The sequence below is a fragment of the Lasioglossum baleicum genome, chromosome 9 (genome assembly GCF_051020765.1).
Source record: "Lasioglossum baleicum chromosome 9, iyLasBale1, whole genome shotgun sequence".
In the NCBI taxonomy this organism is placed as follows: domain Eukaryota; kingdom Metazoa; phylum Arthropoda; class Insecta; order Hymenoptera; family Halictidae; genus Lasioglossum; species Lasioglossum baleicum.
This window is the reverse complement of record NC_134937.1, coordinates 10,584,653-10,873,010: the sequence shown is the minus strand read 5'-3', so window position 1 is coordinate 10,873,010 and position 288,358 is coordinate 10,584,653. Positions and strand designations below refer to the sequence as shown.

At 46.0% G+C, this 288,358-nt stretch overlaps 1 protein-coding gene and 2 long non-coding RNA genes across 17 annotated transcripts in view; 2 read left to right on the top strand and 1 right to left on the bottom strand.

Annotated features, from left to right (window-relative positions):
- Positions 1–30,219, top strand: part of Shaker (potassium voltage-gated channel protein Shaker) — a 225,530-nt gene extending 195,311 nt beyond the window's left edge. For 10 of the 15 annotated variants that reach the window (XM_076431094.1, XM_076431083.1, XM_076431098.1 and 7 more), the window contains 2 exons: positions 2,527–2,792; positions 8,406–13,298. In XM_076431094.1, coding sequence (XP_076287209.1) covers positions 2,527–2,792; positions 8,406–9,636 — 1,497 coding nt within the window. In that variant the 3' untranslated portion in view covers positions 9,637–13,298. Of the gene's footprint in view, positions 1–2,526; positions 2,793–8,405; positions 13,475–23,884; positions 24,076–25,700; positions 25,875–26,732 lie in introns of those variants that run through there. The other 5 variants (XM_076431085.1, XM_076431084.1, XM_076431088.1 and 2 more) reach the window with 5 other exon arrangements.
- A 30,826-nt stretch (positions 30,220–61,045) lies between these two features.
- LOC143211771 (uncharacterized) lies at positions 61,046–136,252 on the bottom strand. The gene is made up of 2 exons (XR_013009530.1): positions 132,959–136,252; positions 61,046–61,556 (listed from the first exon to the last, which is right to left on the bottom strand). It is a non-coding gene; the product is annotated as an uncharacterized LOC143211771 (long non-coding RNA).
- A 452-nt stretch (positions 136,253–136,704) lies between these two features.
- LOC143211772 (uncharacterized) lies at positions 136,705–269,507 on the top strand. Its single transcript, XR_013009531.1, has 4 exons — positions 136,705–137,893; positions 196,212–196,415; positions 256,854–257,033; positions 263,331–269,507. It is a non-coding gene; the product is annotated as an uncharacterized LOC143211772 (long non-coding RNA).
- Positions 269,508–288,358: the final 18,851 nt, after the last annotated feature.

Sequence of the window (288,358 nt, the reverse complement as noted above, 5' to 3'; positions counted from 1 at the left end):
TTGTAGTTCGTATAATTTCCTAAAAAAGGAGAAAATTTATATCTATTGTATTATATTCAGTGTTGGGCAAATTTTATTTTAAATAATAAATAAATATGTGATTTTAATTGCAAATACTAAACTTTTTATTTAAATAAATTATTATTTCTTATTTGCAAATAAGAAATTATTTATTATTTGGATTGGATTTAATTTTTGGTCTGATTTTGGTCTAATGAACACGTGCGTGTTTTTTGCCTGCTACACAACCTTTTCGGGTATACTGTAGCTGCCTATAAAAAAATATAATTTAATTTATTATTTGTCAATACATATAATAATTGAAATTTTATTTGTAAATAACAATTAACTTTATTATTTTGAATCATTCATTTAGACTTGCTCACCTAATAAATAACTTTTTATTTAAATAATTATTTATATAAATAAATTTATTTATTGCCCAACACTGTGATTATATTCCTCAATAGCTGTACATTAACAAAACCAAAGTAGAATTTTATTTCGGTTTAAAGGAAATTAGTAGCATACATATATTTATTTCGACTCTGTTCAGAATCTTCATCACGAGTCAGACACGACATTATAGGGGAAGGGGTTAAGCTCGTGCAGTCACAAATTTTTCCCGGTGAAAGATTGTTCAATTTAGATCAGATCGTTCTAAATCTTTCTTTTCTAAATCTTTCTGTACTTTACTTATACTTTTATAAGAAATTATTGAGACTCTGTTCGTCGATGGATCCTGCATGTAAAATCGATTTAATGTTTCGAATCGACGGGAGCCACGCGACCACGAACGCGGGACGCGTGCCGTCGGAATCTCGGCCGGTCGAATCGATTCACGGATCGAATCTCGCTCGTTTATTAAATGTCAGCCGAGCTGCAGGCCAGTGTCCCCAGCGCCTCGAGCATCGTCGAAGCCCAGCTTGAGTCTTTAATTCCCCGAGTAACGCAATATCAGAATTGAGGAAGCGGAGGCGGTGCCGCGGTGGACGCGTCGTCGATAAACCTGTGCCTGCCGCCCATCCCCGCGACAGTTCTAACCGATGCGATACTTCTTCTTTTTATTCTTAATCGTCCTAATGGCCGGCCGCAATTACCCCAGTTTCCTTTATTAGTTTTTCCGCAGCATGGGAGAGAGAGAGACAGCATCGACGAACGTCCCGTTCGGGCCAAAACAAATCGGGTTTCCATGCCGATTTATTTAGAATTATTCGCGATCACCCCTGTGCGAACCGTCCACCAACACAATTTGATGCATTCATGGCGAGTAGGTGAAACACAAAATAGAGGGAACGTCAGATGAATTTAATATTGCCAGTACGTAATTTACGAGCTACTAAAATTATTAAAAGAAATTAGTATTTATTTTGCACACAAGGATCCGCAGTCTAGTAATAACGATGCCTGTGACATCAACGTGATCAGCAATTGTTTGCTTTTTATCTGTCTGTACATCCCGCGAATAATAAATGAGGAATAGAGCTGTTTCCCAAATGGTACAGCGAACAATTGCAATAATAAATAGCCGAACAATGCTGAGTTTATGTGATGCGCCAGTCGAGTCACGATCATCGCCGGTCATCAAACGAACCTCGTTTCGGCCGAACAAAAGACGACGCAGCATAAAATTCCTCTCGCTCGTCAAAACCCTCACGCTCGAACGAACGTACGCCATTTTATAACCTATTCGACGCGACAGAGTCGAGAGCAGGTGGAATAGGATCCTCTCTAGGATCCTCTCGGCCTCGAGATGATCAGATTACGTATAGAGCACTCGACTGTAAGCTCTATTTTAGCGGTTTGCAAATGGCGCGTAGTGTTGTTTCAGCGAGAAGTAAATCTTCTTTAAAAATCTTGTGAGAAATATCCATATTCTTGCTTAATCGCTATTACTCCCTTCTCGAGATTTGTCAATTTTCGAACTGTGATAATTTCGTTAAAATGAATAATAGAACATTATACCTGGGCTCATTTTAAAGCTTAAATTATCTGCTTTCACTTTATCTGAGATATTTGTGCACAATATAGCAGATGAGAAACTGAAAACACTTTTTTGGCCCTAAATGTTACGAATTGAAACGTCTGTAAAAGCGTCAAAAAATTTGTCTGCCTACCGAAACTATCTTAGATTTACAGAACGAAGCTCCCCCTTTACAAAGAGTACTTGAAACTTGACTTGCGATTTTTTCTAGCCGATTGATCTAACTTTGAATGGGACGTACACAAAGTGCTAAAAGAAAACAAAAAGAAGCCGGATCAGAATCGAATAGTGATCGAAGTGCTGTAATGAAAGCCACTGATGAAAACTCAGTGGATCGGTCAGGTGTCAAGTGTCGAAAAGAAAAGGTGTAGTCGAATTAGCCAGGGTTTGCAGGGGAATTAATCCGGTGTCCCAATTAGCAGGGTATCCTCTGGCCAGGATGAAAGGGGATTTGGTGTTAGGGCGGGGTCTCGCTGTATGTGTGCGTGTACGGTGTACGGTGTTCTCTCGCATAATCGATTATCGGTTTCGATCCCGGACAGGTGAGCGGTTTACGGTTTGAGACGCAGCTGCGTACGCTGAACCAATTTCCGGACACGCTCCTTGGCGATCCGTCACGGCGGATCCGATACTTCGATCCGCTTCGCAACGAGTACTTCTTCGACCGGAACCGGCCCTCCTTCGACGCGATACTTTACTACTACCAGAGCGGCGGCAGGCTGCGTCGTCCGGTCAACGTTCCTCTCGATGTCTTCTCCGAGGAGATCAAGTTTTACGAGCTGGGCGAGCTGGCCACCAACAAGTTCAGGTACGCATTCCAACATCCTCTGCTTCTTCAATCCTCCTCGAGGTACAGTCTCCGGGATGAATCAGTCGCGAACAGACCGACCACGTTTTTACTGCTGACTCATTTGTTCAGAGATCAACAAACTACCCCTGGGAAAGATGTGCAGGGAGAAACGGACATATTAGACTGGTGCACGCGGAGAATAACAATCTGTCAACATTCATTTTCCCACCGAAAATATTTGTATTCTAAACAGGGACCAAAAATAGCAATTATTCTGACATTTTCTGCGATAAAAATCGTTAATAAAAAGTTGATTGTTATTAAAATTTAAGATAATGTACACAAGATATAAAGAAAAAAAGTCAAAGAACAAAATGATTAAAAAATATCGATTTTTGTAGTTTTTGGTTACAAATAACAGTTACTAGTGTTCAAAAAATTGGATCCTCCTCGATAACTGTTATCGATGAAGAAAAACTGTGTCGATTGCTGAAAGCAGTTATCCATGAGAGAAGTTCATTTCGATCACTCATAACAGGTATCGATGAGAGAAATTTATTTCTATCGCTCATAACCAATACCAGTTATCGATGATCGAATTTCTTTTCACTTGTTCATATTAATTATTGATGAGAAAACTCATTTTGGTTGCTTATTTAATTATTGAGTTGTCTACTCTTTTTCGGATGGAGCAAGACATTGAAATTCATTGAGAAGGTTTCGTACAACAAGACGAATCAACAGACCATAAGAACAACACAAAATCGACAATTTTTTAACAATTTATGAAATAATTGATTGTCTACCATTTGAAAGTTGTACTATTTAATAATAATTATTACAAACCTTCATCAACAACCGTTATGAGCGATCGAAATGAACTTCTCTCATCGATAACTGTTATGAGCGATCGAAATAAATTTATCTCATCGAATAACTATTATGAGTAGACTGCGGATCTTTATGCAAAATAAAAAAAGGTTGCTTTGATTGCAGGACACAGGAGCCAAATAAAAATTGTATTCTTCTTTTAATTATCCTGTTATTCTGAGAATAATATATTAATGTCCTTAAATATTTTTAATATGTCCACTGCTTTAAATTGTACGTATCCATTTTTGTCATAAATGCATAAAATCCGCAGTCTAATTATGAGCGATCGAAATGAATTTCCCTTGTCGATAACTGTTACGTTATAATCCTTATTTGTAACCAATACGATTTTAGTCGATGAAATACTTGTTATTCCATGGTCCCTGTTTCTAAATGATTTATCCAATCAATTAAGTTGTTTGAAATTGTTTAATATCCTTGCTTCAATCATTTAATGACGTCTTGTGACGTCCGGATTTACAGCTTCACGCATTTCACGTGCACCAGCCTACTACGTTCGTTTCTTTATCGAGAAAGTATGAACAATTTCTTTAGGAATCTGTACGAGATAGTCTTTGTTGTTGTTGTGGAGTGTTCGATGTATTGTTTAATATTTTGTTCGGACGTCAGATAAATGTTGACTGCACAGACGTAGCACACGTTGTATTCCTAACAGTGTTCCTTACTTTGTCACTGAACAATCCTTCAGAATCTTCACACACCACGAATAGTGTATTAGTTTGTATTTGGTTAGACGAACATGAACGTTTATTTAATATTTTCTTTGAATACTGTTAGCTACTGTTATTGTGTTGTTGTAATAATCGAGTACTCTCTGTCAGGGGTAGTAGATCAAACGGAGAAACAAATGATCGATACATCGATCGATGCAATTTGTGTCGCAGAATAGAGCTCCTAACGAAGACTATACCGGGTGAGTCACTCGACTCTGCTGCCCTAAATTGTTTCGGAACTATCGGTTGCGTGAAAAAATGCTTCGAACAAAAACAAATTACGTTCTATAGGGACGTGCAATTCATCCTGAGACTTTACAATGTATATACAGGGCGTCCAAAAATTTTCACAATTCAAACACGTGTACTTCCGTCACAAATACAAACTTTTACATTTTGATCTATGCGACCGCGTAGATCTCTTTGATTTGCGTTTGCGTCAAAAGTATGCATATTTCTAGCAGTGGAATATTTCCAAGACACCCTGTACATCATTTAAAAGAATTTCTCAAGATGAACTTTGCGAATTGTTGTTAATTTAAGCTTCACTTAAGCCTCTACAGTCTTTGTTCGAAATATTATTTCATACGACAGTGTACAAACAATTGAAGCCAGCACGGTCGAATCATCCGATAAAATTGTGCCCTAGAAATTAGTTCTCGCAAACGACCGCGGTCTGTTCGTAACAAGAGGACAAATAACAGTTAGCTATTATTAGGTACACGAGTGCCCCACAATCTTTTTGTTACTAAATAAAAATCACTGCTTTCGATAGATTCGAGACACCCTCCCGTCTGAGAAAATCTGACGGGGGCTGTTGGAAAACGCAACTAAACGTTACGAAACGAAAACGAACACCTCGCGAGGAAATAGAAACATAAATAGAATTACCTCGCGCGAGGAAATAGAAAAGTAAATAGTATTACCTCGCGAAGGAATCGAAAGATAAATAGAACTATCTCGCAAAGATAGAACTACCTCGCAAAGATAGAACTACCTTTTTAGATAGATAGAACCAGATATAGTCCAGTCAACGAAAAGTAGTAGAGGGAAATGGAAGGAACACAATTTTCAACTTTGCGTCTTTGTTTGGACTAGTTAGGAGGTAAACATACTAAAAGTCCCCACTCCTAGAAGGTGAGCAGGGTGCAGGGGGCACGTAGGAGGTCCCCCTTTTCGGTTTTCCGCTTATATCTCGGAAACTATGCGTCCTAGCGATAACACCATTCTATACACAATTAAAGCTGACAAAATGTGACACAAGATTGATTTGATTCAGTTTTTCGCTATCTCGCATAGTTTCGGAGACACCCGCGCTCGAAGTTCACTAATTGGGCTGAAGAGTTAGCTAGTTAAATAAGACAAAAAACGTGAGGCAAAAATTTCTTTTTCTCGGAAACTATGCGAGATAGCGAAAAACTGGATGGAGTCAATCTTATGGTACATTTTGTCAGCTTTAATTTTGTATAGGATAGTCTTATCGCTAGGACACATAGTTTCCGAGATATAAGCGGAAAACCGAAAAAGGGGATCTTCTACGTCCCACTTCTTCTTAGTATGTTTGCCTGCTAACTAGTCGAAACAAAGTCCCAAAGTTAAAAATTGTGTTCCTTCCATTTCCCTCTACACCCCCCTTATATTCATTGACTGGGCTAATAGAGACAACGAACGGTTGAGTCGCGATCGGTGTTTGCCGAGGAGCGGCAGCGAGCGGCTAATTAGAATGTTTTTGTCGCGGTCAAGATTAGTTCGGGAACATAGTTAAACAGGAGGAAGGGAGGAAGGTTGGAGACCCCTGGAAAATCGAGGCCTCGAGCTGAACTCCGACGGGGGCTCATTGTTCAGGGATGTTCAATCCTCTAGCTCCTGGGGGCGGATCGGGCAGATCCCGTTTCGTGACTTTCGTTACCGCAGAACGAAACTCTCCGCCCCCGTACACCCCCGTGTGTCCGTCATTTCGCGTTCCAACCGAGGAATTCGCGCCCGGTGACAGGAACACCGGCTATCAAACTTTGCCCGACCATTATACAACGTCCCTCGCAACGATGACAAAAACTTCCCTATCGAAATCCAAACATTCCTCATCGGAATCGAGATCTCGCTCGGTCATCGGATCTTTTGAAATGAAAGCAATTTCCTGGGGCAATCAGCCACCGGAAGAATTAGGGAAAACTTTTTAATGGGCTTCGTTTAAAACGCGAACCGTGAGACGACTTTTCAAAAATTGTTCCTCGGGCTTGAGATCGGATAAAGAGGTCCCTGAAAGAAATAGTTTTCAGTTTGAATCGAGAACTAGTATAATTTGTCCATTACAGAGACAGATTCGTCAATTTTAATCTTTTAATCGTCACACGAAGGTCGCGAGGTTCTAGATTATTAGAAAGGACAGATAACCTTGAAATCTCTAGAGACAAGATAGTCTGATACACGAAATACATAGTTTGAAATTGAAATTTCGCTGATTTGGGGGAAAAGTATAGCGCAAAGTTTGATCGCCTAAATCCCGGTCACCGAGTGCACCGCGTAACAAGAAGGAAACGTCAGTTTCCACACCGAGGAATCAACATTCCCGGTGAAATAGTTGGTCGTTTTGTTTGTCGGCCGGACTCGATGGTTGCTTCTACTACTGCGGCCAGTGGAAGTAACCGTTTCGGTCAGACGACGGACGGAATTACGGTCGAAATGGTTCTCGAGGTTACACGAAAAGAACAAAACAAAAACGATCTCGTTGTTTAGAGTTTCTCTTTTTTTGGAGTAAAAGCATTAAGAAGAGGCTGAAGGTAAAAACATTTACCTCCATTATTTCTTTGTAACGTTAGCTTGACCCTAGAACTCTTCAGATTCCGTTTCGCCGAACCCGCAGGTCGGAAAAGTAGTAATGGACACAGAAGGCTGCTTATCTTGTACCAGAAATTGTCGACGACGTTCTCGTCGACAAAAAGGTTTTCTCTTTCACCCAACGAATTTTTGACGCAAGAGAAGCGGCCAACCTTCCAACCTGCGATTTCGACGAACACGCACAACACACACGTCCCCTTTCTTTCAGTAGTTGCAGCTAATTTAGTTGACCGATCAGCTTTATGCATTTATATAATTATACCAGAATATCGAGAAATTTTTCGAGGCTGTTTTGACTGATTTTTGAAATTGAATTTTTGATGCGACTATCTAGAAAATTAATTTAGAGAATTGTTCATTATACTCTTCTCAATAGGATCATATGATTTAATATTACACTGTAAATTGTGATATTGATTTTGTGTGTCTTTTACATATTAACAATTGTTCAGACACATTCAGATGTCCATAATGCACTATTGAATCATACTGCTCCATTCAGAAGAGACTCTTCTGTAATATCAATGAAAAGGCAATGTGGCATAATTATGAGTATTGAATTATAAAAAATCAATCTGCCTTCGAATGATCTACGAGTGGCAACAACCATTCACAACATTGACCTTCGTGTATAAATTCAAGGTAGAATGTTGTTTAGATAAGGAAAGAGGTGCACGAAGCTGCTCGGTCTAATCACTAGTGGTAGAGAAACCGAAAAACTCTCTCGGGCGATGCTCTGTGGGTCATTTGGGTCCCAAAAATGGTAAAAACTATTTGCTAACTAAAATTTTCATCCAGTGAGCCCTAGGTTCATCATGGGGTTGAAAACACACTGATAATATGTGCCTTGTAGCGTTACTGTAATATACAGGTCATGTTCCAAATGACATTTTCAATTGGACAGGTGAACAATGCGGACGTCCAGTATATTAGAGCAACACCACAAGGCAGAGATCAGTATCAGTATGTCTCGGACCCTATGAAGCCAGCAACAAAGGACAATATTAAATAGAAAAATCTGCTTGATATCGTTTTAATTTTTACCGTTTTTGGGAGTGAAATGGCCCCGGAGATTCTGACTTGGGTACGACGTTGTTGGGGGGGTTAGGCGAGAGATCCCGATGGTGTCTCTGGTGTAGTATGAGAAATGTGTGGCGCATTTGAGAATGGTGAATTGTTGCCGCAGGGAGGACGAAGGGTTCATCAAGGAGGAGGAGAAGCCGCTGCCGACGCACGAGCTGCAGAGGAAGGTCTGGCTGTTGTTCGAGTACCCGGAGAGCTCGCAGGGCGCCCGGGTCGTCGCCATAATATCCGTGTTCGTGATCCTCCTGTCGATCGTGATATTCTGCCTGGAGACCCTGCCGGAGTTCAAGCACTACAAGGTGTTCAACACGACGACGAACGGCACGAAGATCGAGGAGGACGAAGTGCCGGACATCACGGACCCGTTCTTCCTAATAGAGACTATTTGTATCATCTGGTTCACGTTCGAGTTATCGGTGCGCTTCCTCGCCTGTCCAAACAAACTGAACTTCTTCCGTGACGTAATGAACTTCATCGACATCATCGCGATCATTCCTTACTTCATCACGCTCGGCACCGTGATGGCCGAGGAGGAGGAAACGATCGATCTGCCGAAGGCGCCGGTAAGCCCGCAGGACAAGAGCACGAACCAGGCCATGTCCCTGGCGATACTCAGGGTCATCAGGCTTGTCAGGGTGTTCCGGATATTCAAGCTGTCCAGGCACAGTAAAGGCCTTCAGATCCTCGGCCGTACGCTCAAGGCCTCCATGAGGGAGCTCGGCTTGCTCATCTTTTTCCTCTTCATCGGTGAGTCTCCCGTTCACACTGCGTCATCTTCTTCTTTGCCTATACGATCTAAATATATTTTCTTCACTCTGTTTTACTTACTCTGTCTGTCTCTTCTTTGCAAAGAAAAGAGAATACCAAAAACAATTAAACAAACAAAAAGAGAAACCGCCGCGTGTTTCTATACCGGCGCCGTCTACCTTCTGTTTACTGATAAAGGAAAACACGATACGAGTAATATCTACTCTTTCGTACCTTCTCATACTTTTTCTTCCTTTTTTTTCTTTTTCTTGTCGGAACGATTCGTTGACCACACGGACACGTACACACAGACACGTACACACACACACACACGCATACACATACCAGCATATCTCCCAGACGCTTTTTTTTTAGAACGACCGACACTCTTGTGTTCTCGTCCGTCGGTGTCGTCTCTCACCTTCTCACCTGCCTCGCGAGAGACAGACACTACACCACCGCCAGTGTTTCTCTTATGTGTATGTATCGTCGGGAGAGAGAGAGAGTGCCTCCGAGACGAGATCACGACGATAGAGAAGCCGAGAGCTCTACCTACCTACTTCATCATTAGGGCTAGTCTTCGATAATCGAGAACCTTGCTGAACGAGGATATCACGGTAGCTCGTCTAGAGAAATTAGAACCAGTCCGCTCCTCGGGACGAGCACGCCAGTTCCCGAGACGTTCACTCAAAAACCTCTGCTCAACGACCGCCACACGTGTTACATACGTATTATCGAGTACCGGTACATATAAGTATATATATACATGCGTGCCCGTGTGTGTATATATATATATATATAGAGACCACATCTTCCTGTACCGTCCCTGGAGATTAATGTATATTATTCTCCGAAACACACGGATCGGAGTTTTTTTTTTGTTTTTTTTTAGTGTGCCCGGCTTCGAAAGTCGAAACCAAAAATATAAGAGAAAAGAATCCCGCCGACGGCTGGCCCAATCAATCGGTAACCAATCAGCCAGCGAATAACCGTAATCACCACTCGAATCATCTACGAGCTGTCCAATCGACCGTGGTTCTTCGTGTTTTCTCACCCTGACGGTTTTCTAATATAAATCTCATGCTAAATCGTTCTTCTTCGGATTTCGCCCGTTTCGGATTCGAATCGCTCTCCCCAACAGAGTTTCGCGAACTCTCTCTCTGTAGAGTCTCGCACGCGAATAGAGGCACACACACGGCCGCACAGTGCGTTGAAAATCTCGTTACTGGAAAATGTTTCAGACGAAAGTTATATAATATAGAAGAGGGTACAGGATGATTGTATTTGTTTGACATTGCAGTCACAGGGAGGTTACGTAGAGGTTATTATTGTAATTTTGAGGGGAAATCTGTCTTGTTTATTAGGTGATATTGAAGGTGACACTGAGACGTTTTCAAAACACTAGAGTAGCTCTGATTTTGCAAACATCGAAAAATTGTGCAACTGTATACCTTGTAACTTTCATTTGAAACATTTTTTCATAAGCTGGAAAGTCCTCTGACATAAAAAAAAATAGTTAAAATTTTTATCTTGTTTTTCCGTCGAGAATCACGAAGCAGTTTTACACAAGAAGTGTTTTTTTGCAAACCTCAATTAAAATCACCGGTGGCGTTTAAATTTACATTATTAGTTCGATCTCGAGAAAGTGGAATTAACAAAGAGCTAGAATGAATTTTAATAGAAACTTTTCGCTCGTTTATTGGCTAGAAACACTTTTATGAAGATTTTAAATAGCAGAATGTGAAAATTGATTTTTCAAATTTTTGTCCATTGTCAACGCACTGTGAGCCGGTGAAAATCTCGCGGTTCCCATTGTACTTGCTCGTTTCGCGATAGCAAAGAGGGGGGCGAGAGATCGTTTCGGAGATCGCGGATGAATCGTTGGCTCTCTCGCATTGTTTCTCCCGATAATGGCGGGCGCCTCCCATTCTGCAAAACAGGTCTCGAACAGTCTCGCCGACAGATTTACAACCCCCCGTTCGTTCCTCTATCGATTCTTAATTCAGGTCCCGGAGGAAGTTTCCGGCGATGTCCTTGCCCCCTCAGGAATCGTACCTTCTGTGGAAGGGCAAGACCCCTTTCCGATAACTTTCGCTAACTTTGCTCCGCCGGTTACGCGGTGACCACTATGTCTGGCCAGGACAGGACACGCAGGTTCCATCGCTTCGTTCTTTCTTACTCTACTTTTTTTTTCTATTTTACATATCTCTTGACGGCCCTCTTCTTCTGCCGTGCAAGGTAACCGGTTCGCGGGTTCTCTTAACATTGTTGTATGTTGATGGGTGGACTGCGGATATCATGCATTTATCAGAAAAATGAATAAAGACGTTCGCAGAATTTAACGCTTTGAGTGCTACGTCTTCTAGAAATGGCAGACGGAATTAATTGCAAATTGTAAATTGTAAATGCAAATTTGGTTAGCATCTGCAAATTTGCAGGATGAAGGAATATTTTTAGCGTCAGAGATCTTCAAATTGATTTGATGAAAGCTCCGAGGCTGCTGGATGGGCACTAAAAGTGTTGAGAGATTTTTATATTATATTTGCCTTTTTATGAGATGATTGAAAGACGATTGAAAGAGAAAATACATTTTCATTTTGCATGAAGATCCGCAGTCTAGTGTTGGAAAAGGTTGAACCTTGCGGGGGTGGTTGTTTAACTTCATGAATATGTAACGTAGAGCCTCGAATTGTACAAATATTTTTTGACCATTCCACAAGTATCCAGGATCTTCCTATATTACATATAGAGTAGCAAAGTAAGGAGATAAAAACGTAGCGTTTTAATCGTAGCGAAAGAGAAAAGAATTTCGATATATTTTTATACGTGGTGATAAAAGCTCCTATTTTTAGATACCGAATAATTGTATTCTAAAATTGTGTAACTGAGCCTCCAATATTAAAAAAGCGGTGTCTTCAAAAAAGAATACAACCTCCGCAGGGTTAATGGGTAACCAGAGACCCACCCACACATTTACAACACCTCGATCATTGTTTCCTTTTCTCTTCGGAGTAGAGCCAAAAAAGAGGCTGTAACTAAAATTCTTCGGAATTCGAAAGATTCTCTCGGAACTCGATAAATCTAGTAACCGGCATTCCGATGCGTCGAATGATAAGATCGCGTTACCTTGCACGGGTCTTAGACCAACAAGCCCGCTTTACACTCCGTTCCCCGCCAAAGGGACGAAAAATCGGATATCGACAAAGTCCCCCTCTTTCATGCCCCCCACCCCCTATACCCCCCTATCGAACTTTTCTCTCGACCACTCTTTCCTGTCAAGTCAAACCGAGTATCTTTTACCAGCGTATTGATTATCATGTCACCGGTGATCAGATGACGCGATAGTCAACGCACCGAAAAAAGAAACGGCAAGCACATCGTTGGTTAAATAAGAAGAAAGTATAACGAAAAAAAAAATCTCTGTATGTCCATATAATAAATATACGTGCATACAAAAAAAATATATATAAAGTAACATGAGAAATGAAACTAGACAAAAAAAAAGTACACTAATAACAATAACGATAAAAATAATAGTGATAATAATAATAATAATAAGGGTATCGCCGACAAAGAGAGAGAGAGCAGGAGAATCCTGATGGAGGTTCTCAGCCGAGAGAGATCTAGGTAACCGAAACCGACGTACGGCCAGAGGATGGTCGATGGCCGTTTTCCTGGGGAATTGGTCCGGGTCCAATCATCCTGATGGAACGGACCCCATAAGAACCGTCGATATTTCGCTCGATCGACGAGGTAGCCGGGCAGAAGAGACACTGTGGGATTTCCAACGTCGAGGAGAGACCGAACCGAGAAAAGAGAGAGAGAGAGAAAGAGAAAGAGAGAGAAAGGAAAGAAACAAAGAAAGAAAACACAAGTATCGCGCGGAAGAACGATCTCCATCGATCGAGGAACAGAATCGATACGCGATTGGTCGCAAGATGCATCAAGAAAACCAAAGATACAGAAAAGAACTAGAGAGAGTGAGAGAAAGAGAGAGAAAGCGAGAGCGAGAGAGTGGGAGCGAGCGAGCGAGAGAGAGAGAGCTAGGGCTCGCTAGAGAAAATAGCGTGTCTTGAAGCGTGTGTTCCTCTTGTGTGCGTTCCAGGTGTGGTGCTGTTCTCGTCGGCGGTATACTTCGCGGAGGCGGGCACGCAGGACAGCTTCTTCAAATCGATACCGGACGCGTTCTGGTGGGCGGTGGTCACGATGACGACCGTGGGCTACGGGGACATGAGGTACAGAGCCACCGGGGGCGTTAAACCCACTGAACCGGTGTTTTCTTCCTTGCATTGCAGGTGTGGTGCTATTCTCATCGGCAGTATACTTCGCGGAGGCCGGTTCCGAGAATTCGTTCTTCAAGTCCATTCCGGACGCGTTCTGGTGGGCCGTTGTCACGATGACGACCGTGGGCTATGGTGACATGACGTATGATGTACTCACTTTCACTTAAGACTCTAGTTAATGCCCGCCAAACAAACGAACACACACTCTTTATATAAACTATTAACTATTTTATCTATTAACTCTATTTTCTATTAACTTTTCTCTATTAACTTGTCTCAAACTTATTCTTATAACTTACTTAATTACCTACTTACTTACCTACTTACTTCGATTAATTAACTTATATAGAAAACTCTTACTTCGAATTACTTCGATTATACTTATACTTTTTCTACTCTGTCTCTCTGATCCCGATTTCTTCTACTTTGCCAACTTTCTATTCTCCGTCGGATCTACTACTGTCACTTTCGATCTACCCAAACCCGATACACCCTCTTTGTTCTTTCTCTCTGTTGGTCCACCCCGGAAGCATTACTCTATCTATATATTTGCAAGAGACGCACTCTGACCGTACAATTTTGATCTCGACACTTCGCACTCGAGCGGTGGGTCTGGAGCTCTGCACACGCTCAAGCGGCATGCGACTTTTTGGATTGAGACGTGACAGAAAGTTGCTCGATGCTGCTTCGGTGTGGACACAGCTGTAGACTGAATTCAGAGCAATTTTTTCTATGTTCGTTTCTACTGAATAGATTGCTAAATGTTTCAGTATTATATGATTAATTTCATACATTCGTATGAGATGAAGAAAAGGTACATGGAAGCAATATTTAAGTGCTGGAGCTATCAATTAGGTGGCTTCGAGTGCAAAGAGTCGACGAGCTTCTGTACAATGATAGACTGTGGATCTTCATGCAAAATATAAATTTTCGAAATTTTCTTCAATAGAATTATTTACAATGAATTCTCGAATTCTGAACTCTTGAATTCTTCTTCTATCTTTACATAAATGCGTGAAATCCGCAGTCTGATGGTAGCATACAAGTCCACAATGGCGTAAATACAAACAATTAAATACTTCTTTATGTATATACCAAAAAAGATTGCGACATGGATTGTCCTGGAATTCTCGTTTAACGAAGTTCTTTTTCTGGCAATCTTATTGTGGTATCATTGTGCAGAATACAGCAAAAATACAAATGAAAAATTCATTTTTGACGTTCACGTCAACTCTCGAAGAATATTTCATATTGTTTGTATTTCTCTCGTATGCACCATGAAAAATGACAATAAAATTGCCATAAAAACAACATTGTTAAACCAGCATAAATCCCTGCAAGAAACTACCTCTCTCCACCATTGCAACATCTGTTGCTACAATAACCTTTTCGAAATACATAAAGAAGTATATGCATCTTCAATTTTATTTATATCTTCAAAACTACCAAGCAACTACGGCTAACATTTTATGCACATCATTATGAAGCATCTATCATTGTACAGAACCAGGTCAAAATCGAAGTTGGAAGTGTCGTCTCTTTTCAGTCCAATCCTCAATTCCCCAACTCCTCCATCCTAGATTCTCAGAAATAATCGATCACTCGGATCTCGATCACTCGTTTCGATCAGCTTTTCAGTTTCGTTTATTTGGTGACTTGGTGAATTAGTGCTTGATAGAGTTAAGCACGCTACTTTTTTCGATCTTCTCCCGTATATTATATTATATTATTATATACTCTTCGCAGTCTCTTGGAATGTTTCGTTTTCATTTCTTTCTGTTTTTTCGTTTCTTCATTTCTTCTCCACCCTCCCCTCCCGTCCACTGGTTCTGTCACCCTCCAGAAAAGTGACACGCACTCACAAGAATACACACATCTATACACACGAGACCAACCCCCACCCCTTCCCCTCCAATCCCATCTCTGTTCTTCGCACACGTTTTTCTGTATTGCATCTTTAGAGAGCTGCTCGCAATCCTACCATTCTCCCGACACGCTTCGTCTCATCGATCGGGAACATCGACGCCTCGTTGCTTCATTTCTGTGTAATCGTCCGGGAACGAGTCCCATCCCCCTCTCCGAGAAAGATACAGTCAGTGTTATAATTGATGGCACACAGAATAACTTTTATATAAATCGATCGACCAACCTCAGTTTTTCTGCCAAGCTAGATGGATCAGTTTACTCGATGCTTTATAGCAAATATTTCTGAGAAATTGCGTTCTGTCTGAATTTTGAAAAAAAATAGTAGAAGTTGTTTTTCTGCCAAGCTAGATGGATCAGTTTCATTTAACGAAAACATTGGAGAAAAATCCCCGCGTTATCTAAATAAAATAGTCCACTGTTCGGAATAGTACTTCGCCCATCCCCGGGCCTATTCTGGCAATCTACAAGCGGCTTGATCGCTTTCTTCTCCTTCGTTTCCTTGCTGATTTGGCCCTCCTTCTAGTTCTATCTGCGCCCTTTCCTCTAGGCTTCCGTTAAACCTTCCCTTCGTTGATTTCTCCGTTATCGTCGCGGATGAACCGTTCCCCGGGGTTCTATGGTTCCGATCCACTATGCGGGATCGCCTACTTTTGCGAACGGCTATTTACACATGTGATTACTATAAAATAGATTTAGAGTGTTTCTTCACATAAGAATGTGTTAGTATCGTTGAATAATATTCTCGTCTGCTGCGCTGAAGGGTAGCAGGGACCAATAGGAATGTTAATATCGATTGGATAGCATAATCTATATTGAATAACGTTAAACAGGATCAATGAAACACCTGACCAGTTAAGGGACTATTCTAAATACCGCAGCCTAACTCTCAAAGGCTTGTTGTTTGTAACTTGTCGAAGATAAGTACCCCTCAAAGGGTACATTGTTGTACCATCGATAAGTGGATGATCGAATCTCTGTACACTTCATCCAACTCCAAATTGTTAAGACTTGTCCAGTTAAATAATTCTCAAATGGTTCGTTATATCACATCATCCATAAGTGAATGATTTCTGTTGCAAGAAGATTGAAAGATTAATCACGGTCGCACATCACTCGGCGTTCCAACTCCGATTTCATTAATTTTATAGACTCTTCGAGGTAGCTGGGTCGCCAGTCAAAGTGTTAAGGGTCGAACGATATCGAAAGGTGTTCGATCGCGGGAACGGGGATGCGTGGCAGCAAATAAGGTCGCGAATCACGCCGGTTTTCCCACCCCAGTATCCCCGTTCTCGTCGAGGTGCTAAGAAAAACAATAATTACGGAGTCGGGTCACGACGCAAGGGGATGGACGGCTCTCGGATTAAGTCCGATTTCAGGCGACGTTCGCTCTGGGTCGCGAGAGACACGTGACACAATGAGAGCGAGAAAGGGAGGAGACTCTCTCCGGCACACCGTGCACGTTTCTAGGCGCGAGGCGACACGGGAACATTGTAATATCGACGAGGGTAGTTTCGTGGTTCGCGGTAAGCCCTCGAGATTCGAGAGCGTCCGTGGAGAGAGGCTCGAGATCTCGCTGTTACGGCCGAAGGGGCTTCTTGAGCAATTGCCTCCCGTAAATCAATAAGTGTCCTCTCGGGTTCGTGGGTCGTTTCTTGGAAACGCCCCGTGTCGAAAGGAACGCCGAATTGTCGCGATTCTAATGATCACTTGTGCAATTAGAAAAATGGGAAGCTGCAGTTTCAATCAGTAGAAACATTCGACGAATCTCAGGTTACCGGCACGTTACTCTGAGCCTGCTAACAGTGTCAATCCCTTGCACTGTACGAAGAATTTCAGCACACTTGCTTCCACGAAAACCGACACGGTTTTCACCAACGCCTTTAACCGGAAACGATTTTGACCGACAACGAATTTGATTCACAACGACTTGAGACGACCACAGTATGTATTATCATACAGTATATGTGATAATATGTACTATCATACTGTGGTCGTCTCAAGTCGTTGTGGATCAAATTCGTTGTCGATCAAGTGCGTTGTCGGTCAAAATCGTTTTCGGTGAAAGGCGTTGTCGGTAAAATCTGGAGTCGGTGAAATGTTGTCGACGAAAACCGAGTCGGGGAATTTGTGTCGTTGATTTCCATGGAACCCGACCGAAACAGTCTGTCGATGTTTCTTCATAAATTTTATTATTAGATCTGATCCCGCGAAATTGTTGATCCCGGTGTTCCAACTGTCAGCGTATTGACTCACCGCTGTCTCGTCGTCTAATAATACGTATCTAATTAATTCTGTTCGAAATCTTCGTGAGCGCTGAAATCCTATAAGCCGAGGGTTTAAGGAAACTCGAGACAAGCATAACCGACTCCGCCACCGAGCAAATTAGGTTGTCAGAGTGCAGATGAACTGTAGCTGACAGTGCAGCGTCCCGATCGAGGAAGTCCCGTGCATATATCGAGCCGGCAAAAATTCCGTTGACGTTGTCCGTTCGTCGTCGCACCGAATAAAGGACAAGAAAGCTATTGAGGGCGTGAAAGTTGAGCGTGTACATACCTCCACACACACACACACGCAGATACACAGCCGCGCGACAGAGAGTTCGTTTCTCTCTAGAAACGGCGCTGTCTAGCGGCGAGAGGGCCGCTCCAGTTTCCCATTACGATGCACGATGCACGATGGTGCACGATGCACCGCGTGTGTGCAACACGCATATGCATCCAGCCCGGCCCCGGACGCCTTTGTCGTCGACCGGCGTCACTCGCTTCCTCTATCGAAAGCCCGTTTCTCGCGTAACCAGCTTTCCTCGTCGAATCGTATGTACTTTGAAAGCAGTCCTCTCTCCATTCTACACCGCCTAACGTCGCGTCGCGTCTCGTTACGTCGATTCTCGGTGCCCATTACCGCGATTGATCGCAGTTTCGTAAGCTCGACACGACGTTTCCACAACGTCGGAACAGAGCGCAACAGATTCCGATCGCGATCCACCTGGAAACCAGGCTCGATTCCCCAGTCGTTTGCCCCCGATGCTAATTAACTCGATTCTGGAATCACGCCTCAGGTATTGCCGCACCGACCAACTCGATTCGCCGGTTTCCCCGTCACGATTGGCTCCAGGATGACTGTCAATCAGGAAGCCTAGCTTTGGGTTATAGGTTTATCTGTCGAGATCGTCGCTTTTTCTTGGTTGAAGAGAAATTGTGTTTCGTAGATGCTGATTTCTCTCTTTCCTGCTTTTTTTCGAAGGAATTTGTGTAGATCTGCTAGCCTTGTCGAGGAAAAATATTTGTCGAACGAGCCTGATTACGTTTAAGTAGATTTCTGATCGCAGAATACCATTTTAGGGAGCCCTTGGTTGTTGGAGAAAATCTTTTGTCGAGCAGGTTTCAATTTGAACGATTTTCTGATCTCCTGACACAATTCTGTGTATCCTCTTTATTATTATTGAAAAGAAACACATATCGGAGAACAGGTTGCAGTTTAAGAGGTTTGCCGGTCTCAGAACGCAAGTTTAGGACCCTTTGATCATATTATTGGAGGAAAGAAATGTTGAGGAGAAATATCTATCGAAGAGGAGCGGGATTCAATTTAAGAGGATTTTTCAATCTCGAGTCTTCTTTCGGCTGCTTTGGTAATTTTGTCCAGAAATATTTTTACGAAGAAACATTGTCGGAGAGAAGAATGCTTTTGTTTGAGGGTGTTTCATGATGTTGAATATTTCATAAAGAAAAGTTGTTCAGCAATATATTGACGGAAAGCAGCTTGTGGGAGAACACGATCCTCGGTCTTTCTTTTCGAAAAAAGGAATGCTCCTAAAAAGAAGCTTGTAGTACTGCTGCGTTCTTTGGGTCACACCCTCGTTTTTCAAGGACGGCGTCATGTTCAGAAAGGCATAAGATAATTGCTACTAAGATATTAATAATATCTTCTTCTTTTCACAACGTTGTTCCAAATGTGAAGCTCGGAGGCTTGCATCAGGGTTAAGGAGCTTTCTAAGTTCAGGACGCAATCTTTTGGGTGCTTTCGCAATTTTTCTCGAGAATAGAAACACTTTTAGAGCAACATTATTAAAAAGGATCAAAAGGTTTCATGTGATCGTGCAATATTTTTTAATCTAATCAAGACTTTTTATTCTGTGTCCACTTTCTGCCAGTCTACCAAATGAACGGACATTTGGCGATACGAAATTTGCCAAAATTTTTACATTTTTTAAGAAATGTAAAAGATTGTCCGAAGAAAATCAGCGTGATACATGTGAAAGCTACACGTTTTCGGAACGCGTGTGTAAAATTTCAAGCCAATCGCGTCAGTACCTTCTTCGAAATCGCGTCAGAAAAGACATTGTTTTCCAGGCTATTTTTACACGCGGTATGTTTTCTGGAAATTGTGGTAAAACATTCGTCGCACCGACAGAATTATGACCATGTTTTCAATTCTCGAATCTCAAAATGTTAAACCGAATTATTGCACGGGTTTTTACATTTCCCTACGAATAAATACTCTGATCATTTATTTATCTTCAAAAAATTCGCTGCACCTCGAATCTCGCAGTTGTTTCAACAGAACTCTCGAGATTTGTAGATCAAGGTACACAGTTTAATATCAGTAAATTCTTCCGAACAACGCTCGAACCGTTTAAGCGTAGAAATTCAATATCCCCGTTCGTTCCGCCTAGTTCATTAGTTACGAGATCTAAGGGTGCTCTATCCTGAAAGTTCCCGAGCAGTTCCTTCATCCTACACGCGCTGTCACGAAAGTAATCGAACTTCTCAAAAATATCGGAGGACAGGCAATTATGACGGAGAAAATCCAACGCGACCTGTCTCTCCGTTCTCCAATCGACATCCAGTAGAAACTTGTTTCCTATTTCTATTTCTGTTTTCCCGATAAAAAGCTCCAATAGTTTCCGAATAATATTAACGTTCGCGAAACTTTATTCGAGATCTCGTTCTATCATCTATTGCACCGTGAAATGGATGCATAAACATGCGTCGAATTATTGACGCTTCCTTTCACGAGCGTCGCTAAATCCGGCGACTATAATACAACGTTCGGACTAATTGAGTTAAACAATTAACATCGTTTATTCATTTTCTTGAGGTCATTCGAAGTCATTTTCGAGAAGTAGAGGGTTACTTCGAATGACCTGAGGAATCGCCTCTTTCGAAGAAGTAGAGTTTTTGCGACACCCTGTAGAATTCGACCTAGAAAACGGGGAGACATCTGAGAAGTTGGACAAAGCGTGAAAGAAGGATGTTCGGTTACTTTGGCGGCAGACTCGGCAATTTCCCGACTTCCGGTTCCCCGAGTTTCTTCATCTACTCTACTCGTGCATGCTCTTCCCTCTTGATCAAAAACGTTTCTCTCCCTTGAAACACCGTTTCTCCCCACAAGAAGACTCTAACGAACGCGACTCGTCCTCCCTCGAACCGAATAATTTTCTCGCTCCACACCACGCTGTCGTCATCACCGCTACCACCACCATCAGTCATGGATCACGAAGGCCCATAGTACAGTGACACCTGCAGGAATGATATATCTCTTTTTTGCAATTATATTCTTAATTACATAGACTCACCGAACCGCTGAACACTCTCGACTCGCAGATACCGAGGCTCACGATGTGTATCTGCGACACGGCGTTGCACTGCTCCACGGATTAGCGATAAAACGCTTTTCTCGCCCCCGGATTAGCGCTAGCAGAGCCACCGATGCATGAAGCCTGCGAGCATCGTTTTACCATTCGATCTCCCCCACCCCGTACCCCGTCTACCCGCCACCCCCCAACCCCTCTGCCAACATATACGATACAAAACGGATTGTCTCGGATAGTAATCTTAATCAAAGTCTCAGTTTCAGGTATTCTCGCAAAAATGTGTATAGTAGCCGTCTCTGTCGATTTCGAACGAGAGACACACCCACACACACACACTCTAATGCGTGGAGCACTGTATCCGATACAACACACTGTTGCAACCGGATCACGATTACCGAGACCGATTCGAGCTCTCGCAGTTTCTCGTCTCTGAATGAAACGGAAGACAGAGAGTCGAAAACGTCGAACGAACGCGAACACCTCGCGTCGGCTGAATTCGTCGTTCCCGCCGTTTGATCTCGTGTGCGTACGTTTGCGTGCAAACAGTAACGATCCGCTTCGTTATTCATACGTACGCGTCCAGCCACGTTGAAGCCGCCGGAAGCGTTTATTAAATGTAGCCACTCGAGCGAAGAGCAGAGATCACAGAGATTTGCTCTATGAACTGGAATATAGAAAATAATATTCGAATGTTCCATTCGAATTTGATGGTGTCACGCCGAGTTAGTATACCGAATTCGACCGCGTTTCATTGCGTTGGACCCAGTTTGATCGCGACTCATTGGATCGGAACAGCTTCGACCATTTTGAGTTTGACTCGCATTGTGTTGAATCGACTTTGATCTCGTTTGACAGCACCAGACGTAGTTCGACCGCGTTTGGTCTAATCCGGACCGCATACTTGTTTATATTCAGACTATTATGGACCGCGTATAACTGTATCAGATTGTATCCAAGCCAAGTTTGACCGAGTTTTGCACATGTAAGTTCGTTTGATCGCATCTACACCGCAGTTAGATCATGTTGCACCGCATTAGACTATACCTAACTGTATTTAGAGATCAAGTTTGACCTATTTCGTCACACTTGAACCGTGTTCGATTATATTTAGACCGAGTTTGACCGCGTTTGGATCATGTTCAACTGTATCTAGATTGTTTGACCGCAATTAGACCGAATTTGATCGCGTTTGGATAACACTCAACTATGTTTAGTTCCAGTTTGACCGCATTCGATCACATTTGAGTAGTGTTTGATCGCATTTAGACCACCTTCAAACGTATTTAAGTCAGGTTTGACCGCATTCGATCACATTTTAGTAGTGTTTGAACACATTTGACCATGCTTGACTGTATATAGACCCATCTATAGACCAAGATTTCTCTCACTAGAACCGTATTCCATTCTATCTAGCCTGCATTCAACCACGTTTCACTTCGTTCAATCCTATTTAGATAACGTTTCGATTTATTTGATCGCATCTATACCCCGTTTAACTGGGTTTGAAGCATCGTCTCTGCTCTCTCGTGGACAAGACACGTCGCCGACGAATTATAATAGATTCGTTTGAAATCGCACGCAAGAATTTGATCACCGAGACAGACGGTGAACGACGAATCAGTCTGGAAACGGTTCGATCGGAGAAACAGTAGTCTCCGTCATGTTTTTGGTTTATCCATTCTCCCCCACCCCAACCCCCAAAAAAAGAATCGGAGAGAGAGCTGCATGTCGTACCGTTAGAAGGTTCGATCTCGGAACTCAGCAACGGAATGGCACGCGCTTGTTTGGAACGGTGCATCGGCACACGAACGGAGGAGCCTTCTTAGAGAGTCACTTTAGTCCCCTAGTCTAGCCTAGAGAGCCCGCTTCTTATTAGACACGCGAATCGCTACAGGTACACACGGTCCTGGCTACACGTGATCTTCGGGAGACAGAGAATGGTCGGAGGTAAACCAAGAAACTTCTTTCTCATTTTCCACTACCGCACACTGGGCCGTGATCGCAAAAAGCTATTGTTGATTAGAACCGGAACAGCTTCAGAAACTACCCTTACAGGAATTGTTTAAACAATGGTGTACGAACATTCTTTTCGTAACGATCTCTATTCGCTTTCGGATGAATCATTTTATGGAAATGGCCCACTGTGCACCGGTCCGGTTGCAATCGACTACTCGGGATAGTCAAAGTTAGACTGCGGAACTTGCAGACACTTCGCAGACCGTCACACGAAGGACCCCCGAAGGCCGACACCACCCTGTTCACCTATTTTCGCTTCGAACATTCGCCGAACGTCTCGTCTATCTTTCGTAGTTCCATATTTTTAGCAAATAACCGATCGGAAAGCAACGTAGACAATTGAAACATTTTACAGGAGCCGGAGGCAGAAAATAGGTGAATGCTCCGTAGAGAAAAAGAATTCAGCGTTCTTGACCGTTGCGTAGGCGACCGGGTACAATAATAGTCGCGACCATTGTGTCGACAAAACTGTGTTCCGTAGGAAAAGCATCGAAAAATCTGGAAAGCTTACGAAACTCGTGCAGACACTTCGGTCGCCTCGCAGGGTCAACAAGTTGAACAACTCGGAAATTGGAAGGAGCTCGAGCTTCCGCAGTCTATCGCGAACCTTCCGCCATCGAGAAGTAGTGTTCCCGGATATAATTCTTCATTGCAGAATCGGTGTACATAGTCGATTAATCGAATGATTTCTATTTTGTATTGTGTGATATCCGCTTGATTTATTCGATCGTAATCCAGGGATCCTGAAGGGAGGCAACGTGTTCATTGTTGTTTAAGAACCGGGCAGTCTCTGTCGGTAAGAGAGCACGCCGGTCTCTGTGTGTATCTGTAGGAGAGCCTCCAGTACCGCATAAGTAGCGCCACACTCGACTCGACACGGCAAACTCACACAAGATAGAAACACCACACCTAGCACCGAGTTTCTCGACGAGGAACGAACGCTATTTTTACGACGCTCCTCAGGTCCCGTTCGGCTGGCCGCGAATCAAAGCGACCGCTTTTCCGTTCTGTCCACAGGCCCGTGGGAGTCTGGGGGAAGATCGTTGGATCACTGTGCGCGATCGCTGGCGTGCTCACGATCGCTCTTCCTGTTCCCGTCATCGTCTCGAACTTCAACTACTTCTATCACCGTGAGACCGACCAGGAAGAGATGCAGTCGCACAATTTCAACCACGTGACCAGCTGCCCCTATCTCCCTGGGCCACTAGGTAATCCGCATACTGCAATCATAACTGTCATATTTGTACAGATCTTATCAAGAGGGGCATGATGTGTTGTAGATGGAATTTAGTGCAAATAATTTTCTTGTACAGGGTGTCACAAAGTTTTAAGGAACCCCCGCAAAATTCGCCTTGAACGTCAAAAACAAGGTAAAAACAAACCGAAATTGTTTTTTTGAGATTAAAAATCTCAAATGTTAAACAAATCTTTAATTTTTAGTTTTCGTTTACCTTGTTTCTCGTGTTCAAGGTCAATTTTTCGGGGGATTCCGCATGTCGGTAGATAATTTATGAGTTAATCAAGGTGATCGAGTTAGGCGGCCCACCCGGTATATTTGCTCGTCGCATGAAAGACCTTGTCACAAGATGTACATTTTACATCTGTGTGTTTTAATCGTGACTATCGAAGTATTGAAAGCAACCCTTAAAAACATCTGTAAGGATGAAGAATGTATTTTCTCGACTTTCTCGTGAAACGAGAAAGTTTCTTTTCAAATCGTCGTTATTGAGCATTCGTTGAGAACGTTTGGGAACGTGGTCGGGCAGGGCAGGTGTCGCTGGCGAGTCAAATTGACAGCGTGTCGGTCGAAGGAGCTGGAAGGCGTGAAAAATCGAAGAGCCGCCGCGCGCTCGCGCCTAAGCGGATTAGAGTCAGGGGTAAACTATTGTGTCAGCAGGGGCGTAGACACGCGATATCGGTACATACTCTCGCCGGGATTTGCCGGGCGAGCCGACAACTTGAAAACGCAGTAACGGCTCTCCCGGCCGAGTGCTTACGGCGAACGTCGAGGACTACTGTCATTGCGACGGGCGCAATCCTCTCCAACTCTCGCAGTTGTTATCGAGCAAAGCCAGCCGGCGCTTCGCCTAAACGCCGGCAGACGGTACCGAACGCTTCCGCATCAACGTTCGTTATCAAAAGCTCTCGAGCTTTTTTCTATTTCTCCCCAGCGCGTCGCGCCGTCTACGGAACGAGGGATTTTTAGGGGTTTTATTAGCCCGGTGCGCTGACGTTCTAGACTTTCGAGTATTGTGGCACGGGAACTGTTTCTTTGACGAATAACGCAGAAGAGCATATGGGACGGTTCTATGTGGAATTGTAGAAACAGCGGAGCCGAGGGAAAGAGGATAGAAGCTTTTAATTTGAGAGTCGCGAGACTGGCAGTAGAAACAGTCAGTCGTGGTCAGACATTTACTCAGCTGTGCCTGTTCAGCCCTCGACCATTTTTATAATTGAGGAATAATTGCACAAAGAATTCTAAATGAACAAATTTTGTTCCATTGATGTTTCTTTGTACAGGATTTGTTATTTGAGAGTCGCGAGACTGACAGTAGAAACAGTCAGTCGTGGTCAGACATTTACTCAGCTGTGCCTGTTTAGCCCTCGACCATTTTTATAATTGAGAAATAATTGCACAAAGAATTCCAAGTGGACAAAATGTGGTCCATTGATGTTTCTCCGTACAGGATTCAATGAAGTCTGGGTTAGAAATTAAATTAATTTCTTTTAGGATGTTTAGACGATGAATTAGTTCGTATCGAACCTTCTTCTGATTTTTAGATAATAAATGAACTCGTGAGACATATCGAACCGTTTTCCTTTCTTCCTGCAGGTCAACACCTAAAGAAGAGTTCGACGTCGGAATCGGAGTCGGACATAAAAGATTTGGGGGACAGCATACTGCTGACACACCCCGAGATTACGAAGAAGCCCAACTGCAACCCTCGCCATAATAACAATATTAATCCAGCCTGTATGAGCATCGAGACTGACGTCTGACTACTAGGTACCTATGTATACCATCACTGTGTGTCGATCGTTAAGGTCAGAGTTTATGCGAATCGTTGAACCCTTTGACTGCGAACTGTTACCCGTAGGCGTACGTCCCACGAAGATCATCGTGCTGCACGTTGTCGATGCCTATAGGCGATCTCTCGTCGCTAAACGGTGCCAACTACGAATGCTTTTGTGCCTAACGGGAACTAGCTTCTACCTTCTTAGCGGATCGCTGTCATAGGATTCATAAAAGCGAACCGTAGTTTCTGAAGCTATTATCGTGTCTTCGCTCGTGTTTGTTCTCTACGAATTTGTTTGTTTGAGATCCGTCCGTGAAAGCAAACCGAAGATGTACTTTTTAATGTGTTTGCTGCGGAATCTATTATTGCGGCTATTATTGTAGTCGGCTCTATTTTCTACGAATTTGTTTGTTTATGGTTTGCTCGTGCAAACAAACCGCGGTTTTCGACGCGTTTGATATTGAATCTTTCCATTCAGTTATTTTTCATGAATTTTTCTTCTTACTTCCTGATGATATTAACATCGCACGTGTGTAACGATTACTGCCTATTGAGAAACATATTATACAATCAAAAGTACGAAGTACTGCACTAATGAAAAAGCACTTGTACTTCAAGACTATCTGTCCACGTCCCAGAAGGGCCTATCGCATATGTTCCACAGTTACTCTGGAAATAATTCTTGAAAATCATTTGTCTCAACACGTTGAACGCCACTAAAAACATCACTTCATGAATTCAGACGTTAAACTAGATACTTATCAAGCAATTAACACTGGTCACTAATAACACCCGGGATTTTCTAATGTGAGAAACAAGTTTGTACATTGTTGTCCGTGTGATTGCAGTGAAGGAGACGGTGGCAGCGTGGTGGCCAGTGCTGGGACGGTTGTCGAAGAACAGCTACAGCTCCCTACGGTGCCTGACGTAGGCCTCCTTCACACGTCGTCGTAGTCGCGCTAGCCGCGAGCGCTAGTCGCGAGCGCTAGCTGTCGCGCGTGTACGCGACCGCGCTGGCTGTTGGATCATGATCGAGATCGGGATCGAGATCGAGGGCGGCTGCGCGAGCGCGAGCGCGGCCACGCGCACTCTGTCCATAGTCTGTCAATACGAGGGGTGCTTCCAATCCATTATCACACGGCAACGAGAACCAAAGCGAGCCAGAAAGCGAGCGAGAACGGAGCAAGAACGAACAAGAAAGCGAAAGGGATATAGCGGACGATAGTGAACGACAAAAGCAAACGAATGTGAACGAATAAGCGAACGAGAGAGGACCGGGTGCGGCGAGCGATTTCTTCCATCGGCGAGGAACAAGCTCCAGAACACGCGACGCCAAGAACGAACAGTAACCGAGGAAGAAGTGAAACGAGAAAGAAGAAGAAGAAGAAAAGCAACGCGTCGCGGACGACGCTCGACAAGCTTCGAGAAGCTCGGAACAGAGGCGATTACGCTGAAGAAGAAGAAGAGGAAACAGGGAAGAGGACGAAGACAGCCGCTTCGGAGAGGTGTTTACGGTACACACGCACCCCACGTAGGGACCTACGTGCTAATAACGGGGGGCGCGGGGGGCGGGGGACGGTTCATCTCCCGCTCTCTCAACCCCCACACCACCGACTCCAGTGTTCACTACAAATGCTAACAAATAAATAAAGAAAGAAAAAAAAGTAACAAATAAACGATTATAAAAAAAATACGAGAGAGATAGAGCGGGATATAACGAAAAAAGAAACGAGAGAGAGAGAAAGAGAGAAAGAGCGAAGTGGGCAGAAGATAATGTAGAGGTGTGTGTTGAATCGCAGCGGCTTCGCGAGAGAAACCGAGAGTTCAAGCGAAAGTGGGAAGAGTTGTAAGAATAATAATAATAATAATAATAATAATAACGAACGTACGTCGTCGAATCCCCCACCGCAAACATACACACACTGACACACATGTACACTAACACTGACACATACACGAACACAGAAAGGGAGTATATTATACAAACACACGAGGCCCCGACGAAAGCTCTCGGAAGAATAACTGTAATGTGATTCGCGTAAGCCGGGGGGCCGAGACACGTGGTCGACACGAGCAGAGAGGAGCGAGAGAGCTAAACTAATTAAAAACAGGGGTAGCCGGCTAGCGACGGGAAGAAAAAACCAGGGGAAAATCGTACCAGCTAATTAATTCTTATCGATGTGATTGAAAGGACCGAAGTACACGTGGGCGGACGGTGTACGTCGTCGACAGGAGATAAAAACAAAAACGAGGAGAGAAAGAAGACGTTCGTTCGGATGATTCTATATCGACAGCGTTTCGCGCGTGACACGGACGAAGCCGCCACGATCGAGAGCGAGAGAAGGAGCGAAAGAGAGCACGAGAGAGAAAGAGAGAAAGAGCGCGAATGTGCGAGTGAGAGAGAGAGAGAGAGGGAGAGAGGGAAAGAAAGAGGATGGTGCGTCGCGGAAAAGTCGTGCGCCTCGCAGAGACTGTTCTCTCTTCTATAACTGTCACACAGCCGTCGACTCGAACGCGATTATATTAATTCGTCTCTCGGAACCTCCGCGTCCACGCACGCACACATACGCACGCGGACACACTCGTGCGAAACCACGAGGAACGACGATCCACGCCGTAGATCCTCGATCGTGCACCCGGACCTCCGTGAAACAAGCACGAACTTCTCGAAAACCCTCGAAAATTCGACGAGTGCTCGTCCCACATGTGTATATTCGTGTATATGTGTGTGTGTGTGTGTGTGTGTGTGTGAGTGTCGAGATCCACTCGTTGTGCACGATCGAGGCGGGATCCATCGATCTCCTTGCTCCGGAAGCGACAGCCGATCTCCCGGAGAAAATGAACGGACGATCTCGGTATCTCGTCGCGTAAAGAGATCCGCAGAAATCGTCTGAGGAGATCGGCTGCGGAGCTGCGCGAGGACGTTTGCGAGCGATCGAGGAGTCGAAGCGGGGCTGGAGGATCGCGATCGATAGAAAAGGTGTCTGCCGATGGTGTAAATCTTGTAAACCGTGTGCATACCGTGCTAAAACCGTGTTCACGCCCTCGGAAACGGGCGAAAAGAAATGAAATGAAACGAAACGAAACTGCTTCCGGTCCTTGTTGCGCGCGCGAGACTCGCCGATTCCGGATAATTCTCGAGACAGCTGAGGGAACCGAGGGAGTCGAGTAGTAGCGAGAGCAGTATCACAATACAGACATTCGCAGTTTGCTAATTCGAGGGGAGAGTTAGCTTGACGAGATTCTGTTCGGTTCTTGTGTTCAAACGGACGAGGAGAGGTTTCGTTCTTGTGCCACCGATCCGCGCGTTCGATCGGAACTCTATGCGCCGCTATTTTTCGGCCGGGCAAGGATAGGTCGACGTGATCGCACGGTTTTCTCTCTCCCTCTCGCGAGACACGCTTCTTTCAACTTCGCGGACCTTTTGGATCCGCATCCGCTGATCAACCCCTTGCAATTCATCATTTCCTTTGTGTACACACAATAATTGGACCTTTTCTGTCCTGTATAAGTTTTCTCGATTTATATTCTTGTCAATTTTTTTGTTTATCGTATACCTACCGTTACTCTGATGTTCAGGCATGGATTTCGTTTCTGTCCAACCCCTTCGTGTACGATTATTTTCACGTCCACAATGATTAAAATCTGATATTGTTATGAATCAGGTATTGATACTGCAAGACTGTAACGACGACAAAGACGTTCACGTTTGATTTTAGAATAAAGCGATTCAGTGAAAGAAGTCAGAGTCAATGAATTCAGAAATATTTCCAATCTTCTCTTCTCAGCATAAAAAAAACACCTACAATATCAAGGGTTAACAGATTACGGTTCGAAATCTTCGTCACAAAGACTCGAGATTGCAATGCAAGGGGTTCGCAGAGATGAACAACGTAATGTTCAACAAATTCTGGGGTCACGGGTCAAACTCGACGTCACAAGGGATTAATAGCAGAACCTTTCGCGTTGGATCTTCCACGGCCTGCAAAGCAGGTTCCGATGGGGTTCGAGTGGAATGATCGCAGACCGGTTCAATTTCGAAATTGCCTCGGTTCGATTTCCGTCGGTGAAATCGTGGAAAAGATAGAGAAAGAGATCGGTTACGCAGGGGGAGAGGGAGAGAGAGAGGCGATTGCGATACGAAGAAGAAGACGAAGGAGAAGAAGAAAAAGAAGAACTAGTCGCGTCTCGAGTTCGTGGGGAAAGGGATTGGCAGGTGTCCGGGATCAGGAACGTGACCGCGGTTTCCCTGTCAGTTCGACGTCGTCTCGACGATCCGCCACTTTTTCCCGGGCGGGGACAAGCGCATCACCAAAAAAAAAAAATAAATAAAAACAAACAAATCGCCAAGACTGCCATTTCACCGTTCTCAGTAAACGCAAAAACTCACACCAAAAAAGTACACGAGTCAAGTGGGCGAATAGAGACGAGTATATCGAGAAAGGAGCCAGCATCGCGTTTACGATGCGATAGATCGATCCAGAAGACGGGTCCGCGATCGAGCGGATTTTTCCCCGCTGCTACTCCGCGTCCGACTCTTAGTCTCCGATCTTCCGCGACGATCGGCTTTCGGAGATCCGCCATTGTCGAAATCGAACGACTATTCTCTCGCGCGGTCAATCGGAGGGAAAACGGATATTCCCGGTTTGGTTCCCGAGACGCGCGAGCCTCCGATCGTCGCGGAAACGAAGGGGGAAATAAAAGAGGGAACAGATTTTTGTCCCTCGGAGACGCGGGAACAGCGTTTTGTACACACCGGTCCGCCGCCGGTCGATTATGCTAGTTCGACGCGGATCCGTCGCCTCGGATTTTTCTCTCTATTTCCGTTTCTTTGTATTTTGTCTTTATTTTTTATTTTTTTTCTCTCGTTTCTTTTTTTCTCCACGACGTTTCCGTTCGCGAGATCGGAACGCGCGACCCGCACACGCATCCCCCAAAACGGAGAACCGACTACGATGAAGAAGGGAGTCTGACGTGTTTCGAGTGTGCAAGACGCGCGACGAAAAACGTGTTGTAGATAATACGATGATTATATTGTAAATGGTAACGCGCGATCCAGCGGAACACAACAACAACAATAACAACAACAACAACAACAAAACTGAATAAACGAAACGACGACGAAAGCGAACGAGACGAGAGCAAGCTAACGAAAAAAAAGCGATTCCATTATTCAATTTATTAGGTCTTAGACGCGAGTTTTACCGAGGGATATCTCATCTACCTTTTATTAGACGAAACGAGCAAGGGCTGCAAGCGAAACTTTGATATTGTGCCGAGTCAGAGAGGAGTGAAAGGACGAGCGAATGAGCAAAGAGAAAAAGGGTGTATGTTTGAGAGGGTGTATGAGTGAGAGAGTGGTTGCGCGTGCGTTGCGTTTTTAAAAGGGAGAATGTCCGAGAACGAATGTAGAAGGGAACGAACGCGTGTTTGTAAGAGAGACTCAGTGTGAAAGAATTGCGAGTGTGTGTGTGGGGCGCAAGAAGAGCGAGAGACCGCTAACACAAACAATAATATTCTACAGAGATTTCTGTTCGCGCGCGCCTTTATTACGAGTACTTGAACTTTTCGCCTCGCTACTTTAGTTAGTCGATGAGAAACTAATAAAAAAGCGGAGACGTTTGAAACGAAGCGCATCAAACTACCAGCCTAGAGAAACGCAAAAATAACAAGGGAGAAAAAAAGCATTTTTCGCGGAGGAGAAATTTATTACTGTTAAAAACGAGTTAGCGATTACTGTTAAACGATCTATTAATCTAAAGAACCTACTGTTACTACTACTACTACTACTACTACTACTATTACTACTACTACTACTACTACTACTACTACTACTACTACTACAACTACTACTACTACTACTACTACTACTACCACTACTACTACTACTATTACTATTACCACTAAATACTGCTACTGCTACTGCTACTACTACTGTTACTACTACCGCTACTACCGCTACCGCAGCTACTATCATCACCACCGATACGTCACACACTCCTACCGTCACTCGATCGAATCTCCACGACACGGAACGACGACTAATAAAAAAAAGAACCTCCTGTCCACCGAAAAGAAACCACCATTCACTACTACTACTAAACTACTACTATTGTTCTACTACTACTACTATTGTATATTAATGCCACTACCGGACAGTAGTGCGTGATCATTACTTTCGTTGTTATTATTATCTACGTCTACTACTACTACTATTGCTGCTGCTGCTGATACTACTACTATCGCTACGACTACTACTACTATTACTACTATTACTACTACTATTACAACTACCACTACTACTACTACTACTGTTACTACCGCTATTACTATTAATACTAAACTACCGAAGTACTAAAATCTACAAACTAAAACTACTGAGGCTAAAGCGACGAAGAGAAACGTATTAACAAAAAAAAAAATAAATAAATAAACGAAGAGACAAACACGCCGTGGTACGGTGAACGTTAATTTAGATAACAGAAAAAATCGAGACCGAAGAGATACGAAGATTAAGAGAGAATTAAAAAAGAACTCTACTCTGTTAGACGGTCGTAGCTGTTTTTAGAGGTATTAAAGGGACAAAAAAACGTAAAAAATTCTAGAGCCGTAGATAGGTAGCTAGGTAGCGAGTACGGTATTGCTACGTGGAATTATCGAGTAATAGGTCGAGACGAAATTTCGATTTCTTTCTAGAATTCGATTCAGAAAGGGGAATACGGTGGTGTTTTGTATATTTAAATGAAGAAGAAGATGAAACAAAACGGCGGACCAGCGTCCGTCTTTCCGACGTAGAAAGTGCAAATTACATACACACTTACACACACACGCGCGTTACACAGACACAGACATCAACCAGGCAAACATACACACACAGATAACTACACACGTGAACAGGTGCATACAAAGAAAAGAACATACACGCGCGTGCGTCGCAGCCAATGCGTTCTCAATCCGTTCGGTTTCCATCGGCAGACTTTCGTCGGCCAGCAAGGGGAAAAGTACAGAGGTCCTTCGGCCTCGATCGTGCCCTCGTTGCCGGAGATCCGATCCATAGATCAACGATCCATCATCCCTGGTGATCGCCTCTCAGCGAGAACCACGCTCATCTTTCTTCTCCGCGGTCGGACGAATCCGCGAATCGCTCAACGGCGACTGTAAATACGCATATTTCGAGGCGATCTCCGGCGACGAGACAGCTGATACTTCCATTCTGCGGTCCGTCGAATCGCGAGACACCGATCGATGTCGATCGAGTCGAAGACAACGCACGAAAACGTACGGTAGTGCTCGGATAACTGTCGCGCACTTCAGGTTCCGAGGAATACTCGACGAAGTAGAGTGGAGATGATTCTCTTTATCTTGAGGTCTCTCGTCTCGAGATTAAAGAAACTATTGGAGAGAGACTGTGAAGTAGCATTCTGAAGGATACTCGAAAAAGTAGAGTGCAGATCGTTCTATTTATCTTGAGATTAAAGGAAGATTATCGGAGATAGACCGGTGAAGTAGTATTCCGAAGGATACTTGGTAAAGTAGAGCAAATTGAAATCATCTATTCGGGATGGACAGATTTTCTGTCTCGAGATCGATTTAAGAGAACAGCATTTATGAGAAATAATAGTGAATGAAGGAGCGACAGTTTTCCGGGAGTGCACGGTCTTTCCCTCCGTATCGTCGCGCTGTTCACGTGGCGTTTTGAAATGACGGGGGAGAGGCGTGTCCACGAATGATGCTACGGGGAGGGGGCAGTGTTTGCGTCAATGAGCGATGCTACGGAAGAAAACTGTACTCACGTTCAATTCTCTGTGAGCATGGTTTTCGTTTCAGTATCGTTGCACTGTTTATTGGATCGTGATCAGATATGGTGGGGATGGGGCGTGGCAATGGGCGTGGCAAAGAGCGACACTACGGAGGGAAGCGGCGTTCCTATTTCAATTTTCCGTATGCACTTTCCTTCCGTATTGTCGAGCAGCTCAAACGCCGATTCGACGACAATCGAGATGAATGTTAACGAGCGACGTTACGGAGAGAAGCGGTGCTAGTTTCCGGCTATAGACGTGCACAACGAGTGACGGCAGGTGCGAGAACCGCGTCCACCAATCCGAACCGTGCGAGAACGTTGCTTTTCTACGTGCCCAGAAGAAGACTCGAAGAGAATGATAGAGACACGATGGGACGAGAAGAATGATTGACAAAAGATTGCTTCCACGAAACGCTGGCTCCACTCCGGGCAAGGCTCTCGTTGCGATTCGAGTCGAACGTCGTCGGGAAACGGGAGGAAACGATAGGGAGAACACGCAGTTGCGAGTGAACGTGCGAGAGAAAGACTGAGAAAGATGTTGGTTGTGCTGCGAGATGGTTTGAGAGAGTGAGAGTGAGAGAGAGAGAGAGAGAGATGGACAGAGAGTGGTGACGAACTGAGTGAATGGAATATGGGAAGATCGATGCGAAAGAGTCGAGCATGCATTCCAGAGTAACTAGCCGCAAAAACAAAAAAGTAAAATTAACGTAAAATAGAGAATGAGTAACAAAATAACAAAAAACACGAAGCTAGTCCGCTACGAAGCTAGAGTACTTATATTCCGCTGTCGCCAGTAGAGAACGAACGATCCGTTGTCGCAATCCAAGCGCTAAATTCACGCGAGCAGGCTTCGAGGGCGAACGAACGCGAACCGTCGAGTTTCCGGGACGAGATTCACGACGTCCGACCATTGTCTTGGCCCCATGTGTCATGGTGAGCACGCTCGAACCGATTTGTCCAATTTGTTTGGCCAGCAAATCATGTGGATGGCTGACAAATCACTTGACCAGCTAACAATTCGCGAACCAACGCCTGGACGCGGTCCAAACTGACCAAGAGCGATCGGAAACGATTTGTCCAAGGAATAAGACACTCGGACCAGCCTCGATTGTTGCAGCAAGAGCTGCCGCATTGCATTCCATTGACATATAACAGAAAATCGTGAATTGTGGATCATTAAATGAGAAACAAGGAAGGAATAGAGGAATTCGTTGTCAGCTCTCCGGTGCTACTATCGAGGTTGTACTGCGGTCTGTGTACTGCAATGAATCATCCAGTCGAGACAATTTTGACCCAGCTGTCAGAGAATCTTGATTCTCGGCTCTGAACTGCTTGGTATTTAAGCACTGCTATCCGAAGAATGATTTAACTTGGTTCATCGTTTGCTAATAAATATATTCGCGAATTATCGTCGATAAATTGCTCAGTAAATGTTCAAGTGGGCCCAAGCAATTTTTTAAGTATTTAGAATGATTTAAGGGGAAGTCAATCAGAAGTTCGAGTGTGTGGTTCAAGTGATAAAGCAAGATCGTGGTTCGATGTGTGAATCTCGTGATCGGCTGGACAGACTACAGCAGAGTAGCATGACAGAGTACCGGAGTTATGTTTAGCGTGGCACCCTCGACATCCCCCGCTGCGATATCTCGTTTCGAAGAGATTACTATCTATTGCCAGAGCATTTTAGTTTTTCTTGTTCATGGGACAACTGTTTCCGAAGCCTTCCGGTTGCAGAAACAGTATCCCAGAGTTCTGGACCAATCCAGACAACTATTAACAGGCTCTAATTTCGCTTAACAATTTCCTTTCAGCAAAAGTTCCAAAAGGAAATTGTGAAATACCGCTTGAAACATCTTGCGAAATAATTTTAAAAAAATCCAGAATATTAAATTATTATTAAAACAGCAACAAAAAAAATTCGCAAAAATTGTAACGATGCGAGAAGAATAAGCGGGGGATGACCGAGCGACCGCCGTTCGGAAACGCAAGCGGCGCGTATTCTAATTAGGGGGTGGGGGGCGAGGATTAACAAAATGAAGAGGAAAACAAAAAGAGAATAAATAGAAGCGAGTGCGACTGCTCGTAGATCGAGCGGATCACGCTTTCAAGTGATATATTTAGATATAAATATAAATCTATAAATATTATAAATAAATCTATATACGGTGCGCGCGAGATCGAACGCTAAAACGAGCAACCCACTGAATGAAATAATCGTAAAATAATCGAGAAACGTTAACGTTTGTTATCATTGGGAATTTTCACTGATTTCCGGATTCGCGGATCGAACGTTTTAGGCGTATACTATTCTTACTATTTCCGCGACGAGCTTCGCGTCCGGCGCGTTTAACGCACACGCCCGCGAGAAAAAAGAAAAACGAATTCGCGACACGAGTTAATTAAAACGTGAACAGTATATATATGTAATACGTACATATGTATAGGATGGAAGTCGTAGATCGAAGGGAACGCGCCAGCCGTGATCGACACGAGAGAAGACTGAGTGGGATCGTTTATTACGAGAGTAGAAAGTACTAACGTTTACAACAAAAGAAACACTAACAAGGAGACAGTAGTCACATGACCGGGGACGTATACACAAACGCAAAATAACACACAGACGGGAACAGGCACGTACACAGGAACGATTTTTCGATTACGCTATTTATTAGTAGGCTAACGACAAAAGTTCACGAGGACACCGAGTGCAAGTGAAACGAGTAAAACGAGAAAGAGCCGAGCAAGAGGAAAGAATTTCGCGAGAGGAGTGTGTGTGTGTGTCACAGACGCGGGTGCGTTGCGACGCGGCGGCCGCCTCTGCCACTCAAGTCGGTCGGGATCCGTTTTATTAATTAATTAATTAATCGCTCGAATTAATTAATTAATCGAGAAACTCATTTATATAGTGTTGAGCACTGTTTTAAGTGCTTTTCATTTTTTGGCTGTGTGAAGCTTCAACTAAAGTAATTTAAAGAACGACAAACAAACAAAAAAAGAGATTAAACAATTAATGATATGTAATTTATCGTATTGGCTTTTGGCATAATCACTCTCGACAATTTTTCTGACGCAAGGAGACAGAAATACAACTAAAATAATAATAATAATAATACTGGATAATTGAGAAATAAATAATAATGAATAATTATGAGTAATGAATAATAAATAATAATAATAATTCCGTAAGTAACTACCGTAAAAACACTAGACGAAAGCCGAATAAAAATATACCTACGCGCGCAGTGAGGGGGATTCAGCAAAAATGAAATCATGATTAATAATAATGATAAATAATGGAAAATAATAATAATAACATTAGTAATAACATGTAATAATGATAAAAATAGTAATAACTAACGTGTAATTAATTATGGAGTAATAATACCAATACTAATAATAATAATAATAATAATAATCGATAAGTAATGAACGCCACGTCTCCCTCGGTACGTTATACATATTATGATTCCGCATCTCCGTTTGTACGCATTTTAAACAAAAGAAAGAAAAAAGAATTACTACAGGATTATATTTAAAAGAGAACAAAAAGGGGAAGAATAAAAAAAGAATGAAAGAAGCAAGCTAGGAGGAGGAGGAGGAGGAGGAGGAAACGTGTACGATGTATAAAATAATGAATTACTATACTCATAACGGTACTAGTTCAGATAAACATCCTGCCGAGTTGCCCCGGGTTACGCTAAGAGCCACCTGGCCCGCATTCAAACAAAAAACAAAAGAATAATAATGAACAAAAAAAAATATATTACGTTTATAAGCACTTAAGAGAAGCTAAGCCGATCGCCTTACAGAGTGGGACACGATAATAAGCAACAAAAAATACAAAAAAGTATTAAAAATGCGTCGAGTTTACCCGCGTAAAATATTATGTACAGCGAGGACACACGCAAACAAACGGACACGGACACACACACATACACAGAAACACACGCGCGTACACAAGCAGATTAAATACATTTAACACTTTATCTACCGCCAGTTCCACAAACAGTTCCTCGAAAATCAAATTTCGCGTCGCCGAGAATTTCCACGCGAATCGTTCGATATTAATCATTTCCATTTTGTAAACCGACAAATCGTCGTTCGTCAATTCTCTCGAGACTCTATCGCGCAAAGTAAAATTGTTCAGAGATTCTTTCAAACGTAACAGGGTCATTGGCCTGCCGATAGGCTTCCGGTAGTTAAAGTGTTAATTATTAAGGGAAGAAACACAGGAACCACAAAACCGCAACTACACGAGCGTGGAGGGGTGGATGGAGAGATATAGAGTGATAAACAAAAATATAAACTAGAGACAAACGAGAGAGACAGAGAGAGAATAACGCGTAATAATCTCTATTTTTCGCCCGTGCAGAGCGATTCTATTAAACGTAAACGTATTGTTAAACGAACCAGAGAAACAAAGAATTTTTCTAACGTCGAACCAAAATCGCGACGCGTATCTTACAGCCACACGAACAAACACACACACAGAAGACATACACACAATATACATATGCATACGCAGAGAATACAGGACACAAACACACCGAAAGCTGCGAAGAGAGTTTCAAAACCGTGTCTTTTTTCTTTTTTCGTCCCCTGGGGACTAAACGCGAGAGTTTTGTAAGCACACTATTTCTATATTCAAAGCGTTTTTTGTAAAAGTGTCGCGCTGCGACCGCGGATGGATCAAAATACACATACACTCACATACACACAGAAACCAACACTGATACCAACACGCGGATCGCGATCAGATTCCGGCGATCCTCGCGCGAGTGGATCAAAGCTTCGCCAAACGAAAAAGAAAAACAAAGAAAATGATAAAAAAAGAGAGATGAAGAGAGAGAAAGGAAGAAAAGAAAGAGAAATTTGGTCGCTTCTCCTTGCATTTACATTTCCCGCCGTTTGTATTTCCCGCGCAGACCCTTTCGTCGTTTCCGCGCCGATTCGCTCGTAACGAGCTGTCGTTCGACTGCCACTTTTTACGATTTAACGGATGTTCAAGAGAGACGGGAAGAATTTATCGCGCGGCCACCGTCGAATCGATCGATCTTCTACCCGTCGATCCGGAAACAAATTTTTATCCCTTCGAGGATGCCGGGAGCTAGAAGAATCGCAACGAAATCGATCGAACACGATATTCGGTAAAGAGAGAGATCGGTTCGAAGATCGTCTTGCGAGCTTCGATCAGGCGATTTTTCGAAAGCCGACGATCATCGAATCGATGAATCGATCCAAGAACAATTGCTCCTCCTGGCTCTTCGAGAGCGCTCTGATGAAACAAAGCTGCGTCGAATTCCAAAACAATTGATTGGCCTCTAAAAAACTGTTCCTTTTCGAAAATTGATAAAGTTTGTGATGATGATCCAGGATCGATGGGAAGAGGGAGATCGTTGATTCGGTTTCGGGAGCTTTGTTCAGGCGATTGTGAAGAAAAAGCCGACGACTGAGTACGCTTGCTCGCGCGAGATCGCCGGCCGATCGCGAGTCGAAGCTTGAAATTTTTCCTTTAGCTGCTTCTGAAGGGAAGGGACGAACAGAGGACTTTGTAATTAAACGAGGATTTCGGGGGAGGGGTGAGGCAGGCTCGCGATCACGCGACTATGCGAGGACGACCGGGAGTGGGAGAGTCACGGGGATCGATGATCTAGGGAATATGGCGGCGCCACCGTCGTTGGAAACCAACGAAATTCTATCTGATCTTTCAGAACAAAGCCTAATTCGACTTAATCAATCCCGATATAAATTGGGAATAACAATATTTTTGTATTCTTTCAAATGTTATACTGTTTCAACTTCCACAGCCAATGATTAGATCTGGGTTCGGTTAAAGACTAATTCGTATAAAACGTACTGCTGCGTTCTTTCTTTATTAATCTCATTAAATTGGGAATGACATTATTTTTGTTTCAACTTCCACCAAATAATTGTTGTCAGAAATACACACAATCGGCACTACTTACATCTACTTTCATGAAAAGAAAACGGTCTCTACAAAATAAATAGCACGAAGAATTGGCCTAAACGACGGGGCCGCCGCCATATATGTATATATCGAGGCGCGGAAGTCGAGTTCCGTTCGCAAGCCGGGTACCAAGGCACTCAGGGCAACGATTAATATCGATCAACTTATTTGTACGAGGATATCTAGGCTATTTACGTTACATATGTCCACCATGCCGGAAGAGGAATTATTAACGGAGAACAAAAATAAAAAAAAGATAAAATAAAACGATGCATTTGTAGGCATTAAAAACAAAGTAAATAAACGGGGCGGCGCGCGTCGCCTTCTCGAAGCGAGATATAACATTTTGAATAACAAAATAAAAAAAAAAGTATATTATATACATACACATACATTATTATAGCGATTACGGAGTACATAGTGCGAAGCGGAAACGGCTTGTCCCGTCCGGCGGGCCGGGCTCGTTCGTTCCCATCGAAATTCGTCGGTTAACAACAAATGTTTAACAAAAACGACTCACACGGTTCGAACGCTTTTCGATCGCGATCATCTTGTTAAAAGTCTAGCAATCTAAATCGTGAACGAGCAGGGTTCGCCGGTCGCGCGAGCTTCCGGCGCAAGTAGATGGGAGCCCGTTTGTCACTGAAAGTAACGAAGAAAACGCAGCAAAAAAAAAATAGAAGAGATCCGAAATAAATTGGGTTTTCTCGGGAGAGCGGAGAACAATGCGAGGACGATGGAGAACAGGCGACGCGAACGTGAGGGTGAGGGTGAGATGGGACCCCGTGGGTATTCTCAGAGATAGATAAAGAGAGAGAGAGAGAGAGAGAAAGAGATGACGCAAGACGCTTTGAAAAAGACACCAAACTTCATCGAAAATCCGAGGTATACAGCCGAGACACCGAGAGACGTGAATCGTTTATCAGACGTTGCTCAAACGGACGGGATATTTAGGCGAGTGTAAGATATAGCCAGGCGTCGATTAAAAACCACCACGGTGGAGAGAGAGCAAGAGAGAGAGAGAGAGAGAGAGAGAGAGAGAGAATGAGAAAAAGAGTTGAGAGAGAGAGTGAAGGGGGTAAGTGCCCCTCGGAGTCGAATGACCACGGAATTTCACTACCCACTTCAAAAAAAACGATCCATCAGTCGATAACGAGACGAACGAAGAAACGGAGAAAAACTGATTACTACTTATCGATTAGCTGTAAAACATTATTAAGGGCAGTCATGTAGTACTCATATAGTCTATTTGTTAATGTTTCAGATATTTTATTAAATGTTGATATAATGTACTACGACATTCCTTGTTTGTGCCGGAATCCCCGCAATCTAGTCTTTAAAACGAGAAAAGCTGAGAGAGACCGGAAAGAGAGAGAGAGAGAGCGCAAGAGAGAGAGAGGGAGAGAGAGAGAGAGAGAGTTGGTGAACGAGAGTGAGTGAGAGAGAGGATCAGTCGCCGGCGAGAAATCGTTCGCGGAAACCGAGAGCGAGCCAGAAAAGCTAGACGATGGAAAAGGAAATGGTCGCGAGAGAAACTACGGTATATAGGCGTACGCATAATTAATATTATATATCTCAATAGTTCCCTACAAGATGCCTTCGTACAATCGAGTCGGCAGTTCGCGCATATATACACACGAGACGCAGAAATCGCGCCGATTTACGATAGAGGAGACAAGAAACAGAGAGAGAGAGATAGGAAGAAAGAGAGAGAGAGGGAGAGTGAGAGAGTGTGAGAAAAAAGAATGCGAGAGTGCGAGAGAGAATGCTAGAGAGATAGAGTGCGAGAAAGAGTGTGCAGGGAGGGAGGCAGGTCGGATATGAGAGGGTTCGAAACGGAAAACCCGGGGGACATTGTTACAAACGTGTATGGTAGACACATCGCTCCCTTTCAAAGGGATCGATTGACTATCGATCACGCCAACTCGGTATCGTTCGACATGCCTGGAGATGACCGACGTTCGTCCGAGTTCCTAATTTTCTGGCTGTAGGATCCTACCTACAATATCGTTTATCGTAGTCAGTTTTCGGTTTGATAAATTGCCGAACGTTCAAGTGTGGTACGAGTGCACACTCGACTCTATTTGATAAGAACATATATGTAATGAAAATATTCGAAATGTCGAAATTCTGGAGTGAAAATCGCTTCGAGCGCAGAGTTGTTGTTGTTATCGAATTGATAATTTTTGGAGAATCAAAGAATTGAGGAGTGTCGATACACACACTGTCTTCGACTTGTTAAGATTGTTCGAGAAGAAAAGGAACGTCCGAACAACTTCTATTTCGCGCGAAGATCCGCGTTCGAATTGTTACAATTCTTCTCGCAGACGTTCGTAATTAGACAGCGGATCTTTATGCAAAACAAAAATATTCTACTTGAATTGCATCAAATCAGAGTGAAATGGATATTCGTGTTTAATGTTGGATTGAAAATAATGTGAAAGTATGTAAAAATTCTTCTAATGTTTTTCATGTTTTAAATTGCATCTAATTGTTTTTGTCAGGAACGATTTTTAGTGAAAGTATAGCGATTCAAACTCCGGAAAATGGCGAGACTGAGGCTCGATACGTTCGGAACCGCGGCGGTCTTTGCACGCCTTACTCGATACGAATTGGTATCGCTAATTGAGATCGCGGCGGGTTCGATTATCGAGGAATATCGGACGAATCGATCGAGTCCAGGTTTGCGAGAGGGGTTGGAAAGTGTTGGACGAAGCGAAGAGGATGATGGGAAATGTTGGAAAGCGCCAGGGAGCAATTAGGCAGCACGGGACATGTACATCGATAACGCCACGCATAACGGCAGCGCTCACGAATACCTTTGTAACGTTTTATAAATAAATTGGCATATCGACATTATCAATCGGGAGAAACGCGAACAGGGAGAAGAAAGCTTCCCTCCGGATGCGATAAAATAGGGGATGGAACGTGATGCGAAAGGGGCGAAACTGAAAGAAAGAGTGAAAGAGAAAGAGAGAGCGAAAGTGTGCGAGAAAGGGAGGGAGAGAGTGGGAGAGAGTGAAAGTGAGTCGAGGGGATAAGAAAGAGAGAAGCGCGTAAAATAATTATCCTCACTTCTTCATCGATGAACGCTCTGCTGGTTTGGAGCTGTAGTCATATCGTTAGTGTATAAGTCTGTATGTGACGATGTTAATTATTGTAATATAATGAAAAAAGAGCAAGATGAAAAAACCACATACACGTACACGCGAACATAAAACACACACGAGACAGATACACATACACCGGACACTGAAAGAATGAGGGAGAGAGAGAAAAACACAAAATACACATGGACACAGGAACACATGCATACCGAAAACGAAACCAAACCATTATTACTACGTAGAAGCATCTCGAATGAATAAAAAAAAGGAAGTTTCCAGGAAAGAATGAAAAACCGGAGGGTATTTAAATGGAGAACGGAGAAACCGTATAACGACGCCTGTTCGTCTGGTAATTACTGGGCGTGTTTCAAAAGAAAAAATAGATTTTTTATAAACCGACACGAGAAGGATCTGTTTCCGACCTTTTTCAGTGGAATATTCTCATACTCGAGACTTGACTCTCTCCGTTTGTGTTTTTCGCAACGTGGACCGCTTTTACTTGAGAAAACGAGAGGAAGAAAGGGAGAGAGAAAGTGTGTGTGTGTGTTGTAGGACGAATGAGTGGGAGAGGATGTGAGAAAATGTGAAGAAAAGAGAGTCTGGTTGCGAGTGCGAATAAGGGAGAGAATGCAAGAGAGTATGATAAGCAAAGGTTGAAGTTCGAAAGCTTGAAGAAGCGAGAAAGGATTCGTGCGAATGTTTCGTGAGAGAAAGGGAACGAGGGCGAGAGAGGGAGAGATTGGGCATGACTGAAGAAGAAAGAGTGTGTGAGAGAGAAAGAGAGAAAGAGAGAACGAAGAAGCAATCGCACCTCGACCGAATTTAAACCTATAATTTCCTCTCACACCTCTGCGCAGTGTTTTGGGCCTTTCCGTCCAATACGCGATGTACCACTGTCATTATTTATTTAATTTTTGCAATCTACGTACAATAAAATTGTTGTTGCTGAAACGATAAGTGTAAATGTGTATACTGTACATTCAACCTTCGTTTAAAAACAAGAGAAGATAAGAGAGATAAGAAGAAATAATAAAAAAAATGATAACGAGAGATAAGAGAGGAAAAAATGATAAACAAATGAAGAAATGAAGAAATCATTATTAAGGTCTCACTGGACCAGGATTCCTGCCGTCCTGGCGTGTGTTGTAATTGTACATGTACATATACATGCGTATTTTTTAATATCAGACGGTAATTTACTCGATAATTAGGATCGCTTATTAGAGTATATATGTATGTATACACCGCATACATACGTACGTACATGAACATAGTATATATGTACACATATGCATTACATATACGCGTGTATGTATATTTATACATATATGTACACATATATATATATATACATACGAACAAAAAATACAAAAATGAGAGCGGCATTCCCGACGCCGATGTCTGCGATGAACGATCTCCGAAAGGAATAAAGCACTTTCACGTAGCATCGTCTTTCTGTCGCAGTTTCACCCGTCATGTCTTTTTCCCCGATCCCTTATGTCCTTTCTGAACACTTATATTACGAATTTTCCATTTGAAAAGTTCGTTTAGGGATGAAATTTTTTCTTTTTTAGTAAACCATCAAAAAAGTAACTGACAGCTTACAACAGTACTTTCTACTTTGCAAAAAATATACATTTTCAATTAATAAAAGAGTAATAATCGTATTCTCTACGTATCGATACGAAAAATTCTTGCCGGTTTACCGTAAGCTGCCGTGCTTATAACGATAAGAAACATGTGCTCAGGACATGAAATTTGAATCTAGCGCAATTTCGAAAATATAAATTTAGCGCCTTTTCCCGTAGCGGTAAAACGCTCAAACTTGTAGACAAACTTGTTACCGACGGGTGGTAAGTGTACGATCTTCTGCCTTTCTAGCTCTATGCATCGACGTCACCGTGAAGATACTTTAAAGACTGCCAGCACCGACGAGATACTATTAAAGACTGCCAGCCCCTGTGTTATTCAGCGGGACGGGTAACCGGGCCACCGACGAGATACTATTAAGGGTGTGGGTCCGGCTTGAGGAGAGTGTGGTGGCACCCTAACACACCGCTAGACACTGTATATGTACACGAGGATTGCAAGGGTTTCGTACTTTACAAAGTACGTCTCGCTAATGCACATTTGGAGCCCCTACGTAGTCACAATCGATAGATAAAAGACCCACCAATTGCCGTTGCTGTCTAAAATGGCCTACTTTTGCGTTTTCGAGGCGTAATTTTCATTATTCGGCAGCATGTAGCGGAGTTCGACAAAAATTGGGCGGCGCGACAGTGCTGCCACTGCTATTTTCTTAAATATCGAGAAATTTAGGGTTCTTATAGAAAAATCAGACAGCAACAGAAGTTGCGAGGTCACATACAATGCCAATGCAACGTTTATTATGTTAAACCATACGTGTTTAAACACACACTTTGTAAAGTACGGAAACATACCCCTCAACGGAGGTTTAGGATCCAAGTATAGGTCCGGCATTTTTCGCTACGGGGCGCTAATATCTGTTTCTGCTGTATCGGTAAAACAGTGGACGAGAAAAAGCATGTTCCCGGTAAGTTAGGCTTCATACGTAAACGTGACGTCACTATACGGCTCACGATGATACAGCGTCAGTGTGTAACTGACAAACCATTTCTCTATTATACACATTTGGAACCACTACGTAGTCTCAATCGCTAGATAAAAGATCAATCTAATGCGTATGGTGTCTAAGATGGCCAACTTTTGCGTTTTCGAGGCATAATTTTAATTATTCGGCAGCAAGATGCTGTACCGCGCGGCGCACTCACACACTCGTCACTCGGGCAGCGTGTACGTGTGCCTAGACGGATCGCAAGGGTTCGGTAACTGACAAACCATTTCTCTATTATACACATTTGGAACCACTACGTAGTCTCAATCGCTAGATAAAAGATCAATCTATTGCACATGGTGTCTAAGTTGGCCTAATTTTGCGTTTTCGAAGCGTAATTTTCAATCTTCGGCAGCAAGATGTCTGTACCACGCGGCGCACTTACACACTCGCCGCTCGGGCAGCGTGTACGTGTGCCTAGCCGGATCGCAAGGGTTCGGTAACTGACAAACCATTTCTCTATTATACACATTTGGAACCACTACGTAGTCTCAATCGCTAGATAAAAGATCAATCTATTGCGCACGGTGTCTAAGATGGTCTACTTTTGCGTTTTCGAAGCGTAGTTTTCATTATTCGGCAGCAAGATGTCTATTCGGGAGGCTCTGCAAGCAGGCTTGACTTTGACCAGCCGTACCGCGCGGCGCACTCACACAGTAACCGCTCGGGCAGCGTGTACGTGTGTCTAGGCGGATCGCAAGGTTTCGGGAAGCTTCAAATCATTTTTCGTCCTTCGCCGCCTCCTGCACTAGGTACCTATACTATATCTATATCTATACCATGCAATACCTTCCTATACCTGGTATAGCATAGAGCACTAGGGTCGTTACGGGGAGCTATGGGGAACAATGCTGGCATTGCCGACAACTACTGCAAACCATTTCTCGTCCTCCGCTGCATCCTCCGCCGTATCTTGGGGTATCATGGGGCCTCGCCGTCTGACGACGTAGGAGGAAAATCAAATAATTTCAATTTTCGTCCGGCGTAGGACGAAACAGCGTTCACTTCAAATAATTGTCATGTCGCCAATTTTGAAGTATCCGTATTTTTAAAAACGGGGCCGTAAAGAGGACACTTGGGGCTATATTATCATAATTTTTTTTTTCAATTTTCTGGCGGTATGATAGCAATGCGCCTGTTTAAAAAACAATTGCAAAATAAACTATGAAAACAAATATTTTTTCAACTGAAATCATTTTTATTAAATACTCTTATGGTTACACTATGATATAATTTAATGAAAAACTTGTGACTTTGGGTATTCGGATAGTTTTTTCATATTTTCTTAGTTTTAAAAATCTTAATATTAATAAATGTGGATTCGAAATAATCGTTTATCTCGCACTTTCTAAAACCATTGTGACCTTATTTGTGGAAAAGTAACATAAAGTCGCAAATTTTTGGATTATAACCAAATAAAAATCGGTGGCACCATAGGGTCTTAATAATATGTATACAAAAAAAATTAATGATTAGCTTTGCATTTTTTATAATTTAAAGTAATGTACTCACCGCACTGAGTAATATCTACACTATGAAACTTTCGAAAATCAAGGAGTGCATATACGCAAAAACAACAAAGAAATGAGACAAAATTTTTTCCTTCAAATGTATGTCACAGTTCTTTCCAATGTCAGTGTTTGGGTTAGGTTCTATTACAATCTATGATCGATGCATTAATACTGTAATGTATTTCAATACACATAGATTTTTAAAAATGACATAATAAACGAATTATTGCCATGTTTTGGGGATTTTGCACCACTGTACGACGTACGATAGCGTAGCGGCTGTAAAACATTGGGCATGCAAATGGTCGGGTCATTATTGGGCGATCGACAGCGAAGCTATTTTCCAGAAAGCTGTTTTTAACGCGTCCTACTCATAATGTTTTACTGTAAAGTACTTTTTAATTTAACACAAGTCAACACGTCATGTCCGATAAAGTGTCGACTTCCAGCTCAATAGTAATGACCTGTCATAAACCTCTCCATAGAGAACAGCCTCGGGAACGGCACATAAACAAATCGAGCCAATCATTGCTGGGTCTGCCTATCTGCCACCACAGCCGCGCCCGTAGTCCCAATGTTTTGACTTCGACGCTGCACGCTACATGGTATGTGTGGCCGCTGTAGCCAATATTTCGTCGACAGCCGAAAATGCGTGTGAAACGAGGTCTGCCTCCTCCGCTCTGATCCAATCGGCCGCTCATTCGTTCCTAGAGACACGTCACCGTAGTCCTGCCTGGGACGCTTCTTCTCACGCTCGCATCAATACAATGTCACCAGTTCGGACCCATACGAGATGGCGCCTTGCCACCCCGACAATCGCGTAGTAGTGGGCGGTAACGGTGTAATATCTTAACCCACTCAGAGTTTTGCTAATTCAATTACAGAATTGAATTACATTGTATTTCAATTATATAGTAATTCGGGCATTGTATTGGACTACTTGTTGGACATAAACAAATTGAAAATGTTTTTTCACTACATGAAAGGTGTCCCATCTCTACTTGGCCAAAAGTGTCTTCCAAGTGGAAGACAGATAAAAGAGTCACTGCACATGGTGTGCGGGTTTGACGGGAAACCCCAAGATGATTAGCTGCAGCCCATAACTGACCGTGGAGGTCTGCAAGGTTTATAGCACATAATTGCTATTGAGGTATAGGGAGATGTCCGAGTTTTTCTTCGTGGCTCCGACAATAAAGTAATAACGAAGTAAATGGATTTAAGAGAGGTTTTCTCTCAAAAATTGCAATTTGAATTTTTTTGCTTACGATTGATCTATGTAAATCGCAGTTTCTTCTAATTGTTTTAATTTTTAATTATTTTCGAGTATCCATACTTCCATGAGAGTTAATCTACATATACATATACAATTAGTGCACATGAATCTTTCCATGCGAGATAGGACTACTGTTTCGAATTTTGTTCAAATTTGAATATGTTGCAGTCTTTAGCAAAATATAGACGTATCTCGAAGAATTCTTTGAAATCTTGAAAACTGTTGGTTTTACGGACATGTAATATGAGTTGTGTGTCACAAGTTTTTCATTAAATTATAACGGCTAAACTAGCAAATTGATGAAACTTAGTTTTGGTTACTCATAGTGAAACCATCAGAGTATTTAATAAAAATTATTTCAGTTCAGAAAATATTTGTTTTCATAGTTTATTTCGCAATTGTTTTAAACAGGTGCATTGCTATGAAAGCACCAGAAAATAAAAAAAATAAAAATAATGATAATATAGCCCCAAGTGTCCTCTTTACGGCCCCGTTTTTAAAAATACGGATACTTCAAAATTGGCGACATGAAAATTATTTGAAGTGAACGCTGCACCGAAATATTGTATGGTGCAAGGGCCGTCCTGTCGGTTGATGCAGGACGAAACTAGAAGGGCCTCTCACAGACGGGCCTACCTGGGCCTACCCACACATTTGAAATGTCTGCCAGACGGCTCTGACGTCACCATGTCTGTCGGTCGTAGGATGCACTGTAGGCGCACCCTTAGTATTTACTGCAACATTTAAAAGAAAATTAATGATACTAAAAATAACATAAGAGGCCTAGTTGGGACCAGGGATTGAAAACTGTTATGATATCGGTTCCGATTCTCGAAACAGTTATGAAGAATCGAAATGGTGTTGTAACTGTTACACCACGAGAATATCGGTTCTGGCTTACATATGTAAAAATCGGTTACAGTAACGGTTTTGGAGAACCGATATTATTTCGGTTTTATAATTGTTAATTTTCGGTTGTGGATGTCGATTCCCGATTTCGGTTCTGTATTCTGTATTGTGTTCGGCCTTATACATATGTATATTCATTATTCAAGTAGTTCTTTATTGTTATTCATAATTTAATAATTTTTAAATTAGTAAATTTTTATAATTTGTCTCTACATGCATTATTTGAATTATCATCTGAATAACAATTTATTGTTGAAACAATAGTTTAAAGAAATCAATTTTCATAATGTATAGTTTGTTTCTATATTCATTGTTTAAATTACCATTTCCATAATAATGTTTATTTAAACAATTGTTTTAACAACAAATTATTATTGGAATAATAATGCAATTAATGCATGTAGAGACAAATTATAAAAATTTATTCATTTAAAAATTGTTTAAATTATGAATAACAATAAAGAACTACTTGAATAATGAATATATAAGGCCGAACACAATACATAATACAGACCCGAAACCAGAACCGACATCCAGAACCGAAATTTAACAATTATAAAACCGAAATAATATCGGTTCTCCAAAACCGTTACCGTAACCGATATTTACATATGTAAGCCAGAACCGATATTCTCGTGGTGTAACAGTTACAACACCATTTCGGTTCTTCATAACTGTTTCGAGAATCGGAACCGATATCATAACAGTTTTCAATCCCTGGTCCCAACTAGGCCTCCTATGTTATTTTTATTATCATTAATTTTTTTTAGATGTTGCAGAAAATACTAAGGAGACAGGCACTGAAGGAAGTCTTCAAAGAGTTGATAGGACGCGGGGCAGCGCGCGGCGCGACGGAGGCCGAAGAGACAGCCCGTATAATTTTTACTTTTACCAAAAATTATAATAAATTATAAATTATAAAATGTGCACTTTGCATTCCCCGGAAATTCACCGGCGCGCGTACAAACCATATATACATATATTTAAATATACCATTAATAAATAAATCAATTTTTATAATGTATTTGTTATTCAATGATCCTATGAATACATAAATATCTTAATTTCATCTTTGAATTTTTATTTAAAAACGCTACGAACTTTCGTTCCAATCTAATAATTAATTGTTAAAATAATTGCTTGAATTTTTATAATGTATAGAATAATAATAACAATTTATAATGCGGCGGAAGATACGGCGGAGGATGCAGCGGAGGACGAGAAATGGTTTGCAGCAGTTGTCGGCAACGCCAGCATTGTTCAACCAGTGTTCGTGCTTTCCGCGCGTCTCGCTCCCCGTAACGACCCTTATAGTGCTCTATGATATACCAGGTATAGGAAGGTATTACATGGCATAGATATAGATATAGTATACCTAGTGCAGGAGGCGGCGAAGAACGAAAAATGATTTGAAGCTTCCCGAAACCTGGCGATCCGCCTAGACACACGTACACGCTGCCCGAGCGGTTACTGTGTGAGTGCGCCGCGCGGTGTGGCTGGTCAAAGTCAAGCCTGCTTGCAGAGCCTCCCGAACAGACATCTTGCTGCCGAATAATTAAAATTATGCCTCGAAAACGTAAAAGTAGGCCATCTTAGACAGCATGCGCAGTAGATTGATCTTTTATCTAGCGATTGAGACTACGTAGGGGCTCCAAATGTGCATTAGCGAGACGTACTTTTACTAGAACCGGACCCTTGCGATCCGCCTAGGCACACGTACACGCTGCCCGAATGACGAGTGTGTGAGTGCGCCGCGCGGTACAGACATCTTGCTGCCGAATAATTAAAATTATGCCTGAAAGACGCAAAAGTAGGCCATCTTAGACAGCATGCGCAGTAGATTGATCTTTTATCTAGCGATTGTGACTACGTAAGGGCTCCAAATGTGCATTAGCGAGACGTGATTATACTAAAACCGAACCCTTGCGATCCGGCTAGGCACACGTATACGCTGCCCGAGGGCTGAGGGTGTACCACACACTCTCACTCGAGCACACCGACACTGTGTGACGTCACGCTTGCTCCTGACTTACCGGCAACATTTACTGATGCAGGGGCGGCAGACAATGTACCCAGCTCCCCTACTGGCCAAAAATGTTTTTACGTAGGTTCTACTAGCGGCCACTCTTTCGTTTTTGGCGTGACCATCGAAAAGTCGTCAAGGTCAACTGGGGATCCACACCCTTAAAGACTGCCAGCCCCTGTGCTATTCAGCGAGCCCGGTAACCGGGCGCAACGGGCGCGGGGATAACGTGAAAGTTACAGTGATCTGATATACCACATCGCTAAAAGTTCTACCAACGACGAGATACTCGTCAAGTAGAAGAAGAATGATATAGTATTTACCCATTCTGTAATTGCCTTATAATACTATCACCGACGAAATACTATCCCGCCTCTTTACCTAAATAGAACCAGACGATATATGACATTGTTCACGCCCGGGGCAAATCAGCTTGGATAATACAAATATTTTGATCTGAAGGAAGGTAAAATTGCAAAATGTTGTGAAAGACAATAGATATAGGAATAGAATTTATTGAAAAATCAACATATTTATTAAATGTGCAGCTATTAGCTCGATATTATCCTTTATTCATAAGACACTAAAAGTTCTTACAAATAAAGGATAATACCGATTGCCCAGGTCTCACCACGAGGAGGTTGCTGCACGAGAGACCCGAAAGGGAGTCAGAACGAATGCAATATTCCTTCTGGCTCCCTTTCTTACAGCGACGCACTTATACTAAATTACGCACGCAAGTCGAGCAATTATCGCGGAGCAAAAGGTGTGAATCGGAGAAGAAGTCTCCGATCCACGGGGGATCGAAGGCGAATCAGGCAGAAGGCTCTGATTCTTTCAAAGTAAAAAATAAGAGCGAACCAGAGCAGAAGGCTCTTGTTCGAAGGTGACGCGTCGCGTACAATGCTTGCAGTGCAGCTCCGGTCAGAGCCGATACCTGACGTGTCCTCACCAAGAGGAATGGACAGTGAGAAGTGTTCAAACGTAACACCATCTCTCTGCCAACTACCTGCCACCAGGCAACGCAATGCATTGAGATGACGTGGGTAGGATGACGAACAGAGAATTTCTCTGCCAACTACCTGCCACCAGGCAACACAATGCGTTGAGATGACGTGGGTAGGATTACGAACAGAGAGAATGGCAATACGAGTGAACAAGTCTCAATGAACCAACCCTCTCAATGTATCGACGCCGAATACTGGCTCCAACCGGACTGGTACATACAAGCAAGGTCCGACACAGCAGAAGGCTGTGTCGGAGTCAAAAATACGAGTCGAGTAAAGTGACGTTACGGCAATAATTACTCGACATATTATATTTAGAACGACGATATACAATCTTAACAACTAACGCACGCAAGTCGAGCAATTATCGCGGAGCAAAAGGTGTGAATCGGAGAAGAAGTCTCCGATCCACGGGGGATCGAAGGCGAATCAGGCAGAAGGCTCTGATTCTTTCAAAGTAAAAAATAAGAGCGAACCAGAGCAGGAGGCTCTGGTTCGAAGGTGACGCGGCGCGTACAATGCTTGCAGTGCAGCTCCGGTCAGAGCCGATACCTGACGTGTCCTCACCAAGAGGAATTGACAGTGAGAAGTGTTCAAACGTAACACCATCTCTCTGCCAACTACCTGCCACCAGGCAACGCAATGCATTGAGATGACGTGGGTAGGATGACGAACAGAGAATTTCTCTGCCAACTACCTGCCACCAGGCAACGCAAAACATTGAGGTAACGTGGGTAGGATTACGAACAGAGAGAATGGCAATACGAGTGAACAGGTCTCAATGAACCACCCCTCTCAATGTATCGACGCCGAATACCGGCTCCAATCGGTCTGGTACATACAAGCAAGGTCCGACACAGCAGAAGGCTGTGTCGGAGTCAAAAATACGAGTCGAGTAAAGTGACGTTACGGCAATAATTACTCGACATATTATATTTAGAACGACGATATACAATCTTAACAACTAACGCACGCAAGTCGAGCAATTATCGCGGAGCAAAAGGTGTGAATCGGAGAAGAAGTCTCCGATCCACGGGGGATCGAAGGCGAATCAGGCAGAAGGCTCTGATTCTTTCAAAGTAAAAAATAAGAGCGAACCAGAGCAGGAGGCTCTGGTTCGAAGGTGACGCGGCGCGTACAATGCTTGCAGTGCAGCTCCGGTCAGAGCCGATACCTGACGTGTTCTCACCAAGAGGAATGGACAGTGAGAAGTGTTCAAACGTAACACCATCTCTCTGCCAACTACCTGCCACCAGGCAACGCAATGCATTGAGATGACGTGGGTAGGATGACGAACAGAGAATTTCTCTGCCAACTACCTGCCACCAGGCAACGCAAAACATTGAGGTAACGTGGGTAGGATTACGAACAGAGAGAATGGCAATACGAGTGAACAGGTCTCAATGAACCACCCCTCTCAATGTATCGACGCCGAATACCAGCTCCAACCGGTCTGGTACATACAAGCAAGGTCCGACACAGCAGAAGGCTGTGTCGGAATCAAGAAAACGAGTAACGTGAATTTAAGACAATAATTACTCGACTTACTCGGGTGCGGCCTGTAGGCGATTCGGGTAACCCCCGGGGACGCGACTCCCCGTACTCACTCACGGCCGCATCCGTGAGTGAGCCCCTGAGGGACCTCCCTCGGCAAATAAAACTAAAACTTCATGGTGTCCTCTTCTTGGTTTGCCCTTTTCTCGGGGTGTCCTCTTCTTGGTGTGTCCTCTTCTTGGTGTGTCCTCTTCTTGGTGTGTCCTCTTCTTGGTGTGTCCTCTTCTTGGTGTGTCCTCTTCTTGGTGTGTCCTCTTCTTGGTGTGTCCTCTTCTTGGTATGTCTTCTTCTTCGTATGACTTCTTCTTGCTGTATTCTAGCTGAAACAGACTAATAATATAGTTAGACATAACAATACATAACCCTGCACACGAGTGCAAACCTAATACCCGCTCACGAGAGCAAACCTAGAACCAGTTCACGAGAACCAAACTAACCCCGCACACGAGTGCGAATCAAACCAGCTCACGAGAGCCAACCTAACACCAGCTCACGAGAGCCAAACTAACCCCGCACACGGGTGCGGCCTATAGGCGATTCGGGTGCCCCGGGGACGCGACTCCCCGTACTCACTCACGGCCGCATCCGTGAGTGAGCCCCTGGGGGACCTCCGATCGGAGGAATACCAATTTCAAACAAGCTGTGAAAATGTTTCGAAGCGGGACTTGTGAAAATTCCGAAGCAAACAATTGGAAATTCAGATTTGAAAATTGTCGTAATCACTGACTGAATAATATATTTCGAAATAACGAACTGAATATGGGCCAAGGGTAAACGAAGAAAGCATTGATGTACCCTTGGCCGACAGCAACCGACATTTATTAATTCTAGCTACATAATTAATGTTTATAATAATTTCTTTTGCCAACGACGTGGACAAGTACTCTTATCTTAAGAGAATAACTATAACCCCGCACACGAGTGCGAAAACAACCAACGAAGCAGCTCACAAAGAGTAATTATAATCCTGCATACGAGTGGGACGCTCAAAATGTAATTTTAATAAAGAATAAAATTGATAAATTTGAAGAAGACTCAATAGTCTTCATTGAAAGTCTCGATAAAAATTTCAAAAGTATGAAGGGCGAGTTTAAAAAGACAAAAGAAGTTTTGAAAAATAATAGTAATCAAACTTACCGTTGTTCCTTGAATTGACAGTTGAAGGTAGGCCAGGGTAACTGTAGATGACCTCTAGTCCACCTCTGGTCCCTCCGGTTCTCCTGGCGCTCCTGGTCCCGCAGCACGTCCGCTCACCCCGCTTCCCACGCCCCCACTGACTGACCACCGGTGAGCTCTCGCCGATCTGCCGAGCTCGAGCGGCGCCCCCCACTCCGCCGAATATCGATCGATGTCGATCGCCGTGACAATTATTGAAAAATTTATTATTTCCAACTGGTTAATGTTTATAACAATTCTATTTGACAGCGATGTCCACAAACAATCCCTTGGCTATCTGACCACCTAATTTTTTAGTCAAAGTGGCTAATAGTTTTCGTGATACCTAATAACTTTTAAACCATAACATTCGTACGCATTAATTTATTCGATACAATTCACAGATAAATTTATTATATCTGGCTGTTTAATGTTTATAAGAATTCCTTTTTCTAACGATGTTAACGAGCACTCCCTTGACCACCTTGCCATCTAATTTTTTCGTAAAAATAGACAATAAAACTCGAAATATAGAATAACTTTTAAACCATGAACATTCGCACGCATTAATTTATTCAAAAAAGTAAAGTCTTTTCAAAATATTTCTGTCCAGATCGATTCTTGAAACATTTATGTATAAAAAAGTGAAAGGTAATAATTCTCGTTTATAAAATGTTTTGAAATTACAAACTGAGGTGTCTTGTATAAAATTTGAAATAGGAATTGTTGATTTTCCTAAAAAATTATGCTTCAATAATATATTTCTAGGAATTCTTTGTCCTTGAGTTTTGCTTTTAATATTTGAAACCAACATCGTCTGAAATATCTGCTCGGTACAGAATGTAACAATTCATGATGATCAATATGGTTCTGTGACGATTTGCCTTCTCACCGACGAGAATCTCCTCAGTAGCCTTCTGCACCGACGAGATCATGTCGATGGCCTTCTGTTTCTCACTCCTGTCAGAATATATCTTAGAGGGCGTAAGAGAACACCGAAATATTCGAGTGACACGAACTCCCATAAGGCTGGCAGTCTTTAATAGTATCTGGTCGGTGGCGTCTCGACGAGAATCTCCTCAGTGGCACCGACGAGATACTATTCGTCGGTGGTGCAGGCACCGACGAGATACTATTAAAGACTGCCAGCCTTATGGGAGTTGGCGGGACTCGAATTTTTCGGTATTTCTTACGCCCTCTATGATATATTCTGGCTCCATCCAGAGAAACAGAAGGCCAACGACAGCATTTTGTCGGTAAAGAAGACCACTGAGGAGATTCTCGTCGCGATGTATCGGTGAGAATGCGAATTATCACGAAACCATATCGATTATTATTAAATGTTACATTCTCCGCCATATTTCAGACGATGTTTTGGCACTATTTTGGCACTATTTAGAACTTTTAGCGATGTGGTATATCAGATCACTGTAACTTTCACGTTATCCCCGCGCCCACTCGCGCCCACTTACTGGTCCCGCGGAATAACACAGGGGCTGGCAGTCTTTAATAGTATCTCGTCGGTGGTGCAGGTAACATCTGTGCAGCTACTGTCGGCAATGAAACTGTCGATAAGGTGCTATTCACTATTCAGTGTTGAAGTTGAAATACCAAATACTAAGCATCGACGAGATATCTCTTCGACGAGAGCACAGACGACTAGACGAGGTACTTCGTCGGTGACTAGAGTATCTCGTGGCACCACCAGTTTTTCGTTGTTTTCTCTTCTGTCGATAATATTTTTCCACGAGCTTGTGGGTTTTGCCGTTGCGTACCATTTTATTGTCGTGCCCAATGATACCGATAATTCACGGATTTAGGCGTATTAGTTAGAATTGAATATTCCGTACACTTTATTATTTTTACTATGAGTGCCTAATATGATTCATAGGCTACACATGTAAGTAACGTGTGTATTTGAACAGAGGAAATAGTATTTATGGGGAATGTGTGACAACAATACGAAATACAGTAAAATTAATTTTGATTTATTACTTGCGTCGTTAAAGGAAGTAGGGAAGATCTGAAGAGACATGAGGCTTCACATTGTAAGTGAGGAATTGGCTGATCATTGCGTCCATTCCATTGTATAGTAATGTGTTAGTTCACATATTTCTTTTTAAGCATTTTATTTTCAGGATAGCTAATTATTGCGTTGGAGCTGAAACAAGGCACATTTATCCAATAACTAAATTAATTGTACGAATTAAAGAAAAACTTTTTGTACGCATATTCGCGAACCCCTACACGCTTAAGGAAAATGCATAAAATTGATAATTTCAAAGTTTAAAACTCCCTTAAACAAGAAATACGGCAAAACTCTTCTCGCGGACCCGCAGAACCGACCCCCAGCGTCTAATTGATTTCTCTTCTGACTGCTGTCGCGATTCGCGGGCCACCCCGTATATACACAGATGGAACACGGACAGACGTCAGTTTAATTCGTATTACTTTCCTCATAAATCCGTTGGGATTCGTGGCCGACACTGGTGGGAACGGTAGGTGGTTGGAAGTCTGAGGGGGTTGAACGATATAATGTCGCATATAACGCGCTAGCTATATACATATACACGTCCATACATACACGTATATCCGTGTGCAGCTACTATGGCACGTGGTAGAGGGGATCATAGGTAGAAACGAGCAGTATAACTCTCTGTTCTTACTCGGACCCGTTGCGTCCCACCCTCCAGTTTTTCCTCAGCCTCCTCGAGCCTCGAGCCTCCAGCCTCAACTGTACCGATTCCAGACAGTTTTTGCTGAAACATCGCGCCGTTGATCCGGCATTTTCCAGGCCGCTTGGTTTATCGCTCGGCCTGATCCCTCTGTTCGTACCGCGGTGTTACAAGCCCCTGCAATCGATGTTTTCATCCCATCTTCCTTACTCGACTCCGGTCCGTGCACCCGCCGTGTACCCGCCCTCTTTTCCATCCGTTCCTCCCCCACAGCCGCCGTTCCACCGATTTCAGTCTTCTCCCCGGTATTTCTCTTTATCTTTCTCCACCCCCCTGCCAGCCCCCTTCGAACCACCCCGAGCTACCACTACCGAGATAACCGCCGCCATTTGTCTCCCGGTGGCGGCGTTCACCGTAGCTACACGCGCCGATGTAAAGCTACCTACGATCTCCTGACCGTACAGACCCGGATTCCCTGGGAAACGGTCGATCACATACGCTCCAACTACTTCCGGATAGTCTTTTCCTCGAACAGTTCTCCTCAGTATCTGTTTCGTTGTTGCGCGAGTCCTGTCGCTTATGTTCCACCGCTTTTACGTCTACAAAATTCTTTCTCTTAGGGAGTCTCATGTATTTGCGTAAAAAATAATATTTGAGAAACACGAGATATTAATATTTACTCCCGGATTTGCAGACTACGCTTCTGTTAGTATCTCGGAACATTTATATTAAAAAAACTTTAAACGCGCTTCTCTAGAAATCAACTTCCCAAACCAGTGTCCAAGACTTTGTGAATTAGGTTCAACCCCAGCGCAAATGAACCTTAAGAAAAATTGTTACGTTCGAATATAAAAGTTGGTCCTCCTCCGCAAAACAAAGTAGCATAATTTGTCCGCGAGCTAGTAGAACGGGACGATCATAGACGGACGCGGAGATGTAACAGTGTATCGGTGATCCCCTGTTTGCGAGGGGTGCTAAAACGTGCAGCGACTTTCCACGCCTATTTTCAATCACGTTTGGCCCACGATAAAAGACTTTCCTCAGCGCGATCGTGTACTACCCTTCGGGCACAGGATTTTGTTTCCTGTGCGGCGCGGGTTCGCCGCCGCGCGAATAAACACGCCGGGGACACGCGATCTGATATTCAATATCCTCGGCTTTCCCCTCGGGAGAGTTTGCCAGGATCTCGAACTAGCATACGTCGTATCCAGTTTCCGCGTGTTTCGAGCCCGTCGGATAAAATAGATACAGTTCTCGAGCCTTCAATATCGCTGGCTTATGGTCACCACCCTTCGTTCAACTACTATTATTCCTCCCCGTGTACGTGCCTAATAGATCGTCTCATGTACGATATCGGGTCTCTAATGCTTCTCAAATTAAACGAATCGACGCACGGTGGTCTGAAGAGTCACTAATTCTAGTAGAAAGTCGAAACTTTATTGGGTCTTTCTGGAACTTGGCTATCGACAGTCTTTAAGATTAATGCACACATGTGGTAAAAATTTAATAATAATCTACAGCAAGTTGTACAAAGCAAGCACGAACACTCTTCGTCGCAAGAGGTAGCACAGCACCAGGTACACAATAATTATTAGACTGTGGATTCTTATGCAGAATCTATTATACTTAAGATGGAGTGGGGTAACTCCGCCCTAGTTTTTGCAAAGTTGGACTTTAAAGTGGTGTATTGTCAGTCTGGTATGTAAAACCTTAATGTTCTTGGTATCAAAGTGTTGCCACAATTACTACCGATGAAATGGGGCAAGAGCGTCTCTGAGAGTTAGAAATGCTTTCGAACCTTGTTTCGAGTACTACGGGGCAAGAAAAGCATGATTAACAAGCCATAAATGATAGAACAAGCTATAAAATGCTTCTTATTGCAGTAAATTATATTGTTTAGTTTTATAGATATCCATGTTTAAGCAAACAAGTACTTTTATGCTGAAATATAAAAGGGGATGCAGTGGTATTCAACACAGAATACTGATATTCAACAACACAGAATATATTAATAACTTGTAAACTATTGCACGTTCTGGGTAACCTCAAAGTTGTACGTGTACCTCGCACGTGACTGTTTGGCATCGGTTGATTTAAGGGCGGAAAACACCTTTATTCTTGGACGACATCTATGTAGAATAGTTCATACTAACTTATACTACATTAATAAATACAAGCTAGAGAAATTTCGTTCATATTATAATAAAAATAACAAATTAACGGACTTGCCCCGTAGACGGACTTACCCCACTCCACCTTACTAGTTTACCTACATTTTAAGGGGGTGGTCTCGTTCCCAGGATTGCAAAGATGATGCAAAGGTAGTGTTTCAGTAGTCAAAAACGCTGTTATAAAAGATCAATATGAACCGCTGTCTCCCTATTTTTACGTTTAGTATACTTTAGTTCACTTTTAATTTAAGCAATAATTTCGATGAATTTCAGTTTGGAATCAGAGATTTTCGGAAGAAATATAAAATTTGGGGGTCACATGATAGGGAGCGATTTTGGTCAAGAGGGGTACGAAAGGTTCCCAGGGCCAGTCGATTGACATTATCGAATTAGAAGCCGCAGGATCCCCGGGGGATCGGTCGGACGAAGGTAAGCTCGCGTTGGCAGCGAGAATTATTGGCGTTTTCCGGGCCGTAATGGCTGTCTAGCGAACAGGACGGAAAGAATCGCGCATCGGGAATTTAAAGGGCGTGCGAAGTCGCTTTTACGCGTCGGATGCGCGCGGCCCCGATTCAATTTATACCCTCGAGCAACCCGTTTCCGGGCCGAGCCACACATCTTGCGGGATTGCAGCACTTCGTCCACTTCCGGAACCGTTGGATGACGACTTTTCTCTCTTTCTTTCTGTCCTGCTCTCCCCTTTTCTGCTCTCTCTCTCTCTCTTTCTCTCTCTGCTCGTTCCCTCGATGAAATACGAGAAGACCAGCGACGATCCTCGCGGGGGCGGCACCGTACGGGGACGCTCGAGGGGTTGACGCGAATAAATCGCGGTGCAAAATGGATCAGGCGACGTATAGTGGCCAGCGTCACGCATCGGCGAGTGTCAAAACACCGCGGAGCCTGCCGCCAGTCTGCGCGATGCATTAAAGGGCAGAGAGTTAATGGACAACCGGGATCCACGGGATCCTGGTCTGTCCCGGTGTCTGTTCCCGAAGGAATTGGCCAAATATACATATGCCGGGGAAGGTGATTGGCTACTGTCCGACGTGATGGACGGATCTCGCGGACGCTGTCGAGACCTTTTCACCGATTTCTTCGATGAGGAGCGGGGACACGGTGACAGTTGTGGAATATAAAGCGTACGAGGGTCGACCAACAACTAACTTACATCTCGACTATAATTTTCGATTCGTGGGAGGTACAGGGTGTATAAAGCTTATACGTCATCAAACTTATATGATGATCTGTTTAAAAAAATGGACCCCAGCCTTGACTCTTTTCTCAAGGTCAAACTTTTTGTAGTATAGTCATATTAATAAAATCTTAAAGGGTTGAAAGAATTAACACTAGTGGGAGTCTTCAGGGTCACGCTTCGAACTTTGCACAGGTTTTTATTATACTTTTATTAAGATACATACATTTCTTCGCGTTTGCTAGGCGATACCTTTCCAGTTTATCGAAAATCGAAGATTCCAACGAGGTTGTCCTATATAATTTTGAATTTGCTAATATGGTAAGAATGGTTGACATCCGGCGGGACATTTATCGGACACGGGTGGTCCAAGGTGGATCAGTCTCAAATATTCTCGTCCGGGTTGCGGTAACCTGTGGCTAGCTCTCGGCTTAGATACACGGAGCTTAGATCCGCCTTGGGTTTGGTTTAGGACCCTCACGAAGGCGATACGTCAACGTCATAATGGGGGCTATAAATCCGGCTCGCACGCGCCTAAACCTCGCTCGTGGAGACCGCACGCGGACCACGGTCCGCAACCGTCCATAATCCGCCCGCGTGTCTCCCTGCTGCTACTATGCCTCCAACTTGGTTTGCACGCTGACTTCGTTAGATATTGCTGCGTTCATCCATCACAGGTCCCGGGTACTCGAACCTGAAACGTGGGAATGCGATTCAAACATTATTCCGTGATACTCTTTGCGGACCTACGCTACCACGCTAGAATCTACTACAGTAATGACTCGACATGTGTCGAAGACACGGCCTCCTAGAAATTAGCTCACCACTTGTTGAATTAAATAATTGTACTATATATATATATACATATATTGTGCTCGAATATTAAAACTATAGTATTATAAGACATAAGAAAAAATTGAGAAAAACGATTTTTTTAGTAGACCCCACTTTGATTTTTTTAAAATTTTGTCTATTGTACTAAGTTGTGCTAAAGTATTACTTAAAAAAAATAAATGCGTACTTTGATTTTGTATATTTAATGCGATAATAAAAAAATACTTGCAAGGTTGGAAAGCACTACAAGGCAGGAAATGACGTCCAAAATGCGAGCTGTTTGTTTTCCCCAAAATCTTAAGCAATTAGTTCAAAATTTCTTCTGTTATAAAATTAGTCTCGGAATAGATGGAAAGATTTAATATAAATTTAAATAAAATCATGATATTAGTTACTATAAATAAAAGTGTGGAGCGCCCACGAAGATTACATCAATATACATAGTTTAGCGCTCCCCGCTTTTATTGTTTAAAATTTTGTGGAAAAATATTAGTAATCATTTGACTGAATTCGGTATTTTATGGAGAACGAGGAAAAAAGTTATTCTCTCCTTTTTAGTGAATTTTCATATAAGCTTGGTTTTTATAGTTTTTTTTTTTATATATTTTATTTTCCACTTTTATTGTCATCGGAAGCAAGTGTGTATACAAAATTTGAGCAAGATTAAGCGTAGTAAAAACCAAATGTTAGACAAACTGGAAACGTTCAACGAGACCGAATCTTCACGAACAAGTTCCAGCGCTAGCCGGGTGGCGAAAGCACGGATCGTCGGGAGCGGCTCCGGAGTATCAGTAAAAATTGCTGCTGGCATAATTCAGGCCTTAAAGGGCGAGCCCGCGGACAAAGAGCGGCGTCTGCCATATACGCGGATCGAGGCGGCAATCAACGTGTTAAATTGCACCTGTTGATCGGCGATGGTCGCGAAAATTGTGAAAAAAACGTCGGCAAGGAGCGGAATAAGTGCGGTAGAAGTCGAGGGGAGGGGAATCTGCAGGGGCCGAGTATCCGGTCCCGCGATCGCAACCGGCTCGCCGGTATTATCACGGCGGACAGAACGTCAGTGTAAACAAGCCTTAGTGGCCATAACAGCGCGGCAGAATGCCGTCCCTTCGACCGGTAACCTGCATTCTACGCGGTGTGCTCGTTACGACCCTGTTGGCCGCGCGATAACTTTCAGGTTACTGCCACCACTTACGCTCCGCCATGAACGACACCGTTCGGGCCACTGGCTACTGCCGCTGATTGCGAATGAAACACGTAACACGGCCCTCGGCCACGACTCGCCACGACTCTCCACGACCCGCCGCGACTCGCAGCCGCCCCTTGCGCGACGATAAAGGGGGAAAGGAAACGACACCGGGCGAAATTACTCCGAACTACGGCTAGCGATCCGGCGATACCCGGCCGCGTTATTTACGTAGACTTTGCTTTATTAATTATCTAAACACGTTGTAATGAATCGCGATAGCCGGGCCCCCTCCCAGGGGGGGCAAGGACCTCTGCATGCCACGGAACTGTCCCTCTGTGGAAACGCGCCGAGATATGGCGAATCACGGTAATATTTTGTTTTAACACGTTGCTGATTAATAGACTTCGGATTTTATGCATTTATGACGAACACGACTGCATGCGCTATCGACGCCGGTTAAATGCTCCCAGTCGATGGTTAATCTGACTTTAAAAAAAAATTAAGTGGTTTGGACGAGAAGCCAGGCTAATGGATTTAGCCGGTGATAGGCGAACATGCCCACCTAGACCCGCTGATGGCCGCCGGTCATGTTAACGGTTTCGAGTTTGTTTCTACGGGAAACAGGGTTGGGCAAAAATTTAATCAACGATTGACGAATAAATTTCCACTTCAATCGTTAATCGCAATTAACAATTAATCTCCTAGTTTAGTCGTTAAAAAATTGCGGTTAACGATTAAATACTTATTAGTCGTTAATTGCGATTACTATTACATTCCTTTCAATTGCAATCGTCTCAATCAGATAATTGATAAGTGATTAGCTGTTGAATCAAAATTCTGTATTTATTGTCATTTTGTCAATAATGTCAAACTCTGTTTACGTGCTTTTATGTTTTTTTTTCGATGATATCTTTTTGGGAATTCTGGCACGATTTTGAAAATCGTAGCGACGTATGCATTTACGTAAAACTGCCCTTTAAAGGTCAAATTATATTCAAATATTTATTTATAGTTCATCGTATATTAATGTGAGACAACTCAACGAAAAATCCTCGAGTTCATATAGTATTAAGAGGCAACAGCAAGCGGCGCTTGAATCGCGAGAAAGTTTCGATTAGCATAACACAGCTCCATGGCGGAACGGTTAAATAATACGGAGTGCTATCAGCTCCTTCCCGTTCGCCTTTCGCCTGCCGTTTCGAAACAGCGACGTTATGGCAGATTTCAAAGCAAATCTAGCGTCTGTTAAAAAATGTATGACCAGACGCGGTTATCGGTGTACCGGTGCACGAGTTGTATATTTAAACGGGCGCGCAGCCATTGGGTACGTCAGCTTGGAACGATCAGGGATGCCATAGGCGTCGCTCGTAACCGTGTGAATATTATTTCTGTCCCGGGAGTTTTAAACCTTTTTAGTATGCAAACAGACGGTTCTCGAGGCAATATAACAGCGACGTTAAGGGTTGAAAGTCGCGTGGAATGTAGATGTGCTGGCGCGCGAACACAGCTACCCGGGGCCGCGCCTTTTACACGGCGCCGTTTAAATAAAATCGCATTAGTTACGACGCCCACAATTCCCATCTGTTCGCACGGTTTCACGCTCCCGCGCGAATCACGCGATCGCGCCCGGGAACTTATGCGAGTTTAACGAATCGAAATCTGCCCGGGGGCTGAGGCGATTCAATTTCAGACAGAATTAAGTTCGATCGGATCGAACGGGCCCAGCTGGGATTTTAACTGCCGAGCAACGCGAAGAAATATATTCGCCTTTTTAATCGTTCGCAGTTTCTTCCCGGACGATCGAACGATGATGCGTGACATTATGGACACTTTGGTTACACTCCATTAAATACAGGCTGACTCGCATCGGTCACTGCGGTGCAAAAAGTGGCGAATCTACGTGAGAAAGTAAGTCGAAAATGTAAGGAATGTTCATTTACGAATTATATTGTTTTCCCTAGAACAAAAGAAAACAATTGCAACAAGATTTTGTTCGAGCCATCATAATTATCGCCGCGTTAGCAGACCAGAACGTCGACCGCGCAGACGCTGACAGATGCATAGAATTTTTCTCGTCTCCTTCTGAGTCGCCTGGACGCGAGTAACGGATGCCATGATTTCCCAGGGGCCGCGGGGTTATCGTATATTTTCATACGAATGCGTGGCGGACGCCTACCCTTCTGTCATATAACGATGTAACTAGGACTGACCGCGGAATTTAAATGCCATTATGAATATTTTTTCTCCGAGAGGGCGGCTCTCTGTCTCGCCACAGCCAGAACAAAATTGAAGAAAAGCTTGGGGACCGCCATTTTTGAAACCATCCTATTTTATGATCACATTTTTTTCACAGTACGTAAATGTTAACAGTGCTTCGTTCGGTTAATTAACCATTGGCCTGTCACAAATAAATTCTATTACTTTCAACAACCGATAAAATGAATTCGATTATATTCTGGTAACCTGTGCGACGTTCCAAAAATCGACGGCATCTCGCGTTCGCAAGAATCGGGTGCAACGTCGTCGAGCAAATTCCGCCCGGGCAATGAAATCCAATAACGCGGGTGGTCGCCGCGATAAATAAGCGAGTGTTCGGAGGATCAATCAGAGTGCGCGATAAATAAAAGGCAGCTCGGAGTTGATACTCGAGGTTGTGAGTGGCGGCGCGGGGATGGTGTCTCCTCAAAAGACGGCGACAACGTCGACGACGAGGACGACACTTGCTGGTCGCCAAGAGCAACGTAGCAACAACCCCGTTTAGTACTCTCGGCGTGTCTGCGCCGTGGAGAGTACAGAGACGTCGAGATGGTAACGACGACGACGAGGAGGACGACGAGGACGACGAGGACGACGGTAACGGTGTGCGTCGGTGGTGGTGTGACAGGGAGGAGGTTCGGTGGTGGTGGTGGTCGCGAATGGTGGTGGACGAGATCTGGTGAACGAGGGTGGCTGGGAGGCGTTGGTGGGGTGGCAGGATGCGGGACGGCTGGTTACGGTGGTGTTGCGGGGTGTCGCGGGGGTGGCAGGATCCTCGGATGGGGGGCCTAGCAAGAAGGTGGAGGCACCCTCCTCCTCCTCCAACCACCCCCGCAGAGGCCACCCTGCCCGGGTGGTTGGTTGGTGATGCATTGCGCGAACTCCCCGCGGTCGGGTCACGTGACTCGTACCCCCGGCCTATCATTGATCGCTCCCCGGAGGAACGTCGGACACACTGTGCCCACCAAGCATTGTACCTTGCACCTTACCAGCTTTCCCAGCGCATCCTCGGCCAACAGCCACCCCCGCAGGGTGGTGGAACGACCAGGGGATGAAGGGGTGGCTGGTTCGGTCGGTAGGTCGAGGCGTTCCATCGGAAGCGCCCTCCGGCTGGATCAGCCTGCTCCGTGATCTTACGGTTTGTCCTTCCTCGACGACTCCCCGCCGCGCCGCGCCGTTTCTCGTCGCGTCGTCGGCTCGTCCTCCTTTTTCGGATCGACGCTCCTCGTGTCGCGGCGACGTGTTTTCGAGTAACCAGACCTGCCCGATAGAGGGGTTGGGCGATCGGTTCGCCGTTCTTCGCCGTTACTCGACCAGCCCCGCGCGCCCGTTTGACAGCGTTTTTAGGGCTGTCCGAGGGTGGTTCCGGCCCGGTCCCTTCGGACCTCTCGCCTCTCGATGCAACCGTGATCGATTGACTGCCCGGTATTACCTTCGCCGGGAGTATGGCCGATTTTCATGCGATTTGACCCGATCCGCGAAGTCCGGAAATTGGGATTTTTCATTTTTTGAGGGACTCTTTGTCGGAGATTTTAATTTTAATTTTCGAAAATAGACACTTCCTGCGTAATTTGTGAGGAGCACTACATAATTAACGCCGTAACTACCGAGCCCTTCAAAATAACAGATCTGAAATGCCTGTTACCTCTGTCGCATACAAAAAATCAAAGCAGAACCGTTTAGCTTCACAACAACCTCAATTTACAAGCAATGCCGACTCACTATTATTCATGTGAAAAAATCTTCAGTGTCTCGGGAACTTCGTCCATCCTCTAAAGGGTTGAACTACGCAAAATCGTCCCCATAAAGCCAAACTAGAAGAACGTTCCAGGTGCACCTATTCAAATATCAAGATCCCAGGGCAGCTCCAAGTTTGCAGCAGCATCTCGGTAAAAACGGTAAAATTACAGCGGTCGGTAGTTCGCGGTACTGTCGATGCGACATCCAGCAAGAACCGCGCCATATTAATTCCTGCGTGTTTACGCGGACACGTTCGCAGGCTCAGCCCGAGAAAAAGTCGTGCACGTGCGATTGATCTGCGTGCCAGAAAGGTGCTCGTCCGCTAGCAAAACCGGCGATCTGTCAGCGAGACGTGGCACGACGTTCCTTTTAATTGATCCGCGAATTCGCGGAATCGCTTATGGCCGTCGGCACGTTCCTTCTAGCTGCCATCTTTTCCGTAGAACACGGGATCGCGCGAACCGGCTGTACTCGAGAACACGGGAATTTCTCGACGGTCATAAGAACAGTTGTCGCGCGAGTCAGTTTCCCTTGTCTCCTCGTCGATTACTAGCGTCTCACTTTCACATTTTCATCCGGCAAAAACGTGAGTCCCGATCCCGTTTAACCTTCCCGCAGTCGCGGATGAAATTTTAATGCGACCGATCCGCGCGGCATGCCGCCGCTGTTCACATCCTTTTTAATCTGACGAAATAATATTACGGCTGAAACGTGGAACACCCTGCTTTTCCAGAAAAGTGCTCCGAAAATTCCTAATCTATTTCTTTAGACTTCTATTGTAATTTGGTATCAGACTTCCTTTTTATTTTAAGCATTTCAAGCCTTGGGCTTACATTTAATTACTTACCGTAAATTTTACGATTTATTTAACTTTATTTGCAAAACCTGCCACCCTTATATTGCTTTACAATAGTAACAGTATTATAATAATTCGTTCATCATAATAATATTACATGATAATTGTTTCGTTTAGTTTCCGGTCTGCGTAGCTACAAACGATTAAAAATCCACTTTCCTCCTCACCGACTCGAGGAGTACAATAAGTACACTCTGCGGATCTTTATGCGTTTATAGCAAAATTGAGAAGAAGAAATTGAAAATTGTTGAAAAATTTTTTTAATTGAAGATGTCAATATATGATTTGTCCTCTATTAAAATCATTAAGCTAAGAAATAACATTCAATTTAGTTTCGATTTCTTGCATTCGATGCAGACAATGTTTATTTTGCATAAAGATCCGCAGTCTAACAATGAGGAATAACTTAGCGTAAAGGCTGAGACACTTCCATTCTCGCAGCTCGGGCAAGTGAGGAAGACTTTCTGAAAGATTCTGCGTTTCTGCGGGTAATTGATACGTACGGATCATCGATGACGGGTCGACGAGCCATAATACGCGCGAGCAGTGATTCCGGGAGTCGTCACGGTGGGATTTCAAGAATCCGCGACGGTGGAATTACCTCTTATAAATTTTCATCGGCCGTTGGAACAGCGCTGGCCGGGGCCAGAGGCTGTTAATTATCTGACAGATTTAATTATCCGCGAAGCGTTCGAAGGAATCGCGTGACTCCGTCCATCGACTTAGCGGACCTCTCTCTCTCTCCAGAGGCCCGCGTGTGAACTCGCAAGCCATCGGCAATAAAACGTTTGGTCGGACGCGGAAACGCGGCGGAATCGGTTGTTCGCCGAGCTACCGTTCTCTCATCCATTTATTTATCCGCCACCATGTGAGTTTCCACGGGTCCGTAGTCGTTCCGACGACGGGCCTGGCCGTTATCGCTAGATTCCGGATCTTTCCGCGAATTTACGGCCTATGAAAGTCCTTTAGATCTTGTAAAATACTAATGGAATGAAACGTGGGAGTTGAAAACGAAACGGCGGACAGACTGGCCGACAGAGCAGCAAATTAGTTGACAGAACCGGTTCCCCCGAGTCATCGACGGACATCGCGATAATAAACAAAACAGGAGTCGACTGAGACTGAAAGCTCCGATGAGAACGCCGCGCCGCGACGACCAATTTGTAAAAATTGAGCGAACACCGTTCGGTCGGATAAATAACGATTTTGCACTTTAATCATTGCATGCGCGATTAACCGATGTGCACGTTACAATGTTCCCGATATAATATATTCGTGACCGGTCAACGATACCGCGCGATCATCTTCGTACGGCTCGAATTAGCGTGGATAGTAAAAATAAATTCGAATTTGAATTTAATGATGGCTTTTACGAGGCGAACTTTAAACGCGGTGCTTCGTATGCGGGTTTCTTTGTTCGTGTTAACTCGGTCGAGGAAGAAATGTGTTAACTTCTGTATAATCATGCCACGGAACACGCTCGCCGTATAGTTGTTCGCGGTTTCCACACGGGAGGGAAAAAAAGACATTTAATTTCTTCGAATTGAGCGATTAAAGTCCCGTCGGAGGGCGGTTCCTTCGAAACGCACCGCGCTGGCATAATTAATACCAGGTAATGAGAGCGGCGCAACGTGCGCGCAAGGTATACATACATACATCATATCTTCGCTCCGCGGAGAGAGAGCAGCTGTCTTAATAAACTTTTATCGCCCCGTTAATGAAGTAATTATAGAATCGAGGAACGGTTCTACACATTCGGCAACATCCTGCGCATTTAGTAGAAAGCTCGCGTCGATATTATCGCGCGCTGAAAATATAGCCGACATTCATTTGCCACCTTGTATCCTTTTCCACGGCTGTCGGCTCACAATGTTTAACCAAGAATGCAGATCGTTCAAGGAAAAAAAGAAAAGAGCGACGGACACCTGTGGTCGCAACTCGTTTCGAAAGCGGCGAACGGTAATTCCCTCGCGACAGGTAAATTTCGGCCGATTTGTACCGGTCGGTCAACAATGACACTTATTAACTCCGCAGAGATCGCCGGCGATTTATCGGACACGACTGATATCTTTACAGGAATATTATGCGAGCACGTACAAATTAGCGACAAAGAGTAAGTGGTTTATATATCGTGTAATGCTCGCGCATTATGGACGACCACTGTTAATTCGAAAACATTTTTCATTTAATTTTATCGGGGGGTGGACGGAACATTGTCTGGAAGTAGTGTTCCAAAATTCTTACACGCGGAATTATATACAAGAAATAGATAAAAAAGACTTTGATATTGCACCGACCCCAAATCCAGTGTTGGGCAAATTTTATTTTAAGTAATAAATGAACGTGTGATTTTAATTGCAAATAATAACTGAACTTTTTATTTAAATAAATTATTATTTCTCACATTTGCAAATAAAAGATTGTTTATTATTTGGATTGAGGTGGGAATCAAAGAAATAGTTTATGGTCTTCTCTTATTTCTTGTATTTTGTATATACAATTAACACGTGCGCGTTTTTTGTCTGTTATAGCAACCTTTAAAAAGGTTATAATAAAAGTGTAAATATGTACATTAAAACCAAGTGTGTCACAGAAACAAATTGCAAAGGAAGACTAAAGAAATATATTACAATAAGACCCTGAACAGATAGATTACAACAAAGTGCAGAAGAACACACCAGAACGAAGGAAGGTGTTCGAAGCGTGTCTCGCAGGAGATCAAAGTGCAGACACCACCTGTTCCAATATTCCCGAGAGCGCGTCCCGCTAATAAGAAATCAAGATCGCGGCCAGGGAAATTCCTTTTTCCGGGGGCGGTGTCGGTTCGACGAGAACCGGGATTTCCTGCGGTTCTTTTGTGATGCAAAAGGGGTTGGAAAAAAGTGAGAGAGAGCAGCAAGTAGGGTTGGGAATCGAGGAGGGGTTTAGGCGAGGCGAGCAAGGCGTCGCGGTGTCCTTTGGAATTAAGTAGTTACGCCGCCCTCAAAGGGTGGCTGGCCCGGGTGCTCTCTGTCCCGATGCTTCGCAGCTTGCTTCTTTCCCGCGAAAACTCTTTAAATCGCGCCGTCTGCCTCCGGCAGGAGTTTATTAAAAGGGTAAAGTTCGGGGCTGGGGTGGCGGGGGGACGAACGCCCCAGAGGGGCGGGCCCCGTTTTAATATATTTTGATTGATAGGATTAGCAGCCACTTAACGCCGCCGCGCCGGTACGGTTCGGGAACTGTGCGCGGGGGTGGAGGAAAAGAAACGGGAGCCGACGAGGTCCTTACGCGAGAGCGATCTGATGTTTCGGGGACGTGTTACAGGTTTTGCGATCGAAATTCATCGTTTTACAGATTAAATACACAGACCAAATTCAGGCTGTTACAAATCAAATTGAAGTTGCACGAAAGGCGAACACTTTACGTATTATTGCGAATTTTTGTAGGAGACTACTGCAAAAATGGAATTGTCGTAATCTGGAGAAAGTGTGTACTATTTGCAAGGAACTGGAGTAGCCGCAAAATAGCTTAGACGTTTCCGGAGCGAAAGGTGTCGGTGGCAGTACAAACTATCGCAAAATATCCCTCCACATAGACTGCGGAGGTTCGCCGCTCGGAAACAAGCGTCAATTAATAAATAATTCGTGGCCCGCCCACGCGCGGCACTCTTCCGAATCTATTATCTCCTCTGCATCGTCCTCCTCGTCCCGTGGAACCAGCGCCGGTCCAATTACCGCGTATCTCTCCGCGAAGTGTCATCCCCGTCGAGCCACCCGGCTGAACACAGACGGCCGTATACACGTCTGCGCATCTATATATCCCGGTTTTTCAGGGATGCAAATGAATTCCGCCTTGCCTTTCGTAATTCCATAAATTCGTTGTTCGTCTGAACTGGCTGACAGACGGAAAGATGGCGAAAGAGGCGGCGAACGGGGGGTGGCGAAGCGGGAACCGGATGGTGGCGACGCGGTAAGTCGTGTTAGAGCGAGACAGTAACAGAAAGAGAGAAGGAGAGAGAGTGACGAGAGGAGGCGGGAGACACCCGAAGGATGGGGGTACAAGAATAATTGAAGACGAGTTTCCTTCGGTTCGTGGATAGGGGATGGTTGCGCGGCGTCAGGGGTGGGTTGTTGATGGAGGCAGCACCAGATGTTATCTTCCTCCTTGGGGTGACGCCATCAACTTTTAGACAATGCGAGGACTTTTCGGCGAAATATCAAACTTCGGTCGCGTCTTGTCTTTCGCCCGTCCCACCCCCGCCGCACCCCCATTCCATCCCCGTCTCCCAACGTGGCCTGGTCTTCCACCGGTATTCGCGGCTCGACGAATTCGCGACGCGGATTGTTATTAAAATGTAAATTCCCCCGGAAAATTTGTTTCTGCCGAGGATCCGACCGCTCTCTCGCTGCGACCCGAACTTTCGCCGCGAACAGTTCGCTGATGCCCGCTGGGAAGTACTGCGAAACTGACACTTTCTCTCGATGAACCGATCGTGACGATTTTTCTTCCAAAAATAAAGCCGCACAATTATTTCCGATCAAGATCTTTGAAATTTAAATTGGCCCAAAAATGCGACTCTAGCTGATCTCGCAGCTCCCGTTGCAGCCGGGTTTCTCTCGAGGTTCCCAGCTCCCTCAGCGATGAGACAAATACCAAGTTACACGGTACAAGCGTATTATTCAGCGAGCGATTATGCGATCGTCGCGAGGCGAACACGATCTCTCCGAGCGGCCGTTCGAGCGCGACTTAAAAGAGCCATCCGATTCATCGTGAGGGTGCTGAGGGGGATGAGGAGAGGGATGAGGGGGTTGGGTCGCAGAGATAGGACCGTCGACCCTCTTTTTCTCCGTGGCGAAGGTAGCTCGGCGATTATGGCCGTTCGAGTCGTGGAAAGGAATCGAATGATTTGATCTCGACGCGATAAGAGTCTCGAAGGTGAGCCTGAGTCGGTCGTGGAGAGGAGGGGGGATCCGAGGGGGTGAGAGATAGGTGGCAGTGTGTCGTAGTGGGACGTCGGAGACGGCGGAGAGGCACGGGGGGAGGTAAAACACGATCACCTTCTCCGAGGGGAAGCCGGGGAATCCCAGGTAGCTCGAGGTTGGAAAAGGAGACTCGGACATTTCCGATGCAGAGTCGAAAGAGGCGACACGACGGTGAGATAGAGGGTGGGTGTGCGGGGGTGTGCGGGTCAGGAGGTCGGGCGCCTTTATCGACGCCATCCTACTCGTAAATTGAATCAAAAGGAGCGAAATGAGCGGGGGGGAGTTGGGGGTGGGGGTCGTCCTGGACGGCGGGGGTGGTATTTCAGCCGGAGTTAAAACGGCCCTTTAATCAATGTCCCTCCTTAACTACAAGCCATGAGATAAACGACCGGAAATGACGGGCCGATAAGAAAATTGCTTACCCGACGTCTCCGGGGAATTGCCTCGATTTTCCAGCATCCAGCGCGAAAGTTCGCCCTCCGGAGCACCGCTCCTTCGTAAATCGTTATCAAAATGGATGTCCTGCCTCGGTGTCCCGTCGCAACTCTCTTCGCGTTTCGCGATGGAAGCAGGGCTGATAGGGGGTTGCCTGGGGGGGGGGGGGTGATAGTCGTTCGGCGCACGCGAACGAGATTTTCCTCGACTGTCGTCGCCCCCGTGATTCGTCGAATCGCCCCCCGACGAAGCGGTGTACCCTCGCTTCCTAGAATTCGGCGAGCAAAAGGTTTCGGCCGGCTCGCGAGGGCTTCTTGCTCGCAGGGTTGCATTCTTTTGCCGTGTCGTTTTTTCTCGGCCCGTTTCCTGCCGACCGGGGAAACGCGAGAAGGCTTAACCTCGATGGTTTACGAGAAAGCGTATCCCGCGACGGGAATGGCTTGTTGAATCGCGCGGCAGCTTACACCCTCGTTTACCGCGGCGACTTATTGCAGATATCAATCTCTGGTATGCGAGTGCTCGACTCTCTTTCTCTTTTTCGTTCTTTCCAGAATTTGCATGCACGGGGCCCCCGACAGGTGCAACCCCGCCGCAGATAAGTCCGCATTTTTGCGCCAATTATTGGCATTTCGCGGAGTCCTGCCGCCGCGGATAAGCTGCGGCCTTAACGAGCACCGTGGCATAATGCGTTCTCTTTGTTCGCGGCCTTTCTCCGCGCAGGGGACGCAGCTGCTCCCTCGATTTGACGGACCGGCCATTTCTCATCCGATTCGGACGATGCGTCTTGTTCCACATTGTCGCTGCATACATTCAGACCGCTGCGCTGGCCACCGAGTGGCACACGAATCCGAAAATAACTGTTTGAAACTGCCACGTAAAAACTAAACGGTTCTGTTTGCATGTCAGTTTAATTACCGTCAGTCTCCCGCACAAGATTCAGTCGTTTGTAGACAACGAACTTTAATCTAAAACTAATATTACTAAGATAATGTTAATTAAGGGAATGTCAATACAAAAGTTCAACCTAGAACCATTCCGGAATCGAAATTTTGATTTTTCATAGCACTTACTCGCGGAAAAGGTTCAGGAAGGCCCGATATAAATCGGTATAACAATTTTCAAGCCCCTGGTGCGGTTTAGCAGCGGCGTTCGATTTTGCAAGTTTAGCGCCTGGACGTCGGACGTTTGTGACGAATTTACGGGCGACGTAAATGTAAGTGGCGGAATTGTGCGTTTTTTTAATGGGGAATCCAGCTGTGCGAACGACTCCTGAAAACTCCATTCGTTTTGAATGAAACATTAAAAACCGACGCCTGCCCCGGTCGAATGTTGATTCACGTGCTTGTACCTTTTTGTAAGGAATGACCGCGGCATGTAGATATTTCTTATTTTGTTTTCGGATCGGGCCGATGTATGTCTTCATCGATATTGTCGCGACGTAGAAATTAACTGCACCAATGTTGTGAAAGCTACCTGGCGGATGTTAATTTAGCAGGGGACGGGTTATATATTGGTATCTTTAAACACTGTTTGCACTGGCAAGGTGGACGTTTACGACTTTGTAAATGTCGGTTCGTGTAAGGGGACAAATATTTTTAACCCTTTGTACGGTTACGTCGATTCTGCCTGGACATTAATTTTCTCCGCAAGGACGTCGAACTTTCTAAGCGTGTCAAACCTGGTACCAACAATTTTTCAGGCGTCGAGTTGTTTTAGAGAGAAAGTTCGCGGATTATTTATTGGTCCTGCGAAAGTTCACTACTAAAATCAGACAAAAATGTATAAAATGTATTAAAACATTAATAGGAACTATTGTGCAAACAATTGTCAGAGGAAAACATTATCAAATGTTGATTGCCAAATTACAGTCCCAAAAAATCTCGCAACATCAAAATAATTCAACACAAGAAGAAACAAGAAAGTTAGAATTGACCACAATTAATTGTGCTTCGTTAATCAGGATATAAAATATTGTAATTCAACATAAAATTCGAAAGCCAACGCTATCCATATCAAACGCACCACGATAAAACTCTCTTCATCAACGTTCAACAATCGCAACAAGACGAACTACATCCTCACGAGCACAATGGATCTCCCAGAGCAGTAAGCAAATCTGATCTCCTTATCCACAAATCAGCGTCAGAGATTCCAGAGGTACACATCCGCAATAATTAGAAGAGCTACCTGTTCAATACTCGCTGTAGATCATAAACCAAATAAGTTATGCGATCGTGGTACCAGCGAAACGGCAACAACTGTCTTCGCCAGGTTCCCCAGTATCTTCCCATTGAATAGAGGCATTAAAATGGCGACGACCCTCCCGGCGGTTCCGCTCGCGGCGGTTTCCAATGGCTCGCGATTCCGCGGCGGCTGCGAAACTAAACAACTGCGGTCTATTTGCATGATAATTGGCATCGTCGGTGGAGGATGATCGGTAATAGGCTCTGCTCCAGATACCGGACACCGTTTCTGCCACTCGCGGCAGATTAGATAGGCGCGGCCGCATCCTAACTCCACGAACTATGGCGCGGTTCTCACGGTTCCGCGGTTCCGATGCTTTTATCGATAGCCTGCTGCCCGGAACGGATCGGTATCAACGATACGGTCGCTCGTCAGGCGCCGGACCCTTGTTGTTTCAATTTTCGAGGTCGATGTCGGCCAAGTATCGCCAGGATACCGTGTTCGAGGCGTTCGAGCACTTATTGTCCCGCTTCATGGGGACGATTTATGGGGGAGACCGCGTGCGTTATGGAGACGTTCCGCGCGGCTCCTTCGAACGATCGTCGATCGCTCCTTGTACCGTAGCGATCGTTTCGCGATTACTTCCTTTTTCGAGCGAACAACTCGCTGCGGAGATGTGTCGGCGGCTGTACTGATTAGGATTCGTTCCGACGATTTTGACTTCGAAATGAAAGTGGTCTAAGTCATATATTTCTTGTTTTGAGATATTCAAAGGAAAAGGATATTAACACTAAATGAATTCCATATGATGTTGAAATAACAAGCACTATAAAAATGACATTGAATTAATTTAGTTTAAAATAATGTGATGTGAAAGAACTGTTGATTTTTTTTAAATTCTGACAGACCACTTCCATAATTATGAGCACATTTATTATCAACAGACTGTGGATCTTCGTGCAAAATATGATATATTTTCTGCTGTGGTTGCAAGTGGCCAGGAACAATTTTATTTTTGCCTTTTATCATTTTAATAGGTCAGAGATGATATAAAAATGTTCTGCATTAATTGTGGGAAGCAGGAAATTAATAAAAATTGGCTTCATACCTCTTAATAATATTGGTATATTATTCTCAGATTTTTCGAATTCAATTTCTAGTCTAGAAATTAAATTTCATGGATCTCCGTACTGTTCTGCTTCAGTACGCACTCTTTCCGTTTGTACCACCACTTACTGACCACCCTGTATTTTCCTCGACCTGATACGATAAACAACGAAGATATTCGAGCCGGTCGAACTCGCCGCGAACAGCATGAAAGAAGACATTTCGTACGTCGTTCGAAGAAGTCGAAGAGAGCGTGGAACGATTCAAGAAGAGGAGAGAAGTAGGAAGAGACTCGAGGTGAAATGTAAGGTGTGGAAGTGGTGGTGCGAGAGGGGCTGAAGAGGACATCGCGGAGAAGGAACGAGCGGCTCGACACGCTGTTAAGTATGGGTTTACGGCAGATACATATCGCGACGTATATATCGCGTCTCAGCCGAGGAACTATGCGCCGCTCTGTCGAGGAGGTGTTGGCAGCCGAGCGGGTTCCGCTCCTAGAAGATGCCTTCGATTCGCCGCGCTGCGATGATTTATTTAATTACCGGCTGAAGAGTATCGGTACCTTGCCATTACCCGCTCGATACGTTACGAGGGCTCCGGCGTCGAACCGGGAACGACGCGTTCGACACGCTTTGCTCGTCGAAACGTGCGATCCCGCTGGCTCGCAATTAAAATTAGTACCGAGACGGTCCGCTAAGTAGGCGACTAGATTTTAATTGCGTTCCCCTGTACCGATACCGTGTTGATTTAACACTGTCGCCGGTGAGCTGATGGCATATTGCGTCTCGGAGTAAATCGTCTGTTGAACGAGTCGGATGGAATTTGTATTGCTAAAGTTGAGGTAAAAGTGTTTTCCAAGCTTTTATGAGGACGTGTAGTTAGTAATGTTACTATCGTAAAAGGAGAAAGGAATTTTGAAAAATACGTCTTGTAAGTACATTGCCAGTGACCCCGTTAGTTGTATGACACTTTGCTTGACGTAGATCCTTGTCTTGCAACGTGTAAGAAAGTTTGACACATGGGAATAGTGGCTGTTCCTCATTTCAGAGGGTGATTCCGTTTGCATCGGTGCATCCACATGAAAAATGAGCTCGTATTTCTTCCTCTATCATTTTTTCTATTCTTACTTAAGTAACGTAAAATAGTATATAATAGCAACAACCTAATACATGTACGTATAGAAACGTACCGAACCAAGCCGCCGAAAAGCCAGCCGCAGGGTACAGGGGAAGGGCCCGAGCAATCGGGTTTCGCAAAGCAAATTCCTGTTCGCGTATCGAGCACACATTCCCGTGGCCGATCAGTTCGGTATCGGTGCGAGGCAGTGATCTCGGAGTCGGTTGCATCGGGCAGGTAAAGGTCCGCGGTGCATTCCCTCGAGATTTATACCCGGAGGAATGCCGCGGGGCGCATCCCCGGGCCCATTCCGCACGGACGCAGGGCGGAGGAAGGGTTGCTTTTTGGTCTCGGGTTTGTGCAGGCCTTGCTGCTGGAACAGCGACAAATATATCGAGGTATTCCCGAGGAATTGAGCCGCGCAGCAGCTCGCGGCGCTGCGCTTTTACCGCGGGGTCACGCGAAATATGCTCGTCCCTCCTTCGACAATTTGATCCCACCGGCGAGATAGCATTGTGGGCCCCGGCGAGCGCACGCCACTCTTCCCGTCTTGTGCAGGGCCCCCGGTACCCTCCCTTTTCAGGGTCCGTTCGTCCCCTCCATCTCCCTCTCCCCCCTTATCGGCACCGATCCTCTCTCTTTCTCTCCTTATCGGCTCCCCAGGGGGATGTATTTATATACCGCGACCGAGAGCCACCGATAGCAAGCTTTTCGGAGTCCGTACTTAGCTGCTGGCATTCGGGCTTCTATGTTCCCGCGTGGTTATCCTTGCGTGCTGTGCTCATACTACTGTCATTCCTTTTTACGCGTTGCTCGCTCGCTGCCGCGCGCTTGTCCCACTCGTCCCGACTCACCTAACTCGCAATTACGCTGCTCGGTCAATGAGTAGTCCGCCCAACCCCCCTTGGCACCCTTCGAATGAGGCAGGAATCCCTGCAATCTTTTTTATTGCCGATCGGCTGACGTTCCCGCGGAAGTTTACATCCGAAATATTGCTTCCTTACAAGTTTTTCGTTTTACGCGCGATACCCGAACATTTGTTGCTCCGAGGTGTAACCTTATAAGACCGGAATGGCTAATAATCGGTCAATAGGCGAGGTGGCACTAAAACGGACAGGAATCTGAGGAATCTTTTTTAGTGGCGAGTTTATTCAAGAAACTCGCTTTCCGATGCTTGTTGTCCGCGGACGGAGAGAATGCGGGGAATCCGGGGTTTTATTGGCAATCGTCAAACTTCTTGGACTGGGAAGTTACACTAGAAAAACTGCTGGTTTAAGTGATCGTAGAAAAATGTTGTTTAAATAGCTTATTAAACGCGTAATTAACTGCAAGGTTCGTTTCATTCTACGTCACTAAATAATGGGGCGGCTTCTCAACAATTTCCATCCACCCGATTTTATTGAAATATTCTGGGATGGGTTCCACTGGCAAGTAGACAGCGGATTTTATGCATTTACGACAAAAACTAGTAGGTCTAATTTCAAAATTGAAATACTGTTATATTATTTGCAATCAATTAAACATATGAACAAAGAAAACAAATTTATATGCTACTCTATTAAAAAATACTAATATCGATGTCATTAAAGGTTTAATTGCGGGAGGTGTCTCGAAAAAAGATATTTTTAGAATGACGTTCACCAAGAGCGAATTCGAGCCACCCTAATGCCAAACCGTGCAATTTCTTTGAAGCACATCATTAGAACAGCTGTTACACGAGAGGACAGACATTCGCCAGGGTCCGCGAATCTTCCCTTTGCATCACGGTCCCGAACCGCTTTCGGCGGTTCTGGGATCGTGGCGTCCGGACACGGCGAACGATCTACGCGACGTCCCCGCATGTTTTAACACGTGTTTCGCGCAAAAATTCGCTCCGCGATCCGCCGATAAGCGGAGGCGATCTTCTCGGCGCGGCGGGACAAGCGCCGCCATTATACTCCCGCCGCGATTTTTGGATCCAGCACTCGCTGTAAATATTCCTCGGCCACGGCCGTGCCACGGTCTTCCTCCTCCTCTGCACACACCCGCGAGGATTCCAATACACTCTTTCCCTCCTTCCTCTTTCCTCTTTGCAACCCCTTCTCGACGCATCGCGTCGCCTCGCGTCGTTTCGGGAATGTCGCTTCCAGATTGCTATCGAGGCTCACTTCTGCGTGAAACCGAGGCTTTGCCCGTGGTTTCACGGGCTGACGGTGGACTCCGGATCACCGTGGAATTAGGCTCTCCATCCTATTGCCAAATAATCGGAATACTGCTCCGGAATTTCGAGCAGCGCTCTGCATCCCTGAAACCTTTAATTCCTTCCTTAGACATCGGGAACAAATTATTTTTCTGGCAATGTCTGGAGATATTTTTATTTTACGATTTTCTCATTTTTCAACGGGTTTCTAATTTATATAATTTGTGGGCTTCTCAAATTTTTAGGAGTCAAATTAAGATCATCTTAACATTGTGATTTTGCCAACTTGATAGTCTCAAGACCGACACTTTTGAGTTCCAAAATTTTTGAGGCTGAAAGTGTTAAAGATTACCTGAAAAAATTCGAAATCTTCAATCCTACGAACAATGATTAGAACTTTATACTGTCGACGCTAAAGGTTCTCAAAATGTTCAACCATCTTGAAAGATTGAAACTGGGATTCTTCAGAATTTTACGTTCCGTTGAATTTTGAAATAGAGTGTGTGAATGCAAAAGTGGTCACATGGAAAGTGATATCGATATTCAAATTCTCGCGGCACGTGGTGGAATATTTCGTAATCAATTTTCATATAGGGATACTCGCTCTGGAACGAAAGATCGATCGGCGTGGTATCAATTGATCCAGGAGTACATTTTACATCCAAGTGAAAATGTTGCTCGACCTCTCTTTGTATCCAAACCGTATTACTATTGTTAAAATAGATACTTCGAAGAACATGTATGGTAAAAATATTTTTTTACAGTGTATTAAAATATCGTGGCAATATTTCAACCTAACAAGTCTCGTAAGTGAAAATCAATTCGTAAATTGAATGCATGACCAATGAATATTCTTTGGCAGACTTTTCTAACATTAGAAGACACCGAAATCGCAGAACTGGAGTTCACTGCGCTTTTCAATCCAGACCACCGGCGAGCGCTCGGCGACGGTTGGCGGCGCGAGGCCGTAGTTTTCGAACATTTGCACGTCGACATCGAACAACTCGTTTATTTATCTATTGCACGGCGAGCTCTCGGCGGCTAATGTAGCGAGCAGCGAATTTCGCGTAACCATAATTCAAGCCGCGGCAATCCCGATCCCTGACGCGGTCGCTTTATCATCGCCGGGTTACACCATTTATTTCGCCGGGTCGGTTTCCTTCCCTCTTTTCGCGCGCGTTTTTTTTTTCTCGTCGTTTGTTTTTTTTTAATTCCGTTTCATGTTCCCCGGGTTGGTTATTTTTACGGGGCCCTCTCCCCCCGGTGCATTCTGGTACTCGCTGCCACAGACACGTCATAAAATACATGCGTGTCGCCGTTTCAAGTGAACTCGACGGCCAACGCGGAATCCATAAAAGTGACGAAGACACAGATTGCCGGACGGTTACGTATGATCCGCCAGCGGCCCGCATTTTCCCGACAATTTCCACCAGTTTTTTTTTTCCCACCAATTTATCAACCGGCAAAGCAGCCGCAGAGTCTCTGCATTAATTACACCGACGTTCCCGCCAAAACCTTCCCTCTACCCCTAGCGCTCTTTTTTTTCTCTATTTTATACCGAGCACTCGTCCGCTGTTCACGCCCGCCGTGAATTACCATGAATTCATACAATTCGTCCGCGCTTGTACCGGGTGCTTCATCCCGCCGATATTTTACCGAATATACAAATTTTTACGCACCCCGCCGAAGCCCGGACAGGCCCGAGGAACCCGCGAAGCGTTCCCCACGTGTTACCTGTGAATTCGAGTAGCCGGACACACCATTGTTCTCATTTTGGAACTGTGAAGAGTCAGATTATCTAATTTAACGGTTCAGTCCTCGCTGAAATGGTTTCGTACAAAGTGAGCTGAAGAATGAGTTTCTACTTGCGAGTGTACTGTAGATTATAAGAATGTATTTATAAGAATATACAGTTTTTCTCTTGACTTGATTTTTCGCGATTAGGAACACTGTATTGTATTCTCTGTGGCAGTAAGCGTGCAATAAATGTACAAAAAAGAACAATATTTCTATACTTTTCTAAAGATATTCAAATCAATTTTATACGCTTTTTTGTATAAAGTCATAGTTAGTAAAAATTGTTTTTATTAATTGCAAGGTACTCCAACTGAGAGACTTCCTTTCTTCCTCTAATTATATTAGGTCGTTCGGAAAGTAATCCCGTTTTTCGTGTAGAGATAGCATTTCTTCCATTTGTTATTACTAGACTGTGGATCTCTTTATGCATTTATAACAAAATTGCGTAGATGAAATTCAAAATTGTTGGGAAATTTTAAAAATTGCAGTTGTCAATATATGATTTCTCCTCTTTTAAAATCATTCAATTTAGTTTCTATTTGTTGCAATCGGTACAGACAATTTTTATAGTTATTACTTCACCTTATTTTAATTCGCAAAATCATGGTATATCTTGACAGCTAACATTTCGGACGTCATTTCCTGTCTTGTAGTGCTTTCTACCCTATCAAGCATTTTTTTGTTATCGCAAAAATACAGTGCACGAACGAAAAAAGTGTGTACTGTTTAAGGCGAGGAAGTACCATCGAATTACCATTTTTCTCGCTTTTTCCAACATTTTTTATATGTCGCAAATTTAATTTCAAACGAAGTCGTAAAAAGTGTTGATTGTAAAAATTGTAAGTCGCCTGAAAAATCGCGAAAGATCATAGAATATAATAGATCATAAAACTTATTCTAAATGGTAAAAAATTGGCTTTCATTTTCCCTTGAAAGAACGAAATAACTTTCCGAGCGACCTAATAGTTTAACAATAACAGGTCCACGATGCTTTTAAATTCTTCTAAATCTCATTTGTTTGATATATCACCTACTCATCTACTTTATATATCCACTTTACTACTTTATACTTTATTATATCCACAGCATGTTATTCAGTGATTCCAAGACTTTCTTCTGCTAGGTACGTCGCACTTAGTAACAATTTTAAAAATGCGAATATTATAAGAAAATTCTTCACCATCGTCAGGTTCCTTGGAACAATGTGGCTCTAAACAATTTTCCCATAAAACAGCGGTGATAATTTCCACTTTCAGTGATTTTCCTCTGCTCGTTCCATTCTACGACGTGCAGAGTGGCAACGCTACCGACGGCGAAAATAGTATTACACAGAAGCATTATAGGCAAGCAATCGTACGATCGCGCCTCGGATGAGGGGTAGGTTGTTAGGTGTTCAACCGACTCGCCATAACTCACAACCGGGGCCCCGCGAATTATGGTGTGGCCGCGGCGTGGCGAAGTCGACGACGACGCTTGCTCGCACCTGGAAAACGGCGACCCAGCCAGGCCCGTTCGAGATTCAGCCGCGATCATTTCTCACCAAGGTACTTAACTCGTCGAGGAAATATTGTCCGACTTTAGGACTGCTTTATTAGGCTCGGCGCGATGAGACGCTGGGCCTCTGGATCCCTGCTTCGCTTGACAAACGATTTGGTCTTATTCGATCCTGCCCACTTTCTAAGATCGCTGTTAAGGAACTGGTTTAGATCGAACGAAATGCCGATTTCTGGCCGGCCCCGCGGTGTTGCGACACCGTAAGCGAAGCCCGTGAACGACGAACCTAATTTGAATTGAAATACTGTAGCTGTTCCGGAGCATAAACGGCACATCAATTTTGAGAGGCCCTTGCAACAGTCCCTATCGGGCGTGACGTACACATGTCTTCTTACTGTTTTTGCTGATCGTGGGTTTTACTTTTATTTTAGTTTCAGGCGGTGTTCACAAGGCATGGTATTCATTTCTTTGAACTCGATTTTTAATAATCCTAGATGTCTTTGCACATAAAGGGACGATTTTATTGATTTTATTGGACGGCTAATTGCATTAGTGTTATACTAATTTTGTTAGGTTGTCTTTTTAACCGACATCCGTCCCTCGTGTCAATTTCACACAGTTTTCTCGAAATAAGTTATACTGTTCTGTTATTTGCAGGTAAATTTTTCCAAAACTTCGTGTCTTTTATTTTTCTCATGCGGAACACATAGCCGAAAAACCTAAGATGTAAATGTTAACTCATCGATTTGAATACAAAAATATTGAAAAATAACTGTTTACCTTGTTATTTCATCGATCTTTAATCACTGTGTCAATTTGACACCGAGGGTCAGATTCAATTCGTGAAATGAGGGACTGCACAATCCTGTATTTTTCTGAAACAATGACAAACACTTAAAATTGGAGCTGTATGGTACAATCAGAATTGTGCAAAATTTTTATTCACATAAAATTTTTGCCCAACTCTGGGTACAATCCAGAGAGATGAACAAAAAATGGCACCTTCCAAATAAAAACATTTTTGTGCGAACGATATAATGCAGACTTCTTTGTGAAGAAGTTGAGGTCCCACATTATGCATATATTAGCTGCCGTTGCTCTATAAGTATCATGTTTACATACTCGGACGATTTTCATTTCCCTCGAGAAGATCTTCACAAGAATTAGAGAATAAAGTTTATGATAGTGATTCGACCAATGGCCGACAATTTATGGTTCTAAATACGGGCGAGTTAACGACAAGGATCGGCGGAGGATCCGTTCGCGAAAAGGCCGGTGGCGCGAGCGCAACTTTTTCTCGCGGAATCGGCTAATTGAAAACGAACGATCCTCCCCCGGATGGTGGTGGTTGCCGGAGCACGTGGGCGTCCGCGGGCACGGTTGCGAGTTCCCTAAGCGGCGTGCAAACTCGCAGCTGCAAGAAATTCGCGCCGTAATTCACGCCTCGCGGTGCCGCGACGTCCGTCCTCTGTCCCGCGCGACCGCATTCGCTCACGTAGCTTTCGCCTTTTTCGCATCGGTCGCTGCCTCGAGCGGCCGGCTAATAGTCTAATTAGTCGCGGCGGCCACCGCCTTATACAGGGCGACCGCTTCAAGGTGGCCTGCTACGAAACTCCGCCGATGATGCATTACGCGGAGACGTGCTCGTAAGACGTCCCGATCGGGAAGTGCCGCGGCCCCTCTCTCTTTCTACCTGTGCTTAGAGCCGCGGCCGCTCGCTAATTGGAACTCGGGACCCGGCACGATCCGCTCTTGCGTCCATTTGCATGGACGAAGGCGAACCGCTGCGCACCATCACCCTGGCAACTATGTACAATATTTCTTCGGTGGTTATTGGATCCAGAAAAATTTCAATTTAATTTTAGCGATTGCTTGCACTGTCCTTGACGAAGCAATCATTCTAATGGCTGACATTTTAGTGCTATTTTTGCAGACGGAGCTATTTTAACTTGCAAATTAAACATTTCCTCATAGCTCGAATAATTCCATAGTATATCACTTTTTTAAACAATATTGTGTATAATGGTACAGCGATTTTTAGTGGTGACTCTGAGTCACTCCTCGACTGCTACGGGTTAAAAAATTTTACAATGTTCAAATCGATGCAATTTTCGAGTCCAGGTACAAACAGACGAATCAGCAATTGCTTGGCGCACCACTTTATTTCCAAGAGTTTCTGTATAAACGGAAACCCGCAGAACGTTAAAATTCCATGCAAGATCTGGTGGCCCTTCTTCCCATCGTCTCCAGTAGCCTGCCCAGGCTGGTCCCGATGGAGCAAAAACCGAAAACCTTTGCAACTACACCTGTTACCCTTCGATATTCCACGGAGATACGCGAAACGTATCGAGGGCCCAGGCATAAAACCTAAAACCGGCAAGTTTGCCGCCTCGTGGTCCCGCCGACAACGTGGCAGCGTCCCGTGGCAGCGCTTTTTTTCTCGCCGTGCCGGGGTCCGGCTCACTAATTAACGTGGCCGGGGCCATCAATTTGAAATTGATCGAGCCTTTTTACCGGAAAGTGATTCGCGACGGACGCCCGTAATCGTCGGGCACGCGGGTTGCCTCGTTCCGTCGCGTCGCGAGCCGGCTGTATGTCCCCGACGAATCGTTAAGGGACCCTGAGCGAACGATTCGTCGATCGACTCTGAAAATACTCTGCCCTGCAGCAAAAACGACGGTCTCGGATCTCGGGACCTCTTCCCACAGTGGACCGAGATGCGCCAGATATTGGGACAGTCAAGGCTTTGCACTCGGACGTATTTTAGAGGTCCCAACATTTCCAGCAACCTAGAATATCTCCATTCTACACGATTGTTTGATTTTCTCTTGAGAAAATGAAAGATTCTAAAGCCTGTTCATCCCCGCGCCACATTAAAAATGGTCGACGAGCGTTGTCTACGCGGTAGTTTGAATTCCAATCGAGCAGCGAATGACGCGGCACAAACTGATATCGATAAATCAGGGTGCGCCTAGTGGCATACGATTTCAATTTAATAAAATGACTTGCTCCTCCGAATGGACCTTGCGCGAACAAAGCAACTCACGAAACAATTTCTCTCTGCTGCGAAGCTTGTGCCTCTTTCGAGGTTGTGTCTGCTTGCTGAAGAATCCGAGTACACGCCAGTCTTTATAAAACCGTAAACGAGAGTAAGGTATACGAAATGAGACGAAGCTCGACGCGTGTTTGGCGAAAGAAAAAGAGGAAAGAAATGAAGAGAGAGAGAGAGGGAAAGGCACGGGGTCGTGTGGGTTACAGATACAAATGGAAGGAATTCCGAGTTAGTTAGCGACACTTTCCTATACGAGCCGCCTATTCGGTGGACAGGTGTGAAGCGTGTGCGAAATACTGCGAAACCCGCTCACGGCGGGTACACGCACGCGTGAAACGGCCGTGTTAACACGCGTGCGAACCCGGCGGGCGCAGCGGGGTGCAGAATCACCTCTACGGAGAGCGGTTCCACCTCCTACCCGAGTTTATAATGGAACCGCGTCGTTGCCGAACTTGCTACATCTTGTTGCTCGTGTTTCGGGCCCGGGCCACGGGGCAACTTAATAGTCGACAGAAATTGCCGGGGCGCGGTTCCAATTTCCGAAACCGTTCTTCCCGTGTTCTTCTTCCTTCTGTCTCAACTTCTGAGCCAGTTTTCGGCCGCCTGGCAATCCTATCGTCGACGGCACGCTGGATATTATTCGTCCCGGACAAGAGCAGATCCCTGATTATAATCTTTACTCGACTGTCCCTAGTCGTCGAACGCCTGCGATCCTTGTACGGCATTAAAATGGTAATCTCGCGAGACGACGGCTCAGAAGTTTGCCAAATTCTATGCTAGATAAGCCTCATTCTTCGTACAATTTCACTTTAGACTTCGTACAATTTATATCGAATTTTTCGTTTATGCAGGGTGAGTCACCTAACGTTGCCACCTCAAATATCTTTGCTGTTTTTAAAGCCTAAGTATGAAGTCTACAAATAAGGGGCTTCGAAAATTAGTGACTGACTAACGAGTAGACTGCGAATTTTTAATGGTTGATGCAAAATAATGATGTTCTGTGTCTGTTATATGGACTAGGAGCTACTCGGAAAGTTTATACGTGCATGGGTAATTATAGTCACTGAATTCCTAATGAAAGGGACTATCATTGCTGGTGCTTAAAAAAGGGTGCTTCCATTTTAAAAAATGAAGGTGACCTTGATACCTCTAAAAAGAATCATATAAAAACAAAAATATTTTTGGTATCATGTGAGCCCCACTGAACCATTCAACTTTGTCCTTCAGACATTGACGTATCTTTCAAAACAACAAAGATATTTGAGGTGGCAACGTTAGGTGACTCACCCAGTATACACACAGTTATCTGTTGCCGTTTTAAAGTTTGTGTAAGGGTGAGCCTAATTTTTGTTTAATTTTTAAAATTAATGAGGTTATGCCATGTACTTGTGAGACATTAAATCATTATGAAGATCAAAAGTTACCTTTCTTTTATTTGCACCAGTAAACTAGCAGTAGAACTCCTTCATTTTATCCCCACGCTAACCATCTAGAAGAAAAACGCTGGTGGCGAACATCCTGTATAAAGTTCATCAAGAGTTAATTAAAAAGTCCCTGTATCAGACGTAGAAACGGCACGATCGAAGGTAACCTCGTAACCGGAGGCTCGTTCGGCGATAATTCAATTTAATTGATGATCGCGAGGAAAGTTCCACATCGAAGGTGTACCAGTTTCCGGCGGATATCTGACCGCCATCTTTGTTCATAGGGACAACAGGCGTTCGTTATTCGTCGACAGTGTTCCCGACACGTCCGGACAGCTCGACGCACGTACGAGCTGTCGATGGTATCGTTCGACGGGTAGGTATCAACCAGACTTCCTGCCGTGGAGGAGCAACGAGCGAAACGGCTTGTTGCGGCGGTCTGCTCGAAATATCGCGGCCTCGATGGCGGCTCCGTATCTCACCCTTGTTCTATCGGCCGTTTGTGTGCGTGTCTTTGTGTGTCAGCTCTTCCTTTCCCCCGTCTCCGCCCCCGCGAACGCCCCCTTCACGAATTATGCGGCCCGCGTGCCGGGACACCTGTGCGCCGTGCACCTTGAACCTTCTCGGCCATGCTGTATCATTTCCAATACCTTACCAAGGAAATCCTATTCCTCCTGGAGGACTTAAGAATGTAGTGTCACTGTTTCACCCCTCGCGGAGGTCTTCAAAAATGTACAGAAGATCGTAATTCCTCATTTTTTTCGAAAATCATAATTATTTCTTTCGTGAAACTTTTGCTGACGTACTTGTGACGTTTTTCTGAATCAAACGAGCCCAAACATGACACGATTCGGAGCACATTTAGTAAAACCTCCAGACAGCGGATTTTATGCATTTATGATACACCCGAGTAGGTGTAACTTAAAACAGTAATAAAAAACTATATAAGAAACAACTTTTTAAAAACCACGCTTACATTAAAATGCACTAAAAAGGAGAAAATAATTTTTGCAGACGTTAGTGACTGTAAATAAAAGCGTGGAGTGCTAAACTATATTGACGTAGTCTTCGTAGGCTATGTTTAAAGTTTCAAGTCTCGTGCACATTGGGAAGTGGTTTAAAATTCGATTACAAGATTTGACGCACATAACAACAACAATTTAAAAACGCTATTATATTATTTTCAATCTATCGAACATACTAAGAAAGAAAATAAATTTCTATTTCACGCCAGTTTGTTGCGATTCAGGTAGAAAATTGTTTTTTGTGCATAAGTGACATTTCGCGGGGAAAGTTTTCACAGAAATCACTGTAACAACATATTCGGTGTATTTTCGCGCGTCGAAGATCAAGTTTGCGAGCGATCCGGATCCGTGGATCCCCGTCCGGTTCCACGAGGATCTTTCTGTCCGATCGGCGAGAGGAGAGGCGGTCTGACAGGTTGCTTGCTCTCTCGCAGTGGAAGCGGACAAATTTCCGGGGCCGTGGAACAGCCCGCAATCTCCTCCGCTCGCGAGGAGGAGAGTCCGGGGCTCTGGAGGTGTCGTCTCCCTGTTGGGCCACAGGGGACATAATCCTCCCGAAAGTCGCGCAGCCCCGGGATCGCGCCGTTCACGAACATGTGTCTGACATTTTTAATCGTCGGATTAAAATAACTGATGCCAAGGTGTAGCCCTGGAATCCATTATCCGGCGGATGAGCTGGACGGCCACCCAAAGTGTCGCGTGTCCTCGGAGAAACCTGCCATCCGACGTTGCGGACCATTGCTAAGCTCACCGTGTCCCTTTCTGACTCGGGGTGCTCTCTGCCCCGGAGCCAGAAATGCGCTACGAAGAACAAAAGAGTCAAGACTGTGCCGGAGGTAAGCTGCTTCCTCGAACTCTCCGAATATTAAGCGGTATAATCGATGATGTACAGCCCCGATAGTCCGGGAATAAAGCTCGAGTTCTCCGATTCCTCTCCTGCCCTCAGTCTCACTTTTTCTCTCGTGGTGTAGGAAATTATTATATTTCTGCGCGATCAAATCACGTGTCCCTGGATGTTCTTGCTTCCAGTTGCCATTTTCGTAGATTAAAATCGTTTCTTCGCGAACGTACGGTCGCACAATATTATTATGTATTCAACAACAATACTGTTAACAAAATTTTACTCTTCCTTCGGAGAGGGATAACAATCCAAGGAACAGAAAGTCTGCAATCGACTGAAAAATGTTCTGCGCATACCAGTGGCAGGAGATAACAAAGAATATTCCAGAATACTAATTGCTTCCTCAGAAATACTTATCACCTAAGCTCGTTCCGAGGAAGCCTCAGTGAGAACTTCCTCCAGCGTCAGTCGATCCGCGAATCGGTAAATGCGTAGGTATCGTTACGGTACCGGCACCCATCAATTACCGTTGTTATTATCTACATACTGCAGCTATCGTGTTCGCAGGGGGATATTTTCCCAGGTTAATTAGTCCGACGGCCGAGGATTCAACCACCTGAACATCGCCGGGCGTTTCGTCGAAACCGATTTCCCCGGTTTCCGCGAATCGGCTGGAAACGAATCTCGCGCGCGAAGTCGCAATAACGTTATTGACCCCGGCCCCCCTAATTGGGTTTATTTGAATAGCGTAACGACCGTGTTTTAGCGCATGAGATTGTTTCGACTTTGTTGGCAACGAGCGTGTATCGTTCTTCTCCTAGACAAAGGGCGAACCGTGGGTAATGGCACGGAGAACTGTTCGCCGGTTTACACGTGTGTACGACGGCGGATCGGAAATGAGGAGCTCGCCTAGGGCAACGGCAGCGATCGAGAGATTTCTTTATTGCGGAGAGATAATAATGATCAGAACCCTCGGCCCGACTTAAGAGCTGCCCGGGGCCTCGGTTTACCGGCAAATTACTCGGCATCCTGCACCCACCGGTGTAACAGTCATAAGCCTATTTTAAATAAGCACCGGCTGCCTCGTTAGGCCATGATCCGGCGATGGCCTCGCCCGCCGAAAAATCACCCACCAGTCCCATCCAACTTCTTGCATCTGCTTACCATGGCCTTCCATTCACCCTGGATACTTCAGCTTCATGTCGATCTGGCAGATATCGATGGGTTCATTTTAAATTGATCCGTGGTCACCCAAGAACACAGGGGATGAGGGTTAACCCCTTAACGTTCACACAGATTTTTCTAGAAACTTACTAAAGTCTACAATCTCGAAATCTGTTTACCATTGGTATAGGACACCATACGAGCTGGATCAGCCTAACCGAAGAGCATACTGTGCCGGTGACAGTCGCTGACATGAGCGCCGCTAAGTGGGTAAAGAACACAGAAAATGAAGTGTATAAATCACGCTGCAACATGATAGGGTAGCTAACCACGGATCCGGATCATTCGGCAGCCATTAGCCAGGATCAGAGAGTTGCGCGTTGATCTCCTCGAGCGGGTAGCTCGTCGAGTCCGCCTATAGTAATTACGCGGCGGTGAATCGCGGGTTGGCACCTTGGGAACCGTGGCTGATATTCATTAGGCAGCGGGGCACGGTCACGCGAGGACATTTGTCATTGATAGATGTGTGCGGAGAGAGCACAGGGCGACCGGGACGAGGCAAGATAGAAACGAAAAGCCCGGCCCGCGACGGGACAGGGTGCACGAAAGGGGGAACAGGGAACAGGGTGCGACAGGGCCGTACTTCCGGAGGGCGGTACCTAGCAGAGGCTGCCCGCCAGGCCAATTGACCGTATGTGTGTGCACGTGCGTGGCCTACCTGCATGCACAAGTGTTCCAGGTAAACCCTATCGTCGGCGGCCATGTTCCCTTGCACTTCTGTCGCACTTTCCGCCTATTTCGCACACATTCAACCACGTTCAGCCACGTCGTCGCCGACCGGCTGTGCCTGCCTGCCTGCCTGCCTGTCTGCCGACCGACGGACCCCGGAAGGCCGATGGTATTCGTCGCATCATTCCTCTTCTCATTCCTACCTGTGATCCGAGCACACCTTTTTTGGTACCGTTTCGTGAACTTGTCTACCGAGACGACTTCCAGGAGATCACCGCTTCCGTGGAAACGCTTCGACGGATTTTTGCTTCCTCGAGTGTCGACGTTCGCTTCTTCTTCCTGTATCTACTGGGATCGGTTCTGATATTTTTCTTTTGCAAATTATCTCGGTGCTCGAACGGCTGGTTCGTCGGCCGAATCGTTTTGGAGTTTTTTACACAGTGCTATATTATAGAAAGAATATTTTCCCGCTGTGTTCTCTGTGTGATTTGGAACGAATGGTTATAAAGGACTGTGTTTCATGTTCGAGCATGATTGTGTTCAGACTGATTTCAAAATCAACATTCAGCTCATTGTTTATTACTTGATAATGAAGTATGTACTTTACACTGTAATCTGACAATTCAAAGTTTTAAGCAATTTAATACAGCCATGATCCTCTGAGAGGTTGTATACTGATGAGATAAATACGTAAGAGTGAAAAGAAGGAAGAGATGTGTTTCGTAAAAACTTGTTGGATATTGTTCGAAAATAATATTTAATTTTTTACTGTGTCAAAGAGTTAATCCTGTCGGTAAGCTAGAGCCGCGAACGAACAAACGAAGAAAACGAATGGGAAAAATATTAAAGAATCGTTGTCGCCGACTGGCAAAGTGTGGATTACTCGGTGGAAATTCGATTAGAGGTGGAAAGCGTGAAAATAAATATTCAGCAGCAGTCTGGAACGCGATGCGAACGCGGCGACACGTCCGCTGGCGGAACTTTCGCCACGAGAAAATAAGTACAAATAGAGACCGAAGGTAAACGGTGGCTAGTGTCGACGAATGCCTATTTTGCAAGCTGGTAGCCGTGTTCTTCCTTCCAAGAAACCACTTGGACGTTTACCATGAGCACACTTTTGCTCTGTAGGGTACTCGGTGCCCACGGTCTTGCCAAAGAGAAGAAAATAAATCCTCGCCAAAGGCGGCGCGCCGACCATAAATGCGTCAAAAATTAGCCCGGCAAATTCAGCGAATGTGCTACCTCGACGGCCACCGCGTTCTTTCCTTTTACCTTGCCGCGACGAAACGGTACAATAACTTTGCCGAATTTCGCAACCGAGAGACACACCGGGTCCATTAGTTCATAACAGGTGAGGGTTGTCAGCTGATCGAACCTCGATTTCGTTATCCCAGTACAGCAACGTTTAACACCACTTTCTTCACTCGAGAACAACGTGCTTTTAATTATTGGTGTGCGTGTCGTTGTAGGATCGCGGACAGTTCTGACTTAACCCTTATGCCAACAATTGAGTACCTGGGTACCCACTTTCAATTTCTTTTTAAAACTTCTTTCATGCTTTTGTTGACGAAGAACTAGACATTTTTGATTTCTATGTTCTTGGGTGATCACAGAGTAATTTACATTTGAGTTGTGAGTTATTGTATGTATACATTTAATATTGAAATACTTCATATTGAAATATCAAGATTTTTAATATAAAGGGTTCAAAAATTTCCTCTGGAGTATAAATTCCAAAAAAACTGACTGAAGGATGCTGCGGTTTCAAATTGAACAAACATTTGATTCATAGAGACAAGAGAGACTTTTTACAGCATGACAGGTACACTAGAAGTTCCAACTTTTTCAAGCAATTAAAGCACTAATTGTATCCACCGACAATGTTCTCTAATTGACTGAAAGAATTTCTATGGAACGAATGTTGATACCCGGAGGGAAAATCTATCCTCTATGCTTCAGGCAGCCATCGAAGCATCACCGGTACAACTAAAAACACTAATTACTTCGAGCAAAGAAAAATACTAATTATTTCCACTAGGTACAGTACTGCTTATGTCCAGCTACAATATTCGCTAATAGACTTCGAGGTTGGTATGTAGCTTCGTTGTTCTAGCTGTACCGTAATTAAATCGGAACTATTTTAGAAAAAAAAGTCTACACTCATAAAAGTACCGCAATTCATTTAGGTGAAATAATGAGAGAAAATAATGTATATTCTTTAAGACACTTGGACGATTGTCTGACACTTCAAAGAAAGTATATATCGATCTTAATCTAACAATTAAAATCGGTTCTAATATCCCGATTGATTTGTGGATCATCCTGTATTTCGACAAACAGATGTAAGTCTTTTGTCTACATCCTCGGCACACAGTTATCCAGAAGAATTTGTTCTCATCTTTCCCATGTTGTCCCAGCTTTTTCGCAGATGGTACACGGGGAACTTTCGAGCGGAGCGTCGGGCCAATAGGACGGCGATAAATACGTTTCGCGTGGATGTCGCGTCGGTTTCGGCTCGGCGCGAATTCGGCAAACAGCGTCGGGACGGCGCGGCGGCGGACGCGGCGTCGAGCGTCGAGCTTTTCGCCGGTTAATCAAAATTAAAATTCAGTCGGAGGTGTGCGGCTCGAGCGGCCGCTCTGCGGCCGGGCGTATCCAATTAAAAAAATGAAGTGCTTTTTCATATTCATCTCTCCGGCCGGTTCTCTCTCCTCGCTCCTCCCATTTGTTCGTAAATAATAATTAAAAATACTCGTCCACGGTTTCCCGGCCGAGCTAGCCCGCTCCCGCTAATATTAGTCGACGCCCGAAAGAAACGGTGGAACGTGAAAGACCGTCGGCGAAACGGAGAAAGAGAGAGCCCAGTGCCAGGCCAGTCGCCCGAATATCCGCGTTTCCATCGTTTTTCCATCCCTTAGCCAGCCCACCGCCCCACCCGCACCCCAACGGCCGCTTCCGCCAAACGTAGCTCCTCGTCATTCTCCTCTTTTGCATTCGGGACAGCTCGCGCTCGCGACGAATTTGCAAGCTTTTAATATAAACGCGACGCGTATACCGTCGAATCCGAGTGTTGTTGCCCGTCGCTCACAGTCTCCTCACCCTCTACCTGCTCTCTGTCTCTCTCCTTGTCGCTTTTTCGCTCTACTCCTACCCGCCGGCGGCTTTCTCGTCAGTCCCTTTATGAATAAATCCGGCGCGAGTCGGTTTCACCTGCAATCGTCGCGTTAAACGCGATATCCTGTCGCCAGCGGATACCTTTCAAGCACTGTACTTCCAAATAGACAACAATTGCTCCGAAACTTTCTGAAATTGATCCCATATTTGGCAACTGCAGCTAGGAGCAAGACTCGACTGCGTATCTGTATGCAAAATAAAAATTGTCTCTATCAATTACAACAAAGAGGAGTTAGATAAACACTAATTTCTTCTTTGAACAATTTTAATAGGTTGTAATCTATTTTGTGTCCACAGTCTAAATATAATCGTTAATCAACATTCATTTCTTCAACATATTTCTTGTTTGTTAGGATTACATTTGAATAAACTAAAAGATATTTTTATATTATGTAACATTTTAATTTAGAATTTTATTAGTCTCGATTAGTGAATTAACTGTGCGTGGGATTCTCCGTTCGAAAATCCTCGCGAGATTCGGTTACAGCGGTTTATCGACCGCGGCTGCAACGTGAAAAATCTGTTGCGGGAGGATTAAGATTGATTATTCGAGGACATGTGTACGCGGCTTCGTCGAACCGGAAACGCGGCCGTATTTTGCCCGCTGGCTGTTCTAATGAACGGAACAGCGAACGAAACGAGCAATGAGGCACGCGTGTACACGCGGGATATCCCGATGGCTCTTAAACTGGATGGGCGGACGGGGCCACGTGCCGAAAGAAAACCCTGCTCCGGGTTCAACGAGTCGTCGACCCACGTGGCCGGACATTTCTCTTCCATTCTTCTCTCTCTCTTTTTTATGCGACGACATGATTGATATCGGGGGCGCGGCGTATCGCGATCGCATGCGCCTCGTGTTATCGAAATTTTTATTGTTCGATTAATGGGGGACTTGTGTTCCTTTTCTTCGCGCACTTGTCAAATTACTGCGATACAGCGTGTGGGAGCTAGTGTCACTTATACAGTGAACCTTGGTGCATTTGTAGATTATTATCTTCATTCATTTTCAGTTCGAAACTATTTTCTACGATAAAATTTTCTTTGAAGTTCATATCGGATTCACAAATAAAGTAAAAATATTCTTGTTGACGTATGTCAGATTAACTGAAACGAAAATCTTCATCTGTCTACAACCAATTTGAAGACTCGAGAAAATTATTAAAAATTCTAATCCGGTTGTTAAACGAAAATTAAATATCTCAGGAAGAAGAGAGATTACAAAAGCAGAAATTCGAGACATCTTATCATCGTACTCGTGAAATAAAAATCGTCGTGGGTGTACAATGAATCATCTGAAAAAGGGGCTAGTAAAGGAAAGAACCGTGTGATCTGCCTAAAACTGTTGGCGTGTTCTCAGGCGGAGAGCGTCGGTAGGTGTCCAGGGTCGAGAGGGTCAGAACAATCGTCGGTTTCGCGCAATTCTAGCTCGCAACTCGGCGAGCTGTAGAATCCGGGGCCTGGGAAGTCTCCGGGTCGAGGGGTTTAGTGCGCGCCTTCTCTCGTTGGCACACGACATCTTTGCTCCGACTGCTCGTAAGCACCCTAAACAAAGGGATATTGAGAGTCTCCCGAGAGAGAGATAGGACTAAGAGGAGGATAAGACAGGGCGAGAGGAGGAGGAGGAACGAGGAGGAGGAACGAGGAGGGTTGAAGACGAGCCAGCCACCTTAGGATCGGGGCTGACTCCGCCACAATGGTGCGTCGTCGGGAATCCAAGGGGTTTATTAAAGCCGCGGTTGGCGATACAGCTCACGTTCCCTGCTCTTCCACGGGAGCACCCTCTTTCACCCTGTCTCAACCCTCTCTCACCCTTCCTCCTCTTTCTCTTTCCTTCTCTCTGTCTTCCTATCCGCCTTCGTCTCGTTCTGGCTTTTGCTCTTTTCTCATTCCGGGTCCCCGAACCGTCGTGGATACGCTCTTAAGCGAGGGTGTCCGAAGTCGGGTCACCTACGTCCTACATCTACTCGGAGTTTAGAGGATACCGCTTTAAGCCTGATCCTTCTGGGCTCCTTTTAGAGGAGTGGCTCCCAAACTAAATTTGAATTCATGACTCCCCGCCGCACCCCGATCCCACCCGTTCGCTGCATAATGCGACCCACGGGAACGATCGAACTTCCGCGTTTCCGGGCTTTTTCCATTCAAATTACCGATCGCTCGCGGCTAGCCTCCTGTAACCGCTCATTGTCTCCGGCCAGACGATGTCGAGGACAACGTGGTCGCGCCGGGACACCGGAGAATCAACGACATCGGTCTCGACCGGTCAACGGGTTTGCTCCTTTGTGAGAACGTGCTTCCTGGATTAGGCGATCGACACTTCTGCGCCTACCATTTTTTACAGACTACCGTAATTGATGCTCGTTTCTTTCGTAAATGCGCAAAATACAATTGTCGGCTTAAGCAAATGTCTCTTCTTCCAAACAACATTTTCCACCCATGACGCGCCCGTTGTAAAAATCGTGTTACGCGTAAAGGGAGCCTCATATTAGCGGTCCCTATATTATATTCATACCTTGCATAAATCAGAACAAGACGGCCCCGAGGCTTTTATCGGCGGGGACGTTACGCGAGCAAAGCAACGTACGCGTGTAAGAAGGCGACGCCGGGTAATCGTCACCCTAGAAACACGTGTCTCACATCCCCTCAGCCCCTCCAACCCCCTAGTAGGAGAGCCTAACCACCTAGCCTGCCGAAGGAGAAGGTTTCCGTGATGATGAACGGTTCCTTTTCGGTCGCTATGCGAGCCGCCCCGTCGACACGAAACGCGCATTAGACGCGACTGCATCCTCACGGCCTGGAGCTACCCCCTTAAATTCCCACCCCCGCGATACTGTAGACTGTAGCCCCTGTTCGAGAAGTACGCGTTATGACGACCGACGTACAAGAGCGATTTCGTTGGTCTCGCCTTTGTTCGCTGCGAATTTTCAGTGTCGGACCAAAAAATTGTGGAGGAGAAACATTGGGGTGGAGAAACATTAAGTGGCAACGTAGTTGATAACGTTCTCAAAGTTCGCACAGTGAATCACTTTTACGATTCGACAGGCCAATTAGAGTGACAATTAGGACGCTCGGTGTCCCTTTTATCCGGAGTACAATAACCGACATTACAAGGAATTTATTCGTCTCGTCAGCGGCGCGATCTCCCCGCTAAAAAAGGGAGGTTTGGAATCGCAATCGAGGCGGCGCGGCGGCTGGAAAGTAATTGCGGAAGCGGGCTGTTTGAATATCGTTACCGCGATTTATATTAAGCCGTGCCGGGCCCATTGTGTTCCTCGCTGAAACGCTGTCTCGTCGTTTTCGTTCTCTGAGGCTTTTCGTAAATTTTGGCCTTGGCTAGGTGGTGAATCTTGAGATCAACTAAGTTTCTATCACTTTCAATCTCGTGTCAAGTCACCCTCACCCTAAAAAGCCATCTCTCGGAGGGATGTTTACTTCGAAATTGTAAATACAGGGTCCGGCATGTTTTCCGGTTTTCTATTGTCCGAATCTCTCGAGCGGACCTGGATGTTCGGTAAACATCTCGAAGGAATCTCCCTCGGATATCGAAGAGGAGCGTCGGTTGGCTGGCTGGCGAGATGGGGCGGGCCTAGATGTACTTTGCCGATCCAAAAAGGACATTCATACCTTCCTGAGGACGAGTGGCTCCTTCAGCCTCGTAACATCGAGTGGCCGGTTCCTTTGAAATAAGAATACCCTTCCTCCTTGGATCCTCGTTCTCGAGGATCGTGTCTTTATTAAAGGACCTCGGAACGGTCTATTTCGTCGTCCGGGAGAATCCCGGGCTCCCGTCCTCGGCCGGTTACGATCGTCGGCAACGGCTCCAAACACCGGCTCGTTTCAACTTTTTTATCGGCACTTCATTGGTTCACCGTTCGCATAATTAACGATACTATCGGCCACGAGCAGCTCCCCTTTCTTCTTGACCGAATCGTCTCTAGCTTCTCCTCCGTCTCGGCTACCTCAACGATGAAACTTTCCGCGAACGAGTTCATCCCGCGGAATGGAACAAGCCTCTTTCGAAGGTTCGGGTTATCCGCAACTCTCCGGGAATGTTTCTCGAATGGGCACGGGGAATCTTAAGTAGCATAAGAGCGATACGATAACGCTGGAAGCCACGAATTAGTTTCTCCAGTCTGTCCCGAAATTTATCGCTTCTCCAGCACAAATCTTTATGCGAGATCTAGTCAAATTCGTTTTCACTCTGTGCTCGTCTGATCGAATGTAGCATTACATTATGTTAGAATCAACATAATTAACTATGTATTTCTTCGTCGATGGTGTTGGAAAAGGATTTTAAAAAATCGTTCTTATTATGTTCTTCATGTATTCGTCTTGACCATCTTTATTTTATGAGATTGTTGGAAGCTTTTTTCAAAGTTGTTCAGCCGAGCAGGATTTACCGTAAAAAAGGATTGTCGGAACCTGGCGAGGTTTCTATAGAAAACAACCTGTAAAATTGTTCCTAATACACGCTGTACACCCCCGTCTCGTTTCCTCGGGGTTCGCCGGAAGTTGCATTAGCGTCTCGTGGCCGGGAGCCGGCGCGAGGGGGCTTGGGAAACGGTGGCGCTATACTTCCTGGACAAAGTAACCGCGCCATTGTCGCGACAAGCCGTTCCCCGCACCCCCCAGGGTTCTTCCAGGGTGGTTCGCACCCCCGAACGAACCATTGTACTCGCATCGTGTTAACTTATTTGCGCGATACGCGCGGAACGGTCTTGGTCTGGACTTCCGGTGTACCTTCGTTCGACCACCGACGGTACAGAAGCGTTTACCATTGTGGGCCATTTTCTAAAACGGCCTGGACCATCCATTTTAACCATGGCAAAATAATTCCGCAAATCATTAATTTCATTCATGAATTTATTTACACGTACCTGACTCAAATCAATTTCAAATCAGACATTGAAGAAAATTTAAAACTTGAAGTTGATACAATGTTTTCGAATTAATAAGAACATTAACGATAAACAATGAACAATTAACGAAGCTGCGGCGTATAACAAAGAAAGGGATGTCGACCCCGAGGAATGAATATTCTCATCACAAAGCGGCTCTATTGAATTATAATCGTGCGCTTAAGCGTGTCCGATAAAGAAATCCGCCGGCCCGCCAATTTCGTGAAACCGAAACGGGTTATAAGATGGCGCCCTGTTTTCGCGCGGTGAAGCATCTCCGGTGTTCGGGCAACCCCTCATTATATTCCCATCGCAGCCAGTTATTAAAGCTGTTTCTCACTTTTATGAAACAAAGAAGCGCGAATTAAGTAATAAATATATCCCGTCGCTGTTCTCTGTTGCTAGTCATGGTCGAAAGTGGTCGTGGCCAGGTGCGTTCCACCTTTTAAATTTGAAAATTCGACCACGGGAATAATTTTCGGCTTCTTGCCGATCTATAGGTCTCGGGATAATAGTAATAATGAGTTTATTATAGTGTAATTCGTACTGTTCAAGGGAATTGAATCATTAACTCTTGGTCCACGATCCTCCTCTGAAGTCGCAGTGATAAAAGAACTGTTTCGCATTTTGCTTCAATACTCTACTAGTTAAAACATTTATAATACAGAATGGATAAATACATATGACCTTGCACAAGTGAAATTCATTGAAAATCTATAAAAAGCTGAAAAATTCTCCTGTAAATCGGATCTCGAGCCAGCGAGATGCTTCTCGCGTCGCCATGGGATATTCAGGGGGTGAGTCGGGGGTGTCAAGCGAGCCGACACGCGATTCAGGAGTCATAATTTCGCCGGATACTTTGTCGTCGAGGACGCCGCCGTTGGGTGACGGCGGTCGTTGTCGTCGTCGACGGGGATACCTCGTTTCGAGCGTGGGCGGAGGGGTTGCCTGTGACGCGGGGGTGGGACGCGAAGGAAGAGGGTGAGAAAGAAGAGGAAGCGGCAGTGAGGCGATTGTTCGAGGCGTGGAAGCGCGCCTTAGATGCGACAATTGAGGTTCCAGACTGTGAACCTGCAATCAATGCTTCGTCGCCGTGCCGTGGAAAGAGACTCGGGGGCCGAAAGGGGGTGGGTTTCTGCGGGGGTTGGGCCCGAGGGTGGGACAGAGGAAGCACGAGGAAACGGAGCCGTTTCGAAGAGAGACCGAAGAAAAGGGGGGGGAGAGAGAGAGAATACGGAGGGTGTGAAGACCGGCGGAAAGGGCTGGCTTTGTCTGGCTGTGAAAGCTCCCGGAGGGTGCGCAAGAGGGGTGGGTTCCTCGAGGAATACGCCTCGAAGGAGAGCCAGCCGGCTAGCATATCGAGCTCGCGCGTCCTTATTTCGCGAATACCGGGTGGGGGGATCGGCTATCCACAAATCTGCCGATGTTCCGAAAAAACGCAAAGGGGTGGCTCGAATTTCCGGGGTGCGAGGGGATGAGTCTCTCGCCGCGGGGAAATATCGCCCGCGTTGCCAATGAAAGTTATTGTAAATAATGCGCGAACCTGCTGCCGGGGTTGAGTGTTACTGACTCCGGAGAATGTTGCTTGAAGCATTGGCCTCGCCGCGTTGGAAGATTCTTTCTTGGGGTGTCTTCGAAGGCCATTTTGAAATGGGTCTGGGAGTCATTGAACTTCTCGGGGGTTGGCTTCTGGTTCAGCTGGCGAAGAGTTTAATAGTTCATTATTTTTCTATTGTAAGTTTCAAACAGATTGATTTCAAACAAAAATCGTGACAGTTCTACTGTGTTTGTACATTTGTAGCATTTCCTGGTATGTACAAAATGCAACACAATGGAGACTCCAATAAAACGCAGCATTGCAGAGGTATTTTCGAACCCGACAAGACCAGGTCTACATTAAGTGAAATCATGTCTGCAGCCGTTTACGAATCAGTGTCTAAATCTTCGAATTTCCATAAACATCTCGAACCTGTTCCTAATAACACACATTCCGCGCATTTAGGCGTGCTCTCTCGGCTCGCAAATGCGTGTCGTATCGCTCGCTCTCCAATTAGAGCCCGCACAGCACTTATCGCGGCTGAATCAGTTCTGAGAGCTCGGCCCATCGCGGATATCTGTAATTCTCGATCGATGGAGGTTGATTACTCGAATTAACGACGCGGCAATTTGCGGCGGGAGTGCCGACATTGAAACCCGTGTCACTCCCCATTGATATCCGTCCGGCAATATTTACCGCACACGCGTCGGGAATCTTGCATCGTGCCGATGCAACGCATTTTTCGCAAAGTTGCAACTTGCATCGCAGTGCGCACCGGTGCGTTCGCGACGGCAGGTGCGCGTCTCGTGATTGTGGCTGTTGCATATAATCGGTCGAGATATGCTTTCGACATGGGTGCGATCGGATAATCGGTTGTACTCGTTTTCGCGTGTACCCGGAACGGGTAATTACGCGTTGCTCTATATAATCAAGGGGATCGAACGCCTTCGACGCGCTTGCACGCGCAACGAAAGTTCACAATAACACGGAAGAATCGATCCGGCGATCATTATCAGCCATTACCGGCGAAGGTTGCGCCGGGGAAATGGCTTTTGAACCCTTGGACCAACGCGCAACCCGCTGCCTTCCTTTCTCCTGTACCTTACCGGTCCAATTTTGCCGAAATCGCGATAGTTTGCGATCATGTGCCTGGCATTGAGCGGTCCTGATGAATATACTATCTCTTTTCCTGTGATGATCATAATAGGTCGAATTCGATGGCGAATTTAACGCTTTACATACAAATAATTCATACTACTACCCCTTGCAGAAGTTTTTTAGAATTTTGTTTTTCCGATTAAAAAAATAACGATGACCTTGAAAAAAGTGAAAAAATAACCGGACTGTGGGGGATCTAAATATGAGAGAAGGGAGGAAAAAGGAAGGAGAGCGTTTCGTCCTAGGCCCGCTAGAGGACTCATCAGTAAGGCTATCTAGCGGGCCCTGCCTTAGACGGTTGGGATGTCGGAAGGCGGTTGAGGACTGTATATATACAAATCATTGAGGAACCGAGTACTTGCGGGAAAGGTCTTTCGACTCCTGTCCCTCTTGTGGCGTATGTAGGAAGTTGCCGCTACAGGACCAAAGAAATTGTTCTTCTATGATATTCCTCCTTCGATACCGTTTAAATTATGCCATAAATATATTTTGTGCCATTAAAAATAAAGGAGATATTTAGGTGGCCTCCTTCAGCAGAGACACCCTGTATAAGTTATTTAGATTTACAAAATACATGTTTTAAATTTTCATTACATGCATTTTGAAAAAGTTATTCGTTTTTAAAAGGTGTACGAATACTCGAATCCTGTAAAATTGTTATACCACATTGTAAAGTGAAATGGACCCACTTAAGGGTCTAAAGAGCTTCAATAAAAAAAAAAATATACTCGAATATACTCGAAAAATTAATTTTGAAGATGGACAAAAAATTGTGTCACTGGTAGTCAACCTATCAATTAAATCCGCCTATTTCGTACAGATGGTCCACCGTGTAGCAAAGTCCAAAGGTCACAGGTGATGGTGATGGCTAGTGATGGCGTGGAATCGCGGCGGGTGGATCCGATGGGTCAACAAAGGTTGGCGTGGAGTGGTGCGCGGGAGTGCACGGTATGCGAGAAATTTACACGTGTCTAGCTCAGACGTAGCGCGTGTCGAGCAGGTAGAATTGGGAGAGAGAGACGATCATGCGGTGGGATTACCTGTGCACCGGCGAGCCATTAGCTGGCGTGTGTGCAATGTACTCGAGCGGACTTGTAGTCGGCGGGCTATGGGTGGGAGGGAAACGCGATTGTGTGCAAGCGGGCCGGATAAACGTAGAAACACACCGGGGAGGATCCCGCCGAAAGGCTTTTCCCTCTTCGATCGCCGTCCGATCGTCGACCAAACAGCCGCGAGTTACACGGCTCGAAGACGCCGCTACCGGTCCCCGAAAGTGCGACAGAGAGGGAAGAACCCGATGGTTTATGCACGTACGCGCCATATTAAGCGTAAATGAAGCGACCGCTTATACGAGTCGCATTAAGCGGCTTGCTGCCTAATGGAGGTAGCGTTGCCGATGTTGGCCGAGCAATTAAGCCAGTCAGCGGTCGAACAGAGAATAAATAACGGATATACAGGTGGTTGCGCCGGTAGACCGAACGGCTAGGAAGACGCCTGTTATTTGTCCGTTCGGGAACCCTTTCTCTCTACCCTTTGTACAGCTAGGATTTATCTACTCCCGGATCGCTGAGAAATTTCGTTGCTCTTGCATATTTATCGCTCGCAATAGGGAAGATTCAAGATATGTATTCAATTCTTTTCGGTATTATGGATTATCTACGCCATTGTTGGAGGGATCTCGAGCAACCCCGGTGGATGTAGACATCTTACATGGTCATCGTGCGCGCCGTTTTAATGTTCTTCGGGAAGCTACAGACTATCCGCGTGCAAATGTTTTTGAAAATAATTTTCTCACCTCCCGACCATTGAGCTAAAATTTCGAAAAATATACGTTAAGAAAAGCCAATGTATACTTAATGTTTGCATTTCAGTTAAATAAAATATCTTAACTAATAATCCAGAGAAACGCTCATATCTATCATAAAACATATTTGATAAACAGAAAATGGTGCAACAAACTCTTAAATTTCGAAAGGGAAACCCGTTAAGAAAAATTTCATTCATCTCTCACCGAGAAATTAGAGCGTCCTAAGTTACGGTGGCTGCTAGACAGGGAGTGTTTCCGTTCGGAATCGTCGGGAACGTTATCCGGTCGCGGTAACAGGCGTAATCGCGGCTAGAGCAACAGATTAGCTGCGGTATTAATAGTTATGTGATATTAAGAATGTATCTAACTCGGCGAATCAATAAACGGCGAACAGCATCGCGCTGTGCATAGAGTGGTGCCATCAAGATTCCTGTCTAATGGAATGCAGGTAATTATCACTAAGGCGGCGTGTAACGTGCAAAGCGGACAGACATTATCAAAAGCGTGTCAAGTAGAATGGGCGAGGTAGTCAGACAATATCAAACGCGCATCAGACTGGTTCGCGATCGCGAAGACCGCCGCCAGTGCATTATGCGCGCGAACACCACGGAACGCACACGCGTGTTTCCAGAGAAGGCTGCGCGCTATCGTTTTCGTTTATGATTCGATCTAGACGCTTTGATATAGCCGACCCTTGTCGCAGCGTGTTATCCCCGGAGTCTCGACGCGAAAGATCACTCGCCGAGAAACACGCGTTTAACACGGCTTCTATAAATATTCCGTGGGCGGACGAAAATTCGCGCATTCATCAGATAAATTATCCCCGAATGAATTATGCAGTGCAGGAGATTGCGGAACGGTTGGAGCCCGATGATCGCGGCTTTGATAATTTCGTAGAATGCATTTACAAATCGCGAGGCAGAGTGATTGAATTTCGAGATAGCGGGGAACAGACTCCTTTAATAAGTTTAGTGTTCTTTTATTTTTATAATAGTAGAACGCAATGATTGTTTGTTCTTCTTTTTCTTTGGGGACAAGTGGACAATGTCGACGGGTAGCAGTGAGCTCAGCTTTCAGGGAATAACATCGTGGATGATTATACTATCCAGGGATTAGGCGTGTTCGCGCGTGGCTTGCTTGCTAAATAATAATTAAGCTGATATTCAATTACCTTGTAAATTGGTTCCTTAGATTGTCACTCTTCAAGTTTAATTTTGTTAGTTTTAACACATTTAGCACGAGTTCAGAATTCTACAACGGAATTGAAATTCTCTATTTAACCGTTCAAGGATGATGGCTACGAAATATATCAGAAAGTCCAAATCACCATCGTCCAGCATCCTATAAAAACGAACAGACAATGTGACATCCGTCCCTGAAGAATAAACATAATTACATAGTATCAGCACAACCAGACTCACCACAGTAGAATCCCACAAACGAATCTAACCACACGACCCCTCCCGCGCCAATCGCTTCACAAAGCCCACGAACCTACACGGCCCCATCCCGGCGACGGGTTCTCCGTGGAAAGGACAAACCAGAAGATGATTCGTCATCCGGGATCACCCCATAACTGGAAACAGCCGCCACGCGTCGCTAACAACCCATCAGCCGGAGCCCGTCGCGTCAATCGAACTTCTTCAATTTCCAGTTCCGCCGGAGCGTCGGGTCCATTGAAAACCGTGATGTAGAGCGAGAAGGGGTGGCCAGGAGGAGGGGATGGATGGGGTGGATAGGCTTTCGGGATGCGTTCGGGATTCCAGTAGTCGAGGAATAAGTATGGAGGACAGGGGGGTTGTGGGAGTCGAGGGACGCGTGGGCCCGAGGCCGGCATTAATGACGGTACGTTGCGCGGCACTCGTTCGCCTCGTTACCGTCGCCCTGGGGCACAGCCTCCTCTCACCCCCTTGCCGTCCCCCTGCCCCATCGACTGCTTCGCGTAATGCGGCCAGGATATTATTTGTTTCCACTTGTTTGTGCGCGCACCAGAGAAGCTCCCGACAAACAAACAATCTGCGAATCCAACGGCGGTGCTGACTGGCTCCGTTTCTCTCTCTCTCTCTCTCTCTCCTCTCCTCCCTGACGTCTTTCATCGCCCTCCCTTTTCACCGTTCGTCGTCACCGAGCAGCTATGAGACGTTCTTTGTATCGTAAATGGATCGGGGATGATGAAGAAAAAGGTGGGAACGCGGAGAGGGCGTGACAAGCAACCAAGGCCTTCAGCAACGACACGCGGGCCCTGATGTGTACCCCTGAATGGCGGGAGGGGAGTTTTATTTTTCAAACGAAGCCAAGCTCCCAGCCTTCCCCGTCAATGCTACGCGATAATTATTTCTGTAGAACGGCCCGTAATGGCTCATTCAGACGGTGTCGCCAGCTTTTTTCAATGGTAAATCGCGCCATTAAGCGGCCATAATGAACGCCGTCGCCGCCAGCGCCGCGACGCCGCTGATATTTGTCTGGAGATGGTCACCTGCCTCCGATTGTCATCCTTCGACGACGAATCGGGGGGTTGTCGCTTTCGAGAATTGTTCCCCGGGCTGGTTCCAGAGACTTAACCCCTTGGCTCGCGATTTTTCTCGTTGCTGTGGTGAGCAACCGCTTTGTCATTAATCATTAATAATTGTATTTTCTTTCCTTTGTTCAAATGGCTGAATTATTTATTTAATTTAAACAGATAGGATAAACTGAATCTTGTCATTTTTATAACGCATGCTAGTTAATTTTAATAATACTTGAAGCTTGGAAGATAAGGGTTGAAACACACACTTCTACGTGCAGCGAATAGATTAGATCTGCCTACTCAGCGTTTTACGTTCCCTACAAAACGAATGTTGCATCTCCAATTTGCAATTGGCTCATACACGAAGTTTATAATCTGAATTGTGCCGGCGGATCGTAAAGTATCGCATTATGCTCGAAGACAATGAGAAATGGAGAATAGACTCCGTGTCGATGATACATGATAACACCGCGCACTAAACAGAACGAGCTAATTAAGGGCGAGCGGATACAAAGCGGAGATACAAAGCTCCGGCTGTCATTAAACTTCTTTCGAATTACTCGGCCGGCGGTTTACGGGCATCCTGCCGCCGATAAGACCACATTGTAAACCCTAACCGAGAATTACTTAGCAACTGGGAATTAAAAATGATTGGTACGTGTTGTCGTATAAAAATGACAAGATTAAGCTTATACGAGCGCGAACAACACGATCGCGTTACATATGTGGGACGATCACGATTTCGTATATCACACGAACAAAATCAAATCAACTTTCTGCGTTATTCACAATTCTAACAGATGGAACTTTCTGTGACAATATCTTTCTTCATATTTCACAGAAGCACGTCCTTTAACGCTCATTTGTCACAGACAAAATTCCTCAGGGTGATTAATCCCTTTTTGAAAAATGTAACACTATACAATGAACCATATCATATTTTTTATTTAAACTGCAACGCAAAAAGGGGTGAAATATTTTATAAACTATTTCTTAGGAATGTATGAGGATTAAAATATTGTAACTCTAAAGGCTATTGTTGAAATAAGCACTGATGGCAAATTAATGCGTTTCTTATGAGTACATTCATAATTGTTGTTATTCAGATACTGGGTTAATTGTCATGTACATCTATCTATCATATGATACAAAAGAACGTTAGTACATATTATGTTATATTATATTACCATCCATTATTTTATTTAGTGGAGTAATTTCTTTGATAATTGCAGTCCTTTTCAAACTTTAGAAATGTGGATTATTTCGTTATTAGATTTTACCAGTATCATATCCATGTCCATAATTTGACAATGAGGAATTGTTCAATTCCTATGTCAAAGAACATGTAATAACCGTAATGTCTGGTTTCTCTCTTTTTATAATTATATTTTCTTTTATAATAATCATGTTATTCAATTTTTGTTGTTAAATAAAGTTATGAGGTGGGGTAGGGGTGAAAAACCGTATTTGTTCTGTCGCGTGAACAGTGTCTTGGTCGCACTGGTTTTCTGAATTTGGAACTTCTAGATCGGTGATCGGTCGCACTGTGCGGTGGTGAGTTTTGAACGTGTCTGAGCACAATATCGCGTTCCCGTTTCTTTAACCGTGTTTGCGCGTCGACGAAGATGTTACTGACCACCCCCTCGTTGTAGCTCGGGGCCCCGTGACGCTCGTAAAATCTGTTCTATCACACTTAGAATGGATTTATACAATTATCCCGGCGGGAACGGAAGCGGCGCGCAACGATCGGGTGGGTAATTTGTTTGAAGACCGCCCGCCTCGTATCGGTGATTCTTACCTGGGCTTTCGGCGTTTCATGCAGGTCGCGATTCCTGCCGCGGATATATTCCGTGTAGAATGAATGTTAACGGCGCCGATAACGCTGCCCGGGATTTACTGTGTTCACCAGGCGAGGGTGATATGTTTCATTCTCGAGCCTCTCTGTTGCTACGTGCGACCAGAAACGAGCTTCGTCATACTCTACCCTAGATCAACACACCCGATTGTTACATATTCGATCTTTAGCAGTAAGTCTGAAGAATTATAACCGGACAGAGTTCCACTTATTTTTGGGACATACAAATCAAAATACAAAAATATACTCCCTTTAGCTTCATATCGTTGGAGTTCGCGTAAGATCTTCTTCATAGTCTCAAGAACTAAAACTTTGTCTTCAATAATTTCTTGGAAGGAAAAGGGAATTCATTCAATACCCACACTTTAATACTTAGTGCAGCAAAATCGAGACCTCACTATAAATTAAATTTGATTGTTCAACATTCAGCGTACACTTCACAGATTTTCCCACCTTCGCAACCCCGTACCACAGTCCGGAATGCAGAAAAATCTTCGCGGAACGCATGTTTGTGCGGCCGCAACATAGTAACACGTGTACAATGTACACTGTACATACACGGGGGCCTTACGGCGGCGCTTACAGTACCAGCGGCTCGTTACTCAGCTAGCTAATTAGAAATCGCGGCGGGCATCACGGTTTATTGTTACAAGCGTCTAAGAGGAACGATAGCGTGGGTCGTTCGGGAAATCTGCTCGCGGGATCTACGCGGATCCGCAGCTCGGTTGTTACACTGGAATATATCGAGTTTCCACGCAAATGCGGCTGCGGCTCTTGTTCACCTGTCACTCGCACCGGAATTTTTCTCGATAGGCATCTGGGCCTCAAAAATCCAATTACATTATGATCTTGCAAAAATGTGCCTCAATGTACGCGTCGTTTGCTTCTCGATTAGTTCAGAAGTGTTCGATTAAATACATTTGCTGAATCATTTTATAATTTCAATAACAGTAAGAGTGCACATATGAACAATCTAATCGCAGATGATTTATTCTACAAACTAGAAAAGATTTAATCCAGCACCAGGTAAGTGTTCCAGATGATAGTTCGGATAATCGTGGCATGCGTGCGCTCATTTTAATCAGAAAAATGTCACGAATATGTTCGTAAAAGTTTCATGAGAAAATGATGAAAAGCAGAAAAGTTCTATCATCGAATATCCTTTTGGAACGAAATCAAGATCAAGAGACAGTGTTTGTATACGATGTAAGTAACATCTCGGTCCCGAATGTTCCAGTAACAAATTGACGAAGAGAGGGGCACGAATGGGTTCGTCCACGTGCAAGAATCGCCAGGATAGGTAAACGATGGTCCAATGGGATGGTCGTACGAATACCGGGCCGAGGGAAATAAATTTTCCGTCTCGTTTCGACGGTCGGGGCCGTATTAATTTGTGAAATGGGCGAGCCTCGAGAGTTCAGACGTGGCGAGAGCCTGCCTTTTATGTACGGACGTTACAAGTCCATTTTATATCGTGCAGGTTTGACGACTGAGCCCACGGGGCCTGTGTAAATTCAAAGGAAGCTTAGCCACCGGTGCGCCGCCACCGTGCGGGGGGAAAAAACGAACGAGGAGGCTCTTTAATATCGTTCGAAGTAATCTCGAGAAATTGCGTGGCTTCTGCTTGCCGAGGCTGTCCGCGTTTTACCACCTTGTCGCGCCGCGTTTAATATTCCCCGCGTATACGCGCGGTTCCGCGCGTTATTTAATTCCGGGGGACAGGATCCGACGTCGGGCCACCGGAGTAAATAAAGATTACGCCCGGGATTTGATTTATAATCTCCTTAACCCATTTCTTCGCGGATCGTAAAGCCCGGCGAATAAGGAAACGCGGATTCCGTTCGCCGCGCGAGCAACACATTCTGATCAATCGACATTTTTATGCTCCTGCCCCGGCCTCTGTAGAATGACGCAACACTGGTAATTCTGGTAGTTAAACCTTATTTGGTTGTATGCAGTCCTCGAGACTTCCTGCAATTTTTAGAATTAATTCCGATCTTCTGGAAATCCATGGAGAAGCTAAGTAAAATTGTACTGGCAATTTCAGAGAGGTTCATGTGAGGTAAAATCTTTATCAGCGTTTGAGTTCCCCACTCTACCTTGCCGTTCCGTCTTCTAGTACTACGTTTTAATCCGAAACCTTGGAATTAAATTATACTGGTTAACACGTTAATGACATTTTCGATTTGTCACCGCGCAAAATAAATTTGCCAGTCATTCCAAACAGTTCATGAAATAATCTATTCATTTATGAGACGGACATGAATGATGTGAAAGATCAGAACGTGTTCAGAGAACAGGATTGTCGTGTCTGACGAATGTAAGCATTTTGATGGTCGAAATCGTTTGATTCGGTTGTCGCGGCAAGGATCGATGCACTACCGTGCTGGGAATGGCACGGTCACGGGGATCGGCCATTGGAAACGTAATGGGCAGCTGGCGATTGTAAAAGCTCGTTATTTCCGGAAACCCGGGGCTCGTTAGCCTCTGTCGCACACTGTCGGATGGCAGTGGCGCTGAGCACAGGTGTACCGCTTCTTCCCAGCCATTTCGCGGACCCTTTAAATGTATACACACGCGTGTATGGACCCCGGACCCGCGTATAAAATTATACGCATCTACAGGGTGTATCGTGAATCACGCAAATTAATTATATCGCGATACACCTGCACGGGAACGTGTTCGCACGACAGCTTTACTGTCCCTTGCTCGCGTTCACTGTCGTTACCGTCACGTTCTCACAGTCTCCATCACACTGGCCAGCAATCTTCTAAATTACACAATCTCTCCCAAAACTAGAAAAATTGTCTCTCCTACGTGTTGTCTAACAGTACCTTGCAAAATGTATTTCTTCCATTTATTGACTCGTGTGTTTATAAATCCACTTCCAACTTTGAAATTGCGTTTCTTATAGATCTCTGCCTCTTATGGATGGCTGAATATAGATCTGTAACTTTGGAACATACCTTATGCTTTGTTATTAATAGATTATCAATTATTCATCACATGAAATTACTCTACATAGATTAATATTACATTACGAGCATGTAAATATGCTGCATCAATGCTCGAAGTGACCAAGCCACCTGGAAAGGTGAAAATGCAGCTGACTGTCCAAGATAAGCTTAAATTATCTGCCCGTTACATTTTTATTTCCATTAGTGCTAAAAAATTATTCCACTCGGTACCTCGAGTCGTTTAGCATTGCTTAATCCAATAAAAGAATTTCATAATTTGCTTCTGGGTTTCAATTTACTGCTCCAGCTCCCGCGGAGAGACATGTTTATTAATTGCCGGGCCCGCACCGTTCTGGTCAATTGCACGCGTAATAATTCAGCCCCCGTTTGAAATGATTCTTGGGGGATTGAGGTAAAGAGCACACCAATTGGACAGGTATGCAAATTAATAAGTCATAAGCGTCTTTGCGTACTGACACCCGAGCTGAAGAAACAGCTGCTTCGTAAAGTATACCCTGCCGAACCAATATTATTATCCAATTTCAATTCAAATGAATTCAATGAACACATTCTGTCGGCTACTGTTGGCGAACGCGAACGCGAAAATTCTGATACGTGAATACGTGTCAACTACTTTGTAGGGAAACGTTACTCCTTATTTTCATTAACTTTATTTTGCATTAATTTTGTGGGATGCGGGATCATTACGGTGTTAGCGAAGCGTCAAATGTCATTTTCACCTGTGGATATTTACCATTTGCTTAACCATCGGACGACTGACCATTCTTACAACTATATAATTGATGATGTTATATATTTCCGAAGACACTTCTTGTTAATATGTTCATCTTTCTGCTGTATTTAACGCAGCAGCTGTTCACTTAATTAACTCGCTGGAAACGAAACAACTGTATGACGATTTTTATACTACGGGTCAAAATAACCCAGACTCCGCACAAAAAATGATGAAGTTAATCGTCAATCGTTGATTAGAAGAAGAAATCGTCGAAAAATCGGCGATTGATTCAATCGATTGATGAAGTTAATCGCCATACGGTCTAACCATAAATTGTAATAAGAAGGGAGGTAGAGACAGAGAGCGGAGAAGGAGAATTGACAGAAATATATCTCAACAAAAACTCAGTTTAAATTTTTATCAATTATCCGATCGACGATTACAATTGAAAGAAATGCAATCGTTAATCGCAATTAACAACTAAAGTAGAAATTTAACCGTTATACCAATTAACGATTAATAAGAATTTAATCGTTAACCGCAATTAACGATTTATAAGTATTTAATCGTTAACAGCAATTAACGATTAATAAGTATTTAATCGTTAACCGCAATCTCTCTCTCAACGACTAAACTAGGAGATTAATTGTTAATTGCGATTACCGATTGAAGTAGAAATGTATTCGTCAATCGTTGATTCAATTTTTGCCCAACTCTGATTGAGACGTACTCGTCAGAAAACGCATCGAGTGTAACCGCAGACTAACTATCCGCAGGACAACTGCAATGCCTCGACAATAGCACGACGACGTACACAATGCATAGACACGTAGTCGTGGCGCGTGTGCGTCCCGGTAGGACATCCGCTGACATCCGGCCAGGTCCGATCAGCCGGCAGATACATACGCGATCAGGCCCGTTCTTACGTATACCTGAATTAATTAGCGGGCAATCGCCGTCACTCTAATTGGACTAATTAACGGACGTTAAGCAACCGTTCGAGCCGGATATCGGCCGCAGAGGGTCCGATCGGAACAGCCTCTCGAAAACTCGTCCGTTCGACATCCCCCTCTTTCCCCACCTCTCTTCGTTTCAGACGCTGCCAAAAACTCGTTCCCTTAATATGACAGCGGGGAATCCGAGTCTCGCTCCTCCCGGCGGCTGATCGATCGCCGGGGACCACGGCGATCGAGCCCCCTGTCGTCGATCATCGATCACCGAGCGATGATACGCAACTTTGCGTCGCATTGTGCCAGCTTGTTCGCCGGATGCCTCGCATTCCCGGCTGTTTATGTGGGAGCAATAAGCAATCAGCGTCGCCGATGACACGATACCGAGATTGTCCGGCGACGGAACCGTGACTGCCAGGACCACGCTGTCAAACCGTGTCCCGATGCTCCCTTTTGGCAGAGACTCGACTGGTTCGAAGCGCTTTTTACTCGGACCGACGGACCCACGAATCTACATAGCGGGTAACCAGCGAATCTTTCATTTATTATACTGTTGTGTGCTTCAATACAGTGCATAAAACAATTTTTCCTACATCTCGAGAAAAGGAATCCTGATGGAATAAAGGTGATTACTAGACAGTGGATTTTTTACTGATATTCCATTTTCAACCTGTTAAACTTAAACATCTTAAGAAAGAAAATAAATTTCTATTTCACTCCACAGTGGTGGACAAAAGTTTCAGGACGCTCTGAAAAACAAGATAACTATTTTAATATTGTACTATACGATTTGAACATTTTTGGGAAGCTAAAGCCATTAGTTTACTACAGGATGTGAAAAGAAATTTTTTCAAAAATTGCAATTGATCGGAATTGTTGTTATTAATTGTTACTTTTTAAACCAATGGCCATAAAAATAATTTAACCCTCCATGTAACTCTTTAAAAATTAAATAGCTTTCTTTTAAACTAATTTTTACAAACGCTTTTTTCAGTATTGCAAGAGGTATTTCTAAGCTAACGAACTTGACCGTATTTTGTTTGATCTCACAACTTTTTACGGCCACAGGAACTTGGCTCCTGTTTACAGGATGTTTTCGTTGGGATCTTTAATTTTCCAATTAAAATAGCTCCGAGTGCAAAGGGTTAATAATTTCTTTGCATTGAAAACACTATTCTTCTAATATGTTACTATTTTATATTTCACCCCAATTTCATCAAAAATTCACAGTCCAGTGGTGTACCGTTTGGCGTAGACTAAAAATCGGGAGAACAGGTGCTAGAGTGCACAGTGCATAACCAGCTGTTTCGCGTTGTCGCACCGCATCGCGCTGACAGCACTCGTCTTTTGTGCGAGCTGGTTCCGATGCGAGGCGCGAGACACTCGGACCGGCATTGTCCCGGTTGTCGTGTTTGATTCGCTCGCCTGAACGTCGCGTTTTCCAGCGATACGGGGACCTGTCGTCGGCCCCCCTTATCGGCTCGCTTCCAGCCACCTTGGCGGCCTCGAATAAGCGGCGTGACTTTGCTCCGACGGCTAATCGGATCGAGACGCGAGAACGACAATCCTATAATTCCGCCGTGCTGCCCGCGGATTTCTTTTCGACGAGTCGAATCTGCGATTCCCACCAGATCCCCGGAACTACGGAGGATTTCGCGGCCCCTGCGAAAAGGATTTATAGTTCTCTGGCCGATCGACGACCTGACGATTTTCATATTTTTAAAGACACTTTATCTTGACGTGTTGATCACCTAATTGCATCTAATTAAACAACCTCTGAAATTAGCCACTGGGAGCTGAGTAACTAGAGAATGTCTTTGCAACACCTACGTCATCATTCAATCTTTTAACCCGGCGTTAGTTAGGTGGGGTCTTACAGACCCCAGAGATTTTAGAATGATTGTAACATTGTAACAACGCGTGAAAGTTGTTAAGTATTTTTGAATAATAAAAATTTGATTTCGTGGATCTGCGTTTTTACTCTGATAAATTACAAGCCTCTTAAGCAATACCTAATCTTATATTTATGAAAAAGGTATTTATTTCTATAATACAATATATTATTTCGGTGGATCTGTGAGACCCCACCTTACCACTTACGATACATTTTCCCACCTTACCAACGCCGGGTTAAATAAAATTATAAATTATAGTTACAAGAACGTATCTCTTCTTTACATTCGGACGTAGAATAACTCCATCGCTGATATTCAAGAAGATACTGAACGCATGCTTTACCTTAACCGAAGAAGAGTCTTTACACCGACTTCCAGGATCAAAGTAAATGCAAAATGAATAAGAACAAATGTGGAAAGTTGACGAACATCTGCCCGCATTTCGTTGCACGGTCAGTGAAACGTTATCGAACAGGCCCCGATAAAGAGCGGCCTTGCTGATTTCATTCCGCCAATTAGCCCCCGCGGAGGTGGGGGAAACAAGGAGTTTTTCACACTTTCGGCATAATGACTTAACTAATTTCCCCGGAGAAATGTTAATTCGGGCCCTGCAGCAGCCGTTCCCGCGATAATGATCGAGCCCCGAAGATCAGCTGCAGAAATACCGCGGTCCTGGGATCTACAGGAACGTCCGGATCATTTATTGGCACTCGCGTCGTAAATTTTACGCGGCTCGTGATTCCCTCGCTAATTACCGGCAATTTTTATCAAATTACCGTGCGGGATCGCGTAACGAGGAAGAAGTTATAGTTCGAAACGGCGTGCGTCATCTCGCCGTTCGCCGGCGAGGGGCAATAAAGCGTAATGAGAAACAATTTTTCCTGATCCGCGATAACAAGATTTGTTGTGCGCCGGCCACCACAGCCCCGGCGGATTATTAGAAACTCCGTTTTTAAAATGAATACTATATCGTGTTCTCCGCGCGGAGTCGGCCAGTGGAAACGTAATGGACGGCTGGCGGTCGTAAACGCTCGTTATTTCCGGATACTCTCGAACAATCGCTACAGGTTGATCTAAAATCAACGATTTTTCGAAACAGGTGCCTACAAGGGACGATGAGTCAAAAATTAACCCTGCGCTAATTCATTTTTTTCAATACGTATGTATCTCGGAATTGATTCAGACCTTTTTGCAGCTTGCAATAATTAGGACTTTCCACCCTTTCGACCATTTTTCAAAAGAATTGTTTCGTTATTAGCACCGCACGGACGGCATTCCCGCAAAATTTCAAATATTTTAAATTCCCTTGCGTTCGAATTTCCCTCGTTAGTATAAAATTTCAAGAGTTCCACGATGTCCAATACACTGTTTCGCATCTCTCTTGTTTTTATGCGTCCATTATACAGGATCGTTAGTAACGTAGAATAGTTGGTATTCAACAATAAATCCAAAAAATAGAATACCAAATTGAAAAAGTAACTCATGAAAAGGCACACGTGTTTTATGCATTCTCGAACCTGTTCCTCTCGAAAACAAAGTCATATACGAAAAAGTTAGAAACAAAAATTATATTAACACGTTTTTCGGTGCCGAGGTCGGTGAAAATGGCGTCGTTATGCAGGTTTATGTTTTGCCCGGGAACCGGGTCAGCCTGTTCCGGAGAGGTGCATTATGGTTTCCAGATAACAGTTTCACACGCGGCTGGCACGCGGGCTCTTAACAAATAACATCTCCGTATCGAGCGGCTGTTTAATCTCGCGTCCCCTCGGCAGATCGCGGAAACTGATCGATCCAGGGATCAACGCCGCATCGGACTGTCTTCGATCGGCAATGGGCAAAGAATCCAACGCATGTCCCGCCGCGAATAGCATTGTCTACTTATGCTCTCGGGCTGGCCGCTACCTCCCGCTGGAATCGGCCGACCACATTCCGCGGCTAGATTCCTGAATTTAATGTCGGAACGGAACGAAAAACCGAGCTGCTCGTTGATAGGCTTTAATATGCTCTAATTGGTATTCGACCGCGGGATTTTCTATTCCCGGACAATTTCCCAATTTGCTCGCAGCCGTGTTTTTTACGCCGATCCTGTTTGCGCCTGCGTCACGCGAGAAACCGATCGCTGCCGGAAGCGATTGCTCGACGATTATCCTTTGGATACCAGATGATTTTGCTCGATTTGCCATGTGTGCCTGTCCTACGAATTATATAATATAAAATCATATTTTTATAATATATGTATATTTTGGACTTTATTTCATAGTGTACTTAAAGGTAGTGGCTGAAAAATTGTCTTAGAGTAGTTCTTTAATTTTTTAACGTAGAAGTTAAATAGTATTCGATTTATTTGTACTCACGAATTTAATGAATATGTCAGGGACCGTAATAATCCTAATCATTATTGTTTAAAGTCCTCTGGCTGCTATGACTAAGAAAAAGATCGCTCTTAAAAGTGTTTTTACTTCGAATAAAACGAGAGCAGATCCGAAGAGGAGAATATTAAATTAACTAGAGAAGAGTTCTTGAATTTATTACAATTCGGTTTCACTCCTCAATCTCCACCTGCCATAACTGTCAGACAATTCCTCACCCGCCCACGTCAGAACTGATTTGAGCGCAACAGCATCGGCGTATCAGTATTTTTAATTTCACTTAAAACTTCATGCTGTTTTCACGCAACCCCCCGACATCCAATAAAATAAATTCCGTGCTTTATGAAAGCATGTAATTTCACGTCAGCAGCGCCGTATCTCAAGAAAACGCAACTATGTTGCCCCCGAGGTGGATTTCCATTTTTCGAAAGCCGGGACCGAACACACCAACAATTACCGCTTCTTATTGTTAGCCTGATCATCGAGGCAATCCAGCAACACGAAGAAGTTAACGATACCGTGGTAGACCGTAGTTCCAACTCTCCCGATTAATTCCCTCCGTTCAGTTTTCTCTCGTTATACCCGCGCAAGAAGACCGTGATTTAATGACCGGCATGCATTTTCATATTCGCTTTACTACTGTTCGAATTAATTTCCATTATTGCATGCGTGCTGCGCGGTCGACAACGCTCCAACACAGTTCCGAAACGGACGCTGCCGTGTTACTCGTTTCGAGAATTAACCACCGTTGAAATCGCAATCGCCGGCGTATCTTGCGGGCTTCATGGGATCTTAAGCTCGACAGCTGAACAGAATCGCAACGCGGTATTTTCGAATATCTGATCCAGAGAAACTTGAAAAATTTTCGCTATTTATTAAATTATTCTATATACCGTTTAGTGGTCACTGTTCCTTCTTCTAATAAAAGGTGCTATCTACAATTAATTATTTGATGCATCTCGGATTTTGTAGGGGACAATGGATATAGATTAAACATCGGAATATATTAAACACTTGATTATTCATTTGGTCTTTCACTTCTGTTTTATATCGACTACTTTCTGCAGCTTTTTGATAATACAAAAATCGAGGACTCGTTCTTGATCTTCTCTGAAAAATCGTCTGCATCGATTGCAAGAAACAAGAGCCAAATGAAACATCCTTTCTGCCTTTAACAATTTTAACAATTTCGTATAATGATGTAAAACCATTATTATCAGGTAAATTACGGATCCTTAACACTACAATTTGCCAGATAGAAGTTTCCTTCCTCCAACAATTCCAGCGTAGAAAAAAGCATTCTCGGATTCACTTAATCTCGCAGCTGTTTTAAATTTCTCGCCGTAAACGCATAAAATCCTCGTTCCGCGGATCACCGTTTCAAAACATCGTACATCGTAGATCATACCGGGGCCGGAAGAGTTACGATCGCTCGTATCGGAAACGCACGGATATGATAAGGACGCGGGGGAACGAAAGTTAGCGCGCATAACATCCTCAGGCTGGCCGTAAGCTATCTGCGGTGAGATCCGAAGGAAATCATTTGAAAGAGAAATAAAAGGGGCGGCGGGAATCATCTTGTATCTCGTCGAGAGTCTCACGCATTCGTGCAACAGGCACGGTGTTGTGTACGGGCAACAATGTTGTGGTGAACGGTCGGTAACAAAGTGCAACTTCCGGCGGGCCGCCAGGCGGAATGGCGGATTTCTCTCTTGGTATAGTTAAAACGGTGCAAAAAACTGGAACCGAAGCCGGGGAGGAAGCCGATACACATTCGCAAGTACCCACTCGCGCGCGGGGAGGAATCGGTGGGTTCGCGTACGGTTATAGTATGCGCGAGCGTATCGTCCTCCGCGCGGCATAAATTTACGAGGGATAGATAACGAAGTGCTAATTAGTCGCCGGTCATATCCCCGCCGATACAATCTGCGGCTACTCGCGCGGTCGGTCGGTTCGTTTATACGATTAAGTTGCAGAACAAGTCCGAACATCGGCGTAGATCACAAGCGACACGGCGAGCCAGGCGTGAAAATGAGATATTTTCCGACGCGAGATAATCCGCTCGGACGAGCCTCGGACGCGTACACTGTGCGCTCCAGACGATTATCTTCTATGAAAAATTTCGAGTTGCTTCGAACTAACATTCCCATCCTTAAGACGAAATCAGTGTCTATGATGCTCAGGTGCTGACAATGTTAGAGTAGAGTACAGAACTATTTGCTTTTCGGTAATTTTTCATAGTGGACGCTATACAACTTGTATGTATGTGTAAACTTGAAGACAGGTGATCGTCCGGTAGCCTCCTAATTCCCATATCGACGCGACAGATCGACGAACATATTCCGAAGTTCAGAGGCGACTGTAATCGACAATCGATTCCGCGTTTCACCGGCTTTGCCGGTCGCGGATAATTGGATTATTACACGATCGGCTCGCGGCGACCGGTCCGCAAAAGTGAAGCGCATCCAGTCGTATCGCTCTTCCATCGGTTTCGTACACGCGTACCTCGGTTTCCGATCGACAGAGCGACGGATCATCAATGTACAGGGTGATCAAAAACAGGGTGTCATCTAAAAGTATCGTGTATGACGTAATTATCTTAAAATTATCGAGCCTTAAAACTAGAAGCTAGAATTGAAGAAGTGGCAAGTTGAAGAATCGAGGAAGTCGATCGAAATGAAATGTTTTGAGAAGATGCAGAATGTTTTTCATTATCAATTGCTTGCGTGCAGACTTTTAATTAGTTGAGTTAAAGGCGAGGGAAGAGGCAAAATGAACCAATTTTGAGTTAAGACGAGTCTCCGTGGTCTCGCACCATTTTCTTCATCGCCCTGTACAAAAATGATCGGTTGTGCGAGTTCGATCGACGAACAATCGGACGGTTTCGGGCCGTCCGAAAAAGTAGACCGCCGCCGCCGATGCTCGTTCGAGCACGTATTACCGCTCGTACATTACATTTAATGGCTCCCTCGTAATGGCGAGGGCTTCTCCTACGTTTAAGCAATTTTACGCGATACGCTCGCCCGCGTAATCGCCGCGATCGCCGGCCTCTGCGAGCGTATCGATCCCGCGGAGCTCTCGCGTACATCCCGAAATTGCCTCGGTTCTCCGCAAGAGACGCGTACTCCAGCCGCCCCCGACCATAAGTCCCTCGGCACCTGTTTATTCGAACGAAAATATTAATTACAAGATGGAGCACGCGAGGCAACCTTTGCGCTGTGTGGCCTAATTTTGCAATTACAGCTGGACACGTCACAGTAAATTAAAATTATGGGTTTCAACTACAGTTTGATATTTTTGTAGATACGCCATTGAGGCGTATGCCTTCTCTTTTCTGATAGATTACATTGTTTTGTATTTTCCCATTATGCTTAACATGCTTTTTGAAACCTGGAAAGTTTCAGCAGCCTGTCTCCGTCTCCTCAGAAGCCAAGTAACGCGTTCTTCAATTATGCAATAATAATTTTAGTGAGTCGAGAAATCCTGAAAATAATATTTCCTAGTCTCCTGTCGATTAGAATCCATGTTTCGTCAATTGCCAATAAATATTTCTGCCCGTATAATTTATTGCGACGAACCTTATTAATAGCAAGTGAAAGTTTCGCTGTTCGAATCAGGCCTGCTTTTTCCTGCTGTCTCGTAACAGTAAACGGCAGGGTAACCTGTCGAGCAGGTAAGCCCGGCGTTCGCAGAGTGTCTCCTAGGAAGATAATAATCGAAGGTACGGGTTGTCGCTGACAAGTATCAGATTCTACGGCGATCAATTTCGTTTTTTTTTCGCCGGTCGATCATTGCCCGTCATTTGCATATGTAATTATAATGGGAGCGCGCAGTACTTGTAGAACGGCGTATCGAAAATTGCCCCAGAAGCCGTGGTGTAACGCGTAACACGCGAAACCATAAGCGGCCCCTCGCCCCTCGAACAATCACTGTCGCCGTGTATCAATGATAATGAACTAAATGTGCGAAACGTAAACGCTGTGCTACTGCTGTTGCGTACCGTCTCGCCGACGACTGGATGAAGAAATAATTGCTGTCCACCGTCTCGGCGTACACGCTCCGGACACGATACACGTCCTTTACGAACTAATTGGACCCATTAAGTCCTGGATGGCCGATCGACACGCGATGCGTTGTTTGTCTATGATATACCGACTCCTAAATTGCAACGATCAACGTCTCGGCCGCTTTAAAAACTATACAAGTTATACTCCGGCCACACGTAATATTTTTCCGAGATACGTCGGTGTATTCATTTCGCCAGATTACACTTTAATTAAGCAATTTGTGCCTCGATTTATGTCCCCGATATTTTTCTCTTGTACCAGGCTACGTCGTGTTTTTAATCCTCTGGAGCTCATGTTTCCGCGATGCCCTTCCCGTTCGATCTAAATATAAACACTCGAGCGGTGACGACTTCGAGGCGCCACCAAGAATTACTACATCAGTTGAATTTTTGTAAAGGGTGAATCACGCGATCACAGTTCCAACAAAATGAAAATTTCCTAAATCTACAAGACCACCTGGAACTGCTCTTCCTGCATATGCCCAATGTCTCTGCTAACTGGGATCGCTTCCAAACAATCAGACCGCCCTCCAGCCGCGATATCCCCGCAATCAACATTAATTCCCCGCGGTTATCAGTCACTCAGTGGGAGGAGTAACAAATCAAACAGCGATCCGTCACACTGATGAAGACTGACGGACGGTGGCGTTTCCGATCGAGACACCGTCTTCCGAAAAAACTACCCTCGTTGTAGATCGCGAGTCTCGAACGGCGAAACTCGGCAGAGACGGAGACTTCGCTGGAAGTGGTTAGGCGTTTGCAATTTTAATCGTACAAAACTGGCCGCTTCTCGGCGTCGGGTTAATTGCGTCGGAAGCGGTTAATGAAAGAACGGAACGGAGGAGCGGCAATTAAGCCGGTGGCCGATGGATCGGATCGTGAGAGGATTGACGGTGGACGATCCCGGGGACTGTTCCGCCCTCTAACCCCCGAAATGGGGTGGCTGAAGCTCAGCCACCCCCGCCGTCGTTCGCGGGACCCGGCCTGATAATCGATCCGGACCAGACACGTTAATTATTTATCAGGTGGCACGCGCGACTGGCGATCGTCCAATTAAATTAAAGCAGGAAGCCGGGATCGCAGGGCTATCGGCACTTCGGCGACCCTCTGTCCGCGCGTCTCGTCGACCCGCTATCTGATTGACGGGACCTGCCAATGCGCCACTCCGTCGACGACGTAAAGAGCGCTTCTCTGCTCTCTCGACCCTGTCCCGAGTCCATTAAAACCAGTCGCCGGACGCGTACGCACCACCCCTAATTGGATCGCCGCGAGCTCACGTCTTCCAACCGTCTAATCTCGCGGACTCTGGATCCGGATCGATCGCAGATTATAGCGGGCTCTCGTGATCCCAGGATCACCGCTCCTTGAGGATTAATTTGTCCAATTGGTGAATTAGCGAGCCAGTTAGTTGTCCTCTACAATCTCTAAGTCTACTTCTTCGCTGATGTGGACTCTTGGAGGAATCCGAATGTGGTGAAGATCTTTGAATAAATACTAGGTATATAGAAATTAATTCGGTGACTTTATAATGTGATCATACATCTGTTATTTTTCGAAATAGTCCCCATTATTTCCGATGACTTTCTTCCATCTTTCCAAAGATGTAATGAATGTAAAGTAATAAATGTAATAAAGATGTAAAGTTTTATTGTAATGAATTCGTCAATAGCTTTTTGCACCTCTTCCAATGTATGGAAATTTGTATCTGCTAAATGATGCTGGAGTGATCAGGATAAATAAAAATCCGCATGTGGGATCAATCCTAACTTATTCAGTCGATGGAAAATTGCTTTTTGTGACGCCCCAAATTGCTAGCTCATGTTGTGTTTGTGCGGAATTTTCTGAGATCAGCTGCTCAAGTTCTTCGGATTCAAATTTTTTTGGCTGTCTGTTACGTTCTCGATCAGAACGATCAAAGTCGCCGCTTCGAAATATTTGATACCACTTTTCACAGGTCTTATGTGTCACTGCACCTTCACCCAAAGCAGAACAAATCATTTCAGCGGCTACGGAAGCATATTTCTTTAATTGTCAGGCAAACAGTATACAGTGCCGTATGTGAGTCTTGTTAGACGCCGCCATCTTGCTTATTAATAGTTTTTGTTTCGACTAAATCTCAAATGTTTCATAAGTGTTGGTACTTAAACGTTACAAAATGGCGGGCAATCATTTGCATTCAAACCAGAGTTATAAATAATCTAATATCAAGGCACTAAGTTAATTTCTACACCTAATAATTTGTTCAATGGTCGAATTAATCAGGTGGTTAACCTGTAAGTCAGTTGTCTTCTATAGTCTAATTTACCTGATACACTATCATTGATCGTTTTACCACCCCATTTGTCTACGAGATTACCGATCGGACTTTCCACTAACACTTGCCTGGGATATCTGGATCGAAAGATGATCGCAGGATAGAATTTACGTTCACTTTAAAGTAGATCGGCGCAGATCAGACACATCGGTAAGCGGATTGCAAGATTCGTATTAAATTTATGGTTGCTCCAAGGTAGATCAGTTCGAGTCAGTTGCAAGGCTCGGATTAAAATTGCATAAAGCGAGTCCGGGTAGATACGCAGATTGGTACGGTGTTGATTTTTCTTTGCAGTCGATTACTTTGTAAACAAGTTCCCTTTGACGACTGTCCAAGTGATATTCAATGTTCGATGTCTTTTTCCCACGAGCACGTTGTGCAAGGTTTCTCGGACTGCGACATAAGTGTCCTCGAGAACGAGTTCCACCGTTTTCATTTTTCGCAATTGCACCCGACAAGAATCACGCATTGACAAGCTTTCTTTCTCAATATTTCTGACGCCGGTAATTGCAGCCGCCCCGATCAACACACACACACACACGCGCGAGAGAGTGAAAGAGAGTGAGAGATAGAGCAACTGACACCTGACGGAAAGCACGGATCCGCCGAGAAACGAGTTTGAAATTAAAACTTGATCCACGTTTATCCACACGTTGACGTTAAACTGTCGTTTGACACGGGTACGCTCGTGAATATTTTAATAATTACACCGGCGGACGCGACGAATAAAACTTAATATCGGTACGCTAACAGGTCGTGCCACTCGTTAACTATAAAACGGCTACATTCGTAACTAAATCATTGACCGAGCGACGTTAAAAGGAATTCAATTAACAACACCGATCTCCTTGCAAATTCGATAACGTCGCTTATTCAGCGGTCGTTGTAACAAACGTGGGAACGTTTGCAATAATTGATCCAGACGTCGGGATACTTGACGAATACTTAGCTGAATTAGAGAGACAACGTGAATAGTCAGATTAATATTATAGAAAATATTTAAAAAATCATAGCTTTCTTCTGGCGAGAAGGAGGGACGTTTTGATAAGCCACTTTAACGAGGATAGAGAAGAAAATTCGAACAGCAAAAATCACCGTGTCAACTGTTCTAAAAAGTGTTGGACGGTTAAAACGCGTTTACTGCGAAGGTGGGGCCGGCGATCGCTAAAAAGCGAAGTTATAGTGCTCGGAAAGGGTGAGAGAATCGAAATGCACCGGGTCCGCTTAGTATGCATCGCGCGGCGCGTTCTTACGGCCTGCTCGGAGTGCATTTCATTGCTGCGGGACCGCGAACTTCAGGAAAACGGCGACGCGAAAGGAAACATCGTTTCCATTAGAAGCGAGAAGGAGCGTTCTGCACGCGAGCCACCGGAAAATCAGCAACGGGCGAAAAGGGCCGCGTGCCTCCGGGGCCCCCCCGATGACACGTAAAAATTTACGAGCAGCCGCCCCTCAGGCCGCCGCGCCGCGCCGTACCGCGCCGGTTCTCGACGTGCACTATTTTCGTGCCCCCGGTTCTCCGCGTCCGCGATCGCTTATGTTAATTAGTGCCCGCGGGATCGACGTCGCCCGTAAAACGGAGCAAGCTCGTTTCCAGTAGCTACAATTGATAGTCCATTCTAATGGCGGCCGGGTCGAGCGTGACGGTTGTATAAACGCTTCTGGATAAAATTAATTTACGACTAATTTGGGACTCCGCGTTCTGCACTGGTTTTAGAGCGACGTTTACTGCACCCTTTTGTTTTACGAGCTGCACTATCGTGATAACTCTGCCACTTTTTCCAGGCATTCTTGTAGCCAGGAATTCGTTGCTAATGTTTAACCGAGACATTTGTCGACGGTCGCTGTTTCGGTAAACCGGTCGCTTTGTTTAAATGTGGCGTTTGTTTTGTCACTTAAAAACAAAGAGAAAGTGTTCATACAATATTTACATTAAAAATCATTAGAACGCCAACTGTTCTAAAAATCATCTGAAATTATGAATTTCGGAACAACGTTACTAGCACGGCGTTCCACCCCCGCCACAAGGGCAGAAAATATTACAGGTTCCTGGAAACCGGCTCGGCGGAGAATGCGAATTCGCGGGAACGTTTCGCGGAAGGTAGTCTCGCGGGATCTGGGGTAAAGGGGTCGATCGAGGTCCCCGTCGTTCTACACCCCCGCAAACATATGGGGCCCATTGTGTACCCTTAGGGGTTGACACCCCGTGGCGGTTTCACCGGGGCCGCGGAGATACGAGTCGAGATACGGGCCGCCTTTATAGAACGTACACCATGTTTCTCCGGTGAAAAGCCGCCCTGAAAACCTCCCGCGCGCGCGTTATACAGCGGTGATGGTAGTGGTGGTGGTGCGAGGGGGGTGGCGTGTGATTCGACAAGAGAGGTCGATGTCGCGAGTTCCGCGAGTATACACCGACTGAATGGATTTCGCACGTACGGAGTCGTACTCTGCCTGCGAGTTCGTGCATCCTGCCAACCAAGCTCGCTCCGGTTTTTTTGTTTTTCGCTTTTTCCCGTTTTTACCCCGATGAATCACTTTTTTCGTTTCAATTTTTGTTAACACGCTCCCACCGCGTCGAGAGGAACGCTGCGCTGTTTAATTTGGGTGTTGCGTGAACTCATTCGGCCGTCAGGTTGCTATTGTCTTTTGCAGTTTGACGCCCGCGCTTTGTTTCGTTTGAGGATGCAACTTCCTGTTAGAGATTCTGGTGAAGAACCGTGGAGATCGGTTTAACCCCCGGCTTTCTTCTTTTAAAACATTACGAACGAAGCGATAATATTGAAGTAATAAAAAGATTGACGTGTCCCTAAGAAGTACTGTAAAAATCGTAGTCCTAGTTAGCAAATAGAATTCGTCGATTTTTTTTACGAAACAATCACTGAAAATTGACCTTAAACAAATCACCCGCCTCGCAATCGCAACACTGTCTCCGTGAAAGAACCAGAGCGAAGGCTGTCGAGGCAAAAGCGATAGAAGCCAAGAAAAGGAGCAAGAAAAGAGAAAGAAAGAGGTGGGGGACTATCGTTCATCGGCATGGTCCCACGGGGGACCAAGATATATCCGGAGGGCAACGTGGTCGGTCGGCGTAGGGTAAGGGCCGTCCAGGGAAGAGGAGTCAGACCACCGTTCCACCTTATCACCTACCAAATAATGGAGGCATATTGAATAGATAGGCGAGCCCGAGCGATGTGTATCTGATCCGGGGAAGTCCCCGGGGGATATTAAGGAATCGGCCCTTTTCCACGCCCTTCGAGTATCGGCGTCTATTCGCGCGGAACGCTATCCCCGGCGAGGAGAAGTGTTTTCGAATAAATCCGCAGTCCTCTCACGTTCGCCAAACCTGCCACCCCTCCCCCTTTATTCCTGGTCCTCCCTCTCCGGTTTTCGGTTGTCTCTCTCACTCTCGCTCTCGCTCTTTCTCTGTTTCGCCGAGGGATCGCGCGACGCTGGAAAAGCTTTTCCCCGGGCTTTCTTCTGGTACAAACAAATTCCGTGTCGCCGTGAAATCGATCCGTGACAACTGATTTCCATGCGGCGAACACCATGACGCGAGACACGAACCACTGTTCCACAGGAAATGGAAAACCGTGCCGCCCGCGGATTTGTTGCTCCTCGTCCGCACACGTTCACTTGGTTCTACTCGATTTTTTTTATTGTAAGAAATTTAACCCTTTCGACCCTGTTGGGACACACACGTCACAGTGCATTTTTCTGATCAACTGTGCAACAATACGTGCCACGTGTGTGGTGTTTCTGATTGGCTACCATGAAAATAATTTTTATTTTAGCGAGCAGTGTGGCTTCAGAATAATGCAACTTCATGTGCTTCGTTCTACGAAAAGTGTCTAAAATAGTCATCCTGGTGAAACTAAAAATTTTCTTAAATTTAACAATTTAATGCATAAATCATACAATGCGAAGTCTACCGGAACAGCATATAAAAATAGATCTACGCGATGTTGCTTAGTCGAAAGTCGCCATGGCAGTGTTTCCCGGAGGATCGGGGCGCTATAGTCCGAGGAATTCAAATAGTTGAAGGCCACCCCCACCAGGGTAACTTCGTCTAACCCAGACCACACGGACAGGTGTGATCACGGACGACCACGGAAACCGAGCGTGTGCCCCGTTGTCTGTACACGCGGCTCGCACACTCATTCCTCCTTTAGTTCCTCCGGTGGACAAAGACGAGGGGAATCGAAACGGCGAGCAAAGGGGAGGGGGGCGGGGGAGTGGCAGAAACGGAAGGAGAAGCGAAATCCGTGTGTTCGTTGGCTGGCAGCGTATTGGATTTGTTGGCGGTGTGTTGAACAAATGATTGCGCAGCTACCGCCATGGAAAAACTTGGCTGGAAGCGGCTCGATTCGACTGTTCCTACGGCCCCTCTCTCTCTCTCTCTCTCTCTCTCCCCCAACCCACTTACTCTAGATTTCTCTCTTCCTCTCTTGTTCTCTTATTCTCCCTCTCTCGGTTTCCTCCGCCTCGGGACCGAGCGAGGGTTGTCGAACCAAGAAAGTTTACGGGCTACAAAGCGCTCCCGGAGAAAGAGCCGAGAGAGCACAATCGTCTCGAACCCGACGCCCACTGCCACCCCCGCGTCCCACCCCCGTTGGCCACGGTCTAGTTCTATCTCGCCGTGTGTGGTGTGTACACCCCCGGCCACAAGTATCGCGATTTCCAGTCGGTTCGCAAAACAAAGCAATCGTTTGTCGATTATACTGTACTCCTCTTAATTTTCTAATTACCAGACTGTGGATGTTTATGCAAAAGAAACATACTCGTTGAGTCACATAAAAAAACGTTCTCTTTCCTTCTTCTTTTTAAACTCCTTTAGTTTAACCACTGTTCTAAACACCCCCATTTTTATCGGAAATGCATAAAATCACTGGAATGGTTGTATTGCTTTAATTTTGTAGTCATTTAGAGTTTAAGTTCCTTTTTGAACGATTTTAGTTTGGTTCTCGGCAAGTGTGGCGAAACTTGTGGCAGGGCGTGTACGTTCTAAAGGGGTGGGTGGTGGTGCGTGGCGAGAACCCGCTGAAATTTTGCGCCTTTCGTTCGATCGAACGTCGCGTCGCCTCGGCTGTTAGCATTTTCCCGGACAAGTTGGCCACCGTGTCGTTTGGGGCGCGTGTCGAGAAAAACTATGCAGTCCACCGGTAATACTCGAACGGAATTCCAACCTCTGCCTCTCTCTCTCTCTTTCTTTCCTTCCCAGCAACTTCGTTCGAAGTAGTTCTCGAGCTGACGTTCGCCGCGGATACCGGAACAGACGAGAGGGGAGGAAAAAGGAGAACCGCTCGCGGCTTTTAGGGATTACGAGACTGCGGATGTTTATGCGAGTATGCAATCTTATGCGTTACGGAGATTGAAATCGAGAGAAAAATGCACGCGAAGAAGTGCAGCGTTTTGGATCCTCGGAAAGACTAGTGTCATTGGATACCTGGATGATAGAAAGTAACTACAATTGTTTAAATGACACATTTTTGTACATTCACATGGAACTTCTAAACTGAACAGATTTTGTTAGAAAAGTGTTTCAGCTTGTTTTACAGTGTATATTACTAGACTGCAAATGTGTCTCAAATACCAAGCAACAATATTAAATATCCCGTAGCAGCCGACGTGGTTCTACAAAAATCAATACAAGTAGTTCGAAACTTCGCGACAAGCATAGACACTTAAATATCGCTCCAATTAAACTCTTTCTTCCTATGAAAAGGAGAAAATCGGTTGGAATACTTTCACGAGCCACTTAAACCGCCGAGGCGATCCTGGAAGGAGGGCACCAACTATTTCCGCGTTTGCGAAAGAGACCCGGAAGGGGTCGGCAGACTTTCGGCAAAGACAGGGTCCTTTGTTGCGCAATTTACACGGCCGTGAGAGCGAGGGTGGCAGGGGGTAAAGAGATGTCTAGATTTACGTGAGCGGCTCGAGACAAGAGATTGAAAACGTCAACACGTCGAGAGGCAGAAGGACAAATCCAGGGTCGAGGGGGGAGAAGCCCGGCGAAACGTAAAGCCGCGCGGCCTTTCGAGTGCAGACTTTACATATTTGTATTCTACTTTCGTCTGTTTGCCGAAACATAATATTTCGGCCGGTGCCGCCGACGCGTAGAAGAGAGGAGGGAGAGACCCAGAGGTTGTCGTTTGCGTTTGCGTTTGCGCCGACCAGACGGTCTTCCTCCGAGTCCAAGTAGCTTTGTCGAGTCTAATTTTGAGCCGGCCTGTGCCCCTGTACCTTTGTGCCATCGATCCGGCACTCTTCATTTCGCCTCCTTCACCGCGTTAAACCACTCCGCCATCCTGCAACCGAGTTCTTCGCTTCCGCGGATTCTCGGAAGTCCGACTTTGTTGCGCGCCGGACCCTTCAGTGGCCGCCATTTCTCGATCGCTTAACGATTTTGCAGAAACGGTGGAAGAGAGTACCAATTTCTGAGCAGCTTCAGTCGCAAATAGAAGAGGATTTCTCTTACTAAAAAGTTAATGAAGTAAAATTCATTCGATCTAATTCTAGAAATTATATTAACAACTTCAGAATAAAAAGGGATGGACAATTCTAGTAACAAAAATTGTTAGAACAGTCGAAGGTTCATTCGTTTAGTGGCGTAAAAGGAGTTTTGATTTCGGAATGACACTAATTGAAGAATCCCTCGTTCGAGGATTTCGCGATAGGCGGAAGCGTTCGGATGCCCCCAAGGAAGCGTGATCCCCGTATCGGTCTCCGTCCCCTTAATTATATGGTTGAAACAGAGTTGATTCGCGGGGCCCGCGCGCGCGTCTTTTTATTTTCTCCGACGGCTGTCTGTTTGCGCGTAGAATGGAAGCCAACGGGCGGGCGTATATACTATACGTGTGTGTGTGTGTGTGCAAGGGGTGGCCAAGGGAGCCAGGGTCGTAAGATAAACTCCTCATTAGCGCGACAAACCGCGGAGGCTTAATTATCGCGTGGCGGGTGGCCGTTCCTCCCGGCGATTTGCCGAGGCATCCGCGACGACGTCCGCTTCGTCATAAAATACGTCGCGAGAGTCCCAGAGGACCCGCAATTAAAATGATCGAATGCTTCGATAGCCGATGGCTAGTGATGACTTCATGACCGCTCGGGAAATCGTCGAAACATATGGCAGAAGAGTGGAATGGCCGCATTGGAAGCTGATCTTTTTTTTCCTTTTTGTTCCTTGCAATCGATGCACGCAATAATGCAGACAGTTATTTTGTACATGGGGATTCACAGCTCAGATATCATTCCACAGATTTCAAGTATTTTCAAAAGCACTTAGACACGACGGAAAAAATAAACGAAATGACGGTGTAACTATTTTTTGTAATTGTGTGTTCACGTTCGCGGTAAGAACCGGTAATGGATGCTTAAGAATCGAAAGCAGAATTGGCTACTGGCTGGGTGTTCTAAAAAATGAGCATCGCGCGACTTGCTTTGAAAATAAAGGAAGTTAATATATGCGTCAGGGCGGTTTTTCGACGGAGGCTCGTCAATTAAAATTGTCGAACGCATCCCTGGCCGATATCCGTTCTTATCGCAGCTTCCGGCACACGGTCGAACGTGTGGAGCATCCGTGGCGAGGTTTCTCCGGACCCCTAAGCCGTGTGCCCCCGCCCCCCTTAAACAACCGGCGGCCGATAATTATCGGGAACCGATTATCCGGGAATTTTCGAGGATCGAAGCTGCGAGCGAGCCTCGATTACATATCTCTTCATTACGGCCACCCTGGGGGTCCGTTTTCATGCGTTATGAACGGACAGCTCATGGACGATCACTTTCTGAGAATGTTACAAACTCGCTGAATCGTGTGAAAACATGTTAAATAGATTTTCAAAAGTGTAGTTGTACTTCCTCGAGTATTAGCATGTTCGCAGTATATTGTCAGTAAGATTCACAGACACCTTCCGTGTCTGAATTGGGGAAATGCATAATTAAAGACACAATGAAGTTTCTAAGAAAATGTTTTCAGTACATTCGCACAATTCTCTACGATCAATCTCGGTGAAATTCTCAGTACATTTTGCCAATTTCCGTAATAAAATAAAATAATCTCACGATCTCAGTACCTCCATTTTGCTAATTTCTCTAACAAAAGAAAATTTACTGGAATGGCCGATCTCCGGTTGCCGCGAGCGGGTCGGTTAACGAAACGTTCAATCAGCGTGCCGGGCGACGAAAATGGAAGAAAATGGTCGGAAGGGAAAATCCGGCGATCAGGATGCGGCGCGGGATCCCGGCGAGGTATTTCGAAGGACGACGAGGCAATCGGATTGCTCGCACGGCACGCATACCCGATGAACCGAGTCGACGTCGCACCGGGGGATGGTTCTCGGCGTCGTTTCTATTAATTTGCGGGGCGTCGCGGTGCCCGGCGTCCTCGGAGACGATTCCGCATGCGAGACCGCACGCGCCCACGCTTTTTGTCCGGCCCCGCTCGCATTATATTAAGTTTGATCCGCGTGCATTCCAGCCGCGCGGTGCACCGATTGAATAATGCGGCCAGATTTTATTCCTCGCGGCCCTCCGCCGACGACGGGAATCTCGTCTGCGATCTCTCTATAGCCCTTGCCCTCTGTTCCCTGTCTCCGAGTGTTTGTACTGGCTGGCTGGAATCGTAGGGATTAAAATTGCGGTGCGCGTCGATGAGTGTTCAATTGGTGAACAAAGTTGAAAGTTGGTGACTTCAATCCTGCAATGCTTTGCATTGATGTAGGCTTCTTAATTCGTGCGAAATTAGAATGTTCTGGGTTTGTTGCAAGGCACTAGGACCAGATCATAAGTTCGTCCCTTAATAACTTTACTGAGGTGACAATTCTTTTTAATCTTCCATTTGTTTATTTTTTACACGAATCTATAGAAACTGCAATCTACTTTTTTTTAACTCATGTCCAAAAAGGATCTATTGAAGAATAACACGGATTCAAAGATTGTCGAGGAAGTTATTAGCAGTTTTAAGATCTTTCAACATTTGGTTCTGATATTTTTGAACACCCTGTAGGACACTGTAGGTGCAAGTGGCGTCTTCCTCTGCGCACTTTCGACAGTGTGACTGGGCAGCTGGACCCACGTGAAACAACGACAGCGAATATTGAATCGCGGAGATTGTCACGATCCAGATTCAACATTCAACAGTGAATAATTGGAACTGTCATGTTCAGAAGAGCCTGAAGATGTCAAAACACCTCAACATCGACCACAGAAGCAACAAAAGTCCCCAACACCCTGTCAAAGACCTATCCCAACATCAAACCGCACGAACAATCCCGCGGAGCAACGGTAACATCAGAGATACCGTACAGTGGCGCCATCATCATCAGCAAGTATCACTTCCACTCTTTGTAGCAACAAACAAAACACCCTCGACCCGTAAGAATCCCCTCACAACGAACCGAGGCAAACCTGTATCCACGAAAGCAACATCAAACAACAAGACACAACGATCAAACCCTCCAAGCTGAATCTTTCGATTACAAACTATAAAACCCAACGATCAATCTCACCCGATCGTCATCCTGCGCAGCTCGCGAGTCCTTTCCAGCATCATCCGCGAGGATTCACTTTTCCAGTGAAGTACACTGACAATTCGTAGGATAGCTGTCTCTCTCCAGAGTTTCTCGTGCACAGGGTCTGGTTCACTGGGCGCAGGAGTCGGTCGGCGACGGGTCGCCTAATCGTCCGTTTTCGGGTGGTGCGGACGGGTTTCGCGCGGATCGCCGAAATTCGGGAATCGACGCGAGCGGATCGCACTTGTGTCGGTTGCGGGCAGGTAGCATCTGGGCACTGAAACCGCGGTGGATCGAGTGCTCGACGGTAGAACGGGTTGTTGCGGGCCGGGTAGAGGAAAGAAGGCGAGCAGGAAGGACGACGGCGAGCGAGAGAGAGTCCTTTATGGTGGATCCACTGGCCCGCCACCCGTTCGTTCGTTTGGCTCCTCCGGTTCTTCTTCTTCTTCCTCCGATATATACACGTCGGAATGTTAATGAGTCGTCGCATCGGGACAACGGGGCCCGGGCGATCGAATTATTCGCTTCTGACCGGCCGATCAGATAAATCTCGAGCGGTTTTGCCGCTCGCGGGTACCGGACGCTGCCACCGGTGCAACGCATATTTCCTGCGGCCGGGATCATCCCCGGATAACGCGAATTATGCGGATCGACCAGCCTAACCGCGACCCCTATCTGATCCGGACCTCTGCGCAGAACCCGCTGCAATTAGTGGACCGCGTTATGCCAAGTTTTATGAAGTCTATCGAGGTCGGTGTTTCGGCGAATCGAGGCAGGTCTTGCGGAAGCTAATTTCGGAAGGGCTAAGGTTCTCAATGTAATTTTATGCGAAGCGCAACATTCAGCGTTGTTTAACGTCACACAAGCAATCGAGGAGCTCTCGTTTTTATATTTATTTTAACTTGGTATTAAGCTAACATATTTTTAATATTGTGCAATTTCTTCAAACAGTCCTCAACATTTTTCCTAGTCCACCATGCCGACTGTGGCCCCCACATGAAGGATGCTAAAGGAACGCACCTACGTTTATAGGGGATGAGGATCGTTAGGGGAATTTGCGAAATCGCATCGCAGGGTTCTTCCGAACGCGGACCGGATTTTGGAGAAGAGATTCCGCATCACGATAGCCATAAACACTCGCGAGGACCGTTTCTTTCGGACAAGTTCGAAATTAAAGATTTCTGCGCGATATTATGATGTATTCCCGAAGGTATTCCGATCGAGGTTCCATCGCATTCCGCGGTCGTCTGCTTGTCCCTTCCGAGACGTTTTTGGTAGCTGTTTCTGCGGAGGTGAATTTTAATTTCTCCGGGACGGTTGCTTGTATGTAAATGTTGCATTGCTTGGTGAGAGGTCGATCGTTTTTGTTAAAAATTTCTCTTTAGTATTTCGTTCCCCGAGGATTGTTCTCCTTTTTTGAAGTGAGATGTTTGCGCAGAGATTCGAGGCTGAAGGAATCTCTTATGTCGACATGAGTCATAAAGTTGATGAAGGAGATTGAAGGCTTGAGAAAATCTTGATCTTTATTCGTTCTCACAATCCGTATCGGTGATCTGTTCTCATGTTGCTACTCGACTATAGGTATTTATTTTTTATCTTTTTCGAATCTAGTGTGAAGAGGATTTTTTAGATTTTAGTCAAGTATTGTTTTTGGTGACAGAAACAGAGTAACAAATCAAACTATTTGCGAAATACAAGAGGCTAGAAAAACTAATGAAATAATTTTCGTGGTTGCCGAGTCAGTCCACGAATTACCATAGCAAAAAAGGAATCGAACGAATTGTTGTAAGATGCGGTACGCTTCCTCACCATTCTCAGAAATGATTAACAACAAAGTAGCGCAGGCCGCAGAGTAATCGAGGAAAAAAAGGCTTCCAAGGCTAGGGTTTAATCCAACAAAAACACGCAACGCGTATCAGACACGCGTCCGCGCGCAGGTACGAATTAAACCAATCGGGGCCGAACAAGATAAACGTAACGAGCTCGGCGTGTTACGTCAATAATGCCGGTATCTATGACATCCTATAATTAGTCGGCCGGTGCGGACGGCCGACGCTATTTCAATGTGGATTTCCCTGCCGGTTCATTAATGCAACCATTTCCCTACCAAATTCACCTAACACGGGGTATACGAATAAATTCCTCCGCGAAACCACGCGGATCTTCCATGCAAAACACGTCCCCGGGGGGTTCTTTTCGGTGCAGCCTCTTTTTCCATTTGAATATTCGTCGCGTCCACCGGAGATCTCGTTCTTGGCCCTTTCGGCCCTCCTTACGGATAATTAATGCGCGGCCCAGAAGAAGAAAAGCCGGCGGGTCGCATGTGTTCGTCATCGGTAGCGATGGGAGCAAGTTCACCTACTCGCGAGCCCGAGCCAATTTGTTCTGAGCCAGTCAAGTTTCATTTCCTTGATTAGTTTCGCTCTACTCAAATTGTTTCAATTACAAACACACCTGTTAAGTCACATGTATTCTCCATTTATTAATGCTTTCGGAATGCGAATCTTGGAATTAATGAAGAAAGTTGTACATCCAACAATAATTTCTTTTTCAACTGCAAGGGGAAACTTGTCTACTCTTCAGAAAAACTCAGAAAAATTCTCCGTTGGTTTACGAAGATCCACACAAAAGTTCATGATCCTATGATTCTACCGCCATCTTTTCTACAGTCCAACTTTCAAGAGGCGGACGACTTGATCAACCTCGAAAAAATCGTTTCGTTCTAATAATCGGGAGAAAAAATTTGGAGGGGGATTATTTTGACAGCGCTGCCAGTCCCAGTGTCAATTCGTCTATCATCGATCGGAGAGAGCAGCGCAGAAATCGGCTGCGCCATCGGATCCGCAAAACACTCGGCGAACGGTCGCCCGACAGAAACCTGTTTCCAATGAACGACTTCGATGAAGCGTAATACGAAATTCCTCGTGAAAATGAAGTCGAGCGTCAGTCGGTCGGACGCTCTTAAACCTCTCTCTTTCTCTCGTTTCTCTCTCCACTTGGTTTCTTTTCCTTTCTTTTTTTCTCAACTCGAAGCCGGAGGATCGTCTCTCGTGTGTTCGAGGCGAAGCGTCGAACGCGTCGATCCGCTCCGGCCGAGCGTATTTGCTCGCGATAACGAGCGACGTCCGCGACGGGCATTAATATCGGCGTGCCCTATAAGCGGGTAACTCGGTGTCCACGAGACGGCGCGGGTATTTACATACCAGCCGGACCGAGCGGGAACAAGTCGGTTCTCACGTGGAGACACGCGTTTCGAGCTCTCTCTCTCTCTCTCTCTCTCTCTCTCTTCTCTCGTCGCATCCGGATCCAGAATGACTAGACTCCACGTTTTATGCTGCTGCACCGTTATCCCTCACTCTCCGATCAATTTTCCATTAAAAAACCTGGGAGACTCGGCAACTACAGAACTGCAGATTTTGTGCATTTGTGGCAAAAATGAATAGGGTAAACTGCCCAAATATGAACCACTTTTTGTTGATGTCATTTTTTTATTATTTTAGAATGCTCTTTTCGACCAAGAAATTAATAGTTGTAGATGCATTTCCTCCCAATAAGATTCTGGGGTCAAGTTTGTTCAAAAATTAACATAGCTTGGTTCTTAATATGGTACACCTTGAGCCATATATGAACCACTTTTTGTTGATGTCATTTTTTCATTATTTTAGAATGCTCTTTTCGACCAAGAAATTAACAGTTGTAGATGCATTTCCTCCTAAATTATAACTGTCTTTATCTTCCCTAAAGTGAAATTTGCTTGAATCAATTTTGTAATTTTTAATTCTTTGCACTCGAACGCATTTATTTATCATGTACTGAAGTAGTCGATCTATTTAAATTGAATCCCTTTCCTTCTTGTTATTGCATCTTGTTCAACTATTTCATTTTATCGCCATACAAGAGGGATTAGATGATGTTTCCGAGAGCTGGTTTCGGAGACAATCTACGAGTTAATCCTTCCAGACCTGAATCATTATTCTTGCCTGTTACCATTGCCTTTATTCGAGGTGGTTTAAGATCCTTTAACTGTCCGAGGATACTGAGCGATAATATGTATCGCAGTCATTAATAGACTGCGGAATTTATGCAGAATAAAAATTGTTAGAAGCAACAGGAGCCACTCAAGAATATCTTTCCTTCTTGAATATAATTAATACAAGCCAGAATCACTATCAAAAAATCGTGGAAAGGAGAAACCTAGACCACGATTGTTCATTCACAGCTGCATAATACATGAAAACAGAATCAGTGCCAGAAAATCGTGAATAGGAGCATCGTAGAGCACTCACGATTGCTTGAAGCCGCAATAATCTGTCGAAACGAAAGGCCATCGGAATGATAAAGGGGATTCGATCAGATTCGGCGGACGCGTTTTGCGCTCGAAAATGCAGAAAGGGCAGGCATCCGCGAGCGGACGTTACGAGACACCGGCTATGCGGCTGGCAATAAATCAAATCGAGTTTTTCAGGGCAATGGCCGGCGCTGGGCACGAATGGTAATGAAAACCGGCGGACGATACAGCCGCGATAACATTCCCCGCGGCCGCGTGTCCCGCTCGCGACGATGCCAGCGACGACAAGCACGGCTGCGACGACGACGAGGACGACGGATCGTCTGTGCAAAACCGAGCCGACCCGTCGTCGCATCCCTCGCATTCTCATTGTCCGCTTGCGATCATACGTTACACGTGTCCACGGCAAGCGTACGTGCGCGAGCTCCGAGCGGAAAGATCGTTCGCAAATTTCTCGATCGGGGCAGAAAAAGTGTCGTGGTTTTCAGAGATTCTGGACTGGAAAGTTTGTGTTCCTAGAGTTCTTTCGATACTATCCAGGCCATTTATGGGATCATTACATTTATGTATTCATGTGTGGTACTCTCTATTCCTGCAGTGGTTGAAAGCACAGTGAAGTTTTTCTTCGGAGTTCATTGAGGACTGTGAGTATGTTGATACTTTGAAACTTGACATTTTTGTGGAAAATGTTTGTACGTGCAAATGTTTTCAAATGTTTAATAACTATTTTATTAACCTTTCACTTAAATGTTTCATTGTATGGTCAGCTGCACGTTTATGCCTAATAGTTTCTCCGTTAAGAATGCTTTCACGGAAAGACAGCAATTATTGGAAACTTGAAGGAACAGACTAATAATGAGGGACAGTCTAACTGTACATTAGGAATGCAAAATTTAGCCAGTTTTATTTAAAATACAGCTCCAGCAGTCCCATAAAAACGTAACAACAGTCACAAGACCCCTTTCATCAGACCAGACCAACTCTACAATCGTCAAAACGATTCCACCCTAATAATTTCCACCGAAAAGACATAATAAGACAGTAGACCACCAAAGCTAACTGTGGATCGCCAAGAATCAGTACAACCGGTGCTCCACAGACAAAGGCCACCGCCTCGGTTTGTCTATTATTACCCGAAATCTCTGATCGAAGGTCCCTAGAGATGATCGATACAGGTGGGTCGGGCCAGGTGTCTCGATCAGCTGATTGATGGCGCGTGCGGTAAGTTTAGCGCGTCCGAAGTGCCGATAATTGCAGCTCCTAACCCGTGTTCGTTATCAGAGAGCGATCCGACACGGTGCCGTCGCACCGAAACGGATTTATCGATCGAAAAACGATCAATTTCGACGTCGAACGAAATCCGAAAAACCGTGGGCCAGCGGAGAGAAACAGAGAGAGAGAGAGAGAGAGGGAGAGAGTAGTCTCTCTCGAAAAAGCAGGTTGCAACGCTGACGCTGGCCGAGTCCCCCAAGCTCGTTTAACCGCTTCCCTCGCGTCTATCTACCCCGATCTTACATAAGAATATAAATATAGAGCCGCGGCCGGACTGCTCGAAACGCTGGGAGCAGTTAAACGATCAATTTCTCCGCGTACGTGAATAGAATCCGGGAACGGCCTTCCTTGTAGCGTTTATTACACGTTTTAGCGGCCGCAGCCGACCAACCCTCTCCACCAGGAGAGCCGGGCGTCTCGGTCAAAGGTTTATGGAGGAAACGTCACGGTTTGCTGGATCGCGAGCACAAACGCGTACGAATCGTTAACAGAAGATAATTAACCCGCCGCCATTTGCCGGCCAATTTAATTCCTCCGCGAGGAAAGCCATTTTAACGAGCACTCCCGCGGGCCGGCAACGCGGCGACCTTACGTTAGTCAAGGATAATACGTTGTCCTAATTGTATGAAATTGTGCAAAATCTCACAAATATCTATGCAGACAAATTTTTCTATTACTGTCCGCTTCAAAAATATATAGGATCCAATGTACACGGCTAACATTAGAATAGGGTTGCCAGATCTTCTATATTTGATATGAGTCTTCTATATTTGAACTTGATTTTTACGTATCTATATAGGAATTTTCAAAAATCTTTGTTTGAATAAAAAAGTTTAAAATGTGCTGTGTACCTCTTTTACTTGAACTTCTATATTTTGAGCCTATCTCATACATAATTGCAGTTTTCACCACTTCTTCTATATTTGGATAAAACATTTCTGGCAACCCTACATTGGAACAGCAATGCACAGAGAGAAGATTAAAAATAAGAGGCTGACTACTGGGACACTTCCTCTACCATGTAACTGCGGCATTATTGACGAATGTAATGCGAATGAAAAAGGTAACTAATGGTGTAAAATTTGATGTCTGCATCAACATAGGGCCACGAAGGGTTAACGATCATCCGAGGCAGTCGAACTTGAGATAGGAAAGTAGACACGTGTCCTCCTGCAGAGGGCTAAGAGTTCGAGGTTAGAAGCTCTCTATCAGTCGAAGGACCTCCGAGGCAAGGACTCGAAGACAGCGGGTTCGTCACGGTGCATTTTCGTCGAGTACTCAGACGGTGCGTCGCGTCGTCGGTCATCCGGGCGGGTAGATACCGACGTAGAGTAATACTCTCCTCCCGCGACAGGGAATCCGGGGGATGATAGATGGTCGTCCGTCCGATATTATCTCAGGTGACGAAGTCACGCATGCACGGGCGAGCGCAGTCACGCGTGCCGATGTCGTAACGAGCGGATGGTACCCGACGCGACTGTGTTCGAGTGTAGGTGGCCGACGATGGGTCGCGACGGGTAGAAAGAGAGATGGAGAGAGAGAGAGAAAGAGAAAGTAGAGAACGAGGTAGTTAGTTATCTCGAGGGTTGCACCTCTCTCTGGCCGTTCGGCCAGCCGGAGGTGAGACGAGGGCCGGGCCTGAAAGAAGCGCTTAACGAACTGACGACGACATTATTGTTGTTGCTCGGCCCCGGGACGCGTTCGGCCGGCTACCCGCTACTCCTTTTATCGGATGAGGCCAGGAGGCAGACACCGCCGCCCGATGTCCCGGCGATTTTCTCTGTCCCTTCGTTCGCCGGAAGAAAGGCCCGCCAGAGACGAAGAATGGCGAAGGGGGAGACAGCCCGCGATTTCACTCTAATGCCGGCGAGAGGGTTTTAATTAACTCGCCTCTCTGCTATCTTCCCCCTTTCATCCCCGGTATTTACGTGTGTCAGCGGTATTTTCGTTCGCCGACTGCGCTGCCCCCAGGAAAACTGCCAACGTCCTACCGCTGTGAATCGCCGATCCGGTTGTACGTTCTCACGACCGTCCCGCAAGTTTATAATTTTCGTCGAAGAAGCTCCGAGCGATCACTTTCTGTCAGGAGCTGCAATTTCTTTCGGCCTCCTACCAGAATATGAGCCCTTCAGGAGATCTATCAGAACTTCCTAACTAATAAACATTTCTGACTAAAAAAATTATGACGTACTCACTACAGTACTTCATTTGAAACCCCAAAAAGTTGGTTCCGCAATCTCTTCCAGTTCCCTAGAAAAAAAATTCGCGAAGATCACCTTCCTCCAGTGGTCTACACGAGTCCTCAGGATCCCTAATCGAGAGGCATCAAAGGCCAGCGAAAAACGAGCAAAGGCGTTCCCGAGTACGATCTTCGAGGAATCGGTCTTCAACAGGGCCAGCGACCTCTCGGTCCCAATCCTGGGGAACCTGGGATCGGATCGGGAGAGCATCGACGTGACCGAGGGCCGTGTCCTTCGGCTTGTCCGTGCGAAACGGACAAGCTGCAGGCGGACCAGCGACACGTCCTAATACCCATCGTGAGTTACTAATCCTTTAAACGGATTACCAATTAAACGTGTCGCCCTGTTCCGTAGGCGGGCCGGACCGGCGGGAGGGAGGGAGACGCGATTCGGCCAAGTTTCGTCTCCGAGGGGGATAGTTTTCTGGCGAAAGTGGTCGGAGGTTGTCGGCGCCGCGAGAGATCGCTGTAACGGGTGTTACGTTTCAAATCTGAAACAAGCTGGCCCGCTTCGACAGCGAGTATGCGCGCAGCTGCCAAGCGAGGCGCATACTCGCTGTCACGTCGCGAAACTCGACACTGCCCACCCCAACGTGTCCTGTACTGTCCTGCACTGTCCGCGACCAGATCAGACGCGAGCTGACTCCTTCCTTCTTCGTGAACACCAGCCACCCTCTAACTCGTTATTCCCGTTAGCCAGAATTTGTCTAGGGTGCATTATTGAATGCAGCCAGCCATTGGGCTAGACGTCCATCTGCTGCACTATGATGCAAAACGCGACGCGTGCATCTCGCTTTCAGTGCCTGTCAGCGGATAATACGAAGGCCACTCACGAGGACCTTGAGCGATTTTGACGGGCGAATTTCATTTAGCAATTTCGGACATTAATTCTCTGGCTTGGGTGCGAGATCTGCGGGAACGCCATTTCGGGGATTTTTTTCTTGAGTAATTTGTGGACTTCCTTTTTAAACAACATATTGTACACATATTGTATTACTTGTAGGATGTTTTCGGCTGCGGAATCTCAAAGAATGAATTAAAAATAGTGTAATATTTTTAAATAGTTCGTTGAATAAACGACGAATCTTCAGGGCGTCACCGAGCAGCGGGCCCAAGATTAACCGTACGTGGTTCCATTTGATCAATCAAGCCGACAGGGCTGCGTACCCTTGTTTTTCAGCGATCACACGAGTCGTCGCGCACGTCACGTCGACGGTATCTGCCGTAAACACAAAAGCTCGATAGATCTGCAGCAGTTTTCGATGCAAAAGCGGGGCCCGGGGGTGTCGATTCTTTCGCTTCTGTGCCGTCGCTCCTTCTCTCTTCCGGAGTGTTCGACACGGCACCGCGGGGCGTGCTCACTTTTCAAACGAGCTTACTCTTTGCCACGCAAGAGCACATCGCTCGGAGGGGGCCGGCCCGGGTTTCAAATCCGGCTTGATCTAATAGGGATTAACAAAGTGACAAATGTAAGAGTTAGTGATGGGAGGGCTGCCAGTGCTGGCTGGCACCCCTTGCGCCGTGCACAGGCCTCGCTCGCTGAAAAATATCAATGAACTACAGCGACAAACGCCGTCGTTCGAATCACTGGAATATTCACAGCTTCTTTCAAAAAAGTTACTAAAGGTTAACAATGGGGAATAACATTTGCTAGACTAACCCTTTGTGAAAATGATAATTGATATAACGTGCGCTATCAGATACTTCACGTTACTTGATAACATAAAATATTGCTGACATTGAATAAAAAGAGTTCGAAGAATAGAAATAAAAATTGTTTATATCAACTGCGAGCTACATAGACAATTATTTCTTGTGCGAATAATTTTATAAAACTAAAAACAATGCGACTGGATTTTTAACATATTTAAATTTGATCTATTAATGTGTTTCAAGCCATTCGACTCAATCTGGTCCATACTGTACTAATAACAGACCCATTAAAATACCGTTCATAATGCACATACTCAAATTACCAATGGTTCAAACAACGTGGTAGCCTCTCTAGCAATAGAGGGTTACATAATACACATTCTACGTGCGATGGTGTTGGAGCAAAATAATTTCCCGTTAGCACCCTATCGATACCGCGCAACGAGAGTAACGCAACGGTTCAAAAGTTGTTTTGAGGCGCGGCGCGGGGACTATCGAGTGTCACAACAGAAGAATACACGCGGCGTTCCATTAGAAAGTGCTCGAGCTAACTCTCTGGAGTAGTGCTCGACCGGCCCTCGATCGGGGAGATCCATTCACCTCGTCGCCATTACCCTTCCATCCAGTTAATTTTCCATCGGCGTCGCGTGCCACTTGATTCGAACCCCCGTGGCAGCCTTTTACGACCGGTTGCGCGACATCCACGGCAACCGGGGACCAAAGGCAGTAAACTGCACGCACGTCTTTCAATGGCGTCTCTGCCAACGCAGACCCTGAGTCTCCGGGCGTTAGACAACCTCGACAATAACCGAGCCGCTGTTGCGGTTCTAGTAGCGACTCGAATAATCGTGTCAACCGGCATTATTCGAGGATGTGCAACTCGATGAGATAGAGAGAGAGAGATGCGGAGAAAGAACGAACTGCAGAGAGAAAGAGATAAAAAGAGAGACGAAGGGACTGTCTCGTTAACAAAGCCAGCACATTCGGCAACAGATGCGAAACGATGTCAATCAGAGCGTGCACGCGCTCTAGGGTCGCGCCGAATGATTGACATATTTTCGCCGGTGAATTCATCTACGTTTGCGTCAAGAACCGGATAGCCTAACATAAAGCTCGAACTATGTCCCTTCAGTCCCCGGCTCCACTAGTCTGAAGAAGATCACGATCCAATGTGCCCCGGGTCCGTTCCTCCGAGCAATTTGCACGGCCACCACCCCATTGCGATTTCGCGTAATCCCATGATCTCACGGTCGGCCCGATTCTACGTAACCGTGTCTCATGATCCGCTTGCCGATCGGGGATGTATACAAATACCGTTCACGCGAAATCGGGATTGTTTCTTTGGAACGGGATTTCCTGGGGTCGCCTCCATGGGAAATATCGCGATCGATGCAGCTTTGAAGAATCTGTTGGTCGAGTACCATTTGGGAAATGTTTGCACGTATGATTATCAATCTGATCCTTCTGGCGTGGATGTAGCAGCTTTACTTAACGTCCGGTAAGAAATAATGAAAAATGATGAAAATTAATAGTAGATTCAAAATAAATGAGTTTCCATAGAAATTCTCGATCTAAACATTTCTGTACGACTTATACAGAGTTTTGTAAATTAATCTACAGTCTAGTAACTGTAGAACTTGGTAGGTGATAAATAGACTGCGGATTTTATACATTTATGACAAAAATGGGCACAAAAATGGGTACAATTTAAAGCAGTGAACGAATTAAGAAGATTTGAGGACATCTGTGTATTCATTTCAGCTGAATAAGACAATTAAAAGAAGAAAGAAATTTCTATTTGCCTCCCGTGTCTTGCAATCAATGCAAACATTTTTTATTTTGCATAAAGATTCGCAGTCTAGTGATGAATAATTCAGCTAATATTAATTAGAAATTTCGAGGTGCGATTGTTGCTTGAATTTCGATGGTGAGAAATGCAGGGACCACCAAAGAGCCACGGGACTATTATCCGAGGAGCGGACCGCGGTTCTACTATGATCGATTAACGTAATGGTTGGAAGCGCGTTCACGGCCGAGGATTTATCGCGTTTAATTCCGGGTTCGTTCCAGTTACCTTATCTCCGTTTCCCTTCACGCTGCACGCACCGGCGAAGGATTGTCAAGAGGCGCGCGATTAATGGATTTCGATCCAGAACGCAAGCGAGGCTGTTTGATAGAACATTCGTGTACGAGGCCACGGTTCGCGGGCACTGTTTATACGCATCCTTGTACCTGGAAAACGGTTCCAGTGAGCATAGGCTTAACACGCAGAAGTAAGCAGAAATACAAGTACGATGAAAACTTCTCCAAGAAATATCAAGTTCAATAATTATTTCCAAGCTTCAAACTCACTCGCTATTTTTCTAACTATTTTTCCTTTATTCTGTGACAATTCAGTTTCGATTTAAAGAAAGTTTCATCGCTCCGTTTCAATCCTACAAGAAAATAATAACAAAACGGAGTCACAACAAGCCAATTTTAATTTCCTGAACCCGATGATCCCTGCGATTCGATGGTAGCCCGTGATTACAGGAAAATTCCGGAAATCGTACTCGGACCAGCGGGTAGCATCCAATTCCGCTAAAAACGCGAGTCTTGTCGAACTTGTTTTCATTAAGGTATTGCTTTCGCTTGTTTCCCCCGATGACACGGGGCAATTTCGATCGGCGTTGTCCCGGACTTGTCTCAGCCATATTGTTCTCGGGCTGGTTTCCATTCCGGCGGTGCGGTGTTCCCGTTCCGTTCCTGTTCCGCGTGCGCAAATCGCAGAAGGGAGGATGTCGATGGGGACGGGACGGCCGGGAAAGGCGAAATCTGCAAGCCAAAACGAATCAGAGTAATCCTCCTCGACGCGTTCTCGAAAAACCCTCGCTCCACATCGCTCTGCACCGCTCTGCTCGAAGAGCATCGCGCGCGGTGGTGGAGAGGGTGAGAGCACCCCCGCGTCGGGAAAAGGGCCGACGACGGTCGATGAGCATTTCGCAAATGGATCTGTCTCTTTTCCCACCCCCGAAGTCATCCCTCTTGTCTGTTTCGTCTCTTTTTTTGTCCTGGCCGCGGTCGAAGCGGTTCGCCACCGATGTCTTACTCTCTCCTACCCCCCTTTTTTCATCTTCCGCTCCGTTCCGCGTTTTACGGCTTTATCCTTCCTCGTCAGCGTCCTTCTTTCGGCTCGCTCCAGTTGCTGCTCCTGCTCCAACCAGCGTCTTCTTCCCGTCAACCTACTCTTCGACGATCCAGCTTCCTCACCCTCTCCAACCCCCGTCCTCATCGAGGCTACGTTTCTTCCCCACCCTCTTTCGACGACGGTGTCCTTCGGGGAGCCCTCGTCGTTTTAAATTGCTGATGAGCATTTTTAGATTGGTTACGTTAAGTGAATTGGTACATAGACGGCACTGTGTTCTCCCGATAAAAGTCTTTAATGAAGCCCGGGGAAAGACGGCGCTGATAACGCCCCCCGCGTGCTCGCCGACGATAGAGCCCCGATCCGCTTATGTTCGATGCAAACGACACTTGTATCGGGACACGGCCTCCGTAATGGACGCGATGAATAATTTGACGGCTGCTTGGTAGATGGAAAATCGGCCGGGAATCAGGCCAGCTTCCTCTGATCGGACAGGCTGGAAACGATACTTCATCGTGTCTTCTCCAAATTGCAACCAGATCTAGGTGCACGGTAGTAGGTTATATTTTTAAAGAGTTACATGGTGGGCTAAATTATTCAAACTTGGCCGTTACTTTTTAAACAAATGGCCATAAAAGGTGTTAGGTAGCGGCCAAGTTTGAATAATTTAGCCCTCCATGTAACTCTTCAAAAATTAAATAGCGTTCTCTGAACGAATGAACTGAATGAATTTTGTTTGATCTCAAAACTTTTTACGGCTATAGGAACTTGGCTCCTGTTTGCAGGATGTTTTTGTTGGGATCTAATTAAACTGAAACATTTGCCTTCACGAATTCGACAATTCTACCAACCAACATTTCTCTCCGCATTTTCACACGGTCGCGTGAACTCCGAGCAACCTGTCACGACTAGATCGATTGCGGTGATCCCCGAGGCTGGAATCAGAAGCTCGGTTCTCGCAGACCTGGTTCATCATGGTCGAGGAGGGTGATCATCGAAGAAATGACGCTTGACGGCAAGCGTGTTGTCCTCGAAGCATTTGGTTTGTAAACGTCGATCTCTCGACGCGTCTCCTCCAACCCCCCGTTACCACCCCCGAGTGTTTGTCGTTGTTGCGACAACGGCGTCACGTGTCGATTCGCATTATTACTATTTGTCGAAGAGCGTCGGCCGTCGACGGAGCAACGGAACGGGGTGCGACAGACCCTTCGTGGGAAAGGCCAACACAAACAGAATAAAATGGAGATAGATAAAGTGGCGCTAGAGATCTCGCAGGGTGAATACACACCCCTCCGGCAGCCGCGTCGTCTCCTGTCGCCGCTTAATCCGGGATTGACTCGTGTCACTTATTAATATTTTATGCAAACACCACGATTTACGGCCACGCGGACGCATTACGGGACACTCTTTGCTTGCGAGCGACCGATAACCGTGGCCGCGACAACGGCTTTATCTCCTCCATCCATCGTGACGGATCGCATTACGTCTTGATTCCCCGAGGCTCCAATCCTTCTCTCTCTCTCTCTCTCTCTCTCTCTCTCCCACTCGCTTTCTCTCGCTGTTTATCTCCGCGGATTCATCCCCTGGTGATTATTGGATGAAGTCGTATACTGAGAGCGCGATATCATCTGCAACTGGATGCACCGATGCACCGAGATCGCTCTGTCACGGGTGAGATGAATTTTTGTTTGCTTTCAACTGTAGGTTTTTAACTGATCGCAGATTCTCGATCTTTTAGATTAGGAGAATGCTTTCTGTTTTGGTCGTCAGTTCGATTTTTGGGACAAATCTGCGTGGGCGCAATTTAAAAATGTAGAATTACAATGTACAATTGCTCGTGCAATTAATGCAGAAAAATTTCATTTTGTATAAAAATCCGCAGTGTACCGATGGCATTAGAAGAATTTGTAATTGCATTATTTTTAGCTTGAACGACTGCTGGGAGTCTGTATGCATTACAGATTTGATTCAAGTTAATTTGTGAAATACGAGCAGCATTATCCGAACAGAACACTTGGTTGGCTTCCCCCAGATCCGGCGTGCATTGCAATGTAATCACTGTTGTTTAAACACATTTAGAACCGTAAGTTGTATACCCGATTTCTTGGATTTAAAACCTGTTTTACTGGTAGCGAGGGAATTAAATGTAAGAAATATAACTGCGGCGTGACGCGGGGCTAATAAAATAACTTTAATTGGATTGAATAAAATCAGATCTGAAGGAGTTAGCATGGAAACAAGTCGCACTTTTATGGCTTGTTAGGGGAAGATACTGCGCCGGGAAAAAGAGATGGCGCCACTGTAGCTCTCTCTCTCTCTCTCTGCGGTCGTATAGTTTCAAATCATTTAATTCGACAATTTTATGCAAATTCATCTACATCCGTATCATTGGCAACATCCATAAATTGATCGGACGGCAGCAGTTCGAAAGGCTGAGAAACACTGGGTGGAAAATCAATAACCAAAGTACGAAATCCGAATTAAATACGTTCGTATTTAAATTAAACCGTATGAAACGTCATTCGAGACTCACCGGGCGAATATTCATATCCCTTCAATGATACCGATCACGAGATTGCAGACATCGTTGCATTCATATCAAAATACACACAGGTGAATTTGATATGATTTTTGCCGGAATGTCGATGCTTTAAAATCAGTGACAGGAGAAACGCACTTCGGCTCCAATCCTTGCAAATTACATAAAAATCTGCAGTATATTCATCGCACGATCTTCAAATTATTTTCTACCAAAATTCTATCATAAAATTAGAAGGGACTCGTCTCTATCCGATATTGTTAACTTTTATCGACTCTTTGTGAATGTAACGACACATTTTTCTACGGCCTGTCCTCGGCATCCCCAACAAAAGCAAGTCAGGCTCGCAGCGAACAAAACCTCTCTGATCCGAACCGAAAGTCGCTATCTGAAATCAGATCGGGAGTCTTAGGCGCATCAATTCCTGGCAGCACCGGTTGGTCCAGATATGGGAGCGTCCGTGGTGTTTCGGTTTGACATAAAGGTGGTTGGTGGTAGCATCGGGACAGGAGGAAACGCGATCGTATGGCTGCTCTGCGGATCGAGGGCCGCGCGCGGTCTCCCCATCGCTCAGCCAATGAATACGAATAGGCTTCGAGATACGATCTCTCCAGGGATAGCCGGCTCTGGAGGGGTTAAATTAAATGATTTGCATAAGTAGGTGGGTGTCGACACCGGCAAACATTGACAAACGCGTGTGCAGCAGCCACTTTGTCTCCCCTTCTTCTTCGCGGTCTCTGTCTCTCGTTTAGTCTCTCTCTCTTTCTCTCTCGTTCTCTCTCGCATTTAGCGCGAAACCGAGCGAGTCAGCGGGGGGAGGATAAAAAGGGAAGTTATTCGAAAGAATATATTATTACGGATAATGGAAACAGCGGGTTCGACGTGAACCGGTCGCGAGATAAGAGGAACGCGCCACGAGTCGACACGTGTCGAACGGGCTGCGGGTCACTGATACAGCCGTTCGCAATTACGGTACACACGTCGGGCGAAAGCGAGCCAATCGGGCCCGATAATCTTCGACGGCCTCCCGGCGAATTAGCTGGCTCCTTAATTACACCCCGCCTCAAGGTTGCACAATGCAAATCGATCGGAGAACCGGCCTCGTAAACGCCACACCGAGTTTTCTGGGGAAACCGGGCCCCACGGACTTCATCCTTTCATCCCGGGCAATTGGAAATTAATTTTTTTTTTTTACCTCAGCCAGTATTTATTTTCGCAAGTCGCCAGAGATTTCGACGCGTTATTTCCTTTTAATAGTATCGAGAGACTGCATATTTATGAAGCCCATCTTTTTCTCAAAGCTCAAGGGATCCGCCGAGACAGTGTATTCCAAATGACGATACAATTATGATTGTAGCTTGCTTTTTGGAAGAGACTGTGTCGGGTATCATCGAAAGATATTAGCGAAGCCGGGATCGTTATGCAAATTTCGAGGACCCAAGTCGGGAGGAACATTTTATTTCCCGCCGGAATTGGGTCCGGTGAAAAATGGAACGAGGCTTCGTTAAATTTCGATTAAATAAATTTCAATTAAATTTACATTTCACGTGTCGTCGACTTTGCAGAAAATCTTTCTGCAGTCGGGTGAAGCCGTTTCGTTAGAAATGTATCGCTTCGCAAAATTATTATAGCCAAAGCGATTTCATTGAAATTATTTAATAATTCCTACACAGCCACTTTTACGGGTTTAGTAATTGCAAATTTAGAAATGTGAGATCTCAGAGATAGTTGCAGAAAATACCGTGGATTCGAAAATAGAAAACGAGTGTGGACGTGGAGGCTCAAATAAAGTTTAGCATGAACGCGGATAAAGAACTGCTAATCCGCAGAAGCTTTTCTGCAGCGTGCCCCATCGAGCGAGAACCATTTTCAATAAAACAGCGTTTCAATGACTACGCGAAAACGCAATTCGCCCTCGTTAAGTGCAACCTCGCGAGCGCATTCGACCAGGATCGAATGCGTTTTAGAATGGCTTCAGAAACGTAAGAAATAATCGAGTGAAATTTCATTCGAGGTTCGAGGCGTGAAATATCGAAAAGGGTTTAATGGTGTTCGTAGACAAAGTGATCGCGGGGTAGGAACGATGTATGTACGTACGTACGAACGTTTCGGGTGGAAATCCGCGTTGCACGTCGCGCGGATTACGGCGGCGGGAATAATGAAAAACTGTACGGTCCTTTAATAGAATTTATTACGCGCGTCAGTCTGCATTAATGCATACCGAGCAGACACGATGATTGCCAGCACGGGACAATGCAATTCCATCGGTGGACAGGGTACGGGAGTCGGCGTTTAGATTTGACATTCGTCGGCTCGGCATTGCACCCAGCTCTCTGGCACTCGGCGCTTCACGTGCGTCGCGATGCGACACGTTTTAACGGTTTTCAACGGGCAAGTGGACAACCTGTGTCGAAAAGCAATTCCGATGATCGATCAAGATTGATGTCGCCGCGCAAGTGCGCTTTCCAATCGGATATTGTTAAAGCGAGTCGATCATTTGTACTTAACTGACGCTTCCAACGAGCCTGTTCGCGGAACGATTACGATCGACAACCGTGAAAGATCGAATTTGCCGATCATTTTATTGGTTTCTTTCGAATTGATGCCTATTGCTTCACATCACCAGTTCACGGTATTGGAGGTTCTAATGGCGGGTCAAGTTCCTTTAATATTCATCAGTTGGTTTCTATACTATTGGGTTGGCAAGAAAGTAATTTCAGTATTTTAAGGTGATATATAAAACCGAATTTCTTTATTCAAACGATGAAGTTTGATCAATAAAATATTTTCTTATTTATTCTTTTTGGCCAAAGTTCGTCGAACAACAGGGAAAATATTTTATTCATTAAAATTCATTGCTTGAATAAAAATATTGGTCTCTATTTCACCTTAAAATACCGAAATTACTTTCTTGCCAACCCAATATGTATATTAAGGGTGGATCAAATTTACCACCACTCTATCAATGCTTAAAAAATTCCCAATGTTATTCGTGCGCGAATAACTTCCTTCCGATTTTGGTGCCATGTGAAAGAGCGTTCTTTTAGCCTTAAGAAGAGTCGTGATGAGGGCTCTAAGAGTTTCCTATGCAACAATTTCAAGCAATATGACGTGCGAGAAGCATCACTTGCGTCACTGCTTACTCTTTACATTCCAGCTTAGGAAATCAGCTGTTGAAGTTACTGAAATGGTTTGTGCGGCACTGGGAGAGAACGCTGTATCTTACGGAACATGCAAAAAGTGGTACCAAAGATTTACAGCTGGAAATTTTTCTTTGGAAAACGACGATCTTTCAGGTGCACCGAGAAAGTTTGATGACGGTCAGTTAGAGGAATTGCTCAACGAAAATCCGACCCAGATGCAAGAAGAATTGGCAGAAAGATTGGCAGTCACACCAGTCAAGATTTTATTACATTTCATGTACGTAAAATTTGAGTTTACACACCTAATAAAAACAATGTCACAAGATACAACAACTGGAAGGGCGAAAAACCCACAGAAATGAATCACTCGAGTGCCTTCAGCGGCGCGGCGCGGCGCGGCGCATCGATCGAATCCCATTGATCGCGGGTAGCGAAGCCGATCGGTTCGATTACGCGCGGTCGGATCGGCAGTCAGGGCGATTACGATTCAGCGTGGGCTGCGTTGGCGTGCACAGAAGGGGTAGAGGGGAGCTGCAGGTATAGGATCGTCGGTGTCGGCAGCCCGTTTCGCCGCGGCTCGCTCGTGAACATCGCGGAATGACGTATCGGTCGCGCGGTCGTTTCGGCCGTTTTAACGGCCGCCGGGGAACGAGTGTCGTCAGCCACGCCGAAAGCCGTGTACACGCGCGAGAAGAGAAACAGAGCCGGGCCAGCAGCGATCGAGAGCCGGGAATCGGTGCATGCGTCACCGGTATCGATTGTATCGATACGTACCTTTCGAATCGACCAGGAGGAGGAGGAAAGGGAGATCGGGGGGACACACGGCTGAATTAGTAGCACTGTTAATGCAGTAATCGAGTGTTTCATCGTTCGATGATTCGACCGGGAATACCGTCGATGGGGGTGAGATGCCGGGGGGTGGGAGAGACTGGTAAACCCACGGGGTGATGAGAGGGCGCAGGTGTGTGTACCCAGCATGTGATACAACGTGTTGTCATTCGGCCAAACGTGTATATTGATGCCGCGCGGGGAAATTTTTGTCGTCGCGCGCCGTGTAATTGGCCCGCCGCCGATGGAAATTTTGTCCTTCCCGCTTATTGCACCGCTCGTCACCCTTCCCTCCACCCCCAACAACCCCGATCCATCCTCCCACGCCGACGAACTCGTTTCGAACCAGCGGAAAATGCTCCGCGGATGATGTAAAATGTTAATGCCGGTGTTATTATTTAGTCGCTCGGGGGGCTGGAACGTTGCAACGCGTGATTGTAATATAAATCGGAGCGCCGCGCCGTCGCGTCGTGGCGGAGGGGGCAACGGGGGCGGGCCCCGGCGGATATTAAAATTTCATAGCGCGACGCTTTGCAGAACGGAAAAAGCGGACAGGTTTTCGCAGCTGGAACACAGGATCCGCCGCGGAATTACTCGTCCGGAGAACAATGATTTGTTTTAATACGCGTACGCGCCGAACAGGCTTTGGCACTGTGAAATAGTTGATTGTTGCTCTGGCTACGTATAATAATTTACTGAACGGTCAGCGTTACCGTGTCGATCATTCTAACTAGAGCATTTTTGCAGATGGTTCATAGGAAAATTTCGACGGAGCTTGTGACGATCATGCGATTCTCAAGGAGGATAGAAGAAACATTTTCTGCAGGAATTCCGTTTTGTATTCTATCATCGATGGACTGCGGCCTTTATGCGTTTATAGGAAAAATGAGTAGGTGAAATTTAAAACAGTCTCGAGCTTAAAGCACTTTTAAAAATGTTCAATTTAAAGATGATTTTTTGAATTCCACAAAATTGTTAAAAAAGGGGGAGAAATTGATGCACACAGATCCGGTAGTACGGTGATCAATCACGGATCCCGGAGGTTCGTAAAATCTTGGTCGACGGTGTTCCAAGGATCGCATTCGTCTGGTCGTGAATCATTTCGGTCGGTGCGTGCCAGCTTGCGAATAAAACGCGTGAACGCGGGCCCGTGTGCTCGTGTACAGTGTACGCGACGTGTTCCCGCCGTTTGTCGCCGGGAGCGACGTTCATTCGTTTTTCCGAGGCAAATGAAAAAGCCGGCGATGCATAGCTGCACCGTGCACCGTGCACCGAGCCGCGGACCGTGCAACGGCTAGGGGTTCACGCTCTCCCGCCCCCTCACGACCCCCGTTTGTCAAAACTCTTTATTGCCGTTCTCCGGACGCTGTATTCAAAGCGAGTCGAACACACAGCGCGGCCGGGAAAACGGGCCGCTTCAGTTTTATATACAACGCGGCTGGTTTCGGTTTTATTATTACCCCTTTACCCCCGCTCCACCCCCTCTCTGTCTCTTGAACCGCCTGCAAAAATACTTGGCGCTTTGCGAACTGCGCGAGATTCGCAGGTGCATGCGCATCTTCCATCAACGGGATTCTTTAAGGGGGTGCAAACGTTTATACTCGTTTCTCTCATTTATTTCGCAACAGCTTGACACGGACTTTTCCGAATTTTTGTACAATCGTACGACCGTGTAGAGTACTCGCAAAATTAATCTCGGCTCGTACAAATTTTCTTTTTAAAAGTTATGTAGATGTTTGTGAAACATTCTTCTACATTTGAGATGACTGCTTTAATTTGCATTAATAAAATTCGCAAACATTGTTGAATAAATTATTTTCTTTAGAAAGATGACTGATTAATTCGACTACGATGTTCGAAATGAAACATTTAGTTCGTAGTTAAAAAGATTCGCTTATCTACCGAACATTTAATTAGGAAATGTGATACTTTAATAACAGCCTCACTTACAATTAATTTTCAGACTGGAATTTACTTTACATACAGTCTCTGATCTTGTAGCGACGCGGAGCGTGCGCTCTCCAATTTCCATAAAAAGAAGAGAGCGATCACGAAAGCGATAAAAAAGCAATTTGCTGGAGACGTACACCTTGAGTAATTTGGAATAGTTTATTTTCACTACAGTCGCGAGACGGCGAACGTAATAATATTCGAAGGTAATAATATAATATTAACGTAGCACTCGCAATCAGGAATAATTTGATAATTACTGCTTGGATAATTGGTGATAATTGCGGAGCCTGTATTGGCATTGCTGTCATTGAAATTTATTACTCGCTTCATCATTCATTCTTTTTAAGATTTCCATCTATTTTGTAAACGGGCAATTAATTTTGTTCAACTATTAAATTCGAAGAAGTCAGCCTATTTTGACTTTTGGCCAGGGTTTTGGGATTCTTTGGTACAGTGCAACTTTCCGCAGGCGGAATCCGCTCGCACGCGGGCGATTTAACGAGCCCGTGGTTTATGTGCACATAAAAATCAGCCGAGGGGGAAACGAGTGCTCGATGCGTGCCATGGGGTAAGTAAAACGTTAAGTGGCGCTAACGAACGGAACGCGCGAATAATGGCAAAGCTCGGCCAAGCTCTCGCAGTCGGCGTCGCGTCGTTCCTTCCACGGTTGGCAGAGGAAGCTTTAAACTTAAATTGCAAGCCCGACGAATCTTCCTTTACGTACCCCCGGCTGTTACACGATAAGCGCGTGGCAGTTCGGCCACGGATCCGGCGGTGAACTTTCCGAGTTTTGTCGTTTCGCGGATCCTTTAACATTTTCGGCGATCTGACGGAAACTTCCAGCTGAATCGTCGCGGTTTTTCCCAGAGAAATTTCAAAGTTCAGTCGATGCTCGTGTGTGCCATAAATAAACGTTCTCCCTCCATCGGCACGCCCTGTACACGGTGTTACGAAAATATTCACCCCCTAAAATATTAAAGGATGATTCGGCGAACTAGAAACTAAATACGACAATTGTATTCCAATGGCTTTGTTTTCCGGATTAATGAAATTCTATCTGACAAAAAATTGGAATATTCTGAAAGTAGGGGATACCAGCTTGAAAATGAGCTCGGGAAGATTGTTTTCCGATTTTTTTTCAGAAAGTTACAACAGTTTAAAGATTGAGGTATCCTGTGAATTTATGAACGGGGGTGTATTTGAATTTTTCGCTCGGTGAAACGCGAAGGGCTGGAATCGGAAGCTTTCTGAAATTTCGTTTCGATTCCGAAACGAATCAATCAGACTTAGGGCGCAAAAACGTGTAGGGGCTTTTCATAGGTGGCCGACGAACACGTCTCACGTAGGCCACGCATTATTTATGAGATTACCGGAGATTATGGGCAACGTGATTCTGCTGCCGAGTGGCTCGCTCCCAAGAGCGATTACTGTGCCGCACGCGGTAATGAAAGCGCGTACCCATTGTATTAGCCACTGCTTATTGTCAGCAATGAATAAACATCACACATGAGTCTTTTTCGATCCTCAAAAAGCTTATAACGTGAAATTACTTAACCATCACTTTAAATTCAGTTATATTGATAACTTGGGAATACATTAGAATACCATCAAGTATGTAATTTAGAAGCAATACATGCACAATTAAAAAATTTTTTCTATTTATGTCGTTTTTATGGATCGAGTTAATATGTTGAACTTGATCCAGGGACGATAACGACTTGGATATAACCTTTATTCTGTATACGTTGTTTGTAATAAGAAACACGCCTTTTTCTTTTAACACGCCCCTTTTTTTTATAAACGAAAGTGTTACTCTAACAACGTCACAGTGTATGCGTGTGTTTAACAGTACAATGCGTGAACAGTAAAGTGCAGTATCTCATACGTTGCGCTACGACTTTAACGTGGGACTAGACCAGAGTTGGGCATTAATCGATTAAAATTTTAATCAAGATTGATTGATTAACGTGTACGATTGAAACATCGGCGATTGATTCAATCGATTGATGAAGTTAATCGCCAATCGTTGATCAAAAGAAGAAAACATCGAAAAATCGGCGATTGATTCAATCGATTGATGAAGTTAATCGCCATACGGTCTATCCATACATTGTAATAAGGAGGGAGATAGAGACAAAGAGCGGAGATGGAGAATTGACAGAAATATATCTCAACAAAAACTCGGTTTATATTTTTTCAGTATTCATACAGTTTTGATGAAAGTCTCAGCAGTTAATCATTAATCAATTATCCGATTGACGATTACAATTGAAAAGGATGTAATCGTTAACCGCAATCAACGACTAAACTATGAGATTAATTGTTAATTGCGATTAACGATTGAAGTAGAAATTCGTAAATCGCTGATTAAATTTTTGCCCAACTTTGATTGACGAATGGAGCATAGATGTTACTCCCGGTAACACACGTCAACAATGGCCTACATGGTAAGAGAGGCGTCACGGCCGGTGACTCGATCGTTGCCAGCCTATTTCCCCGTTTTTCCCTTTCTTCCCTTCCGTGGGACAGCAGTCGGAGTTCTTGTCGGAATCCTTTCAATATATACATACGAGAAAAAGGGTCTTGGGGGATGAAAAACGGCGAAGTAGGGTGGCAGAGAGGAAGGCGACCACTCAGTCGACGAAGTTATACGGCTGTCCGAGTGGCGAGGACAAAGGGACCATTTTATTATCGAGTGTCAACGAGCCTTGCCTCGTCTTGCTTCGCCTTGCCTCGGCGAAACTCGGCCGAAGCCGACTCGCTGCAATAATATTTTCCCGTGTCCCGTCCGTTATGTTCGCCCGCTAATTTATGTCGCGCTGCACTTAACGGTTCCCCGCTGGCTATCTTAACTGTCAGCTTCCTGCTTTTGGGAATACAACGCGATCGGCGCCGCTTGGCGCCTCTACTCTCGTGTCGCTTTATCATCGAATTATGCGGCCGCCGGCCCCCGTATCTCATTTTTCGGGCCAAGCCAATGCGATGGAGACATTAAAGGCAGGTGAAGCGACACGTTCGCTTCTCCGCGTGTATTTTTAACTCTCGATTAAGCTCCTCGGTCCTCGGGCTTGCAACTGTGGACCGGTCGACGCCGACTTTCGGCGGAAATGTTTTATCTGGTACAACGAAACGACGATTTCGCACCGCGATACGCGAATGCTAAATCCTTCTGACTCGCCTCTTCAAAATTCTCACCTGAACACACCGGAGAACACTTTCTTTTAACACTTACCTACCGGAATTCTAATTACAGGATTTTCTTTTACATAAAATTGTTGGTTTAAAATTTACTCGGTACTCGGATACTTCTTTACAATTTCTTTGACATTTTTGTCGACGAATAGCAAAATTGTTGTACATTCTTGTTCTCGCATGACCGCATATTAATTTACATTTGAGGCGTGAAAATATCATGGCATGGAAACCATCAAGTGCAGCGGCATAGAATATAGAAAATTTTGCTTATTGACGTAAGGGCTAAACAAATTCTCGCGGTCGGTCAGACTGATCACGTTCGAGGTTCTTCTGCCGGCCCTTTCGCTTCGAGTTTCGTAAAATTTTTGTGTATTTTTTGTCTGCACGCTACGCGTGGGCAGTGAATAGGGGGCGAGTCGAACAATAAGCGAGTTGACAGAACGAACGCGCGTTTATTCGCGACGAGAACGCTACGGGGGTGCGGAAGAGGGGGCGGTAGGTGGAAAAATGAAAATTTACCACGGCTCGTAACCGACCGCTGTAGAAACGAAATTCCGCACAACCGTCGAGCGTGTTGAACACAGTCGGTATTACGGCCGTTTTATTCCGCTAATGCCTCGTGCTCTGTCCGTCTACTCGCGCTTTTATTCATGAACACGCGAGGAGATATGCCCGCCGTACCCCCGCCGCTCGCTGAAATCTCTTGTCTGCCTGGCAACGAGCAGCGTTCGCGTTAACGAGTGGCCAACTGAAAATAAATTGCATCCTGGTATTAGTATAAAAAATTATTGGTTCTCGTGACCGAACAAACTTAGCCTGTGACCTGTTTAAAAATTAGAGTGCTAATCACGGCTCGATTAATGAAGAATTAACAGACCACAGAATAAAAATTCAATCTTTAACTTGAACTTACCCTGTCGTCTTCTTAGAGGTAGTTTATCCTAATAATTTTCATCAGAAATATCAGTTCTGATTTTGTCGCCCGTCGCTGTGGTTGTTTGGGAAAAAAGAAGCAAACCGAGGGGGTTGCAGGGGGCGGATTCGTGGGGCGTGAGTCGCGTACACACCGCAGCACCCTAATGCCGGCTGCTTACGAGTTGATTTATTTATCGGAGTGGCAATACCACGACGAATCCACCCTAAGAGCACGCCAGATTACCGGGGACTCGGTGTGTATCTTTCTCGCGGGCCTCTATGGACGCATAATAGACACGCGTGATAGAGGAGAGAACGACTCCTTGTGTCCCATCGAGGAGAATCGACGCCGTGGTGTGCCGGGCCCATAATGCACCCCGAGAAGTGACGAATGTGCAAGCATCACCGTGTCCCGGTGAGGGTGAAGCATTCTGTTAATATTTGCTTATGCGAGCGCGACACGTATACTTGTCTTGTTGGTCGACGGTTAGTCGCTGGCCTATCGCCTGTTATTATCGGGACGGTTATGAATTTTTCGGAGGTTGCCGATGATGTCTCGAATAATATGCCAGTGGTTCCTTTATTTCTCTTGCTTCTGTTGTATACATACTTTGCCGCGTATATCTGTAGGGTTGTACCGAGTTTGCAACGCAGGGTGGAAAATATTTTTATGCAAAATAAAAATCGTGTGCATTAATTGCAAGGTACTGGAACCAAATACGAATGTATTTCTTTCTTTAACCCCTTATTTTTACGGTTTCAGTGATGAGAACTTTCTTTGTGGTTCATAATTTCCTAAAAAGGAAGAAAATTTATATCTACCAAATAGAAACCAAAATAGAATTTCATCTCGGTTTAAAAGAAATTAATAACATACATATTTATTAGACTCTGTTTAGAATATTCATCACGAGTCTGACATCATATTGTAAGGCAAGGGGTTAATAATTTGAATAAGTCGATGGTAATAATACAATAAATAATACGATTGAGATCAGATCGTAATCAGTGCAGTCCAATTTTCTCAAAAAAGTGCATGTCGTCTGGTTCTCTTTGAAGAATATTTTTTTTAAAGAATGTACGAACACTCACGTGATTCACTATGTTCGTTGGAAGCAGCTCGGCTCGGCGAGAATCCGCAGCTCTTTATCCATCAAAAAAATGGCGAAAGACTAGCGAGGACGGTACGGGGTCGCGGAAAAGTGGACAGAGGCGAGCCGGCGCTGGGGTGGGTGCGCACAATGGGCATGAAATCCGAAAAAGGGGGAGGCTGCAGATAATTGGCCGGTGCGTTTGCACAGCGTCAAATCGCGAGGTCAATCCGCTCGCACGGCAATCTCACCCTCCTCGATCCCGCTGCAACCCCTCCGGCCGCTGCCACCCCCGTCGCGATTCGAACACACGGGGATGAAAATCGAGGTCGAATGCCGGGAAATATGGACGGCTACTCGGTCATTCGCGATCCTCCAAGTATACACGTGCTTCTGTGTTGTAGGAAATTTCTTCTTCATTTATTCATGACAATTTAATATGTAAGATCGATCTGGTAGATTGCTGACAAAAAAAATTTTCGAAGAACTGTCTCGGAAATGAATAATGATGTAGATATTGTATTTTTAAAAAGTATTCCATTTATTCGAACTGGCTACCTGAAAATTATAGTTCAGATTAAACTCTTGTAACATTCAATCAAAGGAGAGTGAAGTCTTGCCATCCACGAGTTAATAGACACTTAAACAACTGCTACAACAATTTAGAAATGTGATCAAATATTTTCTGTGAAGGGTAGTACAGTGCCCTGTATCTTTTGGAAGAATGGGAAAAGCGAAGGCAAGAGATTCTCGGTCGAAAGATTTGTTACACACGGCAAAGAAAGGTTCGGCGACGGTTCAAGCAGAATAATCCCCGTCACCGGGCGTCTAGCATCGTCGACAAGGGTGGAAAAACTGGATAACCCCGGTGGAAGCTGCTCGGCTAAGATGATGAATCTAGCGCGGAAGCACTTATGACATACGACTCGGAAAAGCTTGGTAGGGTGACTCGTCGCACCCTGCAGCTTTGTTTTCCGCATCACTGGTGCCGCCCCTGCTCGGATTACCCGGGGTGATCAGCTATGAAATTAACTCGCTCGCCGTCTCCCCAACCCCCGTGTCGTCCCTGGCTCGGCGAATTTTACATTCTTCGGGCCGATTAATCGGACGACCTTGCTCGGAATTAAGATCGCGACCTCCCCGGTGAACTTCAATTAAAGAAAGAGACGTTACTGTAGGGGGTTCAACCGGGAATTGGAGAACCCGATGCTGCGTTTGGATTTAAAGATAAAGGGCGGATTCTAAATTGCTGGGTTCGACTTGTGTCCAATCAGCAGTTTACAATGGAGTCCTCATCTCAAGTGTATGCAAAATAAAAATATTCTGTGTTACTTATAAGTAGACTGCGGATTTTCATGTAAAATAAAATTTTTCTAGGTCAATTGTAAGAAATGGAAGCTAGATGACAACGTATTTCATCTTTCAATAATATTAACGAGTCGAAAATAATGTAACAACATCCCTTAAGTTGATCTGATGCATTTACAATTTTGTTTTTCACTCATTCATTTTTACTATAAATGCATTTTATTCCTATTTTAAGCTATCCATTTGTGTAATAAATGCATAAAAACCGCAGTCTAGTTATTAGGTCTGCTGCGAAATCAGCCCATCTTTTTGGAATTTATAAATGCACTGAACGATAAATAATTTTGTGTTCCGAGGTGATTTTAAACAAAATATTGATTTAAGAAAATATTTATATCAGCACAAAATAGTTCCAGCGTGCACAAGTGGCAACGGATTAGCGACATAGCTAATTGAGCGACAAGAGGACACAATGGCGGCGCTATTCGAGCTCGTTGACGCGTGAGAAGAGGCTGTGCCGTGTTTATTCAGATCGTTCCGCAAAATCGGCCGGATCGTAGCAGCTGCCCTTTCCCCGTCGCGTATTATACGAACGCCATCTGCATCTTTTTCGTGCGGACGCATGAATGCGGAATCGAAGCGTCCGCAAGGGATGTGCGGGGGTCGCTAGCCTATGTGACACCGGCATCAAAAAGTTTCCACGATGGCGGCGGGGGCTCAGGTGCGGAACACGCGAGGAGAATGTCGTTTCCTCGAGATCGTCGCGCAATTTGGCGAACTTCTTCGGGATCTCATCCCCGCGCTCTCACCTGACCCTAGCCGCCGCTCCACGGCCAATCCTGGACGAACTTTTCCAAGCTGGATACGCTCGAGAGCCAATTTTGCGGTCCCCGGGAAGCTGAAAACTTTCGAACCGCCATTTTTTGAGGATCTACCCGGATCTCCGGAATTGATCTGCGCTAGAACCTGGAAATAATAAAGAGCACCGCACTCGGCGGGATCTTCCTCGGATCGGCGACCCTCAAAGCGGCATGCCGAAAAATGTTCTGCTAAAATATGGGATAATGACGCGGTATAACATCGTCTATTGCTGCTCCGGAAGTTCAAATATCCTCGACGTTCCTTTCGTTTCACGGTCTGCCGAACGATCCTTCTAAAACAGTTACGATTTGCTGAACAATTTATTTCGAAGAACCACGATTTATTTGGAATGTGACAGAATCGTTCAAGTTTTAATTTGTGCTATTGTTATATTCATTTCTATGAGACAAATCTCAAAGGCGTGCTAGGATATCATTAAAAGAATTATTCTCGGACAAAAATGATTTTTGTTCCCATTTACAGAGGATCATTTTCTCCACGATCGCCATTCCAAGACGCAGCAAGCGTGTTGATTACGATCTCCCAGCAGACTACACACCCCGTCCTTAAATTAGAATGTCAGAGCGTTAGGTGCGCGGGTAGCCTTGCGTAAGTGGAGTTTTTGCGCGACGGGGCCGTAGAATCGGGGGGGAATAGGTTACTTACGACGCAGGTAAGTAGCGATGTAAGTGGTTGTAGACAACCGGGTCCCGGCGTCATAAGCAGCAGCCGCTGCCTAATGAAACTACAAATCTCTCCGCCCTTTAGGCACCACCTGTTCTTAGCGAACACATCCGCTCCCGCAACAACGCGCTTGCATGTGACACGCTGCTTATGAGCGCTGGGGATTATTTCTCGGGCTGTTCTGCACCCCGACGACGCACCCGCGTCTTCATGAACGGCTTCGTTCGCGACAACCCGCGACCAATTGGTCGGCGGAGGCGAAATTTCGGACCGGTGTCGTCGACACGAATTTGTTCAGGTTTGCTAGCGCTCCGCGTGGTTAAATTTTGTAACACGTTTAAAATATTGCTGAGAGGTGCGACCAATTCTGGTTTGGAAATATAATGCGAGCCCGCGACGCCGAAGAGGATGAAGAAGAGCAGACGGGAGGAGGGACCGGGGAGCTGAAGGTATCCCTCGGATCTCCGGGGATATGGCAAAGGGTCCCGTCATCCCGGGGCCTCCTCGATCATCCCGTACGTCGGCTGTATAAATATCTCCTTCCTGCCTATAAAAGATACCCGTAATTACGATGCCTTCGGCCAGAAACACGTCCGACACTTCTCCCCGTCTCGTCGAGTCAATCAGTCCCGTTAAAATAGGGGGTGGGCCGACCGAGGGGTGCGCGACGAGCCCCGGGGGTTGTTTCTCGCCGATCCCGAGAGCGTTTCGAGTGTCCCGGTTGCGTCACACGAGGTCGGATCCGCGGATCAGACACCGAGGCACGTTCCCCCCTGAATGAGAGGATGAGCAGGGGAAAAAAGGAGAACCGCGCGGAAGGAATAACGATCCTGCGAACGATTTGAAAGGACCGTGACGCGGTCGGACCCGTTGTAACGCGCGTGTCCTTCGAGTCCCGATACCGGGACACAAGGATTAACGGCGTGACGATGTTCCTCGCGCGGAGATCTGAGTTGTTGCGGATGCCGTGGGCTCCCGTCGAATCCAATGGGCATTATCTCGATGACGTGGACCATTCGGCTCTGCGCGAGAACCATTTGGCTCTGTAAATATTGATTTTGAAGAGCCCCGAGGAGCCTCTGATTTTGTTCGATAGCTGCCGAGCCTTTTGGAGACTCCGCGGCGAAACTAAACTCGAGAGAGCTCCTTCTAGATTTATTTTTGTCGGAAGTGTTGCTGTGTAAGATTGTCGATTTTCTGTCGACGAACTTGTTCTTTTGTTTTATCAACAGATCCGGATTGTTTGATCTTGAGAATCGTTAAATGACCTGTCAGATATTCTTGCACACTTTCCGACGGAGGCATCAATAGATAAATCTAGGTTTTTTGAATCACGATAAACAGTTTTAAGCTATACGGCGTGAATACAGACTTGGATACAATTGTCGAAGGGTTAGGTGCGCGTTAGGTCAGCACGGATCCCGTGTCCCATTGTGATCAGACGTGTAGCAATAGCCTATTCGACCGTCAGAATCCTCATGGCGCCTCGTTACGCTGCTCGATCGATTCATCCTCGCGACGTATTGTGCGTTTAAGCAAACAAGTCGAGAAACATTCTCGGCGTCGAATTCCAGTTGAATGGCTGCTTAATTTACTGGACAGAGTCGCGTCGTGGTGTTCGTAGGCCCTGGGTATATTCATGCCATCATCCTCTATCTTCACCACGTAGCGTACAATTAAACTCTTCTGGGTAGCTTCTCTGATCATCAGCTGTGGATCTTGCGAAAACGTAAGCATTGGATGTTCTTCGACTATGGTTTGATCTGGCTTTTCAACGCCTTTATTCGGTGGCTTCCGAGTTACTAAATTATTCTAGCGAATTTTATGAAAATACATCAATAACAAAGTCTGAATAGTCTCTAGTATCTGAAATAATTCCTAAATAATTATCCAACCATATCTAAGGGCATCGTAGAGCTCCCTTTCTTTTTTATTTCATAAATATTTTAACTACAAGGATTAACACGCCCATCGCACAAGATGGCACAGTGTTCCGTCAAGTTCCACACGGTTGATCGCCGAAGAAGCCGAGTCCGTTCTTCCGTGAATATCCTGAGACGTTGATTAAAGCGAAGTCGGGTTTAATGGAGAAGGATGCGAGTATGAATGAATGAGAATTTAATGTCCGTGGAATTTAATACATTCTGTTATTGCGTTTTTAAAAGAATATGTAGTCGGAATGTTCCATCTTAATCCATTAATGGGTGCATCCTGGAAAATACTCCGCCTCGAGGAAAGCTACTTTTCTTCGTTACAACGCTCCGCGCCGTTCTTGATTCGCGGCGCGTGACGTTGATACCAATTATAATTACTACCTCTGTTACGCTGGCAAGACATTCTACCGTACATTGGTTATCGTGCTGTTAACCTTCGCGCAGCAGCTAGTAGATACAACTTTATTTATTACAATAATCTCGACAATTTTCTTATCGCATTTGGACGTTCGAGAACTTTCTCTCGATCAAACAACTTCGTAAATATTACTGAACGTACAATTAAGTAATTGGAAAAAGAATTTGTTCGGCAAACTTAATGCTGAAATAGATTTTTCCCGACTTTTCGAGCCAAATGCCCCACTGTGTTCCGTTTAAAACCGATTTTCGAATTTCCTGAATAAATCCGAGCAGAGACCGGTTTCGAAAAATCGGCGAACTGCCGCTATAGGTCAGGATCGTCGTTGCAATGGGTATCGACGGCGATTCGATTCTCGCGCGAGTCGTTCGATGTCTCTGAAACGCGTATCCGGCCGCGTATCTCGTAAACAACCGGTTCGATGCGTCGGACAATAATAATTATTCGCGAATGATCGTGCCGGTATCGCGGCCCCTCGTCTCGCCGTTCGCCGCAGGCCCTCTCTCCATTTCCCTCTCTGTTCTTTCTCTGTTCCTCTTTTTGCGCGTCGGATCGTTGAAAAGGGTTGTGTAGGCGTGCATACATCCCGCGCGTAGCTGTTCGGCTGCGGTTTTACGTGGCCGCAGGGCTCTCTATCGGAAGCGGCGCCGTTGTAAAACAATTATACGGTGTCGTCGGCCGCGCCAATCGATATATCATCAATTCCATTGTCATTGCCGGGCAATCCGGCGTGTCATGATTATTGTTTGCAGCCCGCGTGTACAATGAAACCGGCCGGTCGCCCACCGTCCCGCCCCACCCCTCTTTCCCCGCGGAAAACCGGTATGCGCGGGGGTGGATTTCGTTTTCGGGGGTGGAAAGGACGGGGCGCGGGGCGAACGGCTGATAAACTGCTCCCATTATCAACCGACGATTTCGTACTTTTCACGAGCACGCTCTCGCGATCCACGCTCCCCGTTATTCTCTCACACCCCCGCGTTTTACTCACTGTCCAACCCTTTTTCTCTATTATCTCGAGCGCGCCCTTTGTTTCGATTATTAAATGAAAGTTTTTTCAAACCTCCTGACGAGATGTTGATTAGAGGCGTTTCTCGCAGCTCGGTCATTGTGCTCGCGGACTTTGAGCGAACGCCCTTTGTCCGCCGAAAGTAGCCATTTTCGAATAAATCCGCGGCTCGCTTATGGAACGCTAATGGAGTACAGCAGGACTTTTCCGCGCGCGAACTCCGCAGTTCAAATCTGCATTCGTTCCCAGCTGGGCACAATTAAAATATACTCATTTCTGCGTAACATAACTCCGCCATTACCGTTCGAATCGCAACAGTAAGCTGAACACGCATCTTATCTATACAGGAAACGCGATTCCCCGGTAACATTGACCAGCCAATTACTTCTCCCGTGCTTCTGCAGTTCGGAAACTTCGCAACAATCCTTTCACCTCTTTCGCCTATCGAGCCGACAAGTTCCATCGAGAGAGAGAGACCAGGATCTTCGACGCTCTTGTAAATCGACTAGACTTGGGTCTCTAGAATCTTGGACCGTGTTCGAAGTCGGTGGATTTCTCGGCGCACGCGATAGAGAAGCAAATATCCGGAGCATTAATATGCATTGATATCGGGAGTCGGTCTATCAGCCGGAGTCACGAGAGCTTCCAGAGCTGTCGAAAGCCTCTGGTCACCGGGTTCGAAATTTGAAGAGTTCTCGGCTGCTATCGAGTCGGTTCGAGTTCCCGCGGACCGTCGGAGTAAGTGGTCGAAGAACGCGGCGTGAATATAAATCAATAGCAGAGGTGGGAATGGAGCAAGCTTGTTTTAATACTTCATCCCGCGGAAAGACGAGGTCGGGAACGAGGAGAATAAATGCGCGACCGGTGGGTGTGGCAGGGCCCGAGAAAAACCCGATGGATCGTAAAATGATTAATTGGATGAGTTCCGGGACGAGCGGAGAGAAAGAGAGAGAGAGAGAGAAAGGAAGAGAGAGGATCGAAGCGCGAGTTTTCTGTTCTGTTTGCCGGAGGGTAGTAAAAGTCTGTTTGCACCGTTTCGAAATAGACTGGCCGGAGAATGATTCGCAGACCACGCCGCTTTTAAGACGCTTAATTCAATCGGCCGTGGAGTGGACGACGTCCCGGAGCGATCCCGATGGATCCAGAGTCCTGAACACACGTCGTAAAAACGTTAACGCGACTCCTAGCCGACGCTCGATCGTAAATGACTCATAACCCCGGCCGGAAAGTGTCCTTTCCCGGAGTAGATCGCGATCTGCGACGGAAACGCCGACTTTTATCCCGTCACGATAGTCGATGGTGATGTATGATACTGTAGAAATGCGTGTTTGTAGCCATTAGCGACGAGACTGTGAACGATCATTCTGTTTGGAACATTTTTTTTCTGCAGTGAATAATTCACGAGTGAAATCTTTCAGTCTCAATTGCAATGAACTGGAGTCTGGAAAGGTAATGGATTTGTCAAATGAATTAGTTTTTTGAACCATTCGAATATGGATAGTGAGAAGAACACTAGGTACGGTTAGCCATAAAGTGTCTGGTCCATCTGTGAACACAATTTTTCCCATCGAACCACTCGAAAGAAGCATGATTTATTTCCCCTGTTTCTCGTTGCACACACAGCTGGTATAAATCAATCTGCCCTCAATTTGCCCACATTGGCTCATCGTTCTTGCGCGGGGAAGATGCTCCCCATCGCGTCACGCGCGTTTAAATTCTTAGGAGACAGGTTCGAGGTGAACAAGAGGACAAGCAATGACGGGCAGAGTCTCGAGGAATTCCAGGCTCGCGGAGACGCGACGCGACGCGTCTTCGGCAAAGGAGGAGGATGAGGAAGGAGGGGGGAAGAGACTTCTTCGCGAGTAACGACGAGATCCGTGGGTCCTCTTTATCACGTCTTGGCTCGGCTCGTCCTCTATGCGTTGTCGTCTACCGTTGTCTTCTTCGTCGTCGGCGACGTTCACCACGACCGAAGAGAGACGCGGAACATCAAATATTCAAGGTTCCGCCGATGGCGTCAGCCACGCCTGTCACACCTCGCGTTACACAGGTTTCCATCCCCCAGGCTGCCAGCCATTTAGCTGATTTAGCGACTGCGAGAGTGGAACACCCTCCACTTTTCCGGCTCTCAGCGTGTCCCGCGTGCCGTGACACGCGAATCGAATTTGTCAAAGACGCCGTCTCTCTGCCTACTTATGCCGCGATGCTTTCCAGTCGACACACCCAACCCCCTAAACCCCCTTCTCGCTCTGTTCCGGCTCTCGATAGCACTTCACGGGGCCCATCTTACACCCCCCGAACCCCCGCCCGCCGCGATCCGAAGAATAAACCAGCTGTCGAATTCGTCGCACAGGATTCTTCCCGAGACGAAGCCCACGAAATTTTTGGAAACAGACTTATTATGTAGAATACTTTAATACTAGAGGTCGCCCGTAAATTTGTAATGTTCAGGTACTCAAATTTTAGAGTACCCGCCCACCCCAATTTAATACTGTGGCGAAATAGATCTTTTTTGACAATTTTTATTAAAAGGAGCAGAGAGTCAACGCACATACACTTGTGGCAGTGCGAAGATCCACCGTCGGAATCAGTATTCCGTCCAGAGTTCCCGTTCCCGGAATCGCGGAGCCCGAAGAAAGCGCATGGCTAGGGACTGCAGCTGCAACTGCCGTCCAACTGCAGTTGCGTTTCCAGCGGCACATCGGAAAGTAAGAGCGATACAAGCTCCGTCGAGCGGTTATCAACTTCAGTCGGTCGCCGGACACGCGTGTCTTCGCCATCCAAGAGACTTTGCGTGTCCGATGCTAATGAACTTCCCTCCGTGTGTCCCACTTTGCATCCGTCAGTGGGATGGTGCAGCGTCCCTCCCGACCACTGCACGCTGTCGCGATGCATTCTTGCGGAGGCGACACTCCCGTCGGACCCTTTGATCTTCGTTTCTCCAAATTCGACGACCTTGACGCGTCTCACGAACATACTTCAATTCGTACTGCGGCACTCGAATGCACAGCGAGCATACTTCGCTTTCGAAGATTCTCCAGGTTCAAACGATCCTGCCGACAGCGAGCAATTTTGTTGGAGACTGACGTCCGGTTTTGTTGGAATACGAAGTATTCTACATTTATTCTCTATTTTACCCAATCAGGACATAATTTTTTTAGAAATGAAGGTGACCTTCAACGTTTTAATGCTGTGTAGGATTTTTTTATGCCATATGGAAGCGTGTACCAAGACCAGAAATGGAAGAAATAGTATTTACAATTATAATTTTAATGAATATTATAATTTCAGCAGTGTACGTCTAATATCGACAATCTGCTTCGCGAATCGTAGGCGCGATAATCATAATTTTCCAGCGATCCCAATCCTCGCAGAGTCTGCGCGCTCTCTCAGCTCGCTGTTTACCTTCGGTCTAGCTGCCGCCAGTCTAACCGAGGAAGACAGTCTAGAAAAACAGCGTCCGAAGTTGTAGAACAGCTCGTCGTTCCCACAAACATACCGGCTCGGCCGTATAAAAGACTGGGACAAGCTTCTTACCGATCGACAGCTATGACGGACGCGGTATTACTCAATCCGCTCGATGAACTTGAAAGTAAACATGCGATACGCAGCGACAGGTGTGAGAGACGCTGCCCTCTCGGTGGAAACGATTTTCAGGGCCAGGTACCGACGCCTGGGCGCCTGTTTTTGATTCTGGCAAAGTGGGAACTGGCTCGATCGCTCGTCGACCGTCGACGTTCATCCGATTATATCGGTCGCCGACCGAGAAATCCTTTGAACGTTAATCCCCTCTGTTAAGTCGTCCCGCGGACAGGCAACCTAACGAACGAGCGTCGCACGACGATCGCGAGATCGCGAGATCGACGTGGATCCAGGGCTCTCGCGTTGCAATCCTCCGCAGGGACCGCGATTAAAGGTATTTAGAAGGGACGGACAGATAGACGGGCTCGTTCAGCCTCGACAACACGGCGCGAGTCCTACGAGTGTTCGCTCCCGAATAATGGCCTCGCAGAGATATTCAGAATTCTACGGCTATCGGAGATTACACTCATCCAATTATTCCAGTTAACCGTCGTGACTGGGTGGTTTTCGTCGGTTTATCCTGCTGCGATCTTCAGGTTCTTTTCGAGTCGTTCGGTCCTTTAAGGACCTCGCGATTCAGTCACGTTTTTGATCAGTTCTTCATTTGAAATTTTTAGTCTGCGTCAGGAACTTCAACACAAACTAAGGACCACTCATTTGGTAATACTCGCACGGCCGCTTTGGATAATCATCAACAAATCTTTAAAATCAGGTATATTCCCTACACTTTGGAAAACCAGTCTGGTTACACCCATTTTCATGAAAGGCGACAAATCTAATATTGAAAATTTTAAACCTATAAACATCAGTAGCGTTATGCCTAAGATCTTCGAAGATAATGTCACAAATAAGATATACAGTACTGTTTCTCTCTGGATATATGAACACCAGAATGGTTTCGTTAACAAGCGATCAACAATTTTAATTTAATTAAGAACCATATAGATTGTCCCTCTCTCCTTATGCAAATCAATTTTTACGCACTTGAACGTGTTTTGAGATCTTGAGCAGGTTTTCAAACACTTAAATGCAAATCCACATATAGATTAATAAATCCTATAAATCGAATTATTGCGAACTCCAACACTCTATATAATATCATGGAATATTTTAATGAGTTTACGCAGGATTAACTTATAATATCAGTACCTTTATACCAAAAGAGTTGTTTTTTTTATGCATGTCCTTTCTTAGTAATTTATGTTAAGTCTTTGTTCTATTGCAAACATTTGTGTATAAATGGACCTCGGTGCGTTCATAATAAATAATAATAATAATAATACTCGTACACAGTGCAGGCCATCTATAACTTTGACAAGCAGTGTAATATTGACCTCTGGTGAAATTGACTCGATCCAGCCCCAACAGCACGCATCAACCGGAACCGTCTCGTCTACTGGATCAGCATACATATTTGTATGCACTTGCGCTGCGCGGGTGAAAACGAGTTCTAAACGATGGGTAATTTGAGAAGAGACTGATCCGACGAGCCAACGATGCCACCCCCGTGGCACTGCCTTATAGCGTAGAAAGGAGTATTATACGCGGGACTCTGCGTACATAAAAGGGGGCGAGAGGGTCTACGTAAGTAATATAGGGGTGCTCGCGACCCTTCCGCACAAGGGTTGTATTCTAAGAGGGCATGAATTTGGTCGAGCCTATGACCCCCTCTCTCTCTCTCTCTATCATTTCTTGGTCTCTGTTCAACCACCAGGCTGTTTCGCGTTGCATAAGTAACGCCGCGAACCCCTCGACCCCTCGACAGTAAACCGTGCTTATTTGCCCGGGCAGAACTCGGCCTGAAAATAGGCGCACGACCATTTGTCGAGCGCACGTCACTTGTTCCGCTGAAAAATGTCGACGGGCCAGGACAACCACTGTCGGAGCTGCCCCGATTAGAATAGGACACCACTGATCCAATGAAACGACCATATCAACCCCTGAAACGGAATGCCACTCTGTAATGCAATTTCGAGTCGTCCACCCCTTGCCTCGTTATCCAATTTTCAGAAACTGCTTTAGAAAAATCGAGCAGGGGAAACGTTCGTTTTGATATTAATCTCGTTTAGGGAAAATAAAATTAAAGTACTGTAAGTTTCGAGTATTCAACCCCTTTGCTTCGTCATCGAAAATTTGCAGACACTCGTGAAAATAAAATAAAAGTAGTGTAAGTCTTGATTGAATAAAATTGTTGCAAAAATGAAGGCACTGTGAATATCAAGAAGAGCCATTGTGAATGGATGAAAGTCTGCAAGAGTTACCTCGTTATTCATAATTCTCTGGTGTAGAAGAAGAGATTATACATTCATCGTAGGCGAATGTTCACAGTGGGAGTTCAATATTCATAAGAGCAATATAATATTCCCCATCAATTGATGCAAACTGAATAATATCTGTGTGAGCAATAACCTTTCAAGTGACATGGATGCTGAAGAGAAGCACACTTGAAGTTAGTTGATCCTTACCAAATTGATTTTGTTGGCGAACAATGGAACGTAATAATAAATTTAGAAAAAATAATGGTCATTCAAAATGTTGGAACTGTACGTTTTACAAATGTGAACTGTAAGCCAGCAACACTATAAACTGGATCGCAGCAGTAACATGACATCAGACTAATAGAACAGATTCCCAATTACAATTAAAAACCCCAGAGACTAAAAGCACTCGCTAGCTCGATCACTTTCTAATCTGTTAGTCACTAGGATAGTCTTCCCGTTAGATCCACCCCCGTCCATTAAGATTACTGTAATCGTCGAACTAACGGAATGCTACATAGCAAGGAATTTTAATAGCGACCCGAAGACGGTAAATTCGCAACCAGCTTTTTACAGCGCGTAGAATGTCACTAATTGGAGTACACCTGTTAGAACGAGCGGCTAATTTAAATTCCGCGGGAAAAGTCTGGCCAGGAATCTCGTGAGAAGGAAGCGGTGAACGGAGAGGAGGGTGAGAGGAACTGGTTCGCCCGTGAAACAGGAAAATTTCATCGATGAATAAGGAGTCGACAAGGTTGCGGAGGCCCCCGGCGATTAGGCGTTTTTAGAAGAGGATAATGAGGAAGGATCGTCGCGGTTCGACAAGCGTCGCCTTACGAGCTGAGCGAAACGCGGATATTCTACTTGAGAGGATCAGGAGTTACGACAGGGCATAAACGAACTATTAAAACCAACTGCAAATTAGCATCGGTCCACGAACTTGGTTCATCGACACGTAGAGGTTCAAACAATTTGGGAATCGGACAGAAAACATTTTTACGATTGTAAAACCAAGAGAAGATCAAGTTTTTCAAAAGTTTCCAAAATGAATAACCTCTTTTCGATAAATTTTTAACACTGCAGAGAGATCAAAGAAACAATCATTAAAGCAATCATATTTTTAAAGTCGTTAAAATGTGCTACACTTGATTCAGATTGCAACATAAAATTTTATAAAGGTGAAATTTGTTTCTCGATCGAGATCATAAATTCATATATAAAATTTTATATTATGAACGGGTTTTTTACGTGGGTGGATAAGTCCTCAGGATGTTCGAAGGCCATCAAGATGCGTCCCTGCAGAAAGTGCCAAGCCTGAAAATTTCACGCAGGTCGTTGGGAGTAAGCGGGGTGAACGTATGATAATTCTCGGCGACGAAATATAAAACCGATCGTCCGGCGGGAATACCAAATGAACTGCCGTAATTACGGTACGCGGTTACGATCCATCGAACTGACGTCGCACCAGCGTCCCGGGCGTTAAGTAAGCCTCGCGCGCCATATTTCCTTGCGTGTCAGGGTAATTGCGTCCCGCAAGAAGCTCGATCAATTTCTAAGACACTCATTGGGTCTTCGAAATGGAGAGTTCCCAGGGTATGGGAGACGAAAAAAAATCGGAATCCCTTTCACAGTCCGATAAACTTTTAATACATTGATGACAGTCTTATTTTGCTATCAGGTTGCCTTCTCTGAGGCTGGATGTCGTCGAGGACATCTGGGTGAAACTTTAAATTGCAATTTCCAACTTCTCGCTATACATTTTTATTTCATTTTAATAAAAGAAATTGTAAACGTTGCTAGAACATATGCGAACTTAAAAAGAGTTACAATTTCTTTCTGAAAAAATTATGCCTCAGGAAATTAACCATAATTCGTAACAAAAAAATAATACTCTCTAAAAATATATTAGTTTAAACACGAAAGCAGTTTTCAGATAAACCGTGTTATAGTTTCCGAGAAAGAAATTCCCTGAGATCACTTTCTTCCGACCCCTTGAAGGAACACGTAGTTTACAGCTGTAGACCGATTACCAGCGACACTATAATCGCTTGTGCCGACGTTCGAACAAAGGGGGGCACGTATCATGGGGGTCGGTGGTGAAGGGGGTTAGTTGCGTGCAGATCCTCGGGCGAGCTAGACGACGATCGGTATTTGTAATAACTATTAATTAACAGGCGTCCGCGACGTTATCTTTCCGTCACTGGGGTAACGTAGGGGCGGGAGAGAGGGGGGGCGGCAAGGCGTGCCCCTCGGGCTAAATGGGAACGTCACGGTGCCCGTGTAAGTGGCTTGTCTAACATTTTGATTAACACGTCTCTGCCAGAAAGAGCGGAGCCTCGCGGATCGCAAAATCCAACCTGACTCGCCCCAGCCCCCTTTCCACCCCCTAGTTCCCCTACGTTTTATTGTGCGTACGGACGTAGGTCGGTATTAGCTTGTCAAGTCGAAGGCAGACTGTCACTCAGAATGCTGAAAGACTGTCTGACTGTCAGGAGGTGGGTCTCGTGGATCGATCTGTTAAAAACATGTTTACACGCTACCACCACGGTCTTTTCACCTCCGCGTCGCTCCCATCCCCTTTCTATCCTTGTTCACCACCTCCTCCCGTGATCTCACCTTTTTTTCGTCCTGTTCTTCTCGACACCCGTGTTTCACGGATCCGTCCGTCGTCGTCTAGCTGCGTACGAAATTGGACGGGCAGCTCGTCGACTATTTGCTCTTTCAAACGAACATCGGGGAATTAACCATAGCCTACCTCGAGTGGGCTTGATCCCTCGGACGTTAGGTGCGAATGCAACGGGGGTCCGTGAAATTTGGGACTTCGAGCTGCCTGCACCTCGACCTATCATGGGAATGTTGCTACCCGGGCTCAGATCGTTTGCTACGCCTTGTAATCTTTCATTGTAATTTCCTTTATAGCATGGGGACGTTTATCCAGATCGAACACCTTGGTGAGAAAACCAGGTAGACAAAGTGTTATAATTACCACGATCCTCCACTCAACAACAAACTCCCGTCCGATTCCCCCGGCAAACTTCCCTATCAACGATCACGCAACACTTCAACTTCGCCGTCTACTTCATTCCAGCGTTCATCAGAGAACGGCTTCATCGGTGGCCGTTTACACAGAGTGAATTTTTTCGTCTTCCACCGTGGGGTGAGTCGGTCGGCGCAGCTCGGCCAGAAAATCCAACGGCGTGGCTGTATAAAAGGTTCCATCAGCGTGACTTCGTATAATTCACGAGCCGAATGCGATCCACTGGAGAGGGAATGTTATCTCTTCGCCTCTCCTCTTCGGGGACAGAAGAGTCGGCGCGGCGCGTTGATGGAAATGAAATAACGCTCGAATAATTATCTGCGCCGGAGCGTGTGCGATTCGAGCAAGCTAAGTCGAAAAAGGGGGTCTCCGCTCGGCTCCGCTTTGCTCTGCTCTGATCTGCTCTGCTACTCTCCGCTTCGCTCTGCTTTGCTCATGGCTGGTAGCCGGTCGGTTTCGTGTGTGCACGCGTACGCGTTTCGCGATACTCGAGCGTGATTACAGCGTCGCATTTATATCCGGCCGGGCTGTCACAGCCCACTCCCGGACTTTGTCTACGCGAGCCACGTCGCAACGGTGCATACACATTCCGAATATTGGCAATCGGGGGCATCGCATTTAATTTGGGCTCCCGGCGTCCACAGGAAACGACAAACATTTTGTTCAAACATTTGACAAACACTCGTTGCCCGAGCCGGCTCGCTCGCTGCCGCCTACTCGCTTATTCGCTCGCTCTCTCTCTCTCTCTTTCTCTTCCTCTCTATTTTTCTCTTTCTCTGTTTCTATCTCTCTCCCTCTCTCTCTCTCTCTCTTCGGCCCCCCGAAACAACTCTGTCGCTTCGGCAAACAACAGCGAAACCGAGACGAAAAAGGAGGGAAAGAGAGACCCGGGGGATGCTTGTTTTGCTACTATCCGCGCGCCGAAGTTCGCCGGGCTGCATACCTTGGGGCGCTCGTCCCCCCTTCCCATCCTCCACCTTTCGCCGTACCCCGTAGGTTCAACCTCTTCACCCCCCGCTTTGCACTCTCTTCTCTTTTACTCACCCCCCGGTTGCCAGAGACCCGGTCTTTTTCCACTCGGACCCCGCTTTGTCGTACTCCATTCTTCCCACTCGCTTTCTGTACCACTGTGTCCCGACTCGATGTAGTTATTGGCCACCACTTCCGCTCTTGTACCCAGAACCGAACTGTTTGTCGTTCACCTGTGTTTTATGCTGGGCAGCCCCACCTGATCCCGACTACTTTCGCCGTGGGTAATCAGATCATTCGACAAATGCTTCGATCCATATCCCGCTATTTATGTACTGAATCTAGTAAACTGATTTTGTACACTTTGTGGTTTAAAGTCGTATCGCACGGCGTAATATCCAGGTAATCCGTTTGTCCTGGTAAATTGTTTCAATATTTCATGCAGCAGGTACATACGGTGTATAAAACATTTTAACAAGGAAGAAGTTTCTTTCGATGACGATGTTGTAGAGAAAGGGCGACGATCGGTCGAAATCAATTAGTTAAGAAAGGATTACGCAGGTACGTCGAATCAGCGAGTCATCCTCGAAGTCACCGTAACAATCGGCTCCCCGGGCGACAGCCCGAAGAGGACCCGGTCGTTCCGAAATTCATCGTGCAGGTCCATCGTTCGAAGGTCGACGAACCTGTCAGCGGATAATAAAGACGTTTCGGTGAGGATGTACGGTGCCTGGATAACCCCGGGACCCTCGGCCTCCGCCGAATCCGCCGCAATCAGGTGTATGCATGTATGTATACCGTTATTACTCGTGGCAGCCAGCCACTGAAACGTTCAATTATCTACGCTGGCCGCGTCACGGCCCATTGGCCGTCTTATTCGGTCGCTGAAAAGAGGCTGCCTCGGAAGGTTAGCCTGAATGAACGTCAAACGTCTCTCTCTCTTATTCGAGAGAGGATCGGCCGGATCCTCTCAAGCCCGGACCCTGTTCCTCCTTTTCATAGAGCTCGTTGATCGCACGGATCCACACGCTGCTAATCAGATCCTTCAGAAGCTCTACCTTTATTCATTGTGCGTGTCTACTTTCTAACCGGTGTGTATTTTGACGCGGCGGACAATCACCGACCAATTACGAGACCCTCTCAGAGTACCTGACACCTGAATAGCCAGCATTCCTTTACCAATCATTATACTTCTTCGGGCAACGGTCCTAACCTAATGCTAACGAGAGATCGATGGTCGCCTGTCTTCGTAAAACCAATTTCATTCGAGGTCACTGCGAATCGACACCGTGATCGAGGAAACTGTGGACAGAGACACGCTGAGGTGTAGTTCAGTTGGTGTTGCGTTATTACCCGCGGATCTTTTTTAATAAGTAGACTTCGATCGGCTGTTTCCCAGGTCGATCCGACCTCGAGCGTTCCACCCCGAAGAGCAAATATCCCCCGTGTCACTTGGTCAAAGCGTAGCGCGCGAGCAGGCGGAAATATTGCGCGTTCAAGGGCTAATATCTACTCGCGCCGACTGCGAGAGCACAGCTTTAAGATGGCAATAAACGCAACATGCTCGTGTAACTACGCGGATTCTTCGTCTCCAGTGTTCCACGCGTCTGTATACTCGCTCCTTCTCCTTCGGCTGGAGCCGGGACCACCGCCCCGGCGAAAGTTAGGCGAATGAAAAAAGTTCGCGGGCAGCCCTCAAGGGAACGCCGGCGAGTAGTTAGCGGACTTCGGAATAATCTTCATTGAAAAAGTTTGTCCAAACCTTAGAACGCTGCGTGGCTCGCCGGATATGAAGCGGCCAAACCGTGGCTATCTTCCGGGGAAACGCGGACGCCGTTGCGGAAATCACCCGGTAAGTCGAACGCTATGAAGTCGTTAGCTTAGGCCACGAGAAATGGCCAAGTTTAGAATCCGGTCTTCGGTTACGATATTTCGGTTAAATACGACTTTTTGTTGTACGCTCGTTGGCAATCTTCAATGCGGATAGTATACAGGGTGTCTCAGCTGAAGGAGGCCACCTGAATATCTCCTTTATTTTTAATGGCACAAACAATATTTATGGCATAATTTAAGTGGTATCGAAGGAAGGTATTTTTTCATCGTTTTTTCAGGGTCATCGTTTTCTTCATTCCATCTTATAGCGGCCGAAAAAATTCATTTGAACATGCTTAAGTCATTAACAAAATGGAATGAATAAAAATAAGTTTTCCCGATAAAAGATACCGATGATCTTGAACAAATTATTAAAAAATAACCGGACGAAAAAAATTGTTCTATAATATTTCTGCTTCGATACCATTTAAATTATGCCATAAATATTTTTTTGTGCCATTCAATATGAAGTAGATATTTAGGTGGCCTCCTCCAGCTGAGACACCCTGTAGTTCACCCTTTAATAGTCTAAGAATTTGTATTTAAATTTTTCAAAGTCAGCGAGCAGATTTAAAATGTCATTCAATTGAGTATTTTATGCGCGATATCTCGAATTTGGTCTCAGGAGGTATTTTACGGTCAACACAGCTGCGCCATTTGCATTCTCCCTAATCTCTAAATCCATCGGCATACAATCCAAGTTTTCCTAGTATCGCGGAGTTTGGAGAGGCTCGTTTTTCAGAGGGTGATTTTTCGGTTAAATTCCGTTCGTGTCACTTTCCTCGCCCAGGTAGAAACGCGTTTCTGCTCCGCTCCCGTCGGCGAGAACAAAGGGAAATTCCGCTCCACTTATAAACACGTCTCACGAACCCTTCGTAAACAAATGCAGCGAGTCCTTTGAGAGGAGAAGGACCAGTTGCATCTGGACTTCCGCCTCGCTGCAGGTGAAAGTACCCCCGTATTTTTCTTTTATCAAGGAACCTCGAGTGTCCTCGGTAAATTATATATTTTTTTAACAGAAGATGAACACACGAAACGCTTCAACATGCTTACTGGTCAAAGTATATAAAAAAAGTTAAAATTGCTGTTTCAAATGAATTTTTGCAAGAATGAGGAACAAAATCAGTCATGAAAAATAGCATTTTTTAGAATTAATGAGTCCTTTAAAAATTCGCCTTCTTCGCTTTCATATTTACAAGAACTTTCTCTGGTTTAATTCGATAATAATACCTCGGCGGATTTTCTCTCTCGCGAACGACCGGTTCGAGAGACTTTCCAATTAATCGGGATCTCATCCGGCGAATATTGAAAATCGGAGTGACTGAATGATCGATGCCTTTAAAATCCGCGCATAATCGGTCACGGTTCCGACTCGTTACGACGCGGGGCTCGATTGCCTGAGACAAATAACTCCGGGGGTTGATTGACAGGCATTATATGAAATTTCGAGTGGCTGACTAATAGCTAGAACGCGATACACGGAGAGCGGCGTGCACGGCAGGGCCGCGTGCATTCACATCTGCTTCCACATTAATGAGCGGCCGGTTAAGTGTTCGGATTCGACCCCGTGAAGTCAAGGTCGTGGAACGTACGACCGACCGCATAATTCAGGAATAATGCGCCCCGCAAGGGTGTGTATTTCGCGTAACGTACATACAAATTACTCGCTTAGCTACCAACCCCTCCGACAAATTACCGTGGTCAGTTAAAATTGGCGAACACGTCGAACCTCGGCCCTTAAACCGCTCTGGAAACGAATGAACATTATATTCCGAACGAACTGCGAACTTGCCTCGCAAGTACATATATATAATTCCGAAATAATTGCTAAGCTGTTATGAACGTAAATTGTTACGTAAATGATATTATCTCCAAAGTGGAGGGGACAGAAACGCGACGCAACATATAGAAACCTGGTTAAACAGACAATTTCGCGCATGTACCCGTTGGAAATATTTCGAACGCTTCAGATTTTTATTGTATCGCGATAGGGTGTTCATATTGGATTCCCGGAAGCGAAAGAATTTATTTGAAAAAATCCTGGTTGGGATCAGGGTGTGAAACTTACGACATTTAATAATTTGGTTGACGCCACGAACATCTGCCGCTCTCCCGACAACCCTTTGCGAGCTCCTAAACCATCGCAGCCACCCCCCCCCCATCACTCTCCCACTCTCGCATCCCGTTCTCGAGCTCGTACTTTCTATCACGGTGTTGTTTAATTAATCATGTTGTATTAATAAAAGCTCGCCTAATTGAATTCGCTGATTTCACACCGTTAATACGAGTTTCATTTAAATTGAATGAAGTATCGTCTCGAACCCCCGCCCGTAGCGCCCCTACCACCACTATTTTGTCCGCTCACACCCCCGTACGCCACCCGTCCAACCGTCGACGTCGCCTTGAAATCGGAGCCACCCTCGGAATCGTCCTTTTTCTCTCGCTGTTTTATTGATCTTCATTCCCTCCGGCTACAGCCCTCTAAAACGGTTTACTAAAAGGTAACCTATTTTTCATTGCCGCCTTAGAACGGCGATCGACGCCGATTCCGCCTGTCGACCTCGCCCGAGCTGCAGATCCGACCACCGTAATCTTTATTCCGAACGGGCGTCGATACAACGTGTATTATGACGCTCCGTTTCACACGGAATTGTTGTTTAACGATCTGCGCTCCCTCCTCCAAACGACTTCCCGTTCCTCTTAAGGATGTTCTGGAGGTACAATGGGAGACAAAAGTACAAGAAATTCGAAATCCATCAATATATTGGCAATGGAAGCCATACATGACTATATTTTACCACGTTTTTATTAGCTCGCTTTCTTGTTTGTTTGTCTGTTTTTTGTTTTTGAGTGTTTTTTTGTTAGTTTCTAGTTGCATTTTTTCAAGGTTTAAATAGGGTTTGAAGTGGAATTTAATGAGTTCTCCATAAGAAGACGTGTTAAAATTTGCAAACTTTAAGTTGCTATAATTCTTAAACGGTGCCAAACCCAAACCTTGGTAATTGCATTAATTTAGTAAGAATTATATCTTCCTTATATACCTCTCCAGAACATCCTTAACAATTCGACCGTGCCCGTTCGCTGTCAAAGCAATGATAATAATGTAAACAATATTGTGAATAATGGTAGAGAGATTTTTAGTGGTGGCTCTTTTGGTCACCCCACGACTGCTAAGGCTCAAAAGAAAAAATTAAAAAAATTTCAGAGAATATGATATGCACAAATTGTTAAAATTACTGAAGAAAGAAATTTCTGTTCAGCCTCTGTTTTTCGTACTTGATGTAATTTTGGCGATCCCTTCGAAATGATCAAACAGTTGTTAAACAAATTTTTGGATGGTCGCAAACTTCGTGGACTATCTCGTGATAAAACTGGAGCTTTGCACGAGGATTAATGGTAGTCACTGTAGATTCCAGAGGAATTCATAATGCCCGGGTAATGCCTAGTAACATGTGTACCGAGATCCAGTGGCGCTGAACGCAATCCACCGCGGGCCAAGGGGAAGATGAATAATAGGGTAAGATGGCGAAGTCCTTAATTAGAGTGATTAAGTTCCAGGCGGTGGTAGGCATCTATCTTGGTAGACGCGGCTGACTGTTTATAAGTGGAAAATGTAAGACATGGCGGACAGGGGCTGTAGCCGAGCTCCGGAAAATCGAGCCCCGGGATTTCACGTGATAATAACCCCGACCGAGTATTATACATTACCGTTCAATTTGAATTCGTTGCAGCCGCGTAATTAAACTCCCGTAAAAACAACGTCGATGTAAACAGGGTCGGGGGTGTACGAGGCAGGCGGAGTGAAAGAGAGAATAAAGAAGCACGCAACAGCATCATGTTTCATGGAACGACGCGTGTGTATCAAGAGCCCGTAATTTCAGCCGTATTAATTCGCTTAATTTCAGCGCTCGGCCGTTCTTTACCAATTACGTGTCTGCTTCTCATTTCTACCCTTCGGAAGATATCAACTGTAAAAATTACCACTGCTCCAGAAATACTAGACCAATACAAAAACCAATAAAAACCTCCACCTGTTTCCCGAGCATTCTATAAAAATATATTTTTCCACATTTTTCATGTTACAGCCTCTAATATACTCTGCTGTAAAATAGCACTACTACACCTTCGAAGAAAAGAAATGTAGCAAAGAATAATAGAAGAACTTGCATCTAAAAATCTCCACCCACGCGACAGCAATGTTGTTGCCAAAATCCTTTTAAAAATGAAATAAAAATTTCTCCAAGGGCCAATAGTGATTTTCCGTCGGCCACGGTACTTACCGGTGAAAGATGGGGTAAATCGTAGGATCTCTATCGTTCGGATAATTGGGAGCGGTACTCTGGGAGCAAAGGACGACAGGTCCTTGGTTCTCGGCTCCTGGCAGTGGAATAGGATCCTGTCCGGTTGCAAAACGCGCCGGTAGAGAGCGCCACGTTGTCTCGACTGGCGCGCTCGCTTCTGAGATCCATAGGCGCCGCTCGGTGACTGTGCCTCGCGGGCAGCTATCTGGCTGATGGGAGGGGCGTGCGGCTAGGCCGCACCTCAGGCTCCGCCTCTATCGGATTTTCCACGGGCTGCAGATGGCGCTGCGAGCACCGCTCTCGCCGACTGCAAGCTCCACTCGACGTCGATCTTCCGCCACGGTGTCTGTCTCCTCTCTCGCAACGGCTCCACAGCCTTCCCAGCCATTTACCCTTTACGACTCGATTCACCCCTGCTTCCACTGTTCCGCGTAGATGGATTTATCACCGACGAATCGCGTCCTTTAACGCAATATCCACTAGCAAATATCCATTCGAAAATTATGTAGCTTGTGTTTTAGTTAATTTATTAACCACGATTGCAGATTCACTCGTGATTTAACGAATTATGAGTTGTAGAATCGAATTATTTCTTTTCATTTCGTAAGAGGATTATTTCTTAGAAGGTAGGGAGGTATAATAATTGGTAGAATCTGTGTATTTCCTAATTGTTAAAACCCATCTTTTCAAATACGAACCAATGACAAAAGGACAAAAATTACTACCAGGTAAAAGACTAATTACCCAAAATAATCTATTCTCCAGAATAAGACGAATACGTTCGGACAAGAGACACTGTGTAATCCGAAAATCACGTTAGCGGATGCGGCATGCAGCCCCGTAAGATCAATCCACCCCACCCCCCTTTACTCGCCCTCTCGCCGATACAAAAGCCACAGTCTGAAACTTCCGTTCTATCGGCCGTTTGAGAAGCCACTTTACTTTATCGCCGACGCATTTATCAAACAACCATGGCCCGCTATTACGATAATACCTGAACGAAGTTCGCTGCCGGCAGGCTGCGTATCGAGTCCCGCCATTATTTAATACACTCGGCTATAACGTCGCATAATCCGCGGACTTACATTGGCGTATCAATATGCATATTCATAGCGGCGTTACGTAAACGGCGCACGAACCTTGTAACGCGTTCCTAACCCACGCATTCCCATACACTGTGAAATATAATGGTTATAGAAAAAGAATGAAGGCCTTTTCTGAAAGAGATAAGAAGGATTTCATACTTTGCTGTTGACAGATCAACGTTACAATTTTTAAAACATTTTTTAAGGTGATTCTTGAAGATTTGTTATTTTGTAATTTCTATTCTAACAGCTATTAATTTAATCACTGGAAATTGTCATATTCTACGATTATTATGACAATCATCTTCAGGACACACAACAGTGACACACAACAGGACATCTATAAAATCAACAGTGACGCCCACAAGTCAATGAGAAGAAAAAAAAAAGAAAAACGGCAGGTCCGTAATCTCCACCCCCTCGTTTAACAGCTCGGCCATCCGGGGCAGCTAAGAACTCGGCAAGTCAGCTTCCTGGCTATCGGAGCGTGTGGGGTTCGGCGCGGGAACGCTCTTCCTTACATTAAAACTTCTGTGGGGGGTGGGTGTCGGGGGTGCGAGCGGGTGGTGGCTCTTAAAAACTCGGAGAAAGCCGACCGGCTTGTAAAAGGCGGAAAGTATCGAGCATTAATACGAGGGGGTATCAAGAGAGCGAGAGGAAAACTTTTACTTTTGAGCGTCGTCGTCGCGAACAAACAGCGGCAGCCCCTCGTTTCATCGCGACGAAACGGACGTTGCCGAAGAATGTAACGAAGTGAGAGAAAGAGAGATATCTAGATGGAGAGGGGGTGAGAAAGCTAGAGAGAAGCGAGTGTCAGACGGGAACGTTCATCCCCGGCCGTTATATCCGCGGAGCTTTTCACCGGCACAGGCTCGGTTGTCCGGTTTTTCCAAGTTCACCGCGGAGGGTGGCCAAGTTTATTCAGTCCGCCAAACTTTGTAGTACACGGTGTCGACCGCCAGAGGGCAGTCCAAAGGACAAGGGGTGGGAACCGGAACCGAACGGCTGGCTCCGGACATAACCACCCCCGCCGTCCCCTTCGACGACAGTTCCCTTACCCCCTCACCGTCTCGCTCTCTTCCTTTCTGTCTGTCTCTCTCGGATTCGCTGCGGCGTTGGACTCGCCCGCGCGCGCACACATACACGAGTCGCGCTTTGTCCGGTCTCTCGGACGCAATTAGGGTGGGTCTCGGCCTTCAACCCCCTTGGGGGTGCCCGCTCGCTAAGTAGAAAAGCGTGTATCCACCTCCGACCTCGAAAGGCGGTGGGGTTTGTGTCTGGCTGTAACGGACTGCGGACCACGACCGACACACCGACGGACGGACCGACGGACAGACTCGACTGACAGCAGCTGACTACCACCTCGGCCAACCCCCTACCCCTAAACCACCTCCGGCTTGCTTTCTCTAGCTCCGTTTCTCTCTGTCTTTCTCTCTACTCTGTCGTCCAATCCCACTTCCTGAACTTGGCGACGCTCTCCTACATCGGCTCCAAGACAAACATCCTCGCCCAGGGATGCTGTGCTCTACCTACCGACCACTCTCTTTCTCTCTGTTCCACGTCACCATCACACACCTTCGGAAAGTCCTCTCTTTCTCTCTGTGTGCCCAGATTCGCCTGGTTCGATCGCCAAAGCGTGTAGTCCACCGCGTTTAGGGCACCGTGTACCCGGTAGTTCGAGACGGTCCGTTGGGCTGAGAAGTTAAGTATGTTAATCGGACCGACCCGGTCTGTACTCGCATTAGCGGTCAGGCTAATTGGAAAATTTCGGTCGATACCATTCCCGAGATTCGACTCGGTTGATAGAGGATAGAATTCAATTCCTCCAGTGAGAATGATCGACGCTGATGGAGCTAATAGGGTCTTGAACGAGTGGTTAGGGGTGCAGGAATTTTTCCTTCTTGGAGAATCAAGATGGGTTTGTCGTGTTCGGATTCGATACAAATTTTGTGTCCGGCAAGTTCGCTGACAAATAGTACTCGATAGAAACGTTTCACGAGACACGGCTCAAGAAGTGGTGCATTAAACGAAGGACCGCCATGGTCGCGAGTCGATTATGGTCCTCCGTCAATTTATCTAACGTTCCACCCCATGCTCGCCCTTCTTCGCTACGGTCTGAAATGATAATAAATGTAAAAAAGCGACGGCGAGAGAAAACACGCTGTACGGAATAATATTGCCGGTATACGGAGGTTCGCGAGGAGTTTTTTTTTCCTCGTGCGTTTTACGAGGATGAGGCGGCTCGCATAATTCCACGTAACCAGCGGAAAATATTCGACCAACGGGGGTTGCGAGGGGGCGCGACGGGGTCTTAACACGAGCGGCAGCGGCGTAGTCAAATTGAACGTGTAATGGAGGTAACTCTCGCTCATCATTTCCCCTCGGCGAGCTAACGGCATAGAAACTGCAAGCGGCGTGTAATATTACGGAATACCTACATACCATTACACGTACGCCGCGTTATATAAAGTGCCGTGCCAGTGAACCGACGATGTGCTTCCACGGCATAGCCGGCGTATAACATGCGCGCGCGAGAGCTAGCGCAAAAGAACGAAATTGAGACGACACGGGAACGATTCCGGGTAATTATTCCTTATTCGCATTAGCCACGGCGAAACTGCCAGTAGGATCAACCGAGGGAACCAAGGACTCGCTCGAGATTGTAAATAGGCGATACGATGCTATCGCGAGACGTTATTCCTGTTTTGTGTCCTTTACCGCTGGATCTACGACTTGCTCCGGACTTCAGCTCTGGGATTCATAAACTATCTAGCATATCGAATAAATGTTTAGACAGTAAATTGTTTTCCTTGGTGAGACTCCAACCAGGGCATCAAAACAACCAAATATCTTTACTAAAACCCTGTTTTTAGAAGCCGGTTAAAACTAGGTGCACTAAATAAAACCAGATATCATACTTTATAATAATCTTATTTATTGATCGAAATGGGGAGTACAAATTGCTCTTTATTTGAATTTATCTATAACCTCCTCCTTTTTCGAAGTCGGTTAATAAGATAAAAATAGAAACAAAGGGGTCAGGAAAAATAACGGGCCGCAAAGATGCCTCACAAATGCCTGTGAAATGAGCCTGAGGGGTCCGGTAATTCCAGCGTTAGCAATCGCCAGGAATATCGTGCGGAATAACCATTTTCGTGTATCAATCTCTGGAAGAGCCACGCGATCAGTATGACCGGGCATGTCGCCGTTCCCGAAATAGAACGAGTAACAGAAGTAACGCTCGCTAATCATCCCCGTTCTCCGGTCATCGGGGCTGACAAACTGCGGAGGGAGGTCTAATATTACGCGAGTACGTACATACTATTACACATCCTGGCGGCAATGGCCAGGCGCCGACGATACGCTCGGTTGGTAGGATATCCTTCGGAACACCCCGCAAGGGGCTCGTTTGTCTAACCAACCCCCTCCCGAACCTAACCCCACACCCTGTCTCGGGTGCCGTAGCGTATCCACGAGCACGTGGTTATGCCCACTTCGTCATCGGCCACGGAAGGCACGAATGGAAGAGGCGAGAGGGGGGTTGCAAGCCACCCCTACAAACCTACCACTACCACCGCCACCTAACCGAGACCAGGAACTCGCTATCTTCCCGGTGGCCCATTCCGCCCCTAAATTGTGAGTAATGCTGATTATGTAAAAAGACTTTACGGGACGTTATTACCGTCGTTGCGATTACGATGTTATACGAGCCGCAGGGCGCGCGCAGCCCCGAGGCGCTCGTAACTCCTACCACCACCCACGCACAACCCCTTGAAACCCCCTTGCCGCCACCGTGCAACCCCCGTCTCGCGCTCAACGTCTTGTCTGCCGCCGCTCCGCGCGTTTCAGCCTCGAATTCGGTCTTGTACGCGCTTGATTGAATTCAACGGTCGAGAGGCCTTTTAGCAGCGAGTTTCGCGCGGTGGTTCGTACGGGGGGTGGTTTCTATGGAATTTCACTTCAACGGTCGGATGCCTCGGTTTATGCTTGCCTCGATGAATTGCGTGTAACCATAAGAGATCGGACCGCCGCCGCTGGATAAAGAATCGCGAGACCTTCCAAGAATTTAATTTCTTTCCTGTCTAAGCGACAGGGGGCGCTGCTATTTTACTGTTCGGGAGAGCTCTTAAGCCAGAGAAAGAGACGTTCTTTCCCGAGACGTGGAACTGATGCTTGCACTTAATATTTAGTAACTTTGTCAACGCTTTTGGCAGAGAATTTAACACAGAGATGACTTATCGGAAAGAGGCATCGACCACTTCCGATAGTGTATCAAGAAAAATGAGATATCTCGCGGAGAACACTCCGGTCACGTGGACACTCCAGTGACCGGTCGCCGGGTCGTCAAACCAGGCTACCGGGAAACCATTCTACCGTCAATCGAACGGGTCCCTGGGACGTCGAGTACGGCAATTACGTTCTGCGCGGGACAGATAGACCCCGGGACGAAAATGTCCAATTACACGCAACCTTACCGCCTACCGCGGCGAGATCGCCACCGGTGAGGTTCCGTTATCGATCCTCCGGCGACATACTCGCGCGTTAATGAGGAAATCTGTGTGTGCGCGCGCGGCGATCGTGGGAGTTGAAGTGTTGACGGTTCGACGCATTTCTGCCGGTTCAACATGGGGAGGATGGCGATCCGAGAGAGAAACAGAGAAGAAGAAGAAGAAGAAGAAGAAGGTCGACGATGGAGCAGAGGACGAAGAGGACGGGTGATCACGAGAGAGAGAGAAGAGGAGGAGAAAACGAAGTAAAAGAGAAGAAGAAGGACGACGGTGGAGCAGAGGACACCGGTGAACAACTCGGCGTAGAGGAGGAAGAGGATCGTGGCGGAGGTCGAACCGGCCCAGAGGGGAAGATCATGGTCTCTCTCTGTCCCCAGGTTTCTCTGTCCCTGTTGGCACAGTGCTGGGTGTAGCTGTGGACGATGATGCGCCGGCGAGATAGGGTAGATTGCAGGCCTGCCGCGCGTCCTGCTGGTATCCGTTGGTATCCGTGCGCCTGGCCAGAGCTGATACGGTCAGCCCCGGGATAAAGTAGATATTAACACGAGATGATCCGTTAATGAAGCGTATGTTCTACGCCGCGCACACGCCTAGTTCCTCTCCTCTTCTCTCTACCCTCACCCCTTCCCTCCTCTCCTCTCTTCGCCCGTTTCTCTCTCCGTTCTTCTCGCGCCATTTCGCGAAAGCTCCATTCCATCCTCCTCTTTCGCGAGCTCTTTCCCTTCTCCCCTCTTCTCGTGGCCCTAGTCCTCCGAGCCGCACCGTTTTCCGTCGATACTTGCACCCTCTCTCTTTCCACGATCCATCGACGACCACCTCCAGCTACTACCACCTATTACCAACAGCCTTTCCTGTTATCTTATCTGAACACCGCCAACCCGGCCGCGAATTATTATTAAACCACGACCACGTCATTGCCCGCCCCTAACCCAACGTTTCGTTAACTAGCAAATGCCTCGCGCGAATGTGTTTACCTCGTTGGGGTGGGACAAGGCGTGTTTGGGTCACGCGAAGATCTGCGATGAGGATAGCGATCAGGATTTTTGGTGGGAGACAGTTTCGGGTGGATTTTTGGATTAGAGTTGCCTGCGAGGTGTTCGATGGACCTTGCTTTATGGGAATTGCTAGAATTAGCAGGGCCCCTCAGGTACACATCTTAGAGTTGGCTAAATCCATTAGGTACATCCAGGATTAGGTTCTTTATGATTTCATGAACACTGAACAATTAACTAGACCCCGTAGTTCGCTAGACTAGATAGCCACACTCTTTAAAGCTAGCTAGCTAAGCCCAGCACAACGTGAGTTTTTATAATATTCATCTGTAATCAAGTTCTAGAAAATTCATTATTGGTAGTCCAGTCCGTTTGATCAGCAAAGCCGTTTTCTGTGCGTAGTACTAGTAGCAAGTTGAACAAAATTCTCCCTGATCTCCGAGTACGCAACAAGCTCAGTCTCGAATTTAGTCAAAATAGGTCCAGTGCCAGCACGATGGCTTCCCACAAGGAAATTAGGGTTGCTCTCTCTAGTGAAGACACTCCCCTCCGCCAGAGCCCCTAACCTTATTACCTTAATAGCCTATTAATACTTATCGTCCGGTTTCAACACGGTCTTTGGATGCCGCTCAACGGCAATCACCTGCCAACTATTCGAAAGGTGCATCTCGTGCCTACTTATATCACTGTAGCTCTGTGTCCGACATCGTGGCAATCTACCGATCCGCTCGTTCGAACCGAAATATAGGTCGTCGGTTGTAGTCGCGATGAAGTCCGGTTCTGGTCGCGTGAAACGCGAGCACGATGGCGAACAGTGCTATTAATAATTGATCACGTCGTCGCCGGTAGAGATCGGGAACAAGTGGCTGCTAACGAGCTGCTCGGTAATGATGATTCCTCGCGAGGGCGTGCACATCGCGCGGACTGATTAGAAGACGCTCTAGAACCCACGAACACGCGTTACTACACGGCCGGGGAACGCTGGCAGCCGGATGATAAATCGGGATTGTCTTTTGCGAAACGTACGACCCGGTTTGTCAACAGCGGATCTTCTGGCACCAGATCTTCTGGATCCTCGACGGCCACTTGGACCGCGATCGGTTGGACGTGCTACTGACAGATCGTAATAGTTCCTCTTGCAAATTGTCTCTTACTCTGTCGAAAGATCCTCTTGTAGAATCACGTTTGTTCATGTCGCTCGTGCACAAGGAAAACGTCACAATCCTAATTTTTTTGCATGAGCCACTGATTGTGACTTTGTGAGTATTGTATTTAAATGAACATTAATATTTTTTAATTTATGACTAGACTGTGATTGTAACTATATTCTCATCAGAATAAAGAAATTGTTATTTTAGTTCTCACATAAATAATTAAGTACAGAAATGTGAGATTTTGCATAAAGATCCAGCAGTTCATTCATCCCACGCGAAACGCCAGCGGCACTGCACGTTTCGAACGAAATCCGAAATTGCAACTATCCAGATTAATTGGTGAAAAAATGGACTGAAATTAAACAACCACTCGGAGATGGACTACAAGCTACAAATTGCGCGTTAAAAATATAGCATGTCGCTCGAACGAATTTTCATCGGTAACCGTTCCTGGTATTTGTCCATACCGTCCGTTCAAATAATTCGAACGCGGAGTCGGCCGACAAATTGCGGGGTAAAAACGCGGGTCTCGTTTAATATTCGCAACGCGAGGCCCTTTGTTGAGCTGGCTGGTAAACGTTTTCAGTGAACAAAACGCGTACACAACGGCAATAATGTTCGCCGATATTGAAATAATTTTTAAACGGTTCCGGGAGCGCGCGACAGCGAATAAATTTGCATCGAGCGTGTTGCAATATCGAACATGTTTTTTATCTGGCGCAATTATCGCGAATTCGACGGCGTCGGCCGGGGGCCGGGGGCCTCGGCGCCGACCGTGTCAGTGCAATCAAAATGATTAAAGAATCAATAATCGAGCAGCGGCGTGTGTAACGTCTCGAAATGACAGGTTTCCTCTAATTGTTCGACGCGGCGAGTTTCGCAAGTGCATTTTGCACCCTATCGATCGATCGCTTTATCGCTCGAACGCGTCGAATTAAACGACGACGCGTTATGTCATCGATCGATCATCTTTCCGCTAAAAAATTTTATTCCCCTGCGGCTATTTTTTCTCTCTCTTTCTGTCTCCGTTTTTCTTTTTTAATAATCGTATCGTAACGGGTATCATTGGTCGGTCGATCGGCGAATTCGTAAACGGCCGTAGCAATAAATGGTTTTTGTCCGGGCACGGGGCTCGGGTCATTCGGATATTCGCGTGTAAGCTGATAACGACCTACATAAACGAGTCATCGAACACTGGACTCATTCACACAGCTGTCCTCGGTGTTGACCACCCACGACATCGATCATTCAGCCGGCCCGCGCCGCTCCTATCCGTGTCGAACCGAACTGAATGGAGATTTCGAAACTCATTGAGCAAATATAGAGCAAATGGGTACGCGAGCTTCCCACCGATTTAGCACCGATACAACCAGATACGGCCGGCCGCGGACGCTGCAAATATCCCGGCGACTCGATTACTACCTAACAAATATAAAACGATCCTTTTTATCAGCCGGTTTATATCCGGCCCCGAGTTATCCCGCCGGTGACGATACGACGTTTCCACTGTTCCTTGTCAATCGACCGTGTTTATGCAAACAGCTTCGCAAACGCGAGACAATCGTACATTTCGTGAGAAGTTCTTGCAAAAGAATTTAGTATTTGCAGCTTCGATTTACTGCCCTTCGGGTTCGAACTTAATTTTACGTGAAGTCACAGTCGTATTAAGTAGAAATTAATATCCAAACTTCTACGAAAAAGGACCTGCCAGTTATTGATGTAAGAGTAAAATCTTAAAAAAACTGACTAAAAATATGGATATTAAACTAATACTAATTAATCTAAAAATAGACTACTCTAAAATCAAGCCAGTTTCACTAGATCATCTTTCTATCGTCGCTAGACTTTCATCACCGCTCAACCCTTTAGTGGTGCAATGTTTACTTAAGTGGCCTATTCACGATCAAGCATTTTGCGCAACAATGCCTATTGCGCAACATGATTGATCGTGAATGATAGTGATTGACTAATTAATACAATGTGGATTTGCATAACATCATGCTGCACAATAATTGTTGCGCAATATGCTTGATCGTGAATAGGCCCCTTCAGACTAAGAACTACGAAGTCTCATACTAGAACCCTCCTAAAACTTTGAGTAATTTTTCTGAGATGCCACTCAGTATGTAATTTAACTAATTCACATGATCGAAGTTAAAAGAGAAAATGTTCGGAGTCGGCGTACAGAAATTTTGTTGGACGGTGAGGAATAAAATGGTGTACAGATATTGAATGACGTCGATATACAAGAACGATGTACTCGACGAGTATACTCGTCCGTGGCGGACGGACGATCCGATTGACACGGTCGCGACACTGGAATTGAAATCCGAACCAAGGGACTTTTGACGAAGAAAGGTGACACGGAGGCTGGGCGAGAGTAACATCCGCGCGCGCGACACGAAGCGGATCCCGCTCGTTTCTTCTTCGGAGCGTGTAACACGTCCGGAGCGTGGTCGAACGAGAAAGAAACGAGAAAGCGTAGCACGGTGGTCGTCGAGTGGGCGGTTTCGTCCCCGGCGAAACCCGCCGGTTTACAGTGTATGTCGTTTCTGCTCCGGGTTAGGACGCAATGAACGGGGCCCCAGGTAAGCGCACAGGTACGTACCGAATCGACAACAACGACAACGACAACGACGACGACGACGACGACAAGGAACCCTGCTGCTGAATGGCCAGACGAGGACCTCGTTAACTATGGCCTTGGCGCCGTTCGAGATGCCCGCTTTGATATCGCGCCAGAAAACTTCCAGCCGGCTCGTAGTTCTTCTCTCTTTCTTTCTTTCTTTCTTTCTCTTCCACTGCGCCTCTCCGCTCCTCCGTTTTTTACGCGCCGAAGAAACCGAGTTTTACGCTCGATCGATCGAATCGGGCATCCTGGTTGTCGATCTTACTCCGTTCGTTACGATCCACCGAGAGACAAAGGGGATACAATGTGAATCGCGCATAAACGGAAATCTCTTTCACCACTCGTTGAGATACTTCGAAGTGCTACATTACGAAGTTTATACGTTACTGACAAAAATTAGTAGACGAAATGCAAAGCAATGAAGGCGCTGAAATAATTTAGGGTGGATTTATAGTGGAGCTGCGAGCAGCGGCGCAGTGAAAAGAAACCAACATTCGTGACAACATTTCGACACATACTAATGAAAAAGTACATATGCATTTTCTTTGTTCTTCTTTTTTTTCACCGCACAGCTCACCTCGCTGCTCCACTATAAATCCACCCTTAGGATTACTGGATTTTTCAGCTCGTTGCAATTATTCTGCATCTTGCAATCGATACGGAAAATTTTGGTTTTACAAGTAAATAAGATTCAAGATAAGAAAAACATAGGAGTACAAACAATATTTATTTTCCCGCAGGAATTTGTAAACGACAAAGAATTTGCAAACGCCCATTCCTTGAAAGTTCGTATTTGAAAAAATACCTTGCTGGAGGGAGGGTTAATTCCACAATAAATCCCACAGTAGTAAACACTTGAACCCCCACAAACAGGCGACAGCCACCGACAGGAGGGAACCCGTTCTGCCTCGAAACGAGGAGCATGAGGAATTCGGCGAGGCTCGTAGGTAGTCATGGGGGCCGCGTGAAAGAGTAAAGGGGGGTCGGAGAGGAAGAGGGGCACGCAGAGTCACTAAACCCACCATTCACGCGAGGCCGCGGGCCCCCGGAGTACCTGGAAACGGTGCTAATGATATGCCCGGGCCCCGGCTGGTGAATGGAACCTTTCGGGAATTCTCCGACGGTTTCGTAGAATTAGGAATTCCGAGGCCGGGTCCCCCTCGCGGCCGTTCTCTTTCTTTCTAGGCCCCCGTATCCGCGGATCAGAGGCTGCCTCCATAAAGAGGTGGTTTGCAGAGAGCGGCGAAAGAGGCGGGTGGAACGCTTTGTGGGAAACGTTTCTGCCCCCGTCCCCTCTCCTTCTCTCTTCATCCTCCTCTATCTCTTCTATCTATAGCGAGAGCCGGTCTTTCTCAGCTCGGCGACGGCGACGACGCCGCACCGCTCCCGGCTGAGATTTATAAGCGCGAACGAGCCTTTCAGGGCCGAGCCACCGGCTCATCCTCGAATGGGAACAATTTAGAGAATAAGGACGCGCCAGCGCGGAAGCCGCGAGGGAGGCGCAAAAGAGGAGCCCGTCGAACCGTCGCAAAAATTGCTCGCCGCCGATTGTGTTTGCCTCCCCATTCCACACCGCCCCACCCGTAGGAAATAAGAGGGGGACAGTGGGGGGGTTCGGAACCGGGGGGTTCGAGCGGCGTCGAGCGATCACAAAACGGGCTGAAGAGAGTTTATGAGATCCGACTCCTCCGAGCGGAGTTCTTTGTAGCGACACGCATCTCGCGGGCTCATGCAGTCGCCCCGAGACCTTTGTCCCCCCTATTTCCGCCAATAAGCGTCGTATTTCCTGTTCCAGCCAACGATTCACGACGCGGTCTATTCGATTAATTTTCGCGGGGATCAGAAATCCATTCCCCTACTCCTGACAGACTCTCGCTCTCTCACTGTCTCTCTCTGCAGAAGCTCTTTCATTCAAGCTCTCGCCAACCAGCATCCAGCAGCGTTTTCGAGCGTCGAAAGTGGAGAACAGGTTTACCGGATACTCCTTGATTCCCCGCGCGCGCGTCAATTGTTTTATAGCCTGTTCCCTCTTGCCACATCCCTCTCGGGCCCCGCCCGGACCTGGACCCCTGCTACCCCACCCCATTCTCGCTCTTCGACACTCTCGTTTTCTTCGCCTTTTACGCCGATGCTGGCCGGCACCGCCGCCGAGGTGGCGCCACGCTGTACCCCTCGTGCCCCTCTCGTTCCTTTTTCTTTCGTACCCCTTTCGTTCCCTGTACCCACTTCCTCTTGCGCAGCTTCGTCACGCCATTTCAGTAAAATAAAAACCACCTCGTCCGAGTGTGTATTGTTTTGCGTACCCCTGTGTTCGACCGCCCCGGCGAACGATCCCCGAGACCGTGGCAAAGAATGGCCCTGGGAATTTGTATTCCACGGGAAAAGAAACCAACCGATCCGGCCGCGTATAATTCGACCGGGAACGGGTTCCGTGAAGATCGGCGGGCGACGATTTAGTATTGCCGATGGTTCGACATCGTATGCTACTTTTTGCACGGTCATTTGCGCGGTGATGTCCCTCACGGCGTCGAGGCTAGGCGAGGAAGTGGATAACGTCGTCGAGTTGGGTTGTGCTGTTAAGGATCGGTAGGGATTGAACATTTTTCTTAGCAATTTAAATTCATCTGCAAATATTCTGCATTTCTCCGCAATTTTCAAAATTGGTTCTAGATACTTACTAATTCAATTGCATTGTGAAGCTCATTTTGCAGGTCCACTGAAGGGCATAAAATCATTCGCATTCACAGAGCGGTAAAATTGCTTGCGCATCATTAGAAGCGCGTCAGCAAGGGGTTGGAGCGCCAAACGAAGGTAACAAAAATTACGGCGCATTGAGTGCGGCATTAAGCGTCGAACGGCATGTCGACGAATTGAAGCGAAAATATTTAGCGAGAAGTGTTGACGGTCGCGGGAAAAAAGGCAGCAGGGTGCGATTCGCAACCCTTATTTCGGTGTCCCGTGTTTACCGGGCTCGTTCTCGGCTCGTCGTCGCCGAGCAGAAGAGGAGAGAGAGGGAGAGAGAGAGAAAGGGGGAGGCGGTCCGTTTTATTTTATCAGACCGATGGAACAGCGTGAGAATTCGTTTACCTTTTCCCCATTAAGGAGCAACGACACTGGACGGGATCGAGCTTTGCGGAACCAGGGTTGCCGTGTCATCAACGTTTTATTTCCAGCAGCCTGGCGTCTCGCGTCGGGTCAAGTCCGCCGGCGAACGCAAAAGTTTAATTAATTTCGAGCCACGGCATTAAGTGGCGGTATCGGGAAGCCTGCCTCTTCTCTTGCATCCCCTCCTGCACCCCCCGGTCGTCGCAAACTTTCGTTCCTTTTTCTTTCTGTCGATTTTCAGGAGTTACAGTTGCAAAAATCAAACTGCACATCATGTAACAATGAGAAGATACAAATTTCCCTATTTTCTTAATTCATCCGCAACAAAATTAATGTGACCAAAAAAAAATTAAATTCGCAAGAATAAAAGCCTTTGGACTATTTGCAACTGACGAACAACGTAAGGGGAGAAAAACATGTCGAGGGATGAAGGTAGAAACACTCGGGTCTTCGAGCGAGCATTCTTCAGCCTTTCCCGTGTGTCTCGGAAAATTCTTATTGCGATCACGCACGAGGCGTGGCCGGGTTCGTTTAAATTTCTGTCGCGAGGCGTGCTCATTATCGGCTGGTACACCCCTGTAATTATCGGGACATCGTTCCTCGCGCATAAACGGGCCGCCTCGCGAGGTCTGCACCGCCTTTCCGGTTATTCAATCGCGTGCGCACGGGAGTTCAAAGTGATGCATATTTATAGGTTCGTTAGCCGGGGGAAAGGAAACGAAAGAAGCGGCGAAAACTCGCGAGCCGTCTCTCCCTCCCCTTTCCAGGGGCCGTGCGTTCGCGTCTCTCGCAGCTTCGCTCCTTTTTCCTTTCTGCGAAGCGTGTCGGTCGGCGATTCGGCCGCAGAATGCGCCCGATGAAACGAGACGACACATTTACCGAGCATTTCCGTTCGGGGAAACCCGGCCAGACTCATACTCCGAGCACGTGCTGCGACAACGTCAGATTTTAGGAACGATTGCACGCTATCGGTCCGCGACGGAGAATTGTGCTCGCGGTTCTCGAAACACCGTGAAAATTAAACGTCTTTTGTACGGTATTCGTCTGAAAATTATGTACGTACGTCTCTTATACTCGCAGAATTTTATCGAGGTGATCTTGAAATTTCCAAAACATCCTCGCACACACAAAACGAAAATTTTCTTCGTCAATTGGAAGACACTGAAACCATATAAAAATTTCTTTCCATTTTTAACAATTTCAATAAATTGAATATAACATGGACGTCCTTAAATTGTCTTAATATTTTTATTGTTTTAACTTACATCCACCCTTTTTTGTCAAAAATCCATAAAATTATTTTCCAGGCTCCACTAAGCGCAAAATGGAGAAGGATCCACTTTCCGAGGCAGTTCAGCAAAGTGTGACGAGATGACAAGACGGAGGGACACGAACGTGAATCAAGGATGAAACTTTTTGACGACCCTCCGACCGGAGCAACTTCCGCATCGAATTCGTCAAAAGCTCGACACGTCGTTTGCGGGGCCCGTCACCTTGGTCAAGTCTTCTCGGTAAGTTTGTTTGCCCTCCATCTGGAATCCGAGGGTACCGGTGACTGATCACCTACGAAACCAAGAAGGGTTCTCGCGGCAAATCCTCGAGGACAGGGGTCGCGGCCACACGGCTTACGCGCGGCGTCGTGGTCAAATACCGCTCTTACAGCTCGACGACAGGGTCCTCTTAAGTGCGAAGCAGAGTCGCATTAGGCGGAAAGAACGCGGCAAATATAAATGTGCCGGGGATCACCTGGTAGCCATTTGGATGCTTTCCTTGTCACTCGGAATCAGACTATTTTTAGGTTCGGTGAAAGAGATGCGATGTTTGTCGACTTCGGCACCGTTAGTCATGCTCAACTGCTTCTAAACTTCTCTTCAACTTCGCTCTACATTCTAAATCAATAAAGCTCTAACTTTTTAATTCTAGGATCATACCTGGTTCTAAACCTGCTGGATCTAGGCTAGTCCTAACTGTTTGTCAGACTCTATGTATTTTGTAAGAGGTTATTCCTAGATTTTAGGCAGACACCTAGACCTAATTCTAGGACCATACCTAGTTCTAAATCCTAGTCATGTAGAAGATCCACAGACGCAATTCTAGTCCTCGTAACTCTTGATTGATCTAGACTTAGACATGAGCCTGGATCTAGACGAGCAGAGAAATGTTCCCTTAACTGTGCGAAACAATCGATTGGGGGATTAAATAGCCTTTCGAGACACTCTGAATCACCGCGTCGTTAAATATAACCGAATCGGGACGGATCTCGACGGCCCAAGATTACAAAATCGACACGGGCTGGGCACTCTCATCGTCCCGGTGCTCGCGTGTTCGGCGCCTATTTCGAACGACAAAAAATCGAGCTCGGATCGGCCCGCTAGCCGAAACATCAAAGAATCGCGGTGTCCGCGACTGTTGGCGATGAAAGCGCGGCTAGAGAGGCTTGTCGGTCACGGAACGCGGTGTACGAGGCGCGTGGAACACGTGTCTGTCTCGCGACGCGACGCGACGCGTTTTCAACGTGACGAGAGCACGCGAAACACACCGGGTCGAGGTATACTATACCTACAAGCCGCGCCGTTTCGAAGCGGATGGGCGTCGAGCGGGAATTCGGCTCTGCGACGCGCGTAGACCGAGCGTGCGACACGCTCACGCCTCCGTGGTACGCCTCGATCACAAATCATCGACGGCCCGGTCGAGGCCCGTGCAGGCTTTGTGCCGCTTCACCACGGCAAGACCGTGGAAAAGATTCATGGGACCCGCGGACGGGAATAGTTCCGTCGTCGAGACGGCTTCGACGACGACGCGCGACGCCTCCTGGTCTCATCGCGCGACAAGCTATGCGGCTGCTTCTACTTGAAGACAGACGTCTAGCGATGGGCTTGATTCGGAAGATTGTTGTTTCGCTAATCGGCCGTGTTAAGCGATTGATACATTGCTCAACGCTTCACTACTCTGAGCCGCCACCCTCAAAAGTCCCATAGATATTAACACGTTCACTGCCGAATAACCTTTCCCCAAAATTCCCCAAAATTAAAATAATTTCAACATTGTACTCAAAAGTGAAGAATTGAAGATTATCACAGGGAGTACTTCTTTAACTATTCTAGATCGTGCGAGTACCAATGATGTTCTGTTCAAGTAACTTTATTATGAACAAAATTCTTCATTTGCTACTACAATAAAGTGGAGTGGGGTAAGTCCGTTAATTGATTATTTTTATTATAATATGAACGAAATTTTTCTCCAGCTTGTATTTATTAATGTAGTATAAGTTAGTATGAACTATTCTACATAGATGCCGACCAAGGATAAAGGTGTTTTCCACGCTTAAATCAACCAATGCCAATCAGTCACGTGCGAGGTACACGTACAACTTTGAGGTTACCCTGAACGTGCAATAGTTTACAAGTTTTTAATATATTCTGTGTTGATATTTTAGGTAAGTACAACAAATATTGATGTAAGTTTATTAGTATTTTTTAAAATTTATTGAGAAAAACACTAAGATGATCTTGCCCCGTGAATATTACTACACGGGGCAAGTCCGTACTATCACGGTGGGGTAAGTCCGTAGCGTATGAGTAACTATAAAACTAAATAATATAATTTAATGCAATAAGAAGCATTTCAAAGCAGGCTTGTTAATCATTCTTTTCTTGTCCCGTAGCACTTGAAACAAGGTTCGAAAGCATTTTTAACTCTCAGAGACGGACTTGCCCCATTTTCGACAAAAGTTTGATACCAAGAGCGTTAAGCTTTTACATATCAGACTGAAAATACATCAATTTAAAGTCTAACTTTGTAAAAACTAGGGGGCGGACTTACCCCACCTTAATTAAATTGTTTTGTTTCTACGTCACCGTGGTCGTGTCACACGGTTCGATTATCCGAACCACTTCGGACCCAATTAGCCCGTATAATTGGCATTGCGGAGTACGAGAAAAGTAGTCTGGCGTATCTGAGTCACGGTTGACGTCGTCGCTAGCCGTCCACTTTTATTTCGAAGCCTCGAATGGCATCAGCAACGTGTGTCGTCGCCGCGTAAACTAGCGCCGCGACGCTCGAGTGAGCTTTCGCCCCTCAGGCCGACGCGACGCGACGCTGGTACGCGTATATTTTACGAGACCGTGGTCCATCCATCAACCGGCGAAGGGGGGCTTTGGCTCGCCAGTTACCCGGAGGTTAGGAAGTCAGGTGGAGAGGAACGAACGTCGACGAATTGCCGGGTGCCTGCTTATGGGATTAGGACAGGCGGAGATCAAACGACGGCGCTCGACAAACCCCGCGAAATTTGTCTGGCAAATTTCAAACGATCGCGATCGAGGCTCACGCGGACCGTTTGATAAAGATTAATCGGCGGGATGCCGGTTGATCGTGGCCTATCGCGTTCCACGAACGCTATAAATGGAATCAGAGCCAACCGTGATGAAGATGTTCCCCGTTTCGCCTCGTTTAGAGCCGACCGAGCCTCCGTGGCGACCGATCTGACGGGCCTGGATTAGTCTAATACCTCTGTTTCAATTTATAAATTCCCTTTGAAACTCGCCTTTCGGCGATTCGGCTACCGTGATGATTAATACCTGGTACATTCTTCGGAAAATAGTTCACATTATTTTTTGTACACAAAATTCATTCGGTTGTAAAGCAACAATATTGTTTCGGGATTGTTGCGTAATAAATTTTTTAATTCTCTTTCTGACCATGAGATGCAATAATTTTACTAAAACTTGTCAGGTCTCCGAGGTCCTCGATTACCCCGACAAAATTTTAACAAGCAGTTTACCCAAAGTGGACATCGAGCAAATGATCAATTAGATTCCTAGACAAAGCCTGCAACCGAACAATGCGGTCAGCGGATTATTAGCCGACCAGAAGCGAGCAGCGTCCCTCTCGAGCACGGTTACATTTCCTGCAGCGTGTCCGGTCCATTAAACGGCCCAGAAATATCTCGATGACTGATGAAAAGAATCTTTGTAACAAGTTGCGCGGAGAAACAAGCCCGGGCAACGCCGCGCCGGACGACGCTAATCCGAGTAGATTTCGCGGCCGTTCATTAATCATTCTGGGTCCGGAGCAAGGCTGGATGCGTCTCACGGTGGTGCCTCGTTGTAAGGGCAGAGGTCTCGATGAGTTATCGGTGGTCGCCGTTGTAGCAAGAGCACACCGCGAGAGATGAGGAGAGCCCCTTCGTCTAGGAGACAAGAGTGGCTCGAACGACCTGCCCCCCTCTCTCTCTCTCTCTCTCGCTCTTTGTGATCGCCTTTGAACCGGCGCGCCAAGCCGCTGACAACTTCGTTCCCCTGGTGCCTAGCCTCGCAATCCATTAGACCGGGAATAAGAGACGAGCCGTAACACGTCCGCTGGATACAAGGCTAGACAAATGAATTTCTAACCCTTTCGCCGGGCCCGCTCCTCTTCACTCACCTTTTGCACTCGGTGCTGCTAGACTCCGCTCGGGGAATCGTTTACCGGCTCGAAGCATCTTGGTAGCTTCCACTTTGCTGCTCTCACTCGTCGGAGGAAAAGTTACGGTGACGTTCACTGCCCCATGCTTCATATAGTCGATTCATATTTGGTCTGTGTTTCGTAGAAACTTAATCGTTTGAGAACCGACCCGGGAAATGTGTATCTGGGTTCGCAGAATACGCGAAGGTATCAGATTGGTGAATTTTCATGAATTCTTCTGTAGCGACCTGTTCCTGAACGTAGGAAGTCGCGATAAAAATAAAGCGCGTGGCGTCGGGGAAATTCGACAAAGCTGAAATATGAAGTATACGGTTCTCCAACAGACACCATTCGTCAGGTTTCCGCGGCATTTCCCCGGACGTCGCAATGCGTCCCTGTTTATCCGGGCAACGAACCCCGTCGCTCTGCGGGTAGGGCTTTGTCGGGGGGGTTGGTGAGCCACAGAAGAATCGCGGGATAGATGGGAGGTGGATTCGACGGGGCTCGAATCTGCCGCGACTTTCTTCCAGCTCGGGAGATAGCTCTGTCGAGGGTGTCCGCCGTTGAAAGTGACGTCGGGGGTTGGTTTCGAACGGGGCGGGAGGGGGTTGGGTGGGAAAGGACGATCGACACCGAACGCGGAAGAAAACCCCTTTCGCGCTGTTGCCTCGACGGGAATTATTTAAATGGATTACCGCGGCAACTCCGTGGCAAAGTTTTCCGGGGGATTCGCCTGATCCGCTCTTAAAATTTAGATGGATTATAAGGAGAGGAACGCGCGGATTGGAGGCGGGGAGGAAGGGGTTGGAGAGGAAACGGGAGAGGGTGGCCGGACTGTGAAAAGACGAGGACGAGAAACGGGAACGGGAAAGCGGCAGAGACTTCGTACTTATTATACTTAACGGGGGACGGCGTCTTTTTAAAGGGGCTAACAATGAGGGATGGTAGCCGCAATCCAACCCCTCTACCCGAGTAACCATCCCCCATCCTCCCCTCGCGGTAACAGGGAACACCCCCTCGGGCCACCCGTCCACCCGTCTTCAAGAAAATGTTTAATGCCGCGGAAAGTAAGACGCGGTAATTAATATCCATTATCTCCTACGCTGGCGACCTCCGTCCAATTAGCCGCCGCGGAAGACGCATTACCGGGGAAGTCGAGAGATCGCTGGCATGGCGATCGAACGATCTCCTTCGCCAGGCTCCGTGGCATTCCGGCGAAACCACGCATATTTCGGTGACTGTTCCTTTGGTCCAGGAAGAGGAGGCTGCGGGCGAGAGGTAATTAGCGGTACCCTTAACACGCTCGGCGCCGCGCGGTACATTGCCGCCATGTTGGTCCTCCGGGGAACTTTTCGTAGTTTCTTATTGGACAGACTTGCCTGTGTGTCTCTTTCTTTATACAGCTCTTTTGTACGAAAATCCTACGATTTTTCTTTTAACATGGACTGTCTTATTTCTTTCATAAACACTGTTTTAAACAACGCTTTCGATTCAAGTCCAAGTTCATTTTGAGCACACAGATGTAAATATTTACGTACCTATGCGACAAATATGCATTTCATTTTCATTAGCTGAAACGTACTCGCAGTTTGTAATTGACTGGTCATACACAAAATAGAAGATGAACACGTATTTTTATAAATTTTGTAACTACTTTTTCACCGCTTTAACAAAAATGAAGCAAGATTCTGGGTAGTCGGTTTGTGTGTGAATGTTAGTCTGCAACACTCGACGCAGCGTCTAAGGAGGAGACAAATAGGTCCAAAAGCGACTGCCTCTCACCTGACAGCGGAATGCGTCAAGCTCATTACACGTTACATTCCGTAGCAGACAGGATCCGATTGGATCGGTTCCGCTGTCCGCGCGAACGACAAACATCGTCAAAGGAAGGACAAATTGCGGGCCGGAAAGCGAGCATGAAAATCGCGAACACCGCGTGCCAAGTTGGCACTTGCCGGTTACTTAGGTACGGCGGGATCCTTAGCCTGTGTTACACTAATTATAACATCGCGCTCGCCCGAATGTTCCACCGAGTTTGATCAGTTAGCATTCTTCCTTCGAGCAGGAAACGTTACTTTTCTCGAAACGCGTTTCCGGCAAGAGGTGCACGTTCACCGACGTCCGCGGCCTGGTAATAATGTTCCCTGATAACTGGACCGTGCACAGCCGTGCAGGAAATATTAATTATTGGCTGCGTTACAACCGTGCTCGCCGGTACTCGTGTGTCACTCCAATACAGGGTGTCCGGTTCGTCTTCGTTCAAAACGCGTACGAATATGATGGTACCAAAAACTAGGAGCGCATTGTTTTCCATGTATTAATTGATGCAATTTTATTATTCTCTATACCAGGGGTTCTTAAACTTATGTAGTCCGAGGACCCCCTTTTGAACAACATTTTTTTTGCCGAACCATAGGCATTTTACGTCGTCCTTGAGACTTAATTTCTGGCTCAATAATCCATTACTGGCACTACGTTATAATAAATATTGGTAAAAATGTATTTGCAGTTGAATAAAAATAATTAAATTTTTACTAATCATTGTTTAGTTACGTTGATAACTAGTTAAGTAACAACAAATACAAAAAGTCTGGAACATGCAGGATTTTTCTTAAATGAGTGATTTGAATAAAAGCGAAAAGTTGAGGGATAATTAGGGTTAATGTCAAAATTGTTTCGCGGACCTCTGCTCTACACCATTCTGTAGGTACTAAGAAATACAGAGGCATCATGCTTTGAACATTCAGAAATGATTTTTCATTAATATTAATTCATGGATGGCAGGAACTCGGTTGACAGTTTTTCGACAGAAATTTCAATTTTAATCAGAAAATTAAATCTGAATGAGAATTATAGAATCAATGAAATCAGTGAAATCGTCCAAGATAAAAATACTTAACACTTCCTTGTAGGAAATGTAGAACTGGATCACCCAACTCACGTATGAAAAAATATTCCATTCAATTAAAAAGACACACAATTGTCTGAGACGTAATGACGTCTGTATGTTCTTCACACGAGCCTGTTGAAATTAATTTCAGTAAATCGACTCGTCGAAATCGTTCAATTCTTACTTGTAGCAAATCAAATGTTGTGAGACCGATTTAAATGGGACACCCTGTACGAGGACACCGCGAAGCGTATTTCCTCGTTACAACCGCGAGCTTCAACGTCCCCGCTTTATGAAACCGTGCGAGCACTTTTAAAGGGAGGTTAATAACGGCAACGAGAAATGGGACACGTGAGGCTACGCGCCGCATCGTATTTCACGCGATGATGTATGTTTATCGGGATGATAATGGTACAAAGCAAAGTGAGCGTTCCTCGGTAGCGAGCTCGCCCGCGCAGCTCGCCGAGTTATAGCGGAGATTAGCAGGAACGATTGCCGGCGAAATTTCTTTCTAGAGGCAGTAGCCCATTCAACAAGTTGAACGCGTGTGCACGCCTAATTGAGGCTGGGCTCGCGTGAGGAGTCACTGTTCATTCATCGCCGAATGACCGAACACCGTAAATCGTTTCGAATGGATGCTTCGCTGGAAAAAATGGCTGACCTGCTCGAAGACGAGATTTTAGCTCATACCTTCTTTTTTAATTTTTGTGAGTCAAAAAGAATAAATAGTTGATCACTTCATTTAATTTTTTTAACATTTACGATACCTGATAACTGGACTGCGGATCTTTCTGCAAAATAAAAATTGTATGCATTAATTGCAGGACACGCAGGAACCAAGTAGGAATTTATATCTCTATTTAGTGGTTTTATTATGTTGCAAAAAATGTATTGATACTCTTACGTTCTTGTAATCCCATTATTGTTGGAAATTACACCCACCCATTTCTGACATAACTGCATAAAGTCCGCAGTCTAGTGATGATAGTTGAAAAAACTGACTCTGCAGCTTGAACGAAATGTCGAAAGTATAATGGCGAAGCAAAGGGGTTGCACAGTACCAACTGCATAACATCTCCCAACGATTAGGCGTGTGCAAGGGTCGCGTATTACACGGGGGCGCACGGATGGATCTACGTCACGGCAATTTCTAAGATTACAACCGCGTTTAACCGCGAGAACACGCCGAGCGCTAATACACTGCCTGGAAACTGCAGTCTTGCAGATCGTCGGATCTGTCGTATTGTTGCGGGATTCTGTCGTGAACGCATCACCCTCGTCCGGATTAATTCCCCGGCGATAACATACACCCGTGGAACTCTGCTTCTGGCGTTCTTGCGTATCCACAGATGGAGGCGACATGGTTTTCACTTGGCAACGTTTCTCTCTGGGTTCCTGAAGGTAATAGTCCCGAATCCTTCAATCCAATCAAGATTAACCTGAAACTCAAAGATGTTGAAACTCAACACGTAAAAGAAGCTTCGTGTGACCATCCAATTTCATAGACTCAATCTATTGCAAACGGTGACGAAGAATGTCCCTGTCTTCGAAATCAAAAACCGGGATGTAATGATTCGGATTACATCCCGAAAGTCACCTCCTGGCGTTAATCTCGTGCACGAGCTATCGGCGCGGCGCCGCCGGTTCACGCGGAATCGGTTCCGGAAGATAATATGAGCGCGGGACGTATCGTCGCGTCGGGTCCGCAACACGGGCCATAATTAAGAGTAGCGACAATTAAACCGTAACAGGGTCTCGTCCAATTAACGTAGGAAGGTGGTGGATGCTGGTGTCTGGCGGGGGTCGGCGCGTCGGCTTCGATATAGCAATAACGCGAACGACACGAGGAAAGCGGCGATAAATGGGTGGGGTTGTGGGAGTCGGGTCGCAGGTATCGCGCTATGATAATAACACCGATTATCGCGGTATTCGGGAAATTACTGGTGAGCGGCCGGGGCTCCGGGTACATAATTGAACACTGGCCAGATACTATTCCGTGGGCGGACGAGCGTGTGCGCGCATAACGAGAGACAGAGCAACATTGTTTCGGCTTGCGAGCGTGCTTTCTCTCTCGCGTTCGCACCTTGGTCAGCGAGACGAAGAGAGAGAGAGAGAGAGAGCGAGAGAGACGGTGGGATGGATCGAGCGAGAGAAAACGTTTCACGGGGCGACACGGACGTGTGGGAACACCGAGTCGCGCACGCAAACACGTGCAAACATGCGCACACACACGCGCGAACAGAGCCGGTGGCAAGGCTCACTTACACCCGTACGGAAACACGGCTATCTATCCGGCGGAGGTTTATACGCGTGTTGCCGCTGTAAACTCGCGCCCGGGTACCGGCTACGTAATCGTACGAGATCCCATTGCATGAATATAATTTGCATACAAGTTGGTTATATGGCAGGGGCCGGCATCAGCTGGCTCGCCCGTATAAACGATTATATGGAGCCAACAGATGTAGGCGGACCCGCGGACCCCGCGTACTCCGCGATTGGCGTTGTACCTTTTACGCCCTCCCGACACCCCCCTACACACCCGCACCCCTCGCGCGAACGTTATCACTAAATGCCCTGCTAATGGCAACCGAGCGCAATTTATGGGGCCCCCTGTAGAACCTAAGCTTCCGGCGCCCACCTAGCCCCCCTCGGTTCTACGAGCGATTCCAGACTTTTTACTTTTGTCGGCCGGTTTCGAGGAATAATTGACGTGCAGGGGTGCATGAGTAGAGGTTGGCTGTGCGCGGTGTGCTGGAGGATCTAGATCTTGGATACTGAACGGATTAATTTTGTTTGACTTTGTTCAAACATTTTTTTATTTTAGCCTAGTATAGTGGATAGGTTGAAGCTAAGATTGTTGTAATAGGACCTGGAACCAGGATCTAGACTTTTCATCTTATGCTGCTTAGTTAAGATTCGAATTTGTCTAGATGCACATCCAGCAGATAGACGGAAGCTACGATCATTTGCTAGGTTCTAGAATCATGTAATGGAAGCTACGATCATTTGCTAGGTTCTACGATCATGTAATGGGAGCCACAACCATTTGCCGGGTTCCAGGATCGTGTAATGGGATCTAGGATCGCTTGGTACGATCTAAATGTTGGATAGCAATTCTCATGATAGATGAACCAACGGGGTGTATTCTGAGAAGCTTTCACCGTGGTTGGTTATCTTTACAATTTGTCTAGGTGTGCCTGACAATGAGATGCGTTGTGCATGTAATACTCATTTGTTTGGTAGAATTGAAGTCGTTGGATAGAAATTTTATCTCATCGTATAATGACTATTGCACCTTTTTCGTCGACATAAAATATTACAGTAAATAAAATCTCAGTAAAAAGATGAAGAGATCATGAAATCCTTAAGCACTCCAAATTTTTACAAAGGAGCCCACAATCCTTGAATTGTCCCCAGCCTAGTCGGCAAGTTCCATGCGCTATTTGCAGGAGCGCATCATCTAAAAAGTAGCGAGCGTACAAAACCTCTTCCCGACTAGAGTACCTAAGGCGGACAAGGATTCAACCAGATCGGCGAGTAGCAACTGGCCGCGCATACGGAATTAATTCTGGGGCGCGGCGCGGTGCGCGACGTTGCGTGTTGGGATCATCGATGGAAGAAAATTCAGGCTGCTAGGCGGGCTCTCGCGCGAACAAGAAGAAGGCCCTGAAGAAGCTGGCGAAGAAGGAGGAGAAGAGAATCATTGGTCGCGCGGGGCCCGTAGCAGCGGATCGCTAGCGCGGCACATCATTAAGCGAGAGTAGTCTTGTCGCGGGGTCCGGTTCGTTCCTTTTTTCCTGGTTCTCTCTTTCTCTCTCTTCTCCGTTCGCTGCCTTATTTCGCGGCCGTGTCGGGTCGGTCGAGGCTCTTTTTCGTTCGAAAAAGCCGCGGCATCCTGCACCGAACATCTAATCTAATGGGAGAGCCTCGGCAGACAGAGGTGTGGGCATTTTAGGAGAAAATACCACGGCGACCCGATTGTCACTCGACCGGTGGCAAGAGAGGGAGGGAGAGAGTGAGAGAGAAGGACAAGGTAGAAGCGAGAGAGCAAGGAGCCTTTGAAGGAGCCGCCACCACTTGTTGGTCGATCAGCGGCCCCCTTTAAATCCGATCGCCGGCCACCGTTCCCCTCCTCGCGGGCTGCTTCTTCTTCTTCTACCATCGACAGGATAGGCGCCCTTTTAGGGGAGGACACTGCGTTCCCGTGCACGCCTCGACGGCCACGCCGGGCGTTACAGATTTTCGTTTACATTCGCCGGGCCCGAAACGCGGCCGACGCGCCAATAAATTCCACGCCGCCCCGCGTCTCTTACCCCTTAGCGCCGCAAACTACAACGAACCCGCCCCAGACCACGTAACGATCTTAGGAGGCGACCGTCCTTCAAAGAGATCGGACCGACGCCATTCGCCCCACCGTCGATCGGAATGCGAAGAAGACCATTCGATGAATGGTTAATTGTTCTGGACCGATGATTCCCCCCTTCCCCTCCCTGGGCCATTTTCTGGCTGCCAGATTCTACTTCTTTGTTTCTCGGCTCCTTCGTTTCTTCCTCCTCCTGAAAAGCAGGTAGATGGACTCTCACTGTTCGTTGGAATATGCACCATTGACGTCACATTGATAATTTCCAGGAATTGTTCATTGTTCTCGACAGATGATCTTACCTGGACCATTTTCTGGCTGCCATTGTACAAATTGAGAAGTTCCTGCGGAGTGTAAAGAATTTCTTTTTTCTGTCTGAGAACATCATGAATTAGAAACCAGGTGTCTCCAGTTTCTAACGAGCCAATCAAGTTGGATGTAACGCTTTTTGCGCCCGTTTTAGGTCAGTTGTCTCATCTGTGTCTTACTTCTGCAGTCCTAGACGACGCCGGATACTAACTTATTTCTCTATTTTTCTATTTTCTGCAGCTCGCATATCGATTTCCAGACCAGCAGAACAGGATTCACGAATGAGTTTTGATACAGAGTTACTTCGGACCATAAAAGTAGCGTCTTCCATTAAAAGTTTCTATTGTTTCTTCTTTATGTTTCCGGTCTAATTCGTGCAGAGTGCATGACTCGGCAGCGATGCACTTCGGCCATTTTCTACTGGGTAGAATACCGACGTAAAGCAAAGGAACTTCAGTGGCAAGAAAAAGTTAATAGCTACAGGTGTAGACTCGGAGGAAGATAGTGTAGAACCGCTCTTCTTGAATACAAATGCTGGGAAGCGAAAGGTATTTGAATAAAGAGTTACAGATTATGCACCACAATCGCCGACGAAGCCACCGTGTAATGGGGTAATTTACTCGGAAGGTAATTTATCGTAAATGCGTTATGCTAATCTCAACCTGTATTCTGCGCTGTTAATAACTGACGAACGATTTCTACAATGTTCATATTGGAACTATTTTATTTTCTACATAAAACTGCCAAGCACCGAGTGACACATGTCCTTTCACGATAACAACAATATTGCATTTATAATGACTTCGTAGAATTTTAATTATAAGTGTGCTTGAGAAAGGAGATTTATCAGAAAGTGTCAAAACATTTTTATAGTTTCACCAATTGCAAGAGAAAAAGTCAGGCTAATAAAATACTAAAATTTTAGAAAATACACCTTTGAGTCCAGAATAGTCTGCAGGATCGCCCCCCATAAGAATCGTTCGCACATCTTTCGGAACTAGAGCAGAGAAAAAATTCTGAAAAATGAATATTAATTTTCTGAAAATTGAGGGCGCCGGGGAAGAAAGTGTTTGATGTTGGGAGATGTTCGAAGCGGAAGGAAACGGTTCTGGGACGTCGGATCGATCGACGGCCGGTGAATCGAGTCGAATGGCGCACAGTAATATAAAGTCTAGAGCTTGGTCATATCGCGGTCGTAAAGCGGACGGCTCTCTTTGCCGTTTCTGCCGTTCGGGCCGAACTTGTAAGAGCCTTCCTACCTCGTATTCGAGTCGGGCGTGAGTCCGTTCGTGGTATGAAGCAATTTACATGAGGGTCGACGCGTGCCCCACCCGAGCCGCGGCCATGGCCAGGATCCAGGATCGTCGACGGCCGAGCCTCTTGTCGGAGTGCCAAACGCCATTTCCCTTTGAAAAGAAGGACCTGAAACCGGGAAATGTGCCTGTACTACAAATACGCTTAATTCGACCGCATGCCGCTCGATGAATTTCCTAAGTTATGCCTCGGTTCATGCCGACGTACAACATGGACCGTCATTCTGCTCCTCCGAATAAAACTTGCTCCTTCTACTTCTTACCATTCTAACTGGAACAGCAATTTCGAGACTGGCAGGACAAACGAAAATTGAATTGGCTGTAGATTTAATTTTTATTACAGGCATCTGTCTACAAGATTTGTGGACTTAATTGAAAATGGTTCTTCTATAAATATTATAGAATATACAATTTCCAGATAGAGATTAATCTAGAGCACCGGAGAAATAAACTCACTTTACATTGAAATTATTCTAGAATCCAGAACTATACATACCTTAAACAAAGCTGCTTTACATAAAATTGCTTTGGAACGACTTAGACATTTATGGTATATGCAAATACAAAGGTTGAAGGAGAAGCTTCGAGTAGAATTTTCTTAATTAATCTTACATCACTGAACAGGAAAAGTAAATCTCCCCATTAACCATTTCACGGAAGAATGTCGCGCGAGCTCGGAAGGGGTGAAATCGTAGGTGGGACTAATCAGAGCGGAGCATCAAGGAAATAAAATAGATAACTGGGACCGACAAAGTACACGAAGCTCCGGTCACGAATAAGTTGCCGTGCAAGAACGATAATTTCCTTTCGCAATTACTGGCGGCGCAAGCAACGCACCGGGTTAATCTGGGATCGTCGGGGACGGGCCCTGGAATGAAAATTCCCGCGTACCTTTTTCCCCCTTTTTCTTTTCCCTTTGTTTCTCCTTGTTTTTTTTTCGTTTCTCTATCGGCCAGTTGAAAATCCGCATGCGAACATTCCTAGATGTTGTACGGGGCGGCCGTTAGGTGGAAACCGGAGGCTAAGATTACAGAGCACTCTAATCTCTTCCACGTCCGCGTTCTGCAAGCCGATACAGATATCGTGACCCACTTATAAATGTCTAGATGTCGTGTTTCCCAACCTTTAAACCTATCATGTAATCAGTACAACGTTCACATGCGACTGGCTGCCGCGCCGGCCGATAATTCGTATCGGGTAACTAAAGCCACCCGATATTCGCGACCGGCGGAAAAGTATCGCGGCGAACGCCCGCGGATATCAATAACGACACGAACGGAATATTTACCCGTCGCCGGACGCAATGGCGACCAGACAAATGGCGGACAGCCGGACCGGAGACTTTAAGGGGGTACGAACGCGGAATCGCTCTAACAAAGAATAAGCGATTCTTTAGCAATTTTTTCCCAGCAAACCGTTCACCATTCGCCAACTAACTTTTCTGGCCTGTGTGGATACATCTTCGAACTACAAGAAAACATTTCTTTTCAATTGCGTTTGCTCGTTTATTTATCGGAGAGCGTGCAATAGTGTCAACCTGTTTAGACGAAAAATTTCAAAGCGCCTGTAAAGGAGAGTTTACACGTGTCTAAAAGAGAATTTTCATCCCCTACAGGATTAACTGTAGCGCACAAAATCCAATCGAGGTTGCACGACTTAAACTTAAAAATGGCTTAGGAACTTCTTCGAACACAAATATGGATTATAAACTTCTTGAAACGTGTTCTTCACAACTTTCAGGTCCAAAATAGACATTAAGGTTCTTCTAGATGTTCTCATCCCATACAAATTGATAAATAAATTTTATTTATTAAATTTTATTATTTGGGTTTAAAACCGACACAATTTCGAACAACAAAGTATGATTTCAACTATGTATAGCCAAAATACCAGCCCCAAACAGTGTACGACAATAATGTTCAGAAAAAGATTGCTGACGGAGAACTAATAATTCTGTGGAATTACGAAGGAAAATGGTGTAGAGGTAGCAATTTCTCAGAGACATACATCGCGCAAGATGAAACAGTGTTTCGAGCTGGGGTCTTGATGGTGGATACCGGGTCCGGGAGCCGATCCGTAAGGGCTAGCTATCTATAAGCGACGTGTACTCGATAATGTCGGGACAAAGTGTTGTCAGCGGGGCCCGATTACACGAATCCTCGAAAAGAGCGGCGAGGAAGGGCACGGTCGGTGGACACAGGAAGCGAAAAGGAGCGTCGATGGCTAGAAGGTCGGCGAAGGGTGAGGGAAGTCGGCCATATTGAAAGAGGGTGGACATAGAAGAAAGAAAGAAACCGAAGACAGAGCAAGGGAGAGAGAGAGAAGGAAAAGGAGAAGCTAGAAGGAGCGAAAGAGAAAGAAGGGCGCCGGTCGGTCGCGTCCTCGAAGGAAAGGGACCACGAAGAGACCTTGCTGCGAGCACGCCACGGTGTCGAGAGTGAGCACCATCTTGTTAACAGTCGAGTTCTTTTCCCATCGGCGTCGGCTCCGATAGGCCTGCGGGACCATGGTGGGCGTTCTTCCTCGTCTTCCTATTTTGTCCACTCGCCCATGCTCCGCCTCGCGAGTCGGTAGCCTCTCGGTTCTCCGGCGCACGTGATCGGTTGCTGCGAGAACCTCTCATCCGTTCCCTTATACGCTCCGATACGCCCGCCGATCCGAGAGGATACCGACCACCGGCCCCATGGTAACGTCTTTAACCACGTCTCCGACCACGTCTTTGACCACGTCCTTGCGATCGAACCAGCGCCACAGATACAAGCCGATGCTACCACCTGTCCATCGGCTAACGAGGTTTGTTAGGCCAACGGCTGCACCGGCACCGGTTCTCGTCCCGCCGGACACTGCCGGTCTGGATCGCTCCGAGGACTAACTAACATCTTCGACGAGCCTTGTAGGATCGCCTGTTCGGGTGAAAGGTCGAGGATTTTCGATCACACATAGTTGAATTTTTTTCCTTAATATGAAAATATGGATTCAGAAACGAGACTGTTAGAACTGTACCCTAACCCAGGCCATGATCTCAAGCTCAATCGTCTAACTTTCCCATAAAAACCTTCTTGTTGCACCACAAAAAAAGTATTGTCTTAAAGAAAGTGAATATTCATCTTCTTAAACAATGTTCCAACTCAGACATCTCTACAGAGTCTAAAGAAATTTGTCTCGAAGGAAGATCAAGATCTCCGTTAGCAGCGAACCAATAAAAATTGACGTACGATTTCCCACATCCAGTTTATTCAAGTCTCATGCCAGTATCATACATGAGTATCCCTCATCACCCGACTGATTAAAACACCTCATCGCTCTTCGTAAACACCGTACTCGCGACTTAATACACCGATACACCCATGAAAACTCGCATGCTAATTTCACGAGCCGCACGATCGTTCCCGTCCGAGCAGTAATCAAAAGACTGAGAGCCGTTCATCTGTCGCACACCTTGTCGCAGCGTACTCTTTCGCAACGACCTGGTACCTCCTCGAGAAGTTACGACGATCAAGTAGCTTGTACACCTGAAATTGAATTAATTAGGCAGTCGGGACATTCGGCTTCAGAGATTCGTCGCGGAGCGGAGACGAAGAGATCGAGGAATCCCGAGCCGATCGAAACAGCCGATTACCGCGATTAACATAATTCGCTGCACGCGAGGCGGGTAAAAGGGGTCCCGGTTTTTCGGCGGCCTAATCGCAGGATCGCGATACATTAAAGTATCGTATATCAAACTCGTCATCCCCGAGGCCCGGGTCCCGGGAATCGGCGGCCTAATTACAGGGATCGAGGCTCGGTCACGCGATCCCGGCTCGATCGATTTCCAGGATCCTCTCTTCGGATCCCTCTCTCTTTCTCTCTCTCTTCCACTGCGTAGGGACAGGTGCGACTAACCTTGAGATAAGGTGTCCAACCAGCTGCGTTTCGAGACTCGAGCGAGTCCTCGTTACGATCCTCGGCATGACTGGGAGCGGGACGGAGAGAGAAGAGACGATAGGGAAGTAGAACGAAACATTGAAAGATCAAGAGAGTGAGAAAATAAAAAGGGAGAGAATGAATGGATACTGGGGGAACGAGAGAAAATTTGGTAGTACGAGAGAGTGAGAGGCTGAAAGAGAGACACGTACGAGCGAGATGCTGAGAGAACGAAAAACTGCGACAGTAGAAAATTGAGTGATAGAGTGAAAAATTAAGAAATGAGAGAACACAACAGAGAAAGACTGAGAGAACAACCGAGTGCAAGAGTAGAAAATTGAGAGAGAGTGAGAGCGACTGAGTAAAAGAGTGAAGAGTGAACAAGTGAAGGACTGAGAAGGGCGAAAGAGAAAGAGAGGAAGGAGAGCGACGGGGAGGGAAAACAGGCGGCGACAAAACCGGAGGAATAGGGGAAGATACACATCCATTACCATCAGCATGCAAATTAGATCGAGGATTACCGCAAATCCTTTCGTAACAATCCGGCCGCGGAGCACCCACACCGGCTGGCTAGAGAGCCCGGGACGAGGGAGCGAAAAAGGGAACAGGGGAGGAGGGGGAGGAGGCAGCCAAGAGATAAAGATTCGAAAGAGAGAGGAACTCTCCGCAAACTCTCGCCGGAACTTAATTATCGTCTGCCATTGCTGTCGGGATGGTTTACCGGGGTCCAACGAGAGAGGAGTCTTCTTTCCAGTCGGGGGAATAAATGTGCGGTTTAAACGGATTCGTTGTGACTGCATTCGGTGTACCAATGGGTGATCCACTAATTTTTAATACGCCGCCGGGATCATTTCAATTCAACCTTTGCGGATCTCTTCCGCTGCCAACGCTGTCGTAATGTCCGAAGCGAGTAAACTTGAAGACGAATTTCTAACGAATTTATAAATAACAGGAGTCATGGTTGAACCTAGTTTACAATTCATAGATACTGCCACTAATCTTTTTGTAGATGATTCGAGCTTCTCGAATTACGCGTAGAACGCGTTTACGCGTTGAATATTCCACGCAACGCCATCAACAGTAACCGCATTGTCCGACGTTCTCGTTCCCCGCGCACCCCGGTCCTCCGCTGACATAATTTCCATCGCGGCGGCATAAAGCATCTCTGTTTACCAGCCTCAATGATCAATCAACGATCTCGAGGAACCTGCGACATTAAGATCAATTTTAACCGCGTTCTACGGAACAACAGGCCTTATTCAGACGTCCCGCGACATTCGTTCGCTGGTATCGCCACTGGAGTGGACGAGTTTCGAAACGAATCGAAGAACTGTCCATTCATCCACTGGGCAACCAATTCAACTTCCCTTGAACTGTGTAGAAAAAATCTAACGAGAGCATTAAATAGTTCTGTCTCGTGTCAGCTTTACGAAACTACAGTCAATTATTTTACCTAACCTTGGCGTACTTAACCATTTTTTCTAGATCTTCTTACTTGATTATTCCAGTTCATTTTCTGCCATTAATCGTGTCTCAATCTTGATCGGTACTCTCGACATTTTCTGTGAGCAACCGACTGCACTTATGTTCAACCTAATAGGATGACTTACAGCGAATGAAAACCCGTGTTTAGCGACCGTGTCATCGCTGGGTCCTGGGACAAAAGCGGAGGAAACATTAGCGGGCCGATTGGAAAGCGATTTTTCACGGGATCGTTCCGCAAAGTGGCGTTTAGGCGAATCAAAACGCAGGGTTCGCGGCGAAGAGAGAGGGTAAGGTCCTCCGCAGGCGGATCGAAAGAAGTTCTGCGAGGGCGTTAAGCCACCCCCGAGGCCGGCGGGTTATTTATCGCGCGCGACCTGCAACCCTTACCGTACTGTTTCTTCCACCGGCGTGGCACTCTCCGCGGAGGGTGTGCCGTTGACAAGGCTGCTCCTAATGAAAGCTCACCCTCCTCCACGGGGGAGGGGGTTGGGCAGGTTATGCTCCTCGTGGCTTCCCGTGTCCCCGTCAAGACGCGCCCGGCGATCGCTCAAACATCCATTATTTACGTCCGTCGATTTTATTCACCCTTTTTCTCAGTCAGCCCGGTCGGTATAATGAAACTTCCTTGAGTTAACCGGGGCCGAACGCCTCCGCTTCTCATCCTCCGCCTCGTCCTCGTTAATTTCGAGGCTGATAGCCTTTCGCCGTCTTCCACGTTTACGAGCCGAAACTTTCTCGCCTGATACCCCGTTTATCTGCTTGTAACGCGCTTTATATTGGCCCGGTGAATTTCTGTCCTCGCTCGGCCGAGCTTCCTCTTATCGAATACCGCGTTTATATTCGGGACACTCTCGATTATTCACGACCGTTTCAAGTGTCGCGGTATTTTTCGGACGACTGTGTGGACCAGCTCCGACGAGTGCGCCCGGAAACTACCCCTTGATACATATTTGTTCGTCCTTTTCCAAAATGGCTTGCCGCGTAACCTGTTTTAAAAGATTTATTTGCTCTTCGGACTCTTAAGGACTCTTGGTTTTTTCTGTAGCTATTTTTCATGAATAATTAGCAAAGATACTCATAATAGAAATTGGTTAACTGGTTCTGAAGATACCCAATAAAGGTACATAAAATCGCCTCCGGATTTGAATTCCACAGCATCGGTTCACACGTCGACCAGTGATAAAATTAGCTCGACCGATCGTCACCTAACTCTTCCACCTTTACTGTGAGAAACAGTCCGCAGAAACAGTTAAACGTCCCCCTCGACCCATTCCTCTGCTCCTTAACCGTTGCATTAGATTCTGTGTAATCGAAACACCTTTGAGATGATCGCGGAACGACCAGGTTTCCACGGTTACATGCCTGGACACTGGCTTTCCCATGATACGGGGCTGGGTGAAAATGGCGCGGCTTAGGCTGCGGTTACGGTGGACGGCTTTTCTGATGAACTAAATGTGCTTGTGAAAAGGAAGAAAAATGTTAGCCGTGGACAGTGCCGACTATCTTTATATCTTAAAAAACTCAGTTTTGAAAACTGTACTTTGTGTAGTGAATGAAAACAGCAAGCGAATGATGTTAATTCAAGAATAAGGTTGGAACAATTTCATACACTGCCTGAAAAAATTGAAACATAATTATGAAACTTTACCTTTTAACAGAATATTTTCAGATTTTTTTACACATAGTCCCCGAAATTCCGAAGATGAATTTCGCAGAGCCGTAACGAGGGTATGAAGCGTCTGTGGCAAAAAAAAAATAAAAAATTTTAATGTAACAAGTTAAATTTTACTAAATGCAATATGTATATGTTAAAATAATATAATAAAAACATAAAACAGTTCAGCATATTTTATAAAGTAATTCTTCCCGTTTTTTCATTGGCAAACACATCTATTATATCGTCATAATTTAATGTTTTGGCAACATCTTTTTCAATTCATATTATAGACAGGTTTGTTCATCGCTCTTGTCCAATAGAAGAACGAAGGTACGATTTTACAATTTTTAATTTGCTAAAGGAACGTTTGCTGGAAGCTGTTGTTCTAGATTTGTATACGTGTTTTGTAATGAGACTTCGTAATTTTTTTACAAGATTTGAAAAGCGTTTAAGCGACCCTCAACCGGGTCGGTGTTCTTTGTTTTGCGCAAACTCAGTTGGCACTGGAATTTCGATGTCGGTCATAATTCGTTCCTTTAATTTTTTGGTGTAGCGTGCTCTTCCTCCGCATTCGTCAGAGATGGTTGGTCTGCCAGAGATGCACCGTAACCGCAGCCTAATCCCCGATCTCTCGGGTTGCAGGCAATGCAGTGTCGCGATGCGTGTTGCACCGTTCCGCTCGATGTAGCGATGCGGCTCGTGGTCCGATCGCTAATTGCGCGATTTGTTCGGAATCCGCGTCGAGGCCTGTGCTCGCTCGCTTAATATCTCTTCGATGATGAAACCGCGAGGTGAGTTCTTGCGAGACCAGCCTCTAGCACTCTCGCCCTCTCTCTCTCTCTCTCCCTCTCTCTCTCTCTTCTCCGGGCTCTCGCGTTATCTTTATAGAGCCAGTTCTGCTCGGAGACCCGTGGAGAACGCTGCTTTTGGCTACCGGACTCCTTCTTCGAGCTTGCACGCATCGTTACAACGCTCGGCCCCGGTCCCGCGCACTTTGTACTACACTTATCTGGTTAACGCGAGACATCGTGCCGGCCAGCAGCTGTTAATTACGCCATTTGTCGCGGTCCGTTGGGCCCGCAGATCCTAATGCGACGCTGGAATGCCCGTTCGCATAAATATCGATCGTCAATCCCGAGCTGATCCGTTCTCGACTTTCTTATCGCTACCAGTTTCACTCCTGACTGCGGTGACACCGGGTTTCGGTGGTGTGTCTTCCTTGCAAACGTAAAATGATCTTGTTAAGGGTCCCGGGTTGCTCGGGTAGAAGATGTCCGTCGATTCCCTGCACGATTTAGATGACATGTCTCTTATCGCTATTCGACTCCTGTCGGCCCCGTTTCTTGCGAATTCTCCTTGCTACCTACAATCTGTCCGGCTCGTAAACGATTTTCACGAGAGGTTTTCTGCAAAATGCTGGAAGGGACCACGCATTAAACCACGTGAAATGAGTCCTCGGCGAAAATGGCTGAATATGAAATATGTTGTACCTTTTGGGTCACTGAACAAATGTATGTCAGGCAAAATGTCAAAAAATGGACAGTTTCGTTGTTTCAACCCTTGAAAATTTTCTTAATTCTTTAACTATTTTTTCTTTATTCTTTAACTATTTTGTTCACTAAAAATTCATATTGTTCCCTTATAATGGTAACCGCATTGATCCGAAAGTGATATCTTTGCTGGTCTGACCTCAGGCTTTTGAAGGGTTGAAACAACGAACCTGTCCATTTTTTGACATTTTGCCTGACATACATTTGTCCAGTGACCCAGAAGGTACAACATATTTCAAATTTAGCCATTTTCGCCGAGGACCCATTTCACGTGATTTAGTGCGGGGTCCTTTACTGTTAGCGGTCGAGGGGTGAGTCACAAGGGAAGGACCGCAAGTGTCCGACTACGATTTCGATAATTTTTTGAGAGATGATAGTATATGGATCCCTAATTATGTATGCAAAATATTAGGTGTAGTTACTCAATAGTTTCAAAGATATAAACAATTAAAGTTTCATAGCTGTCAATCACGCAACCTGTATATCAACAAGGTATGAAACTTTAATTGTTTATATCTTTAAAACTATTGAGTAACTACACCTAATATTTTGCATACATAATTAGGGATCCATATACCATCATCTCACAAAAAATTATGGAAATCAAATTCGGACACTTGGGGTTCTTCCCTTGTCAGAGTCACCACTAAAAATTGCTATACCATTTTGCACAATATATTTTTAAAAAATCATACACAATTTTAATTTTCATGTGCATAAGTTAAGGGTTGGTCTACCCATATTTCTAATAAATCTAAGTACGGTCACAGAATATCACCCACCAGTTAAAAGTGACAAAACTTAAAATGCAGAGCCTCGAGGGCACGGTGGCCGATAAAATGGTTTAAAAAATTTGTCGCTCGGGACAGAATGCCGAAAACCGGTGTTCACGTCGACAATGGGTTAATAGAGCCACTCAGGATCGGGTGCAGCGCGGTCGTTTAGCATTAGCGAGAGATAGTGGCGGTCTTAAGCGAGGCTCGCGCGCCGGAAGTTAATGATTCCCGAGATTTTCGTTATCAAAGGGCCTGCGGAAGGGTGCTGGCGAGCAAAAGTGGCGAGTGCTGCGGACGTTGGACCAAGTCCAAACGATTCTGCGGGCTATAAAGCACCCGCGAAGGTCCTTGAGGTGTATCCATTAAGCTTCGGGCAAACAAACTCGAAGAGCGAGCGTCAACGACCGCCGCTTTTGCTCGTAATATATTGCCACGTGACTAACGCACGCTAAATCGCGACTGCTCAAGCTTAATCCACGATCCTCTCTCTCTCTCTCTCTCTCTCTCTTGGTCTCTTCCTCGACAGATTGTATTTTATAAGTAAACGGATCGGGATGATTTATAGAGCCTCCCTGTCCCCGATATCGTAATTTCGCGGCGGATGATTTAGAAAGTTAATATAGACTCTCTATTATTCCTACGGTCATCAGAGTCTAGTGATATATCAGGCTGTTTAGTTAGATCTCTGTGATCCTATTGGGACCAGATATTTGCCAACAAGATGATTTATTCAGTTCCTTAGGTTGTCACTGTGGATCGTATTTATAACTTGCACGAACTTTTAAAATATATTCAAATGAAAAACTCATATTAGTGTGGTAGTACACATATTCTAGTTTGTTTTTTGTTACCACGCTTATATTAGCTTGCCGAGTTGTCGTCGTTGTTGTTGTATGCGTCAAATCTTGTAATCGGATTTTAAACCAGTCCCCGATGAGCTAGAGACTTGAAACTTTAAACATAGCTCTGATCTTCGTAAGCTTGAGCAGGTGCTATTGCAGAAAAGATTCATTTTTTGGAATCGCAGAATACGCATGCAAACACCTGCAACAGGAAGAAATTATTTCACTTGGCTTAATCATGCATTTATATCAAAGACATTTGTTCACAAGTAAGTGAACAAAGATCCCTGGGAGAAAATCCATAGATATCGGTTACTTCTACATTGTGTTGCAGGACAATCGCCCACTGACAATTGGAAATTTGCGTGGTCGCGTTGTTTAGCGAGGTATGTATCTGGAATTCTCTGGACAAGAAAAGCGACTATCTGGGAGCCGATTGTAGTCGGCTAACGAATGTAAATCGGATGGTAACGAGCACCGAGCCGTAGGGTTGTAAATTCCGCGGAGTCAACACTTCCGATTTCCATTATCGCACGATAATTATTCGCCGTTCGACGGTAACGCTCATAACTGCTTTTCCACCGCGCAAACTACATTGTAAGAAAATCGCGGCGGTCGTTTGGCAAGTCAAATTCGCCAGCGGACAGGAAGAGGAGGCCTCCTCGTCCGTCGTGCTTAGCCATGCACATGCATAATCGCTTGTAGCGCCATTTGTTGCAAGGAGGGGAAATCAAATCGGTCATAGGGGGCAAGATGATTCAACAGAGAAAAAGACAATATCGGGAAAAAGAAAAGGAAGAGAAAGAGAGAAGCCACTGGGTTGCGTGATTTGTGCGAGCCGTGTCTCGGTTAATAAGGATTCGCTCGTAATTTTTAATCGGCCGTGAGAACCGACGGCTCGCGCCTGTTTTTAGACTGCCCGTTACCAAACGCGTCGCGCTCGAACACGTAATTACGACATTGTTTCAGGAAAATACGATGTATACACTATACATTAACGATCTTAATGAATTCGTACCGTTATCCGGGCAATCGTGTACTCGTTAACGCGGCGAACGAGAGTGCTAAGTTATTAACACCGAGCGGCATAAGCAATGAAACCGTCCGTATCGCGGACGAGATCACCTCCGAGATCGTTTTATAACGTTACGCGGATCGAGATCTTGCGAAAACCTTGCGCCGGTCGTTCGCCGGACGAACGCATTATGCCGTAAGGAAAATGACGCACGCAAAAAACCGCAACACTGCATGTCATCTAATTGATTTCGCGAAATAATGTAGCGCGATCGCAATAGGAAATGCAAACAGCGGGGGCAAATGTCGACGCATGAAATTACCGTCAGTGAAGGTCTACTCACATTGTTGCGACGATGACACAAAGACATGAGCTACTGTGTCGTATAAAAGTAAGTTCAATAGCATCTAGCGCAATTTTATTTTGTTCTAGAACATGCACACATCGTTCATTAAGTTCGATAAATATATCGACTCGAACAAGACCGGTCGTTTTTATGGCAATATTCCCAGGGAGAAGTATTCGGCTCCCGGAAGTGGGTACAAGAATGCACGTTGTACGTACGTATCTGTAGAACGATCGTAATCGGCGGAGAGGTCAGCGTGGAAGATCGTCGAACGCGCGAGAGGATGGTCCACGGATTCCGTTCGAAAATTTACGAGGCCGCCGGCAATCGTCGATAATCGTTCCTCGATCGCCGATAATTGAATATATTTCCGACCGTGACCCTCCCGTGAATTATGCTCGCGTTGAAATCCGTTACCGAACGCGTGTAGCAGCTATTTTCGCGCGTGCGATGCACATTACGCGGATCCACCTACGCGGTTGCCCATTAACGCGAACCCGGCATCCCTTTCGATTATTTCGATTTACGCGCACGCCACGGTAGCAACATCCATTGACGCGCTATGAAGATATAATCGCTGCGAAACTGCCCATTGAATTTTTTTCCGCCGGTTAAGTGAACGAGCGGGATACACGCTTTTGCGTAAAACACGCAGACCCTTTCAAACATTTCAAAGAAAATAAATGTTTCCGTTTTATGCGAGTTTGCTCATGAATCTCATGAAATTTTCGTCTTCAGACTGATGCCATTTTTTTCCAGGGACCACAAACAACAGTTATACTAAAATTTTCTACGATAAAAATCATTAATAAAATGTTGATTATTATTGAAATTTAAGATAATCTACACAAAATGTGAAGAAAAACATTCGAAGGACAAAATGATTAAAAATTATCGATTTTTATACGTTTTGGTTACATGTGACAGTTATTTAGATTAGTGTCCAAAAAATTGGATCGTCCTCCATAACTGTTATCGATGAAGAAAAACTGTTTCGATTGCTCGAAGCAATTATCAATGAGAGAAGTTCATTTTGATCACTCGTAACAGTTATCAATGAGAGAAATTCGAATTCAATCGAAATCAATTTCAACGATAACATTTACCAACAAGAGAAAAAATTTTTAGTTACTTATAATCCTTCTTTGTAACCAATACGATTTTAGTCGATGCAATGCTTGTTATTCCATGACTTTTTTCTTCTTGGTTGTAACAGTTAGCGTCCCTATGTTTTTCTCAAAAATTGACTTCAGTGAACAAAAGTTTTGGTATTTAGAAGATCTCATTTTACAGAGTGTTTGATAATGTTTTTCTAAAGCAAACAGTTTTTTATTAATGTCTCACGGAAAAAATGCGCGAACGTTTTTTCGCCTTCCTGATTAAGGGCAACCCCTAAGGACTCAACCCCTTAATTAACCAGCAGTACGAGTGAAACAAACTTGAACTCGGCAACCAGGCCATCGCGCAGTTATGCTAATTTGACAAATTGTGACGGGAACGCGTGTGCCCAATGAGGAACGCTCGCGTTATCGATCGTGCTCGTCGATCGCGGAACGCCGTCGAAAGAATCCGAGACTCGCGAGCCGCTGGAAGCTGTTCGGGACGTGTCCGTGACACCAGCCATCCCTCATCCGCTCGTCGAATATATCTACGCGGTTGATATCGATCGTCGAGCGTGCACGCGATCAGATATCGCACCCACGCAGCACGCTCTCGTCGACGCATGGTCGTAGCGTTTGGTCATTTTCACTATAAAATCGTAGAGCCTTTAATGGAATTAAGATGGAGATATGAAACCTCTTTTAAGTTCAAGGAATGTTGCAGAACGAGAGGGAAATAAGAAAAAATATTCTGGAACCCCTCGAGAAGATTTATTGAAGTATGCATTCGAGGCTGTCCTTAAGGAAGGAATATTTTTCTTAACCTGTGTGTTGTGCATAATTAATTACAAATTTTCAGAAATCTATCAATTTCAATAAACATCTTTCCCTGTGTTGTAATATTTCTGTTTTCATTTTAAAAAGTCGGATCCGCCGAAAGTTGTACGATTTAGTGACAAGCGTGTCGGCGAAAGGGTCGTCGCGATAATTCCGCAAATGAAATGCGATTTCTGCAAATTACGTTCCCCGCGGGAGTCGTCCGGCCCCGTCCAGGAAAAACGAGGAGTTTCCTGTGCTGTTCGCTCGTGCATCCCGGTAATTAATTATTAATACCGTTGCGTTACGCAGGATGCATGAATAGCAGCCATCAATTTCCAGCCGGTGCGCTGATAAACGGCCGGTCGCTTGCAAACCGCGCTCGTTAGAACAGCTCCGGGGCACGACGAGCGCTTATTATCGGCCGGTTGAGTTTTGCAACGAGGAGGGTGGAACGCGTAGCTACTTTGTTCGAATCGGCGATTACGCGCTGGTCTCGCCTCGGTTCCGAGTGTTGATCTTTTCATTCCACTCCGGCTCGCGCTTTTTAATGAACCCTTTGTCGACTGATTTATTAACGCGTTTTCGCATAATTTTTCCTAATAAGGAAAATGGGGGAAAAACAGTCTCGCAGAGAAATCTGCCAGGAAGTGAATGCTGCAACGTTCTTCCATCGAAATGATTATTCATTCGCTGCTCACAGATGACGTTGCAATTATACAGCAACTCTGAAATGACGTGTATTCCACCCGGATTCAATTGTGGAAAATTATACTGCACACCGAGACGCGTGCGAAACTCATCCGAAATTTTATACAGTTTTCGTCTGGCATCGTAGAATATGCATCTGCCTGCTACACGTGTGCTACATAAGTAATCGTTGCTTGACGCAGTAAGGGTATCAAAGTGCAACATTCGCTCTTGAAACTTTAACCTATTGTTTCCTGCATTTCAAGCAACATTGGACGAATCACCTTTCTTTTCCTCTAATAGAATGCAAAAACATGGTCTTAGGACGTTAACAGATTCACATCCGAATCGAAACGTTTAAATTTTCTACAACATAGCTATATGTATAATGTAGAATCTGATCTAACCGTTGCGCCGAAAACATTATTCTAAGTTTATCCAAACAATTTACGATCGATAAGAATCCCTCCTCAAGCAACATTCTTCGCGAAGCCAACGCTGATCCTTGCGTAACAATCACAGTCGCTCGTTGTTCATTTGCAGTTTAAAGACATCTTGAAATTTCATCAAAAGCGTCTCATTGTGGGCAGAGTTGCGCAAAAATTTTGTTTAAATAAAAATTTCGAATAAAGTCGGTTTAAAACCCACTTGGAGAAAACACACTTTATTCGAAATTTCTATTTGAATAAAATTTTTGCCCAACTCTGATTTTGGGTTGTGAAATATTTCAGAACCGGGGAGTCCGTTTTTTTCTGACTTCAGAGAAGATCGTAGAATAGTTTAGAAAGAGGGTTAAAAGGGACGAGTTCTTCGACTCCGGCTGTCCGTGTGACACTTCGGTTTTTCGCGTCTGGTTAGTGTCGCCCCGGGTCCTCTCGCGGCCGACTTATCGGTGTTTATGTTAAACCAACGCGTTTAACAGCCAGAACGGTTTATCTCTCCGATAAATAACACGGTCCAGAGTGGCCGGGCCCATGGAGATCGAGTTCGTGTTCACCGTTTCTCGAGCCGAAGAGAAGAGGCTGAGTTTCTCGCATCGTTATTGTTCCTTGAAGGACTCCGAGTGTATCTCCGCGCTCCCTATCGATGAGAACCGCTCCCTTCTAATCTGTCCGGTGACCCTGGACCCCCGGGCACCACCCCTCTAATCCCTGAGGCCTTTTGTTCTCCTATCTGCGCTCACTGATTTTCTGTTTCCTGGAACCGTGCGCGAATCTCGTATATTTTACGCCTCCTTATTCGCCCCCTACGAAAGATGTCGTAAATCGGGTAGGGCTACCGTGGGGGGGGGGGCTGGATGCTAATCATTCGTGAGCGTGGATGATCGCTTTCAACCCTTATTTTCATATCCTACGGATTCGCTCGGTGGTTCCTCGGAGATCCGCTACCTTCCGAGGTCTTCTCGTTTGAATAAAACAGCCACTTCAATTTTTGAAACGTGAAACGTCTCTGAGGGTGGAAATTTGAATTCGGGAAGTTCCTTTGGCGAGATAAAAATTTGCCGCACAAATCGTCCGTGATTTTTATGCTCTTAGCATTTCGAGCTTCGATTCTTAAATGTTTGTTTTTGAAGATAAAAAGAGGACTTCTCTCTCTTCGCTCTTATTCAATTTTATATAATATATAATCTTGGATAAACACAAAGTATTTTAAAAAATGTTTAATGCTGTTATCTTCATTTCAGCTCGTCAAAATAATTAAGATAGAAATGCTATTCCAAGCTTGTTGCAATACAGATAGAGAATTTTTATTCTGCTGAGAGATCTACCTTCAACCTGGCACGCTTCAAAATGCCATAATAATAAAAATGTGAGTAGAACAGAGTGCTCCAGATTTCTGTGTACGCGGTGCGCAACAAGGGCCCTTCTGTTCTAAAAGTTTCGAGGACAGAGCGCAACAGATTTTCCTCGTGCGCTTGGAAACACTCCGGCGCGGTATTAAGAGTCGTTCAAACAAACATTTCGATGGAGCCGACTAAACTGGTACAGGCTCGCGAACCGGATAACAATTCCGTGCATCCCTCGGCTGATTATTCCGCCGCTCGAAAAAAATTCGATTCCGTTCCTGACGCTTTCCGATGCGGTTATTTATAGCGGTTATTGCAGAATCCCGCCGCGTCCCCAGAAAGAAAGCGTCGCGGAACGGTATTTATAAGCAGCGAATGACAAAGGTGACAAGGCGAGAAAATCACGGCACGTCCCGAATTTATGTTCCCGGCATCAAACGAATAGCTCCGCGCGCGTTTCGACGACTGCCGTCTCAAAATACTCGGGCATCGGGGGATGAGGACGCGTGTATACCGATACACGTGTACACGTGGACATCTAATGTTATCTCCTTGTCGTTCTCCCGGTCGGTTTGCCGCGATTTACAAGGAAATTGCATTTCGACGGGCCCCAGCGACCATACCGACGATGTTATTCTAAACCAAACCCCCTTTGCCCGCGATTTACCCTCGCCGGGAACATCCAATGATGTGCAGTATTCGTTTGTTTATTTATTTGGATCCCGGCGAACCTTTGTTTGACCCAGGACGAGAATTTGCGGAAATATCAAAGGAGTTTCGCGTGCGAACTTCTCGGAAATGAATCTAAATTGATATAAACAATGTCTAATTCTTTGATAAAAGTGCTCTTAACGATACCAAAACGGAGCAGCACGTGACTAACGTATCACGCGTTTTTCTCGCAACTCTGAAACACGATCTACTCCATGGTTCCGGTATGTTTCTCTTTACACAAAACGATATGGCCACCCATAAGGGTACACGTGTTCCGCAAGTTTTTCAGAATACCGTAATTCCGCACACCGTCATAACAAAATATTTTTCTTCCCGGAAACATCCTCTGGTTCGCACGCAACGCGATACGTACAAGATAATTAATAGGCGATCATTTTGATCAATTGAGATTACGTTTATTCTCAGTGATCTGTACTTACATATATAATTGGTATTTAACAATCGTCGAGCATTGTTACACGTCCTCAGTTTCAATGCCTATCAGTTCCGATACACTGTGTTTCACGAATTAATTACGCACATGAGCTGTGTCCTCGAAACGAACAAACGAGTGATCGAAAGATTCTCACGACTCTGATGAACCTTACAGTTAGCCATAGCTATATTGAATCGTGTTTTGCATTTCTGTGAATCATCCAGGTCTCATTACACTTGCAACTTAGATCATTGTCAAATGCAGGCTTTTTTTAGATCATTTTCGTTAGTAATCAACGAATTGAAAATTGTTAGTTTAGAAAATTAAAGTATTCTCTATGGTGACTCCCTATCCAGAGACTTGAATCTGATTTTATAGTTTATTCAACGAGAAATACTATATTTGTTTAGTTTTATCGAGACTGGACACGTTAGACGAAGATTAAAAAATACCATATAGCCTTCCTATTGATCCCAGAGGGTTGAAACTGATTCCAGACGCTGTATATTATTTTAAACATGATTGCGCTCTCGTCCGATGGCTTACAGCAGTCGTCAGGCTCGAAATTACAAAGAGGAACGACTGCTGACGACGTACAGCAACAAACTCGTGTAATAGGAGCCGATGGCCCCTGACCGGGTCTCTCGTGTCGTGTTTACGGGTCTCTCGCGACAAGCGTGTTTCTCTTGCGACGCTTAATGGCCATATTTTCGGGGCCCCGGGGCCGTAAAACCGACAAAAACCGGGGACGCATGTTCCGCGTCTGTCAACGCTCGCATAGGGCCTCGCGATCATTTCACGGCTAACTGTGACATGGACGATCGCACACGAGGCTCGATCTTTCTACATTAGCCGTTCATAGTTCAGTGGTATACTGTGCCGTTCCAAACCAGAACCATACAGTTTAACCATTATGTCAATGTCCAAACATTTTCTACGACGATCCAGAACAGTGTACGTCATAGTTTAAACGAGCATTTTCACGCCCCAAAGTCTAAAACAATTTGCAATTATTTAAGAAAGGAGGAACATACATTTCATGCATTAATTGATCCGATAAATTTCTTTATCCAAACATATACAGTTACGAGCAAAACTGATCACACACACTTTAAATCAGAATAACTTTTTTATAAATGGAGACTAAACGACTTCAATTTTTCTGCAAGGCTACATGAATTAGTTTAGTAAATGATTTCTGAAAAATATGTTGAAAAAATGCGTTTGGTCAGAATTGTGAAAAACAATAGTAAAAATTGATTTTTTTTTATCTGCTAGGGCCAATTTTTATCTGGGCCAATAACGAAAATTTAAAAGACGTGTTTTGTCAACTTGTATATATTATATACGCTCCGAAAATTTCATTGAAATTGCTTAATTGGTTTACGAGTTATAAACGATCACAAGTGGTAAAAATTGCAATTTTTGAAGTCTTGGCCTTTTTCACTTTTGATCGTTCATAACTCGCAAACCAATTAACCAATTTCAATGAAATTTTCGACCAAATGCATTTTTCCAACATATTTTTTAGACGTCATTTACTAAACTAATTCATCTAGCCTCACAGAGAAATTGAAGTCGTTTGGTCCATAAACAAGTTATGTATTCTGATTTAAAGAATGTGTGATCAGTTTTGCTCCTAACTGTATTGTAATAAAAGTTGCACTGTATCTAAATAAATGGAGCCTTGTCATTTTTGTAAGCTGAACCATTTTAATAGCTTTTAATGTTTGATACGTTTAGTGTTGAAGCTCCAAACATGCAAATCCAAGGTGTCCCCGAAAAAAATGTCGCGAAACACTTGTCGAAGGGGCGCATCAGCAAAGCCCATATACCACCACCATAGAGCAGCGCGCGTAAACCCCCATGGTCCACTCTATCCGGCAGGAGTAACAAAAAGCCAAGCACTCGGAGCGTTTACATTACAAAAATAAACTCCTGGGCGACGAGTGTGCATAATGGCGGAGCTCGTTTACGAGAATTCCGTAGTTGTCGAGACAGCCGTGCGTTCCAGCGCGAAACCGCCACGTTTTGTCTACACAGAGAGCCGTCTCTCTCTCTCCGCCTCTCTCTCTCTCTCTCTCTCTCTCTCTCTCTCTCTCTCTTACGCCCTCGCGCGTGCACTCGCCCCGGAGAAGTTGTTGCAGACTCGAGTAGGGTCTAACAATAAGGGCGAAACACACTCGTGGGCCGTGGGCTCGGTCAGTTTACACGCACGCGATGTTTCCAGGCTTTATCAGCGGACACACACTTGACCCGAGCTGAAATCCGACGGGCCGAACCCGTCCCCGCAAACAGGCCCCTTTTCCAGTCGGGCCCCCACTCGGACAACACGTCCCGCTGTCTCGGACTGTCGCTTTTCCACCGAATCTACGTGTGACCGCCTGTTTGCCCACGGATCAAGATATTTGCCCGGCTATCTCCGGCTCGTGTGCCGTCCACAAACAACCGACAAACTTCTGCCGGTTTTCGGAGTTTCCTACGGAGCAACTTTCGAACACCGATACGGAAAAGTCGAACGTACCTTTGTCAGTTTAAGGGACCGCTGAGGGAACTATGTACTTACAGCACTTTTGTGAGATATTAAGGAGGTGTTCTCGTTTCCAACCACATCCAAAATTCAATTTTATCTCATTCTCTTCAAGTGTAAAATATTTAAACATTTTATAAATATTAAGAGAACAGAATGAAATGTTAGGTTGTAAAAAAAGAAATGCAGGATGTTTGTTCCTTTGTTTTAATTGCAATTTTATACCAATAAATATTTACCTTAATTTACCTTAATTTAGTGAGTTTATCCATAAGATAAACACGTTCGCTACCACTATTAAGCTGATCAGTTGAGCGTTTTGACCCATCAGATAGTTCTGGTAATTTATGTGAAAATGGATAGCGCGAGAGTGGAAGCTGTTCTTCGGAATTGCAACTTTTGTCGAGCGTAGAATGAACGCGATCGATCGTAGGCTCGTTTGGGGGACAGAGCACGATTATCGAGGGCTTATCGAAATCAATTATCGGGGAGGGGGTCGTGGCATGATTCCGAAGCAAATGCAGCGCGGATGCGCCTCGTGCAATACGTGAAATATCAGACAGGATCTACCGTCACGCCGCGCGGTAAATCAGGCCGGGGTTACCGGGCGACCGCGACCAACGATACAGAAATACAAAGCACAAGCATTCTGATTCAGACCGCCCGTAATCGTCGAGAACAAAACTTACGGCAGATGGAGGAACCGGCCTGGTGACTTGTACAGGCTGATTCAACGGAATCGATTCCTCCTTCGACTATGCGACCACCTCTTCGACTACCTCGCATAATTTAATTCATCTTTGTCCTAGCTTCATGAGTACAATTCATTTCTCAGAGGTTCTGTTCAAAAATGTTGACAGCATCTCCGGGATTAGTTCGTAACGTGTAAGTGTTCTTAAATTAAAGAATTATGACATAGTGTTCAAAATAAACCATTTTGATCACGAAAAGATTTTTTGAATACTACAGGTTTCGAGAAAGTAATTTCCTTTTATCAGACTCATGAGTAAATTGAAATTAAAATGAAGTACTGAGTGGATTCTCTAGAATTCCTCAGAAACTGCAAACACTGTAAACACATAAACTGTAGATAGTTGCGGTGTATAAACCACCCAGTGACGTTAATAATTTAATTGTTTCATGTTCCGACGGTGTTTTACGCAGAGCCGGGAACGCACCGCCCCGTTAAGTGAAAAAGAGTGAATGATAAAAGATTGCGTTGACAGCTAGCACCTACAGGGTGATTCAAAGCGATACTCCCGTCCCCTTGTGATCGATAACGGTAATCAGAGTCTCGAAATCTTAGAAAAACGTGTAGCGAGGAGCGTAATTAATTTCCTCGAGTGGAACCAGGGAAATATTACAATACAAAGACGGAAATCCATTATTCATATACATACATATTATAATACCATCAGGCGAGCACATGGTAGCAACAAGGTTCATTAAAATCGCCACCCGGAGCAGAAATTCCCTTTCCATTTACTTTCCTTGCAACAAACTCGCCTCGCAACAAAGTGCACGCAACATGCAACTCGGACTAGTCGCGATAATCGACCACGTTTCACGGGACGCATACTTGAATTTGACCACTGCAGTCGATGTAACGTTTAGATGGCTGTCACTGGTTTGCAAATATCTGACGAATATCTATCAGCAAGATCATGGCAATTCTAGAATGACTAATTCAACTAATTCATTTTCAATTCAAATCCTTCAACAATCATATTGAGAATTCATTGATCGCTCGTAGAAAGAGCTACGAATTAATATAGAAATAAGTAGAAGCAATTCGAAGAGGCAAATTAAAAGAATTGAAAAATATGTATGTAGAATTTCAAGATTATTGAAGTCATTAGAGAAAAGAGGATCGAAACAATTTTTAATTTGCATGAAGATCCACCGGCACGACAGCGACCACTTTTGACGGGACCTGTAGACACGCATGAATTTCACGGTGGAACGGGTCAGGAGGACTGTCTCCAGTTTGCGAATATCTGGCGGCTATCTGCCGGCTATCGGAGGGTCATCGGCTAGGTTCCCTATATAGGTATACATCAAGGTGTGCATCGAACAGGAGGAGAGGTGACCGAGTGAGTGAAAGAAAGGGAGAAGAAAAAAGAAAGAGACAAAGAAGAAGAAGAAGCAGAAGAAGAAGAGGGGGAAGGGAGTCGAAGAAGTAAAGAGAAAGGCAAAGGAAAAGTGTCCGATATAGGAGAGGCGAAAGGATCCGGAGGAGGAACAACGGTGTACACGCCGAGGGCAAAGGATGGAGGTTAGGATAGCGGAAGGTGGGAGGTAGAAGTCGGCTGTAGGAAGAAGGGTGGAAAGAGAGAAAGACAGAGGACGAGGCCAGGCCGGGCTACAAGCTGTCGGGCGACGATAGCATCGCCTATCGACCCCTAGGATCGGCCGAAGAGGTTTTCCATGTTCTTCTTCGTTATACGATCTTGTACGAGGAGCGGTGGTACGAGGGTGTGCAGGTAACAAACACCCCCAATTATGTCAGCCTGAATTAGTAGTGGTCCAACTATTTCGAACCTAACGAGTTGCCTCTGTCCAAGCGCCACGATATCCGCGCCGACGACGACGGCGACAGCCACGACCAACGTTTCTTTTCTGGTTGTCCGTCGAGCCAGGTTACTCGTCTTCTCTCAGTTAGTCGGCTCCTTCGTCGAGCGATTTTTCATTTGCTCCCGGTAGCCGCATTCTCCGCGGACATTTTTTCCAACGCGACAACGAATCTCGCTTACGACCTGTCATCGGGTGGACCGCGATTACGCGCGACAACGGGTCCTCCTGTTTCCGTAAGTGGCTTCGCAACGAGTAACTGCACGGCACACCTTCGTGGAGTCGAACTGTCAGAAGTTAGGCAGGAAATGATACGTTTGATCGGGTTTACCCAACATGCTGTGAACTCACAGTAGGACCTCAGAAGGATGGTTTTCACGATTGCGCCGGTGGTAATATTTGATTCCACTGATACAGTTGTTTGTACAATTTTTTCAATATACATATTATAAGTACTTGAAATCGACTCATAAGAAATTTCCTCTCACAGGGAAAAAACCAGAAAGAGTTAAAGGCGACAATGGCAACGCTGATAAGGAGGGAGAGAGCATGTACACGAGGACTCGTTGCAGTCCGATGCAGCGGTTCGTTGTTCCGATTGCACAATGAAAAGCAGAACCAACCGTCCAGCTCGCCGCGGGATCACCTCCCGCAGGCAAAACCTTTTAGTCCTTCCTTCGACACACGGGAATACCGGATCGACTGTTGTCATTCGGTGCAGGGCCAACGTGGAAATATGCAGGCCCCGGCGACTTCGGCACGAAAGTGTCGTCCACCGCTGGGCGGCCAACAAATTGGTGGGGTGACTTTTCTGGTTTTATACACCGGCGTCGGTCTCGCAGTAAGGGGCAAAATGGCATCGTCTGTCTGAAAGGGAAAAGTCGTGTTCGACGGTGCACCGTACCTAAAGAGCTGTCGTCTCCGTTTCTTTAAAGGCGCTATGTCTACATCCACTATGTAGGGACCGGTCACGACAGAGTTCCTCTGTGCTCGAGAGCCTTATGATCGACGGTGCTCCGCAGGGTCCTCGGCATTAATTCCGCTGTGTACTTTGTCATTGTTATTGTTATTACCCCCCCCCCGTTTTCCACTGCCGTTATTGTTATTCCCGTCTGTATCTGCATCTGAAGAATTGAGGAATGCGAATATATGTTGTTCCCGACTCGTGAAGGTTGTTGGAGAAGAAGAAATAGGTCTGTATGGTTACTGTTCGTTGCAAACGGTGCTAACAATTTATATTTTTATTTGATTTTTGTGAAATGTGAAACTGTGATTTCAAAATTCGTGAATATTAGACGACGTTGGAGGTTTGTACTTAACTTCTGATTTTTACCATTGATACAGACAAATTTTATTCTTACCATCAGTTACAGTTTAGAATTTACATTTGTCCGAATTTATTAAACTTTTTAACAGTAACCCACCAAGTAATAGACTCGTGGAGTGACGTATTTTCTAGGCTGGTGATGGCGAATCTTTTTGAAGAGTGGGTCAATTATTTTAATTTCTTTTTTAAATACTAGCCCGTGGGTCATAAAAGTCAGTGGCTTCAATTAGAAGTGGGGGAAGGGTGCCAATTATTTGGAAACATAAAACATTTTCTTAAAAGATAAAGTTGACAGTTGAATCTTTTCGGTTCTCATTTTTGAAATCATCAAGAAAAAGGTTTCAGTTTCCTGTTTGATTTATAACTTTAACTTTTGCAAAAATATGAACTGCCAAGGAACCGTGGAAGGTGAAGAGCAGGAATCTAGATTGTGGGCGTGAAACAGAGAAGCGCCGGCAAGAGCAGAATCGAAAGCGCGCAGTTATCGAAACAGCAGCCTGTCGAGCCGGGATTGGAACGAGCTCGGTGGCTCGGGCGGACAAAACGGTCGTCCTGTCGAAAACAGGATCCTTGAACGGTGCTGCCATCGGGGTGACCGACGGTCACCTGTGCAACGACCGCCCGGTTCGCCCACGCGTACCTGTTCCCGATGTCCTCTCTCGGATCGTGCATCTTGAGAGACAATGCATCGGCGTCGGTGATGCGCGCGTACACGGGGGCCGATGCACACGGGAACCAGCTCTGGAGGGGGGCAATCTTAAGTGCGCTGCTTTACAAGATAAGGAATTAAGTACGAATACCCCATGGTGACCAGCAACCATCCCGCGGATAAGATAAGGTTCGCGCGTACGTAGCCGCATACCAGAATCGGCTCCGACCGGTACCGAGGGGAAACCTCGCTGCACAAGTACTGGTTTACACTTCGACTAGTCTTTTATATCGGAGTTAATCACCTCCCAGGCGTATAATTTGACGAGCGCAGTGTCGCTTTGATTTACGCGCGCTGATAAGATCCCACGCCGAAAAGATACCGCGTATCTTTAACCCTTGACGTTTAATTTTCTTCGCAGATGCAAGGATTAGAGCCTCTTCGGCCTTAACAGATTCGTAGCGGAAAAAGGAAATTTATGTTTATCGTACGGCTACAATTACTTATGCTTGGCGAGTAGAATTTCTTCAATTCATGCTAACACAGATCACATTTACATTTTACAGATTCTTATTTTTATCGAAGAAGTTTTTAGTGCTTTATTACACGAAGAACAAGTTATAGTCGAACTCACCCTATGTTTTATAGACGAGGGTAGTAGATTATTCGTCTTCAGATTGCTCGATAATGTTTGAGGAGATGGGAGAGCCAGGTGGTAGATAACCTCGAGGGATTGTTTTGGATAAGATTGACTTAAATTATGCGAGAAATTTAGCAGAAATGATTTTCGATAAGAAACAGATCCCTGGGGCGAACGGGGAGGTTATTTAAATGTTGCGTGATCGACTTATCACGGTATGAATACGTGTTGACTACTTGGAATAATTCTGAACTAAATTCTCGAGAAAAAGCGATCTCTCGATAACGATCGATCTAGCCAAGTAAACGTTGAATTGTTAAATGACTAATCCAATGCATTACATCATCCATATATTTTCATACGTTACGGTTTAGTTCTCGATAAAAAAAATTCTAGTACATACATAAATGAACGTATAAACTCGATCAGAATTTAGAAAATTCGCGTCACACGTCACGCAGAGAAATGCCCGACCGTATCCGAGCTCTTAAGGGATGACAACCGCAGGAACGGTTCGCGTTTAGCATCGCGTGACGGCGTAAAAACGCGGCGAGCCGATCAAACCGAGATTAAATCGGCAGGAACGCAGTCGTTGAATGGCATAATGGCGGAGCAGCTGTAAACAAATCGTAAAAACAGCGGAAAGTCGGCGCTCTCGCTTGTCTGTCGGTGTTCGGTGGCCGAGGGCCCGCGAGAACCCTTATAAACCTCGCTGTATTCGTTTCGTTTCGTCGACTACGCCTTTTTAACGCGAAACCCGCGATCGTCGCAGCCGTAAAAGTCGAATCGTTTCGGGAACGAGAATACTCGTTCAGGGCCGACGCCCTGCGGCCGATTCCATGGGGGTGGCGAACGAAAGAGGAAAGCAACCGCCAAAGAAATGTTCGTTTCGCCCTGGGATTAAAGTAAATGATGCTCGCCAGTGATATCGACAGACCCGTTGTTCCACTCGCCTCCGTGACTTTGGGATCATTTGATCGTCGCTGGGTTATACGCTTTGTTGCACGATATCGTCCGGTTACCTCGAGATACCGACTGGGGAAAATTCAATTTTTTTTTCATGGGGAGACGTTCCAACATTTTCTTCAATTTACGGACATTTATTCCTTTTACGGTGAAATGGTTAGTAACCGGATTTTATGCATTTATGACAGACAAGTTAAAACAGCAAAAATATTAGAAGAATTTAGAAATCTATTTAAAATGTGTAAAATAAATTTCTATTTCCATGTTGTATAAATAAAACCACCTTTCAAGAAGATACTCGAAGCTTCCTTTCCGACAAAACCGATTTCTAAATTCACAGAGAATTTCTGTCATTTGCACCGAATTTATTATCGATGCCGTCAATTCTCCGCGCGCACCGAGGGAATATTTAAAAACTCACAAATATAGAATTTATACCGTATATAGAACCGCTGAATGAAATCAGGAAAGAAGCATACAATATCCAAGAAAGTAGCTTGCGATAATTTATAAATTCAAGTATTCTTTCCTCGAATAAACAAGAATGGGAATCGAGTCTGCCGAGGTTGAATCCACTCGGGTTCGTTTATATTTCACCGAATTCGCCGGCTAAAATAAATAAGTGCTCGATCGATCGGTTTGCGAGACGCCATCGTGCATATGCGGTGTCGATCGCGGTTCGACGACGCGACGATGCGCGGGGGAACTGGAAATAACGAGGAGACTTCGGCGATTATAAATACGCTCGCGGTGGAATAAAAATACATCGATCGCGGGTTATCCGACTGTTTCTTTTCTGAATGAACGGTCTCTAATTCACGTTAACCGAAGACTTCCGGCGTTCCCGGAGGATATTGTTGGCTCGGCGGCGGCGAAATGAATTTTCCATAGACACGGTCGCACGTACGTTCCGCCGCGGATATCCTCGCCGCATATTTCCGCGTCTCCGCCGAACAATAAAACCGGTATATACGCGTGACTGAAATATCTTATCCCCGGCTCTCTCTCTAAGCCAGTATCAATAGAGCCCGGCGCAGCGTCGTCGTTGGTGGTAATGAAAGTTAAATATCGCGTCCCGGAGCCACCGTACCGCGTCGATTACGGCCGGCGGAGTGGTCGAATCAGTGTTTCACGGGTGTCCGTGCCGCGAGACATCCTCCACGGATTAATTAACTGTAGCCTCCGCGAGGAGAGCACCGCTGGTAAACACCTGTCGTGTATTTTAAGCACGATTCGTAAATAATCGATCGACCTGCTTCAACATTGATACGGACGCGAGACGACGGACCACGGGACTTCCGCTCTATCCTCATCTCCAAGAATACTCCATACCTCCTCGATCAAACTAATTATTAACTGATATCCTCCGCACTTACCTCGAAAGAAAACGCTTCGGCAGAAAGCTAGACAAAATCACTTTTGAACATTTTTTTCTTCAAGACTGTGAGATCCATTTCAAAACTCCTGTCGTATTTATATGGGCTTGCTTTGGGGAGTGTCTCGGAATTTTTCTGTTTGAAAATATTTGTCGATTGCAAAGTTATTACCCCATAGGTACTCTTTAAAATAACAATTCTAAAATTCAATCCAAATTTGCACACAGATTTCGAAACAAAATTATAACGTTACCAGCATCGAATAGTAAATAAAAAATAATTTTCCCTATTACGAACGTCGGATTCTGCAAGGGTGAACTATAATGTAAAGATGAATTGCTATTCAGCATGCTGCGAACAGTTTCCACGTCAGCCACCGAATAAATATCGAATAAATATCTGACCGAGGACAATTATATGGATCGATATGCGTATAAATAACACACAAAGACTAACTATTCCATCCGTAGCAGTGAGAACCCGTAGCGACTCCCGGGGCCCTTTCAAACGATCACCCCAACTCCGGAGCCCCCCGCCAAGAAAAGGGACATATTGGACACCGAATTACAATACAAAAGGACGTTCAACAGCTGCGAGGACAGAACGCTGACCACCACGACGATCATCGATACACGTTTGCTCACTTAAAGCCCAATATCGTCGGCCACCATCGTTTACCATCCCTGGAACGAAACAGATGCTCTTCGGGCGACGTATTTGTCTCTGGTCATAATCGCCAGCTTCCTTTCTTATTCGCAGATTAATCGTCCAACACTGAATCACGTCGTTCTCAGTAAACGCGGGGTCCATTTCAGCTCGTGATGGTCCCTTCATGTTGATTTCACAGACTTTTAGACTTTATTCACACTTTGTCCATTGATTAAAATTAAATCTATTTACAAGTACACTGCGGATCTTTATGCAACATGCTGAGTTTTAAAGTATTAAGAAAGTGTACGTGAGCAAATATTATTAATATCTTTAAAAAGAGTCGTTTAGTCACTGAACACAATTATTCTTACTCCAATATTTACAAAATTGAGTCTAAAATGATCTGTACCAGAAAGAATAAGAAACAAATGAAAATTTGTACACTTTGTTCGCGAATGGTTAAACCAAAACGTTTTTCAGTGTGTTTATGTAGCACATATGATTACTATGTTCACCACACAAACACGTACGCAGATCTTGCACACAGAAACAAATCTTAACGCAAACAAATCACGCCCCACCACTTCCCAAGCAACCAGCTCAAATCTCGTAACCCCATACATCATTCCCGTGCCCGAGTGGCGAGCATAACTCCCATACGAGTCAAATATTAGTACATCCTCGTCCAGCGTGAAGTAAAATCGCGTTAAATTGTCCAGTGATCCGGGAACCCGTGTCCCAAAGTCGCTTGGGGCATTCAGGCTCGATTATCTCGTAAAATACGCGCGACAGCTTTAGTCCTTAGTTATTACCGGAAGCGGCGAAGGCGCATGGCCCACCCTAAGGCCCTGACTTCGGGACCTCGCCTTTAGGGCCCGACTTAGGCGTGTGCGCCGCAGGGAAAGCCGGTGCGTGGGTAAACACGCGTAAGTTACGTGACCAGTCTTTATCGTGGCCCTCCGGGACAGGGTTACGGGTTTGATTCGAAATGAATCGGCGGGGTCCCGCTTTCCGGTCGTTCGTTAAGCCTATTAGCAGCGCGAGGAGGAGTTCCTCGGGCCTCGTCCGGGGACTTAGGGGCCCGGCATTCAACGGGGACACCGGCGCGCGAGTCGCGAGCACCGGTAATCCCTCGTGCGTGTGTATTTACAAGCTACGAAAAGCCCGGGGCATAATGCGGTGGCCCACCGGGGCCGAGGAGCGATTTTCTGCGCCCTCTGGTGGCCCTTCCTTCTCCCTTTGGCCCTACGATTTTTTATTTACTCGTTTTGCGGGAGCATGCGGCCTACCAACATCCAAAAATTTATTTCATTACTTATTCACGTATCGAGTGTTAATACGTTCTCGGAAATTGCAAAATTAATCAGAATCGTCAATACAACACTAACAATTGTACACATTCTGAAAATTTCAACAAATACGACCGCCTGACGATTCAAATATGTGTGTGCTACAAATTGGTCGTAAGAATGTCCTAAAAAAATCTCAAGAATATTTTGAAAAAATACCGTGAAGATCGCAGCATGTTTCTAAAAGTCACTCTGGCTTTTTCTCTTGAGCTCTCTCGTGCCGGAGCGTATTTCGTCGCGAAGTAGTCGCAGGTCCACGTTCCGGGAATGGAAGGACGCTCCTTCTTCATTCAGGATCCAGGACACAGTTCCTGCGGGCTCTCCGCTACCTGTTCCACCGGCTCCCTCCTTTTCTCCTCGGCACGGAGATGGCCTCGGATGGTCATCAGTCATCCCGGATCGCTTTTCTCGTACATCATGCTGCGCTGAATCCTGGAACGAACCGGCCGGGAGGGCCCCATTATTCGTCATTACACGGTCACTCGTGAAAACACATTTCGAATGACCTCCCCACCACGCCACGGGCCCCCTTTCTTCTCTCCCCTTTACCCCTTACGCTCGTGTTTCACAGTCACACCACGATGCATTTACTAACAGATAGATCTGTCCCTCTTCCTCCTTCGAGGAAGCTACCAAAAGGAGAATTGCGGTGGGCCACTCGCGTCAATATTTGGAATACGATTGTCCTCGGGATGATCGAACACTGATTCTCTGTGCAGGATGTATTGTTAGACCCCATTCGTGGGATCGGGAACCTTAGTGGGGTGATGGAATAGTGTGGGAGTCCTGGAAGTACACGAGTTTGCCACGGTTTTTGGGGGAAATGAAGTGTTTTGACGGTGGAAGCTTATTTCGATGTGATCGATGCGATCCAGGGAGTGAATGACTGCAGATAAAATGTCGAATGTTTCGAAACGTTGTTTGACAGGTACACAAAATGTTTGTATTTGTGTTGTAGGTGATAATTGTGAGTCTCTAACAATAAAATAATATTTCTCGAATATCAATTTTTCTACTCAACGAACAAGAATTTTCTGCTGGCACAAGGACTCGATCTTCCAGAATTAGGTTCCGGAGAGGTCCGTGATGCCAGCCAATCAGTCCTGATCATCCAGCGGGAATATTCCCGTGTTCCTCCCCGCCTTCGATGGCGCATGGCACAGCCTCGCGATGAGCAATCCGGTCGCGTACAAGTTGGAGCAATCCCGCGAGGATAGGCGAGGAAGGAGGAGCCATTATCCGCGGAAAACTAAGATCTGGATGCGGCCAGCGTCTCCGCCGCCTAATGAAGCCATCAGCCCGACGCGTGTCCTCCTCGACGACTTGTGATTAGACTGGGCATTGGCTGGCGACGATTCGGAAACTCGCCGCTCCTCAATTACGCTCTTAGATCCTCACGACAGTCGTAACCCCGGTATAATGTCGCGGACGAAGTACACGCGAAGTCCAAATGAAAGGACCATCGTCCGAAATGCTACTGTCGGCCATCGGTGAATTAATTTAATCTCGGACGGTTGACGGACATGAGTGGACTTGATGAATAATGTTAGGGGATGGAGAGAGCTGGGAATAACTTCAATTGGATACAGACCGTCATATACAGCGAATGTTTAACACAACTATGGTGGAAAGATTCATTTTTGTGCTCCGAATTATAATAAGATGGAGTGGGGTAAGTCTGTCTACGGGGCAAGTCCGTTACTTGGTTATTGTTATTATAATATAAACGAAATTTCTCTAGCTTGTATTTATTAATGTAGTATAAGTTAGTATGAACTATTCTACATAGATGTCGCCCAAGAATAAAGGTGTTTTCCTCGGTTAAATCAACCAATGCCAAACAGTTACGTGCGAGGTACACGTACAACTTTGAGGTTATCCAATCCTATCAAAATGATAATTTTCAAGCAAAATTGGAATCCTACATAATACTAATTCATCAGTAATAACCGTGGCAAGAGTTTGATACCAAGAACGTTAAGTTTTTACATAGCAGCCTGAAAATACATCAGTTTAAAGTCCAACTTTGCAAAAACTAGGGCGGACATACCCCACTCCATCTTGCTTGATAAAAATTTCGATAAAAATCCGCAGTATAATTACGAACTCGTGTTTCATTTCGCAAGGGAGCTCGAATGAAGTCGCTCGTATAACTTAAATTAAAATGCATAACTGAATATTGTTCTTCCATACCGCGTACCTACCTTAAAATGCTCGAATTTGAGAGCACGCCAATCGCTCCGTAGCGAGAACCTTCGAATGGTCACTAATTCCCCGCGGTCCGTGTATAGTTGAACCGCAGCATTGATGATTCATCGCGCTCGAGGAAGGAATTGGAGCAGTCGAATGAAATCGCGGTACGTCCGCGTCCGCTGGACAATGAACGATGGCAGGCGTTTAAAGAATGGACGAGCAAACCGGGCTGGTTCACGGGGTCCAGGCAAATTCATCCGATAATGGTTCATCTTCGCTTAATCGCGCCGCGACGGTGACGAACAACGTTGCTCGCCGTTCCTGGCTCCCGATTTTCCCAGCCGGCACTGCGGAACGTTGCGAGCAAAGATTGGCAAGCCAATAATTGCCACTATTTTTCCCTTCTAATTCCTTTCATTACGGCTGACTAGAGCAGCTTCGGCACTCGTCATTCGTCGGCTTCGTCCCCTGTAATTGGGAAAACCATTAAGGGCTCTCTGTCTTTTCCCTACCACCCCCCCCCCTCGAACTCTCCTCCTCCTTCTCTTTCTCCTGTTACACCCCCAACGATCGTCTCTCTGCCCGCTCGCCCCTTTAAACTCCTTAATGAATTGAGCCTAACTGCGATTATACCATCTCGCTGGTAACGCCTCGCCTTTGAAGGGACGCCGACCCCTCCGAGATTCGACATTTAATTTTCTCGCGCCTCGTCGTCGTCTTCTTTTTCACGGCTGTAAAGTACTCTCGGTGGCCGCTCGAGAATTTAGCAATATTATCGCCACCCCCGGAAAATATATCCTCCCTGTCAGAGGATAAACAGGTTCTCGGCTGCTGTGACAGGGGTTCAGCCCTTGCTGCACGGGCTACAGTAGAATCTGCGATCGAAATTGCCACGATTAATTCTTTTGTAATTCTCGAACGCTCTTTCGCTGCAACGCCAGCCATGTAAGTGATATGTTTTCACCAAACTTGAAAATCAATAGAATAGCATATAGAGGTTAATAAACTTTTTTACTTGATATGGAATCTAGTAAGACTCTCGAGAAACTATAAAATATTCTCGTAAAAGCGAATGTCTCTGAACTGTCATATAAAAATTTATGCAAGCGTAAAGACACTGGACCTGAGACCTGCGCTGAAGACGTTCTTGAAACAACATCTAAAAACCAAGAAAACCTTGCAAAACGCAAACAGACTTTTCCAACAAAATCCACCGATCTCGAAATTCGTCATATGTGTATAACCTGCCCAGCCGAAAGTGAGCAAATAGCATCGCAAGTAAGGGGAACTGGCGCGAGTGGGTCTCGCTGGCATCGAAACGGATCGGTAGGCCGAAAAAGAAGGCCGGTTGGAAAAAGTCAGCGAAACGTAGGAATGGTCCAGCAGCCGGTCGTCGCTCGTTACCAGGGTAGTCAGTGCGAGGATGGACGATGGTCGAATGGCGGACGCGGAAACGGACGAGGAAAAAAGGAGCCAGACGAGTTTCGCCGATGGTGGACCTGCACGAGAAGAGAGGAGAGGAGAGGGGAGACAAAAGGGGATGGTTGAAAATAAGAGAGACGGAAGGCGATGAGAGGCGCGGAAGAGAATGAAAGAGAGAGGCGATCGCTCGCGCACCGGTTGATGGACAGCGGCGCCAATTTGACGGTCGGAGGCTCCGGTGGCCACGTGGGTCTCTTTTTTTCGGGGCGGGTGAGTGAGTGGGTGGATAGGGGGTTGGTGAGAGGAGAGAGAAAGAGAGCAACCACGCTCTCCGCCTCCCCCCGAACGGGCGACTGCCAAGAGCCGCTGAATATTGCATCGGCCGTTTGAAAGGGCTGCTGGCGTTGCAACGACGAGAGAACGGTCCAGCGGAGGGAACCGAACCTGCAATGGTGTGGGTGGTTCGGGGGTGGGTGGGCCTGGCTCGATGCAACCGGCAGGAGAAAAAGAGAGAAGGCAGGAGGTGGCCAGGGTGTGTAACGCTGGGTGGCGTCACACGCTGCCACCCCCGCCTCCCGGGGTGCAGCACCTGCTCTCACCAAGCCGAGCCGAGCGGAGAGGAGCAGAGCAGAGCAGAGCGGAGCAGAGCAGCCTCCACCCTCACGGCTCGTCGCTGCATATCACACGTCGGTCAAACGCCACTCCGCGCCGGCAATGAAATCGCTATACGGTCTCCTCCCGCGCGCCAGTTCGTTCACCTACGTATTATACCGTGTCTATGTGTACGAGAGTGCGCGGAGGATCCGGCCGCCCCGACGCGTCGGCTGCTTTGTCTTTTTCTATCTCGATTCCTCTCCGACCCCCTCGCAGCCACCCCCGCGCTTCTACACGGGCCCGTGCATATACGAGCGAATTATTTATTCCGTCGCTTGCCGCTCCGACGGCTACCAGACCCGATCGTCCGACCGATTTTCGGCACGGCCGACCGTACATACACCTTTGTTTCCCGAGCGTTTTGCTCTTTTTACAGTTTCTCACCCCCGTTCGTTCTTTATGGTCTCTTCGGTGTCGCTCTGTTTCGCCCGGACCTTTTGCTCCTGTTACCTCGGACTCGATCGCGCACCGGCGCGTTTTTATTCCGACGATTCCTCTTCCACTGTCGCATAAACACTGGACGGGGAGAAGGGGTGGCAGGGGTGGGCTCACCGCGGCCGGAAATTCGTTGCAGGGATCTAGATCGATCGAGGGGCGGGGTTGAGTTGCTCCGGGGTGGTTCCTTGGCGGAGGAGGGGACGTTCGAAGCGAGTGGTTTAATTGAGATACCTTTGGTCGCGGAAGATGCTGGCTCGAGGATTGAAATCGAAATCGCATTTTTTAAGGAATGTAATTTTTTAAAAATCGTGTAGGAGTTAAGAACAAGAAGAATACAACTTACGGTGCATTAATATAATATGAATATACTACGAACCCAATATAAATTCTACGAGACACAGACATTTCCTCGGGAACATTCTCTCATAAAATCTGTTATCCATCGTATATCAAACGCCCGAAGACAGTTTGCGCGAAACGGTTCATCAAACGCGACGCATAAATTATCGAGCACAGGCAGTCGTCAAAGCGACAAGCGACGACGTTCCTCTCTCGAGTGAACGAGGTTGTCCCGGCGAAATTTTCGAAACAATATTCGGCGCGAGACGATTACACGCGTAGAACAATGTCGCGGTTGGCCGGCTGCCAGCAGCGGTTCCGTCTGCCGTGAATTCCCGGGGCCGAAGTCAATTTTGTAACACCGTGGAGGCGTCGACGACGAGGAAAAGTGACGGGGCCCAGGTTTGCAGGGTTCGTGGCATGCAGGTTCTGCCACCGCCGGGAAACGACGAAGTAAAAAGAGCGGAGGCAGCGTGGCCTCTTCGACAAAGCCGAGTAAGACTGCCGCGTGTATATTACCACCTCTGGAGAACGAGGGAGGGAGAGACAGAGAGAGAGAGAGAGAGAGAGAGAGAGAGAGAGAAAAAGAGGAGAAAGAAAGGGAGGGAGGATCGTGTAGGTGGAGAGAGAAGGAGGGAACCTAAAAGAAAAAGAAGAGGGTCGAGAGCCGAGGGTGGCGGAGGGAGCATAAAAGACTCGACACTCCGTTATAATAAAGTCCACCCTTGGAAGCCTTCCGCTCGCCCTGCTGCCTCCTCCGTCGCCCTCCTCCTCTCTTGGCAGCGGCAGCATTACGCCATTCAACTTACTTTGTTCCTCAACTTTATTAATTTTTCCCTCGGTCTTGGGGGACCCGGCCCCCCTCCGAGCTCCTCGCCCGGTTATATCGAGAACCCAGCCACCCCCGTTCGCAAGACAAAGAGGCGAGCAGGAACCGCCGAAGAGCGAGAAAGACCACGAAAGGGTGAAAGAAGGGCTGGAGGGGCTTTCTTGTGACGGGAAATTTAAAAATCTGTCTACGCGTTGTCGAACCACCCGAGGAAACTTTATTATTAGCGCCGCCCACCCCCCGATAGGGGTGGCGACGTCGACCAGCCTGGCGGTTCGACGAACTACACCACGAACGAAGATATTGCCTTTATAAACTCATTTGCAGCCGCGACCCACCATCAGCCGAACTACTTTTGACCCGGCTCCGCTAGAATTGCCTCGCTGCTTCAGGACAGGAGTTCCGCGGCTGGATGACAAGGTTCTGGTGATTGATGCGTCCCACGGACTAAAGACTCGCTGATGCCGAATAATTAGGGGGCGGCTCTTCGACACTTCGCCGGAGGTGTTGGCTTTTTTTACTTCTCCTTCACGCCAACGCCCCCACCCCTTCAACGTCGCGTCGTCTTTCGCTTCTTTGCCGCCCCTGGAACCACGAGACGCTCGATGACGAGACTTCACGGGAGCTGTCGCAGAATGTCGGTACACAATGGCGATTAAGCGACGAAGTTGCGATTTTTCGGCGGGTTAAATTGGGGAGGCCGAGGGACGGGGGGGGGGTTCTGGGAAACCGTTTCAGCCCTCCAGTTTCTGTAAACATTCTTTTAGGAATGATGATATATACAGTGTACCAATTCAGCAAAATGAAGTTCACTGAAACGTACTGCCTCCAACCTCGTTGTTTAACCAACCCCTAAATCTCCACAATACAAATCCATTTAAATCCGCGATCAAGCTGTCGACCGAAGACTGACACCGTCGTCGCCTCGGAAATCGACAAAGCAGGATATATGACGGAAAGAAGATTATCAAACCAGCAAGTTCGAAAATGTTTCGAGAACACGTCGCGAGATCAGAGAATGTTTGCGCCAACACCCTCGAACTTGTCAGTGCTTCTACGAGCAACGAAACCAGCTCGGAAGGAGCGAGTTTTCCGGAAGGGTCTACGATTGTGAGGACATCCGTGAACCGATTAGCGGTGGCCGCACTTCCACACGGGTTTCTGCAACATAAATATTTACGACGCATTCACGAAGCTAATATAAATGCGATTTGGGCGTTTGCTCTTTTTAGTGCACGCTCTAATCCGATTAGGCCCGGGACCAAAGGGGGGGCACAATGCGTAAGCAGCCGCGGCTCATTGTGATCCCTTGGCCCACCTTGCCCCCTCCACGAAGAAAAGACTCGACCCTTGGCAAAGAGGGCACACCGTGTGTCCTAGAACCCCCATACACGTTCCCCCTCTCGCTATTTCTGACCGGTGACGCGGATTTAGTCGCTTTACGACTGCCCTATACACAACCAGGAACATAAGTCGACGCGATGCGAGACCGATGCTCCTTTCGTGGGACGAGATCGCGTTAGGGGATGCTCATTGTTGCCTCCGTCGACTTAAATACCCCCTCGAACCCCGCCGAAAGGTCTGGATACCCCGTGCCCCTTTTTTCCGCACCTTTTTTTTACCGAGATGATGTCTGACGATGATTGATTCCGGAGGGTTTGATCCTTTCGCTGCGGTCTGCGCCGGTTCAGTGTTCTTGGCGTGTGAAGTGGTTGGAAATTATTATTATTGTTGAACCAGGAGCCATTCTTTGAGCTCTATCGGTGAATAGAACCTTTGTAATCGGACGTTGTTAGACAGACTTGTAGACCGTAGAATGTTCTTCAATTTTTTCCAGGTACTGTATGTATGTACTCACACAAATACGAAACGGCAAGTAAAGGACTCATTTTCGGAAGACAAACGCCTGGGACTTCTGCGCAAGACATTTCCTTCCTAAATTTCACGTTCCACGACAGTCTTCGATATCCTAGCGATTCACTGGAACAATCGAGCAGGATTAAAAGCGTGGTTGTCAGCCCGTTGATCGTTCGCGGACGTTTTCCCGACGGTCTCTTCGACGTCGAAGGAAAAACGGCGGCGGCGTCGGCCAATCGGGTGGAGGCCAGCAGTTTTGCAACTCTCTCTCTCTCTCTCTCTCTCTCTCTCTCTCTCTCTCTTCGTGGTCTCTCGAGCTAACTCGATCCTATAAATCGTGCGTTCAGCAAGTAGTAACGCCCAGCTCGTTTCGGTCTGGTCACAATCGGAACAATGACGCGGAGAGTGTACCCTACCGACGGGGCAGAAATATGGCGGTCCTCCTGCTCGATTCAGAGCTCGTGTCGGTTAGCCGAGAGATAGGGAAGAGGGCGAAGAGGAAACGTGGAAAAGAGGGAGAGCCGGACGTCGAGGAGACGAGAGGAAGAAGGCGAGGAGAGACACGGGGACCGAGAACGCGAGAGGAAACCGTTCGGAAGAAAGGAGACGCGAGAAAAAGAACGACAAAGAGAGAAATAGACAGAGAAAGATAGACCAAGGAAGATAGAGAGAGAGAGAGGGAACGATAGAGAAAGATAGAGAAAGAACGACAGAGAGAGGGAGAGGGAGGCGACAGGAGGAGGAAGTCGCGGGCTCCACCTTCTTAATTCAGGGAGAGGCGATAAAAATGACAGAGCCACTGCTCGCCCGCGCTGACTTATATCCATTTACTACACAACGGGCGGCTGACAAAAAATAAGAATGGAATAAATAATAGCTTGCTCCTCATTCAAAGGATAACAAATGCGTCTCTGAAAAGGCTCCGGCTGACAATGGGGTGGAGAGTCGCTTACACCGGACGCCCTGTATCCTCTCTCCTCCTAGTTCTCCTCTCGTCTCTGCTCTCCTCCACCAAGCCCTCTTTGGTTTCCTCCTTCTGGAGAATGCGCCGCGTGTAATGAGAATGCCCGTGTTGCTGCTGTCCCCACCCTTCCTCTCTTCTTCTCTCTCTCTCTCTCTCTCTGAACCGCACCCGCTTGACGGAAAGCAACGACTGGACCCAAGCACAAATTACCGGGTCGCTAGCGCTTGCTTCTGCTTGCTTGCGGAACCACCGACACGGAGGTCGCCCACCCCTTTCTCTTCTTTACCCCTTTCTACTTTCTCTTTCTCGGGGACACTGTTTCTTGAATTCCAACGCGAGAGGTCTCGAAAAATACTCCTAGACGAATTGCCAGGGAGGTCGCTTATTCTAGGGGTTGCTGAAGATGTTTGTCGAATTTTCTGACGCCCTGGATATCAAAATCTGAATGGTTAGTGTTTACATGTTCGAGAAGGTTTGTGTTCCAAAATTCAAATTAAATCTGTAAAATTAATGATTGTTCTGATCGATTGAAGAAATATCCCCATTATCATGGTATACGTAATGATTAAAATACTAATATTTCGACCTCGTAATAATTAAAATCAGAAATAACCGTGTCTTGCAATTTCTGTTTCGCATGAAAATCCGGAGCTATCGGTAACAGGTAAACCGATGGGCGGCCCAATAAAATTCCAGCCCCCGTATCCGTATCGGTGGCATATTTCTCGCGACGATCGTCGGACGTCTGTCCGGCGAGGTAATCCGCGGAGGGGTGTGGGAACGAAGTGTCCGGTCAGAAAAGAGGAGAGCCAATATGGACATTGGTCAATCCGATTTCGCCGGGACCCTCCGTCGACCGTCAAATATGTTATTGGATCGAGCCCCGGCGCGATATCAGAGGTTCCCGTAGCGCGGCCGTCGCGTCTCGACACGGGATCTAAAGCGCGGGGGTTGGCTTCCAGCGGGGAAAAAGGAGGCTTAGCCGAGGAGCAACGATATCTCGGACACTGTTTCGACACGTGGCCGCATTATACGCCGGCCGAGATACGAGGGACGCGATCTATTATTGACAATACGGAGTGAAGATCGGTGTAAGACGTTCGACTCCTGCTGGACACGTCCTCGGACCCTACCCGGATGGCTACGGTCAACTTTTGCGCGACCGCTCGACGATCCCATGCAAATTTCAATGGGGTCGCAGTCGGATCATCGATCTCAATTTCAGAATTTTCTTTAGAGGATGGGCGTCCTCTCGGAATCGCTCGGGTCCTCGAAATTGAGGACATTCTTTACTCTGCGGGACACTGATCTGATACCCTGTTCTGCGAGTAGACCAAGGATCCTTGTTATTAACATTAGGTTTACGGAGCACTAACATGACTATTTTATAAAAATAACGAGCCTTCTATTCTTTCATCTTTTTCTGAATAGAATCTATTTGAGACCTCATCAATACAGTAACAATTCCGAAGATACAAGCGACAATAAACCACTTCGTGGAGCTAAAATAAACGAGATAACGTTCCTCCATTATTCTCCATCCAGCAGGTTTTAAAAACGCTCCCCCAAATCGTTGCAGGGTTAAATGGCAACTAGATCGCCCTATAGCGGGACTAAAAGATACTCTCCGCGCGTTTAGCCGCAGTTCCCGTAAAAAGAGACAGTCGTTGCCGAGAAGGGCTGTCGGTAGCAGGCCGAACCAAAGAAACATTCTAGCCTGTCTCTCTCCGTCGAAACAAAGATAGAGACAAGGGAGAACGAGCTGGGCGAACGAGCCCGGGATTAGCCGGTGGTAATAACCGTCTCCGCGGTTTCGAAAGCTCGCCAACCGGCGGCCGCAAGCTCGTCTCTTTCCCTCGTGAAAGAGAAACGCTGCGGGAGAAAGTGGCGAAACCGAGTCGCGAGAGAAGAGAGATGAGAGGGCGGGGGGTGGAGAGGAGATAGAGAGAAAGAGAGAGAGGGATGAGAGAAACGGAGGGTAGGTTCACGGGGATGATTTTACGCGGGCCTACACGGCAGTCGGTGGCCGTGTCGGTAGGCGGTCTGAGGCAATCCTGTTGATTAAAAGGTGGGGCATCGACCCAAATAAACTCACCATTAAACCAGATGAGTCTCCGCGCGATCGCACTTCAACCCCCTTTCCACGTTTTCCGCGAATGTCCGTGTGCTGGCGTTCTCCCTCCTCGAAGCCACCCCTATACCTACACGCCGTGTTTCCATGTAAGCGAGAGAGCCCGGCCGAGACTAGTGGAGATCCACGGCGACGTATTTGTACGCGTGTATACGCCGTGCACCACCCTGTTTCGAGCTGGCACCCCTTGCCTCTCAGCCCCTGCTCTGCACCCCACTCCACCGGTTTTTCCCTTCCATCGGTGGCGACGCAACCGAGCGAAAGAGAGAGAAAGGGAGAGAGCAAAGGAGAGACACCCCGAAGAGAGGGGTGGCACTCGCCGTAGCAGCGTAGAGGGGAGAATAAATTGATTTCGTTGACTCAACCAGCCGTAACGCCCCCTCAGCATGATATCAACCCTAAGCCTCGGTTATCTTTATTTAAGCTTTACGAGAGTCTACGCAGCCGAATCGGGGGAACGCTTCTGCCGCTCGAGGAAACCACCCCCCCCCCTCGCTCTCTCCCTCTGTAAGGGTAGGTTCTCTTCTAGGAAGGTGCACGAGGGAGCTGGAAAAAAATCGGCGAAATTCCGCCGCGAATCTGTACCGGGCTAGCGCGGAGCCTGTGGGGAATCGCTGACGTTGCTATTTGCCGAGGGGTTGGGTTTTGCACGTTGTCTCGGTTCGAGGCTTTGTCTCTTCGCTTGGAAATGCTTGTCGACCCTTGTATTAACGAACTAAATTTTCTCCGACTCTTAAGACCAGGTTGGCGTATCTCGTGATTTCAACGTATATTTAAAGCATTATTAATAACGCTTATGTTAATAATAGCACATAGTTCATCCAAAACATTTTCTCGTAGACTCACTTTTATCAGCTACTGCAAAAATCGCGAAAATCCAGGTAAATCGAGCCGAGCAATTTTTAGAAGCCAACAGCAATCCAGTCGCTCGGCAAGTCTAGAAAAAAGGTGCAGGATTCTAAGCGAGATTAGGTGGCAGGTCGGTGGCTAAGCAGTCGTCAGATTGCGGCAAACTCGGGCCCGTTGCCCGATTAATTAAACCGGTGTTCGAAGCGTTGTCGAGCGAGACGCAAGCGCTGCGGAGAGCACAAGCGAGAGGGAGTGAGAGGGAGAAGAGAGAGCCGAATAGGGCAAAAGGGACTGGATTTGCGGGGTGGCGGACAGGGGAGGCGGGGGCGATTGGTATAAGCCAGCGAACACTCGTCTACTAGATGTAATACCTGAATACACTCGTAGCGGCGTTGTTACTCGGGGCCTAGCTACTCCCTTCTGCCCCCCCCCCTCCTCCCTGACGATAAACCATCGGCATACTTACGCCGCGAGGTGTGATCAGTACCCACGCGTTACATCGGCCAGGTGTTCGCTGCGACGTTTCGCGTATCGCGTCCTCGCCCGTTGGGGCTCATTAGCAAATGCCAGCCTGAGGAATCCCGTGTCCCGAGCTGCCAACCGGACCGCCGTTTCAGACGCGTTGACGAGAGACGTAGATGGTAGTCGCCCATAGATGGCAAATCCGCCGGACGACGAGCTTAATGATTCCGGTTTAGGCTGCACCAGACGCCTCGACGCGGTTGTCTCGCGCGATATACTCTTTCTTCATCTCCTGATCTGCTGCTGTGCGACTGGATCTTTGCTGAAAGAGGTGGTGATACCGCACACGATTTTTGTGCGAAGGAGTACAAATTTTTATACTCGAACCTTGACCTTTCCTTAAGTAGCTTTTAGTGCACTGATTCATACAGTTCGTCATTCTGCTTAAAGAAGTACCACTTGCATCTGGAGACTATTAGTTCATGAAATATTCTAATACAGTTGGAGAACACAACTCGACATGTAACTCTAACTATCCCTTGAATTAATCATTTTAGCCACAACTCGACATTCAACCCTTTGAGGAAGCGTGTACAACATCGTCAGGACTACGCATCTAATCGCTGTAGTTACGATAAAAAATTTAATTACGTGCATATTAATATTCTGTTTTAAGAAATCCTCATCTGCAGACAATCAAATCGAACTGTCTCTTAAGTGAAATTCTCTTGAATTGATGTACGGTCACAGGCTGCTTAAAATCATTGTACAAAGAGTAACAATTTGACTCTGCAGAACCATTTCAAAAAATATATTTAACCTTGGTATGTCCTCATGATAAATGTCCATCGCCGACATTATAAATACTCGACCGATTTAAGGGTTGGAATTAAGGAACGTCCTTTTGTAGAACCAGATGAATTCAGTTAGAAGCACGCCACCAATCCATCCACAACCATCCGCGACAAGTAATCAGAAGCGTCTGGAGCTGGAACTAATGACGCAGAAACGTGCGCGGGAATACAATGAACCGTTGCGTCGCCTCGCGCAGGAGAGATGATCGCTTATGCGAGCGCGTACGATATTATAATAACGAAGCGAGTCATTTCTCAGAGTGTCAACTGCATTGAATCGAAGGACAGTCGGCCCTCTGTCCTGTCCGTGGACAGGAGGAGGCGGGGTAGCCCGCGTCTAACATCCCCGAGGGTGTCGTGAGCACGAGTTGGGGGATGTCTGTGCAGCTTCATCAACGGATATTAAAGGATTTGCATGAAGTATTATTATCGTTATTGCGAACGTATCCGACGGAGAGGTCGCAGTGCCGCGCAGTACTGTTCGGCATGATAATTTTATTCGACAGCCCGGATCCGCTTGTCGGCTTTCTACCAGCCGGGAGTGCGATTCCGTGTTTCGTCGGCTAATTTTCGCGATATTTAATTGCCGGGATATTATGATCGATCCGACGATTCACGAGTGGTAGTATAAGGATCGAAAAGATCACAGAGACGGGGTCGCGTCACGATCAACCCGGCTCGTCGATCTTAACACCCGTTTGTTTTCGTTACCGCAACATCTACCCGAATTGCTACAATATTGTTTAAATAATTAATTTCTTAATCACCTGGTCTAGTCGTTTAGTCTTATAATAAACTTGTTACCACGCTTTTACATTAGCTTTGCCGCGTTGTTGTTGTCGTATGCGTCAAATCTTGTGATCGAATTTTAAACCACTTCCCGATGAGCTAGAGACTTGAAACTTTAAACATACCTCAGAACTGGAACACAATGCAATATTAAAAAACAAATATAAAAAAAAACTGCGTCTAGGAGAAAAAATATTTTAATATTATCCGTCACACCTCGCCGCGCGACGCTCGGTAGTACGTCATCACGTTCAGCGATCCCCACTCCGCGCGCCAGCGCTCCCTACTCCACTACGCGTTCCCACTCCGACTCAACCCCACTCCACTGACCCACTTCGCCATTTCGTACAATTTCGGACTCCTTAAAGAGACGTCGCGTCGTCTCTCGGAGTCATCCCCTCATTCTATCTCACGTATTTCGATATCTTGCCTTTCTATATCTTACTATTTAATATTCATACCAGTATTACTATATCTTGTGTTCCATTCAAAAAAGACTAAACCGTATAAAATCCAAAAATACATAACAAAATACTATTTAAAAACCACGCTTATATTAAAATGCACTAAAAAGGGGAAAATAATTTTTTTCCTGGTTCTCCCAAGAATTTAATATAAATTAAAAAAAAAACCTTGACATTAGTGACTATAAAAATAAAAGCGTGGAGCGCTAAACTATATGACGTAATCTTCCTGGGCACTCCACGCTTTTATTTTTATAGTCACCAATGTCATGATTTGATTTAAATTTATATTAAATTTTTGGGAGAAACGGGAAAAAATTTATTTTCTCCTTTTTAGTGCATTTTAAAAAGTATTTTTTATATATTTTATTTCTATTTTCTATTTTTTGAGGCTGTATTTTATTCTCGGAACCCATAAGAAACAAATTTGCACACTCACGCTGCTCCACCCCCTTCTAAAAATGTGTTTCGCACCCCACATTAAATACCTCAGACCGTCCACCCCCATTAGTCGGCGAACCTCGCGTTGATGCTTTCGTTTGAAGGTCAGAGCATTCGTTAACAGCGGACCATTCATCCTTAAATGAATGTTCGAGCTCTCGACGAGTCCGTAGAAGAAGAGGGGTTGAAGAAGGCGTCGCCAATCGTATCGAGCCAATAAATACCAGGTTTCTTGCGACACGGTGCACACCGTCCACCCCCAGTCCACGAATTAATTAAACCGATGGTTCGAGCGTTTCGAGGTTTGTATCGGTGTGGGCGGCATTTTTACCAGATTTTAATACGACCGGAGCATTATAAGCAACTCGGATGAATGGCATTAAATTATATGGGGTGGCGAGGAGGGGTTCTCGCGAATAGCAAGCCACATCTGTGGCCCCGCGAAGGGTGTAACTGTTATAAGGGACGAGGGCGCCGACTAGCTGCTTTTCCTCCACCCCCTCTCTCCCTCTCTCTCTCTCTCTCCTTTCTCTTTCTCGTACGCTGTTCTATAGTTTAGTTTCCTCCTCGCTCCACTCGGCACTAACTTTATTGCGTGGCAATTTGCTTATTAACTCGCAGTTAGTCTCGGGTGCTCGTCGATTAATTAATACGCGCCGAGTCGCCAGATGGAGACACGCCCAGCAAAACCCACCCCTCGACACCCGAGCTCGGCGAGATTGTGCGTGTTACCCTTAAAGATTTGCCAGCTAGTTAGCCCCGCCGGATTGCCGTTCGGTAAACACTGTTTCTTTGCCCCGCCGAGACCCATTGGACACTCGGGGGTGTGAGTTTTACTCGGCGGCGGATTTCACCCCTGCACGGTGCTTGGAAAATTGCATTCCAATACGGGGAAGTAAGGGGTAATATTAATACGGCATTTAGTTCTAGATATATAATAATAATTGTCTTGAAAATTTTAACCCTCGCTCACATCCCTTATGTCAGGTTTTCCTTCAAAATTCAACCCTTAAATCAATGTGTTTTATTTTATCCGTTAACAGTTTCTGACCCATTGAAACGTTAACAATATTCTAATCGACGACAGAAACACGCCGCAGAACTTGCCCCACCCCCTCCATCGACCTCCAACCCCAGATAAAAGGTAAAATAAGCAAAATTCTAAGAAACATCAAGCGGCGGGTTCCCGTAGCTCGACTCGATCGTCAATATTTACTCGGTCCGCCGCTACCGTACACGTCTTCCATCATTACGTTGACCATAAGAACGCACCGTCGACCCCACCACCAACACAGACTGTCACCCCTGTCTTCACCTGTGCTCTCCGTTCGCCGGTGAATATATCGAGCCGCGTAAACGCACCGGCTCGCGTCGGGGAGCAAACATTTGAGCAGGTTCCTTCTTGGTCGGCAAACGCGGATGTCGCAGCATTCCCTTCGACAGCGAGACCGAAGAGAAACACGCCGTGGCATCGGCTACCGGAGGGTGCTCCCGCGGAACAACTCGCTCTTCAGGATCGATAACGCCGCTAATTTGACGTCTGAAGTGTGCGTATCTCTCGCCGAGACGTTACTTCGCCGATTGGTTCTTCTGACAACGGTTTAGCCGGCTTTGATTCGCCCTGATGGGGTGGAGCCGTGTGCTCGATCACCGGGATGTGATGGGTAAAGTCTGGGAACGATGAAATGAGAATCACGCTGCTCTTTTTGCGCCTGCTTTCCATGCGATTCTTGTTAGATTTTTATTTTTTATCGACTTTCTATTTCATTTTATTTTCTGTTTCAGATTTAATCTTCATACATGTTCAAAAAATTTGTTTCTCCTCTTAACAATTTTAATGAAATAAATAAAATAGGATGTTTTTTGAAAAAAGCACACCACGATTGTAAACTAGTTTAAAATATCCGATCGAAATTCGCCGGCTCACACTCATACCCCCAAATCGCGTCGATAAAGAACAATCTCCAAAGTCCGCACCCCCGTATGGGCGCAGCATCGAACAGCAGCGTTTGTCGGCAATAAAATTTCCAGGGCTCGACGGTGGCCTGTGTCGAAGCGGAAAGACAATAATATTGTATCGACTGGAGCGTCGTCTTGGCTGCGCTCGCATCACCGAGACAGGATTTCATTTCACGAGGAAACCACCCCCGCGAGCGGGCGAAACAGGCCGTGGAGCGTGTGCGCGCGTGTTCAGCGGGAGGGAGGCGCAAGGGAGGTTACGAGGAACAACCAGGCTGAGAGAGGAGAGAAATCATATTGACCCCGAGGCATATACGCCTCGGCCGACAGCTACGAATCAATAAAGATTTCCCATCGCGAGCTTCCAGTGCCGAGAGCCCTGGCGAATATCTCAAACATCCGCCCTCCTTCGCGCTCGCCCCTCCGTTTATTCGCACTCTTTTATTATCTCGGCCCGTGGAACATTTTTTATCGACGTCAGCCTCGGACACACGGCCTCTAAACTTTTCCTCGGATCTCACCCCTCCGCGAGCGCTCTTGCTCCTTCACGCAACCCCTGGACGCACGGACACTCGCCCCGACAACGGTGCACGAGCATGAATACGTGAAAGCTGGTTTATGGTCGTCGGAGAGGAAAGACGACTTTCGGGAAAGCGGACGATCGAACCCTCGCTGGTCCAACGAAAATTGAATGTCAATATATTCGAGCAGTGCTTTCTTGTAATCGTTAATTATTTTCAAGACTAAAAAAAATGATTTTAATCTTTCCACTGTTTGGAAATACATCCACTCATTTTGAAATGCATAATAATTAACAGAAGTAGTCTTCAAACAATCATACTTCAATTACACCGAATCAGATAGTTAACGTATCACAGAAATGAATGAGGAAACACTTTTCCCGTTCTAATAAAACGATGGAATGGAGTCGGTTGACGTTTGAGGGGCGTGTATTTAATTTACCCCCGTCTTCGGACCGGGGACAGAGGGGGTGTGTTCAACGCGGGTTGCACGCGTCTTCGATATCGTCTCCGGCTGGCAATTCAATTCGGCTCCGATATTTACACCGTCTGCTCGACTATTTACGGGGTCCGCGGGAAATTGAAGCGCGCGCGCCCGCGCCCGACAAACCGTAATTGAATCGCTTTTCCGTCCCGCTCAAACAAAAATTAATCGTCCGACCGTTTATTTTCGTCCGTGTCCGCGGCAGTAATACCGCGAAAATATCGGAGCCGTTGTAACGGAATAGAATTACGACGCCAAAAATGGCAGGCGTCGCTGCCCGGTCAACGGACAGCAAATCGATGGCATTCTCGTCGGGGGTACAATGAAATCATCGCCGGGGTTTGCGGGGGTGCGAACACAGAATCCCGGACACCAGCCAGCATTGTCTGACAAAACTTCGTGGCACTGCTACAGGAGTTAAAAGTTATCGTGTCTGGTTAACAGTCTGAAATAGCCGCGGTTTTTGGGAATTTCCCAGTTTTCCAGGTGAGAAAATGTTGCTCCGGCATGCTCCCAGAGTTGGGCATAAATTTTTATTTGAATACAATTTTTGCGCAGCTCTGCATGCTCCAAGACTTTGCAGCAGAAAAATGCGTATAAATTCTAAAACATATTGTACATATACTTTTAGGTAAGGTACTCTATTGTTTTAAAGATTTTTCTATTGTTTTATACGCACTTTATTCAATGGTGAAAAGCTATTATGGTACAAGCATCGGAGACCCATTCAGAAATCATTAACGATCCTCCTCCTCCACCAGACAATGTATTCATCGCTAATGAACGTCGATCACTTTGTATTCCTTTCAGAAAACTGGAGTCTCGAAGAACGTCTAATGAAGCACGAAACACACTATCTAAAATCGGCGACCGGCAGAGATACTTTCAAAAAATTGTACACCGTCCGAATAAAATCGGCTAACAGCTATTTCGTGTTGGATCTCCGAGACGGATAGATCGTCAATAAATCAAGAACATTTACCGAGGCAGGTAAGAAAGTAAACAGTATTTTTTCGTTGAATTTCTCTGACAGATAAGATCGTGATAGTTTCTTAATTTTGTTGTGCGACAACTCTGTGCTCCTTTTAGTTCGTTTCATTTATGTCAGATCACAGTGGAGATATCAGTTAAGTTAAGACACTCGAGAGTTTGCTCTTACCTCCTAAAGTATTTCTACGAAGCTGCCGCGAAATGTCGCCTAAATGTCCCTAACTCTTATAAAAAAATTCGTAAGAGCGACGATCTGTTTTGTGAAAGCTACATTCAACATTCTCGTATCTTTTAGCCGTCTGGAATAGTTGGACTCAATACACCCCATTCAACAGTTGTTCCACGGAGCCTGCGGTATTAATAATTCTTCCAATTTTTAATAAAACATCTTATAAAAATATCCGCTGTCACATAAGATATGCATAAATATGTATACAAAGTTTCAGCTAACTAGGTCTGATCGTTTTCTTACAATCAATTCTTAAGTAGTGTACTAAAAATGGACGTCTGGACCCTTGTTGAATAAAAAGTATTTGAGGATTGAATTTTAATGTTTCATATGTACCTCAATGAGAGGTCGTAGAAATGAAGATTGTACGAGTATATAAACGCATAGAAAGATGCAAAGGAATTAAGGGTTGAATTTTCAAAGTATCGGGAACGGTGAATTTCGCATGCAGCGAAATAAGAGACGGTGGAGGTTCGTCCATCAGTAATTGAATGCCCTCGACGCGTTTGAAGTAGGGTGACTGGTGTCCTCGGGATTACAGAGAGTGGCTACGGTCCACGGGGCTGCCGTCGCGTTGCCATACTCTGTAGAGAGTGGCTCGATGGCGCGAGTTAAGGGATGACGACGGACCCGTAGGCCGCCGGAGAGGATGCCCTGGGGATGCTCGAGACATTTGTCAACGAGACGAGCGGTGAGTGGACCGGACCTCCTCTCCGCCGTGCCACGGATCGTACGTGTATCCCGTCGAGACCGTGGCCAAGAGAGACGGAGAGAGAAAGAGCAAGACCAAGAGAAACCAAGAGAGAGAGAGAGAGAGAGAGAGCTGACCTTTCTCTCCCGGGTCAGGCAATATTAAACCGCATACGTCTTCGGCGTCTGATCAAAGGGCCGACCTCTTGTGGACATTTCTCTGCCACCCCCGACCCCGAACCTCCACGGAGTCGAGGACGACTCCCACGTAGCCACGAAGAGGTAATTCAACTGTTGGCAAAGGAGAGGAGTAACGCGGACCCACGTTCGCCAAGATTGATCCTCGCTCCTGATGGAAACATATCGTCTTCGCCTGCTTCTCAACTGGGGATGCATTTTTTATCGTTTGCACCGCGCTGATGGACTCCTCTGCCTCACCGAGATCTAGAAACAGTACACCAGAAGACATTAGAAGGAACCAGAATGTCGGCTAAAACAGAACCTGGATAACGAAGAACTAAAAACGAACCGTTATTCAGGTTCGCTAGACTGTGGATCTACGCAACCTGCAACCTGCATGTCCTACATCGAATGGTTATAATGTGTTAAAGTGGTTGCTCATAACTAGACTGATCTTCGTATCAAATAAAAATTGTCTAAGTGAGCTAACTATAAAGAACAGAAATTACCACCAGTCTTAAATTCCTGTTGTTCGCAGTTTTGTGTTTCACTACGTTTGCCATAAACACATCCGCAGTATGCTATGAACCAATGGCAGAGGACTCAGCATCAACCAGAGAGAACTAAACTAAAAAAACGAAGAAAAATGGACACGGCAGAGAGGGACGAGAGGGGCCGCAGAAAATAATGTTTCCGCGGAAAGGTCGTGAGTTTCGCATGGTGGTATCGCCATTCGGGATTCATGTGTGCCCTTAGCGAACTGGATAGTGCAGACCGGACGAGAGTTGCACAGGTATCTAGCAGAAAGTTTCCCGAGGGCCTCTGCGAGTGTGTGTTCCACGGTTAGCGGACACGCGAAATCCCCAGCGCAGCCGGAATAGATTCCCGCGGACGGGGTCGCGATACATCAAGCCCGTTTCCCTGTTGCCGTTATTGTAGATTAACAACGTAACAACTCGCACATTAATTAACCGGCTCGGCCGGCGTGTTTGCGTTTGTAAACTCGGCCGAGTGAGACGGCCGGGTCGTGGGCCAATATTATTACGAAGACAAACGTACCGACGCTATCTACCATCGGTAGCTTCCTGCCGACGACCCCTTCCCCCTCTGATATACCCGGGAACCCATCGACTCTCTTCGGGGAATATTCATCAGGATGAGAACGAAGGAGAGACCAGTGAACTTCCGCGGGCCACGAAGCCGGGGGGATGCGCTCGACGACTATATTTTTCGTGCACCGATGCACCGAGTACATTCGAAGGAATTTCAATTTCAATGGACTTTCTCCCCGGATCCCACCTGTGCTCATAATTTTTGCCCGAACATAGGGGAAAACGAGTCTATTATACTATTTATAAAGCTGCGGTACTGTTGAACCTCTGCCAGGGAAGTAATACAATTTAATTGAACGTGAGTAATTATTAGACTGTAGATCTTTATGCAAAATAAAAATTGCTTGCACCAATTGCAAGTGACTGCACCGACACAAACAGTTTACTTAAGGTCGAGTGGGGTAAGTCCACCCTAGTTTTTGCAAAGTTGGACTTTAAGCTGATCTATTTTCAGTCTGGTATGTAAAAACTTAACGTTTTTGGTATCAAACTCTTGCCACGGTTATTACTGATGAATTAGTATTATGTAGGATTCTAATTTTGCCTGAAAACTATAGTGGTCACTATTTGATAATTTTTAGTGGGGATTGCGTTCTGATGATTTCAGAGTGGAAAAATTATACGAAAACGTCGCCAGACTGCTGCGTGGTTGAACCTGCCACAGGGGTTGTCCGTTTTCATTTAAGCAAGCTCATTCGTCTGTATTTATTTCAGAAAGGTCATCGTTACGACGTTTCTATTTAGAGTCGGCGGAGATAAAAACGGAATTAACCCGTTGTCTTATAATATCGAGTCCTGATGAATGTTTCATCGTGCCAAAACCTAAATTAAATTCTATATTAGCGTAGTAATATCGGGTTGACAGGTTCTCAGAAATGATTCTTCTAGAAACGATTCTTCTATAATATTTACATTATTCATTAACTGTATTTATATAACCATCTCGACCATGAACAGGTACCAGGATAATTTATTTATAGAAAAATTGGATAGATCCGCAGCAATGATAAAATTCTTCAGAAGGATTATAAATAGTTCATTCGTTCGTTAAAAATTCACGGCGGGACTGTTTCTGCATGCAAATTTTCTAATAATTCCTACGGAATTATGAAAATACAGCAGAATAAATGTTTAAATTCATCTTCCGCCGAGTTATGAAAAGCGTACCAACGAAATTTCTTTTTCCTAACCAAAAACACTGAAATTCGCGTATCTGGATAAGGGTTGGAACAATAACTCTTCCACGAACTTTTCAACTTCGCATGTTTCTTATCCTACGGTACAAGATACAAGTTTTTACTCTACTGGTACCACAGAAAAATCATTTCTTCTACTATCCCCTTCACTGTAATCTAGTTACAGATAATAATTATTATCATCATTTTATTATTATCAAAATCACTTGTAATTTCACTAAAAGAAGTTAAGAAACCGAGCAGCATCTTTTTCCACAATCGCTCCTACTTAGCTCTCCTTCAAAATTCACTACCCGATCCTTTCCCCAAAACCACCAAAAATCATTCTCCTCGAGGGTGAAACAGCGGCCCCACGCAATCGAACTTTTTCCGTCGGTTCACGAAATTTTTCTTCCGGGTAAAAACTGCTGGCAGATTCGTCCCCAACAACCGATCCCCTATTCAAGAACCGTCTTTCTCGGTCGGAACCGAGTCATCCATTGGACGTCCTATAGGCAGGACTATGAGGTACGAGCTCGGCTGATAGCAGGAGCGTATAGTTGGAGGATCCTGGTAGGGGGGTGGAAAAAAAGGGGGTGTAGTCGGGGGTGAGTCGCAGGATACGCGGATAACAGCGTTCGCTCGGTTACGGTGGGGGTGTGTCCAGGACAAGGAACGGGCGGGCTCCGAATCGCGGTGCTGAGCTGGCTGACTCGCATCGTTCGCCAACATTGTTCCCCTTTATTTGATTACAGGGCATTCGTATACACGATTCCGTCGCCGCGCGGCGAGGCAAAGCGAGACGGGGGACGAAGCGAGGCGGGACGAGGCGAAGCTCTCGGGCTCCTTCTTCTTCTTTCCGTGCCATTGATCCGCGTTACAGTTCCGCCGGAAGCTCGCCGGCTATCCGCAGAGGCAAGAAAACCAACGGCGCTCGGCCCTCTGTCACTAGCAACGCGCGAATTTCTCTTGTTAAGTACGGCCCGTGGAAGAAATCGCGGCTGCTAGCATTGTTCGCCAACGGCTCGATCTTCCCGGAACGTAAATCGTTGGCCAAGCTATTGCGCCACCGTTCCCCCGGAAGCAAAAAGCCCGCCGAGTATTGAATATCGAGCCTGGTTTATCCCTGCTATTGGTTTATCATTCGGTGTCTTCGAATTGCTGTTGAATATCCTTGATGCTGGTACCATTGTGCTGATAGGTTTGAATTATTGTTTGTGCTTCGGTGGCCCTTTTTTAGTGGTCCCGCGTTATTCAATTATCGATTCTTCCCTGTCTTCGATGGAGTCGCATCTTCGTCAAACTAGCTTTCACAAGTGTTTCGTATCTGGCGGTACAAGCGAAAAGGGTGTGATGCTACATGAAAAAATAAGTCGAAAATATAAGATAAAATTTTTTCATCAGGCTTTCTTTTCGAGAAAATCGACTTTGAATTTTCGCCGGGTACGCGTGCACTTGATCACGTCTCGTTATAACAGATCTCACTGTAGATCGTTGTCTCGGTTAAAGTTTACGTTGATAAACACTAGTGTCACGGAAATGTTTATTTTTTACCTCATATAAAAAAATTTTATTCCATATTTTCGACTTATTTTTTCATGTAGTATCACCTTATTTTCGCTTGTACCACCAATTACGAAACACCCTGTATAATAGTTTAACAATGGATAACTCACTAGTCAATAATTGTTATACACATGTATACGAGAGAAGACACGGGTGTCTAAAATAACTGAGGTGCCTTGACATTACACCTCGCACAACTACTCGAGCAAAGTTACCAAAATACAATTGCACCCGAGCAAAAATCCCCAGCGTAATGAAACGAATGGTCGAAACAGACGTCAGACCACCCCGAAGCTCAGGAACGAGGGAAAAGCAGGTCGAGGGATAACTATCGGCGGCCGCGCGATATTTCGCTCCCAATTCCTGGCATCCTGTTCGCCGTGTAAGCACAGTCGAGAGAATATCCTTTCGCTTTATATAAATGGAGCGTTGTAAGCATGCCCCACAGGAGCGGGCCGGATTCGCACGGCTAACAGATGAGGCATTAGGCACCGTAATGGCTCCATTTCCCTGGAGGAAGCGAGCGAGACAGAAAGCCGACCTAACATCTGCGGGAAAGAGAGAAATTCAGAGAAGCTGGAAGAGCCTGGTCGGTGAGAGAGAGAAAGAGAGGGCGAGGAGGAGGAGGGAGGGAAAGGGGAGCGAAATATTTCTACAAATCATTACTTTTAATTTGCCCGGTCCCTTTTATCAAGACAAATGCGCTCCGGCCAACAATCGAACTCTCGCACGCGTGTAGGTACACACGCGCTATACGCTGCGCGCGCTGAAACTCTTGCGCTCGTTTCCGGCCCCAGCCCCATACCCCGTTCGCGAGGCTGCTTTAAATTCGCGCGAAACACGCACCGGTGAAAGAGACAAACACACCGGGGAGAGGAGAAATAGGAGAGAGGAGCGGAGGAGAGAGGATGACGGGGAACACGTACCACGAGAGACGCGTGTGCGACGACAATGGAAACGGCGAGGAGCGGCGGAACGGTTCCAGCTGGCTTCTCCGCGGGGCGCCACCACCACCATCGCAAACACCATCACCTATGGTGCAGCACCGTGCTCTCGACTCCTTGAAAAAATTCGACGGAAATCGATATTGGCTTTACCGGTGTTTGCTCCTCGCAATTTGAGACATTTTTTTCGTATAAACACATACGTTCAGGTTATGTCACGTATTTATTCGATCGAGCAATTATACGTAAATGATATTCAATCGATTGTATAATTATTGCAAGCAGCTTTCTTTCAATCACGGTTATGTACATTCATGAATAAACAAACTGAAAATTGTTTTGTTGACAATTATTAGTGAATAATTCATATCCGAATAAAATGTTTCTTTTGTTTCTTACAGTCTCCGATTATCACAAAAACGATCTTCTGAGAATTCCGAATGAATCGCCTATTATGAAGCATCTACCAATGACAAGACTCGGGAGCAGAGAATCGGGGACCACAGTTAGGGCAAAGGAACGAGGGAGGGGACATCACGGCGGTGGGTCGGCCCCGTGAGAGGGCCCCTGTACGACGCTTAGCAACAACAATAATTTTTCATAGGCAGAAAAGAAAAGGGAGGATGCCATTCATTAGCCCCGGTTCGGTTGGTTCGCACGTTGTTGGTGCCGCTGGCTGTGACACCTCAATAACCCGGACTCGGCCAGCCTGGCCTCTACCAGTCCTGCCGTTACCTTGTGTGTTATACGCTCTCCTCTACAGGACACGACACCCCGCCATACCCGCACACCATCGGCCATGGTGTACATGTGGATCGCCTGGTAGCATCGTACCTCGTATATAACAGATATATCTGCGCCGGCCATTGTGCTCCTCTACTGATATTTCTGTTATTGCTGGATTAAATGCACGCCGTGCACCCCGCCGTGCATTATTCCGCGGCGAACCTTCCTTCCTCCGGTTTTTCGAGACCGTACTCGGCTTTCTGCTCGCGATCATGCTCGCTTTCCTTCCAGCAGCCTTTGTGCTCCTTCCGTGGACGATCCTCATCAGTCGCTTCTCATTTTCTACGGTCAATCACAAATTACTCCTTACAAGTCACTCAGCAATTGTGCTAGTTTAAATTTTCGCTGAGCTTTCACTCAGGGGACCAAAAGTTTTCGACTTTTCTCAATGTAATATTATATAATTCGACGAAAAAAAATGATAAAACTTCAAATTCTAGTGCGAAGAATCCAAGTTTCAGTGTGCAGAGTTCACTCAAAGTTATGCATGAAACCACCATGTAAACCAGGGGCCGGCAAACTTCTTTTGGAAAGGACCAGAACGTAAAATTTTTAGGCAAGGGGGCTGGGTAGCAAGCTCGAAGATATTTACATGGGTAGGTAATTCTACTCGTAGAGCAACGAAAAAGAAACAGTTTCAAAATTTCTTTATTAGTTTTTTTATTTTACGTAATTTGATTTATTTTTTCGTGTTCATTAACCTCGCAGGCCTGATTAAAAACAGGCGGCAGGCCGTAGTTTGCCGACCGCTGATCCAAACCATGAAACATATTTCAAATTTATACATCTTCCAGCAAACGAAAACACTGTGCTTTTTCCTCGGAGGATGTAGCGATTGTAGTGGTTAATCATGGAACAAATAGGAGAGCCGACGTGGATGGTTTCCGCGTGGTCTGTGGGGGTAATTGCGAAAATGGCAAAGGTCGGTCGCCTATTATCGTCGCGGCCCCCATAGTCGATGGGGTTTCTCGGTCGGTCGAGCGTGCGGATACAAACGTTTGTTTCGCAAAACATCTTGGTCGCAGGAGCGACGGTGCGGCACGAACCTTGGGGCACACAGTGCACGCCGGACTCCATGGTGCGAGAAGGGGGTTCCAAGGGGGAGGGAATGAGAGACTCCGGAGAGAAAGAGAGAAAGAGAGAGAGAGAGGGAGCTTGAAGGGGGAAAGAGTGAGAAAGAGGCGGAGCTGAGAACCAGGGTAACCAAACAGGGTATAAGTCACGGACACCCTGTGGTGTACCATCCGGTAACTCGACACCGTCGTTTGTACTCCGGTGTGGTATAGGAGTGCCTGGCAGCGGCAGCACGGACGCACAAAAACACACGTATGAATACGTACGACAATAGCAAGTCCTACAGAGAACTGTTGGATGGGATCCTCTCTCTCTCTCTCTCTCTCTCTCTCTCTCTCTCTCTCTCTCTCTCTCTCTTAATCTGTCTCTCTCTGTTGCTCTTTCTTGTTTCGTTCTCCCTCGAACCTCCTCGTACTCCCTGCCATCAGATAGATCTGTCCGTGCCGGTGTGACATTAGATACCATTTAAGGATTAATATAGCCATAAATAAGGCTGACTCTCTCCCTGGCAGCGTCTCTTTCCGACTGCTGCCAGACCTGGGAGCACAATGAGCCAGCTCCAGCCACCAACGAATCCCTTTCCTTGGACTATTTCTTTTTTTTTTCTCTCTCTCTCTCTCTTTCTCTGGTTGCTCCTCTCTTCCAACGTGAACTGCTTCTGACGGGGACGCGGAGAATGTGGAGACTGTGCCGGGAACTTTGTTGCTTAAACGGTGACTTTGTCTCTCGGCGATAACCCTTCTGCCGTGTTCTGGCAACCGGTGCTTGTTTGGCGAATTCGATCGAGAAGGTTGCTCCGTAATTTATACGTTCCTGATTAACAATGAGGATGCGCTTCTCGGTCAAAGTGCTCCCTATTCGGTTAAATTGGATTCAGAGTTGATCGCAATGTTTTCAATTCGAACATTTCATGTGTATAAAGAGAAACAATTTTTTTTTCTTGTCCACAATAGTTTTACGTAATGTATTTTTAAAAGGAAGCGAATTAAATGAACGGTACTCTTGATAGCGTCGAACTGACGTTCTAATGTCGTTTTATCTAATTTCTCAAGAAATGGTACTTTTCCTCATCGATTATAAAGACTATTTTAATTTGAAAAAGGAGCAAGAAACGCAGCATTTAAAGAAAAATATTGTCATCGTGACCAGTGAAGATATAAAAATAAACGAAATGGACCACAGACCGTATAATATCGTCGCACAGTGTCTTGTCGCAGGATCAGCCGGTTTTTCGGCAGAACAGAATCCACTAAATTCATAGATGTCTCCTCGACCGCAGCCGGAGATTTACAGCGAAAGAAAATTCGTGAAATTTACCGCGCGGTCCCGGGACTTCGAGGATATTTCCGGGGGATGCAAAACGGTGCAGCGGGTCGTTGTCGAACACCGGCAGCACCGTGCTCGTCTCGATTCCGTAAAAACCGGGTGAGCGCCGCCGCCGTTCTCCGGCAGCTCTCGAATATAATATTCACAGTTTGTAGGAACAGGAACGCGCCGGCGTTTAACACACCGATATAATATAATATAAGAAAAGGCCGAGTCGCGACTCGTGAGCGCATAAAACACAGCTGCCGCCGTGCAATCAACAGCTATACGAACGTGAATTCTGCTGGGGTGGGTGGAGAGACTCTCTTTCCTCTTTCCGGCGAGGTTCTTCGACTGGTTCACATTCCCGTCCTCCCCATCCGGTTATATATTCCTAGAAGCGAATAATTTCATTCATACAAACGGCCTGTATGCTCCGGGTGGCACGACTGCTATTGTTACTGCCGAATAACTAGCGGCTCGTACAGGCTACGCGCCGCCAGTTATATTTGCCAGGCAGACTTCAACGCCGAGGGCGTGAAATTCGAGTGCGAGCACCGATCCGAAATTTATATCGACGGAATTACTGCCGTGCCGCATCGGGAAGTTCGTACGACGAATTCGTACGAATTCACACGTCGAACTGAAACTTGATTTCGCTCTGCTGGGTGCAGGCACTTTCAGTAGCTGCTTGTAGACATTTATTAACACTAAACCTACAACTGCCGATCAAATGACCGGTTTTATATTTTTCATCTTACAATTATTGGAATTATGAAGTTACTTACATGGAAATTAATTCGATAAATTTCTTTATCCAAGCACCTATTGTCATAAAAATTGCACAAAATCTAAATAAATAGAGTCTTGTCATTTTTGTATGCTAAAACATTTTAGTCGCTTTTAGTGCTCGGTAGGTTTAGTGTTAATTTAATATGTAATAATTGTTAATACATTCTTGTTTGCGTCATCTTTAGGAATTTATTGCAGGAGAACTGAACGAGCTAACGGTAAAAGACTTTGTGGCATGTATTCAGACAGGATTCAAGATTCTAGATGAATTTTTATAATTTCTTCCAAAAATGTATATTTCACACAAGTCAATGGGATACAATAGTGTCCATAGTAAGACGATTAAAGCGTTCTACAAGGAACACCGCTGAACACAACACCTAACGAAAATTGTTATACAATGTTGAATCATGTGTGAACACATCGCAAAAAGTTTCGTAGTCCTGCATCGTTCGGTTTTCCCACAATAAAATCCCAAAGATGTACCGTGGAACCAAAAAATGTTTCGCACGACCCGGTTGCAAGGAAACGCGGCAGGGTCGGGTCCGTCAGGATCGTGCAATTTTCTCGGTGCTGCAAAGAATCTCCTTGGTAGATCCGCAGGGACGGCGGGGCGTCAACCTAGATTCCGGGCTTGGCGTCGTTTTGTTTCGAAGTTTCGCAGACAGCCGGTTGACATCGTTCCCGGCGAGCTGAGCTCGACGCTACCCGTCGGGGATAACGTACACCGGGCTTTCCTTACTCTCTTAATTTTCTTCCGTCCCCCAGGACCCCCCGTCCCACCCATTCAGCAGCCCCGTTCTCCAACGTTCTTCAACCTGCACCCCCACCGTCGAGTTTCTCTGTTTCTTGCCGCGGATTTAGATACACCCCCGGCAGCCCGCTTTATGCCGGCTGGGCGGCGGCCATAAGCAAAACACTTGTCGCCGGGAGTCACGACTTGCGCGAGTTCTAATTTCATTGCGGAAAGTTGTCGCTTGAATAATTAAAACACGGTGAAAACACGCGAGTTTTTCCGCCTGATTTGCATAAGAAGCGACGCTTCTGCCCTCGGCCCCCTCCCCCTTACGTCTTGCCGCCGCCGACCTACCCTATATACATTCAGGTATTTACATTTTGCACACCGACGCGCCTCGATGCCTTCCTTCCACTCTCTCGGGAGAGCGCGAAATTAACTGGTTCTCCACCCACGCGACCCTAGGATCGCGCGAATCGTTGCCACCTGCTGGACGAAGGTTCTCCAGACCGTCGCTGCTTTATTCTGTTTGCTGCCGGGAGTCGTTTCGTCTTAGAACGTCCTGCTTCCAGTCCTTTAGGATTTTTTAGTTCGCCAGGCCTTGCAACGCCCGGAAAATCCTGTGCTTGGAAATTATTTCATCCGGAAATTGGTCTTCTTCTCTCGTTCAGTATTGAAACTTTTGTTACGTTTTGTTTCGACTTGTAGAATTTCAGAATTTGTTGGTATCATTGAAATTAATCCTCTATAGCTGCTTCTAATAAATGCTGATTGGATTCGTATTGAAAATACGAGACCAATGAAGAGTACAGCAGAGTTAATCGACAGCGATACTTTCCAAAATCCGCACTCTAATCCCGAGAATAGCATCCATCTAATAAAGGGTCTATCCCAGCCTGAACAACCTACTCGGATATCAGATTGGCGAATTAGTGAACTGCGATCCATCAAGGAAGGGAAGCTACCGTATTTCCATGCAGTGGTATCAAGCTCCAGAGACGAGAAACAGTATAGAGACCGGTCGGAAGAAGGGAGCCGAGAGAAAAATCTGTGTGAGGGGGGTTCGGTCACGGTCGAACAGTCGCAGATGGCCAATTACCTCCGACAATAAACACAATTTAATTTTATATTCATTCCACTTAGCGCTTAGGCACGGTAATCCATCACGGGGGATTATTCGGGCTATCTCGTGGCCGACCCACAACAGACACCTACGGGCGCCCCCGGTTGGACCCGGTTGCACCCATCACACTCGATGCATTACCATCACACGTGCACAGGCACCGCTGCACCGCTTGCGCCGCTTACACCGCTTGCACCCGCTTGCACTCTCCTCTCGTCCTACGTGCTCCTGCGGGCTCGCACGCACGATATCCGGCCAGCTAATGCGTTCGTGCGCTACATATTTATGCCCGAGATGGCTGATAGACCGGCTACTGGATGCGATTGCTCCTCCGGTGGGCCTGGATCACGCCTCTAGCCAACCTACTCCTATCACCCTAATCGCTACCATTGTGCCGGAAAGTCGGCCGATGAAATCCGCTACCACCGACGCGACGCGAGCTGAATTTCCTGCTGCGACGAAACGACCTGACTTGTTAACACGTTTACGTCACGCATGGCTGACATACAGATTTAGGAATTCATTTCTATGGAAAATATATTGATACAGCATGCGCCTTGTCACCTGGAGATAGAACAAAAATTGCAAAGCCAAGTTTTGCATGATTTAATATTCTGAACAAATGAAAATGGCGAGTAACGTAGATAAATTCAACTTTTTTATTCTGTGATTAGTCCAGTCAACGAAAAGTTATAGAGGGAAATGGAAGGAGCACAATTTTTAACTTTGGGTCTTTGCTTGGACTAGTTAGGAGGTAAACATACTAAAAGTCCCCTTTTTCGGTTTGCCGCTTATATCTCGGAAACTATGCGTCCTAGCAATAAGACCATTCTATACAAAATTAAAGCTGACAAAATGTGCCACAAGATTGATTCAATTCAGTTTTTCGCTATCTCGCATAGTTTCCAAGATATCCGCGCTCAAAGTCCACTAATTGTGCTGAAGAGTTAATTAATCAAATAAGGCAAAAAACGTGAAGCAAAAATTTCTTTTTCACAATTAGTGAATTTTGAGCGCGGATCTCTCGGAAACTATGCGAGATAGCGGAAAATTGAATGGAGTCAATCTTATGGCACATTTTGTCAGCTTTAATTTTGTATAGAATGGTCTTATCGGTAGGAGACATAGTTCCCGAGATATAAGCGGAAAACCGAAAAAGGGGACCTTCTACGTGCCCCCCTGCACTCCGCTCACCTCCTAGGAATGAGGACTTTTAGTATGTTTACCTCCTAACTGCTCCAAACAAAGTCCCAAAGTTAAAAATTCTGTTCCTCTTCCAGTTCCCTTTACACCCCTCTTATGAGCATTCATTGACTGGACTAAATGCCACGTTTGCAAAGTGCATAAATAGCTGTCCTACCGAAATTCCTTTTTAAACGACATTCAAGGCTTACTTAATAAACCTAATGCACCCCAAGGCATCAAGCAGAATGGAATAATATGATTTGCAGTAAACGATCCGTAATAAAAGCGACACAGTCGTGCATCAATCATTGATTGGACCAGTCTCCGTTCTCCCCAGCCCAGACATTTGTCGCAGTCCGGAACCATAACGCGAGCCACTCAATTGAATTCGTAGCAACTCGAGAAGGGGATCCCTATTGGCCAGCAAATTCTTATCGCGGTTAATTATGCCCCTATGGAAAGTGCAGTTCCAGTGCCCCCAAGCAGCGGATGAGTCAATGGGCGTTAAATGCGACTGCGGACGTTAACCATACCTCTAACGACCACGGCTGTGTCCAAGTTCGACCGATAGAAGTGCCAGCTCGCGATACCGAGGTCGGCACAGTTGGCCGACGTGGCCATTAGACGATGACCGCGGACCATTCGATAAGCATCCGGCCATAATGTGTCGATAGGCTGGGAATTTATCTATAGTTAACAACCCGGCGATGCCAATTTCCTACTTCCAATGAATTTTCACCGTTAATGGATTAAACAAAGCGTTTGGCCCCTCAAGAGGCTGATGAAAACTACTGGTGAAGTCTACTGTAAATAACCCAACAGAGACTGGGTTCGGTCACTTGCTATTGACAGAATTTTTGACACAATTCTTTAGGTTGATGTTTTCGGAACAATTTAAGTCGAGATCCGTGTAGAAATTCCAAAAATCAACGGAGTTATAATTTTTTCAATGTGGCACTACTCTGTTACCAGTCATAGAAAAGGAAAACGGAATTTCGAAAATCGCCATTTCTCCTGAACAATTTGTTCAATGAAAATAAATGTTTCTACAACTTCTGATTCGAGGCAGAACAGAGGTAGAAAGGATCGAGCTTTCACGTGACATACGCGAATCCCGGCATCCTTATCGCCATCGTTTAATTAATAGTGAAATTGGCGGTTAGTTCCAGCGCATTAGAAGATACTATGTTCGAACGAACTTTCGCGAACAGATGTACACGTTCTTTATCGCATAGAGTCGATAGCGGAATATATTCAGGTTGGAGGACCTAATTAATATATCGCGGTTGTCTAATTTCTCGAAAGTGCGGTCCGGTAATTAGATTGAAGAGAGAAACGCGGCGTGGACAGGTTCGCTTCCGGTAAATTATCGTCCGCGAAGTGAAAGCCAGATTCTGCAGAGACAGCGGACTCCACGCAACGCGATATAAGGCTCCGCCGTTTAATTACATTTGCCTCATTGTTCCCCGAAGCAGATAAGGAGCGATAACGCGGACGCTGCCCGACGGTGATAGGCTACTAGCACTGCCTCTGTTGATCGTTCGGGTTAACATTGATCGATGGTGGCCAGCGAGAATGGGATCGAGAAAGGACTCTCGCGCGCCGTTTGTCGCTCTGTCATCTATCAAAGTTAATGGGAATGAGAACGTGATACTGCGACAATATTTTCCTGACCGTCCAAACTGGGAATGCCAACGAGATTATGAAACCCTCGAATTTATACGAGTCGCCCCGTTTCAGCATGTTCAAGTTCCACAAAGATTTATATTGTACGGAGTAAGAAAGAGTTTGCATAAGTTTGAACGAGTTTGAATCAATTGAAAATGACGTTTGAACAGTTTTCTTATAAATTATTTATGGATGCATAGATTTAGGGAAGTGGAGAGACTCGAAGAAGAGTTTTATTGAATATATATGAAGGTTGCGACGTGTTTGAAGTTTGAACATATTTCCTACTCGTTCGGTATTTCGAACATACGGGTATGAAGGTAGACAGGAAAGTTTCTCTTGTCTAGGAACAGAAAAGCTTGAGGAATTATTCTGTCGAGTATTTTAATTAAATGTGTTCTTTGCGTGCTTGAAGCAAACATAGAAATACTTAAATCTTGAAAAGTGTTCTGAACGTTCAATAAAGATCCAGGTTTGACCATAACAATACTTGGATAATAAATACGAATTGAATGAAAGTGTTGTATTGAAAAACAGTCAGCGAACAGCAGGCTCGAACGAAAATTTTCTTGTTGGTCGTTCTCCCTTTCGCTGGAAGTCGCCCACGCGAAAGCACCGCACCGGTCGTGCTAGCGTGACGAATGCGCCTGATAATGACGCTTATATACTAATTCGAGAAAGAACACCGGGCAATAATCGTAAATTGTCGCCCGTGCTCACGTGCTTCTGGCCAATTGTAAAAATGGCCGCGTGGTTGATGCGTAGGAACGTCGACCGAACAAGAAACCGACCTCGTGAGATATGTATACGACCGAGTAGATTCCGAAGGGCGAGCAGGATCGTAATTGCGCGCCAAGAAGCAGATACCATCGCCGTTTATCACCACCTTTGCGCCATCAAATCCTCCTCGATTTGGAGAAACAAAAAAAAAATACTCCAACACTTTGCCTGGCACTTCGGCAACTTGAAAAATTCCAGGAGATCAAAGCAATTTGATGAAATAATAATTGAAGCGTGTCCTTCAGCCTTCTAACAATTTTCAGATCCCCGTAAAATTTATTTTCGGGGCAAAAGAATTCGTTTTGAAATCTGAACAAGCAATTCCGTCTTCTATTTTTCAAAGACGCGTTGCTGAAAGTGTTAACCGTATAATTCGAGGGTTGCCTCTAATTACACGTGTGTCGGAGGCTGGTGATTCGCGAAAAGTTTCGCCGGTCGTTTCGATCTTGTAGCCGGGCCGTGTTACGATCGGGGCCGAGCGAGCGGAGCCGTTCCTTATCCGAGCGGACAGGGCAGTTTAGGTACGAAACCGTCGCTAACAGCTTTTTAAGTAAGTAATAATCTGTTGGCTGGTCCCGAACAGAGGTGAACACACTCGGCTGAGAGATAGGGAGGACGGTTAAGCGGCGAGCCGCCATTGCCGCCAATCAACCTCATTAAAGCCACGAAACGCATTAGCTTATCGCCGCGCGGTGGCCTGGGTACCTACTTTACCGGTAGCCACCTAATATACACCTAAGGTCCTCCGCCACCGCAGGACATTCCGCTTTCTCCTGTCTCGCCGTCACGATCCTCCCTTTTTCATCCTGACGTCCGCCTTCGAGCATCCCACGGACCCACGTGGACGTTCACCAGCTTTGCGGATGTCCCAAGGATTCCCAACAGGATCCTCCATATCACCGTTTGCATCCAGTTCATTCATTCATATTTCATAATTAGATCTAAAACTAGAAACTGCAGAAGGACTAAAGAATTTCTCGCTACACCTGGTTCTACAAAAATCATGAAAGGTTTTTTATTTATCAGGAAAAATAAATTATATGAATCATCAGATACTTTCTCGGTAATCGGTGACTGCAAGGATCCGATCCATGCAATCTCTCGTCGCCTCGCGTCCTTAATCTCCCAGTGGAGAGGGAACGTTTTTCACTCTAACGAGGACTACTCAGTTTTCCGGCCACTGTTTTCCTGAGGACCCGAGCCGAATCGCGGGGAAAACCGGATAAAACGAGAGAGAGAGAGAGAGATGCCACCGTCGCCGTTGAATCACGGGGCTGACCCTAATACGAACGCTAACGGGATTACCGACGACAGCTTCCGTCGCTCGCTTTTCCGCGAGGCGTTCGATTGGTTTCCGTGCCATGCCGGTCTAATTAGAGTGTATGAAGCCGAGGCGCTTTCGTAATTGCCTGGCTTGTCCTCTATCGATGGCTAATTCCGGCCCTCCGGGGATGAGCCGTAAGCCCCCGCCGCTTCAAATCCGACGACACGTGCGGAAACGTTACGAAACCGACGGTTTTCCCGAGGAAATTAATAGCGCGGCAAGCACGACGCTGCGTATTATTGCCGGATAAGTCGCTACGACGCTGATTGCCCGTAATCAACGAGTGGTTTCCTCGGGGTTCAAGAAACCGCGTGACATTTCTTCATAGAGCAATTGTTTTTGTGAACTATAATAAAAGAAACAGAGAAACACCGCAAGCTCGTGGTACCAAAAAATGGTAGCTCATCCGTAGGAACGAGTAAACGCTGCAGCGCCGCAAATTTGAAGCACTAAATAGTTTAATCCACTAATTATGAGAGGAGGCACCGTCAAGGTTGAAATCGTGGAAGTTTAAAACCGTTCCTCAGGTGGGTCGCGCGAGTGTCGTGGCGCGGAGGTAGGCAGCGAGGATCAGCGTGTGAAACACAATTGGTATTAATGCGGGAGTGGTATAAGGTCGAGATAAATGATGGCTCGCTTTTAGCCTTTTGCTCCTTTTCCATTCGAATGGAAAATGGATATTAATGGGTCCCGGCGAGTCGGGGCGAGGCAGGGTGAGGCGAAACGAGGCAGCAGCGCGTCGGTGGTCAACGCGCGAGCGCACACCGATGCAGCCTGTTGCCGGTGCGTTTGTCAGTGTGTTTACAGAACCACGCATCCGCGCTGGCCACGAGGCCAGGCCCGGCTCTAAAGCGTCGTGGATGGACTCATCAACCTGGACATGCCTCGCTGATTATACAACCTCGCTGTGCTCATTACCGTTGCTCCGAAAGCGACGGACGTTTAGTCGTCGCATGAATTCGCCGGCAACCGCGTGCCCGCCGTGATTAGTGACGGTATCAAGTGGCTCGTGAAACATTCGCGCCATTGTTCACGCCTGGATGGAGTGCCCCGTGTCCTCCATCAGACGAATTTCGCATTTTCATCGTGAATCGCCAGATAACTTCGTCATTCGTGTTCGTTGAACCCTTTCAGACAGTTTTCGCTCTCTTCTTGGTCCGATCGTTCTTTCTCTGTGTCATTCAGAAAGTATTCGTATCGGAATCAACGAAATTGTATTGTCGTTGATTGTGGTGAAATTTTAGCTATTCTGCTTTTATTAGCACTCCGCTTCGTCAGCTTTGCTCGCGATTGGAAAATCACTCCGTTCAATGGTCAAGCTATAACTATTAAAACAAAAAATAAATTAATTTCATAAACTATTTGAACACTGAGGGTAACCAGCTTTAATCAGAATTGATATTTTCTGAGTTTCGGTCGGAGCGAGTAGCTTGCTCACGGATCAGCGCGCTCGATAATTAAATCAACAGGCGGGAGGTGGTTGATGACTGGCGCGCGAGGCTCATTTGACTCGAACGGGATTTGTAGTGATTAATTAAGTGCGAAACACGGCTGGTACAAGACGGAGGAAGAAACGAGCGGACCGGCAACGTCCATCAGGCTGCCCCACGGGATACCTATTGCTCGGGGCGTGCGGTCACTTCCGTTTCCCTTGGAACTGACCATCTAACGCCATAACCGCCCCCGTAGCCCCGTTCATCCCCCCACGTCATAGCAACGTCGTATCCCTGCGGTTTCGCATCGCGCGCGCCCCGGCACCACGTACAGCTCTCATCCCCGATGATTAACGGCACCCGGGAGGCCAGCCTGGCGTCTATTATCTTCTGGTTGCCGTTGCGTTTATATCTACTTGCTACTACCACGGTATATCAGCGGCGATATCAGAGGAAGAGGGAAAAAACGATAGCGTGCTGGGTTGCTTGCTTGCTTGCTTGCTTGCTTGCCGAACGATGAAAAATGCTGGTAAACGACGGACAGGGGGTTGTTGGGTATGGTGTCGCGACATTCCCCGTGCTCCACTTTTTACACGGTGATTCGAACTGCTTGTAAAGGAGACTTCAGCGAAATTGGGGGCTGCACTTGGTCACCGATCATCAGAATGCCGGTTTGATGGATTGGGGAAATAACCACTTAACAAGAAAAGAATAAATTGTATTCTGAAAAGAAATACCAATTTTTATATGTTGTTAGCACTACTTGATTACACATACACAGTTCTTTATTTACAGTTCACGCTATGTCGAATACACAACCCAGAAATTGAAACCATCTTCGTCCATTCCAACTACGTCACCCCACTTCATCCACGTCAGTTTTTTCGGATTTCCCGAGGGAACCTGACTAAAGTTCGGGATGCTTGATGGCCTGTATGTTAATCCGGACCGCTGCCTGCCAACACGCAAATGCCGAGGCTATCTGTCAACTGATGTTTGCGTGATTAAGTAAACAGCCCAGCTTACAATAGAGACGAATGAATGAAATCGTGGAATAGAATTTTTACGAGCTCAGCTCCTGCCGTACTTCTCACAGGTCTGATCTGTAGTAAAGCTTCTAATCCTGTTGTGTGGTGAACCTTTCACGAACTAGTCGATCCCGCAAACAGTATTTTGGAAACATGACTTAATCCTCTGCCGATTATGGGATTATACCATTTCTGGTGAAAGTAAATACTTGAATATATTAAACAAAGCATTTAGAATTCAAGCGGAGCAACCAAAAACCTGTGCTACCATTCCACAACTTCTTCAACAACCACCGTTCCAAAATCGGCAGATTCAGTTCCGCAAAGTTTGCCACCGTCAATCCCACCCCTCGTCCCCGGAGTTCCCAATTTGCGAGGACAAGCGTCCATCCAGTTTTTCGTGGAGCCGTCCGGCAAGAAGTCACGAACAACTTCGTCAACGGGGATGCATTCTTCGCGGCGCGAAGTTTTTCGAAGAACGGTCATCCCGGCCCCTGCATCCACCCACACAAACAGACACGAGCACAGCGGCATCGCGGGGGCCGGGTCAGGTTAGGCCACGGGCAAGGTAAAAGGGCGTGAAATTAAATATCAGATGTTGACAAATTGCGAGGAGGCGTCGCAGCAACGGATATTAATGACGCGCGGTAGAAAAACCGCGTAAACCCAGTCCGCCCCCTCTTTCTTCGGCTTACAGCTGCGGATGAAGAGAAACGATGCGGTCGTCAGCCCCCTCCTGACCCCCTCACGGCCGGCTAACTTCTTCGTCCCCGTCGGGGGGCCCCACGAAAGGGGGGGAAGAGCGTGTTATCAACGGCTCGCAGCTGGATATCGGAGGTAACTCGGTGTAAAGATCGCATCCACCTCGCGGAAATGAAGTTATCCACCTTGTACCCCATACCGTCGCGTCGAGCCACGGTGCGAATATCAATTGCACTCTTGTTTCAAATACCACGACTCCCTGTCGTTCGTCGACGACTCTATTTCTTGCGATTTATTGCGCGCCCGATGCTCGTGGACTTATTGCACAATTTGCTCCAATAAAATGAAACAAGTTACCCATTATACTAAACGATCTTAAAAACCACCTAAATGAAATTTTTAGGAAACAGGTATGTGACAAAATTAAAAGAAATTATATACAAAAATATTATAATGAAGGATCTTGAGTGGCCAAAGTTTCCAAGTCCAGTAGATCGTCAAATTCAAACTTCAATTCCTAGAATCAGTATTGGGCACTGAGAAAGAACCCATTCATTCTTGTTAAATAAAAAAGCAAACCACGATCTGCAATATGTATATGTAAAGTACCAGTTAACATGAATCATCTAATAATAGAATGCAAAAATATGACAATGAAAGGAAAAATGCAAAGTTGCCTGGATCCTTACCTATTCTGTTAGGTTCTGAGGACTATATCGGCGGTCTTGCCCAGTACATCAAGGATACAAATATGTACAGAATATTGTAAAAAAATGTACCGTGTTGCTAATGACCTTTGACGTTGAAGCAACATTAAATAAATAAATTTTTTTAAAAAATTCTTTTTGGGACGCAGAATTGTTATGTTATAATTGGTCGTTGCATAATTTTAGGGATTACTTCGACCTTCCAAATTGTCATTTTTATTTGCACGTGTGGGGATCAGAGTTGGGCATTAATCGACTAAAGTTTTAATCAAGATTGTTTAATTAATGTGTACGATTAAAAAAAAGGTAATAATTGAATAATCGTCAATCGTTGATTAAAAAAAGAAATCATCAATTAACGACTAAATTAACCGCAATTAACGACTAAACTAGGAAATTAAGTGTAAATTGCTTTTAACGATTGAAGTAGAAATTTATTCGTCAATCGTTGATTAAATTTCTGCCCAACTCTGGTGTGGATTGATTTACATTTGTCTTAGGTCGAAGTAAAACGAACGAATTCAGGCAGATGTGTCTCCTTGCTTGCAACAATAATTACGTCAGCAGGATAGGAACGTCAAGAACGAGGGAACGATCGAAATTTTTCGGAATCGTGTCAATCCGAGTCGTCGTTGTTTTTCTTCGAGCTATTTCGACCGCACGAACGTTACATCGTAATTTACGAGGTCTCCGTTGGATTTTCCCCGTCAGTTGGCGAACTGTCAACGATCCTCGCTGCCGGAGGAGACACCCCCGCAGTGCGAGGATCCACGGAAGCGGCTGCACAACGGAAATAGTCGCGTATTCCTGGAGGTAAACAACCGGTGCACGGTCCGCTCCCAATATCCTTCGCTAATACGTAACATGTGTTTAACTCGGGCCCCGGCTCGCACCCCAATGGAGCTAGCGAGCTGTTGATGTCGATACCGGCACCGTTTATGGGCTTAACCGCCGATGGTGCAGCTCTGCGCGTTGCACAACGTGTCTTATTAGCCTACTCCGTCTACGACATCATTGTCCCATCTGGTGCAATAATTAAATTCGCATATGTTGAGCTGGTAAAATATTTTTCACGAATTTCCCCCACTTTCTAAAGGAGGGGGTGAAGAAATTTTAATCTAAAATCGAAAAATTAATTAAAGCTGTATATGTTTTTGTAAAGCTGTTAATTTCCAATCCACCAAATATCTACACAAATATGAAGTCTCGCAATGATCCAACGAGAAATCGATCGCGCAAAGGAAACACGAGCAGTCGGACCTGCCGCCCGAGGAATTCCACGGGACTCTCTAAATCAGCCAGTCTAATTACACTCCTCTTCGGGACATCTTCTGGCGCCGCTCCGAACAAACCGTTCGCAAAAACGTTTCGGCGCGGCCCGATTAGCCGGCATTTATATTTTCGCAATTAACTATCGGTGGCCGCGGGGCTTCGATTGTCTGGCAAAAAACTCGGGAAGGGCGTTTGCAAAAATCTTCTCTTTCGCCTGATTGGCGGCGGGAACACGCGGCCGAGCGCCGAGCGGAATGCGTCGAAAACCGTGGGGCAGAGCGAGCAGAACGGATAAAAAGCAAGAAAAGGAGGATAAGCTTCGACGGAGCGTCGCGGCTACGTTTGTTTGAAGAAGCCGGAGGGCTCCTCCCGATTGTCGTGCGTACGGGTATAAACGTAGGCAAGAAAGCGAGAGAAGAAGGGTGATTAATCTTGCGGTCTTCCACGTCTCAAGGCGCGGACGTGCGTTATTGATGGAGACTTCTTTCGACCTCCACCTCCGTCCTCGCGTTTACCCCTCCATCAACCTCTTTTTCCGTCGCAGCCCTTCTCTCTTGTCTACCGTCGTCGCGTTGTTGCCTGCACCCTTTCGCCGAGATTCCGCCAACACCGACAACCGTTGCGTGTAACGTCTAAGTACTCGCCCTCGAATCGACCGAATTCTTTCGCGAATGATTCGGGCGATGGTTTCCTGGTGATGGTAGTCGCAGTGAGTATCGGTTTGGGGGTTAGTAGGGTCGCGTCGACCCTGGAACGGCGCACGCGACCTTATGACATGTTACCAACTGAAATCGCGTGGAAATTTGGACGATTTTGTACCTAAATATTTTTAAAAAAATTTTTTCAAAATCTGTGGATTGTTTAAATGGCAGAGTACCAAGATCATCTATAAAACTAGCATGATCTAGTCCGGTCCTCGCGTAACAATTTCGCGAAGGGATCAAACGAAATCATCGGTAGCAGCGGTTTCTCAGCGAGAATTTACGACGGGTCTCGGACTGTTTCGCTATCCGGGTATTGGCCCGTACGCAAATACGGGCCTTCTTCGGGTAGCATGGGCGTAGGGGGTGCGGGCAACGGCGGGGATGCGCGCGAGTAAATTTATCGACGAGAGGCGCTACTGATAGAGACGCTCATGAATAGATCCGCGCTTTTCGGGGGTAGGTGATATAGAAACGACGCGGGATATCCGGCTCAGGCGGAGGTTGATGGTCGTGGGAGGGCGAAGGGAGGGTCGGCTCGCGCCCGCTGGTCGACACAGAGGCGCGTCTATATCCGTGTGCATCTATGTACACGGTGAGTGTGGGTGAAAGGACGGTTTGGCACGGCCATGAATATTTCGCTGGCGCACTTATTTATGCAATACTTTGCGCTGGCAGCTTTACGACGGCTCCCTCTTTCGGCCGGCCGCCGGCGTGCCAGCGTCGGTCTGCGTCGCTCTGCTCTGCCACCCCCGCCGTCGCGTCGTTGCTCAGATAAATACGCCGCTGCTACGTATACGTCCGATAATATATTACGTTTGAGCGTTTTCGAGCTGTTTAGAGGGAATCCGCCGGTGAACGACGCCGCCGGATCCGGAGGCGCGACCAGGAAAGAGGTGGAAGCATTTAGCTACCACCGGATATACCCGAACCACCCTTGATCCTCCACCCTCATCCTCTTCTGTACCTCTCCCTCTCTCTCTCTTCGGGTTTTCCTTGCCACCCCCGGTATATACCACCGGTTCAACCCATGCCCTCTAAACTCGCCTCTCCACCTACTCCTACGCCACCTACACCTACCGCCCCCTCGTGCAATAGTTTCCGAATAAATCCCCGATTCTCGAACGCGCCGGGCTGCTTTCCTGTTCGGATTTACCCGCCCCCATATCTACCTACAAAACCTGCAGCCGCGCGGAATGCTCCGCCGTACGGGGTAGATCGAGTACCTCGTCCCGGTTCCCTCCTCTTTCTCTTCGTCCTCTTCCTCGTCGTCGTCGTCCTCCTCGTTCTCCTCTTCTTCCTCTTCGTCGTGCTTCTCTCTCTCCGCAACCCTCTTCTCTTCTCTCTTTTTCCTACAATGGCTCGCCCTCCGCGCGCCGCGCCGCGCTGTCTTTCTTCGGCCCGGGGGTGGGACGAGCTCACCGGAGCTGAAGCTCGAAGGGACAAGGGAGGAGAGTTACCTCGGCGGCCATTACTCCGGCTACAAACAACCCCTCCGCGAGCCAGCAGCGCCTTTGTTGCGGCAATTGGCTAAACGGTCCGCAGAAACAAACGATCCCGGCCACGATATATACTATACATCTCGAAGATCTCGCGCTGGAACCGTGTGTACGCTACAATGGGGTTCACCGCGAAACTATCGTTAGATCGTTTTGGATGATCAATTCATTGATTCTCTGCGTGTCCTAATTGATTAATACCGTTTTACATCATTTGATGTGTGGATTTCATACGTTGAATTTCGTTTTCATAAAAACTGCGTTGTTTTTCTTCAATGTCTTCAGATCAGCAACCGGCCAACACAATAATTCTCTTACAGATTTCTTCTTCCCGGTACGTGCACAATTTGTACCGCCAAACTGGGATTTCAACAAGCAATATCTCATCCGAGCAATCTCTGTAAAATAATATTATTTTTCGAAGCACCTAGTCGTTCGTAGTCGCCGAAACAACCGCGACAGGTCCAATCAGCGGAAGAAACTTTTTCCCTGAGTTTGATCAGTCGTTGGCAGAGAAAAAGAGAGATAGAGTGTATGCATTTGTGAGTGTGTGGAAATGCATTGGTCCACCTCCTCGTCGAATCAATCTGCGAGATCGAGCTGGGCCGTGCAATTGCCCAATCGGCGCTCGATCTTTCGCGATCTTCGTTGGCCGAGAGGATCGGGGCAATATATTTTATTGGCCGGCGGCCACGCTTTTGTCGGTGACCTGGCGGCCGAAACCTGGCTCTCGGGGGCCGATCAATCGACGGACTCATCAGCATTCGTATGAATCGGTGGCTCCTCGAGAACAGGGATGTCCAATCGGCGAAATTGTCGCGTTTCCTCCGCAACGATCGGCCCGCTCTCTGTGTGTCGATCCGTGTGTGGGGCGGGCGGGTGGTTCGTTGCACACGGCGAGAGAGGGTTTCGAACGGGGGGATGAACGTCACGCGAACTGTTTTGGGGGGAGGGAGGTGGTGGTGGATGGTGGATGCTGGCAGAGGAGAGAGAGAAAATTCAACGATCCGCGGGAGACGAGAGACGAGGGAAGAGAAGAGAAACAGACGAAACGGGACGAGACGAGACGAGACGAAACGCGCGCGGCCGTTGTGATTGACAGGAGGCAATATGGCTGTGCGAAGTCTCCCTTTTGCTCTTTGTCGGCCGCGTTACGCAAGCTGTTGCACCCGCATCTGCGCATTCATGCAAAGTCAAACCGTCCGCGTCCGTCCATCCGTCCGCACGTCCGTACGGACGTCTCTCGTCTCCGATAATCGGCCGCCGCGCTGCACCGGACTGCTGCATTTTTTCGTTCGTTTGCCACCACCGCCGACCACCGCCCACCCCTTTTCCTCTTCCTCTTCCTCTTCCTCCGCGTTCTCCGCTTGCTCCTGCTACCGCTTCCCACCCTCTGCACACCCCCAAAGCCCGACGATCGATTCGCGGCAACAACTTCGCGTTACGGAGGTGCAGATGCAACCCCCGAGATCCTACCACTGCTAACAGTGGCCTAACCGAGTCCTCCTACAGTGGAAATTGTTATTGTCCTTAGTTTTGCAGCTAGGACATCTTCATTCGTGGACATCCTGAAGTTGTAGCATGACGAGTTCAACCCCCTGCGCACGGTCAGCATTGTCGTAGTTCTTTCAACGTTTTCGTAGCCCCCAGGTAGCAATTTCAAGTCCCATTTTTATATATTTCTGCTTCAACTTGGTGCATTTGCTTCGACCACTATTTTCATCGTGAAAACACATTGTTAAAATACGGTCGTAAAATTGTATCATACTTTCAACAATATGTACTGTGTCTTTCATATATGTATGAATAAATTCAATAAATCTCGTAAATTAGATAATATCCTGCGATTTTTCATTGACAATAATGTTGCACACCTGCAGCCACAATATTTGCTAGATTTTATTTAAAGTCTTCGTCTAATCGGCTGTAAAATATCGCAACGATATATCGAATGAAAAGATGACTAATTGTTCAAGAATAAACTTCAGCACGATCCACCTGTTCCCTCTTCGTTGCGCGGAGTTCGCGTCACAGATTGATCGCAGCGGATCGTGGCCGTGGATCTTAGCGTTCGTGGAAGAGGTTTATCTTTCTGCAGCGACCGATCGAATTCATCCGGCGAGCATATCTTCCGGCGGGTGAGATCACGGTGACCGGATACGGATAGCGCGCGACGACGCTATTCTTGGCAGCAGCGTCGCGAACGGATCTCGCAGATGTGCGATACACGTCAGGACCGATTGAGTCCTCCTCTCTGATCCCCCTTCCCCGTTTCTCCGGTTGCATTCATGCAGATGCAGACGACGCTCCCATTTTCCGATTTGCGGATTCCGCGATGAGCGACTGGAGAGAGAAGAACGTTGGAGGGAGAGAAAGAAAGAGAGAGAGAGACTGAGATAGATAGAAGAAGAGATATAGTAACAGAGAGAGAGAGAGAGAGAGAGGGAGAGATGGAAGAGCAAGGTTGCAATCGATTGACGAAGGGACGGACTTTAGAATTATTCGTGAAAGGAAGGCAACGCCGACTGATTGACGTCTCTATGGCGCTACCATAAAGGTATACGAAAAGTGGAGTAGGCAGAAGAGGGTCGCTCGTAACTCGCGCATAAATGCGATTTCAGAAGAGAGAGAGAGAGAAAGAGGGAGAGCGAAGACGAGAGCGCGGAGTGTGCGAAGACGCGAGAACCCAAAAGGAAGAAAAAGAGACGGGGGCTCCTTCTATTCAAACGGATCGTCTACGATTCCAACGACCGAGGAGCGAAAAACTCGCAGTGAGAAAATGCCACCCACACCGAGAAGTGCCACCCTTGGAACTCGTCCGAGGAACCGGCTCAATGGGAACGTCTCTTTCTCCTTCACAATGACGATCCTCGGAAGTTGCACGCGAGCGCCACCGCTTCGCTTAATTCCTGCTGTCGCGCGTCTTTTTTCTACCTTGTCGCTGGCATAACTTGCCGCGGATCTAATCGAAATTTCATTGCGGTGTCACCGGTCCCAATAGAAGCTAGGGAGATCGCTGTATTCGTGGCTGGGTCAATGATTTCCGGTCGACGGTCTTCCTGTCGAGGTCTTTCATATTTTTTATTAAGCAGATTTCAGTGTGTATCTTGGTGAATGTACAATTCTTCTTGTCTACTGAAGCTTCTCGTTAATTTTCTGCAAGAGGGAAATGTTAGAGATGTTTCTATCATTCTGATTACATTTCTAAAAATTCTGCTGCTACTATGGACTGAGATAATTGTAGTATGAAGGAAGCAGAGACAATTTCGGTTGCGAACTGTTTCATCGAACACGTCCGCTACGCGACGTATCAAATAAAATGCAAAAAGAAATATTACCGCGTAGAGATTATAAATCTCACCTTGCACAAGCTTCTAGCGAGAAAATCGCAGCTTATCTAGCAGACTCGGGTATCACAAGTGCATATTGCATCGGAGAATTTTGACTAATTTATCGTTCGATGCTCGAGTGTCGTCGGCGAGTCAGACTCGTTAAGCGCGAGGGCAGCATTAATTAATCGCGGCCGTCAGGCCCCGGAGCGGTAGGTGGTAATGAATGAAGGCGTTACGGGTATCCGTGGACACGGTTGTAATCGTTAAACGGTAATCGCCGTGGGCCGTGCGCCGCCGGACCGAAATAAGACGTCAGAGCACAGGTGGTCCTCTCTCGTGTACTCAGCCAGAAGAGAGGAGAACGACCTCGCAGAATGGCGGATCGGTGACGTTTCACTTTTCCCGATCGTTCGACCCGTTATTATGTGCCGGCCACTCGGTGTCCCGGTTTCTGCCTTCTTCCCCGATTCTTACTACTCTCTCTCTCTCTTCTTCTTCCTCTTTTTCCTTTTTTCTCTCCAGCGATCTCTCTTTCTGTTCCCGTCTTCCACAAATGAAAATGTTTGGCCAGATCTCCGGGCCGAGCACAATCGGGTCCCCGGCACAAATATTTTTCTGTGAGCGGTGAATCGCGCGCTATTACGACGGGTCCCCATAAATCATGCCGCTCAGGGTGGTCAGCTTCCACGGACCAGTCCACGGGACACGCGGTCCGAGCATCTCCGGGACGCGTCTCTTTTAAATGCTTATACGCGTTACCCCAGGATCCGTAATTGTCCTGCCCGACCACGAGAAATGACGATCTAATGTGTCTACATGCGTCAGCTTTCTGAAAGCAACGCTCGAGTAGTGAATTGTTTTGTTACGCCCTGCTAGAACGCCTTTCTTCTCTTTGTGGGACGCACTGAGTCATGGAAGACTGTTTTTAACACGACCGGGGCTTGCTTCTTTCTTCGCAGGTTTTCTGGCCTCTTGTATGGAGATCGAGAAGTATAAATTTGTGTTTAATTACAGCGTTTCAAGACTGGTGCATTTAACCTACTGAGGTCGTCGAATTTTGTAAAGTATAAAATAAGATAAGATCGATATTTTTAATTTCATATTCGAAAAATACTGAAAATTTTTACGCACGAAAATTTACAGTCTCATTATTACCATACTTAATATATTGGACGTCGGCCGCAGTTCCCAACGAAATCGGAAAGTAATTGAAATAACGAGGCATCAAAGGGCTCGAAAAATTTAATAAAATTACCGGGGCTCGATATCCGCGGCGAAACACAAAAATCTCGCTCGCGTTCCGGGCAGAGAATGGCGGGCCGCGGTGCCTGTCGCAATAAGCAATAAATTATAATATTCAATTTCACCGTCTCCTCAATCATTACCAACTTTTCAAATTTACCATGCACTCCTATTTCGCCACCCCCGATAAAATATTCCCGCTTTAGACTCTTTAATATACCGTCGACTGATAAACATTACCGTGGCTCGTAATGGCGCGTTTCCGGGCGGAGCGCGATCGAAATTGCACCGCGCGCGGTGCATCGGGATGCAGTTTGCATAAGAGCTTAAGTGTATACGCTGATATTTGATCGCCGGCCCGCGGGGAGTAGCCATTCGACGGCGGAATGGCCGCGCGAACGATTGAACTTTACGAGAATTACGCCGGTCGAATTACACCGAGAACACCTTGCGGAACCGCGGCCCGGATCCTATGGAGACCGAGCCGGAATGAGCAGTTCCAAAGGTGCTTTCAGCTTTCCGCGAACAGCTTGCGATTTAATATCGAGGCCCAAGCTGAATCGCCACGTCCGACGATCGTACGCTCTCCGTTTCCAATTTGCAATGTCGCTGAAGTCAGACCGCGCAATCTTCGCTCGCCGCGACAAATATTTCGGCGAATTCGACGCATTCGCTGCCGTTTACGAGCCCTAAAATATAATAATTTCATTCATGAAACCGAACCTGGTGTTCAAGCAGTGGATGGAATTATCAAATTACATTCGGCGTAGAATATTCGCATAGTAGAATGTATTTTATTGGGTTGGCAAGATAGTAATTTCGGTATTTGCAGGCGAAGTAAAACCGAATTTCTTTATTCAAGCGATGAACTTTAATGAATAAAATATCTTCTTATATATTCTTTTTGGCAAAAGATCATCGAACAGAAAGGAAAATATTACTTTCAACAACAAAATTACAAAATTACTTTCTTGCCAACCCAATATTTGGACGTCACAATTAAAATTCATTGGATAAGTGCTTCTTGACAAGAGCTACAAAGCTGATGACTGCGAATTTTTATGCAAAATAAAAATTGTCTCCCTCGATTGTTCAATGTACTTACAATTTCAAAAAGTTGTGGAAATTAAACTGGCTTGCTAAACCACAAAACCAACCCTTTTCCGAGAGCCCAGGACAGGGCAGAGCTGAAAGGGTCCCAGAAAATCGTGGGAGGACTGTGGCCCGGTGGAACCAGGTCAGAAAGTGAAAGCGATGATGCAACGGGGCCAGTCGAGTCCCATCGGGATAGAGTCATCGTTTTCCGGCCGGATCGGGCAACAAAGCTGAATCGAATTCTCGTTCGTGGGAGCAACTCGCGGGCAGAAGTAGTCATCAGCACGCGGGCCTCCCGCGCGGAAGCGTTTACACAGTGTCCTGTTGGAAGGATTTCATTGTGGCGACGGTCACAACAGCTCGTCCCCCGCTGCCACGTCGCCATTCAGCCGGCTCACGAAGTTAGCGGGGCGACGCGGCTTTTACGGGCAATTATTTCTTCCAGCTCCGGTGTTCCGGGACCCTGGACGAGTCGGGGGATGACCTGTGAACGACCGGAGACTCCCGGCGAAGAATCGGTAACACGCGGCGAGCGTGCTCGTGCTGAGAGACCCGAAGCAAACTTTACCTGTGGATACGTTTAGCGGACACTGGACCACCAGATTTTGTAAACACTGGTCGACTTCGTGGCAGGACCCATTCTACTCTGATGAGATGTTTACCGGGCCCGTTCGACCCGGACTTGACTCATCGAATAGCATTCCGGGGCCGTCTACTGGCCCAGACTCCCGCAAGGTTCCTCTTTGTGCAATCATTCTGCTAAATCGACGGAGGAGGATCTCAGGTGCCAATTGAATCTTCATGAGACGACTTTCTGGGAGACAGTGTTGTCCCCTTTTGTGGCCGGTATACATAGATGGTCCAGGTGGTGGACACATTAAGCTGTTCGAGCTGGCCATTGACTGGAAACGCTAAGCTGCTCAATGACGCAAAGATTGGTTTGTGGACTTGGTATTCATTGAACTTTTCCAGGGAGATCTGAATGTGAACATTGTTCTTGTTAGAGATCTGGGTTTCTGCTTACAGTCTTCCTGATGGAAAACATCAACATTTTCTAGAACCACAGACGTTACTGCCTAGACATATATTTTCTACTCGCGACATAAACGTCCGAAATTGCTTGGCGATGCACCAGGCCTATTTATCATCCCGACCAAACAATCCTAAGATCCCAAAGGAGGACACCGTCGCGACAAAGGCGAGCAACAAATTGTACAATCCGGGAATGACAGTATGCTTTCCATAGGTAAAAACTACAGGCATTCAGCGATCCCCCGGGCGTTTTTTCCTGGCTTTAATCCCTCCGATAAATGATTCAGGAGCGTTTCGTGCTCGTCTGAATGCCATCCCGTCCTCGGCGTTCTCATCGCGGCGCGCACGCGGTGCGGAAGTCATCCGAGGCAGCTCGCAGCCAACAGCCATCTGTCAAAAAGTCAAAATATACGAAGGGTCTGGTATTGTGCCGGTAGTCCTGCGGGCTTGCTACTTAGCGTCCTCGTATAAACCCGGTGTCGCCTATTATAAGCGACTCGGTGGCTCGGCTGTTTTGTAGAACATCTGTATCCCGCGATGTCCTGCCGATTCCGGTGTCCCTTCGCTCCCTTAGACCGGAGTCCTGTCACAGGACCTCCTGCATGAGCATCGG